General features: G+C 46.0%; 1 protein-coding gene across 1 annotated transcript; it reads right to left on the bottom strand.

Moving 5' to 3' along the window:
* Positions 1–120790: 120790 nt before the first annotated feature.
* Positions 120791–286677, bottom strand: ARID3B (AT-rich interaction domain 3B). The gene is made up of 9 exons (XM_082252835.1): positions 286551–286677; positions 276098–276640; positions 224727–224792; positions 203202–203274; positions 147068–147251; positions 135936–136180; positions 134793–135050; positions 132566–132652; positions 120791–122162 (listed from the first exon to the last, which is right to left on the bottom strand). Exons 1-9 carry the CDS (start codon positions 286584–286586, stop codon positions 122005–122007), a joined length of 1650 nt encoding a protein of 549 aa, XP_082108961.1. The 5' UTR covers positions 286587–286677; the 3' UTR covers positions 120791–122004.
* Positions 286678–288358: the final 1681 nt, after the last annotated feature.

Genomic DNA, 288358 nt, shown 5'->3' with positions numbered 1-288358 from the left:
AAAATAGTCCTTGGCAACCAGGTGCTTTTTTTACCTGTGAGTCACACTACTGTACCGGTAAATTTGATTGCTAAAATGTCCAAACTGGTACAGTGGTGCAGAGGCCTACAGTATACTGACCATGTCAGATGAGAGTGATAGGGAAGCCTCACTGACAGAATCAGGGTCAGTATATAAACCTGAAGAGAGCAGCGGCTCCCTGACAGACAGCTCTGACGACGGATGGGTCCCTGTTGGAACCAAGCGTACCTGACCCCATTCTGGAGTTGCTGAGGTGCAGAGATCGCAGCGTGCTCGTATGGAGCAAAGTGTCGGTACTAGTGCCGCTCAGCCTTCTGGTGATCTGGCGAGCACCAGCGGCCTAGTACACCATGGACCTAGTACAACCAGCACTGCAGTAACACTTGGTGACATGGCAAGTCCCATAAGTGCAGTTGAAGCTGGTGCGGTGGCTAGCACAAGTAGTGGCCCGCAGCCACCGCGTATTCGAAGACAGGCCCGTAGAGCCCATAGTGCCCTCCCTGATGCGCTGGCATATCCTGATTGGCAACCCACTGATACAACAGCGCCCGTACTTCCCCCATTCACTGGCCAACCTGGAATCCACATGGAAACAGACAATTTTACTACCCTGAATTTTTATGAGCTGTTTTTCACGGAAGATCTTTTCAGATCTATTGTGGACCAAACAAATTTATACGCTGGTCAATTCATCACCGCCAGCCCAAATTTGCCCCTTGCCAGAAAATTCGGCTGGAAACCTGTAACAGTTTCTGAGTTTAAGACGTTTCTGGGCCTTTCCCTCAACAGAGGCATAACCAAAAAGAGTGAATTGCGGTTATATTGGTCCACTAGCCCAATTCACCATATGCGCATGTACTCTGCCTCCATGTCCAGGGCGAGATACGAGAAAATTCTGCGATTTATGCATTTGAACAACAATGAAATCTGTCGTCCTCGGGGAGACCCTGAATATGATCGACTCCACAAAATTTGGCCCCTCATAGACCACTTCAATCAGAGGTTTGCAGCCTTGTTTACCCCCCAACAAGTTGTCTGCGTTGATGAGTCTCTGATTAAGTTTACTGGCCGCCTTGCTATGAAACAGTATCTCCCCAGCAAGCGTGCCAGATATGGGGTCAAACTGTATAAGCTGTGTGACAGGGCCACAGGCTATACAGTTAGTTTCCGGGTCTATGAGGGAAAAGATAGCTCTGTGGAGCCCCCCAACTGCCCAGACTACATAGGGAGCAGCGGCAAGATAGTTTGGGAGTTGGTGTCACCCTTATCCGGGGTACCATTTGTATGTGGACAAATTGGCGCATGTGGCACCGTGCAACCTAATCGCCGGGGCTTCCCCCAACGGCTTGTAAATTCCCGTCTTAGTCGGGGGGAGAGAGCCTGCTTGAAAACAGACAAATTGCTTGCAGTGAAGTGGAGGGATACACGGAATGTTTTCGTTCTGTCCTCCCTTCACGCAGACACGATGGTCCAAATTACTACGGCAACTGGTGTTATGAAGAAACCCCTCTGTGTCCACAACTATAACCTTAATATGGGAGGGGTCGACCAGCTTTTGGCGCCGTACTTAGTTGCCTGCAAAGCCAGACGCTGGTACAAAAAAGTGTCTGTTTATTTTTTTCAATTGGCTATGCTGAACGCCTTTGTACTATACAGAGCATCAGGACGAACCGGATCCTTCCGAGAATTCCAGGAAGAGATCATCAATGCCTACCTGTACCTAGGAGGTGTTCCTGCCCAACTTCCCCTTTCCAGATGCAGTGAGCCGGCTGCATGATAGGCATTTTTCACATGTCCTCGCGAGTACCCCTACCCAAAGATAGCCCCAAATAAGATGTGTTGTCTGTAGCAGGCGCAGATTTAATCGTGACATCCGTTATTATTCTCCCACCTGTCCTGACCGATGTGGTCTCTGCATCGGGGAATGTTTCGAGCGCTACCACACACTAGTGGAGTTTTAGTGTAGGGTACAGCACGACACTGTGTAGGGCACACTAACAAAGGGTCTCGAAAGATGTTCGATGGCTATCAACATTTTGAGAGACCCTAACCTGGAAAATTGCAGTTCAGAAAAGAAAAAGTGTAAAAAAAATAAAAAAAAAATGTAAAGAGTTACAAAGAAAATATAAAATAAAAAAGCCAAAAACAGTTGTCGTCTCAGTTATTTTTATGTTCTTCTACTCTTCCTACTGTTCTTTTACTGTACTTTGTTTGTTTTTCATTCTTTTGTTAACCTGTTTGCCTTGCAGGTACTCATCAACTCCCACACTGATTTTATATATTCTGACACAAACAGCGTTTGCGCTCAGCATATATGGATACCTCTGATCGCAGCGCTGTGGTAGGTTCATTTCACCACTGCAGTTAAAATACCTTTAGGTATACATGGAATTTTGTCATGTATACCCGCCATTAAGAAGTGGGTTTGGATGTTTTGGCGGTTAATGGTGCGTATACTACACAATTTTCCCACGGAGATTTCTGTTAGGTTCTCTTTTTTTCATTCAGCCCACAGGTTGCATGAAAAAAAAAAAACCTACACTATATGCCAAACAAGGACCAGCAATGTACTGGTACGTTGCTGGACTTTGAGTGGTTATACCAGGATGATGCCTGCAGATTTAGGCACCATCTTGGTATCATTTTTTGCAGCAAGCGGTCGGCTTACATGTAGAAGCAATCCTAGCAGATAATTGGCCGCTAGACTGCTTTTACAAGCAGTGGGATGGGACTCCCCACCGCCTTCTGCGTTTTTTCTCTGGCTCTCCTGTCCCACCGGTTAACCCGAGACGAGAATGGCTCCAATCATCTCTATGGCCTAAGATACCGGAAGCTACAAGCATTTCATGACTTCTGTTTCACCAGAAATAAACAGCGCCATTGGGAAATTGGGAAAGCATTTTATCACACCAATTTTGGTGTGGTCAGATGCGTTAAGGTCAGAGGAGAGATCTAGAGTCTAAAAGACCCCAATTTTTTTAAAAAAGAGTACCTGTCACTACAAATTGCTATCATAGGGGGTATTTAAATTCACTGTGATAACAATAAAAATTATAAAAAAAAGAATGAAAGAAAAGGTGTCAAAATAACATAAAAAAGCTAAATAAATTTAAAAAAATCAAGCCCCCCCTGTCCCCCCGTGCTTGCGCGCAAAGGCGCATGCAAGCGTTGGTCAAGTGTCATATGTAAACCGCAAATGCAGCATGCATGTGAGGTATCGGCATGAACACCAGGTCGAGGGCAGTAATTCTTGCAGTAGACCTCCTCTGTAAGTCTAATTTGGTAACCTGTAAAGACTTTTAAAGGCTTTTAAAAATGTACGTAGTTTGTTGCCGCTGCACAGGCGTGCGCAATTTTTAAAGCATGTCATGTTTGGTATCTATGTACTCGGCATAAGATCATCTTTTACATTTTAACAAACAATTTGGAATTATATAGTGTATTTGTGCATTAAATTTAAAAAAATAATGCATTTTTTTTCGCAGAAATTGCGTTCGGAAAATCCGTGCGCAAATACCGTGTGACAAAAAAATTTCCAACATCCACCATTTTGTTCTGTAGGGCCTCTGCTTTAAAAAAATATATAATGTTTGGGGGTTCAAAGTAATTTTCTAGTAAAAAAAATATATATTTTTTCATGTAAACAAAAAGTTTTCAAGTGGTTAGAAGAGTGGGTGATGTGTGGCTAAGATTGAGCATAAAATGCCAGGACAGTTCAAACACCCCGCAAATGACCCCTTTTTGAAAAGTAGACACCCAAAGCTATTTGCTGAGAGGCATATTGAGTCCATGGAGTATTTTATATTTTGCCCTAAATTTCGGGAAGGGGACAATTTGTTTTTTTTTTCCCCACAAAGTTGTCACTAAATGATATATTGCTCACACATGCCATGGGTATATGTGAAATGACACCCCAAAATACATTCTGCTGCTTCTCCTGAGTACAGGGATACCACATGTGTGAGACTTTTTGGGAGCCTAGCTGTGTACGGGACCCCGAAAGCCAATCACCACCTTCAAGTTTTCTAATGGCGTAAATTGTGTATTTCACCTCCGCACTACCTGTCACAGTTTCAGAGGCCCTGAAATTTCAAGATAGCACAAAACCTCCCCAAATGACCCCATTTTGCAAAGTAGACACTCCAAGCTATTAGCTGAGAGGCATGGTGAGTCCATGGAATATTTTATATTTTGCCACAAGTTTCGGGAAAATTATTATTATTATTTTTTTGTTTTTTTTTACACAAAGTTGTCAGTAAATGATATATTGCTCACACATGCCATGGGTATATGTGAAATGACACCCTAAAATACATTCTGCTGCTTCTCCTGAGTACAGGGTAACTCCATGTGTGAGACTTTTTGGCAGTCTAGCCGCGTACTGGACCCCGAAAACCAATCACCACCTTGAGGCTTTCTAAGGGCGTACATTGTTGATTTCACTCCTTACTACCTATCACATATTGAAGGCCATGAAATGCCAAGATAGCACAAACCCCCCCAAATGACCCCATTTTGCAAAGTAGACACTCCAAGCTATTGGCTGAGAGGCATGGTGAGTATTTTGCAGCTCTCATTTATTTTGGAAAATGAAGTAAAAAAAGGAAAATGCTTTTTTTCCCCTCTTTTTTCAATTTCCAAAATTTTGTGACAAAAAGTGAGATCTGTAAAACACTCAACATGCCTCTCTGCAAATAGCTTAGGGTGTCTACTTTGCGAAATGGGGTCATTTGGGGGGGGTTTGTGCTATCTTGGCATTTCATGGCCTCCGAAACTGTGATAGGTAGTCAGGAGTGAAATCAACAATTTACGCCCTTAGAAAGCCTGAAGGTGGTGATTGATTTTCGGGGTCCTGTACGCAGCTAGACTGCAAAAAAGTCTCACACATGGGGTATCCCCATACTCAGGAGAAGCAGCAGAATGTATTTTGGGGTGTCATTCCCCATATACCCCTGTCATGTGTGAAAAATGTATCTTTTAGTGACAACTTTGTGTTAAAAAAAAAATAAAAAAACTATTTAATTTTCCCAAAACTTGTGGCAAAATATAAAATATTCCATGGACTCACCATGCCTCTCAGCAAACAGCTTGGGGTGTCTACTTTCCAAAATGCGGTCATTTGGGGGGGTTTTGTGGTATCTTGACATTTCAGGGCCTCCTAAACCGTGATTGGTAGTAGGAAAATGCAATGAAAAATGTATCCCTGTACTCATGAAAAGCAGCAGAATATATTTTGGGGTGTAATATATACATATACCCATGGCATGCGTGAGCAATATATAATTTCAATGACAACTTTGAAAAATGACTAAAAAAAACATTTTTTTTTTTTTTACACAAACACCTGTGAAAAAAAGATTAAATATTCAATGAGCTCAACATGCCTCTCAGGACATTCCTTAGGATGTCTACTTTCCAAAAAGTGGTAATTTGGGGGGGGGGGGGGTTGTACTGCCCTGCCATTTTAGCACTTCATGAAATGAGATAGGCAGTCAGAAAGTAAAAGCTGCATAAATTCCAGTATTTATACCATCGTTTGTAGACGCTATAACTTTCGCGCAAACCAATAAAAATAGGCTCATTGAGATTTTTTTTGTCAAAGACATGTAGCTAAATACATTTTGGCCAAAATATGTGACATAAACTGAGTATATTGGATATTTTTTAAAAGACAAAGTTGAAAATGTCCTTTTTTCTCAATATTTTCGCTCTTTTTTTATTAATATCGCAAAAAATAAAAAACGTAGAGGTGACCAAATACCATCAAAAGAAAGCTCTGTTTGTGGGAAAAAAAGGATGTAAATTTTGTTTGGGTATAGCATTGCATGACCGCGCAATTGTCAGTTAAAGTCATGCAGTGCCAAGTTGAAATAAGGATAAGGGGCTTGGTCTTTGAGCAGCCAAATCCTCAGAGGCTTAAGTGGTTAAACGAAGTAATTTCTGTTTTTTCCAGTCAGCTCCATACATTTCTGTAAAAGTTGTCTGGGTGGTTATAGAGCCCCCCAATCACTTCTGCATCCCCACGAGGTAGTTCCCAAAGGCTCCTTGTGGGAACTAGACATGGGCCCAGTGACTCCCGGTTCGATTAGTAGCAGATCTTTCGAACATTGCAAAAGTTCAGAAACGAATAACAAACCCCATTAAAGTCTATGGGACCCAAACTGGAAAAATAAAAAGTGCTCATTTTGAAGACTTATATGCAAGTAATTGGGCATACAATGGTTAAAGGGATTCGGGTACTGCCCTGGGGGGGACATGTATCAATGAAAACTAATTTGTAAAAAACACAATTTTTAAATGAGCAGTGATTTTCCGATCCTTAAAGTGAAACCATAAAAATGAGAAATAACAATAAAAATTAAAAAGGACTTTAAATATAGTGCCTGGGGGTCTCTTTAGTCTGACTGTAAAGTGGCACATCTGTACCATGTATATAAGCTGCTGTAGCAATAATTACATTTATAAAGCAAAAAAAAAATTCCTGCAAGCTTTATTTTGTAAACAACGGCTTGGGAAACCAGTTTGTATGAGGAAGCCACTTGAAACAAGATTAGAGATTTTTTAAATACATTTTGGTGTCTCTTTCGCAGACTTTGTATAGAAGTAAAAAGTGCAGAAAAATTTGGCTTTGGGTGTTGGTGGTGCCTTCACACTGTAACCCTATAGAGGTACTGTTGATGAATCAAGTAATTCCTGTGCATTGTCAAGGAGCAAGTGGCTGACGCTGTGTTCAAATAAGTCTCTGCTTGGGTGATGGAGGATGAGGATGGTTTAGTGAGCCAGTCCACCACCTCCTCTGCATGCTGTGGCTTGATAACACGGGCAACATCACTAAACAGAGGAAATGATGCCCTGCCTGCAGATGGACCATGTCCCCCTTTGCCCCCTCACACTGCCATTGGAAAGTCTGCCTCTCTTGGTTGGCCTCCTAGACATGATGCCAGGGTGGGGGTGGGGGGCTTATTAACAAAATGTAGTAAAGATGGGTAAATGTGTTCATTGATGTACTTTAATCAATGGAAAGTGGCATTTGGTGTACTTTAACTTGAGTACTCACTTCCCAGACACTCTCCACTGACACACTACAATATGCTGCAGTAAAACTGCACTGCTGTAAACATGAAGTAACGCAATGAAATATACTGCGTTAAACATGCACTACCATAACACAAAAGAGGCGGCGCCAGTGGAAAGTCTCTGCAGCATAATAAACAGTCCATATATTCAGTGAACCAGAAGAATCCCTGGACACCAGTGGCTAACAAATGGAAAAATATTTGTGTCACACAGCACCACGTGAGTCTAAGGTAATCTGCTTACCAGACGGTGTTGACTCTCACATTATAGAGAAGTCAACACCAGCTTGAAAATGCAAGGAAAGATGATATTCACATGTCTGCTAAAGTGCAGGATCACTCTTTACGTTCCACTTTTCCGGGGAAAAAACTTCCTGCACTCTGCGCTTTATGTCATCAGAGAGTGCCCATATATTAACGTGCACTACCACACTGCAATATACTGCAGTAAACCTGCAATAATGCACTGAAATATACTGCAATAAATGTGCAGTAGCGCATTGCAATGAACTGCGGTAAACGTGCACCAATGCACTGAAATATCCTGCGGTAAACCTGCAATAACGCACTGAAATAAACTGCTTTAAAACGTGCACTAACGCACTGTAATATACTGAAGTAAACCTGCAATAACGCACTGAAATATACTGCATTAAACGTGCAGTAACGCACTGCAATAACGCACTGAAATATACTACATTAAACGTGCAGTAACCCACTGAAATGTACTGCATTAAATATGCTTGAACACACTGAAATATACCGCGTTAAACGAGCACTAACAAACTGCAATATACTGTGGTAAACCTGCAATATTGCACTGAAAAATACTGCGGTGAACCTGGAATAATGCACTGCAATATACTGTGGTAAACCTGCAATAATGCACTGCAATATACTGTGGTAAACCTGCAATAATGCACTGCAATATACTGTGGTAAACCTGCAATAATGCACTGCAATATCCTGCGGTAAACCTGCAAAAATGTACTGCAATATACTGCAGTAAATGTGCAGTAACGCACTGAAATATACTGCAGGAAACCCACCCTGACAAAATAAAATGGCAATAAAGTAAGAATGAACAGTCGGACTACACTCACACTGCACTATCACTAGATTCACACTAAACTGACACCAAAGTTAAAATGAACAGTCACACTACATTCACACTGCTCTATTACTAGATTCACACTAAATTGATATTCTACACTGACAGAATCACAATAGCATGCTATAGCACACAAACTTGCTAGTATCACTGAACAGAGCCTTGTTCTATTGCTCTCCACGCCAATATCACACAGCAAATGGCCACAATGGGAAGAATATTTATTTAGTGTGGGGTGGGACTAAGAGTAATGAGCTATAACTGGATAGAATCATCATGACAGTGTTCAATCATGGCTCTGACAGATCTATGTGCCCTGACTGGGCAAAGCTTTCATTGCTTCAGCCAATCAGGGCTTTCAATGCACTGTGCGGCAGCACAGTGTGTTTGTTCAGTGTGCTGTACAAATGGTCGAACGCCTACATAATTTGGGTGTTCGTCGGGTAAACAGCCAATGTTCGGCCCAAACTAATGCCTGGGCCGAACCGTTCGCCCAACACTAGTGGGAACCTAGGACAACAACAAATGACATCAGGATGGCAAACGTGAAGAGCTTGAGAATAGGGATGGCCTTGTGGTTCGCCCGGCGGTCAGTTTGCGGCGAATTTTGCTTGTTCGCTACCCGCCAATTTTGCAAACACATGGCGTTGTTCGCGGTGGCCATATTAGTTTACATTGGGGAGAACTTTGACCCATGACACAACCGTCAGGTGGAACGGGACAGCCAATTGAAACATTTCAGCACATGGAAATGCCCCCTACCTTATAAATAGACCAGAGCAGGTCGCCATTTCACATTCTGATTTTTGTCAGCATAGGGAAAGGTCTGCTGTGTTCATCAGGGAGAGATTGCCAGACACAAATAGCTCTGTTAAGATCAACAAAAGTCCTTTTCAGGGCTGGTATTTCGGTATAGGTCTACTACAGTCTCTTTTCAGTTTAGGGACAGGTATCCAGTCTGTGCTCCAGGGACAGATAGAGATCAGCAGTGACACAAATCGCTCTGTTATTGTCCACAAAAGTAATTTAAAGGGCTGCAATTTATTTGGTATAGGTGTGCAGTTTCTGTTCAGTTTAGGGACAGGTATCCAGTCTGTGCTCCAGGGACAGATAGAGATGGGCAGTGGCACAAATCGCTCTGTTAATGTCCACCAAAGTCATTTAAAGGGCTGCAATTTATTTGGTATAGGTGTGCAGTTTCTGTTCAGTTTAGGGACAGGTATCCAGTGTGCTCCAGGGACAGAGATCAGCAGTGACACAAATTTCTCTGTTAATGTCCACAAAAGTAATTTAAAGGGCTGAAATTTATTTGGTATAGGTGTGTAGTGCACTATATAGGGGTGTAATCCACGGTATAATATACTTTGTAATATAGAAAGCATATTATAGTGGGTTTGTATTGTGCACTGTGCAGCATTGTGACAGGTGTGGTGACTGAGCGTTGCTGCAGCAATACTACAAACAGTGACAAAAGCACTTTTAATGTATTATAACTAGGATTGAGCGAACCCGGACTGTATTGTTTGGGATCGTACCAGACTTTTGGGTATTCGGTACCCGGACACGGACCCGAACATTTCACTGTATGTTTGGGATACAGTCCGTTATTCGGTAATGTTATTTCATGTTTTGGCGTGGTTTTAATGGCGCGGTTTCAACAGCTGCAAGGCAGCCAGTCAGCAAGCGTTTAACTAGTGTGCCCTTAGAAGCCATCACAGCCATGCCTACTAATAGCATGGCTGTGATTGGCCAGTGCAGCATGTGACCCAGCCTTTATATAAGCTGGAGTCACATAGCGCCGCGCGTCACTCTGCTCTAACTATACTAGGGACAGGTTTCTGATGCTGCTAAGGGAGAGATAGGAGATTATTTTAGGGGAAGTCTGGAGATTGCTTTCAGGGAAAGAATAGGAAGAATATTTTTTAATCAGACAGCGATCTACATTGATTTTATTGTGTGGGGGTGCAGTGCACGATCTTTTTGCCCTGACCTGAGCCCAGTGAGGAGGAGGGAGAAAAAAAAACTTTTATCAGTCTGTTAGGTGTGCGGCGTGTGGCGTGGAGTGGCCATGTAATGCAAGCTCAGTGCATATGTGTCTGCTTAATCTGGATTTAAAAAAAAAAACAACCTTTTTTCCTTCATATTTTACTGTGACTTACAGCGTTTAGACACTGCAGTTCTAATCTGCTATTTATCAAGCACCGATTAATGGGACAATTATTTTTCAGTTTTTCATTCATACTTTACTGTGACACTGTCATACAGCCTTTAGACACTTTTATGCAAATCTGCTCTTCAAAAATTACTAATTAAAGGGAAAAATAAAACATTTTCATCCATACGTTACAGTGAGATACAACCATTGGATACTGTTGTTGTATTCCGCTTTGCAATAAAAACCCATTTAGGGGAAAAAAATTAAATTGCAGCCTAGTCTGCATATGTTACAGTGAGATACACCCATTGGATAATGCTGTTGTATTCTGCTTTGCAATAAAAACCCATTTAGAGGAAAAAAATTAAATTGCAGCCTACTCTGCATATGTTACAGTGAGATACACCCATTGGATACTGCTGTTGTATTCTGCTTTGCAATAAAAACCCATTTAGGGGGAAAAAATGTAATTGTGGCCTAGTCTGCATATGTTATAATGACATACACCCATTGGATACTGTTGTTGTATTCCGCTTATCAATAAAAACCCATTTTTAGGAAGATCCTAAATTAGAGAAATATGAGGAGAAGGTCAAATAAGGGACGTGGCCTGGGTCGTGGTGCTGCTGGTGGAGCTCCTGTTGCAAGGAGAGGACGTGGTCGATCTGTGCCAGCTACACGCACAAGTGAAACACCTTCCTCAGGTGTGAGTAGGCGACAGAACCTGCGGCAGTATTTGGCAGGGCCTAATGTGCCTCTATAAATGTTGAAGCCAGAACAAGTACAGGCGATAGTAGATTGGGTTGCTGACAGTGCCTCCAGTTCCTTCATTTTGTCTCCCACCCAGTCTTCTGCTGAAAGGTCAGAGTTGGCTCCATCAATGTCCAATGCAGCTGATATCCATCACTCTTTCACCTCACCCCCTTGCAAATCAGCCAAGCAGTCTGAGCCCCAAGTCATGCAGCAGTCTCTTCTTCTTCTTTTTGATGACTCTGTTAGCATGGTTTCCCAGAGCCATCCACCTAGCCCTTCCCCAGAAGTGGAAAAGATTGAGTGCACTGTTGCCCAACCACTTATGTCTCAAGATAAGTACATGGGAGGACCATCGCAGCACGTCTTGGATGATGACGAAACACAGGTGCCAACTGCTGCGGAATTCCGAATTGTGGAGACCAACAAGGAGGGCAGGGGTGAAGACTGGGTGGAAGACGATGTGGAGGACGATGAGGTCCTCGACCCCACATGGAATGAACGTCATGCAGGTGACCTGACTAGTTTGGAGGAAGAGGCGGTGGTCGCACAGAGCCACCAGCACAGCAGAAGAGGGAGTCGGGTGCAAAAGCGGAGCGGCCATGCCCTAGACACTACGCCTGCTACTGCCCAACGCAGCAAGGGACCGAGCACACCAAAGCCAGCTCAAAGGAGTTCCCTAGCGTGGCAGTTCTTCAGACAATGTGATGATGACAGGACACGAGTGGTTTGCACGCTGTACAATCAGAGCCTGAAGCGAGGCATAAACCTTCTCAACCTGAGCACAACCTGCATGACCAGGCATCTAAGTGCATAGGACGAGCTGCAGTGGAGTAGACACCTCAAAAACCAAGAAAGGTCTCTGGCTTTTCCTGCTTCCTCTTCTGCTGCAGTCTCGGCCTCTTCATCCACCTCTGTAGTGACAGTGGCACCTGCCACCCTGCAAACAGAGGATCTGCCAGCAACACCACCACCTGAGTCACCAACAACCATCTCCACAATGTCCCATGGAAGCGTTCAGCTTTCTATCTCCCAAACACTGGAGCAGAAGAGGAAGTACCCCCTTACTCACCTGTGATCCCTGGCCCTGAATGCCAGCATTTCAAAATTCCTGGCCTTTGAAATGCTGTCATTCCATCTGGTGGAAACGCAGAGTTTTAAAAGCCTTATGGCGGTGGCTGTCCCTCAGTACGTTGTGCCCAGCCGCCACTACTTTTCCAGGCAAGCCATCCCTTCCCTGCACAACCAAGTGGGTGACAAAATCAGGTCTGCACTGTGCAACGCCATGTGTGGCAAGGTCCACCTAACTACGGATACATGGACCAGTAAGCACAGGCAGGGACGTTATATCTCCCTAACAGCACACTGGGTAAATGAAGTGGCGGCTGGGCCTGAGGCGGATAGCAGTTTGGCGCATGTCTTTCCACCACTGAGGATTGCAGAGTGCTTCAGTTTGCCTCCTGTTCCTAACTCCTCCTACTCCGCTTCCTCATCCTCTACCGCCTCCTCACCCGGTCAGCATAACACCTTCACCACCAACTTCAGCACAGCCAGGGGTAAACGACAGCAGGCAGTTTTAAAACTTGCCTGTTTGGGGGAAAAACCACACACCGCGCAGGAGTTGTGGAGGGGCATGTAACACCAGACCGATGAGTGGTTGCTGCCAGTGAGCCTCAAGCCCAGCCTGGTGGTGTGCGATAACGGGCGAAATCGCGTAGCAGCTCTGGGCCTAGCCAGTTTGACATACATCCCTTGCCTGGCGCATGTGCTGAATCTGGTGGTGCAGAGGTTCCTTAGAAATCACCCCGATATGTCAGAGCTGCTGCAGAAAGTGCGGGCCATCTGTACGCACTTTCAGCTTTCTCACCCTGCTGCTGCTCGCCTGTCAGCGCTGCAGCGTAACTTCGGCCTTCCCGCTCACCGCCTCATATGTGACGTGCCCACAAGGTGGAACTCCACCTTGCACATGCTGGCCAGACTGTGCGAGCAGCAGCAGGCCATAGTGGAGTTTCAGCTGCAGCACTCACGCGTGAGTCACTCTGCGGAACAGCACCACTTCACCACCAAAAACTGGGCCTCCATGCGAGACCTGTGTGCCTTGTTGCGCTGTTTCGGGTACTCCACCAACATGGCCAGTGCCGATGACGCTGTTCTCAGCTTAACTATCCCACTTCTATGCCTTCTTGAAAAACCGCTTCGGGCGATGATGGAAGAGGATGTGGCACAGGATGAGGAGGAGGAGGTGGAGGAGGAAGAGTTATAATTTCCAAGGCTTTCAGGGCAGTCATTCACAAGTGGCTCCGAGGGTGGTTCCTGCACCCACAAACGCCAGGTACACAATTGTCCAGCAGGGGCACAGTTCTGGAGGATGACAAGGATGAGGAGGAGGAGATGGAGGAGGAGATGGAACCATGTTCACAGCAGGGTGGCACCCAGGCCAGCTCATGGCCATCACTGGTGCGTGGCTGGGGGATACAGAGGACACAGAGGATACACCTCCCACAGAGGACAGCTTTTCGTTGCCTCTGGGCAGCCTGGCACACATGAGCAATTACATTCTGCAGTGTCTCTGCAGTGACCGCTGAGTTTCCCACATTGTAACTTGTGCTGATCACTGGGTGGCCCCCGTTACAAGGACAATGTACCGTCCTTAATTCCCTCACTGGAGCGTGATCGCAAGATGCGCGAGTACAAATGCACGCTGGTAGACGCGCTGCTGGTGGCATTGCCACCTGACAGCGGGGGCACAGTGGAAGCACAAGGCCAAGGCAGAGGTGGAAGAATAGGTCGCCAAGGCAGCCAGGGCACCGCCAGCACCTCAGAAGGCAGGGTTAGCATGGCCGAAATGTGGAAAAGCTTTGTCAGCACGCCACAACAAGCAGCAGCACCACCAGCTGATATGGAACGTGTTAGCAGGAGGCAGCATTTCACTAACATGGTGGAGCAGTATGTGTGCATGCGCCTAGACGTACTGAATGACGGGTCTGCCCCCTTCAACTTATGGGTCTCCAAGTTGGGCACTTGGCCTGAGCTTGACCTTTACGCCTTGGTGGTGCTGGCCTGCCCTGCAGCCAGTGTATTATCTGAACGGGTATTTAGCACGGCTGGGGGCGTTATCACAGACAAGCGCAGCCGCCTGTCCAGAGCCAATGTGGACAAGCTCACGTTCATTAAAATGAACCAGGCATGGATCCCACAGGACTTGTCTGTACCTTCTGCAGAATAAACATTTATACCGGCCTTTCCCAGCCATTGTTGTATTTGATCTTTCTTACTCTTTTGGGGTGTACCCTAATATAAAAAAAAATTAAAAACCATAACCAGTGTTGGCCACCTCGTCCTCCTCCTCCACCGCCACTTCCACCTTCACCGCCATATCCACCGCCACCTCAACCTCCTACTCCATATGGGCCTCGTCCTCTTACATCATTCAAGATTATTACTGTATTTTTTATTTTTATGTATTTTATGTTATTTGAAGGTAATTTCCCTATCCACATTTGTTTGTAGAGTATGTGCCATGCTCTTAAGAAGATTTTGCTGCCATTTGCAGCCCTCTAGCCCTTTCCATGTGTTTTTTAGAGCCATTTTAGTGCTCAAAAGTTCGGGTCACCATTGACTTCAATGGGGTTCGGGATCGAGGTAAAGTTCGGGTTAAGTCCGGGTCACAAACCCAGACTTTTTTTTTCAAGTTCGGCCGGACCCGCCGAACCTGGACATCCAGGTGTTCGCTCAACTCTAATTATAACTGGTGTGATAGACCAGTGGCCCCCCAATACCACATATTGAAGTGGGGTGTTATCTGAGTATACTTTCATAAGTGTATTTGTGTCCTGCAACAATATTGCCTCTTTTGCTGTGTTAACTCTGCTACACACAGTGCCAAACTCACTGGCCAATTTTTTGAACAACTGGTGTGATAGACCAGTGGCCCCCCAATACCACATATTGAAGTGGGGTGTTATTTAACAGTATACTTTTCTAAGAGTGTATTTTAGTCCTGCAAAAATTTGGCCTCTTTTACTGTGTTAACTGTGCTACACACAGTGACAACAGTTACTGGCCAATTGTTTGTAGAACTGGTGTGATAAAACTGTGGCCCCCCAATACCACATATTGAAGTGGGGTGTTATTTAACAGTATACTTTTCTAAGATTGTATTTTATTACTTCAAAAATTTGGCCTCATTTGCTGTGTTAACTGTGCTACACACAGTGACAACAGTTACTGGCCAATTATTTGTAGAACTGGTGTGATAAAACTGTGGCCCCCCAATACCACATATTGAAGTGGGGTGTTATTTAACAGTATACTTTTCTAAGATTGTATTTTAGTCCTGCAAAAATGTGGCCTCTTTTGCTGTGTTAACTGTGCTACACACAGTGACAACAGTTACTGGCCAATTATTTGTAGAACTGGTGTGATAAACAACTGGTGTGATAAAACTGTGGCCCCCCCCAATACCACATATTGAAGTGGGGTGTTATTTAACAGTATACATTTCTAAGATTGTATTTTAGTCCTGCAAAAATTTTGCCTCTTTTGCTGTGTTAACTGTGCTACACACAGTGGCAACAGTTACTGGCCAATTATTTTTAGAACTGGTGTGATAAACCTGTGGCCCCCCAATACCACAGATTGAAGCGGGGTGTTATATACCTTTTTCCAGATATACTGCGATTCTCTAGAGACTTTTATCACATGGTAATTTAAAAACATGACAGGCAAAGGAAGAGGAAGACACTTACGCATGGGTGGTAGGGGTAGGGCAGGAGCAGTAGGCCGGAGCCAAAGTGGGAAGTTTCAGAAGGTGCGTTCAATTGCGTCAAAGGACGCACCAGACTTGGTTGAGTGGCTCACTCAGCCTTCCTCTTCTGCACCCTCCTCATCCTCTCTATCTGCACCCTCTTCACTCTCTGCTGTGTGCACCCCCAAAGACACCACCACAAAAACCACCACCAAATACCCTCCGCTTGAGTCACTGGAATTATTTTCCGATCCATCACAAGACATTTGAGATGCGCAGCCATTGTTGGCATTGGATCAGGAAGATGAGGTAGCAACAGCCGCCTCTCAGCAGTCTGACGACAGGACCCAGATCAGCCCAAGGAGGTTGGTCCCCGCTGTTGCTGCCTACTCCGAGATCTCGAATGTTAGTGGTGGGGAAGGTGACATGGATGATGACGTGTCTATGGACGTCACGTGGGTGGCCACAAGAGAGGAAGAGGAGGGGAGTTCAGAGGGAGAGACGGACCGGCAGATAGGGAGGAGAGGCAGGCAGAACTTGCACATTGCACAAGAGGTACAAAGCAGACTGCAAATGTATCCGGAGGGAGCCATCAGCCATGTACAGTCACATCTGGCACTCCCAGGACGCCGGCACATGGCTCCGCAGTGTGGGCTTTTTTTAATGTGTCCGTTGCTGACAACAGTGTTGCCATCTGCAGCCTTTGCAGTCAACGCATAAGTCACAGTAAGCCCAACACTCACCTAGGGACGACCGCCTTAAGAAGGCACCTGAACTCCCATAACCAAGCCCAGTGGGAGCAACACCGTCAGAATCCACAAAGCCACACTCCAGGTTCTCAACGTCCAGCCTCTTCTCCTTCTCCTCTCTCCTCACAATTGTCCTCACTCCACCTTCCATCATGCCGTCGTCACGTTGTTCTGGGAAAAGGCAGGCTTCTGTGGCCCAAATGTTGGAGCGGAAAAAAATTATGATGCCGGATAACCCTCTTGCCCAACGTTTGACTGCTGGCTTGTCGGAACTGAGAGCCCGCCAACTACTGCCATATCAACTGGTGGACTCTGAGGCCTTTCGTAAATTTTTGGCCATTGGAACACCACAATGGAAGGTCCCATGCAGGAAATATTTCTCGCAGAAGGGCATTCCAGAGCTGTAAGGCCATGTTCAGCGGCAAGTGAATATATCTCTGGCACACAGTGTTGGTGCCAAGATACATCTGACCACAGACAGATGGTCTAGCAAACACGGGCAGGGAAGGTATATAATTTTTACTGCCCACTGGGTGAACCTGCTGACGGCCGTCAAGCATGTAACCCGTGGCACCCATGTAGATTTGGTTGTACCGCCATGGATTGCATGCAGGCCTGCCTCTTCTTCTCCTCCTCCTCCTCCTCCTCCATCCTCCCTCTCCTCCTTGGCTGACTCCTCCTTTTCCACTGCTACCGTGTCTTCCGCTGCGCAGCCCAAGATCCCCAGAACCTATTCCACATGCCAGGTGAGACGTTGCAATGCTGTGCTGTGTCTGTTGTGCCTGGGAGCCAAGAGCCACACTGGTCCTGCACTACTTTCAGCTATGCGTTCACAGGCAGATCAGTGGCTGACCCCGCCTAATTTGACAGTTGGTAAAGTGGTGTGCGACAAAGGTGCCAATCTGCTGAGCGCGCTGAAACAGGGCAAAATAACACATGTGCCATGCATGGCACACGTCCTGAACTTGGTCGTGCAGCAATTCGTTGCCAAATACCCTGGGGGGGTCCAGGACGTCTTGCGGCAGGCCAGGAAAATCTCGGGCCATTTCAGAAGATCTTACACAGCCATGGCTCGCCTTGCTGACATTCAGCAGCGACACAACCTGCCCGTCAGGCATCTTATTTGTGACTGCCCGACGCGATGGAACTCAACGTTGCATATGCTTGATAGGCTGCTCCAGCAGAAACGTGCAGTTAACGACTACCTGTACGAACTCTGCGGCAGGACAGGTTCTGGAGAGCTTGGGATTTTTTCACCTCGCCAGTGGCTGCTCATGCACGACGCATGCAGACTTCTGCGGCCATGCGATGAGATCACCAAACTGGTCAGTCACGGCCAGGGCGCCATCAGTGACATCGTACCTTATGCCTTCTTTCTGGAGCGTGCATTGTGTCGTGTCATTGATCAAGCCGTCGAGGAGCAGGAGCAGGAAGATGAGGAAGTCGCAATGTTGGATGAATTCCCAGTGGGTGCTACTCCATCTGAGAAAAGTCAACAGCAGGAGTCTGAAGAGGAGTCAAAGAAGGATGGTGCCGGGGGGATGAGGAGGAGCAAGAAGAGCATGCTTTAAACCTTTCTGGGATCCCTGGTGTTATCCGTGGATGGGGGGAGGAGAACGAGGACGACATTATCCTGGATGATGAGCTGGAAGCAGGCCACTACACCGCTACCAGTTTAGTGCGAATGGGGGCCTTCATGCTCCAGTGTTTTAAGGGGGACCCCCGTATAAAAAGCAAAAAGGCCAAGGACCAGTACTGGGTGGCAATGTACTTAGACCCCCGGTACAAACAAAAAATGGTGGAAATGTTACCACAATCACAGAGGCAGGTCAGAATGCAGCACTTCCAGGCCTTGCTGTGGGAAATGCTGCATTCTGCTTTTGTGTGCACTGGTAAAGGAATTTCGAGTCACAGAGAGACAGTTGCAGGTAGCAATCCAACAGCGCCTGCAAGAAGAGGGCAGTTTGAAGATGTCTTGGTCACTTCAGATATGAGATCCTTCTTTCAGCCGAACCATCGACAGCTGTACTCCGGATCCAGTATCAGGGACCGCCTAGACTGACAGATTTCTGACTACATCGGGTTAACGACCGATTTGGATGCTCTGAGGAGTGATGAACCCCTGGGCTACTGAGTGGGCAGGTTTGACCTCTGGCCAGAGCTTGCACAATTTGCCATGGAAATGTTGGCTTGCCCCCCATCCAGTGTCCTGTCCGAAAGGACGTTAAGCACAGCAGGGGGGATCGTGACCGATAAGCGCACTCGCCTAGCTCATGACAGTGTAGACTACCTCACATTTATAAAAATAAATGAGGCGTGGATCCCTGAGGAATTCAACACGTGACCAGTAGACCATGTTTCATTGAAAGTCCTCATGCCATGCCACAAATATCCGCCAGACCACCATCCACCCTCAACAATTCCTGGTCCTTGTTTTCGCTAAATACAGCAGCATAAAAGGCATTTCATGTCCACTAAATGCCAAATATTTGCGGCCTTTCAGGGCCGACAATTATTTTTAATATGAATGCCTAATGTACCTCCAGCCACAGAATACAACTTTCTTTGCGGTCAGGTAAACCCATGTGGGCTAATTTTTGGGGCCTATACTGGCCGACCCTTACTTCTGTATCCTGTGAATGCCTAATGTACCTCCGGCCACCAAATACTACTTTCTTTGCTGTCAGGTAAACCCATGTGGGCTAATTTTTGGGGCCTATACTGGCCGACACTTACGTCTGTATCCTGTGAATGCCTAATGAACCTTCAGCCACAGAATACTACGTTCTTAGCTGTCAGGTAAACCCATGTGGCCCTAATTTTTGGGGCCTATACTTGCCGACACTTACTTCTTTATCCTGTGAATGCCTAATGTATCTCCAGCCACCAAATACTACGTTCTTAGCTGACAGGTAAACCCATGTGGGCTAATTTTTGGGGCCTATACTGGCCGACACTTACTTCTGTATCCTGTGAATGCCTAATGTACCTCCAGTCACCAAATACTACGTTCTTAGCTGTCAGGTAAAGCCATGTGGGCTACTTATTGGGGCCTATACTCGCCGACACTTACTTCTTTATCCTGTGAATGCCCAATGCACCTCCAGCCATCAAATACTATGTTCTTAGCTGTCAGGTAAACCCATGTGGTCTAATTTTTTGGGGCTATACTGGCCGACACTTACTTCTGTATCCTGTGAATGCCTAATATACCCCAAGCCACCAAATACTACGTTCTTAGCTGTCAGGTAAACCCATGTGGCCTAATTTTTGGGGCCTATACTTGCCGACACTTACTTCTGTATCCTGTGAATGCCTAATGTACCTCCAGTCACCAAATACTACGTTCTTAGCTGTCAGGTAAAGCCATGTGGGCTACTTATCGGGGCCTATACTGGCCGACACTTACTTCTGTATCCTGTGAATGCCTAATGTACCTCCAGTCACCAAATACTACGTTCTTAGCTGTCAGGTAAAGCCATGTGGGCTACTTATCGGGGCCTATACTGGCCGACACTTACTTCTGTATCCTGTGAATGCCTAATGTACCTCCAGCCACCAAATACTATGTTCTTAGCTGACAGGTAAACCCATGTGGGCTAATTTTTGGGGCCTATACTGGCCGACCCTTACTTCTGTATCCTGTGAATGCCTAATGTACCTCCGGCCACCAAATACTACTTTCTTTGCTGTCAGGTAAACCCATGTGGGCTAATTTTTGGGGCCTATACTGGCCGACACTTACGTCTGTATCCTGTGAATGCCTAATGAACCTTCAGCCACAGAATACTACGTTCTTAGCTGTCAGGTAAACCCATGTGGCCCTAATTTTTGGGGCCTATACTTGCCGACACTTACTTCTTTATCCTGTGAATGCCTAATGTATCTCCAGCCACCAAATACTACGTTCTTAGCTGACAGGTAAACCCATGTGGGCTAATTTTTGGGGCCTATACTGGCCGACACTTACTTCTGTATCCTGTGAATGCCTAATGTACCTCCAGTCACCAAATACTACGTTCTTAGCTGTCAGGTAAAGCCATGTGGGCTACTTATCGGGGCCTATACTCGCCGACACTTACTTCTTTATCCTGTGAATGCCCAATGCACCTCCAGCCATCAAATACTATGTTCTTAGCTGTCAGGTAAACCCATGTGGTCTAATTTTTTGGGGCTATACTGGCCGACACTTACTTCTGTATCCTGTGAATGCCTAATATACCCCAAGCCACCAAATACTACGTTCTTAGCTGTCAGGTAAACCCATGTGGCCTAATTTTTGGGGCCTATACTTGCCGACACTTACTTCTGTATCCTGTGAATGCCTAATGTACCTCCAGTCACCAAATACTACGTTCTTAGCTGTCAGGTAAAGCCATGTGGGCTACTTATCGGGGCCTATACTGGCCGACACTTACTTCTGTATCCTGTGAATGCCTAATGTACCTCCAGTCACCAAATACTACGTTCTTAGCTGTCAGGTAAAGCCATGTGGGCTACTTATCGGGGCCTATACTGGCCGACACTTACTTCTGTATCCTGTGAATGCCTAATGTACCTCCAGCCACCAAATACTATGTTCTTAGCTGACAGGTAAACCCATGTGGGCTAATTTTTGGGGCCTATACTGGCCGACACTTACTTCTGTATCCTGTGAATGCCTAATGTACCTCCAGTCACCAAATACTATGTTCTTAGCTGTCAGGTAAACCCATGTGGTCTAATTTTTTGGGCCTATACTGGCCGACACTTACTTCTGTATCCTGTGAATGCCTAATGTACCCCCAGCCAGCAAATACTACGTTCTTAGCTGTCAGGTAAACCCATGTGGGCTAATTATTGGGGCCTATACTGGCTGACAATAACTTCTTTATCCTGTGAATGCCTAATGTACCTCCAGCCACCAAATACTACGTTCTTTGCTGTCAGGTAAACCCATGTGGGCTAATTTTTGGGGCCTATACAGGCCGACATTTACTTCTGTATCCTGTGAATGCCTAGTGAACCTTCAGCCACAGAATACTACGTTCTTAGCTGTCAGGTAAACCCATGTGGGCTAATTTTTGGGGCCTATACTGGCCGACACTTACTTCTTTATCCTGTGAATGCCTAATGTACCTCCAGCCACCAAATACTACGTTCTTAGATGGCAGGTAAACCCATGTGGGCTAATTTTTGGGGCCTATACTGCCCAACATATACTTCTGTATCCTGTGAATGCCTAATGTACCTCCAGACACCAAATTCTACATCCTTAGCTGTCAGGTAAACCTATGTAGGCTAATTTTTGGGGCCTATACTGGCCGACACTTACTTCTTTATCCTGTGAATGCCTAATGTATCTCCAGCCACCAAATACTACGTTCTTAGCTGACAGGTAAACCCATGTGGGCTAATTTTTGGGGCCTATACTGGCCGACACTTACTTCTGTATCCTGTGAATGCCTAATGTACCTCCAGTCACCAAATACTACGTTCTTAGCTTTCAGGTAAAGCCATGTGGGCTACTTATCGGGGCCTATACTCGCCGACACTTACTTCTTTATCCTGTGAATGCCCAATGCACCTCCAGCCATCAAATACTATGTTCTTAGCTGTCAGGTAAACCCATGTGGTCTAATTTTTTGGGGCTATACTGGCCGACACTTACTTCTGTATCCTGTGAATGCCTAATATACCCCAAGCCACCAAATACTACGTTCTTAGCTGTCAGGTAAACCCATGTGGCCTAATTTTTGGGGCCTATACTTGCCGACACTTACTTCTTTATCCTGTGAATGCCTAATGTACCTCCAGCCACCAAATACTACGTTCTTAGATGGCAGGTAAACCCATGTGGGCTAATTTTTGGGGCCTATACTGCCCAACATATACTTCTGTATCCTGTGAATGCCTAATGTACCTCCAGACACCAAATTCTACATCCTTAGCTGTCAGGTAAACCTATGTAGGCTAATTTTTGGGGCCTATACTGGCCGACACTTACTTCTTTATCCTGTGAATGCCTAATGTATCTCCAGCCACCAAATACTACGTTCTTAGCTGACAGGTAAACCCATGTGGGCTAATTTTTGGGGCCTATACTGGCCGACACTTACTTCTGTATCCTGTGAATGCCTAATGTACCTCCAGTCACCAAATACTACGTTCTTAGCTTTCAGGTAAAGCCATGTGGGCTACTTATCGGGGCCTATACTCGCCGACACTTACTTCTTTATCCTGTGAATGCCCAATGCACCTCCAGCCATCAAATACTATGTTCTTAGCTGTCAGGTAAACCCATGTGGTCTAATTTTTTGGGGCTATACTGGCCGACACTTACTTCTGTATCCTGTGAATGCCTAATATACCCCAAGCCACCAAATACTACGTTCTTAGCTGTCAGGTAAACCCATGTGGCCTAATTTTTGGGGCCTATACTTGCCGACACTTACTTCTGTATCCTGTGAATGCCTAATGTACCTCCAGTCACCAAATACTACGTTCTTAGCTGTCAGGTAAAGCCATGTGGGCTACTTATCGGGGCCTATACTGGCCGACACTTACTTCTGTATCCTGTGAATGCCTAATGTACCTCCAGTCACCAAATACTACGTTCTTAGCTGTCAGGTAAAGCCATGTGGGCTACTTATCGGGGCCTATACTGGCCGACACTTACTTCTGTATCCTGTGAATGCCTAATGTACCTCCAGCCACCAAATACTATGTTCTTAGCTGACAGGTAAACCCATGTGGGCTAATTTTTGGGGCCTATACTGGCCGACACTTACTTCTGTATCCTGTGAATGCCTAATGTACCTCCAGTCACCAAATACTATGTTCTTAGCTGTCAGGTAAACCCATGTGGTCTAATTTTTTGGGCCTATACTGGCCGACACTTACTTCTGTATCCTGTGAATGCCTAATGTACCCCCAGCCAGCAAATACTACGTTCTTAGCTGTCAGGTAAACCCATGTGGGCTAATTATTGGGGCCTATACTGGCTGACAATAACTTCTTTATCCTGTGAATGCCTAATGTACCTCCAGCCACCAAATACTACGTTCTTTGCTGTCAGGTAAACCCATGTGGGCTAATTTTTGGGGCCTATACAGGCCGACATTTACTTCTGTATCCTGTGAATGCCTAGTGAACCTTCAGCCACAGAATACTACGTTCTTAGCTGTCAGGTAAACCCATGTGGGCTAATTTTTGGGGCCTATACTGGCCGACACTTACTTCTTTATCCTGTGAATGCCTAATGTACCTCCAGCCACCAAATACTACGTTCTTAGATGGCAGGTAAACCCATGTGGGCTAATTTTTGGGGCCTATACTGCCCAACATATACTTCTGTATCCTGTGAATGCCTAATGTACCTCCAGACACCAAATTCTACATCCTTAGCTGTCAGGTAAACCTATGTAGGCTAATTTTTGGGGCCTATACTGGCCGACACTTACTTCTTTATCCTGTGAATGCCTAATGTACCTCCAGCCACCAAATACTACGTTCTTAGCTGTCAGGTAAACCCATGTGGGCAAATTTTTGGGGCCTATACTGGCCGACACTTACTTCTTTATCCTGTGAATGCCTAATGTACCTCCAGCCACCAAATACTACGTTCTTAGATGGCAGGTAAACCCATGTGGGCTAATTTTTGGGGCCTATACTGCCCAACATATACTTCTGTATCCTGTGAATGCCTAATGTACCTCCAGACACCAAATTCTACATCCTTAGCTGTCAGGTAAACCTATGTAGGCTAATTTTTGGGGCCTATACTGGCCGACACTTACTTCTTTATCCTGTGAATGCCTAATGTACCTCCAGCCACCAAATACTACGTTCTTAGATGGCAGGTAAACCCATGTGGGCTAATTTTTGGGGCCTATACTGGCCGACACTTACTTCTTTATCCTGTGAATGCCTAATGTACCTCCAGCCACCAAATACTACGTTCTTAGCTGTCAGGTAAACCCATGTGGGCTAATTATTGGGGCCTTTACTGGCCGACACTTACTTCTTTATCCTGTGAATGCCTAATGTACCTCCAGCCACCAAATTCTACGTTCTTAGTTGTCAGGTAAACCCATGTGGGCTAATTTTTGGGGCCTATACTGACCGACACTTACTTCTTTATCCTGTGAATGCCTAATGTACCTCCAGCCACCAAATACTACGTTCTTAGCTGTCAGGTAAAACCATGTGGTCTAATTTTAGGGGCCTATACTGGCCGACACTTACTTCTGTATCCTGTGAATGCCTAATGTACCTCCAGCCACCAAATACTACGTTCTTAGCTGTCAGGTAAACCCATGTGGGCTAATTTTTGGGGCCTATACTGGGCCACACTTACTTCTTCATCCTGTGAATGCCTAATGTCCCTCCGCCCACCAAATACTACGTTCTTAGCTGTCAGGTAAACCCATGTGGGCAAATTATTGGGGCCTATACTGGCTGACACTTAAAGTAAAACCTTGGTTTGCGAGTAACTTTGTTTACGAGCGTTTTGAAAGACGAGCAACATTTTTTTTAAAAATCTGTCTTGATATGCAAGCACCGTCTTGATATACGAGCAGTTTTATACACTATAAGCATGCCATCCCCTCTGTTAATGCCCTCTGTTACATACCATTATGTGTCCCAGTGCTTGTACTGTATATAAAGATGCCGATTTATACTGTTTCAGAGTGTTAAAGATGCCAATTTATACTGTTTCAGAGTGTCTCCCTGCGCTTACTGTATATGACTCCTCGTTTCTCTGTCTCTCTCTCTTGCCTCGTCTCTCTGCTCTCCCCAGCGGGAGGGGCCGATCACTCCTTCTGACGTCATCTGAGGAGGAGGGGAGGAGAGAAGCAAAGGGCTGAAGAGTCACACAGTGCAAGACACGCTTCTATACAGTATAAATCGGCATCTGTTATATACAGTACGGACACAGGGACACATAATCTTATTTAACAGAGGAGATGGCATACTTATACTGTACAGTAATGTACTTTATATATAATAACAGCATATCTTTATTTATACCATTAAATGCTTGTGGAACGAATCATCTGAGTTTCAATGCTTTCTTATGGGAAAACTTGCTTTGATATACAAGTGTTTTGGATTACAAGCAAGCTGCTGGAACGAATTATACTCGCAAACCAAGGTATTACTGTACTTCTTTATCCTGTAAATGCCAAATGTACCTCCAACCACCAAATACTATGTTCTTTACTGTCTGGTAAACCCATGTGGGCTAATTTTTGGGGCCTATACAGGCCGACACTTACTTCTGTATCCTGTGAATGCCTAATGAACCTTCAGCCATAAAATACTACGTTCTTAGCTGTCAGGTAAACCCATGTGGGCTAATTTTTGGGGCCTATACTGGCCGACACTTCTTTATCCTGTGAATGCCTAATGTACCTCCAGCCACCAAATACTATGTTCTTAGCTGTCAGGTAAACCCATGTGGTCTAATTTTTGGGGCCTATACTGGCCGACACTTACTTCTGTATCCTGTGAATGCCTAATGTACCTCCAGCCACCAAATACTACTTTCTTAGCTGTCAGGTAAACCCATGTGGTCTAATTTTTGGAGCCTATACTGGCCAACACTTACTTCTTTATCCTGTGAATGCCTAATGTACCTCCAGCCATCAAATACTATATTCTTAGCTGTCAGGTAACCCCATTTGGGCTAATTATTGGGGTCTATACTGGCTGACACTTACTTCTTTATCCTTTGAATGCCTAATGTACCTCCAGCCACCAAATACTACGATCTTTGCTGTCAGGTAAATCCATGTGGGCTAATTTTTGGGGCCTATACAGGCCGACACTAACTTCTGTATCCTGTGAATGCCTAATGAACCTTCAGCCACAGAATACTACGTTCTTAGCTGTCAGGTAAACCCATGTGGGCTAATTTTTGGGGCCTATACTGGCTGACACTTACTTCTTTATCCTGTAAATGGCTAATGTACCTCCAGCCACCAAATACTACATTCTTAGCTGTCAGGCAAAACCCATGTGAGCTAATTTTTGGGGCCTATACTGGCCGACGCTTACTTCTGTATCCTGTGAATGCCTAATGTACCTCCAGACACCAAATACTACGTTCTTAGCTGTCAGGTAAACCCATGTGGGCTAAGTTTTGGGGCCTATACAGGCCGACACTTACTTCTATATCCTGTGAATGCCTAATGAACCTTCAGCCACAGAATACTACGTTCTTAGCTGTCAGGTAAACCCATGCAGGCTAATTTTTGGGGCCTATACAGGCCGACACTTACTTCTGTATCCTGTGAATGCCTAATGAACCTTCAGCCATAAAATACTACGTTCTTAGCTGTCAGGTAAACCCATGTGGGCTAATTTTTGGGGCCTATACTGGCCGACACTTCTTTATCCTGTGAATGCCTAATGTACCTCCAGCCACCAACTACTATGTTCTTAGCTGTCAGGTAAACCCATGTGGTCTAATTTTTGGGGCCTATACTGGCCGACACTTACTTCTGTATCCTGTGAATGCCTAATGTACCTCCAGCCACCAAATAATACTTTCTTAGCTGTCAGGTAAACCCATGTGGTCTAATTTTTGGAGCCTATACTGGCCAACACTTACTTCTTTATCCTGTGAATGCCTAATGTACCTCCAGCCACCAAATACTATATTCTTAGCTGTCAGGTAACCCCATTTGGGCTAATTATTGGGGTCTATACTGGCTGACACTTACTTCTTTATCCTTTGAATGCCTAATGTACCTCCAGCCACCAAATACTACGATCTTTGCTGTCAGGTAAATCCATGTGGGCTAATTTTTGGGGCCTATACAGGCCGACACTAACTTCTGTATCCTGTGAATGCCTAATGAACCTTCAGCCACAGAATACTACGTTCTTAGCTGTCAGGTAAACCCATGTGGGCTAATTTTTGGGGCCTATACTGGCTGACACTTACTTCTTTATCCTGTAAATGCCTAATGTACCTCCAGCCACCAAATACTACATTCTTAGCTGTCAGGCAAAACCCATGTGGGCTAATTTTTGGGGCCTATACTGGCCGACGCTTACTTCCGTATCCTGTGAATGCCTAATGTACCTCCAGCCACCAAATACTACTTTCTTAGCTGTCAGGTAAACCCATGTGGTCTAATTTTTGGAGCCTATACTGGCCAACACTTACTTCTTTATCCTGTGAATGCCTAATGTACCTCCAGCCACCAAATACTATATTCTTAGCTGTCAGGTAACCCCATTTGGGCTAATTATTGGGGTCTATACTGGCTGACACTTACTTCTTTATCCTTTGAATGCCTAATGTACCTCCAGCCACCAAATACTACGATCTTTGCTGTCAGGTAAATCCATGTGGGCTAATTTGTGGGGCCTATACAGGCCGACACTAACTTCTGTATCCTGTGAATGCCTAATGAACCTTCAGCCACAGAATACTATGTTCTTAGCTGTCAGGTAAACCCATGTGGGCTAATTTTTGGGGCCTATACTGGCTGACACTTACTTCTTTATCCTGTAAATGCCAAATGTACCTCCAGCCACCAAATACTACATTCTTAGCTGTCAGGCAAAACCCATGTGGGCTAATTTTTGGGGCCTATACTGGCCGACGCTTACTTCCGTATCCTGTGAATGCCTAATGTACCTCCAGCCACAAAATACTACATTCTTAGCTGTCAGGTAAACCCATGTGGGCTAATTTTTGGGGCCTATACTGGCCGACGCTTACTTCTGTATCCTGTGAATGCCTAATGTACCTCCAGCCACAAAATACTACATCTTAGCTGTCAGGTAAACCCATGTGGGCTAATTATTGGGGCCTATACTGGCTGACACTTAAAGTAAAACCTTGGTTTGCGAGTAACTTTGGTTACGAGCGTTTTGAAAGACGAGCAACATTTTTTTTAAAAATCTGTCTTGATATGCAAGCACTGTCTTGATATACGAGCAGTTTTATACACTATAAGCATGCCATCCCCTCTGTTAATGCCCTCTGTTACATACCATTATGTGTCCCAGTGCTTGTACTGTTTATAAAGATGCCGATTTATACTGTTTCAGAGTGTTAAAGATGCCGATTTATACTGTTTCAGTGTCTCCCTGCGCTTACTGTATATGACTCCTCGTTTCTCTGTTTCTCTCTCTTGCCTCGTCTCTCTGCTCTCCCCAGCGGGAGGGGCCGATCACTCCTTCTGACATCATCTGAGGAGGAGGGGAGGAGGGAAGCAGAGGGCTGAAGAGTCACACAGTGCAAGACACGCTCTAATACAGTATAAATCGGCATCTGTTATATACAGTACGGACACAGGGACACATAATCTTATTTAACAGAGGAGATGGCATACTTATACTGTACAGTAATGTACTTTATATATAATAACAGCATATCTTTATTTATACCATTAAATGCTTGTGGAACAAATCATCTGAGTTTCAATGCTTTCTTATGGGAAAACTTGCTTTGATATATGAGTGTTTTGGATTACAAGCAAGCTGCTGGAACGAATTATACTCGCAAACCAAGGTATTACTGTACTTCTTTATCCTGTAAATGCCTAATGTACCTCCAACCACCAAATACTATGTTCTTTGCTGTCTGGTAAACCCATGTGGGCTAATTTTTGGGGCCTATACAGGCCGACACTTACTTCTGTATCCTGTGAATGCCTAATGAACCTTCAGCCATAAAATACTACGTTCTTAGCTGTCAGGTAAACCCATGTGGGCTAATTTTTGGGGCCTATACTGGCCGACACTTCTTTATCCTGTGAATGCCTAATGTACCTCCAGCCACCAAATACTATGTTCTTAGCTGTCAGGTAAACCCATGTGGTCTAATTTTTGGGGCCTATACTGGCCGACACTTACTTCTGTATCCTGTGAATGCCTAATGTACCTCCAGCCACCAAATACTACGTTCTTAGCTGTCAGGGAAACCCATGTGGTCTAATTTTTGGGGCCTATACTGGCCAACACTTACTTCTTTATCCTGTGAATGCCTAATGTACCTCCAGCCACCAAATACTACATTCTTAGCTGTCAGGTAAACCCATGTGGGCTAATTACTGGGGCCTATACTGGCTGACACTTACTTCTTTATCCTGTGAATGCCTAATGTACCTCCAGCCACCAAATACTACGCTCTTTGCTGTCAGGTAAATCCATGTGGGCTAATTTTTGGGGCCTATACAGGCCGACACTAACTTCTGTATCCTGTGAATGCCTAATGAACCTTCAGACACAGAATACTACGTTCTTAGCTGTCAGGTAAACCCATGTGGGCTAATTTTTGGGGCCTATACTGGCTGACACTTACTTCTTTATCCTGTAAATGCCTAATGTACCTCCAGCCACCAAATACTACATTCTTAGCTGTCAGGCAAAACCCATGTGGGCTAATTTTTGGGGCCTATACTGGCCGACGCTTACTTCTGTATCCTGTGAATGCCTAATGTACCTCCAGACACCAAATACTACGTTCTTAGCTGTCAGGTAAACCCATGTGGGCTAATTTTTGGGGCGTATACAGGCCGACACTTACTTCTATATCCTGTGAATGCCTAATGAACCTTCAGCCACAGAATACTACGTTCTTAGCTGTCAGGTAAACCCATGCAGGCTAATTTGTGGGGCCTATACTGGCTGACACTTACTTCTGTATCCTGTGAATGCCTAATGTACCTTCAGCCACAGAATACTACGTTCTTTGCTGACAGGTAAACCCATGCGGGCTAATTTTTGGGGCCTTTTATTGCCGACACTTACTTCTTTATCCTGTGAATGCCTAATGTACCTCCAGCCACAAAATACTACGTTCTTAGCTGTCAGGTAAACCCATGTGGGCTAATTTTTGGGGCCTATACTGGCCGACACTTCTGTATCCTGTGAATGCTTAATGAACCTTCAGCCACAGAATACTACGTTCTTAGCTGTCAGGTAAACCCATGAGGGCTAATTTTTGGGGCCTATACGGGCCGACACTTACTTCTGTATCCTGTGAATGCCTAATGTACCTTCAGCCACAGAATACTACGTTCTTTGCTGACAGGTAAACCCATGTGGGCTGATTTTTGGGGCCTTTTATGGTACTTCTTTATCCTGTGAATGCCTAATGTATCTCCAGCCACCAAATACTACGTTGTTAGCTGTCAGGTAAACCCATTTGGTCTAATTTTTGGGGCCTATACTGGCCGACACTTACTTCTTTATCCTGTGAATGCCTAATGAACCTTCAGCCACAGAATACTACGTTCTTAGCTGTCAGGTAAACCCATGTGGGCTAATTTTTGAGGCCTATACTGGCTGACACTTACTTCTGTATCCTGTGAATGCCTAATGTACCTTCAGCCACAGAATACTACGTTCTTTGCTCACAGGTAAACCCATGCGGGCTAATTTTTGGGGCCTTTTATTGCCGACACTTACTTCTTTATACTGTGAATGCCTAATGTACCTCCAGCCACAAAATACTACGTTCTTAGCTGTCAGGTAAACCCATGTGGGCTAATTTTTGGGGCCTATACTGGCCGACAATTCTGTATCCTGTGAATGCTTAATGTACCTTCAGCCACAGAATACTACGTTCTTAGCTGTCAGGTAAACCCATGAGGGCTAATTTTTGGGGCCTATACGGGCCGACACTTACTTCTGTATCCTGTGAATGCCTAATGTACCTTCAGCCACAGAATACTACGTTCTTTGCTGACAGGTAAACCCATGTGGGCTAATTTTTGGGGCCTTTTATGGTACTTCTTTATCCTGTGAATGCCTAATGTATCTCCAGCCACCAAATACTACGTTGATAGCTGTCAAGTAAACCCATGTGGGCTAATTTTTGGGGCATATACTGGCCAACACTTACTTCTGTATCCTGTGAATGCCTAATGTACCTTCAGCCACAGAATACAATGTTCTTAACTGTCAGGTAAACACATGTGGGCTAATTTTTGGGGCCTGAAATGGCCGACATTTACTTCTTTATCCTGTGAATGCCTAATTTTTCAGACTGGAATTGAAAATCAATGGGTCTGTAAAGGTTCCGCCAAATTGTGGAATGGATGCAGACCCATTTTACAGATGTATGAATGGACCCTATATGTATTTGACATGTATTTACCGGCTAAATTATGATAAAAAAAATAAAAAAAACTTTTCCAATTGCAATACTTCTGTTATGACATTGTCCATGTGCGGGGACTATTTGTGCACAGCTAGTAAGTCTTTTGTGGCTGCAAATATGACCTAAAGGTTTTTAAAGTTCACCTCCCATTAAAGTCATTGGGCCTCGCAGACGTTTAAGAAAATTTGCGGCTGACGTTCGCGAACCGCCCCGACTGATGTTCGTCCATCACTACTTGGGAAACATTCATTCCCTGATCTCCTCTGCTGTCCATCATCTGTCCAATGCTATCACATGGCGGCAGAGCCAGATTAATATAAGGGCTATTGGAGCTGTAGCCCCAGGCCTCTACCTTAAAGCAATTGTAAAGTCTTGTTTTTTTCCCTATAAAAATAACAAACATGTTATACTTAACTGCTCTATTGCAGTGGGTTTGCACAGAGCAGCCTAGATCATCCTCTTCTCAGATCCCTGTTCTGCTCTCCTGGCCCCTCCCTCCTGTTCAGTGCCCCCACAGCAAGTAGCTTTCTGTGGGGGAGCCCTAGCCGAGTCACAGTTCCCTGTGTCCATTCAGACATGGAGCCCCAACCCGGCCCTGCCACCTCTGTCTTCTGATTGGCTAGCTGACTGTGATTGACAGCAGCGAAACAGAGAGGGACCTCTTGTATGTGTTAGGGGGGCTGAGGGGGGCTGCTGCACACAGGTTTTTTTTATCTTAATGCATAGAATGCATTAAGATAAAAAACCTTCTGACTTTACAACTAAACCCACAACAGTAAAATCATAGCTGTATATGTAGTAAAGCATCCTCTGCATTGTGTAAAAAGGCTGTTTGATCCTGTATGCACAGATCCTCCACATCTTGCCATGTCCCCATAACATGTCCGGATAAGACAGAGTTACTGGAACCAGGCTGAACATGCTCAGTTTTGTGTGTATGGCTAGAGTATTTTTTTCTTGGGAGAATGCATGTGGTCAGCACAGGGCCAATCAGTACTGTCCAGACAGAGAGTCAGGGGTCCTGCATCATTATAGGACAGCCAGTGCAGTATTAAATCTACTCCTACAAGCTTTAAAGGGATTATAAATGCAGATGTTTTTTTTATCTTAATGACTTAAGATTTAAAAAAAAAACCTTCTGTGTACAGCAGCCCCCTTAACCACCTTACGACCACCTGCCGCAAATGTACTGCGGCAGGCAGCTGCTCCCAGGCAAATCGCCGTACATGTACAGAGCTCGCTCTCGGGAGGCTAGGGGGGGAGCGCGCTCGTCAGCGGGGAAGCCAATGCAGCGGGCAGGCGGCTCCTAATCACATGTCTCTATGGTCATTTCAGAAGCCATGCCCCCCCCCCCACAGTTAGAATCACTCCCCTAGGCTCACATTTACCCCCTTGATCACCCATAATGTTAACCCCTTCCCTGCCAATGTCATTATTACAGTAACAGTGCATATCGCAGATTGCTGCCATTACCAGTAAAAAATAAAAAAAAAACAATAAAAATTACATAAATCTTTCACGTAGTTAGTAGATGCAATAACTTTTGCGCAAACCAATCAAAATATGCTTATTGTGATTTTTACCAAAAATAAGTAGCAGAAAACAAATTGGTCTAAAATGTTAAAAAAAAATTGATTTTAAAATTTTTTTTTTGAGAATGTCATATAGCAGAATGTGAAAAATATTGTTTTTTAATTTTCAAAATTGTCGCTCTATTTTTGTTTATAGTGCACAAAATAAAAAAAACGCACAGGTGATCAAATACCATCAAAAGAAAGTTCTATTTGTGGGAAAAAAAGGACATCAATATTATTTGGGTACAGCGTTGCACGACCGCGCAATTGTCCGTTAAATTAACTCAGTGCCTAATCGCAAAATAGGGCCTGGTCAGGAAGGGGGTAAAATCTTCCGGGGCTGAAGTGGTTAATACTTACTTGAACCCATCTCTATCCAGCGATGTTGCAGGAGTGTCTAATAGTGATGAGCCGAACACCCCCTGTTCGGTTCGCACCAGAACACCGCGAACAGGGGAAAAGTTTGTTTGAACTTTATAGGTTGAACTGGATAGACTGGTGTCTTTTTTCAACCTCACTAACTATGTAACTATGTAACTCTATTAAAGTCAATGGGACTCGAACGTCAAAAATCAAAATTCCTAATTTTAAAGGCTTAAATGCAAGTTATTGCTCAACTAAAGTGTATGGGGATCCGAGTACTTACCTAGGGAACATGTAGCAATGCAACTAAATTTTTTAAAAACAATCGTTTTTTTAAAGGAGAAGTTATTTACTGATTTTAATGATGCTTAAAGTGAAACTACAGTATAAAAATGAAAAATTCCTTTAACCACTTGCCGACCAGTCACGTTGACTGTACTGCGGCAAAGTGGTTAGTTATCGTCCAGCGACGTAGACCTACATCGCTGGACTCCACCCCTCGTGGGCGGCGCGTGCGCGCCGCCGGAGGCTCGCTCCCGCTGTATTCAGTCACAGCGGGAGTCGGGCCAGGGGAGGAGCGGCGGTGATCACCGCCACTCTTCCCCGATCGTCGGGGAATCGAGTGTGGAGATCCGCCCGCTTGTGTAAACAAAGCGGGCGGATCTCCTAAGTGACAGACAGGGTCAGATTGCAGGGTTCAGCATAGCTGAACCTGTGATCTGTCCCTGTGTCACTCAGTCACCTCCCCCCACACACGTTAGTAAGCACCAGGCATACATTAATCCCTTGATCACCAATAAAAATGAACCCCTTCCCTGCCAGTGTCATTTTTACAGTAACAGTGCATATTTATAGCACTGATTACCGTAGTAATGTCACTGGTACCCCCAAAAGTGTCAAAAATGTCAGTCAAGGGTCCGATCTGTCCGCCGCAATGTCGCAGTCCCGAAAAAAAATTGCAGATCGCCGCCATTACTCGTTAAAAAAAAACACCAAAAATGACAGAAATCTTTCCCTTAGTTAGTAAATACAGTAACTTTTGCGCAAACCAATCAAAATACGCTTATTGCGATTTTTTTTACCAAAAATATGTAGCAGAAAACAAATTGGCCTAAAATGATAAAAAATTTAGATTTTTACATTTTTTGGGGGGGAATTTCATATAAATAAATGTGAAAAATATTGTTATTTTTTCAAAATTTTCGCTATTTTTTGTTTATAGCGCAAAAAGTAAAAATCGCACAGGTGATCAAATACCACCAAAAGAAAGCTCTGTTTGTGGGAAAAAAAGGACGTAAATTTTTGGGTACGGCGTTGCATGACCGCGCAATTGTCAGTTAAAGTCGCACAGTGCCGAATCGCAAAAAGTGGCCTGGACGTAAGACAGCAAAATCCTTTGGTGGTAAAGTGGTTAAATATCATGCCTGGGGGGCCCCTTAATGTGTCTGTAAAGTAGCGCATCTGTACGATGTATGTAGCCTGCTGCGGCATTACTGACATTTCTAAAGAAATAAATGTCATATACAAATATACATACAAAATTTCAAATCGCATGTACTTGTCAAACAAGTGCAGAAAAATTGAGCCTATGGTGTTGGTGGTGCCTGAACACCGTAACCCTCACAGTTACTCTTGCTGGGTGCAGGAACGGGCCTTGCTAAGCAAAACTCCATACAAATTTGAAATCGCATATAATTGTTATAGAGGTGCAGAAAAATTGGGCCTTGGTTGTTGGTGGTGCCTGAACACCGCAACCCCTCACAGTTACTCTTGCTGATCCCAGGAACGGGCCCTACTGGTAAAAATTCCATACAAATATGAAATCGCATAAACTTGTCATACAGGTGGAGAAAAATTGGGCCTTGGTTGTTGGTGGTGCCTGAACACCGCAACCCCTCGCAGTTACTCTTGCTGGGCGCAGGAACGGGACCTGCTGGTAAGAATTCCATTTGGATTTGAAATCATATGTACTTGTCATAGAGGTGCAGAAAAATTCGGCCTTGGTTGTTGGTGGTGCATGAACACCGCAACCCCTCGCAGTTACTCTTGCTGGGCGCAGGAACGGGACCTGCTGGTAAGAATTCCATACAAATTTGAAATCACAGGTACTTGTCATAGAGGTGCAGAAAAATTGGGCCTTTGGTGTTGGTGGTGCCTGAAAACCATAACCCCTTACAGTTACTCTTGCTGGGCGCAGGGCACAGGGACAGGGCCTGCTGTTAAAAATTACATACGAAATTTAAATTGTATGCACCTGCCTTACAAGTGCAGAAAAATTAGGCCTTGGGTGTTGGTGGTGACCTAAACCAAAAACATTGTTGGAAGCTAGCAGAATCAAGATTGAGGAATATAATAGGCAGCATATGCAGTCTTTAAAGTCTTTTAAACTAATTTTGATAAAAGTCAGCCTGAACACTGCAACCCCTCACAGTTACTCTTGCTGGGTGCAGGAGCGGGCCCTGCTGGTAAAAATTCCATACAAATTTGAAATCGCATGAACTTGTCATACAGGTGCAGAACAATTGGGCCTTGGTTGTTGGTGGTGCCTGAACTCCGCAACCCCTCACAGTTACTCTTGCTGGGCGCAGGAGCGGGCCCTGCTGGTAAAAATTCCATACAAATTTGAAATCGCATGAACTTGTCATACAGGCGCAGAACAATTGGGCCTTGGTTGTTGGTGGTGCCTGAACTCTGCAACCCCTCACAGTTACTCATGCTGGGCGAAGGAGTGGGGCCTACTGGTAAAAATTCCATACCAATTTGAAATTGGCAAATATCAAGTGTATTATCTGTTCTTTTTAGTGATCTAGTGGGGGCGCTGTGCTGTCATCTGACCTGGCCAAGGTTGGGTGGCGGCTATGCAAACCTTCCGGAGTGATGGGGACCTGGAAGGTTAGTATCGGCAGAAACTGAAAATGTGCCTTTGGTGTTGGTGGTGGCTGAACACCGCAACCCCTCACAGTTACTCTTGCTGATCGCAGGAACGGGCCCTGCTGGTAAAAATTCCATACAAATTTGAAATCGCATAAACTTGTCATACAGGTGGAGAAAAATTGGGCCTTGGTTGTTGGTGGTGCCTGAACACCGCAACCCCTCGCAGTTACTCTTGCTGGGCGCAGGAACGGGCCATGCTGGTAAGAATTCCATTTGAATTTGAAATCATATGTACTTGTCATACAGGTGCAGAAAAATTCAGCCTTGGTTGTTGGTGGTGCATGAACACCACAACCCCTCGCAGTTACTCTTGCTGGGTGCAGGAACGGGCCATGCTGGTAAAAATTCCATACAAATTTGAAATCGCATAAACTTGTCATACAGGTGGAGAAAAATTTGGCCTTGGTTGTTGGTGGTGCCTGAACACCGCAACCCCTCACAGTTACTCTTGCTGGGCATAGGAACGGGCCATGCTGGTAAGAATTCCATTTGAATTTGAAATCGTATGTACTTGTCATACAGGTGCAGAAAAATTTGGCCTTGGTTGTTGGTGGTGCATGAACACCGCAACCCCTCACAGTTACTCTTGCTGGGCGCAGGAACGGGCCATGCTGGTAAGAATTCCATTTTAATTTGAAATCGCATGTACTTGTCATAGAGGTGCAGAAAAATTTGGCCTTGGTTTTTGGTAGTGCAAGAACACCACAACCCCTCGCAGTTACTATTGCTGGGTGCAGGAATGGTACCTGCTGGTAAGAATTCCATACAAATTTGAAATCACAGGTACTTGTCATAGAGGTGCAGAAAAATTGGGCCTTTGGTGTTGGTGGTGCCTGAAAACCATAACCCCTTACAGTTACTCTTGCTGGGCGCAGGGCACAGGAACAGGGCCTGCTGTTCAAAATTACATACGAAATTTAAATTGTATGCACCTGTCTTACAAGTGCAGAAAAATTAGGCCTTGGGTGTTGGTGGTGACCTAAACCAAAAACATTGTTGGAAGCTAGCAGAATCAAGATTGAGGAATATGATAGGCAGCATATGCAGTCTTTAAAGTCTTTTAAATTCATTTTGATAAAAGTCAGATGATCAACAGAGTCTGTGGACAGACACAGTCTTTTGTCCGTCAAAAAACCTCCAGCAGCACTGAATGTTCATTCAGAAAGCACGCTGGAAGCAGGACAGGCCAGTAGCTCCATTGCATATTGAGCAAGTTCTGACCAGTGGTCCATCCTCAGGACCCAGTATCCCAGTGGATGCTCAGTTGGAAAGGTCTCCAAGTCTGCTCTTGCCCCTAGATAATTCTGCACCATATGATGGAGATGCTGCCGATGGTTGCTTAAACAGCCCTGGGTGCTGCTGAGGACTAAAGAATTGTTTAAAGGCATTGGTCAGCCGGCCGCCATCTCCACCGCTCCTCCTTTGGCTGAACGATGCCTCAGAAACATGTCCAGAGAATGTTAACCTCCCAGTGTCTGGAAAGATGTTACACAAGTTTTTTTTTAAGGCCTCCTCAAGATGTTTCAGCCTTTGCTCCCCCTGCAAAAGCAGGATGAGCTCTGCAACTTTGCCCTTGTAACGTGGATCAAGAAGGGTTTCCAACCAGTAATTATCCCTCTGCTTCATAGCACGAATCCTCTGGTCCTTTCGCAGGCTTTGCAGAATCATGCAGCCCATGCAATGTAAGTTTGAGGAGGCATGAGCTTCTGAGTCCTCTGAGTCAGTAAGGATGACATTGTCAGGAGCAACTTCTCCTCAACCACGTACAACTCCTGGGGTTTCTGGGGAATGACAACCATCCCTTGAAGACTGCTGTATGCTATCCTCTACATCTATGCCGCCACAATCCTCCTCCTCTTCCTCCTGTGTATTTTGTGTCCCTGCAGGCACGATATCTGCATAAAGGGGGCCTTGTGAGGAAAGGAAGTCCTCCTCTTCCTCCCGCTGTTCTGCCTTAAGTGCCCTGACCATGATTCCACGAAGAATGTGCTAAAGCAGGTAGACTAGAGGGATAGTGTAACTGATGCATGCATCGTCCCGGCTCACCATCCTTGTGACCTCCTCAAATGGTGACAGGATGGTGCATGCATACTTTATCAAAAGCCACTGGCGTGGTGAAAAAAGCCAAGCTCCCCTGAGCCTGTCCTTGTGCCATACTCACACAGGTACTCATTGATGGCCCTCTGCTGCATGTGCAGCTGCTGCAGCATTGCCAATGTTGAGTTCCACCTAGTGGGCATGTCCCAAATGAGGCGGTTGGTGGGCAGGTTGAATTCCCGTTGAATGTCAGATAGCCGAGCACTGGCATTGTATGAACACCGGAAATGGCCACAGACTTTTCTGGCCTGCCTCAGGAGATCTTGCAAGCCTGGGTATCTGTTCAAGAAGCACTGCACCACCAACTTCAGGACATGTGCCAAGCATGGAACATGTGTCAAGTGTCCCTGTCGGAGGGCAGAGAGAAGGTTGGTGCCATTGTCGCATACAACCATTAATGGCTCAAGCTGTCGTGGCGTCAACCCTCTCTGAGCCTGTCCCTGCAGAGCTGACAGAATCTCTGCCCCGTTGTGACTCCTATCCCCTAGACAGACTAACTGAAGCACTGCATGGCATCTTTTAGCCTGACTGCTTGCGTGGCCCCTTGAACGCAAAAGGGAGCACTGCTGCTTCAGAGGACAATTCAGCAGAAACATGAAGGAAGAAGAAGAGGAGGAGGAGGTGGAGTAGCCAGATGTGGCAGAACCAGCACCAGCTTTTTGGAGGCGTGGTGGAAAAACAAGCTGCAACACTGAACCCTGTCCTGCATCCTTCCCAGCTGCCAGCAGAGTTACCCAGTGCGCCGTGAAGAAAATGTAACATCCCTGTCCATGCCTGCTGGACCAAGAGTCAGCAATAATGTGAACCTTCCCGCTGACTGCTCTATCTAACGAGGCCAAAACAATACCTTCCACATGATGGTTGAGAGCTGAAATGGCCTTACGCGAAAAGAAATGTCTTTTTGGAACCTTCCACTTTGGATCAACACATTCCACAAATTTGCGAAAGGGGGAAGAGTCTACCAGATGAAAAGGCAGCAATTGTAGTGCTAGCATTTTGGCCAAGCTAGCATTAAGCATGTGGATGGCTGGGACAGTATTTTTTTTCTACAGTTCAGCAACTGGGGTAGTGAAATTTGCCTGCTGGTTAAATCAAGCGGTGGTGTACTACTAGCTGATTGGATGAAAGTCTCTGTGCCACTCATTGCTATACCATCATCCATCTCAATGCAGGTTTTCAAGAAGACATGAAGTATAGTAGGGTTAGAGATCCCAGATGAGGAGCAAGGTGAAGTATGCTTGTTTTTATCTTGTGGTTCTTTCAGGTGCTGTTGACAACGGACTGCATGGCAGGTCATCATATGTCTTGTTAAGCATGTGGTGCCCAAGTGGCCGGTGTTCTGGCCACGCTTGATCCGCTTCAGACAGATATTTCAAACAGCAACGCTGCGGTCTACTGCACGTGTTGAAAAAAGCCCACACTAATGAACTTTTGGAAGTCCGCAGAGAGTTTGCAGCACCCTGCACCTGTGGAGCTCTGTGGTGTGATGCAATAGGTTGGCTACTCCTATGGCGGCCTCTGGAGCACATCCTGCCTCATTGGAGTTGTTACTCCTCCTCCTCACTTTCCTCCTCTATCCTGTCAGGCACCCAAGTACAGTCACTGACCTCATCATCCCCTCCCTCCTCGTCACTGGAGCAAACTTGGCGGTATGCTGCAGCTGTGGCAACATAACTGCTAGTTTCTTGTCAGTCATTGTCACCCGCTCTCTCTAGGCTCACGTTATTCCCTTCATCAACCTGGGCACCAACATCAGAGCATTCAAATTGCTGCGCATCCTTCAGCAGCATGTTACTGACATTATGTTCAAATAGTTCAGGTGACTCCTCCGTGCATGATGGTGGGGCGACAGAAGGAGTAGCTGTAGAGAAGGAGCCTGTGGAACGGGCCGCTTTGGTAGCTGTGGTGGAAGGCAAACTAATATGAGCCTGGGTGTCAGAGGATGGCTTATTTATCCACTCCACCAACTCTTCTGCATGTTGTGGCTGAATAACATGGACAGCATGGGAAAAAAAAGGATGGGCGTGCCACACCTGCAGAGAATGCACCATGTCTGTTACCACCACTTTTTACTGTGGACACAGAGGCTGCTTGCCCTCTTTTCGTAGCCTGGGAGCTTCTGCCTCTACTTGTCGGCCTTTCGGACATGATGTGGATTTTGTGAGAATTATATATTTTCAATATATAATATAGATATACTGCACTGCTGATATATACTGCACACTGCTGATATATACTGCACTGCTGATATGTACTGAACTGACCAATAGATACTGAATGGCCTGTTATATACTCAAGTGGCCAATATATATATATATACGTATATATATATATATATATATATATATATATATATATACTGAAACAACCTATAGATACTGAATGACCTAATATATACTCAATTGGCCTATATATATATACAGTGCCTTGCGAAAGTATTCGGCCCCCTTGAACTTTGTGACCTTTTGCCACATTTCAGGCTTCAAACATAAAGATATAAAACTGTAATTTTTGTGTGAAGGGGGCGTGTCTGCTGCTGCTCTGTACCTTGCTGTGAGCAGTGACAGAGATCAGAGCTGAGTTTACTTTCACTTTCCTCTCTACTCTCCTCTGGAGATACAGGTACAGATCTCACTGAGAGAAGATGAGAGAGAGAGACATCAGAGAGAGACTTGAGAGAGAGTGTATATATTTGCCAGCACACCAATGATCTACAATCACCGTCCAAAGTTTTTTTTCTTTGCAGCGAGATCATATCACAAAGACAAATGCAAGGATTCGGAGTGGCACAGGACCCCTTCGTCAGGCATGTGATATCACATGCCTGACAAAGGGGTCCTGCGTGACCCCAAACCATTGCACTTGTAACTGTAATAAAAACCTTTGGAAGATGATTGTAGATCCTTGGTGTGCTGGCGAATATATACACTTTCTTGATGTCTCCAGGATCCAGCTGGCAATCGCTACAGCACCCACCATTGATGAGCCTTGTTTTCCAGGAATGTGTGCAATAAGAATATAGACAAGACTTGACAGAGAGACATTGGAGAGAAAAACATCAGAGAGAGACACCAGAGAGAAACTTCAGTGAGAGACATCAGAGAGAGACATCTGAGGGAAACTTCAGTGAGAGACATCAGATAGAGACACCAGAGAGAAACTTCAGTGAGAGACATCAGAGAGAGACCACAGAGAGAGACGTCAGAGCTTGGCACAGTGACATACAGTGCCTTGCGAAAGTATTCGGCCCCCTTGAACTTTGCGACCTTTTGCCACATTTCAGGCTTCAAACATAAAGATATAAAACTGTAATTTTTTGTGAAGAATCAACAAGTGGGACACAATCATGAAGTGGAAGGAAATTTATTGGATATTTCAAACTTTGTTAACAAATAAAAAACTGAAAAATTGGGCGTGCAAAATTATTCAGCCCCTTTACTTTCAGTGCAGCAAACTCTCTCCAGAAGTTCAGTGAGGATCTCTGAATGATCCAATGTTGACCTAAATGACTAATGATGATAAATAGAATCCACCTGTGTGTAATCAAGTCTCCGTATAAATGCACCTGCACTGTGATAGTCTCAGAGGTCCGGTTAAAGTGCAGAGAGCATCATGAAGAACAAGGAACACACCAGGCAGGTCCGAGATACTGTTGTGGAGAAGTTTAAAGCCGGATTTGGATACAAAAAGATTTCCCAAGCTTTAAACATCCCAAGGAGCACTGTGCAAGCGATAATATTGAAATGGAAGCAGTATCAGACCACTGCAAATCTACGAAGACCTGGCTGTCCCTCTAAACTTTCAGTGCATACAAGGAGAAGACTGATCAGAGATGCAGCCAAAAGGCCCATGATCACTCTGGATGAACTGCAGAGATCTACAGCTGAGGTGGGAGACTCTGTCTATAGGACAACAATCGTATACTGCACAAATCTGGCCTTTATGGAAGAGTGGCAAGAAGAAAGCAATTTCTTAAAGATATCCATAAAAAGTGTCATTTAAAGTTTGCCACAAGCCACCTGGGAGACACACCAAACATGTGGAAGAAGGTGCTCTGGTCAGATGAAACCAAAATCGAACTTTTTGGCAGCAATGCAAAACGTTATGTTTGGCGTAAAAGCAACACAACTCATCACCCTGAACACACCATCACCACTGTCAAACATGGTGGTGGCAGCATCATGGTTTGGGCCTGCTTTTCTTCAGCAGGGACAGGGAAGATGATTAAAATTGATGGGAAGATGGATGGAGCCAAATACGGGACCATTCTGGAAGAAAACCTGTGGGAGTCTGCAAAAGACCTGAGACTGGGACGGAGATTTGTCTTCCAACAAGACAATGATCCAAAACATAAAGCAAAATCTACAATGGAATGGTTCACAAATAAACATATCCAGGTGTTAGAATGGCCAAGTCAAAGTCCAGACCTGAATTCAATCGAGAATCTGTGGAAAGAACTGAAAACTGCTGTTCACAAACGCTCTCCATCCAACCTCACTGAGCTTGAGCTGTTTTGCAAGGAGAAATGGGCAAAAATTTCAGTCTCTCGATCTGCAAAACTGATAGAGACATACCCCAAGCGACTTACAGCTGTAATCGCAGCAAAAGGTGACGCTACAAAGTATTAACTTAAGGGGGCTGAATAATTTTGCACGCCCAATTTTTCAGTTTTTTATTTGTTAAAAAAGTTTGAAATATCCAATAAATTTCGTTCCACTTCATGATTGTGTCCCACTTGTTGTTGATTCTTCACAAAAAATTATAGTTTTATATCTTTATGTTTGAAGCCTGAAATGTGGCAAGAGGTCGCAAAGTTCAAGGGGGCCGAATACTTTCGCAAGGCACTATATATAAATATATATATCAATGTATGGTCTAGACTGAACTGACCGATTGATATCCATATATAGGGCAAGTGAATATCTATCGGACAGTTCAGTCTAGACCATACATTGATATCTATATATAGGGCAAGTGAGTATCTATACTGAACTGAACGATAGATACTCAATGGCCTAGTATATACTCAATTGCCCTATATATATATATATATATATAAATAAATATTTATATATATATATATATATCTAAATAAATTGAGTATATATATATATATATATATATATATATATATATATCAATGTATGGTCTATACTGAACTGACTAATAGATACTCAATTGCCCTATATATATATATATATATATATATATATATATATATCCATGTGTGGTCTATACTGAACTGACCGATATATATGCCAATTGAGTATCTATCGGTCAGTTCAGTATAGACCATACATGGATATATATATATATATATATATATATATTGTGAGGGATTTAGCTCGGTGGCGGGTGTGGATGACCCCTTGGGGGGGTGCGTTTGGGGGGGTGCGTTTACACAGGGAGATAGCCGAGAAGTGGTTGCAAACAACAGTTTGGTTTATTCTTGCAATTTACTTCACACAAGTGCAAGCCTCAAAAATATCAAAATAAAAATAAAACACAAAATAAATCCTTGCCACTGTGGGCGCCTACCTTCTCACATACAGGAACCTACCTACGGAGTCTGTCTTCAACCTACTGTTGGGCAAACTTTGCTGATCCTACAGCAGACACTCAATAGTCCATGTTTTTTCTTCACACAACAAATGTCCATTGAACATGTCCCTTTTCCTCTTCACATTGAACATGTCCCTTTGCTTTTCTCTTCACATAGAACACATTCCTTTGTTTGTCTCTTCACATAGCAACCATTCCTTTGCTTGTCTCTTCACATAGCAAACAGTACATTTATTTCTTCCACATAGAAATAGTTCATTTTCTCACCTTGAGAAGTCTTCACACTTTTTACCCTCCTCAGCGCACATCGCTTCAGGAGGTGTTCCCCATGCTCACACAGCTTCAGGGGCCATTCATCTGACTGTCCTCCTCTACTCACACAGCGTCAGGAGGCAGCAATCCTTCTCCCATGCTCACACAGCGTCGGGAGGCACACATCTGACTGTCCTCCTCTCCCCAGCTCACACAGCGTCAGGAGGCAGCAATCAATAGGACTTCCTCTGGACAAATTATAGAGGCCTTAATTTCCTCACTCTGAACAGCTGAAATCTGTTCAACGTCCTTAGACAGTTCTGGCTACCTTTGCAGCCGACACCCTATAGTAATTGGTGAATTTTCTAAACCAGGTGGAAATGTATCTCCTGTCTGTGACTACATCCACAGATTTACCTGACTTCCTGTCACATACCCCCCCCCCCTCTTGTTTCAACCCTAGGGTTGGGACACAGTTTTCCAGGCACGCATGTGTCAGGCACTGCTCTTGACTCTCACTGATAAGCCTCCTAGTATCTTCAAGCTTCAGGGTGAAACTGTTTCTGTCATCTTCATTGACAGATTTCTCATAAATGTCACATGGTTTGTCCCTCATCTCATATACACATTCTTCAATTGCATTTTTGGCATCATTTCGCTCCTTCTCAAGTTTGTCTTGCATACAAGTTTGTCCTATCCGCCATGGAGGACCGTGATCCATAGGCAACTCAATTTTGCTAATCTTAATGTCTTCAATATTCTTGAGCCACCTCTCTCTGCAATCAATAAATGATTTCCACAACACTTTGAGAACCTCTGCTTCTCTTGGCTTTGTTCCAAGAAATGTCTGTACTTTATCAACTTTCCTTCCACCATCATATGGGTCAAAGGCAGTAGCTTCATTAATTAGCCGTAAACAGTTGAACCCAGAGATCTGGGTGGTATCCATTACAGACCTCCTCTCTGCATCAGTGAAGAAGCATGGAACTGCAACACAGTCTATTACAGGTTTCTTCACTGCACTTTCTGCTATTGCATTACTTTTCCCTTGTAGTTCCTTTTCTCTATCTGAACTCCACATGGAATGTATCTCAAGATCACGATCAAACTTCTGCCACCTGTCTTTCACCAGTTCCATTTTGGAAATATTCCCTGAAAGGCACTTGAAATTCATTTGCTTCACGTTTTCACCAACAGCCTTAGTTTTCTCCACTAGGTGGTGTTTGCTTTTTTCTCCAAGCCTTATATCACTTGCTTTAGTTTTCTCCACTAGGTTTTCAGCCTGAACTGAGAAATCATCACATTTCTTACACAGCTCCTTTGTTTGCTGAAGTTCTAATGATACATTTTCCAGTGCTTGAAGTTTTTAAAGGAACTGTTTATTCCAGAGGGGTGATTCAAGCAACATGTCATCAAATTTCTGATGCTCACTCAGGACAGACCCCAAAACACTGATCCTTTTATAAACTGCATCAGGCACACTATCCCTTCTTTGGGACAGATCCTCTGTTGCCTGTAATTCCTCTTCTAGTTCTTCCAACTGAATCTTCATCTCTTCTACTTGCTGTTCTAAGGCTCGCTTAGACTTTTCTAGCTCCTGAACGCTTTTCCCACCATCATCCTTGGAGCTGACCAAATCTTCCATTTCTGTACACAGCTGTTGGTTAACTCTTTCTAGTTCAACCTTACACTCTAGAGCTTCCTCCAAGGAGCGAGCCAAGAACAGGGCTTTGCTCTCTTTATCACGCGCCTCCGCTTCTGCACGGTCGCGTTCTTCTGCATATTTTGCAGACACAGTCTTCTCCTCACCAAGCATCTGATCAAACTTCTTTTTCACATCTTCCACATTCTCTAATGAACCAACGCTTTCTTCCATGCGTTTTTTCATATCCGCTATCTGAGCTTGCAATGTTGCGACTTGCTCTGATAAGTTTTTCTTTGCTTCCTCCTCCTCTTTTAATTGTTCCAGGACACCATTTTTCTCATCTTCCATTTGTTTGAGCTTTGTGCTAAAACTCAGCCTTTGACACCTCTCTTCCTGTAAGAGTTCCTGCGTGTCTTGCAGCTGCGATTCCAAGATAGAGAAATCTTTGGCAATTTCTCTAGATTTGCTGTCTGCTTGAGAAAGCTGATTTGTGACTTTGTCCAACTCAACCTGCAGTTGGTTTGCCTTCTCTGACAGCTTAGCACACAATCGGTCACCTTCTGACACCTTGACTTGCGATTCCAGAAGCTGTGCCTCTATTTTTTCCCTCTTATGTTCACAATCTCCTTTTCCCTGCATAAGAGCCTTCACCTCATTGGCTAGTTTCTGGGAATGAGAATGTAATTCTGCCACACAGGCTTCTTTCTCCTTTAACTGCTGCTGGACACGTTGGGCTTCATCTTTCCAACTTTCACAGTCCGTACGTAATTCATCTACCACATTGCTCAAAGTGGTGAGCTCATACACAGTACTCAGTAATTTAGCCTCTCTCTCACTTTTCTCCTTGTAGCTGAGAGACAATGTGCAGTGCAAATACAGCGCAAAGATCAGTGATAAACTAAAATAACATGATGTCAATGATAAAAACCAAAATGCAGCTGTTCAAAAATTGTGGTGAACCCAAAATTCTCAAGTGCAAGAAAATATATATATACACAGCGCAAAACAGTATTGAATGTGAATCATACACAAAAAATTATATATAATAATATTCTACAATATAAAACTCTTAAAGTGCACCGTGCAGTGTTGCAAAAATGTGCAAAAAAGCTGAAGTGTAGAAAGCATATAGAAATAAACAATAGTAAAATAAGGTGCCAGTCCAGATAAAATAGTTCATTAAGATCTCAATAGATGATTAGATGTAAACCGTCCCAAAAATGGGTCCCACGAAAGTGCTGGAGTGCCAGGAAGAAAGTGCACAATCATGCAATCTTTTCGGTGCAGTGAGCAAGTGCCGGTCCTCCCCCTTTGGGTATTCACTTACCGGACAACGATGACCCCTATTCTGTATAGCTATAAAGGTCGACAGAGCTTATGTCCTAGTAAGGAACCGACTGCCAAACTCCTCCAAGCCAGGTGTATCTCCAAAGATGTAAATACCCCGATACATATATTGGAGAAAAGGATGCTCACATAGTGTAAATCCGATTAAAAAGTGTTTATTGTGCAAATGCTGAATACAAACTCACATTTCGTAGCTGTTAGTAAGGCATGTAATACAAAGGTCTCGTCCTTCCTAGTGTCTGGTGCCGCTTGGACGCTCCGTGGTTACGGCGTGCGTTCCACCGCACCGGAAGTGACGTATCGCTAAGGCGTAGACCGGAAATTGCGTCAACGCGTTTCGCCCTCCTCTTCCGGGCGTTTTCAAAGACGTATTTCCGGTCTGCGGCGATGGGCAGTGTTTTTATATTGCTCCATCTCATTAGCAAGTGACAACTTCCTGTTCCTGATGGGTGTATGCGGCTTCATCTCCACCCAACAGGAAGTGATGGGGCCGCCATATTTCTAACAAATCAACTTCGAAATGAACATATACAAACATTCCTAAAATATTCTTAAAATCAATAAAAAATGGGGCCACAATTTTACAGGTGTACAACTTAAGTGATTCTATAGGTATAAATCGGAATAAATTTAATAGAGCAACTTATACCAGCCAGACGCAATTTGCCCCGAATAAAAACATCAACAAGTTTGAGGTATACATAGACCTACAAAAGTTTATAAGAAAAATCAACATCAAAAAACACTATTTTAACAAGGAAGATTTTAAAGCATGTGATACCAAATTTACTTATACACAATTGAGGAACAAATCTATTTTTAATCCCAAAGTACGGAATCCTCATTTTAGTGAAGTTTTTAAAGTTTTAGTAGAGCAGGAAATTGAACAGTTTAATGTTGGCAATGGGAGAAGACAAAAAGACATAGAATCTGGGATCAAGCAACTAGAAAATAAAAAAGAAGTGGTTATCAGACCAGCAGACAAAGGGGGCGGTCTTGTTATTCTCAACAAAAAGGATTACCTAGATGAACTCAACAGGCTGGTTGGAGATCGGGAAACATATGAAAAGTTAAGGGGTAACCCTACCAACAAAAACAAAGCCAAGTTGAAACGATTGATCAAGAGAGCACGCAATGATGAGTTGATCAATAAACGAGAAGCAAGATATTTGATCCCAGATGCCCCCCGTCTACCAGTTATTTTTTATCAAATCCCCAAAGTACATAAGAATCAAGATAAACCCCCGGGAAGGCCCATTGTAAGTGGGATTGACTCCCTGTTTAGTCGATTAGGGGAATACATTGATTGCTTCTTGCAACCCCTAGCAAAAAATTCCCAGCCTACCTGCGAGATAGCAAGGAGGTAATACAGATCTTACAGGGAGTCAACACCAACCCCCAACAGATACTGGCAAGTGTGGATGTGGATTCATTGTATACGAACATTTGTCAGGAACATGCATTACAAGCCATTAGGTGGGCCCTGGAAGGCTCAGCCATGGAGAAAGAACAAGTCGAATTTTTACTACAGGCATTGGAATTGGCCATGAGTGAAAACTTTTTTGGCATAGTGGTGATTTTTTCAGGCAGATTAAAGGTGTGGCGATGGGGGCAAAATATGCCCCCTCGGTGGCCAACATCTTCCTCAGTAAATGGGAGGAGGAGGTAATTTTTAGCAAACCCAGACCGGAGTTACGGTTATATAAACGCTACATTGACGATATTCTGATCATTTGGGATGGGAACATGGAGTCATTCCAAGAATTTATGTCTGAGATCAGATCCAATGAGTATGACATATCCTTCTCTGATCAGTGGAACAAAGAGCATATCAACTTCCTGGATTTGGTGATATATAAAAAAGGATACAAAACTGTGTACAAAAACCTACTTCAAGGAAGTGGATCGGAACGGATATATTCCGTTACACAGTTGTCACCATCCAAGATGGCTGAACACAGTTCCAAAAAGTCAGCTAATAAGAATTAGACGCAATTGCGACAATGATGAGGATTATGAAATTCAGGCTGACATGATCTTAAAGAGATTTGAAGAGAAGGGGTATAAGACAAAGGCCTTGAAAAAACTAAAAGAAGAAGTCAAAAAATCCAACAGACAACAAATGTTGGAAACCCGCCCAAAAAGTTCAGATAAACAGTATGGGACGGCATTTATGACTGGTTTTTCTAGGCAACATAAACAACTAGAACACATAATCAGAAAACATTGGCACATCTTACAGAAAGACCCCATTCTTGAAAAAGTACTACCCAAAAAGCCTGTTTTTATCTATACCAAACCCACCACTTTGAGAAATAAACTAGCAAAGAACGTAGTAAACCCACCTAAAGCTATGCAAACATTTTTAGATCAGACTGGTTTTTTCACATGTGGGCGATGTGTAATATGCAAAACTTCAAAACACAGAACCCGCAAAACCACACAATTCACATCCACTAGTAGAGGAAAAAACTTCAAAATAGACAAGTTCATTTCGTGTATGTCCACCCACGTAACGTATCTTTTGGAGTGTCCATGCAAGCTCCAGTATGTGGGTCGCACAACTCGAGAGTTAAGGACACGCTTAAGGGAACATGTAACAAATATAAAAACCGGTTTCAAAAAACATAGTTTGTCCAACCATTTTAGAATGGTACATAACAAAGATCCCTCAGTTTTAAAATTTTGTGGGATTGACAGAGTAAAACCCAATTGGAGGGGAGGCAATATGAAACAGGGAATTTCACAGAATGAGGGCAAATGGATTTTCCTATTAAAAACTATGTAGCCTGAAGGATTGAATGTGGAATTCGACTTAAACTGTTTTTTGTCAAACTGGTAACACAAATCCCGAGTATAGTATTACATTAGTTCCCCAAGTTCCTCCATAACCTTTTAAACAAATTTTAACATTTTTATATATTTTTATGTATTTTATATCATGAAGATTTATAATATATTATTATTAATTCAATATTCTACTCCTCTTAAATATCATAAAACTTTTTAATGTTATTTAAACTAATGGAAATGTGTGTTATGAGAATTGACAAATAACACACTTCATGTTTTTGATGTTGATAATACATATTGTTGAATTATGGGGGGTTTTGCTCGTAGAAACAATCCCATGAGTCTGGCTGGTATAAGTTGCTCTATTAAATTTATTCCGATTTATACCTATAGAATCACTTAAGTTGTACACCTGTAAAATTGTGGCCCCATTTTTTATTGATTTTTAAGAATATTTTAGGAATGTTTGTATATGTTCATTTCGAAGTTGATTTGTTAGAAATATGGCGGCCCCATCACTTCCTGTTGGGTGGAGATGAAGCCGCATACACCCATCAGGAACAGGAAGTTGTCACTTGCTAATGAGATGGAGCAATATAAAAACACTGCCCATCGCCGCAGACCGGAAATACGTCTTTGAAAACGCCCGGAAGAGGAGGGCGAAACGCGTCGACGCAATTTCCGGTCTACGCCTTAGCGATACGTCACTTCCGGTGCGGTGGAATGCACGCCGTAACCACGGAGCGTCCAAGCGGCACCAGACACTAGGAAGGACGAGACCTTTGTATTACATGCCTTACTAACAGCTACGAAATGTGAGTTTGTATTCAGCATTTGCACAATAAACACTTTTTAATCAGATTTACACTATTTGAGCATCCTTTTCTCCAATATATGTATCGGGGTATTTACATCTTTGGAGATACACCTGGCTTGGAGGAGTTTGGCAGTCGGTTCCTTACTAGGACATAAGCTCTGTCGACCTTTATAGCTATACAGCATAGGGGTCATCGTTGTCCGGTAAGTGAATACCCAAAGGGGGAGGACCGGCACTTGCTCACTGAACCGAAAAGATTGCATGATTGTGCACTTTCTTCCTGGCACTCCAGCACTTTCGTGGGACCCATTTTTGGGACGGTTTACATCTAATCATCTATTGAGATCTTAATGAACTATTTTATCTGGACTGGCACCTTATTTTACTATTGTTTATGTCTATATGCTTTCTACACTTCAGCTTTTTTGCACATTTTTGCAACACTGCACGGTGCACTTTAAGAGTTTTATATTGTAGAATATTATTATATATATTTTTTTGTGTATGATTCACATTCAATACTGTTTTGCGCTGTGTATATATATATTTTCTTGCACTTGAGAATTTTGGGTTCACCACAATTTATGAACAGCTGCATTTTGGTTTTTATCATTGACATCATGTTATTTTAGTTTATCACTGATCTTTGCGCTGTATTTGCACTGCACTTTAGTTTATTTGGTCACTACCATTTTGAACAGCTGCATTGAAGTTCACAATAGTTTTAGTTGTTTTTCCTGAGCGCGGTACACACCTACCTTTCACAGCTGAGAGACAATGTTGTTTTCAGAGCGACATTCTGTTCCTGCGCATCCTGCAGGTCTATTTTTGTAGCTTCTAAAGACTGAAGACTTTTTGCCAGCTGATTACGCCACTCCAACATATCACCCATACTGTCAGGAAGGTCCTGCTAGGAGACAAGTTGGCAATCACAGGCAAGGCCCTGCCCCTTGAATTTCCCAAAGCTAATTGGCTAATTGGCAAATGTGAAAGCCCCAGCATGTGAATTGAGTGTGCTGCGCACCTGATGACAGTTAAGCATCAAGAGGCCTATTTAAGCTAGATCTGCTCCCAGGATCAGTGCTGTCTCGTCTACAGCATTCCGTGCCAGTCCTGCTTCCTGTTACCTGTGTTGCTCCTGAGATCTTGACCCGGCTTGCCTTTGACTACTCCAGTTCTCTGCCTGCACCGACCCCAGCTTGTTCTTTGACCATTCTCCAGTCTCTCCACTTGTACCTGATCTGATCTCTCTGTGTATGACCCGGCTTGTCTGACTCTGCTTACCTTCCAGTATACCTCGAGGCTCCCTAGCTGCTGCATTGATCCAACTACTCCCAGGACACCTGCCTCCATCTGGAACTCTACGCTACCAGCAGTCCTGCAGCCTGCACGTCCACCAGGACTCGTGCGACTCTGCACTCTGCGCTTCCTGTTCACTCTACCAGGGGCTCTGAGTCAGAGGTGTAAGAGGGGCCTTCCTCCGCACATTCAGGCTCTACCTACCAGGTACGTGACAGTACGAGACAGCCATGTCTGAGCCTGAGCGAGGAACCTCTCCCCTGGATGAATTATGCCTACACCTGTGCGGCCTCACACAGGCCGTCAAGAGCCTGCAGGAAGGTTATACACGGTTGGAGGAACGTGTTCAGACGCTGTCAACACCATCCACAGCTTCTAATGCTGCGTCCTCACCTTCTGCTGGGAACTCTGCACCATCCACAGTTGTGATGCTCCCCCCGGAGCCCAGAGTACCTACCCCCGAAAGATTCTCGGGTGATCGCAGCAAGTTCAGGGCTTTCTGCACCGCTTGCGAACTTTATTTTGCCTTACATCCCCGCACCTTCTCTTTGGAGACCACGAAAGTTGGGTTTGTCATCTCCCTGCTGCAGGGGGAACCCCAAGCATGGGCTCATCGTCTTCTAGAGCAGAAAGCCTCTTCACTGGACACCCTGTCCTCTTTCTTCAGCTACATGGCTCAGATCTATGAAGACCCTCAGCGAAACACCACTGCAGAAGCCGCACTCCATTCCCTCCAGCAAGGCCACAGAGCGGTCGAGGAATATGTTTCCGATTTCAGGCGTTGGAGTACAGACACAAATTGGAATGATGCGGCACTCCGCTACCAGTTCCGCATGGGCCTTTCAGAAGCCCTAAAGGATGAGCTAGCCAGAGTTGGGGTCCCACACTCGCTGGACGATCTCATAAAGTTATCCATCCAGATTGATCGGAGATTGAGAGAACGCAGGGCGGAGAGATCTGCCGGACCATATCGTCCTGTGTGGATGTTGCCTCGTGTAGCTAACTCACCAGGCCCGGCTTCTTTTGAACCCTCAGCACCTGCTCAGGATGTGCCTGAACCCATGCAGCTTGGCCTACTCCGTCCTTCGCTTACCAACGAGGAACGACAACGCAGGCGACAGAACAATCTGTGCCTTTACTGCGGGGAACCAGGCCACTATGTGAGAAATTGCCCAGCCAAACTCCGTAAGTGGTTGTCTATCTCTTCTCCCAAGTTCCCAGCCCTGCCAAACGGTTCTTCTCATCTGGTTCTCTCTCTTCTGTTACAGCTGCCAGGAGGAACTATTCAAGTACCGGCTATAATTGATTCCGGGCCTGCAGCTGCTTCATGGACTTATCCTTTGCCGCTGTACACCGGATACCCTTACAGTCCAAGGCCCGGAAGCTTTCTGTTCATCTGGCAGATGGGTCCACCATCAAATCTGGACTTGTTTCTCAAGAGACCAGCCCTTTACCTGTCACCACCACTTCCAACCACCAGGAACTTTTACGTTTGGATGTCATAGCCTCACCTTTGTTCCCAATTATCCTTGGCATGCCTTGGCTGCAGGCACACAACCCTCACATTGATTGGGTTACACAGGAGATCCAGTTTAAATCACCCTACTGCAAACAACATTGCATGCCAGGACCACCATGTTCCCCATCAGCCTTGTTATATATGGATACAGACCCTGAGGTTTGCAAATCTGTCCCTACCACGTACCTGGACTTTTCAGACGTTTTCAGTAAAAAAGGAGCAGAAACTCTCCCCCCTCATAGATCCTATGATTGCCCCATTGAGCTACTCCCAGGGGCCGAGGTGCCTTTTGGACGAATCTTCCCCTTATCTGAACTGGAACTCGTAGCTCTCAAGGACTACATTGATGAGAGCCTAAAGAAAGGGTTAATTCGCCCATCAACCTCTCCAGCTGGAGCAGGCATCTTTTTTGTGGAAAAAAAGGATCATTCTCTCCGACCTAGTGTCGACTATCGTGAACTTAACAAAGTCACGGTCAAGAACAGGTACCCCCTACCTTTGGTACCCGAACTTTTTCAAAGACTCAGGTCAGCCACAATCTTTACAAAGTTGGATCTCCGAGGGGCATACAATCTGGTCCGCATACGAGCTGGGGATGAGTGGAAGACGGCATTTCGTACCCGATTCGGGCATTTTGAGTACCTGGTGATGCCTTTTGGCCTATGTAATGCCCCTGCCACATTCCAGCATTTTGTCAATGACATTTTTAGGGACTTTCTGGATCTCTTTGTCATCGTCTACTTGGACGATATTTTGATCTTTTCCCCTTCTTTAGAAATCCACCAAGGACACGTAAGAAAGGTGCTGACCCGCCTTCGACAACATGGCCTGCACGCCAAACCAGAGAAATGTGAGTTTGAGCGCCAAAGCATCCAGTTCCTGGGATTAATCATCTCCACAGAGGGTATAAAGATGGATCCTCAAAAGGTCACAGCCATTCTGGATTGGCCAGCTCCCACAGATAAGAAGGGAGTACAACGCTTTGTAGGATTCGCAAACTTCTACAGAAAATTCATAAAGGGGTTCTCGGCCATCATTTCTCCCATCACACAGTTGACCAAGCATAGCAATCGGTTTTCCTGGACTCCCGAAGCCCAATCCGCTTTCGAGACTCTTAAGAAACTGTTTACATCTGCACCTATTCTTAAACATCCCGATCCAACCTTACCATACGTGTTGGAGGTTGACGCATCAGAATCGGCAGTAGGAGCAGTACTCTCTCAACCCGGGGGGGCCAAAGCCCTTCTGCACCCAGTTGCATTCTTTTCTCGTAAACTGTCATCGGCAGAAAAGAATTATGACATAGGGGACCGTGAACTTCTTGCAATAAAGGCTGCACTAGAGGAATGGAGATATCTCTTGGAAGGGGCAGCTCACCCCATACTCATTTTTACAGACCATAAAAATCTTGAGTACTTGAGGACAGCAAAACGTCTGAGACCACGTCAAGCCCGGTGGGCATTGTTCTTTTCAAGATTTTCCTTCCACATAACCTTCAGGCCTGGGTCGAAGAATACTAAACCCGACGCTCTTTCCCGCATGTTTGGTGAACCTGAGGAAATAGAGCTTCCTGACACCATTCTTTCCTCTGGAAACTTTCTGTTATTGCAAGAGGACATCTTCTCCCAAATCAGGCAAGCTTCGGTAGGAGTCTCCGCTTCTTCCGAAACACCCTTGCAAGTAAGGAATGGACTTTTATGGCATCAAGACAAAATCTTTGTCCCAGAAGAAGTACGTGTCCCTGTCTTAAGCTTATGCCACGACCACGCATTAGCAGGTCACTTTGGAGCGAGTAAGACAATTGAGCTGGTCCAGCGTACCTTCTGGTGGCCTCATCTGGATAAGGACTGCAGAAAGTATGTGGAGACATGCACCACTTGTGCCCGAAACAAGGGTAACAGGACCAAAGCATGGGGTCTTCTTCAACCACTGCCAATCCCGGACAGACCATGGAGAATGATCTCAATGGATTTCATCGTGGAACTCCCTCCTTCAGAAGGGTACACAACCATTTATGTAGTCGTTGATCGGCTGTCCAAAATGGCACATTTTCTTCCTATGAAAGGCACACCATCTGCTCTAGAGACAGCACGGATTTTTATCAAGGAGATAGTGAGGCTCCATGGAATCCCAGCTAACATTGTATCTGATCGAGGGGTTCAATTCACCTCAAGGTTTTGGAAAGCCCTCTCAAGAACCCTGGAAATTCACCTATCCTTCTCTTCGGCCTATCACCCCCAAACTAATGGCCAGATGGAAAGGACCAACCAAACCCTGGAGCAATACCTGCGCTGATTTTCTTCCTTTTCCCAAGATGACTGGATATCATTACTTCCTCTAGCTGAATTTGCCTACAACAATTCCAACCACTCTGCCACCAAACAATCCCCATTCTTTGCCAACTATGGCTTCCACCCATCCTTTCTACCCAGCACTATCCCGGAAAGCTCTGCACCAGCTGTGCTAGAAACTGTAACCTTCCTGGAAACCAACAACAAGCTACTACAGGAAACAATAACCAAGGCACAGGAGTACAACAAAAGAATGTTTGATAGGAAAAAGCATGGCAAATTAATTCTGGGACCTGGCGATCAAGTGTGGTTATCCACCACCAACTTAAAATTAGCATGTCCATCAAGGAAACTGGGACCTAAGTTTGTGGGGCCATTCCCTGTAAAGAGAAGGATCAATAATGTGGCTTACGAATTGGAATTACCAGCCTCCTTTAGGATCCACCCGGTCTTTCATGTGACCCTTCTGAAACCTGCCTCTCCCAACCCCTTCCCGGAACGAAACTCTGGCCCACCCGAGCCAACAATAGTAGGGGGAGAAGAGGAATATTAAATTGAGGCAATTATGGACTGCAGGAAAAGAGGTAACCAAATCCAGTTCCTGATCAAATGGAAGGGATATGGCCCTGAGGACAATTCTTGGGAACCCGAAAACAACATCCACGCCAGAAGACTCCTTCAGACGTTTAAACGGTCCCATCCGGATAAGATGGCCCAGTTGGGCATCCGGAGGCTGCCCATTGGGGGGGGGGGCCATGTCAGGAAGGTCCTGCTAGGAGACAAGTTGGCAATCACAGGCAAGGCCCTGCCCCTTGAATTTCCCAAAGCTAATTGGCTAATTGGCAAATGTGAAAGCCCCAGCATGTGAATTGAGTGTGCTGCGCACCTGATGACAGTTAAGCATCAAGAGGCCTATTTAAGCTAGATCTGCTCCCAGGATCAGTGCTGTCTCGTCTACAGCATTCCGTGCCAGTCCTTCTTCCTGTTACCTGTGTTGCTCCTGAGATCTTGACCCGGCTTGCCTTTGACTACTCCAGTTCTCTGCCTGCACCGACCCCAGCTTGTTCTTTGACCATTCTCCAGTCTCTCCACTTGTACCTGATCTGATCTCTCTGTGTATGACCTGGCTTGTCTGACTCTGCTTACCTTCCAGTATACCTCGAGGCTCCCTAGCTGCTGCATTGATCCAACTACTCCCAGGACACCTGCCTCCGTCTGGAACTCTACGCTACCAGCAGTCCTGCAGCCTGCACGTCCACCGGCACTCGTGCGACTCTGCACTCTGCGCTTCCTGTTCACTCTACCAGGGGCTCTGAGTCAGAGGTGTAAGAGGGGCCTTCCTCCGCACATTCAGGCTCTACCTACCAGGTACGTGACACATACTTTGCTCCTGCAAAGTCTGAATTTCAATTTCTTTCTCCATGAGGATGGTATCTTTCTCCATTATAGTCTCTCTAAGTTTTTGTAACTCGGAAAAAAGAAGAGCAGTGGATTCTTCCCACTGTAACACCTGAGCCTGCAAGTTTCTATGCTCCATCCTAAGCAACTCCAGGGCTTGTTCCTTTTCTTCCATTTTCCGTTGCAAGGCATCCAGCTCAGCCCTGCACACATACTCGGTTTCCTCCAAACCGATGGCCTCCCTTTGCTGCTGGCGTCTCTGTTTCCAGCCTGCCATGCTCTCTTGGTGAGCCTGTTGTTGAGCTGCAAAGCTCCGCTGAAAATCCGCATTTGCCTCAGTGTTGCTAGGGACAACAACCTTTCTCTTTAGCAGATTCTGTTCAGACATGGATGGGGCTCATTCAGGCGGTAACATCCCCTCCATCCATAGAATCCGGTCTCTCATTTTAGCTATCTTTGCATCTTTCAGGCGTTTTGATCGCCCCATCTTCAATAACTCCACAATAAATTTTTCACAGTCCAGCAAAAATTTTGAGACCACTGTCTCTTTAAAACTAGTAGTTTTTCTCTCTCTTGCAGGATCTCCTTTCCTGCAGACACAGTTTGTGTAATCTCATGCACCAGACAAAGTTCATCGAAACTTTTTGAGACCACTGTCTCTTTAAAACAAGTAGTTTTTTCTCTCTTTCAGGATTTCCTCTCCTGCACACATAGATTGTGCAATCCCATGCACCAGACAAAGTTCATAGAACATATGCACTTCTTTGCTGGGATCTCTGCTTCTGCCCAATGCATACCTCCACCATATGTGAGAGATTTAGCTCGGTGGCGGGTGTGGATGATCCCTTGGGGCGGTGCGTTTACACAGGGAGATAGCCGAGAAGTGGTTGCAAACAACAGTTTGGTTTATTCTTGCAATTTACTTCACACAAATGCAAGCCTAAAAAATATCAAAATAAAACACAAAATAAATCCTTGCCACTGTGGGCGCCTACCTTCTCACATACAGGAACCTACCTACGGAGTCTGTCTCCAACCTACTGTTGGGCAAACTTTGCTGATCCTACAGCAGACACTCAATAGTCCATGTTTTTTCTTCACACAACAAATGTCCATTGAACATGTCCCTTTTCCTCTTCACATTGAACATGTCCCTTTGCTTTTCTCTTCACATAGAACACATTCCTTTGTTTGTCTCTTCACATAGCAACCATTCCTTTGCTTGTCTCTAGACAGTTCTGGCTACCTTTGCAGCCGTCACCCTATAGTAATTGGTGAATTTTCTAAACCAGGTGGAAATGTATCTCCTGTCTGTGACTACATCCACAGATTTACCTGACTTCCTGTCACAATATATATATATATATATATATATATATATATATATATATATATATATATATATATATATATTGTGACAGGAAGTCAGCTAAATCTGGGAATGTAGTCACAAGAAGGAGATACATTTCCACCTGATTGAGAAGTCCATTAATTAATTTAGGGTGTTGGCTACAGAGCTAGCCAGCAGGAAGTTGAAAGGCCTTCACCTGTTCAGAATGAGGGAGTTAAGGCTCTATAATTTGTTCAGAGAAATTCCTGTTGTTTGCTGCCTCCAGAAGCTGCATCCTGAAGCCATGTGGGCTGGGAGCAGGAGGACAGTCAGCGTGTGCCTCCCGACAGGATGTGTGGGCCTGGGAGAAGACCCCCCGGAGTGATGTGTGCCCGGGACGGTAACCAAGGGTGAATACGTCTCAAAGGTGAGAAGACGAACTGTTGATGTGAAAGAAACAAAAGGACTGTGTTGCCCTGTGAAGCTATTATAAAAGGACTATTGAGTGTCCGCTGTAGGACAAGGAAGTCTGCCCGACGGTAGGTTGGAGACAGACACTTAGGCAGGTTCCAGTTGTGAGAAGGTAGCCGCCCACAGAGGCAAGGATTTATTTTCTGTTTTATTTTATTTTGGATGTTTTGCTGCATACAGCCTGGTGAAGAAAACACCATTTAATAAACCACACTGTTTGTTTGCAAGCACTTGTCGGCTACCTCTCTGGGAAAACGCACCCCCCAAGGGGTCATCCACACCCGCCACCGAGCTAATCCCTCACATATGGTGGAGGTATGCAGTGGGCATAAGCAGAGATCCCTGCAATGGAGTGCATATGTTTGATGAACTTTGTCTGGTGCATGAGATTGCACAATCTATGTGTGCAGGAGAGAAGATCCTGACAGAAAAAAAAAAAAAAAAAAAGTGTTTTAAAGAGACAGGGGTCTCAAAATTTTTTGATGAACTTTGTTGTGTCTGGTGCAAGTGACTGCACAAACTGTGTGCGCAGGAAAAGAGATCCTGCAAGAGAGAGAAAAACTACATGTGTTGAAGAGACAGTGGTCTGAAAATTGTTTGCTGGACTGTGAAAAATTTGTTTGTGGAGTTATTGAAGATGGGGCGGTCCAAACGCCTGAAAAATGCAAAGATAGATGAAATGAGAGACCGGATTCTATGGATGGAGGGGATGTTGCCGTCTGAACCAGCCCCATCCATGCCTAAAGAGAGTCTACTAAAGAGGAAGGTTGTTGTCCCTAGCAACACTGATGAAACCGCTATGGAGACGCAGTGTGCTCAGATGAAAAGTAAACTCAAAATGGAGGAGATGTTGAAACATCTGATTATATCAAATGCAGCTCAACAGCAAGCAAATGCAGCTCAACAGCAGGCAAATGCGGATTTTCAGCAGAGCTTTGCAGCTCAACAAAAGGCTCATCAAGAGAGCATGGCAGGCTGGAAACAGAGACGCCAGCAGCCAATGGAGGCCATCGGTATGGAGGAAACCGAGTATGTGTGCAGGGCTAAGTTGGATGCCTTGCAACGGAAAATGGAAGAAAAGGAACAAGCCTTGGAATTGCTTAAAATGGAGCATAGAAACTTGCAGGAAATGAATGAACTACTCAAGTCTCATGTGTTACAGTGGGAAGAATCCACTGCTCTTCTTTTGGTCGAGTTGCAAAAACGCAGAGAGACTATAATGGAGAAAGATACCATCCTCATGGAAAAGGAAAGTGAAATTCAGACTTTGCAGAAGCAAAGTATGGCTGATATGTTGGAGTTGCGTAATCAGCTGGAAAAAAGTCTTCAGTCTTTGGGAGCTACAAAAATAGACCTGCAGGAGTCGCAGGAACAGAATGTTGCTCTGAAAGCGACATTGTCTCTCAGCGACAAAGAGAAAAGTGAAAGAGAGGCTAAATTACTGAGTACTGTGTATGAGCTCACTACTTTGAGCAATGTGGTAGATGAATGGCGTGCGGACTGTGAAAGTTGGAAAGGGGAAGCCCAACGTGTCCAGCAGCAGTTAAAGGAGAAAGAAGCCTGTGTGGCAGAATTACATTCTTATTCCCAGATGCTAGCCAATGAGGTGAAGGCTCTTATGCAGGGAAAAGGAGATTGTGAACATAAGAGGGAAAAAGTAGAGGCACAGCTTCTGGAATCGCAAGTCAAGGTGTCAGAAGGTGACCGATTGTGTGCTAAGCTGTCAGAGAAGGCAAACCGACTGCAGGTTGAGTTGGACAATGTTACAAATCAGCTTTCTCAAGCAGACAGAAAATCTAGAGAAATTGCGGAAGATTTTTCTATCTTGGAATCGCAGCTGCAAGACACGCAGGAACTCTTACAGGAAGAGAGGTGTCAAAGGCTGAGTTTTAGCACAAAGCTCAAACAAATGGAAGATGAGAAAAATGGCTTCCTGGAACAATTAAAAGAGGAGGCGGAAGCAAAGAAAAACCTATCAGAGCAAGTCGCAACATTGCAAGCTCAGATAGCGGATATGAAAAAACGCATGGAAGAAAGCGTTGGTTCATTACAGTGTGTTGAAGATGTGAAAAAGAAGTTTGTTCAGATGCTTGGTGAAGAGAAGACTGTGTCTGCAAAATATGCAGAAGAACGCGCACGTGCAGAAACGGAGGTGCGTGATAACGAGAGCAAAGCCCTGTTCTTGGCTCGCTCTTTGGAGGAAGCTCTAGAGTGTAAGGCTGAACTAGAAAGTGTTAAACAGCTGCGTACAGAAATGGAAGAATTGGTCAGCTCCAAGGATGATGTTGTGAAAAGCGTTCAGGAGCTAGAAAAGTCTAAGCGAGCCTTAGAACAGCAACTAGAAGAGATGAAGATTCCGTTGCAGGAACTGGAAGAGGAATTCCAGGCAACAGAGGATCTGTCCCAAAGAGGGGATAGTGTGCCTGATGCAGTTTTTAAAAGGATCAGTGTTTTGGGGTCTGTCCTGAGTGAGCCTCAGAAATGTGATGACACGTGGCTTGAATCACCCCTTTGGAATAAACCGTTCCTTCAAAAACTTCAAGCATTGGAAAATGTATCATTAGAACTTCAGCAAATAAAGGAGTTGTGTAAGAAATGTGATGATTTCTCAGTTCAGGCTGAAAACCTAGTGGAGAAAACTAAAGCGGAGAAAACTAAAGCAAGTGATATAAATCTGGGAGGAAAAAGCAAACGCCACCTAGTGGAGAAAACTAAGGCTGTTGGTGAAAACGTGAAGCAAATGAATAAGTGCCTTTCAGGGAGTGTTTCCAAAATGGAACTGGTGAAAGACGGGTGGCAGAAGTTTGATCGTGATCTTGAGATGCATTCCATGTGGAATTCAGATAGAGAAAAAGAACTAGGTGACCTTGAGCGGTCAAATAGTTCAGCAGAAAGTGCATTGAAGAAACCTGTAAAAGAATGTGTTGCAGTTCCATGCTTCTTCACTGATGCAGAGAGGAGGTCTATAATGGATACCACCCAGATCGCTGGGTTCAACTGTGTTGTTGCCTTTGACCCCTATGTTGGTGGAAGGAAAGTTGATGATGTTCTGGTTGGCTTCTTCTGTGAAGAGTTTGGCAAGAAATATAAACTGAATATCAAATCAAATAGTAGGCCTTTACTGCGACTCGCTCAGGAGGGCGAAAAGTTTAAGAAGTTGATGAGTGCAAATGCTTCAGATCTGCCTATGAATATGAAATGTTTGGTGAATGATATTGATATCTCTGGGAAAAGGAACAGGGGTCACTTTGAAGAAATGTGTGACAGCCTGTTGTCTCAATTGGAAAATCCTCTGCACAGCATCTTAGAGCAAGCAAAGCTCAAGAAGGAAGATCATTCCCTTTTACAACAAAAAGTCAATGATTGTGTACAGATGTATGGAGAGGCAACTCAAGTCACAGAGGGATGTCAAGAGTCCCTACTTGGAACAAAGCTTAGTGAAGCAAAGGTTCTCAAAGTTTTGTGGAAAACATTTATGGATTGCAGAGAGAGGCGTCTTAAGAATGTTGAAGACATTAAGACTAGCCCAATTGAGTTGCCTATGGATCACGGTCCTCCATGGTGGATTGGACAGACGGTTATGAGGGACAAGCTGTCTGACATTTATGAGAAAGCTGTCAATGAAGATGACAGAAACGAGAAGGAGCGAAATGATGCCAAAAATGCAGTTGAAGAATGTGTATATGAGATGAGAGACAAACTGTGTGGCATTTATGAGAAATCCGTCAATGAAGATGACAAAACAGTTTCATCCGGAAGCTTGAGGATAATAGGAGGCTTATCAGTGAGTCAGCAGTGCCTGACACATGCGTGCCTGGAAATATGTGTCCCAACCCTAGGGTTGAAACAAGAGGGGGGGGTATGTGACAGGAAGTCAGCTAAATCTGGGAATGTAGTCACAAGAAGGAGATACATTTCCACCTGATTGAGAAGTCCATTAATTAATTTAGGGTGTTGGCTACAGAGCTAGCCAGCAGGAAGTTGAAAGGCCTTCACCTGTTCAGAATGAGGGAGTTAAGGCTCTATAATTTGTTCAGAGAAATTCCTGTTGTTTGCTGCCTCCAGAAGCTGCATCCTGAAGCCATGTGGGCTGGGAGCAGGAGGACAGTCAGCGTGTGCCTCCCGACAGGATGTGTGGGCCTGGGAGAAGACCCCCCGGAGTGATGTGTGCCCGGGACGGTAACCAAGGGTGAATACGTCTCAAAGGTGAGAAGACGAACTGTTGATGTGAAAGAAACAAAAGGACTGTGTTGCCCTGTGAAGCTATTATAAAAGGACTATTGAGTGTCCGCTGTAGGACAAGGAAGTCTGCCCGACGGTAGGTTGGAGACAGACACTTAGGCAGGTTCCAGTTGTAAGAAGGTAGCCGCCCACAGAGGCAAGGATTTATTTTCTGTTTTATTTTATTTTGGATGTTTTGCTGCATACAGCCTGGTGAAGAAAACACCATTTAATAAACCACACTGTTTGTTTGCAAGCACTTGTCGGCTACCTCTCTGGGAAAACGCACCCCCCAAGGGGTCATCCACACCCGCCACCGAGCTAATCCCTCACAATATATATAGGGCAATATAGAGCAATTGAGTATATAATAGGCCATTGATTATCGGTAAGCTCAGTATAGACCATACATTGATATCTATCCATATATATATATATATATATATATATATATATATACGCACACACACAGTATCTCAAAAAAGTGAGTACGCCCCTTACATTTTTGTAAATATTTTATTATATCTTTTCATGTGACAACACTGAAGTAATGACACTTTGCTTCAATGTAAAGTAGTGAGTGTACAGCTTGTGTAAATTTGCTGTCCCCTCAAAATACCTCAACATACAGCCATTTATGTCTAAACCGCTGGCAACAAAAGTGAGTACACCCCTAAGTGAAATTGTCCAAAAAGGGCCCAATTAGCCATTCTCCCTCCCCGGTGTCATATGATTCATTAGTGTTACAAGGTCTCAGGTGTGTATGGGGAGCAGGGGTGTTAAATTTGGTGTTATCTCTTTCACTCTCTCATACTGGTCACTGGAAGTTCAACAGGGCACCTCATGGCAAAGAACTCTCTGAGGATCTGAAAAAAAGAAGTGTTGCTCTACATAAAGATGGCCTAGACTATAAGAAGATTGCCAAGACCCTGAAACTGAGCTTCAGCACGGTGGCCAAGATCATACAGCAATTTAACAGGGCAGGTTCCACTCTGAACAGGCCTCACCATGGTTGACCAAAGAAGTTGAGTGCATGTGCTCAGTGTCATATCCAAAGGTTGTCTTTGGGAAATAGACGTATGAGTTCTGCCAGTATTGCTGCAGAGGTTAAGGGGGTGAGGGGTCAGTCTGTCATTGCTCAGACCATACGCCACACACTGTATCAAATTGGTCTGCATGGCTGTCGTTCCAGAAGGAAGCCGCTTTTGAAGATGATGCACAAGAAAGCCTGTAAACAGTTTGCTGAAGACAAGTAGACTAAGGACATGGATTACTGGAACCGTGTCCTGTGATCTAATAAGACCAAGATAAACCTCTTTGGTTCAGATGGTGTCAAGTGTCTGTGGCGCCAACCAGGTGAGGAGTACAAAGACAAGTGAGTCTTGCCTACAGTCAAGCATGGTGGTGGGAGTGTCATGGTCTGGGGCTGCATGAGTGCTGCCAGCACTGGGGAGTTACAGTTCATTGAGGGAACCATGACTGCCAACATGTACTGTGACATACTGAAGCAGAGTATGATCCCTTCCTTTTGGAGACTGAGCTGCAGGGCAGTATTCCAACATTATAATGACCCCAAACACACCTCCAAGACAACCCCTGTCTTTCTAAAGAAGCTAAAGGGTAAAGGTGATGGATTGGCCAAGCATATCTCTAGACCTAAACCCTATTGAGCATCTGTGGAGCATCCTCAAATGGAAGGTGGAGGAGCGCAAGGTCTCTAACATCCACCTGCTCCGTGATGTCGTCATGGAGGAGTGGAAGAGGACTACAGTGGCAATCTTTGAAGCTCTGGTGAACTCCATGCCCAAGAGGGTTAAGGCAGCGCAAGAAAATAATTGTGGCCACACAAAATATGGACACTTTGGGCTCAATTTGGACATTTTAACTTAGGGATGTACTCACTTTTGTTGCCAGCGGTTTAGACATTAATGGCTGTGTGTTGAGGTATTTTGAGGGGACAGCAAATTTACACAAGCTGTACACTCACTACTTAACATTGTAGCAAAGTGTCATTTCTTCAGTGTTGTCACATGAAAAGATATAATAAAATATTTACAAAAATGTGAGGGGTGTACTCACTTTTGTGAGATACTCTATATATATATATATACACACACGGCACTTGCGCACATATAAGGCCATTGAGTATGGGTCAGTTCAGTAGAGACCATACATTGATATCTCTCTCTCTCTCTCTATTTATATATTTATATATATATATATATATATATATATATATATATATATATATATATATATAAAAGGTCAAGAAATGGGGGAGGGGGGAGGGAGGAAATTAAAACTATAAAATGAAATATAAAGGGGGGATAAATTAGGAATACAAAAAAAAGTAAAGAGCAAAAATAACATATTCATACGGAGTTGCCATAGTAGTAGCAACTAGATACAGTATATATGTAGAAAAAAGGGTAATTAATTACATAATTGCCATGGTAGTGGCACCAATAAATTAATGAATGTATAAAATAGTTAAATTGCTATAAAGCACAAGAGGGAATGTTGGGACTTTGTGTGAGGCAGTTGACGAAAGAAAAATTATAAATAAAAATACAATTTTTTACTATATATTATATATAAATATTATAAATAAGTATTTGTTGAATATTAGCATAAGTGGTAACAATTACATACACATGCATAAATATAGTAATTCATATATGTGCATGGATAAGCACATTTCGTATATATACACAAAATACAGCCATACATATTCATAATATATCTAATACAGTAATTCATGATGACAAAAAATAATAATGAAATATAAAACGTTGTAAAAAGAAGAACAGCTGCGTCTTAAAAAGCTATATGCGTTTCATGGTACAAGACCACTTCCTCAGGATCAGAGGCAGCGTTTTATCTAAAAATAGATGGAGGTACCAATGTAAACAATAACTTTGGCATCAAAGAAAATTAGACCAACATAAGAAGGAAAAAAAAATCCATTCTATCTACTTACATAAAATTGCCATATCATGCGATGATGCCAGAACCGGGCCACTGGTATAGTCTTTTTTTTTTTTTACATATATATCTAGTTGCTACTACCATGGCAACTTCGTATGAATATGTTATTTTTCCTCTTTACTATTTTTTGTATTCCTAATTTATCCCCCCCTTTATATTTCATTTTATAGTTTTATTTTCCTCCCTCCCCCCCCCTCCCCCATTTCTTGACCATAACAGGGATGGAGGTGCTTTGTTTATAAGCACCTCATATAAAATCCCAAATTTTTCATTTTTCTTTTTTTATCTATATATCTATATATCTTAACTAGACTACTCTGCTGACTACACTGCACGGTCTGATAAACTGCAAATCACATTTCTCTCCCTACCTCAACCACTTCCTATCTCGCATTCACACACTACACACAACTGCTGCGCGAGCAGCCTAATTTATAGTGTAGGGTGTGTACTTAGCCCCTGAGCCATGACTGGCTAAAGGCAGCCTGCCTTTGTCCAATCATGGCAGAGATGATTTGATTGGCCAAAGCATGGAGGTCAGGGTGCATGCTTTGGCCAACACATAACGCACTGCAAGCACGCAGTGCATTATGGATGCGGACGCTCGAATTTCCAGAGAAGTGTAACTGTCCGCTTATCACTTTAAATCTTTGTTCAGCACTTACTGCCAGGTGGAACCTTTCTGCCTTCCTCTTGTTTCCCTGGGGAATGTTTTAATCACCAGACCACTCCTCCTTTCTCTAAGTGTATAGGGAAGGCTTTTTTGTGATTTTATATGCAAAGCATGTCAGCAGAACCTCATGGGAAGGGGATTGCTATAGAGGATTTCTAAGGTTTAAAGTTGCACCCCTTGGCAAGCGGAGCGAGGTATGCAGTAAAAGTGCATTATATATAAAAGTGTATATGTTCTTAGGCATAAATTGTGTCCATGCTGTTAGTTAAAAATATGCTATAGATAATCCAAATCATTTTACATGTAGTCATGTTTCCTTAGATGTTAATGTAATTTAGATATATGTGTGTAGACAACTGAAATCCACCTTGTAACTCCACAATTGTAATTAACCTTGTAACCCCCTTTTTGGTGATCACTGTAAACAATTGTATTTCGTTTTACAGTTTTCATGGTGCTCATGGTTTACGGTGCTCAAGGTGTTAATGAGACTAACGTTGGTGGTGTTCAACCCTCCTGCACACCTTTGATGCAAAAAGAATAAAAGTACTGCACCCGTCAGAAGCTCTCCTCTCGTTATTTACTTGATGCCAAAGGGGCCGCTACAAGAAGCACATTTGTTTGTCATTCGACGTACAGCCAATGTTTGAGTTGAACTAATGTTCGACTCGAACTCAAAGCTCTTCCCTAGTGTCTAAGCTGCCTGAGACTCCCCTCCTCATTGGCTGAGACAGCAGTGTGGCGCGATTGGCTCTCGCTGCTGTCAATCAAAATCATTCAGCCAGTCAAGAGAGAGAGGGGGCGGGTCCAGGTCCCAATTTCGTGTCTGAATGGACACAGGGAGCTGTGACTCGGTTTGGGTGCCCCCATAGCAATCTGCTTGCTGTGGGGGCACTTAACAGGAGAGAGGGGCCAGGAGAGCCAAAAAGGAACCCTAGAAGAGGAGGATCCAGGCCGCAAAACCAACTGCACAGAGCAGGTAAGTATAACATGTGTGTTATTTAAAAAAAAAAACAAGACTTTACAATCACTTTAACCAGACACTGATAGAAGTCACAAGACTGCTATATACTGCTAATGAGACAAGGGATTTAGCAGTTTATATTTACTAAAATGATTGCATTTCCATGCTCTGTGTGCTGTGGGAGACCAGATATAGTGAATGCAGGGTCCTGGGTTTAGTAACACTTTAATATAGGCCCAGTAATCTGACACTGTACACAACTGGATAACTTCTGGCTGGCCAACACTGTACTATAGTTGCAGAGCTGCAGGGGAGCTGTACCAGTGTGCCGAGTGCGCTCCTCCACTTGGCACAAGTCAAGGACCAAATAGGCTCACTTCCCTGTCAGGCCGAGCGGTGTCCGGAGTTTCCTAGTCCCAGTGTTACGTCGTTCAGAGGCCGGGAGTCGGGATGGCAGAGGAGAAGAGAATGCTGCTGGTGCTGCGACCGAGAGGAACCAGCAGAACCTGCTCACACTAGAGCCACTAATGCAGCACAAAGGGGGTTAATTAAACACCACTGGTCACTAATATATCAGTGACCAGTGGTAGTTTATTAACCCTCTTCATGCTGCATATTACAAAAAGCATTAATTAACCCCCCCCAAGGAGTTAACCACTCCAGCCTGTTCACATGGAGATTGTTATTGCAGAAACTGCCATCAATGCTGGGGGTTATTACGTCAGCTGGCACTATTGCTGGGGATTATTATTGCTGCTACTGACGCCAATGCTGTGGATTATTATTCTAAAAACTGGCACTTATGCTGGTGGTTATTATTATAGAAACTTCCATTTATGCTGGGGGTTATTACTTTTAAACTGGCACTGATGCTGGGGGGATATAATTGCAGAAAATGGCACATATGCTGTGGGTTATTATTGCTGCTACTGACACCGCTGCAGTGGGTTATTATTGTGTAAACTGGCACTTATATTGGCAGTTATTATTATGGAAATTGCCATCAATGCTGGGGGCTATTTCTTAAGCTGGCACAATTGCTGGGGATTATTCTTGCAGAAACTGACACCAATGCTGTGGGTTGTTATTGCATAAACTGGCACTGAAGCTGGTGGTTGTTATGGAAACTGCATTTATTCTGGGGGTTATGATTTCCTAAACCGGCACCAATGCTGGGTGGCTACAATTGCAAAAACTGGCACTGATGGTAGGGGTTTTTATTGCTGCTTTTGACATCAATGCTGTGGGTTATTATTACTTAAACTGGCATATTTAATAGTAATTCAAATATTTAGTTTGAATCCTCAGCACCATGGCCATGATGCTCTTGCATAGGGTTATTGTTAGTCCTCTTGTAAAAGCAACACAGTCCAATGTTAAATAAGAAAAAAAAAGCCCTTCCAGCCCAGGCCAATTTTCAGCTTTCAGTTCTGTCGCACTTTGAATGGCAATTGCACGGTCATGCAACACTGTACCCATACAAAATTTGTATAATTTTTTTTGAGACAGATAGAGCTTTCTTTTGGGGCTATTAAATCAATGCTGGGTTTTTCATATTTTGTTAAAGAAACAAAAAGACCAAACAAAAATGTTGAAAAAAAAAATGTTTTTCTTCCTTCAGTTGTAAAATTTAGCAAATTAGTAATTTTGGTTCTTTACTGATGTGCACTGATGAGCCAGCATTGATGGGCACTGTTTGGGCTGCACTGTTGAGTCCCCTGATTATCAGTGTAAATGTTACCTGTCAGACTTGCCGTTTACCAGCTTTCCTTTTCTCATGCTGTAACAGTGTGTGAGGAAAGGAATGCCGATAACTGGACAGTTTGATTACATGTGTTTAGCTGTAATTGGACACAGCTGATCACATGGTAAAGGGACATTGTAATTGGCCCTTTACCTTGATCTGTGATCAGCTGTGTACAGTGGACACAGCCTTCACTGAACGTGCCCGACACACGCCCCAGGCGGCACGCAGGAGGATGTCTATGGACGTCCTCCCAGAACAACAGAGCCCCACTGTAACTGTTTTTCAGCTAACGAAGTCATTAAAAAAGTAAAATTAAAATAAAAAAAATTAAAAATGTAGGGAAATTTTTACATAAATACAAGTTTATACGCATGCGTAGAGCATGTACAGTGCGAAAAATAATTATTTGATCCCCTGCGGATTTTGTAAGTTTGCCCACTTACAAAGAAATAAAGGGTCTATAATTGTTATCACACAGTGCATCCGGAAGGCATTCAAAGAGTTTCACTTTTTCCACATTTTGTTATGTTACAGCCTTGTTCCAAAATGGATTAAATTATTTTCTCCAAATTCTTCAAACGATACCCCATAATGACAACGTTAGAAGTTTGTTTGAAATCTTTGCAAATGTAATAAAAGTTAAAAAAGGAAAAAACAAAAATCACATGTACATAAGTATTCATAGCCTCGGCTTAATACTTTGTTGAAGCACCTTTAGCACCAAATACAGCCTCAAGTCTTTTTGAGTATAATGCTACAAGCTTGACACACCTATTTTTGGGCCAATGCAAGAAAGTTGGGACTTTGAATGAGAGACATGACTTGATAAAACAAAAAATATATTGCATTTATTGATACATATAAAAGAAGTAAACATGATGTATTACAAGTATGAACTGGGATGATATGGTATTGAATGATGAAATAAATAATTCACCCCAACAAAGACAATCTCAAAAGAACCAGCAAGACAATGAGACAATGGTAACAGAGTAATAAAATGACATCATAACATCCATAGACTGACGCGTTTCGTGGACTACATTCGCCACTTCTTCAGAGTCGGTGTATGATCCATATCTATAAAGGTAAATAAGTATATACGTATAGGTACATTGTATTGAATGGTGGTTTGAAAATTGGGGGAGAAGGGGAGAGAGGGGGATGGGAAGCAAAGTCCCCATAGTCCCAAAACTTACACAGTGGCTCCAACAGTAACTGGTCCTGGAGGTGGGGGCATCGAACCAAATGTCTCCCCCGGGAGCTGAGGGCACGTGGGGCCCACGGATGAGGCGAAGGTGTCACACACAGGAAAAGATATGAGTAGGTTTTGTTGGAATGTTGCTGAGTAGTCAGAGTATATCTATATAGAATGAGTAACAATGATGGAAGTAGTAAGTAATTGTATATTATATGAAGGACGTAATGCTACTCAACTGATGTGTATGGTAAAGGGAAGGTGACAAGGTGATGTGGGCGCTAAGAAATGAGTGGGGTGGAGTGGGGGATAGGGATGTGATAAGGAGATAAGCTGTTAAGGAAGGATAAAGTAATCGTAAGTATGGTTGGAGTATTACTGAGTAGCCAGAGTATGTCTATATAGAATGAGTAAAAATTTGGCAGTAGTAAGTATATACTATATAAAGGACATAATGCTACTAAAATGATATATATGGTAAAGGGAAGATGACAAAGTAATGTGAAACCTAAAAAATAATGAATGAGGTGGAGTGGGGGTGGGAATGTCATGAGATGGGCTGTTAAGGAAGGATGAGGTGATGTAAAAGTGGGCTAGTAAAATTGTAAGTGAGATGAAAGAGATTGAATGAAGTCGGATGCAACCGACTAACAGCTGTGCCTAATTCTAAAAAGTGTAATGGTGACTGAGTGAGAGAGGGGAATAATGAGGGAAGAAAATATTGGAGGTAAGTTGAAATAAACCTGAAGGAGAATAGATCCAAGGGGAGGAAGAAAATGTGACACAGTATCGCCATAGCCCGCCGACCATCAAGCGCCCAGCATCACGAGGTGCACAGACATGGAGCCACAGAACGGAGGCAAACAAAATGCCGTCTTGCGGACTTCCTCTTATGCACCAGTTGTAACAACAGCCGTCGGCGCGCGGCGCCTGTTGACGTCACACGTAGGCGCAGAGCGTGTCGTCGATGTGCGTCGGGACCGCCCACCCGATCTACCGCGCTCATTAGAGCATAGGGGGAAGGGAAGGGTACCCGTCACACATCGCAGCTCCCGAGGAAAACAAGGGGGAAAGCCACCACCGCCAGCCAGCAATGTATCAATAAATGCAATATATTTTTTGTTTTATCAAGTCATGTCTCTCATTCAAAGTCCCAACTTTCTTGTATTGTTTCAATTGATATTAGGGATGGAGGCGCACGGCCAATCCCACCGTGCGCTTCATTTAAAGTCCCGCCCTTCCCCCCTTCTATATCCGAATCAGGGATGGAGAGACATGACATTGATTAACACGTCTATACACTCTTGTTTCACTGTGCATTGACTGCAGATGTTGGCTTACATTCCTTAGCCCAATGTGCAATGTCAATATAGATTCCCTCCGGACTAGTTGGGGGTTTCTTTGCACTTTAGTTACATGTATTAACCTGTGCTATATATTTATATTTTTACATACATACTCCAAATATTGGATACATATTTGACCTTGTTCACTGGCTGATATGCGGCTATACATTTTACTATCCAGTTTGCTCTCACATTGCTGGCTGGCGGTGGTGGCTTTCCCCCTTGTTTTCCTCGGGAGCTGTGATGTGTGACGGGTACCCTCCCCTTCCCCCTATGCTCTCATGAGCGCGGTGGATCGGGTGGGCGGTCCCGACGCACATCGGCGTCACGCTCTGCGCCGACGTGTGACGTCAACAGGCGCCGCGCGCCGACGGCTGTTGTTCCATCTGGTGCATAAGAGGAAGTCCGCAAGACGGCATGGCGTTTGCCTCCGTTCTGCGGCTCCATGTCTGTGCACCTCGTGACGCTGGGCGCTTGAAGTTGGCGGGCTATGGCGATACTGTGTCACATTTTCTTCCTCCCCTTGGATCTATTCTCCTTCAGGTTTATTTCAACTTACCTCCAATATTTTCTTCCCTCATTATTCCCCTCTCTCACTCAGTCACCATTACACTTTTTATAATTAGGCACAGCTGTTAGTCGGTTGCATCCGACTTCATTCAATCTCTTTCATCTCACTTACAATTTTACTAGCCCACTTTTACATCACCTCATCCTTCCTTAACAGCCCATCTCATCACATTCCCACCCCCACTCCACCTCATTCATTATTTTTTAGGTTTCACATTACTTTGTCATCTTCCCTTTACCATATATATCATTTTAGTAGCATTATGTCCTTTATATAGTATATACTTACTACTGCCAAATTTTTACTCATTCTATATAGACATACTCTGGCTACTCAGTAATACTCCAACCATACTTACGATTACTTTATCCTTCCTTAACAGCTTATCTCCTTATCACATCCCTATCCCCCACTCCACCCCACTCATTTCTTAGCGCCCACATCACCTTGTCACCTTCCCTTTACCATACACATCAGTTGAGTAGCATTACATCCTTCATATAATATACAATTACTTACTACTACCATCATTGTTACTCATTCTATATAGATATACTCTGACTACTCAGCAACATTCCAACAAAACCTACTCATATCTTTTCCTGTGTGTGACACCTTCGCCTCATCCGTGGGCCCCATGTGCCCTCAGCTCCCGGGGGAGACATTTGGGTCGATACCCCCACCTCCAGGACCAGTTACTGTTGGAGCCACTGTGTAAGTTTTGGGACTATGGGGACTTTGCTTCCCATCCCCCTCTCTCCCCTTCTCCCCCAATTTTCAAACCACCATCCAATACAATGTACCTATACGTATATACTTATTTACCTTTATAGATATGGATCATACACCGACTCTGAAGAAGTGGCGAATGTAGTCCACGAAATGCGTCAGTCTATGGATGTTATGATGTCATTTTATTACTCTGTTACCATTGTCTCATTGTCTTGCTGGTTCTTGTCTTGAGATTGTCTTTGTTGGGGTGAATTATTATTTATTTCATCATTCAATACCATATCATCCCAGTTCATACTTGTAATACATCATGTTTACTTCTTTTATATGTATCAATAAATGCGATATATTTTTTGTTTTATCAAGTCATGTATCTCATTCAAAGTCCCAACTTTCTTGTATTGTTTCACCTATTTTTGGGCAGTTTATCCCATTCTTCTTCTCTCAAGCTCCATCAGATTGGATAGGGAGCGTCGGTGCACAGCCAATTTCAGATTTTTGCAGAGATGTTCAATTCAGCTCAAGTCTGGGCCACTCAAGGACATTAAAAGAGTTGTCCCATAGCCACTCCTTTGTTATCGTAGCTGTGTTCTCAGGGTTGTTGTCCTGTTGGAAGATGAACATTTGCCCAAGTGTGAGGTCCAGAGCGCTCTGGATAAGGTTTTCATCAAGGATGTCTTTGTACATTGCTGCATTCATCTTTCCCTCAACCCTAGTCTCCCAGTTTCTGCTACTCAAAAACATTTCCACAGCATGAAGCGGCCACCACCATGCTTCACTGTAGGGATGGTATTGGCCAGGTGATGAGCTGTGCCTGGTTTCCTCCAGACGCTTGCCATTCAGGCCAAAGAGTTCAATCTTTGTTTAATCAGACCAGAGAATTTTGTTTCTAATGGTCAGAGTTATTCAGGTGCCTTTTGGCAAACTCCAGACGGACTGTCATGTGCCTTTTACTGAGGAGTGGCTTTTGTCTGGCCACTCTATTATACAGGCCTGATTAGTGGAGTGCTGCAGAGATGGTTGTTCTTCTGGAATGTTCTCCTCTCTCCACATAAAAACGCTGGCGCCCTGTAAGAGGGACCATTGGGTTCTTGGTCACCTCCCTGACTAAAGCCCTTCTCCCCTGATCGCTCAGTTGTGCCGCACGGCCCACCATAGGAAGCCTCCTGGTGGTTCCAAACTTCTTCCATTTATGGATGATGGAGGCCACTGTGTTTATTGGGACCTTCAATGCTGCAGAAATATTTCTGTACCCTTCCCCAGATCTGTGCCTCAATACAATCCTGTCTCAGAGGTCTACAGACAATCCCTTGGTCATAATGGATTGGTTTGCGCTCAGACCTGCACTGTTAACATTGAGACCTTAGACAGGTGTGTGCCTTTCCAAATCATGTCCAATCAACTGAATTTACCACAAGTGGACTCCAGTCAAGTTGTAGAAACATCTAAAGGATGATCAGTGAAACCAGGATGCACTTGAGCTCAATTTTGAGTGCCTTGGCAAAGGCTGTAAATGCTTACATACATGTGATTTTTATTTTTATTTTTTTTCGTTTTTTTTTTTTTTTTTTCAATAAATTTGCAAAGATTTCAAACAAACGTCTTTCATGTTGTCATTATGGGGTGTTGTTTGTAGAATTTCAAGGAAAATAATGAATGTAATCCATTTTTTATTAAGGCTGTAAGATAACAAAATGTGGAAAAAGTGAAGCACTGTTAATACTTTCCAGATGGACTGTAGGTGTATTTAAAATGATAGAGACTGAATATCAACCAAAAACACAAGATACAAATGTTATAAATTGAGTTGCAGAGAGTTCCCTCTCTCTTACATAAATTCTTCCCAGACACTTTGGATCTTTGCTTGCGTTGTCAGGAAGAGGTAGGCACCATGTTACACATTTTTTGGTCCTGCCCCCGGCTTCGGACCTTCTGGAAAGATGTCAGGGCTCTCATGGGGGAACTCTCGGACCGTGACCTCCCTGACACCACGGAATTTTATCTTTTACAGTTGTCTACTATGCCGATTTCTAAATGCAAAAAATCAATCCTCCCTCATGTGCTTTGTGCGGCGAAATCATGCATCCCGATGTTTTGTAAATCGACTCGGGTTCCCACGATTAAAGACTGCATGCATAAGATGGAAGAAATTCACCGGATGGAAGACCTTACCCATACGGCACAGTGCCCGGCGGGAGCGTTATGAGAAGATTTGGGGTTATTGGAATGTCTTTGTCTTATCTGACAAGGGGAGGTCCCTGATGCATGACTAAAAAAATGACATGGGTTGCACGTGGTATCGTCCATGTCAGGGATTCCCCAGGCCACCCCCCCCCCCTCCCCTCTTTCTGGCTCCTATCTGTTTCTTACCTTCTCTATCTCCCTTCTAAGTTTCTGCTCTGCACTATGTTTTCCTTTCTTTCATGTCTCTGACACCTTAAAAAGGCTTGGGAGTGACAGTTGGGAAAGATCAATTCTCTTACCGATATTTTTCTGTACGGTAAAGTGCCTTATTTTGATGTGTCACAGACACGTGCGGAGGGCCTTCTCCCAGATGCGGGGTCTGGCTTTAAGGTTGTTATTGGCACTTAGTTAAACACTGTCTTAAATGTATGTTTTGTACTGTTAGCATTCAAATCTTGTGATTGTTGTTTCTTTCTGACAAATGTGTACTTATGTTTACTTTTCCACTGTTATGCCTTTCTAAATAAAATATTTGGAAAAATATTGAGTTGCAGTTCAGAGTAAAATAAGTATTTGATCCCCCTACCGACCGACAATTCTAGCTCTCATAGACTGAGTACAGTACATGTTCCTGTGGTACACAGATTAGTCCTGTCTATTTAAGAAGGTGCTCCTAACATCAACTTATTTGTCAAAGGACATCAGGGACAAGATTGTAAACCTGCACAAGGCTGGATTGAGATACAAGACCATCAGCAAGAAGCTTGGTGAGAAGGAGACAACTGTTGGAGCAACTTGAAAGAAATACAATATAACCATCAACCGGCCTCGGTCTGGAGTTCCATGCAAGATTTCACCTCATGGGGTAAGGGTGATGATGAGAAAAGCGAGGGATCAGCCCATAACTACAGGGGAGGAACTTGTGAATGATCTCAAGGCAGTTGGGACTACAGCCACCAAACAAACCATTGGTAACACCAAATGCCGCCATAGATTGAAATCCTGCAGCCACGCAAGGTTCCCCCTCCTCAAGAAGGCACATGTTCAGGCCCATCTAAAGTTTGCCAATGAACATCTAAATGATTCAGAGAAGGATTAGGAGAAAGTGCTGTGGTCAGATGAGACCAAAAATGAGCTCTTTGGCATTAACTCCACGCGCTATGTTTGGTGGAGGAAAAATGCTGACTATGACCCTAAGAACACCATCCTACAATCAAACACAGAGGAGGAAACATAATGTTTTGGGGCTGTTTCTTTGTTAAAGGTACAGGCTGACTTTACTGCATTGAGGGACCAATGAACGGGGCCATGTATTGTAAAATCTTGAATGAGAACCTTCTTCCCTCAGACAGAACACTGAAGATGGGTCTTCCAGCATGACAATGACCAAAAACATACTGCCAAGGCAACAAAGGGGTGGCTCAAGAAGCAGTACATTAAAAGGTCATGGAATGGCCTAGCCAGTCTCCAGATCCTTATCCTATAGAAAATTTATGGAGGGAGCTGAAACTTTGTTTCCAAGGGACAGCCAAGGAAATTTACAGATCTTCTCTAAATCCTTAAAGAAGAGTGGACCAAAATCCCTCCTGAGATGTGAGCAAACCTGGTAACCAACTAAAAGAAACATCTTACCTCTGTGCTTGCCAACAAAGTTTTCTCCACCAAGTACTAAGTCATATTTTGCTTGGGGATCAGGTATTCATTTTACTCCCTGAACTGCAACTCAGTTTATAACATTTGTATTGGGTTTTTTTTGTTTTTTTTTCTGGATTTTTGGTTGATACTCTGTCTCCATCATTTAAAATACACCTATGATAAAAAATTATAGACCCTTAATTTCTTTGTAAGTGTGAAAACATACAAAATATGCAGATCAAAAAATGATTTTCCCCACTGTACAAGTAAAGTATTGTTCTATATTGCTGTGCATGCCAGAATGAGAGCAATGTTTCTGGCTCCCTCATTTATTGTTAACTCTACATTCATCATTGAGCTGAAAAGGCATTGAAAATGTCCCCTATTAACGATCTTCAGTATCAAAATGTTTAATCATTTTGCAGGTACATGCAGGTTTGGGGCCTGACATACAGTATTTGGTATCTATATACTCAACAATAGCGCAGCTTTTATTCTGTTCAAAACAATGGGGGCTAAGTGCACTGAAATGTATCAGTGTAATTTTCATAGTATACCATCTGACGAAACGTGTGACGTCATCGTGCTTGGGACGCAGCGGCCATCTTTTTGGTTAGAAACCTGCAATGTATACATGTACTGACGCTGCTCCATATCATGCGAGTGTATCAGCTTCTTTATCGTTTTTGAAAATGACTACTCTATGAGCGATTCTCTTTCCTCTGGGCTCCTTCAGTGCTCTGTTTGGATTCTGGCTGTCCTCCTTGGGAGTGCTTGGAGTTACTATATATCCATATTAGTGGGATCTGGAAACCGCATGAGCCTGTGTTGGGACAAATGTGATGCTCTATTATTGTCAACTGGACGGTGAGAGGCAGTGTGGTTGGTGGTGTGATGGTGGTGGTTTTTGTCATCTGCCTGAACAGATGTCGTTATCGTTCAGTACCTGGGGCATGTGCCCTGCATCCCTGATGCCATAAATCCCTGCTGTTGCTACTGCCAGCTGCAACTGCCTGTCACAGAGCCGAGGGGGGCTCTGACTGTCAAATGTCTCACACAAGAGGGAACCTTAAAGGAAGAACATCTCCCGAGGTCTGTAAATTCAAAAAGGGGAGTGTTGAACTGGGGGACAGACTGATCTAGGAACCGGGGGGCAATAACTAAGATTGGTGTTGGGTTGAGAAGAATAGTGTTAAGAGGGGAAAGAGTGGAGGCAGGGGGCTGGGAATTATGAGCTGTGAGGGTGATATGGGAGTGTGTGTGGTATATTTATGCTAAGAAGGGAATGATGGGAATAAATTTGTGCTGGGAAGGAGGAATTTTTTTTTTGGGGGGGGAGGGAAAGAGGAGAGAAATGGGGGGAGTCAGATTTATGCTAAAGGGGGAATTTGGGCCAGAAAAAAATTGTGCTGGGATGGGGGGATGGAGGATTTGTGCTGGGGCGTTGGGAGAGGATTATTGCTAGGATGTGGATTCGGGGGGGGGGGGGTGAGAGAATCTGTGCTAGAAGGGCTATGGGGAGATGGGTTTGTGGTAAAATAGGGCATTTGGTGAGAGAGGAGAAGTTTTGTGCTAGGGGGTACATTTGTGCTGAGAATGCAGATTTGGTGGGGAGATGATTTGTGCTTGCGATGTAGGAGAGAATTTGGGCTGGAAGGAACTGGGGGGAATGGAAAAAATTTGTGCTGGGGAAGGGGGCAGGAGAGGATTAGTGCCCAAAAGGGGGGATTTTAGGTAAATATTAGTGCTTGGAGGGAAAAAAGTTTGTGGAATGAGAGTATGTGTGCTGGGGATGTAGGATTTGCGCTAGGAGGGGACATTTTGGGGGGAATTTATTTTTGGAGGAAGAAGATAGTGCTGGGGGGGGGGGGTGAGATTTGTGTGCTAGGAAATGGATTTTGGGAGGGGGGGGGGTGAGATTTTTGTGCTAGGAAATGGATTTTGAGAGGGGGGTTGGAAGGTAGAATGTGTGTGTGGGGGTTATTTGTGCTGGGAGGTAACTCATGACCATTGCACTCTGCATATTACATCTGATCCATGCATTTATTGCATTATGCACTTATGACCCCTGCACTCTGAGTGTTACATATTCCTGGTCCCTACAGTGTGTGTGGGTTATGTATGTGCTGCACTGACCACAGCACTATGTGTTAAGCTAGCCTTCCACTGATGGAAAATCCAGCCACCTCATACTTGTGGATGGAAGAATCTTTTTTTTTTTTTTCCTTCAGCCTGCTGGCTGAGCAAAAAAAAAAAAAAAAATGTGATTTTACTGCCCCCTACAGGACACTAAGCAGAAAAAGAACCTGGCTACGCCTATCGGCAGTCCCAGGGGGTAAACTCCCTCTCAAGTATAGGTATTCAGTTTTGTTACAAGCAGTGTCAGAAGAATTACAACTCCACAAAGGGGTGGGTGCTGTGTCTGCCAATGAACATCAGAGAAATGGATTTTATGGCAAGTCAAAAATCCAATTTTCTCTTTCGTTCATTGGTGATCTTCATAACCATTGGGACATCCCAAGCAGTGTTAAACATGACGGGTGGTATCCCAAGGCTAAACAGCAGCCCGCCAGACAACAGGAGCTCAACCAAAACAACTGGAACCAGGGCTGGCCTTAGGTGATCAGGCGCCCTGTGCGAGCTAATCCTGTGGCGCCCCCCCCCCCCCCGCGCGCGCACATTTTCTTTCACTTTATTTGACTTTTCTTTTTTATGATCACTAATAACTTAGCCCCCCTTACATCAGAGCCCCCCCACACAGAGCCCCCCTTACATTCAGAGACCCCCCACACAGAGCCCCCTTTACATCAGAGACCGCCCACACAGAGCCCCCTTTACATCAGAGACCCCCCCACACAAAGCCCCCCCCACACAGAGCCCCCCGTCACATCAGAGACCCCCACACAGAGCCCCCTTTACATCAGAGACCCCCCACACAGAGCCCCCTTTACATCAGAGACCCCCCACACAGAGCCCCCTTTACATCAGAGAGCCCCTTTACATCAGAGACCCCCCACACAGAGCCCCCTTTACATCAGAGACCCCCCACACAAAGCCCCCGTCACATCAGAGGCCCCCCTCACATCAGAGACCCCCCACACAAAGCCCCCCTTACATGAGAGACCCCACACACAGAGCCCCCTTACATCAGAGACCCCCCCCACACATCAGAGACCCCCCCACACAGAGCCCCCTCACATCAGAGACCCCCGACACAAAGCCCCCTTACATCAGAGACCCCCGACACAAAGCCCCCCTTACATCAGAGACCCCCGACACAAAGCCCCCTCACATCAGAGACCCCCGACACAAAGCCCCCTTTACATCAGAGACCCCCGACACAAAGCCCCCCTTACATCAGAGACCCCCGACACAAAGCCCCCTTACAGAGACCCCCCACACAAAGCCCCCCTTACATCAGAGACCCCCGACACAAAGCCCCCCTTACATCAGAGACCCCCGACACAAAGCCCCCTTACATCAGAGACCCCCCCCTTACATCAGAGACCCCCGACACAAAGCCCCCTTACATCAGAGACCCCCCCCCTTACATCAGAGACCCCTGACACAAAGCCCCCTTACATCAGAGACCCCCGACACAAAGCCCCCTTACATCAGAGACCCCCCTTACAACAGAGACCCCCGACACAAAGCCCCCCTTACATCAGAGACCCCCGACACAAAGCCCCCTTACATCAGAGACCCCCCCCTTACATCAGAGACCCCCGACACAAAGCCCCCTTACATCAGAGACCCCCGACACAAAGCCCCCCTTACATCAGACCCCCCCCTCCCCACGGAGCCCCCCACATCAGAGAGCCCCCCTCACATCAGAAACCCCCGACACAAAGCCCCCCTTACATCAGACTCCCCACGGAGCCCCCCACACAAAGCACCCCTCAGATAGAGCCCCCCCACACATATCCCCCCACAGCAGAGAGCCCCCCTTTACATCACAGACCCCCCACACAGAGGACTCCCCACACAGAGGACTCCCCCCCCCTTACATTTTTTGAAGGAGACCTACCTTACGTTGTCTGCAGCCTTTTTTTTCTTTAGACTTCCCGCCCACACATCCCCGGGAGTGTGGGTGGGCGGGCGGGAGGAGGAGAAGGAGCGGGGCGAGGAGGAGCTGACGATCTCTCCTCCCTCCCTGCACTGACGCCAGAGGAGAGATCGTCACTCGTCAGCTCCTCCTCGCCCCGCCCCTTCTCCTCCTCCCGCCCGCCCACACTCCCGGGGATGTGACCGAGGCACGGCGATCGAGGCACGGCCGCACAGCGGGAGGTAAGCGGCGGCCGCGGCCTGTGTTAACCCTGTCCATGCCGCGGTCGCCGCTCACCTCCCGCTGTGCGGCCTGAATCACCTGATCCTCTGCGAGCTGTGATGGCCGCACGGCGCCCTTGTTGCCCATGGCGCCCTGTGCGGCCGCACAGCTCGCACACCCCAAAGGTCGGCCCTGACTGGAACCCACCTGAAAAAACAAAACCAAGAGGATCAGGTCCTCCTAACAGTAGCCTGCAAAACCTTGAGGCCAAAAGAAGCATCTGCAGATGCCAACACATCCCCTTTAAAGAACTTTGTGAAAGTGTGCACCTGACGATGACCAGGTGGTCACCTTGAAAACCTGCGTCACTGACGCCTGATGATGGAGGCACTAAGTGCCCAAATAGAGTGCGCCTTGACAAGGAAAGGAGAAACCTGCTCCCTGATGGAATAGGCCTGAATAACCATCTGTCTGATCCATCTGGAAATAGTCAAAGGGGAAGTGGACAACCCTTTCCAAGGCCCATCCGTGAGCACAAATAGTGAGTCTGACTTCCTAAGACTCCGTATCAGCCAGGTACACCCTAATTGCCGGTCAACATCCAAGGCATGCAAGGCAATTTCCTTCAGATGTTTTGGTCAGGGACACAGGGAAGGCAACACAATGTCTTCATTCAAATGAAAATCAGAGACTACCTTTGGAGGGGGGGGGGCTAACGATTGACAGGGGCGAAGAACCACCTTATCTCTGTGAATCACCAAGAAAGGTAAACAGGATAACGCCGCCAGTTCTGACATCCTGTGCACAGAGGTGAGAGCCACCGAAAAAAACACCTTCGGAGACAGCGTAAGCAAGGGAATCTCCTGAAGTTTCTCGAAGGGAGGCTTCTGGAGGACCAAAAGCATCAAATTGAGGTCCCAAGGTGCCAACGGAGACTGCACTGGAGGAACCAAATGTTGGACACCCTGAAGAAAGGTGTGCACCAGGGAGTGTGTGGCCAAGGGTTGTTGGAAGAAGACCCCAAAAGCCAACACCTAGCCCTTGATGGTTACTCCAAGCCAATTTCTGTTCAACCCCCCATTGAAGGAAGGTTAGGATCCGAGCCACCGAGGAGGGAGGGAGGATAAACCGCACGAGAAATTAACAACACGCAATGTACATCTTCCACGTATGATGGTAGATCTTCCTAGAAGTAGATTTCCTAGCTTTTAATAGCGTTGGAATCACCAACTCAGATAAACCTCTATCCATCAGCACCTGGCGTTCAACAGCCAAGCCGTCAAAGCCAGCGACTGTAAAAGCAGGATTGAAGATCGGTCCTTGGGACAGCAGATCCTCCCTGAGAGGAAGCTTCCAAGGAACGTCAGCGACCAGCTGAACCAGATTGGCGTACCAAGCCCAGAGAGGCCAGTCCAGAGCCACTAAGATGACCAGCATCCCTTCTGCCTCGATCCTGCATAGAAGTGTTGGCAGAAGCTTGAGAGGAGGGAAGGCATAAATCAGAAGATCCTGACCCCACAGGGCCACCAGCGTGTCTGTGGCGTCCACCAGAGGATCTCATGACCGAGCCACAATCCTCTGCACTTTTCTGTTGAGCTGAGACGCCAACAGATCCACCTCAGGGATGCCCCACCGGAGACACAAGTGATGAAACACCTCCAAATAAATGTATACGGTGAAGAGGGCTCCAAAGAACCATTCTGCCCACCTTAAAATGCTGGCTACCGCCAGAGCCGCCAGGCAATTTTTGTGCCCCCTTGGTGATTGACATAAGCCATGGCCGTGGCATTGTCTGATTAAATGCGCACTGGACATCCCTGAAGACGATCCTTCCATTAGTCCACTTGGAGTTTAAAGACATTGATTGGTAGTCTGGACTCTTCAAATCCCCCTAACAGAATTTTTGCCTGGAGGACACCTCCCCAGCCAGACAGGCTGGCATCCGTGGTGACCACTGTCCAATACAACAATACAAGGAAGGATTGGCCCAGCCTAAGCGCCAGAGCACAAAGACACCATATAATGGACACCTTCATTCCCCAGCTCAGCCAGATCTGATTGTCCAGAGACTGCGGAGTCTTGTCCCATTTGGCCAGAATCTCCCTTTGCAGGGACCTCGTATGGAACTGTGCAAACTGAACCGCCTCAAAAGTAGAGGCGGTAGACACCATCAGGCCCAGCACCTGCATGCAAGTCCAGAGGGATTACCATTTTATGGACAGCAGGAGACGAATTGCAGCCTGCAATTTCTGGAGTTTGTTCAGAGGAAGGCGCACTCTGGCTAAGGTAGAGTCCAGTGGCGGCCGGTCGATAGGGGGCTCAGGGGCGCCGCCCCCCCAATCATAAAAAAAAAATCATCTTCAAAGAAAAAAATTACCATTTAGTCCACTATGGGGCGCCGGACTTATTGCTGGCTATGGGGGGGGGGGGGTTTGGTATCCCACGTGGGCCCAGGCAGAGGCGCCGATTGGCGACCGCTCTGGGTGTCACCGGGGCGCAATCAATGCGCCCCAACACTACCCACTAGTCCTGTCCTGGCTTATGATTGGTCCAGACTCCAGCCTGGACCAATCTTGATTCAGGACATCCCTGCTGACGTCGTTGGGGGCGATGCCGGTGCGTGCGTCAGTCACTCACCGTCACAATTAAAGCTGTTTTAACTGAATCATTTTTAAAAATTAATTTAAAAAATTGTTGAAAACTGATTTTTTAATTTTAATTTATAAAAAGTAGGGGGTTAATTCTAGTGCATAAAGAATATGTCAAAATAGTAAATGCTTAATAAGGGTAGGCAATATTATAGTCCTATCAGAGCCCGGTACATATATACAAAGTTTACTAACAGCGATTGAATGGTTAAAATTGTTTTTATAGTGGAATAATGTTAATTGTATAATTGTATATTATGGTTCTGTATGTGTCTGCTTACCAAATTAGAAAGGTTTTTTTGCTGCATTATGTAAAAAAAAAGGCGCATATACATCTGCGGAATACATATGAGGATGTGAGAGAGCTGTGGCTTCTTTCCCCTATTTAAGATGGTGCGGTATGCTTCAGCGCCCTACCGCCCCCTGAAGACGTCTGATGACAAAACCGGTAGGGCGTGGCTAAGACGCCTGAGCAATACTGCACAAAGTGAAGGAACCCACACTCGCGGCTTGTATCTTGGCAGCCGGATCGGTGGAGGAGCATACATGTCCAGATTGCCAGTGTCAGGCAGACACCATCTTTTTTAAATGTGTAATTTTTTTTTATTGATAATAATATATTAATAATAATATTATTATATATTAATATTATAATATTATATAATAATATTGATTAATAAAATAGTCATACGGAATTACGCTATTGTGGGCATTCCTGTTTTCTTTCCTCATATATACCACCCTTGATCCATCCGTTGTGAGCACAAATAAGTTGAAGGAGATTAATATCTGGCTGATCTCTGTTTTGGATGAGAGTTTCTGCTGGTTTATAATTTTACCAGCTCCACTTCTGGTGAGTTCTGTCTAGCAGAATCAGTGGAGCACTGTTGGTGGAAGTCTCTCACGTGTGGACACTGAACACCTATTTGGATTTCAGCACTATTAGCACTTTGTCACCAGATTTTTTTTTTCATATATGGACTTTATGATGAACTTTGGAATATAATTCACACTTTTTATTACACTATCTATTTTTTGATATATTCACACTTTTCAATAATTATTGCAGTTGTGATCACAGTACAAATTATTTTATTGCACTAGCGCTTTTTGCTTTGTAGGTTTTCAGAAAACTGTTTTGTTATTACCGTCTAGCATATATTCTTTGCTTACTGCACAATATATAACACAGCAATAGTGTTATTCTAACATATTGGAATTTATGCACTAGCCCTTTTTTGGTATTTATAATTATTGTCAGAATACCAGGTGATGTTTTCTGAAATTTAGGAGTGGTATATTGCATTTGCACTTTTCTATTTTACACCATATTTTTTGTATTTATTAGATATTTTTTTTTATCTTATTTATTTGTATAACAACTCATACACAGATAGAGCCCCACTGTTACGCTGAGCGCTCTGGGCCCCCTGCTGGCCTCGGAGCGCTCACAGCGTATGCCCCCAGGCAGCACTCCAGTGTCTCGGCATGTGCGTCCCCGCTCTCTAGGGCGCGCGCGCGCCGGGACTCTTAGATTCAAAGGGCCAGTGCACCAGTGATTGGTGCCTGGCCCAAAGTGGTTATTAAGGGTTAAGGTTTGTGAGAGGCAGTGCTGACTTAATTAGGCTTCCCCTGTGCACTGCCCATAAATACCTTCTCCTCCCACAGCTTCCTGCCGGACCTTTGTGCCTTGTGCCTCTGAGAAAGCGTTCCCTACGGTGTTAGTTTGCCTTGCCTGTTGCCGAACCCTTTGCTACCGACTACTCGCCTTTGAACCTTTGCCGCCTGCCCTGACCTCTGCTACGTCCGACTACGCTCTTGCCTACTCCCTGTGTACTACGCCATATCAGCTGCCAGAGAGGTCGAGTTGTTACTAGGGGACACGACCTGGTAGTTACCGCCGCAGCAAATCCATCCCGCCTTGCAGCGGGCTCTGGTGAAGACCAGTAACTGCTTAGAACCGGTCCTCTAGTACAACCCGCGCCATCGCCTCTCTGGTCCAGAGGATCCACTACCAGTCCTGCCGGTTCGTGACAGTAAGATCCGGCCATGGATCCCGCTGATGTTCCCCTGCCAAGCCTAGCGGACCTCACCACCATTGTTGCCCAGCAGGGTCAACAGCTGGCCCAGTTGACCGCTATGTTGCAGCAGCTCCTGCCTTCTCAGCAACAGCCAGCTCCTCCGTCTGCACCTGCTGCATCACCTCCGCCTGCAGTTGCCACCGGTTCCAGAATCCGTTTGTCCCTACCAGACAAATATGATGGAGATCCAAAGCTGTGCCGTGGGTTCCTGTCGCAGTGCTCTCTCCACCTCGAGCTACTGTCCAACCAGTTTCCTTCTGAGCAAGTCAAGGTAGCCTTTATTCCCAGTTTACTGTCCGGGAAGGCCCTGGCCTGGGCTACACCACTATGGGACCGCGCAGATCCTGCCACCGCTTCTGTCCAGAGCTTCTGCCTAGAGTTCCGGAATGTTTTTGAGGAGCCTGCCCGGGTTACCTCCGCAGAGACTGCCTTACTAAACTTGACCCAAGGAGGTTCTTCCGTGGGTGACTATGCCATTCAGTTCCGCACCCTGGCCTCTGAGCTGAACTGGAACAATGAAGCCCTTTGCGCCACCTTCAAGAAGGGACTTAACAGCTAGATAAAGGACGTCCTGGCTGCACGTGAGCTTCCTTCCACTCTTAGTGACCTCATCTTGCTGGCCACTAGGATAGACAAGCGTTTCGCCGAAAGACAAGAGGAATGCCTCCTTGAAAAGGAAAAAGCTTGTCCTAGACGCTACCCTCATCTGGCTCCCGTTTTTCTGCGTCCACCTCAACCCGCTACTGGGCCTCCCGCCGTGGAGGCCATGCAGGTGGATCGGTCACGCCTGACTCCGCAAGAACGAAGCCGCCGCAGAGACGAGAACCTGTGTCTGTACTGTGCCAGTACCGAGCACTTCCTTAGAGATTTTCCTCTCCGTCCACCGCGTTCGGGAAACGCTCGCACCTAGTAAATGTGGGAGAGGCGTTGCTAGGTGTGGATTCTTCCTCTCCATGTCTCATCATACCCGTGCAGTTGATCATCTCTTCCAAGTCCTCTTTCTCCGCAACCGCCTTCTTGGATTCCGGTTCAGCTGGCAACTTCATTCACGCCTCCTTGGTTGACAAGTACCGTATTCCAGTAATCCGTCTACCCAAGCCGTTTTTCATCTCTACTGTTAACGGTGAGACTCTCTCTGCCACCGTGCAGTTCCGTACCCAGCCTCTGCAGATGGACATCGGAATATTTCATACCGAGAGTTCTTTGTCCTTCCCTTCTGTTCCTCCGAACTCCTCCTGGGTCTGCCGTGGCTTCAACATCATAGTCCTGTCCTGAATTGGTCCACTGGTGAGATCCTGCGTTGGGGTTCCTCCTGTTCTGACCGCTGTCTCAAGCCTGCTCTGGTCAAACAGGACCTGCAAGTTTCTCCGCCTCCTGGGCTGCCCAAGCCATACCATTCCTTTGCGGATGTCTTCTGCAAGAAACAAGCTGAGGTTCTTCCTCCTCACCGACCCTACGATTGCCCGATCGACCTGATACCCGGTTCTACTCCACCTCGGGGCAGAATTTATCCTCTCTCACCTCCTGAGACTCTTGCCATGTCCGACTATATACGTGAGAACCTACAGAGAGGATTCATAAGAAAATCTTCTTCTCCTGCTGGGGCCGGTTTTTTCTTTGTGACAAAAAAAGACGGCTCCCTCCGCCCCTGCATTGACTACAGAGGTATTAATAAAATTACCATCAAGAACCGTTACCCTCTGCCTCTAATCTCTGAGCTATTTGATCGTCTCTGAGGGGCAAAGATCTTTACTAAATTGGACCTTCGAGGGGCCTATAATCTGATCCGTATCCGTGAGGGAGGCGAATGGAAGACCGCTTTTAACACAAGGGACGGTCATTTTGAGTATTTGGTGTTGCCCTGCAACGCACCTGCTGTCTTCCAGGAATTCGTCAATAATATTTTCAGGGACTTACTTTACACCTGCTTGGTCGTATACCTGGATGATATCCTCATCTTCTCCTCCAATTTGGACCAACACCGGACCCATGTGCGACAAGTTCTTACTCGTCTTAGGAGGAATCGCCTGTACGCTAAACTTGAAAAATGTCTTTTTGAACGGACCTCCCTGACTTTCCTGGGATACATTATGTCAGCCCAAGGACTTCAAATGGACCTAGCCAAGCTCTCGGCGGTTCTGGATTGGCCACGCCCCTCTGGTCTCCGAGCCATACAGAGATTTCTGGGATTTGCGAATTACTACAGGCAATTCATCCCTCACTATTCCACTCTGGTAGCTCCTATCGTGGCTCTCACAAGAAAAGGAGCTAACCCCAAATCCTGGCCTTCCCAAGCCGAGGAAGCCATCCAGTCCCTGAAATCTGCCTTTGCCTCTGCACCCGTTCTCTCTAGACCAGATTCCACCAAGCCTTTCTCTCTTGAAGTGGATGCCTCCTCGGTGGGAGCCAGAGATGTCCTCACCCAGAAGTCTTCCAGGGGCAAGACTTCAACTTGTGGCTTCTTTTCGAAAACATTCTCTCCCGCAGAGAGAAATTACTCCATTGGGGACAGGGAACTGCTGGCTATTAAATTGGCACTGGAGGAATGGAGACATTCACTCAAGGGCGCCACACATCCTGTGTACATCTTCACGGACCACAAGAACCTGGCTTATCTCCAGTCTGCTCAGAGATTAAATCCCCGTCAGGCCCGTTGGTCTCTGTTCTTCGCCCGCTTTAATTTTGAGATCCATTTCCGTCCGGTTTGTAAGAACATTAGGGCAGATGCTCTGTCTTGCTCCTCTGATGTGGTGGGCGACGAGTTAACACCTCAATATATTATCCCTCCAGAACGCCTTATTACAGTCGCTCCCGTGGACCTGCGCCTTCTTCCTCCTGGCAAATTCTACGTACCTCCACGTCAGCGGTTGTGAATTCTCAAGTGGGGCCATGCCTCCCCTTTTGCTGGTCATCCAGGGGTGCTAAAATCTCTCCAACTAATCTCCCAAAGGTACTGGTGGCTTCTCTGGTCTCACATCGCTATGGACTTTATTACAGATCTTCCTTCCTCCCATGGCAAGTCCGTTATTTGGGTCGTGGTGGATCACTTCTCCAAGATGGCTCACTTTGTACCCCTGCCCGGTCTACCCTCTGCACCCATGTTGGCCAAACAATTTTTCCAACACATCTTCCGTCTCCATGGCCTTCCCAAACATATTGTCTCGGATCGTGGGGTACAATTCGTCTCCAAATTCTGGAGGGCTCTATGTGCTCAGCTCGGGATCAAATTGGACTTTTCTTCTTCGTACCATCCTCAGTCTAACGGCCAAGTAGAATGGGTGAACCAAATTTTGGGTGACTATCCGCATCACTTTGTATCCTCACGCCATGACGACTGGGCTGATCTACTTCCCTGGGCGGAGTTCTCCTACAACTACAAACAATCCTCTGCTTCTAACAAGTCTCCTTTCTTGGTAGTTTTTGGCCGTCATCCTCTTCCACCTCTGCCGCAGTCTCCCACTCCTTCTTCTGTACCTGCCGTTGACAGTCTTGTACAGGACTTTTCCTCCATCTGGCGAGAAACCCACGCTGCTCTCCTCAAGGCTTCCGCCCGTATGAAGGTTCAAGCTGACAAGAGACGCAGATCTCCTCCGGAATTTCGCCCGGGTGACAAGGTGGGGCTCTCCTCTAGGTACATCCCATTTAGGGTCCCAAGTTACAAGTTGGGCCCTCCTTTCTTGGGACCCTATAAAATCAAGAGTCGTATCAATCAAATTTCTTATCAGCTCCATCTTCCTACCTCCCTCCGAATCCATAACTCCTTCCATGTCTACCTTCTTAAACCTGCTGTCTTTAACCGTTTTTCTCCCAAGCTTGTTTCTCCCACCCCTGTCACCGGTACCTCCGATATATTCTCTGTCAAGGAGATCTTGGCGACCAAGATCTCCCGGGGGAAAAGATTTTTTTTGGGTCGACTGGGAGGGCTGCGGTCCTGAGGAGAGGTCATGGGAGCCGGAGGAGAACATCCTGGACCGCAGCCTCATCCTCAAGTTCTTCGGTACCAAAAAGAAAGGGAGACCAAAGGGGGGTACTGTTACGCTGAGCGCTCCGGGCCCCCTGCTGGCCTCGGAGTGCTCACAGCGTATGCCCCCAGGCAGCACTCCAGCGTCTCGGCATGTGCGTCCCCGCTCTCTAGGGCGCGCGCGCGCCGGGACTCTTAGATTCAAAGGGCCAGTGCACCAGTGATTGGTGCCTGGCCCAAAGTGGTTATTAAGGGTTAAGGTTTGTGAGAGGCAGTGCTGACTTAATTAGGCTTCACCTGTGCACTGCCCATAAATACCTTCTCCTCCCACAGCTTCCTGCCGGATCTTTGTGCCTTGTGCCTCTGAGAAAGCGTTCCCTACTGTGTTAGTTTGCCGTGCCTGTTGCCGAACCCGTTGCTACCGACTACTCGCCTTTGAACCTTTGCCGCCTGCCCTGACCTCTGCTACGTCCGACTACGCTCTTGCCTACTCCCTGTGTACTACGCCATATCAGCTGCCAGAGAGGTCGAGTTGTTACTAGGGGACACGACCTGGTAGTTACCGCCGCAGCAAATCCATCCCGCCTTGCAGCGGGCTCTGGTGAAGACCAGTAACTGCTTAGAACCGGTCCTCTAGTACAACCCGCACCATCGCCTCTCTGGTCCAGAGGATCCACTACCAGTCCTGCTGGTTCGTGACACCCACGGATTGTACTATAATAACTTATCTTAGTATTGATGAACCAACAGATATTGTGCTAATTTTTTTTACAATTCCTTCTCGTTCAGACGAGACGCAAACCGGTCGACCTCCGGAGTGCCCCACCAGACACACAGGAAATGAAATATCTCTGGATGCATGGACCATTCCCCTTGGTCCAGAACTTGACGATTCACCTGCCAGTCACTCCTGGAATGTGAACTGCTGAAAAAGACGGAACGTGTTCCTCAGCCCAAGTCAGAATCTTGGCCCCCTCCTGGGCGACACAGGCACTCCTTGTGCACACTTGGTGATTGATGTAGGCCACAGCCATGCCATTGTCGGATTGAATCCGAACTGGGGAACTTTGTAGCCGATTCGTCCAGGAATTATGGCATAATTCCTGCGGACTTCGAGGATGTGTTCTTTTTCTGTGCCATGAACGGTTACCACCCCTCCAGTGGCAAGGCTACATAGGAGAAGTTCTGGTCCTGTAAAGATCCCGGGCAATGTGCAATAATTTTGAAGGTCTATGATTATCTGCAATCTGGTGAGTGGGGAACCTTGAGGGGCACCATATCACTCTGCAAGCACCTTAATTATTTGGCACCTTGGCACTTTAATTGGATCACTATAAGGACTCTTTTCAAGCACGGAATATTTATTTGGACTATTTCTAACCACCTATTTGTTTATTGTGCACTATTATATATATTTATTTGTTATTGCTCAGATATTTTTAAGCACTTAGCACTTTTTTACATTTGATCATACAGTGTGCACTTTATAAAATATTGATTATTGTATTTATATCACAGCACTTAACACTTTATTTGAGCTAGCGCTGCATAAATTCGTTTTTATCATATTTTCCTAAGACTTTCTTAGTGTCTGCAGCAGCTGCCCATTATTGCATTCATTCTTATTTAAATTTTCACGTTGTGTAGCGCGGGTTTAATTTTTGTTTTTCACAATTGTTTTCACTGCCTAGTCTACTCCTGTAGATGGCACATAACCCAAAAGGTAAAGAAGCATTGCTGCTGCATCGGTCAATGGACGATAGAGAATGTGGGTGTTTTATCATGGGCTATAGTTTGTAGTGTGTCGCCTTTCTCCCTTTGTATAAACCAAATAGGGCTTAGGGGTGAACTGAAGAGACTGTGGAGGTAAAATAAGCCAATTGGAGCCAGCAATGTTAACCCACAGCCAAGTGTAAGGGCTACCTTAAAGTGACAATCGGCCCAGTACGGTTGAACTTTGTGTTCAACATTTGCAAACTGGAGCTCAAGGGTACTTTAAAAGCTTAACACATATAGCCAAGCTTCAATGGATACAAGCACCACCTTCCCTTAACCACTTACCGCCCGCCCGCCGTCATATGACGGCGGGACGGTGCGGCTATTATCCTGGGCGGACGTCATATGACGTCCGCCCATTCAAGCACGGCAGGCGCGCGATCGCGGGCGCGCCGCCGTGCACTGCCGGTGTCGGTGTGTCCCCGGGACACAGCCGGTCACCGGCAGGGGGGAAACAGCCAATAGGCATGGCTGTTTCCCACGTGATCGGCTGTGTTCCAATGACACAGCCGATCACAATGGAGGCGGCCGGGAGATGACCGCGCATGCGCGATCGGGAGCGCGCAGCGCGGTCATGTCGGTGGCACTGTGTTCCGTAGGAACACAGCTGTCACCGGCGGTAGTAAACAGTCACTGACAGTGACTGTTTACTAAGTGATCGGCTGTGAATCCATTCACAGCCGATCACAAAATGTAAACAAAGAGCAGTAACTCAGTGTTACTAGCTCTTCTCTCCTCATACAGCTTCCAGTATGAGGGGAGAAGAGCTAGAAATAGTGAGTTACTGCTCTGTACACATGTAAAAAGTAAAATCACACTAAAATCACAGTAATAAAGGTCCCCACACAGTCCTCAGCCCCCCCCCAATGTCACCTGTCACCCAACAGTCACCTCATCAGTGCCCAGAAATTGACACCCATAACGTTCACATGTGAGCGCAGCGATCGCGGGCAAAATCACTGCGATTCTGCCCGCGATCCGGAAATCATTGCAAATTGCGGGACGCCTGTGCGTTGCCCGTGATTTGCAATAGCACCCCAAACGCTGTGCGATGTTGCCGCCATTTCCGCCTGCCGAATCGCAGTAACATCGCGCAAACATCGCATGACGCCCAAAAAAGTACAAGAGTTTCTTTGGGGCGTCATGCGTTGTTTGCGTGATGTTACCGCGATTCGGCAGGCGGAAATCGCAGCAACATCGCACAGCGGGCAACGCACAGGCGTCCCGCCATTTGCAATGATTTCTGGATCGCGGGCAGAATCGCAGTGATTCTGCCCGCGATCGCTACGCTCACATGTGGACATAGCCTAAAGTTCACCGGTCACCAGAGACTGCCATCAGTACCGCCGTGCACCATCGCCCGTCACCTGTCACCCATCAGTGACCATCGCCCGTCACCTGTCACCCCATCAATCACCGTCACCTGTCACCCCATCAGTCATCGTCATCTGTCACCCCATCAGTCATCGTAACCTGTCACCCCATCAGTCACCGTCACCTGTCACCCCATCAGTCATCGTCACCTGTCACCCCATCAGTCACCGTCATCTGTCACCCTATCAATCATCGTCACTTGACACCCCATCAGTGATCGTCACTTGTCACCCCATCAATCGTCACATGTCACCCGGTCAGTGATTGTCATCTGTCACCTCATCAATCATCGTCACCTGTCACCTCATCAATCATCGTCACCTGTCACCTCATCAATCATCATCACCTGTCACCCCATCCGTCATCGTCACCTGTCACCTCATCAGTCATCGTCACCTGTCACCCCATCAGTCATCGTCACCTGTCACCCCATCAGTCATCGTCACCTGTCACCCCATCAGTCATCGTCACCTGTTTGCAATATACATGCAATCACTTACTGACCGCCTAACGACTATATGCGTCGGCCATTAAAAGCTAAATACTGGAGTTATGGCAGCAGATAGCCCCCATAACCCCGGTATTTTTTGAAACGGCGGGCGGTCGGCTTTCAGATAAGGGTGGTCCCAGTGGCGGATTCGCCGCGGAATTACCCTTACGGTGCAGGGGAAGAGGTGCCCCCCCCCCCTCCTGCCGCGTCCCAGACGTTTTCCCAGCTTACCGGACCCGCCGGCAGCGGGGAAAACTATCCGGTCCCGGATCCTCAGAGACAGGAAGTCGAGTGAGGGCAAGATGGCCCTCACTCAACTCTATGGTCTTGGAGGACCGGAGCTACGTCAAAAGACGTTGCCTAGCAACCGGTTTAAAGGGCCGCTTTTTTTTTTTGCTTTTTTTTTTTTCCTCTTTCAACAATTTTTTTTTTTTTTTCTTTTTTAGTGTATTTGTGAGGTGTGAGGTCTTTTTGACCCCAGATCTCACAATAAAGAGGACCTGTCATGCCTATTTCTATTACAAGGGATGTTTACATTCCTTGCAATAGGAATAAAAATTATCAAAACATTTTTTTTTTTTTAAACTGTGTAAAAAAAAAAAATAATAAATAAAATAAATAGGAAAAAAAAAAAAAAAAAAAATTAAAGCGCCCTGTCCCCGTTAGCTAGCGCGCAGAAGCAAACGCATACGCAAGTCCCGCCCACATATGTAAACGGTGATCAAACCATACATGTGAGGTATCGCCGCGATCGTTAGAGCGAGAGCAATAATTTAAGCCCTAGACCTCTTCTGTAACTCTAAGCTAGTAACCTGCAGAAATTTTTAAAATGTTGCCTATGGGGATTTTTAAGTACCAATGTTTGGCGCCATTCTGTGAGCATGCGCAATTTTGAAGCATGACATGTTGGGTATCTAATTACTCGGCGTAACATTATCGTTCACATTATGGAAAAAAATTTGCTAAATTTACTGTTTTCTTATTTTTTAGATCAAAAAAGTGATTTTTTTTCAAAAAAATCGCATTTGGAAGACTGCTGCGCAAATATGGTGTGATAAAAAATATTGCAACGATCTCCATTTTATTCTCTAGGGTCTCTGCTAAAAAAAATATATAATGTTTGGGGGTTCCAAGTAGTTTTCTAGCAAAAAAATGATTTTAGCTTGTAAACACCAAGTGTCAAAAATAGGCCCAGTCTTAAAGTGGATAAATGGACAACTTTGTGTAAAGCGCTACTTGGATGTTAGGCCTATGTATGTGGCCAGGCTGTGAAAAAGTGTTACACATGTGGTATTGCCATACTCAGGAGGAATAGCAGAATGTATTTTGGGGTGCAATTTTTGCTATGTACATGCTATGTGTTAGAAATATTGCATAAATGGACAGCTTTGTGTAAAAAAAAATGTGTTTTCATTTTCTTTCCACATTTTCCAAAAACTTGTGGAAAAAAATGACATATTCAAAAGACTCATTATGCCTCAAAAATTATACGTTGGGGTGTTTGCTTTCCAAAATGGGGTCATTTTATAGGGGTTTCCATTGTCCTGGTGCTCCAGGGCCTTCAAAAGTACGATAGGTTGTCAGGAAATTATATGTGAAATTTGTGCTCCTAGAATGCCGGACGGTGCTGGTTGGATGTTAGGCCTCTGTATGTGGCCAGGCTGTGAAAAAGTCTCACACATGTGGTATCGCCATACTCAGAAGGAGTAGTAGAATGTGTTTTGGGGTGTAGTTGCAAGTATACATGTGCTGTGTGAGAGAAATAACCTGTTAATACGGCAATTTGTAAAAAAAAATAAAATAAAAAAAAAAATCTTCATTTTGCAAAGCATTGTGGGAAAAAATTACAACTTCAAAAAACTCACCATGCCCCTTATTAAATACCTTGGAATGTCTACTTTCCAAAAAGGGGTCATTTGGGGGGTATTTGTACTTTCCTGACTTTTTAGTGTCTCAAGAAATGAGATAGGCCTTCAGTACATCAGGTGTGATCAAGTGTGATCAATTTTCAATGATTCGCACCATAGCTTGTGGACTCTATAACTTTCACAAAGACCAAATAATATACACTTACTTGGGTTATTTTTACCAAAGATAAGTAGCAGTATAAATTTTGGCCAAAATTTGTGAAGAAAAATTACTAATTTGCAAAATTTTATGACAGAAACAAAGAAAAATGTGTTTTTTCACAATATTTTCAGTCTTTTTTTATTTATAGCACAAAAAATAAAAAACCCAGTAGTGATTAAATACCATCAAAAGAAAGCTCTATTTGTGTGAAAAAAAGGACACAATTTTTGAATGGGTACAGTGTTGCATGACTGAGTAATTCTCAGTCAAAGTGTGAGAGCGCTGAAAGCTGAAAATCGGTCTGGGCAGGAAGGGGGTGAAAGTGCACTGTAGGTAAGTGGTTAAATAAATGGTAAATAATATGCAATCACTCCAATCGGCATGCAAAAATCACCATCTTTATTTGAAATTGAATAAAACCCACATACATGAAAATGACAGGACATAAAAAAACATATTCTTGGTACTCTGCTCCCTGTTGGAACCTGTCTAACATGTACACATGTAATCGTATATCTGTTATTCCATACTAATATTCTTTACTTTTTTCCAAACAGACATTGAATATTTACCTGTCCAATATAGATTTGTGTAAGTTCATCCCATGGACGCCATGGCTACCAAGATTCCCCTTTTATTCGTATGCTCTCAAAGGTTTGTCAGTGTTTCATGTTGGCTCCTCTAAAAGTGTGTCCAGAGATTAATCCTCTACACAAAGGATCTATTGGTGCCTCTTAAGGGTTAGATGTAAACACATAGAGCAGTGGTTCTGTTCCTTTAAATCCAAGATCAGTGTGATTGAAATGCAATTCACCCACACTTGTGGTCCAGAGAAGGTATTTGGACACAGATGTATCCTAATTGGACAATGTATAGTAGGATCTTCGCCTGCCTAGCACACAGTCTGTATCAGAAAAACAGTTCCAATGATACACGCATCATCGCAACACATTCGCAGAGTATCTCACTTTCTCTTCAAAAGGAAAATGTGTAGCATAATGTGCATTTGGATTGAGTAATATATCAGTGTCCCTGATCACACAATAGTCCTCCTTGTAGAGAGCATGTTACTATGTAATGGATGCCAAGATGCAGTCTTTTTGCCAACGCTTCGACTAACAAATTAAGCAGAACTTGCATTGAATCAAAAAGAAGATACTTATTTAAAGTCATCTCTTGCAGCCATTCCTCCAGGTGGACTTCCACTCATAAGGTATATCTTTGGTGCGTCGCAAGTATAGTGCCATTTAAGGGAGCAAGTAGTAGCCTTATGGCCGGAATACACGATAAGAAAATCGGCCGAAAATTTCCATTCGGTGAAGGATCGGCCGATATTCTACTCGTTAATGCCCAGCCATTAGTGACCAATATCGATATTGTGAACGAAAAATCCCGTTTGAAAAAAAACGAAAAATTCTGTCGTCTCGTTTGCAAACTAACAATATTCTATACGTTGGTGTTAAGGTCGTTCATTTAAAATCTGTAGAACATCATCACGCATGCACTGTTTCAATGGTCGGCGGTCAAACGGTCGGGCGATATTCGGCCTGTGTATGTTGCCAAAGTTTTCGACCAAGGAACACTTCTTCATAAGTCGGTGGTCGAATGATCGGGCGATATTCGGCCCGTGTATTCCAGCCATAAGGCTCTAGGCAGTGTTGGCAAAAGGATTGCATCTTGGCATTTATTACATAGTAACATGCTCTCCACAAGGATGACTATTGTGTGATCAGGGACACTGATATTACTCAATCCAAACGCACATTATGCTACACATTTACGTTTGGAAGATTTTATATGTGAGATATACTCTGCAAGTGTGTTGCGCTTATGCGTATATCATTGGAACGATTTTTCTTATACACACTGGGTGCGAGGGAGGTGAAGATATTACTATACATTGTCAAATTAGGATACCTCTGTCTCCAAATAACTTCTCTGGACCTTCTCCTCAAATAGCACCTTTGTGGAGAGGATTAATCTCTGGACACACTTTTAGAGGAGCGAACATGAAACACCGACAAACCTTTGAGTGCATAGGAATAAAAGGGGAATCTTGGGAGCCATGGCATCCAAGGGGTGAACTTCCACTTACACAAATAGCCATTGGATATTTACCTGTCCATTATAGGTTTGGAAAAAAGTAAAGAAAAGTATTATGGAATGTCAGATGTAGTATGGAATGGCATATATACTATTAAATGTATATATATATATATATATAAAAAAGAAAGGTTTCAACAAGGAGCAGAGTAGCTAGAATATGTTTTATGTGTCCTGTCATTTTAATTTATGTGGATTTTATTCAATTTCAATTAAAGGTGTTGATTTTTGCATGCCAATTGGGAGTGATCGCACATTTACCATTTATTTTCCTGCAGACATATGGCTAATTAATGATGTACACGGATTAATTGAAATCCTTATGTACTTGAATACAAAAAGGAAGGTGGAGCTTGTATCCATTGACGTTTGGCTATATGAGTTGCATTTCAAAAACAGTGGAAAAAGCTCCCTTCCTACAGTCTGTGGGAAATTTTCTTTGTACCTTGTAGGACTCCAGACTGTGCTGGTGTTTTTACTTTAAAAGCTTCAACAATGCTTGCTGAAAGCTCTGCAAATGCTTTGTAAAAGCTTGCTGTTCAGGGGGGAGTGGCATTCTTAACCCCCTCCAACACACAGCAGACTCCATGCAGCGTCAGATTCAGCAACTGGCACAGAAACAGGATGACCTGGAGAACAGGGCACGCCGCTGTAATCTGCAGTTTATCGGGTTGTCTGAGGGGTCTGACCCTGCTACCTTTTTGGAGACTTTAATAACTACACACTTTTGGTAGAGAAGCATTTTCTGCCACTTTTGCTGTGGAGAGAGCCCACCGTATGCCTGCCCGCTGCCCCCCTGAGGGATCACCACCCCAAGTTTATTGCAAAACTTATCGTGACCGAGATGCCATACTACGTTTAACCCGCGAACGCGGCAATATTCCTTTTCAAAATGGCCATATAGCAGCCTTCTCGGCGGAAGTCCAGAAACTACGGTCCCGTTTCACAGATGTCAAAAGGCGCCTGCGCGTGCACCATTTGAAATATGCCATGCTATTCCCAGCCCGCCTGTGTCTGGCGTGGGATGACAGAGCACTCTTTTCTGAAGATCCGACCCTGGCATCAGAATGGCTGGACCAAAGAGAAGAGGACGGGAACCGTCCCGCCTGAGCATGCTAATTACAACTATGTTTGGGGTTTACCGCACGTCTGAAGTTTCCCGCACTTGCCGAGTGACATTCCTCTGATCTACATGCCATCGTTGGACTCCTTGAATTTGCAAGGGTGCACTGCTCAGGTCTACCCCCTTATCCACTTTCTATACAGCTTTGTCTTTGGGGTACTGGGTGCCGTCACCTGGTACCTAGAACTGCACTCTAGACCCTGAAGGGCACCACGTTGCAGAACTGACAGTATTATTGGATCCCGCTTCTGAACATCTCCTGCCAATCAATCCTATGTTATGTTTCTTTCTCTCCTGGCTTTACCCTTTTCTCCTGTGTTTTCAAGACCTGGGACCTTGTTACAGGACTTCATGGCTCTATCTACATCTGAACAAGTACAGCACCACGTGTCCTACTACCGTTCCGGTATACACCAGTGTTTGCTCGTCCCCGACGTGCTACTGGCTGTCCTGGAGAGATGGCCTTACTTTATGTCACATTTGGGCCTGCGATGTGTTTGCGGCCCTCCTCACCTGTGTTCATGATTGCTCTTCCTTGGGTTTATGCTCCTGCACAGTTGAGGTTGCGGAGAGCGGGTGGGGGGAGGGATGGGTTTCTGTTTTTTGTTGGTTTGTTTTGTTCATTTCATTTACTTTATGTTGGTTGTTTCTCAGGTACGCTAAACTTTTGCTGAGCTACACCCTTGTTATGTTATGATTTGCATGGACATGCTCTGGGGACTCCCCGTACGTTTCTCCTTCTTTACTCCCCCACCACATCACCATGGCCACCATGAAATTCCTCACGTGGAATGTCTGGGGTCTCAGGGATAAGTTGAAGCGCTCTGCTATTTTTGGATGCCTCAAGTCCTACAGGGCGGATATTGTGGTTTTGGTGGAGACGCACGTCACGGGCCAACTCCAGCTGGCACTTAAACGCCCCTGGATTGGCTGGACATACCACGTCACTTATACTAACGCTTCCAGAGGTGTCTCCATCCTGTTTTCCAAAAATGTACATTTATCCACTATTTCCGTTCGTTCGGACCCCCAGGGCAGGTTTATTTTTATGCATCTTATACTGTATACTCGACAATATTTGCTCTTGGCTTGCTACATCCCCCCTCCGTACAGCTCAGAGGTGATCAAGGAGTGCGTGTCCTTTATGGCTCAGCACCCCAATGTCCTGGCTGTTTGGATGGGGGATTTTAACATGGTATTAGATCCAGCTCTAGACCGCCAGCACTCCCCGACGACTCCTGGGCCTACGTCCCTTACTCGCCTTGGCCAACTGTTCCGTGACTTTGCTCTGACTGACACATGGCGCTATCCTTAGTTGCGTTCCAACTCCTGTTTCTCAGCCACTCACTCTACAATGTCACACATTGATTTCATTAAAGTTTCTGACCCTCTTCTGCCCATGCTTCAAGAGTCGGGGTTTGAACCCTGCTCCCTATCTGCTCATGCCCCCTGTTGGGCTTCGTTTCACATAGCACCCCAGGCGGTCCCCCGTTCATGGCACCTCCACCCCTTCTGGCTCAGTGCCATAGCGGACCAGGAGGGCCTGGCCCGCGAATGGTCCAATTTCTTTTCTACTAACACTGGCTCAACGGATGTAGCCCTGCTGTGGGAGGCTTTCAGGCTCCACGCACGGGCTACCCTCACCAGACGCATTAATCGCCTTAAGAAGTCCTCCAGTTCTATTTTAGCCACTGCACAGGCACACCTGACTTCGCTGACAGACACCTGCTCCACTGACCCATCTCCCGACAATATCTCAGCACTATAATCCCAGACCAGAATAGTCGAATAACTGCTATATGAGAAGAAATTGTTCTTCTGCAAATAGCGGGTATTTGAACAGGGCGAGCGAGCGGGCAAGCTGTTGGCTTACCTGGCCCAGCAGGATACTAAACCTCCGGTAGTGGTTCAGTTCCGGGGTTCTGATGGGTCTATTATTTCTGAGCTGCCGGTGGTGGCCACCAAATTTTGCTCCTTCTATGCCCAGCTGTATGCCTCCCAGACGACAGTCACTGCCCAAGAGACCCATGACTTTCTGGCTGATGTATCCCTTCCTCAGTTGTCCGCTGCTCAACGCGAGGAACTGGATGCCCCTCTATCGGCTGATGAAATCGCTACCGCTATTGACTCCCTGGCCCCGGCTAAGGCCCCCTGCTCTGACGACCTACCTCTTGTTTTTTGTGCGACCTTTTCTGACGCCCTCTCCCCAGAAACTGCTGTCCCTGTACACCCACATTCATGATTCCGGTCGGCTGCCGGATTCCATGAGAGAGGCCAATATTATAATACTCCCTATACCCGGTAAAGTCCCCCTACTATCCAGAATCTTATCGCCCCATCTCGTTACTCCAAGCAGACATTACAATTCTGGCAAAACTCCTAGCGCTCCGTCTTAACAAGATTATACTCTCTCTAATACACCCTGATCAGACGGGATTCATGCCGGGTAAAAACACTGCCATAAATATACGTCGTCTGTACATGAATCTACAAGCATATCATGACAAAGTTGGTACCAGGGCAGTGGTGGTATTAGACACCACTAAAGCCTTCACCTCAGTAGAATGGGGTTACCTGTGGGAGTGTTTTCAGGCCTTGGGTTTGGTCCGACCTTTATTGGCTGGGTGCAAGCACGCTACTATAAACCAGTAGCCAGAGTTTCAGTAAACGGGTGGATGTCGGACTCCTTCCCCCTGGGTCACGTAACTAGACAGGGGTGGCCCCTGTCCTCCCTGCTTTATGCTCTTGCAGTTGAGCTGTTGGCAACTATGCTTCGAGACCACCCCCATATTCACGGTATGTGTTAATCATCCCTGAAGCAGATGACATGCTCCTATACTTGGAGGACACTGATGCCTCTCTTCACATTGCACTGCATACCATAGAACAGTTTGGGTCCCACTCTGGATTAAAAATAAATTGGTCTAAGTCCCAAATACTGCCCCTTGAACCGTCTCCCCCACTAGCGCTTCCGATTCCCTTCCCTTGCAGAGTCGCGGCGATCCGCCATCTGGGTGTCACGATCACTAAATTTCCCTCGGATTACTTGAAGGACAATATTGAACCAATTATTGATATGCTCAAACAACGCACCCAGACTTGGGCCAGGCTCCCCGTTGGACTTATGGGCAGGGTAAATCTAATTAAAATGATTTTTGGCACTCCCCTGTCCAAATCCCCCTAAAACGGTTTAAAATGATTGATCACATTTTGAATTGTATGGGGTCACGAGAGCCGCAAACTGCCTTGGACCACACTTAAAAATCCGACGAAAAGGGGGGGGGGTGTAGCTGTACCGGACTTCCAATCTTATTACCTGGCATCTCAACTCTCGCACTTTTACTACTTCCATAAACTGGAGGCGTCTAAATACCAAACACTTGTCTGTCGGGGACCACCTCATCCAGCTTTTACTCCCATGCAGGTGCTCCTACGGGGTTGTGGTCCTGTGTCCCCATCCGTCTCTAGAGATACCTTACTGATACATCACAGGAAAGTTTGGGAAATGGCTCTTAAGAAAATGAGATGTTCACATGTACACACTAAGACCCCCCTGTGGCATAATCCTCGTCTGGGATAACTGCTCTCTATCCCGGATTGTCATCTCTGGGTGGACAGAGGAGTACTGTATTTAGGCCAAGTGATGTGCGACTCGGGTGTCCGTTCGTTTCACTCGTTAAAATCCAAATACAACGTTTTTCCGATACATGCAATTGCGTCATGCGCTACTTGCACAATTCCCTACACAAATCCCCACCATGAAAGACATACCTCTGCTGGAGGTGCTGATGGGTGACACTCAAGAGGGTCTCATCTCTTGCGCTAAATACTGAATTGTGCAGTGCTGAGGTTAATCAAACGGTGGAGCGTCTACAGTCTCAATGGTTGTCTGATGCAGGATCCTTGGATCAGGCGGACTGGGACGATAGTCTGGATAGCCCTAGACAGTCCTCACCTAAACTCTCGGACCGTGTGACCCAGCTGTACATCTTGCACAGGGCTTATCTCACCCCCACTTAGAATTCCTAGATACCGACAGTCCTATAACTCCTGCTGTCCCCGTTGCCCATTAAACTCGGGTACATTTATACATCTCCTTCGGCCCTGCCCAGACATCCAATCATATTGGGCGCAAGTCATAAAATTTCTGCATGATCACATGGGATCTCCCTTGCAGCTGGAGGTTAAACCCTGTGTCCTCTACCTGACAATGACATTGACAGATTTTTTAAAACCTTTCTTCACGAGACTCTTTAGTGCACGTAAGCTTATAGCCAGAATGTGGTTGCGAAATCACACTCCCACCCTTCAGGACTGGATAACTGAGGTTAATTCTACCTTCCAGTACAAAAGGTTGCTATATAAACAGAGGGTGCCCTACTTAATTCGATAAAATCTGGAGTCGCTGGCTAGAGAATACACGGACATGCAATGCCTAGACCTTCTGTTGACATGTTACTTTATTCCTTTAAGTGTTGAGCATCATGGTGTGGATGGGGTTTGGCTCCAGACTTGAACCTAACGTTTTTGTTTGTATGCGCAGTACCTTATACCGGTGTATGTGATACACCAAAATTCAGGTAGATATGGTGTAATGACTCAATTCCTCTTGTATTAAATGTGTTTACCTGTTTCTCAAGATGTTAATCCCACTATGTACCTTGTTTTGCATATCAAATGTTTATGCATTTTTGTACCTTGTTTTCTTTCAAACCACAAAAACTTGTTTTCTGAATTAAAAAAAAAAAGCTTGCTGTTCCCACTGCTCTTATACAAGCTGAAGCCCGTGAGTAACAGGACTTAAAGGGGAGATTCTCCCTTCCCATTTGTTCGGTTTACTATTAGTACAAAAAGCAAAAAAATAAATAAAACCCCTGGTGACAAGGGATTTCCTCCCACTTCCTGTTTTGGCTATGGAGCAGGAAGTGAAGATCTATCCCCAAATGGGACACAGGACAAAAAACCTGACAGGCTGTTGTGATTTTCCCTTACTCTAAACAAAATGGAAAAAAACAAAATGTATCCTTTAGTACTACATTAACCCCCAGCACTGAATAAAACTTCAACATGGCACACTATTAAACCACCAGCGCTGTACAATAAACCCCCAGCAGTTTAGCACTCAGGGTGCCCCCTTCAGTGTGCAACATACAACATAATGTATAGAGGGTGGGGGTAAGGACTATGTACAATAGCTTGTGTGCCATCTTACACTGGTGGTCAACTCAGTGTTCCCCCTTACATCAGCAAAATGGTGGTCAATGTGCCCAGGTATACTAGCAGATAGTTCCGCTGTATTCTGGAGTTCAGTCTTCCTGTATACTGGCAGTGAGTGTGCCCAAATATAATAAAAGCAGTCAGTTCCACTGTATATAGGCAATGTGTTCGACCTTCTAAACTTTTGGTCAGTTTGCTTTGTACAATGGTGGTCAGTGAACTGGGTCTCGCACTCTTTATAGTGCGTTTAGGTGACCATCTGGCCAGCTTCTCAATTGATCCCATGAGAAACGCTGAAAGGTACTTTGTTTCTTTGCTCTCAAAACTGCAATTCAGTTGAGGGACTATCACTCCACTGTGTGGCAGCCCTGGACCCAGAGAGAGCCTGTGCAGCGGAAACTATAGGAGTTTTAGGACCTGGGAGGGATTGATCCAATCTCACAAAGCAATGTGTGGTTCAGGCAGGTGCAATGATGGGGGAGCATGAAGAACATTTGGCGGTGCTTCTGCATACCCAAGAACCTCTTCGTGTCACTCTTGGAAGGGGGGGATACAATGGGCAATCTGTAAGAATGTATAAATCTATCCTGCAGGGCATACCACCCACCCCCCAAAAGGTTCTTTCTAGACAGGGCACCACACTAGGCAGACCACAGCTCTGAATCTGTAGAGCACCCGGTGCCTAATTCTACATGATGCACTATGTGCCAAGGAAGGTGTCTACAGCAGAAGCAAATGGAAAGCAACACTACAAGCTGACCCCACATATTCCAAACAGGTGGGATCTGGGTACGGTCCCCCAAGGATCTGCTGAGGGGTCCACCATTGCGGACGTTGCATAAACAGCCACAGTGGCTATGACGCAGCTGAGTGACAAAGAAACCACCCAGAGAAAAATAAAACTTCCATAGGAGGAGGTACACTTCAAGTGAGAGCTGTTCACCCAAGGACATTAACATAGGACTTGGGAGGAGTTATATAGAGGAATGTCCCTGCAGCCTCTCACTCATGTCAAATCACCAGATGGAAGCTTCATAGAACTGATTTAAAGAAGGCTGTGTCCTGTACCATAGGAAATTGTATTTTGCTTCCTTGCTACCATGGTAGCAACACTTTGTGTAAATTCTCATTACCCCATCAAAGTAATCTAAGCAGAGCTGGATGTTTTAGGCACTCCTAGTAAGGTCCTCACATTTACTGGAGAGAACCTTTTCTATTTAGTAAGATACTCACCTGTCAGGCGGGCTTGTACATCTATAGCTATGCTGAAGGTACAGTGCTTCTCTTATTGCAATACCAAAACTGGTCATGTAACTATAGTAGACAGACACTCCTGTTTAGCACACTCTTTGAGGAAGTGCCCTTGTAGGTCTTGGCTCAGAAACCTGTAATTACCTGCCTTCAAATGCAGCTAAAATCTTGGCAGTGTGTTTGAGTCAAACATATTTGACAAAACACTAACTTGTTTAAAAAGCATGAGAGAGTAGGCATGCCTTTGCACTGGCACGAATTATGGTATGGATCTGGCTTCTTAAAGCAGTCCTGCAATAGCACACACACACAAACTATGCATACGCACATTTTGCATGCAAAGAGTAGAACAGGTTGTCAGACAGTGCAACTTTGCATATGTGCAGGAGTTACATCATCAGTGACCGTCTAATGGCCAAAGAGGAGCATCACAGGACCTTGAAGCCTTACTCTAAGGCCCCATTCACACGGTTGTATTACAGCGTGCACAGGTGTCTCATGTACACTGTTCCATTTATATCTTTTGGAACATAGCGGCTGCACAAACACAGCCACTGCTCCCAAATTGACATCTGAACACAAACAGTACGAGGCCTCATTCAATCAAATCCTGGCTAGCACATTTTACTCAAAACCTGGCTAGCACATTTCTCATACAATATAGGTGGCAGTATGCAGATTTGATGTAACTGGTTTATAAATAAACAGCAAATAAATGAACACCACAAAAACTCAGATTTTGTTTCTTTTAATAGTGACTTTACTGCAAAAATCATTACAAATTTCCTGAACAAATGTTATCTTTGTACCAGCGGCAAAATTACTAAAACAGTCTCTTCCCACCCAACCTTTCGTTTACCCGCCCAGTGCGTGCCTGGAATTCAGACTTTACTTCTAAGGCTTAAAATAGTGATTAAACACATACACCACCCCCCCCCCCCCACCCCCGAGGTTCTTTGGTTCAACAATAAAAAATATACACACAGAAAAAAAATACACAAGACCACACAAATATTACAAAAAAAATATATAATAATCCTATTTGATAAACCAGAGTGATGTCTCACTTCTCAACCTCTGGCACTTAAAAGATTGAAATATTTAAAACATTTTAAAAATAGATTTTTTATTGAGGTAATGGTCTAAGGTTTTGCAAATCAAGCCTACCAGTTGATGGGAAAAAAAAAAAAATATTGGTCCAGTACTTGATTTGCTTTGCTCTGGACAGCTTTAAATCAATGTGTTACTGTCTCCTGGTAGGCATCAATGCATCAGTTCTCTTGTATAAATTCAGTGTCTTATCTCTGTGATTGAGAGCTAAGATGATTTATGAGGTATGTCAAAAAAGCACTAGTTACTGATTCCACACAAACAGCAAATAAAGATCTTCCGTTTTTTTTTTTTTTTTGAAGAACATGCTAATCAATCTCATGGATTCCAATAATGAAAATCATCTAGGTCAGGGTTTCCCAGACTTGCCATCAAGTGCCAGATTTGCCATCTTTTAATGCGATATTTTATTTCATTTAACCCTGGTAGGTTCTACATCACGAAGACAGACAGGATGGCATTACCAATTTTTCTATATAACCACCTAAGGGTTGTGTTTAAAGAGGAAATGTTTAGTGGCTCTTTGCCTATGTATAATATATAATGAATGGGACTAAATCATTGATTTCCAAATATTGAATTTTTATCATTTAGCCTTTATGCTGCCAGCAGGTTGAGCTCTGGGTGCTTTTTTTTTTTTTTTTTACATGGTTAGCCATTGCAGCCTTGCCCTTCTTTACTGTACTCCAGCTCAAGATAGAGTCAGAGTAATGACTCATCCCTTGTCAGAGGGCATAGCTGAGGGTTTCAAGGCAGTCAGAATGTGTGGTCTTTTTAGCTAGCCAACAGTGCGCTCCAGTAATGCTTTGTAATATATTAAATATTTGTAAAACAGTCTATACGATTAAAAAAATATAAAATATTTAAAAATAATGCAATTAAAAAGCAACTTTAATAAAAAGACCACAAACCATCCGTGTTTCTAGCTTTGAAAAAGTAGGGAAGGGTTAAAACATTAGGTCATTTTATATGCTGTCTGAGTACCATTGGGAAACTTTTCCTTCCCCTGTTGCCCAAGAGACACAACAGGAATTTAAAGGGAAATATAAAACAAGGGAAATTCCCCTCAGACATTTCCCGAAACAGATGTCGCCATTGGAGGGTTTCCCTTTACATCTTGTTCTGAGGACAACTCACCTAGTGGTCACCAGTACAATTGGTGTGGTAAATCACGCAAATGGGCACAGACTGCAATAAAAAGAACTGATTGAGGATCTTAACCTTCTTCACTATGCCCACAACTAAGTATTGCCTAGAGATATAATTTAACCACTTTAAAACTGTAGGATGGCAATGGACGTCCTTAGGTTGAAATGGTTATACAAGGATGATGCGATTCGTAGCTGGTGATTCCGTTTAGCGGAAGTGATTTGAGTAGCTGAACAGCCACTCGATCACTTCTACATATGGCGGAAGGGGGTCTCCCATCCCGCCCCCTTTCCCAGGCTTTGCCATCTAATCGCAGAGCCCAGGAACGACATGACCCACAGCAAGTGTCAATACAAAGAGCAGGACATACATTCCCTCCCTCTCTGTGAACCTAGAATGGACAAGGATTTTGTCACTTCCGGCTACGCCCCTTTGTTTACCTGACCCTTAAAAGTCAGGAAACAAGACGAACAGTTACGTGTCTGATAATACACCCCAGATCTCACAGTAAAGAGGACCTATCACAGCCTATCCTGTTACAAGGCATGTTGTTAATCTCATGTGATAGCAATAAAGTTAAAGCGGAGTTCCAGTCATTTTTGTGTTTATTAAAAGTCAGCAGCTACATAAACTGTAGCAGCTGACACACACACACTCACCAGTCCCACGATCCAGCGGTGCACTCACCCCCAGCCATTTTCACCCAGTGCCCTCCCTCGGCAACACCGGCATCCTAACAAATGTCACCCGGCTGTGACAGCTTGCAGCTTCACAACCAGGTGCTCACTACACATGCGTAAGTGGCACTCTGCTCTGACTGGTTCTGAAGTCTTCTAGGACCTGTCATGTGTCCCAGAAGACTTTGGGAGGGAGAGGAGAAGAACATCCGATCACCCAAGGTGAAAATCTGTCAGAAATCAGGTACCCCCCTCCCCAAAAGCGCAGTTTCGCAAGCAGGAGTCCTTAAAACAGAAATTCCACTTTTGGGTAGAACTCCGCTTTATTATATAAAATTAAAAAGATGGTGTAAAAAGTTTTGGATGAAGTAAAAAAAAAAAAAATGTAAGCGCTACCATTCCCCCATGCTTACGCGAAAATGCATACCCAAGTCCCGCATGCACGTTTGAACCGTGACTTTACACCACACTTGTGTGGTATTGTCGTGAATGTCTGAGCGAGAGCAATATTTCCAGTGCCAGACCCCCTGTGTCAATCTAAACTGGTAACCTGTAAAGGCATTTAAAACATCACATATGGAGAATTTTAAGTACTGTAGTTTGGCACCATTCCACAGATGGACGCAATTTTAAGTGTGACATGTTCGATATCTATTTACTATTTAAAAAATAAAAGAAGATGATTTTAAAAGGGGGGCGATTCGTTTCTTTACCCACTGTATATATATATATATATTTTTTTTAGCAGGGGTCCTATGGATTAAAATGATGGATGTTGCAATTTTGTATGTCACACGGTATTTGCGCAGCAGTATAAAAAAAAAAAAAAAAAAACTTTAATTTTATATTGCAAACACAATATAAATACCCATATTTTGTTGCTCTGCAATGAAGACCGACACCATTTTCGTTTTGTCCAGCTGTATTTACTTTTACCAATTTATTGGCAACTTATAACATTCAATTAAAAGATAGAACACCAACCAGTCAGAAAAAAATAAAAAACAATCACTGAGTTGGAAAAAGGAACACCCCCTCATAAACATGACTTGTACATTTAATCAGGTGTAGCTCATCACCTTCTCAGTGGAACACAAAGCCATTTGACTTTCAACTGTGATCAGCTGTAATCATTTTATATATCTTAGCATGAAGAGAGATTTTTTTGGAGCATTTCAGTCCCTAGTAGTGCAAGTGAAGCAAACCACTATGGGTGGCAAGGCATAGTCAAAAGATCTCATGGGATAAAGCTGTAGACAGGCATAAGTCAAGAGATGGATAAGAAAATGCCTAGAAGCACAGTGAAGTCTATTAAGAAGTGGAAGGTATTTAGTACAACACAGACCCTCCCTTGATCAGGACGTCGCTCCAAAATGAATGAAAGAGCTAGGAGGAAACTGGTCAGAGAGGCTACCAAGAGGCAGAGACACAGTGGTCATTGTGTGCATGTGACAGCAATATGACAATTTTTCACAAATGTGGATTGTATGAAAGGGTTGCAAGAAAAAAGCCATTCCTCACGAAAGGCCACTTGTAGTCATGACAGTTTTGCCAAAACGCACCTTGAAGATTCTGAGACCACATGGAAAAAGGTGCTGTCGGATTAGACTAAAATATAGTTATTTGGTCTCAAAACCAAATGATATGTCTGGGGGAAATCCAATACAGCTTACCATCCAAAAAACACCATTCCTACACTAAAGCATGGAGGGCTTAGTATTTTGGTTTGAAGGGGTTTCTCTGCAGCAGGGACTGGAACACTTGTTCCAAGGAACTTGATATACGGAAAAATGGATGGGGCAAAATACAGTCAAGTTCTTGAGGGAAATCTGCTGCCCTCTGCCAGAAAGTTGTCAATGGGAAGGTGGTTTACCATCCAACATAACAATGACCCAAAAGAACGCAGCAAATATTACCACACAGTGGCTGAAGGAGAAAAAGTGTCCTTGCATGGCCTAGTCAGACCCAAGACTTAATCCCCATTGAATATCTTGTCAGATCTTGCCTAGTCAGACCCCAGACTTAAACCCTATTGAAACCCCACTGACTTAACCACTTAAGCCCCGGAAGATTTTACCCCCTTCCTGATCAGGGCCTATTTTGCGATTCGGCACTGCGTGACTTTAACGGACAATTGCGCGGTCGTGCGACGCTGTACCCAAATGAAATTGACGTCCTTTTCCCCACAAACAGAGCTGGTATTTGATCACCTGTGCGTTTTTTTGATCATGCGCTATAAACAAAAAAAGAGCGACAATTTAGCAAAAAATATTTTTCACATTTTTTTATATGAAATCCCCCCCCCCCCCCCAAAAAAAATGTAAAAAAAAAAAAAACCCTGACATTGCGGCGGACAGATCGGACCCTTGACTGACATTTTTGACACTTTTGGGGGTACCAGTGACATTACTAAAGTAATCAGTGCTATACATATGCACTGTTACTGTAAAAATGACACTGGGAGGGAAGGGGTTAACTTTATTGGAGAGGGAGGGGTTAAGTGTGTCCCTAGGAGCGTGTTTCTTACTGTGATTGGATGTGGCTTTGTGTGTAACAGCACAGATCAACGGTCCTACATAGCAGGACCGAGTGATCAGTGCTTTTACACAGGGGAGAGTGACAGGCGGCTTTGTTTACATTAGCAGCCTGCCTTTCTCCCTCTCCACATGCGCCGGCTTCTTTGGGTACGAGCCGGGGCAGGAGCGCGCCTCCGGTGGCGCGCGCTTGCCCCTTATTCGCTCCCAGGCTAGTGACATACCGGTACGTCACTTTGCCTGGGAGGGGCTGACCGCCGCCGTATATAGTCGGGCGGCGGTCGGCAAGTGGTAAAAGACTGCAGTCCACAGTCACCATCAAATTTAAGAGAGCGCAAATATTGCAAAGTCTAGATGTGCGATAGAGCGATAGCGCCCGCCAGACTAAAGACCATAATTAAAGAAAAAGTTTTAACAAAATACTGACACAAGGGGTGATCCTTTTTACAATTCAGTCTTTTTTCTGACATTTTTTTCTGACATGTTGGTGTTCTATTTTTCATTTGGATGTTATACATTTTACTGAGGAAATACAGCCGGATAAAACAAAAACTTTTCTTTCAGGCTGCAAAGCAACAAAATGTCATTTAAAAGGAGAGGGGGGGATTCATTTCTATACCCACTGTATATAATGATTGGGGGTTCTAAGTAATTTTCTAGCAAAAAAAAGTTGATATTTAGATGTATGAGAAGAGTCAGTATTGCAGTGGTTAAGTATACATTTGGAAAACCTGACCGCTGTTTAGTACCTGAAGAGAAATTTGGGAAGCACCGACCTAGGTGGTTTTCAAAATGAGTAACCAATTAAAAATGTAAAGTTCTTCAGTTAGCACGATGGGCGATCTCTTACTGGATCCTGTAACTGGTGCTTCAAGTATTTTCAAGCAGAAAAAACAAAACAAAAAAAAAAAAAAACAATGTACATCTCTGAGGTTAATAAAACACGTGTAATAAAATGTATGAGTCCTGGAAACATAAGATTTTTTTTTTAACACAACTAAATATAACCTGCTGGTGTTTGTCACTATTTTACATTTCTACAATTAGCAGCAGAAAACTGACATTTTGTACCTGTCATGGATCATTGAGAATGTCCGGAGTTAGACAGAAAAAATATTCCTGTCAAAATAAAAAGGCAAATATCATGCCTTAACTGGACATGTTACTGATGGAATCTCTGGAACAAGGAATCAAACAGTGACAATAATATGTTAGTATGAACAGTAGACCCATTGAATGGGAGGCCTTCATGTAAAGTCTTTGGGAAAAATCCACCACCAATGAATCTGCCGTTAAACATATATTTTCAAGTTATGTCAGAATGGAGAAGTGAGGAATTCAAATGAAAAGGGGAAACTCAAGTTTCTAGAAAAACAAAATATACAATCTAGAGGCATTGTCTTATTTTCTAAAAACCTCTATTACTTCACCTTTCTACAGCCTTCAGGTGGTAGACTGCATGGAGTGGGAAGCCCACTAGTTACCTTAATTTCAGTTTGAGAAGTGATTCTTGGCACTGGGGGTCAAAGTCCATCCATATGCTCCTGTAGAATGTCAGGCAGTTATATGAATAGCTCAAATGGCACCCAGGTTTTGTAATTGTGGAATACACAATCAGCAATTTGTTTTAAGAGAAGACTGTGAAACTAGCCAAATGCTGTAATAAAATGAATCCTTTTCTTTTACCTTTTTTCTTTTTAACGCAGGAAAGCTCAAAAGGACTGTGTGATAACATTTTCTTAATACAAACACTTCCCAAAATGAAAGCACATTGGTGAAATTAAAGCATGAGGAATATCTCAACTTGACTGACCTAGAAAGAAATTGGATTTTTGTACTTACTGTAAAAATCCATTTCTCTGAGTTCATTAACGGACACAGCGCACCATAAATCATAAGTAGTGGGTTATATTGCTTCCTCCAAGAGTAGGACTAGGCAGAACAAAAAAACACCTGGCTACGCCCATGGGCCGTTCTCAGCTGGTAGATAACCCCCTCTCTAATCTAGGTAATCAGTTTAGTAGCAAGCAGTAATAAAAGTATCATAACTCCATAGAGGGGGTGCTGTGTCCATCGAACGAAAGAAAAGAGAAAATCGACAGACACACTGCTCCAAAAATCTGAACTTGTGGAACATCCAAAAGCAGTGCCAAAAGGAAAATGAGGGATGGGAAAAATAACCCATGGCCAGGACACAGGAGCCCCTTCTGAAAAATAAAGGTTTGAAAAAAAAAAAAAAAAAAAAAAAAAAATCATCCCTCAAGAGGGAACAGCCCCTCTTAAACCGCAGCCTGCAAAACTTTGCGGCCAAAAGAAGCATCCGCAGATGCCAAAATATCTACCTTATAGAATTTTGTAAAGGTATGCACAGACGACCAAGTAACTGCCTTGCAAACTTGCGATATTGAAGCCTGATGACAGAAGGCCCAAGAAGCACTCTGTGCCTGGGTAGAATGCGCCGTGACAGGGAAAGGTGGAACCTGACCTTTAATGGAATAGGCCTGAGTCATCGTCTGATCCATCTGGAGATTTTAGCCGAAGAAGCAGCCAGCCCTTTTCTTGTTCCGTCCGTAACCACAAAAAGCGAGTCTGACCTCCGAAAGGACTCCGTAGCTGCCAGATGCACCCAAATCACACGAACCACATCCAAGGTATGCAAGGCAAATTCCTTGGGATGAGCCGGCTTGGGACACAAGGAAGGCAACACAATGTCCTCATTCAAATGGAAGTCAGACAACTTTAAGCAGGAATGATTAACAGGGACAAAGAACCACTTTATCCCTATGGACCACTAAATAGGCACTGCGACAGGATAATGCCATCAATTTCCGATACTACCGGGCCGAGGTAATAGCAACCAAGAATGACACCTTCTGGGAGTTTCTGGAGAACCATAAAGTACTAAATTTAAATCCCATGGCGGCAAAAGACTGTACAGGTGGAGCCACATGTCGATCCCCCTGAATGAAGGTACGAACTAAAGAGTTCACGGCTAGGGGGGTCGCTGAAAGGAGAATGCCAGGGCAGACACCTGGTCCTTGATGGTACCTCAAGGCCAACTTCTGATCAGTGCACTGTTGGAGAACGATTAACCACTTCAAAAAACGGGCGATTTCTGGCACTCCGCTTCTACGTGTAAAAATCATAATTTTTTGCTCGAAAATTACTTGGAACCCCCAAATATTATATATTTTTTTTAGCAGAGACCCTAGGGAATAAAATGGCGGTCATTGCAACTTTTTATGTCACACTGTATTTGCGCAGAAATTTTTCAAACGCGTTTTTTTTTGGGGGAAAAAAACTGTTTTGTGAATTTAAAAAAAAAAAAAAACCCTAAAGTTAGCCCAAATTTTTTGGATAATGTGAAAGATGTTACGCAAAGTAAAAAAATACCCAACATGTCACTGTGTCAATCTGTATAGGCGACGCTTTAAAATTTTTTTACAGGTTACCAGTTTAGAGTTACAGTGGAGGTCTTGGGCTAAAATTGTTGCTCTCGCTCTAACGTTCAGGGCGATACCTCACAGGTCCTCGCAGTCTCCGTGGTAACTTCCTCCGGCGGGTGGTTCTTTCTCCGGCTAGCCCATCGGAGGGGAGAGTTGGTAGAAGCAACGGAAGGTGGCGGGAGGGGGGCGATGTCCCCTCCCGCCGCCTGTAAGAACGATCAAGTGGTGGGTCAGCTGCTATGATTGTTCTTCTAGTGAAGGGAATCGCCTGAGGAAAAGAAGGATATATGAATGATGCCTGCAGCTGCAGGCATCATTCAGTTATCCCCACTTAAACCCCACAACGTCATACGACGTCCGCCTGGGGGGGAAGTGGTTAAGGTTCGAACCACAGATAAGGATCGAGGATGAGCGTTGATCGACTCACAACAAGAAATGTACGCTTTTCACGTACGATGGTATATCTTGCTGGAAAATGACTTCCTCACCTTCACCATAGTAGGGATCACTGATCCACACAGACCTTTATCCCTCAGTACCTGGCTTTCAATAGCTATGCCATTAAAACCAGCGACTGTAAAGCATGATGGCAGATCAGCCCTTGGGACAACTGGTCTCCTCAGAGGAAGTCCCCAAGTGACGTTTACGGCCACCATGATGTTTAGAAGATCCACGCTCTTGATTCCTCGATTCCTTGATTCCAGGGTCTGCGGAAGCAGCCTTAGCCAAGGATGATACTGGCCTTACTGTTGCTCTTGGACACCTGCGGCATCTATCAAAGGACCCCCGTGACCCTGTCATGAACTTTCATATCCTTGTGTGGAGCCGAACCTGCTAAAGGAGCCACATGTAAGACTGTGCAAACAGAACTGTCTTGAAGGTGGATACCACCAAACTCAGAACCTGTATGCAAAAATGAGAGAGAGAACTATCTGTGTGACAGCAGCCGGTGAATCATGGCCTGTGGTCCCTGAAGGTTGTGCAGAGGAAGGACCACCCTGGTCAGAAATCGAATCAGACCTAAGTAAATCAATTCCCTGTACAGGGATAGGGGGGAACCTTAGGTAGTTCAGACATCACCTGAACATTTGCAGGAATTAAATCCACCCAAGGAGACTCAGAACCTAAAAAAAAAAAAAAAAAGGAAGAAGCTTTGTCCCCCTTTCTGGGTACCCCCAAAGAAACATTTCGCGGATCTCCTTGACGCTAACAAAAGTGGTCCCCGGGGCTGGAAATCAGCGAAGATGTCCCCCCACACAAATAATGGGTGAGGGCTGACCTTCGCGCTGAAGGAGTCTTGTCTGCTGGTCCGGGGAAGCTAGCTCTAGGCTTACCCGACCAAGGTTGCTCGGAACCTCCCAGGGAAGGTTTAAAAGATCCATTTCCCTTATTCTCCATCCCAGAAGCACAAAATAATTTTCTATAGGCTGAAAAGGAGGGCCCCTGTCTGTGGCAGAAGGTACTCTTCCCCCTGTGGTACCCTTAATGTCATCCAGGGTACCCCCAAACAAGAAATTGCCTTGAAAGGGCAAATCAATGAGAGCTTTCTTACAGGCTCGGCCTGCGGACCGATTCTTAAGCCATAGCACGCGCCTAATCACCACCGCTAAAAAGGAGCTGTATTCAAAGCTGCATCACAAATAAACTGCAGCCCATGGACCAACTGGTCCGCTAAATCAACATAAGCAACTGGGAACTGCTCACCCCCAGGCCTTGGCTCAAAAGCTTGGCCCATTCAGTTAGGGTCTGAGACACCAGGGCTGAGGCAAAGACTGGCCACAATGCCGAACCAGCCATAGTAAACATGGTGCATGGCACAGCCTCCACTTTCTTGTCAGCCGGGTCCTTAAAGGACGGAGATTACTATACTGGGATCATGGTTGCTTTATTCAACCTGGAAACAGGAGGGGCCACCACTGGTGGACTAGCCCACTTTAAAAGTGGCTCCTCAAAAGCGTAACGTACTACAAAATGTTTAGGGACCACAAAAGGGTAATTTTGGTTGTTCTCATTCCTTACAGGAAAAACTGCCAAAATAAGGCACATAAGGAAACAGCTTTGGAGTACGATGCGACTTGTGCATACCAAACGACACAACCACGTCCGTGGCTACATCAGGCGCATCCTCCATTTTTAAAGTCTTGCGCACTGCAGTGATAACTGCGTCTACCGCCGATTTTTAATTCACTGCTGCAACCATGGAGGAATCATCCTATCGAATGGATCAGATATTAAATCACCCTGGCCAGGTCGCGTCCACGGCGGCATCAAGCTCAGAATCAGATGAGACAGCCTGAGCAGGGGGAAGCGGGGGACGCTTTCTCCTGGGCCTTTTCCACCCAGGACACTAGGGACTGCAGGGCCGCCGTCAGTGCAACCATGGGAAGCTGGGGTTCCTGCCACCTCCATGGGGGTATCAGTTGGGGAGAGGTTACCCTGAGGCTCCATAAGGAAAAGGACCTTGCAGTACAAAAACAATCTTTTGGCACCACTAAAGGATCCCCTGAAGGCTCAGGGTACCTATTAGCAGAGGGAGATAACAGGGACCCCCAAAGACTCACCCTACCAACCAGAGGAGCGCAGAGAATTCAAACCCGGCATCATCATGGACACTATTCCTGTTCATATGTCCCGGGCACAGGAAGAGGAAACTAAGAACGCGTTTCTGCATCCCTACGAGGCTTCAGTTGTTTCCAGCATCTCCCAGACTAAAGCTGGGTACACACTATACAACTTTTGTTGTTCGATTTCCTTTAGATTTACATTTACTATGTAGTGCAAGGGCCTGCCTGATTGCATACAAATTAAAAGTGTTTAGATTTGACCTAATATATGATTTTGGTAAATCTAAAGGAAAAAAAATCTAAAGACAATTGGATAGTGTGTATGGCCCATAAGAGAAAACGGCCCCTGTGACATCATCCGGCTACACAAACATGGCCCCCAACCAGTGACCAGCCAGACTAAGGGAAAATGGCCACCATCAGCTACAAACACTGAAGCATGCTGCCATGCCCCCCCCCCCCCTGAAGATAGGACACACGTTTAGGGGATACTCTGCTGTGCACTCTGCACTGGGACCCCCCTGCACTATACCCACACTGCAAACAGCAGGGCATGCATCTAGGGGTTTCCTACACTTGGACCCCTCCAGACTACCAGGGCGGTACACACACTATCCCAGGACCCTTACAGAGTGGGGATAGCAGGGGAGACCCCAGGGGTCTCTGTTGAATTCTCTGCCCTAGGACCCCCACTAGACTAGATCCAGACGGGGGAATAGGAGTGGGGGGAAGCACAGCTCAGTAAGGGATTTAAGGATGGGAGAAACGTTTACACATCTACGCATGATATTAGGCTTGTAGCCAATGCAGTTTTGATGTGAAGATTTTTTCTTGCTAACAGAAAGACAACATTATTTATATCCTAATTTAATATTTTTGAAGTTGCAGATTGGAGGACTTGGTGTACTCCGGGGTATGGACCCCGTGTAGTGTCATGGTGGTCTGTCCTGCCATTTGGTCCTCATTGTTCGGCTCCGAACCCAGCACTGATCCACCCACCCTCTTCCTCACCGGACTGAGTGGGAATGATCAGAACCTCCAGTGCATGACCCCCGGACCTTCCTAGTATGCTATTCTGGGTAACGCCAAAACGATTGAGTTTTTAACCAAAGACGACTCTTTCAGATCGAATGACAAAAAAGACATGGTATGTGTATGGTGAAACATATTAAATGATATAAAGGAAAACAAATGCTAGGTAACAATTTTTTACCACAATGCATAATTAACACTTTGTCTGTATCCTGTTATAGAATATGGCAAAATAGTTATATATTTAAATTGGGACCACGGTCAAAAGACCCCTGAAGAAGAGCGACATCGAAACGCGTAGGGTCTTCAAAACCATACTTCAGGTTCCCCCATGTCAAAATGATCATTTGATCTAACTTCAAAAAAGAGTCGCCCATATTTTAATGCATTTTTATAATTGTGCAATTGTGTAAATTACCTGCTCTTTTGCCAATTTTTGTATACTTTATTCATATATATAAATAAATTATTTTCTTTTCCATACCTACCTGTGTCATTACCCGTTACAGTCCCAACCAGGGGGATCTTTTCCATGTGTATGCTTTTCATTAGCTAAAGGGATGAGGGTTTAAAACGACTCAGCACCTTTTCAAATCGATCCAACTTCCACACCCCTTTTTAAGGATGGGAGAAGGGAAACAGAAGGCAGGTCCGGCTGTCCTTGGAGGTTCCCCACGACCACCTCAAAGAAAACCACCAAAAGGGGAGTGGGGGGGACTGTACTTACCTTTCCATGGTGCGGGTGACGCTCCAGACAGAACTCCTCGCCACCGAAGTAGGGGAGCTGCCGGCCAAGGGACCGCTGTGACTTAGACCCAAGCACAGTCGTATGCGACCCTGTGAGACGTTTAACTTGTGGGCCAGCCTATATCCGTGAGGCTAGGTCGCGGCCAACCTAGCACGTAGCTGCTGTCTGCACGCACTCGCTGGCTGGGGGGACCTCTGGATCTAGATTATCCAGCCCATAGCCCAGCCCGGGAGTTGACTGTAGATCTCCCGAGAGAAAACAAAAAAGATGTAAGGAAGAAGAAAATTGCTAGGACCAGTGGTCCTAACCAGGAGCCTAGGTCCTTACTTCTGACTAGACAGATTAAAACTGATTACATAGAGCAAAGAGGGGGGATGATGGCCCATGGGCGTAGTCAGGTGTTTTTTTGTTCTGCCTAGTCCTACTCCTGGAGGAGGCAAAGTTACCCACTAGTTATGATTTATGGTGCGCTGCGTCCATCGAACGAAAGAGAAAATTATTTTTTGTGCGTCTTAAGTATTTCCAAATAATCGCATATACCCCAGCGTTTTTCCATTTCTTTTTTTTTTTTTTCCTTTTTTTAAAACATTAGTAGGTTAATAAAACACAACAAATCAAGTAAAACAATCACAAACATGATTGAGTAATGCATTGTGCCTAGTCCAGGCACCAGGATTGTCATTAGGATGGCGTCTGTGAGAATGTGCTAAAACCCCCCACAGTGCGATATGGGACCAGGCTATGTTCTTACAAAAGCCATGTACAGATGTGGTTTAACAATGTAGTACTATTATCAACCTAAACCACCTGTAGACTATGCACATATTCAGGACCCAAGATTTGGAAATCTAGCAAATATCTTTTACACAAAGAAAAACTTTTTTTTTTTTTTGGTTTTAAATTTTGCGTCTGTTTTATTACTTATTTTAGTAAGTTACCATCTCTACACTGTAAATTCTCAAATTGTATATTTTTAGATCAGATAAACCAGCATATATTTGCATGGTCTTCATCTAAATTAGTTAAATAAACCTATAAATAGAACTTGCATACTGGATTCCTGAGTTTTGGGACATTAATCTAGCAAACAGGAGGGTATATGAAATGAAAGCTTATGGGAAATTATGTTAGCATCATTTATAGATGTCACTGGACCTCAATAATAATTTGATATACTTCATAAATGCCTGTGCACAGAAAAAAAAAACCCTAAAAAGAAAACGCCTTTAATCTGGAACCAGAGTCCTAAATTCTCTGTAGTCTGGCAGTCATTGAAACCAGCCTGACTGCCAGGTTATAGGAGCTTTATAGTCTGACTCTGGACGGAAATCTAAACAAAACAGAGGTAGAGAGATTGACAGCCAGCAGCAATTGGCTAAAAAGTGGGAGAAGAGTAATAGAACTTTCCCAACCATTTGCCTTGCTTTTCCTATACTGTGCTCAAACACAGATAGTTCCATGTCTGCTAACGAGCCTTGGGCACCAAACTAGATGAAATTTAAAGTAATTTTATCAAACAAAAATCAGTTTTTTGATTTCCTTTTAAATTTGATTCTAGTGAAAAATTACTATTTTGCTTTTTGTCAAAAAGTTACACCTGTCAAATATTTAGGATACCCTTTGTTTTAAACAATTTTCATTTTGTAAAGAATAGCATGTTGGCCTTTATATTTTCTTCATGAATATAGTCCACACATGCAGACAACAGTGTTTCAGAATATTCTGATAGTGAAGAGGTGTTACTGAACACGGTATCTGATGACTGCATCTGAATTCTCTAGTGTAGACACCTTAAGTTAGGTCTTTAGGCCTATTAAATTTGGAAGGCACAGCCTCTTCAAGGTAACACCTACCTTGGCTAAATTAAAAATGTTCCTGAAAGCAGAACAAATCTCATTCTATATTATACACAAGCAGGAGACAATATATATTATGTTTATGTAAGGGCAGTACCAGTCAATGATTAGGATGGCCAACTGCAAAGTTATCCATTTTTCTTTGTAGATAAAACGATTCCTCAAATATAAAAAACATATTGAACATGAGGTATTTGCAACTCTATAGTGTCAAACCAATACCACATCACATCAGAAGATACCAGGTATTAAAACATATTCAGGATGATTCTTTAAAACTTACTTCTGATTACAAGATAGAACTATGTGAAAAAACCCAACTCATCTTGGCTAAATGTCCTATAAAACATCTACTGTCATAAACACATCTTGACAGCCTGTAAGGAAGGAAACAGATCCTAGCAGGGATGAGGTGGCCTTGGTAGAAACGTCTCCATGTGCTGCTTGCACATTTTAAGTCTGCCATTAGCCTGTCTCCAGCCTCCTTCCTGCCATCCACAATAAATGATCCAGAGGAAGCAGGTGTGAGATGAGAACCTCACAGAACTACAAGGAGAATGGGACAGAAAGGTCTGCTCACAAACATTATACAGTAGGTAGGAGCTGAAGCTCAAAAGGCAGATTTGCGGCTGGGTCTTTCCCAGATCATCTTCCTGCCCATCAGTGATATTGTGTAATGCTAGCAAACATTGAGGTAAATTGGTTGTGTAACCTTTTATTAAGGTGAGGTAAATGGAGCTGAAGTCTTCCTGAAGCTGAGGTAGGTAAGGTTGTGTAACGCTTTCTCACGGAGGAGGTAAGTAGTATCATGCTCATTCCCTCCTTTTCCCAATCTCTCCCTTGATAGAGAACAATTCTTCAGAGGGACCAGCTGGTGGAGGGTTCTGCTCCTGGGGTACCCCGGGAGGAAGTGGGACTCTGGGATGTCTGTGAAGTATTGCTGCTGCTCCCACTCCCTCCGCTTTGCCCGGTATACCCCGCAATTAAAGGAACAGGCTTCTGAGCATATAAAATTCCTACAAAAGAAACAGAGACCAGTTTAGGAAATTGTATATTTGTACAAGCAAGATGCATCATACAATGCATTGAAGAAGTAAAAATAAAGCCCCACAAAATGAGCAGTATAAGTTTTGCATTGTCAACAGTGAGGTAGGATTCAAAGTACGTTAGGAGACGCAATAAGATGATAGAAATGGCAGTAAAAAAAAAAAAAAATGTATACACAAAACAAAAAAGCTTAAACCACTTACTGACTGACTACCCACGGTACTTCTACTGCGGGAGGCTGGTACAGGCAGGCCTAATCATGCTCATGTATGGCAACCAACCTGCTGCGGGTTAAGGGTTTGTAGTGCAGCGCGACGCTTACGCGAACGCTGTTGCCACCAGACATAACTGACATCAGACACAGATCACACGATCACTAGGTCAACAAAGCTGTTCTGAACAAATTCAAATTCATTCATCACAGCTGTTTCCCTTATATTGTGGTTGGTCCACAGCCATCACATGGTATCTGGGCCAATCTCAGCACCATGTAATTAGCTGTAGCCAATTACAGGTCCCCAGTAATTACAGCTGTCGTGAATGTAACTTAATGAAGTTACAATAAATATAAATCCCTGATTACCCCCAAAGATTAGCACAGTGTTACCGTTAATGAATGTAAAAAATATATATTTTATTAATATATTTATTCTAACCTATTGTCACCAGTGTCCCTGACGACCACCACACCAGTCATATGACGCTGTACTGCACTAGTGACAGTATGTAAAAATAAAAATTGTGAAAAAATATATATATTTTTTTTAATTTCTTAATTTTCCAAAAAGTTGTGACAAAATTGCAGCTTCTAAAAACTTGTGATGCCTCTTACTAAATGCCTCAGACTGTCTACTTTCCAAAAAGGGGTAATTTGTACTGCCCTAACATTTAGGGCCTCAAGAAATTAGATCAGTACATCAGAATTGATCAATTCTCACATTTTTAAAGAAGAAATTTGATTTTATTGTATATATTTTATAACAAAGTAGAAAATATTTATTTTCAACATTTTTGGTCTTATTTTAGCTTATATCGCCAAAAAAAATTCAGTTGTGTTCAATTACCACCAACAAAAGCTATTTGAGTGAAAAAAAAAAAAAATTTAGTCTGCTTATAGTTTTGCATGAACACGCATTTGCCAATTAAAGTAGTGCAGTGCTGAATAGCAAAAAATGCCCTGGTCATGAAGGGAGTAAAACCTTTTGAAGCTCAAGTGGTTAATTTTTGTTTATAAAAAAAAAAAAACAAACAGGAAAAACGAACGTATTTCTAAATACTAGTTCTAGGAGTTAATTCTACAATAACTTATATTATTTTTCCACCCACATCCTATTATTAGGAATACTTATGTGCTGGGTATCTATGCAGAAAAAAATGAAAGCAATATGCCCTTGGAATAATTCAGTCCTCTGCCAATCATTTTCAAAGAGCTAAGGTTCTGGATAATTTCACATCACATGTAAACGCATATTTAAAAAAAATTGTGTGTATACCCTCAACCTGTGCACTCTGGATTTCACCAGTTTCAAAACCCAACAGTGTGTTATAGTGTATATCAAACCATATAAACAATACAAACTTGTGAAATTTGTGAAACAAAAATTATATGATAAAATTGAAATATTGTGTTTACAAATTTAGAGCAGCTGGCTGTGAAGCTAGCAAGCCTGAAATTGTGAAAAATACCAAACTAATAACCGCGTTCACATTGCTGATGAAACCTACACAACACATCACTTCCGCAATCTTGGAACGCAAAGTGGTGTCACTGCTATGCTAACAGGCTTGTTTTGATTTACAATATTGTAAGTGTTTAATAAGTGCGTGACCAATAATTTTGACTTGTCGTAAAATCCATTTCTCGGATGTTCATTGACAGCTCCTGAAATTCTTAACCATTGGGTTATACTGCCCCCTAAAGGAGTAGGACACGAAGCAGAAAAAAAGTCTAGCTACGCCTATGGGCTGTCCCAGGGGGTATAACGCTCTCCCCCTGCTATAGGTACTCAAGAAGCAGTGTCAGAAAAATTACAACTCCACAGAGCGGTGGGTGCTGTGTCCGTCAATCAGAGAAATGGATTTTATGGTAAGTCAAAAATCCCATTTTCTTTCGGTCATTGACAGACAGCTCCTGATCTTAACCATTGGGACGTCCCAAAGCAGTGTTAAACATGAGGGGTGGAAAAAGCGAAAAATAAATTCCCAAAGCTAAACAGCCAACGGAAGCTAAACCAAAACAACTGGAGCCCACCTGAAAAAAAAAAAACATCCTCAAAGAGGATCAGGTCCTCAACAGCAGCCTGTAAAACCTTGCGGGCCAAAAGAAGCATCCGCAGATGCAAACACATCCACTTTATAAAACTTTGTAAAGTGTGCACCGAGGACCAAGTGGCCGCCTTGTAAACCTGCATCACTGACGCCTGACGGAAGGCCTAGGTGGCACTATGTGCCCTAGTAGAGTGCGCCTTAACAGGGAAAGGAGGAACCTGACCCTTGATGTAATAGGCCTGAATCACTGTGTCTGATCCATCTTGAAATGGATGCAGAGTAAGCGGACAACCCTTTACGAGGTTCATCCATGAGCACAAATAGCGAGTTTGACTTTCTGACAGACTCAATAGCTGCCAGGTACACCCTAATTGCCAGGTACATCCTAATTGCCCGGACCACAGCCAAGGCATGCAAGGCAATTTCCCTCGGATGTTTTGGCCTGGGACACAGGGAAGGCAACACAATGTCTTCATTCAAATGAAAATCAGAGACAACCTTTAGAAGGAATTACAGACCGGAGCGAAGAACCACCTTCTCTGTGAATCACCAGGTAAGGTGAACGACAGGATAACGCCGCCAGTTCTGACACCCTGCACGCAGAGTTGATAACCACCAAAAAGGCCACCTTCTGGGACAGCGTAAGCAGGGGAATCTCCCAAAGATTCTCAAAGGGAGGCTTCTGGAGGGCCGAAAGCACCAAAGTGGGGTCCCAAGGCGGCAACGGAGACCACACTGAAGGAACCAAATGTCGAACACCCTAAAGAAAGGTACGCACCAGGGAGTGTGTGGCCAAAGATCGTTGCCACGTATGATGGTAGATCTTCCTAGAAGTAGATTTTCTAGCTTAACAGTGTAGGAATTACTGACTCAGATAAACCTCTATCCTTCAGCATCTGGCATTCAACAGCCAAGCCGTCATGGCCAGCAACTGTAAAGCAGGATGGAAGATCGGTCCTTGGGACAGCAGATCCTCCCTGAGAGGAAGCTTCCAATACCAAACCCGGCGAGGCCATTCCGGAGCCACTAAGATCACAGGAATCCCTTCTGCCTCAATCTTGCATAGAAGTCTTGACAGAAGCAGACAATACTGACCCCACAGGGCCACCAGCACGTCTGTGGCATCTGCCAGAGAATCCCATGACCGAGCCACAAACCTCTGCACCTTTCTATTAAGCTGATACGCCAAAAGAGCCACCTGGGGGTTACCCCACCAGAGACAACTAAGGAACACCTCCGGAAGAAGTGACCACTCCCCTTGGTCCAACGCCTGCCGACTGAGGTAATCCGCCTGCCAGTTTTCCACCCCAGGAATGTGTATAGTGGAAAGGACCGTTCTGCCCACCTTAGAATGCCGGCTACCTTCAGAGCCGCCAGGACACTTTTTGTGTCCCCTTGGTGAGTGACATAAGCCACGACCATGGCATTGTCAGATTGACTGCGCACCAGACATCCCTGAAAACGATCTGTCCAATAGTCCAGGCACAGTCTGATTGCGCGGCGTTCCAAGACCTTGATCGGTAGTCTGGGCTCTTCCAGTGCCCAGATCCCCTGAGCAGAAAGCTTGCCAACGAGGCCTCCCCAGCCGGACAGGCTGGCATCCGTGGTGAACACTGTCCAATACAAGGGGAAGAAAGATTTGCTCACCTGAAGCGCCGGAGAACAAAGCCACCACATCAGGAACTCCCATTCCCAGACTAAGCCGGATCATATTGTCAAGAGACTGCGGAGTCTTGTCCCATTTGGCCAGAATCTCCCTTTGCAGGGACCTCATATGGAACTGTGCAAATGGAACCGCTTCGAAGGTAGACACCATCAGGCCCAGCACCAGCATGCAAGTCCGGAGGGATGACCATCTGCTGGACAGCAGGAGATGAATCGCAGCCTGCAATTTCTGGAGTTTGTCCAGAGGAAGGAGCACGCTGTCTAAGGCAGAGTTAGGTCCAGATAGGCCAGCTTTGTGGACGAACAAGCGCAAACTTCTGAAAACTCAGAAGCCAGCCGAACTCCTGCAGAGTTCGTAATGTGATCTCCAGGTTTTCCACCAGAGCAGTAGGAGACCATCCAAGTAGCCCAGCACCACGATCCCCCATTGGCGTAACAAAGCTAGCACTGGGGCACTTTTGTGAAGACCCAAGGAGCAGAGGCGAGACCAAAGGGTAACGCCACAAACTGATAATGCTTCTCTCCCACAGCAAAGCGGAGAAAACCCTGGTGACCGACATATATTGAAATGTCAACAGAAGCAAGGAATTCCCCCTGACCCAGGGATGCAAACACCGTGCGAATGGACTGCATTCGGAACTTCTGCACCCACACAAAGCAGTTCAGCGCATTGAGGTCCAGGATTGGACGCACTTTGCCTTCCTTCCTGGGAACTGTAAACAGGTTTGAGTAAAAACCCTGAAAACGTTGCAAAGTCAGACAATCATCCCTTGAAGCAACAGGTATTGTACCCGCCCCAAACAGACCCTGCAAGCGGTCCGGGGACAGGCGCAAGTTAGAAGGAAAGAACCTTGCCAGGGGACAAGAGCGAAACCCGATCTTGAATGACTTTGTGGACCCACTTGTCTTGTATCAGGGAAGTCCACAGGTCCGCAAACCAGCGAAGATGGTCCCCCGTGAGACCTTTATTGCGGTCATCCAGGGTAGCTCCACACAGCTGATCTCCTTGAAAAGATATCAGTCAAGGCCTTTTTAGAAGTCTGGTCCGCAGACCAGCATTTGAGCAAACAGACACGCCAAAGGACCACTCCTGAAAAAGAAAGTTGCGCCACTAAGAAATCCAAAGATGCATCACAGAAACTGCAGCCCCTGGACCTGCTGGTCCGCCAGCTCAGCAAAGGCAGGGGGGAGCTGTTCTCGGCACAAAAGTTTAGCCCACTCGTTCAGAGTTTGCGACACCAGGCCAATAGTGAATACCAGCTTCAGTGCCGAACCAGTCAGAGTGTACATATTGTGGGCCACAGCCTCCGCCTTCCTGTTAGCCAGATCCTTCAAGGCTGGGAACTCCAACCGGAATTATGTTTGCCTTTTTTCAATCTGGAAACCTGTGGAAGTCCATTTCTTAAATCAGGGACTTCTCATAGGGGTGACGCTTAGTAAAGCGCTTAGAGACCCTAAGGGGACACTTTGGTCGTCCCCACTCTTTAGCAACAATTCTATCAAAATAGGCAGGAAAAGGAAACCCCTTTGCCGCTCTGGATGGCTTGTGAGTGCCAAAGAGAACTTGCGCCTCCGTCGCAGCTGCGTCTTCCATCTTCAAGGACTCACGCACAGATACAATCAGTGCTTCCACCAACGTCTTCTCGTGCGCGGTTGCGGACGTGGAGAAATCATCCTCACAATCAGAGGATTCCGGGCGCGTGGTTGCAGACCCAGCAGGGTGACCCATGTCTGCCGAATCAGATTCAGGATCTGATAAAACAGATGAGGCAGGGGCTTTTTGCTAGCCCGTCGCCTGAAGGATACCTCCACCCGGGACACAAAGGACTCCAGGACCGCCATCAGTGCATCGAAGGATGGTTGGGACCTGGAGGGCCCCGCAGCCTCAGAGGGGATCAGGTGGGGGGATGTGCTCTAAAGACTTCATGAGTCACCAAGGGAACCCTACAAAACAGGTGTAAAAACACTGCAAGGGACACCCCCACCGCGCTGGCAGCACTGCCTAGTCGCCAGGCAAGGAGCACCAAGCAATCCTCAGAAGAGCGGGAGAGAACCCCACCAGACTCGCCAACCAGCAGAAAAAAGCACCTGCATCAGCTAGGATAATCTGTACTGCACACGTGGAGTGCACAGGGCTCCACCGCCATGGCCGCAGCCATTTTCAATGGCAAACCACTGCAAAATGGCCGCCGGACTACACAAACATGGCTGCCGTGCATAGAAACACAGGCTACAACTAAATGGCCCTGCGTGGCACCACAAGGCTTCCAGGGACCCAAGAGGTACCCCTAGGCCTCAGGGACAGACCAGGGCAGGACAGTGGGCCCTGGAAGGAGCCCCCACCAGGTACAATCCCCCGCACCGCTATAGTCAGGTCGCCAGTGGCGCACACCCCCCCCCCCCCCCCCCCCCATCATCATAGTGCCCTGCCCCCAGGAGGGGGACCAGACCACTCACACAGCCCCAGCAAAAGTGGAGGAGGGGTAGGATGGGGGACAGATGAAAGGGAGGTGCCTGACAGGAAGGAGGGGAACCAGGGAGAAGACCGTCCCAAGGAGGGGCCCACTTCCAACCCCAAAACCCTCCAGGGGGAGACCGGGGGGGGGGGGGGGGCGCTACTCACCATACCAGGAACCGAGTGGACACCGTTTCAGACAGAACCGCTCACCATCAAAATGGGGGAGGGGGGGGCTGTCGGGCAGGAGGAAAGCTGTGACACGGGCCGAGACTAGGTCGTATGCGACCTCGTGAGGCGTTTAACTCTTAGGCCAGCCCCCATCCAGTGGGGCTATGTCGCGGCCGACCTAGCCCAGAGCTGAGGTCTGTGTGCGCGGTAGTTGTACGATATCACAGGAAAAAGAACAGGAGAAAAAAATCTCTAAAAAGAAAAAAATTGCAAGGATCAGAGATTTCAGCAAGGAACTAGGTCCTTATTCTTGACTAGGCAGAAAGAAAAAAAACTGAGTACCTATAGCAGGGAGAGGGAGTATACCCCCTGGGACTGCTCATAAGGGTAGCCAGACTGTCTGCCTAGTGTCCTACTCCTGTAGGGTGCAGTATAACCCAATGGTTAAGAATATCAGGAGCTGTGTGTCAATGAACGAAAGAGAAATTTTTTTTTAAATACTACACCATGAGGATCTTTAGGTCTTCCCCTTGATTGTATGTGGTATCTCAGATATCGCCTGGCTGGATTGGGGTGCGATCGTGGAACGGTTTTTCCAAATGAGGATCCATTCCCATTTATTACGCATCCTAATTTCTTGTGTCTGGTGAGTAGGGAGTGCATCTGATGGCGGTGGAAGAAAGCACAGCACACCTGTGTGTGTGTGAAAACACTTGAGAAGATTTTTTACATCACCATTTCTCACAGTTTGAAGCACATGGTGGTCATTTATGGACATTTTACACTGTTTTTATAGGTTGATTTCTGATGAGGAATTTATGGAAAAGGAAGCGCGGTTATTAATTTGGTATTTTTCACATGTAAATGCATACATTTGATTGTCATGTTGCCTAGCACCCGTGTTGTATAACATTATGTCCCATGTACGGGGGTTAGAACACTTTCTTTTGTACTACATCACCAAAACTCAAGCCATTCAGGTGCAACATTGCTTTTTTTGTTCAGTGGTCTCGTTTTAAAGAGCGCACCATTCACAGTGGTTCATTGCACATAAATGCACAGCCCTTCTGCAGTCGTGTAGCGGTGTCATTAATTCTTAAAAGCATCTCCATGCATCTTGCTAGCACACGCGTCAAAACGCATGGCAGCAACCTATCGGTTTTAGTGTAGCGTGATTTTTTAAAAAAGGTCAGGCAACCTGATTGGATACTGATTGTGTATGATCCCTCTATGAGCAACATATTGTATATCTGTAAGTTCTGAATTCCTTAACTGCATTAAAAAAATAAATAAGGATCAAGCACTTTTGCGTGAGCTGCACAGAACTCGTAAAAGCGTGCTCCATTCCACCTGCATTGATATGAACTGAGCCATATATGCATCTCTGCAGATGTACTCTAATGATCCATTTACTGAACCATATACTATTTAAAGGCTTTGATGTACAATAAAACCTTGGATTAAGAGTAACTTGGTCTGAGAGTGTTTTGCAAGACAAATTTTTTTTCCATAAATCTTGACTCGATAAACAAGCAATGTGTCTTGATAGAAGGGTAGCGTCATGTCAACAACTGTGTATATGAGAAAATAGGTGCCTCCAAGTGTAGCAATAGGGTTACATTTATTGAAGGTACAACATTTAGCAACTCACATGGTTGATGATTTAACCCGGCACATCCAAATATGCAGACATTCGGGGTAAAGCTGTCCACATAGACCATCCTCAGCACCGCCATGAATGTCATCCCTTCCACACTGTGCTCCACCAGCACTTCAAGCTTCGTTTTCATTTCACTCTACTGCAGGGTAGTATTTCCTGGTCACGATTGCAGACTGACAGCGGTGACAGTCGGCATTTGAGGACAGTCTATGTGGACAGCTTTACCCTGGATGCCTACATACTTAGATGTGCCTCTCTTAATCATCAACCATATGAGCTGATAAATGTTGTACTTTAATTAAATGTAACCATATTGCTATACTTATTGGTTCCTTTCTTCACTTTTATACTCTGTAGCTCCTGCTGGATTCCCTTGTAGAGGCTGACATTTGTGGATGGTTACACTGCTATAATCTTTTTTTATATGGACTATAAACTGAAGGACTTATGATTAATGGTTGTGGAACGAATCATCTGAGTTTCCATTATTTCTTATGGGGAAATTCACTTTGATATACGAGCGCTTTGGATTAAAAGCGTGTTTTCAGAACGAATTATGCTTGCAATCGAAGGTTTTACTGTATATGATTATACCGTTACAGAAACCCAGCTGTCTCATAAGAGGCAATTATGTGTTCTCTTGCACACTACGTGTTCTTGTATCAGCTAAGGTTACAGTCCTATGTTATCATAAGAATCCCAAATGGTTTTTTTTTATGCTAAATGTGCCTAAGGAATCCAATTACAAAACCTCCTAAAAAAAGCAATTATGTCATCACAAACTGTCCCAAAGCTTATGAATAGTATTGGGTTATGGAAATGATCCTCCCTTTATGTGCAAATTTCTCATGTCTGAAGAAGCACTGAAGATAAAATCTCTGCATGCCTGACAGAGTCCTGTGTAGCCCTCAACCGTTGCACCTTACCGCTGTTGATGTAATTTTAATAAACGTTTCGAAGTTATCTTGAAGATCCATGGTGTGCTGGCAATCTGTGCTTTCACTGCATGTATTTAGGGTGCAGAGACAGTGGGCAATTTTAGACAATCAAGGGTAGGACTTGGACAGGGTTATGTGCATGGCTTTATTGGGAGTAACCTTGAATTTGATGAAAGCTCCTCGTGTACAAAAGGAGTTCACATTATTCATTTTATGTACCAGAAAAAAAAAATTAATTTTCCCTCATTTAGTGGTACCAGTGCTACCGCCTTTAATGACTGGGCAGCACTGGTGGGGGCGCGGGGGGGGGGGGGGGGAGAGAGCATCCAGCTACTGATTTGCAATGTGCTGCCAATCAAGAAGGGGAATGGCTAGGTGGGGAGAGATTGCAGAAAGCTAATGCACCACCCACTCCATGATTACACAAGCATTGCCTGGGAAGAACTACCAGGTCACTAGATACATTACACTTGGACAGGATGCAGCAGTGACCAGTTATCTAAACAGAAAATTGAGGCCTAGAAGCAGATTTAGGTTCACGGACGCAATTTTTTGCTAAAAACAAAGGAAAAGAAATACAAGTTTTACTATACATGCCCCATGCAGCCCTGTATTATTTTGTGTTGTCTGGAGTTCTGTTAATACACAGTACGGAAAACGTTATCTGTAATTAAATGAAACCTGACTTAAAGGAAACATGCTGACCGACCTGCTTCAATGCCTTGACTCACTAATCAACAAGTATGCAGATAAGGACTTTAGTTTTTGCTGACATTTCAAATTTGCATACTAGTTCTGGACTGGTGGTTAAAAACTAGCATTTTCTAAAGGGTGGTAGAATGGAGGTATGCATGGCCCTAATACTTTAACAGTTAAAATCACTGAGCACAAGCAAGTAAGCAGATGAGGAATTCTGACTTGCCTTATCTGCTTAATTGTTCTAAATCTGTACACGGAAGCAAACAAATAGGTAAAGTAGGGGGTCAGCAATGGCAGCCACCATTATTTCTTCTGTAATAGACTTATTTTATGCTAGGCACCTAAAGACCTTATGCAGCACAATCAAAGAAAGTGGAGTTACAACCAATGTTATATTTTACCGCTATGCTATTATTTCAATTCCTTCATCCAGGTTTTAGGCTTGCAAGTACAAAAAATATAAAAAAGTACCCCATTTTTATACTGCCCCCCACCCCACAATAGGCTGCTCATTACCTGTGTACATAGTGCCATTAATTTCAATGGACATGTTGATACTGCCAGAGCCCAGATTGAGAGCCATGTCCTGCCGATCCTGAGTTGCTGAAAAAGTAAGAGGCATCAGTACATTAATAAATGGCGTGATGTGAAAGGCAGACTCGTACAGAGTGTTTATATATGCTTGATAACATCCACAAACTTGCATCATAGTTAGGGTTACCTTCCATGGGAGATGCCTCCACTGACTCCTTTTATCTGAAAATCTTAGCTGCACAGGTGTCATACTAAACCAATTGCTTCAATATGCTCAGATACTAACCAGGAAAAGGTATGCAGGCTACACTTGCTGCATGCTTAAAGTGTCAAACCCAGATTATGAAAAACTCTCATTATATGCTATATAACAGTGTGCATATTCACAAAGCCACTAAAGCATTTGTGTAGAGTGAAATACCCGGTTGATCCTGCCTTCAGCTTTCTCTCCCATCTTCTCTGTGTGCTCAACTGCAGCCTTAGATTGCTTACACCAGCTGGTGTCCTCTACTGAGCATGCTCCAGTTTCAGTTCCCTTCTAACATATTTGTTTGTTTTTTAATCTGTTCAGCCCATGTGACTATAGTCATGCATGTGGTTGTATATGCAGTGGTAAATTACACTCCCTCTCCCTCCTTCTCCATGTTGTCCTATTGCTAAACGCAGCGGGGTTGGAATATAGTATGCGTATTGATTACATTCACTAAAACTCACAAAACGCTTAGCTTTACTATAGATCAGTATTAAATATATCCAATGTAATTGCTAAAACTAAAGTAAAACATTCACTAAAACTCACAAAACGCTTAGCTTTACTATAGATCAGTATTAAATATATCCAATGTAATTGCTAATAACTGTAAAATAAAAATAAAAAAAAGCCTTGGATGCAGACTGAACAAACTGAAAGCTAGTGTCAATCATCTTTTACTCCACCTACACCATAATACACAAAAAAAAACATTTGATGTTCAATAAAGTTTTTGGGAGCTGTAAAAGTTATTTGATATTCATAACGTAATTTAAATTGCTCCTTTGAATTTTTTTTTTTTTTTGCCATGTGACTGGCCCAGCACCAATCAGGGCTAATCAAGCACAGACTCCCACTGTAGAAAGTATACATCAGCAGAGTAATAGAAGCCCCTCAAGAATCTTTACCTTCAGATGCTTAAGAACGGGGAAAGATCATGTATCCACATAACAGCGCTGCAGGAATAATGGTACTTGGAGAATATAAAAAAAATAAAGTGGCATGATATATATGATTTATGTCAACACTTCTCGGTTTAGTATCAGTTTAATTTAGGTCAGTGTCTCAAAAAGTACTGAAGTCCTACATCTTCCGCTTCTTGGTCAAACAGTTTAGATAGATGGTTCTCCACCAGAGTGGTTGTGAAAGTCACATTCTCTGTCTTTTTAAATAGACCCCATTGTGAATTTTACAGAGGGGAAAAACTGAATGTTAAAAGAAAAGTATAGAATTTATTAGGAAAAACAAAATGCTAATTAGGTGGATTCAGCATTGGTCCGATGCTGCACCTGTCCCCTGCCAGCTCGAAGACCAAGAACTGAGCAATAAAACACTGCTAATTGCTCAGCTCTTGGTCTTCAGCTTGGAGAGAGCTGGTGACTATCAATCACTGGCCCTCTGCCCCTCCAAGCACTCACTAGAGCGCTGGGCAGTGGAGGGGGGCGGAAGCGGCTGGCTCAGGCTCTCAGCAGCACTGTGAGAGGCTGAACCAGCTGCCAGTCCAGAAATCTGGGTGGATGCTGAACATATGGTCGGGATCCTTTAAGAGCCTGGAACGGCTCTGTGACATGAGCAGGTTTCTAGCCCGCTGTCTGCTGAAAATGGGTCATGGGAGAGCAGAACAGACTGCGCACTCCTGTGATCCATAGGAGAAGTATAGCCAAAAAAGCTTTGTCCATACTTCTTTAGGAGGAGAGTCTTTTAAATACTTGCACATAATTTTACTTACTCCATGAGGAGTTAGACAAGGTGAAAAGTATTGCGATTAACAAAAAGGTGACCACAAACCCACTCCACATAGTGCCAGCATACGTTGGTGTCAATGTCAGCCACACATTTATGAAGATCCGCCATAAACTGGCCTTTTATTCCAAGCTCATATCAAATATTTTTGAAAATCTGGCAATATGCCAAGGAGTTCTTGGTTTATTATAATGCATGAGATCGTGAATTACTTACCCTTCCCATTAATCTTAAGTTTCATAGGTATCTGTCGTGCCATGCTTAAAAGATTGTGTTGGAGGGCTTGCTGCATGAGCCTTTGTTGCTCTTCCATTGGTGTACGTGCTATTCGCTTCTCAAGGGGCTCGCCTGTCTCCAGCCTTTCCTTTAGCTGCTCTACTTGAGCAGATCGCAGTCCTGTAGGGGTATGCTGTGCACTTATAGGCCCAGCAGCTACTGCCATCCGATTAGGTAACATGCCTGCAGGACTGTCACCTATAACAAAAACGTATTAAGGTTAGCACAGCTGGCCATGTAAAGCTTGAAGTTCTGGGACATAGTTCAAAAAAGCAAGGTAGGAAGATAGTGATTTGAACTGCCAGTTAAGATAAGTTATTGAACCCATAAAAATGTAGGCCAGGAATTTAAAAGCGGGGGGAGGGGCCGTGGGGGCGTATACAAGTACAATTTTTTGTTGGTACTCTAGGAGAGGCTGTTGCCGCTCATCGTACAACCCCTAACTACTTATTCATTCTTAACACCAAAGTAAAACTCCAGCCAAAACTTTTTGTATTTTTAAATAAAGTGTAAAACCGAAATTTTCATTTTTTTGGTGTGTCTGCTGAAGATTTTACTCTCCATGTCCCGAAGCCAGTGGTAACCAAGTCAACAGAACCCTATAATACACTAGTATACGACATTTTCTTGGTAATACATAGAGAAAGGGAATTCTCATTTTCCAGTGACAATGGTTACTAGGGCATAAAAGGGTGGTGATATTGTGCCAAAGTTCATTGTTACAGTTTATATTTACTTTAAAGGATAGCTGTACTTCCATCTAAATAACTCAATATACAACTAGCTGATCTACAACTACACAATGTGTTCCCCAAAAAGCAGCAGAAAAAAAAAAAAAACCTGATCCTAATCATTTTTCTCTAAGAAAAAAAAAAATCACCTTTTTATTGTAGGTTAAAAATTTCAGGATGACTGTTTAAGACTGAAAAACAGTATATACATTTGCTATTCTTTAGACACCAGGGGGAGCTGCAGGACAAGGCATCAGTATATTTGGGTACCAGATTTCACAAAACATGCAAGCAGGTTTTTATGCAATAACAGAAAGCTAGTTTTTTTTTCCAATTTTCACAGCAATCTGACCTTTCTTCAGCGGCGTTGTTGGTGTCATACGAGAAGTTGGGTGGACTCCGAGCATGGGCACAGGAAGTTTTGGAGCTCCCAAAAGTGTGTTGGGCCCTCCCGGAGTGGGGGAATAGCTAAAGGAAGAAGTGCCATAACTTGGGCGCCTTCCTTCTCGTCTATTTCCATCTATAGCAGCTTGCAACTCAGCCGGAGAGCTAAGAGACTTCTTCTCACACTCGTAGAGATAAAGGTACTTCATATATCTGTAAGATGCAAGCAGGATGCACCAAATGAAAAATCACTTCCCTTTCACCTGTGAGCACAAACTTCTCACACATCCAGATCAGAACTAGTTTCCCCATTCAGGGCAGACAGAGGGATAAATAAATGATTGTGCAAGCAAACAGTGAAAAAGACGGAAAAATTAAGACATAACCTTGGTTCCAAAATGCAAGAGTTATTTTAGGCAATGGCAGGAAACAAAATAGAAAACTACAAACCAAAACATTAACATAATAAAAATATCAAAAGTTAAAGTAGAACTATACGGAAAACGTTTTCATATTGGATAGAGCAAGGAAGGGTATATAACCTCTAAGATTTTTGCCACATGTGTCCTATTAGGGAGATTTACCTTCAATTCCTGTCCCATAGCCAAACAGGAAGTGAGAGGAAATCTGCAAATTAGGGAATTCCACAGGGACCCCCAGGTCCCCATAACTAGTGTCCCCATTGGAAGATTTCCCCTCTTACTTTTCTGGGGACAGCCAAAAATGTGGGATTTTCCCTTACTTTCAATGATAATGGGTAACAGAACAGAAAGAGGATGATCCTCCTAAACGGGGACATACACAGCAATTAAAACTGACGGATATTCCAATCCTTTTCCCTTCTATTCAAAACAAAAAAAAAAATGGATTTTTGTTACCTACCGTAAAATACATTTCTCTGGGTTCATTGATGGACAGAGTGCTCTTCATATTGAGAACCAAAAGGGTTATAGCGCCCCCTACAGAAGTAGGACATTAGACAAAAAAATAAATTGGCTATGCCTATGGGCTGGTATACATCCCCCTCTCTGCTATAAGCCTTTAGTTTAGTAACATCAAAGCTCCATAGAGGGCTGGGTGCATCAATGAACTTAGAGAAATAGATTTTACGGTAATAAAAATCCTATTTGCTCTCATTCATTGACGGCCAGTGCTCCATATTCAGAACCATAGGGACATCCCCAAGCAGTGCCAAAAACATTGAGAGGTGGGACAAAAAAACCTAGGGTTAGACACAGGAAGCGATCCAGGTAAAATGGCTTTAAAAAAAAAAAAAAAAAAAAAAAAAAAAAAAAAAAAAAGCACAACTGGAGCCCAACCTGAACAATACATCCCCCCAAAGAGGGAACAGACCCTCTTAAACAGCAGCCTTCAAAACCTTGCGGCAAAAGGAAGCCAAAACATCCAGGTTTATAGAATTTTGTGAAACTATGCACCAACGACCAGGTGGCCGCTTTGCAAACCTGCGCCACTCACACGTGATGGAATGCCCAAGAAGAACTAAGCGCCCCAGTAGAGTGCACCGTTACAGGGAAAGGAGGAACCCGACCCTGTCTGATCCATCTGTAAATGGTGACAGGAAAAACCGATAGTCCTTTTCTTGGTCTTCGTGATCACAAACAGTGAGTGACTTCCAAAAAGACTCCGTGGCTGCCAGATACACTCGAATTATCCGAACCACATAAAGGGCACACAACGCAAATTCCTAAGGGATGAGCGGGTCTGGGACACAAAGAAGGCAACACAATGTCTTCATTCAAATGGAAGTCTGCCCCACCATAGACATATCAGCTGAATCCCGTCCGGATGAAAGCATCACTCCCCATGGTCCAACGCCTGCGAACTAAGATAGTCCACCTGCCAATTTTCCACACCTGGAATGTGCACGGCGGTGAGAGTCAGAATAAAGTGTTCCGCCCTGATGATTGACATAAGCCACTGCTGTGGCATTGTCCGACTGGCTCTGAACAGTCCAGTGATCCAGACTGATTTCCCGAAGTTCCAAGACATTGATCGGTAGTCTGGATTCTTCCAGCGTCCAAAAGCTCTGAGCAGAGCTCAGCCTTAGGACACCTTCCCAACTGGACAGGCTGGCCTACGTCGTGACCACTGTCCTAATACAAGGGGAGAAAAGACATGCCCTGCCAAAGAGACGGAGAATAAAGCCACCAGACCAGGGAACCCCTGGTTTGCTGGCTTAGTTGAATCTTGTTTTTCAGAGACTTTGGACACTTGTCCCATTTCACCAGGATCTCCCTCTGAAAGGACCTTGTATGGAACTGTGCAAACGGGACCGCCTCAAAAGGTAGACACTATCAGGCCCAGCACTCGCATGCAAGTTCAGAGGTAGAACCACCTGTGGAACAGCAACAGAGGAAACGCACCATGCAATTTCTGGCGTTTGTCCTGAGGAAGAACCACACAGGCCAGAGCTGAATCCCGAGTCAGACCCAGATAATCCTTTTTCCTGGATGGGATCAGGGCAGACTTCTGGTAGTTCAGAAGCCAACTGAACTCCGTCAAGGTCTGGAAAGTGATCTCCACGTCATCCGTCAATGCCGATGAGGACTCCACTCACAAGGGGTCGTTGTCCAAGTAGCCCAGCAAAGCAATCCCCCGCTGATGTAGCATAGACAAAACCATGGTCAACACCTTTGTGAAGACTCGAGGAGTGGAGGCTAGACCAAAGGGTAACGCCACAAACGGATAGTGCTTCTCTCCCACAGCAAATCATAGGAAACGCTGGTGTTGGGTACATATTGGAATGTGCAAGTAAACATCTTTGATATAGAGGCTAGGAAATCTCCCTGATTGCAGGGATGTCACCACTGGGAGAATGCACTCCATTCTGAATTTCTTTACCCGCACAAAACAGTTCAGGGCCTTGAAGTCCAGAATCGGACAAACCCTGCCATCCTCCTTCAAACCAGAAACAGGTTAGATTAAAAACCTTGAGACCTTTCGGATACCGGAACCAGGACAATTACTCCCTGAAGTACCAGGTCCTGCACCACCCCGAAGAGAGCTTGTAGCAGGTCTGGGGACAGACGGATATTGGATGGGAGGAACCTTTCCGGAGGGCAAGAACGAAACTATCTTGTAACCAGACAGAACTACTTTGTGGACCCATTTGACGGTCACCAAGGAGGTCCACGGGTCCTAAAACCAACGAAGACGCCCCCCCCCCCCTCTCCCCCAGGCATGTGCTAGGGGCTGAAGGGGCCTTGTCCGCAGCTTTAGAGAATTATGTCATCCAGGGTAGCCCCAAACAGGCAATCAGCTTGAAAGGGCCAAAGAGCTTTGGCCACAGACCAACACCTAAAGGAGTTGTAAAGGCAGAAAGATTTTTTTTATCCTAATGCATTAAGATAAAAAGCCTTCTATGTGCAGCAGCCCCCCTAACACTTACCTGAGGTCCCTCTGTCAAGCGATGTCTCAGCAATCCGAACGTCTCCATCCTGATTGGCTGAGAGAACAGTGGCGCCACTGGCTGCCGCTGCTGTCAAGGTCAGCTAGCCAATCAGGGGAGAGAGGGAGCAGGGCCGGGACAGGGCTCCCTTTCTGAATGAACACAGAGCTTTGACTCGGCTTGGGTGCCCCCATACCAAGCTGCTTGCTGTGGGGGCACTGAACAGGAGGGAGGGGCCAGGATCATAATAGAGGGACCCGATAAGAGGAGGATCCGGGCTGCTCTGCGCAAAACCACAGAGCAGGTAAGTACATGTTTGTTATTTTTCTAGGGGGGGAAAAAAAAAAAAAAACTTTACAATCACTTTAAGCCACAACACACGCCTAAACACCACTGCCGATACAAATAGTTTGAAAACAAAGGGGGCAGCGTCGCAGGAGGCATTGCAGACAAATTGCAGCCCCTGGACCAACTCTGGTCCACCAACTCAGAGGAATCTGCTAACCCCCCAAACCATGGTGCAAAAGTTTAGCCCACTCAGAGCTTGCAACACCAGAGCAATGGATAGGACTGGCTCTAACGTTAAACCAGCAATAGTGAGCATGATGTGGGCCACAGACTCTGCTTTTCTGTCAGCCGGATCTTTAAAGGCTGGGGATTCCTCTACCGCAGGCATGTCCAAAGTCTGGACCGTGGGCCGCTTTAATATGGTCCCACAGGTAATTTGGAAAAATACATTGGATTCATTCATGACTATTATTGCTGCCATCATTAATCATCAATGTATGTAAAACCTTGAGATTTTACATACATTGTAAAATCTCAGTAAGCCTGGCCATACATGTTCAATTTTCCTGTACAATTTTCTGTTAGATTTACCAAAAACCATATAATATGAGGTCAAAACTAAACACTTTCAATTGTATCCTATTAGGAAGGCCCTTGTACTACATAGTTGGAGGTAAATCGAAATAAAATTGTACAGAAAATTGTAAGAAAATTAATGTCAGCTGGTCTAACTCAGTTATAAAAATATTTAAAAACAACATGTATACTTGGTGTTTATGTACCTGTTCATATTTTTTTTTACTTAAAAGTTGACAACCTTTATTACCAATAATATGTAATGTACTTTACAATGTTCTTGATTTTTTATTTATTTATATATTTCAGCTTCCTGGATTTTTTCTTCATCTGGCCTTCAGATTTGAAAGGCAGAATGATTTAACACCTGTTTAGATTTGTCATCCATGTGACGAAATGAAAAGTATGCAGTTTGCAATAAACTTTGCATAAAATAGTTAATTTGCATTTAATTTTAATGGTCCAAAGAATGTCAGGCAAAATGGTCGGCCCTCACGCATGTTGACTTCATTAAATCTGACCCCCTTTGAAAAAAGTATGGACACCCCTGCTCTACTGGTAACATGGTTGCCTTATTTAACCTGGAGACAGGAGGGCCCACCACTGGTGGGACAGTCCACATCTTCAGAAGTGACTCTTCAAAGGGCTACCTCATCCCAAATGTTTATGAACCACAAAGGGGACCTTTTGGGCGCTCCTAATCTTTGTAGACAAACTTGTCAAAATAGGCGGTACAAGTTAACACTTGCCGTGCGAGACAGCTTGTGAGTACCAAAAGGAGCGGCCAACTCCGCAGCCACCTCAACTGCACCCTCCATCCTCCAGGCAGGCGTGGCCCACAGGGACCACACAAAATAGAGGGGGGCAGGAGGGGAACCCACAGGTCAGACCACCCCAGATGGTGCTCCCGTCTGCCCCTTACTGCATCCAGGAGGAGAGGGGCGACATCATCCTTACCATACCCACAGAAAACAGGGGGCTGTCAGCTAGAAAGAACTCTGCGACTCGGGCTAGGACGCGGTGATAAGCGACCTCGCGAGATGCTTAGCTCGCAGGCCAGCCCCCTCCCAGTGGGGCTAAGTACAGCTAAACTAGCGTGGAGCTCCGATCTGCACATACTCGACCAGATGGGGTGGACCACTGGATCTAGCTATCCAGCATGTAACCCAACCCGGCAGTTGATTGTAGATCTCACAGGAAAAAAAAAACAAACAGTCACACACATAATGCCTCCTGCGCTTAGGAAAATAGCCCCTCCGGATGGATGTGCTTATGTCTTCATTGGCTTAGAAACGGGTAACCACGGTCTTGCTGCCCTCAAAGATTTAGGCAGGTCTAACATTGCAACTATACAAAACACAGAGCTCGCACCAACCTAGTGAATTATCCAGAGACAAATGATTTATTGAATGAAAACAAGTATTGTACTTCCAAAGACAACAGAAAATTGCGCATCACAGATCTCTGTAAATTCCATCCAATGTATCAACACATATGGGTATAAATCACTGAGGACCCCATGGGCTGACCCGTTTCAAGGAATTCCTTTTCAGAGCCACACAAGAAGACTACCCACACTGTGGCTAGTCTTCTCGTCGGTCGGTGCACCCTCTGTGTGTTTTCTAGTCACAGGAAAAACACCAGGAGGAAAAAAAAAAAATGGGATTTATGACTTACCGTAAAATCCATTTGTCCAATGTTCATTGACGAACAGCTCGTGATGGTCATAACCATTGGGTTATACTGCCCCCTACAGAAGTAGGACACTAGGCAGAAAAGAATTCTGGCTACATCCATGGGCAGTCCCAGGGGGTATACTCCCTCTCTGCTTTAGCACTCAGTTTTGTTACAAGCAGTGTCAGGAGAAATATAACTCCACAGAGGGGTGGGTGCTGTGTCCGTCAATGAACATCAAAGAAATGGATTTTACGGTAAGTCAAAAATCCCATTTTCTCTTTTGCTCATTTACGGACACAGCTCCTGATATTCATAACCATTGAGACATCCCAAAGCAGTGTTAAACATGAAGGGTGGGAACAGCTAAAAAATTCCCAAGACTAAATAGCCAACCAGACAACAGGAGCTCAACCAAACTGTAGTCCACCTGAAAAATACAACACACCCTCAAAGAGGATCAGGTCCTCAACAACAGCCTCCAAAACCTTGTGGCCAAAAGAAGCATCCACAGATGCCAACACATCCACTTTATAAGACTTTGTGAAAGTGTGCACCGACGACCAGGTGGCCACCTTGCAAACCTGTGTCACTGATGACTCATGACGGAAAGCCCAGGAGGCACCAAGAGCCCTCAGAGTGCGCCTTGACAGGGAAAGGAGGAACCTGACCCCTGATGGAATAGGCCTGAACCACCATCTGTCTGATCCATCTGGAAATGGTCGCAGAGGAAGCGGACAACCCTTTTAGAGGTCTATCCGTGAGCACAAAGTGACTTCCTGAAAGAGTCCGTAGTTGCCAGGTACACCCTAATTGCCTGGACCATATCCAAGGCACGCAAAGCAATTTCCTTCAGATGTTTACAACTGGGTTTCAGGGAAGGCAAAACAATGAAAATCAGAGACAACCTTTGGAAGGAATGACAGACAGGGGTGAAGAACCACCTTTTCCTGTGAATCACCAGGTAAGGTGAACGACAGGATAACGCTGCCAGTTCCAACACCTGGCGCACAGAGGTGATAGCCACTAAAAAGGCCACCTTCTGGGCAGCGTAAGCAAGGGAATTTAGAGAATTTAGAGCCCGCACTGCTGGGAATGTGTACGGCGGAGAGGGCTGGAACGAACCATTCTGCCAACCTTAGCAGCAGAAAACCCTGGTGAGTGGCACATATTGGAATGCGACGGTAGGCATCCCTTCTATCAATAGAGGCTAGGAAATCCCCCTGACGTAGGGATGCTACCCGCGTTCGAATGGACTCCATTCTGAACTTCTGTACCTGCAAAGCAGTTTAGTGCCTTGAGGTCCAGGATTGGACGCACTTTGCCTTCCTTTCTGGGAAATGTGAGCAAGTTTGAGTAAAAACCTTGAAAACGTTCGAGGTTGGAAACCAGGACAATCACCCCTTGAAGGAACAGGTCTTGTACAGCCCCAAACAGGCCCTGTAAGCAGTCTGGGGAAAGGCACAATTTGGAAGGAAAAAGCCTTGCTGGGGGGACAAGAGCAAAACTCAATCTTGTAGCCGGACCGAATTACATAGTGGACCCACTTGTCTTGCACCCAGGAAGTCAACGGGTCCGGAAATCAGCGAATACGCCACGCCCGATACAGGTGAGGGCGCACCTTCATGCAGAAGGAACCTTGTCCGGGTCTGGAGAAGCCAGATCTTGGCTTGCCAGACCAGGTTCGTTTGGATCTGCAGAAGGCGACCTGAAAGGCTTCGAACCCTTGTCAGTCGACCCTGAGGGACGAAAAAACTTATGAACTGAGAATAAAAGCCCACGTCTACAGCGAGGTTCCTTGCCCTTAGTAGCCTGCAGAAGAAAAAGGTGCTCTTCCCCCTGCTGGGAGACCTTTAATGATGTCAACCAGAGACCTTTAATGATGTCAACCAGGGTAGCTCCAAACAGATGATCTCCTTGAAAAGAAAGATCAGTCAAGGCCTTTTTTGAAGTCTGATCCGCAGACCAGCACTTGAGCCAAAAACATGCCACTGACAAAACAGAGGCGCGAGCCATCAGGGTAGCCGCATCCAAAAAGGCATCACAGATAAACTGCAGCCCCTGAACCAGCTGGTCTGCCAGCTCGGCAAAGGCAGGGGGGAGCAGTTACCCCCCTCCGGGTCACGGTGTAGGAGCTTAGCCCACTCAGTCTAGAGTTTGCAAAACTAGGGCAATGGTGAATGCCTGCCTCATTGCTGAACTAGCCAGAGTGTACATAGTGCGGGCCACAGCCTCCCCATTCCTGTCAGCCGGATCCTTAAAGGGACTCTTCAACTGGAATCGTGGTTGCCTTTAGTCTGAAAACCGGAGGGTCCCCCACCAGTGGCACAGTCCACTTCTTAAGGAGGGACCCTCTTTATAGGGGTAATGCCTAGTAAAGGGTTTAGGGACCCCATGGGGACACTTTAGTCACCCCCACTCTTTAGGGACAATTCTGTCAAAATAGGCAGGGAAAGGAAACACCTTTGCAGCTTTGGATGGCTTGTGAGTGCCAAAGGGTAATTGCGCCCCTGTCACAGCTTCAGCTGCGTCCTCCATCTTCAGGGTCTCACGCACAATTGGCTTCTGTCTAAATTGGCCCTAGTATGTGTATGAATGTGAGTGTAGGGACTGAAGTGAATGTACAATGTATATGTAAAGCACTGCGTAAATTGACGGTGCTATATAAAGCACCTGAAATAAATGTAGCCTCAACTACATACAGTTTACAGCCTGGTGTTCCAGGTGTGAAAGACCTTCCTGTCTCACACCAGGCAGAAAACAGTCAGGCTTAAGCAGCATTTAAGTCAAAAGACACGCCGAAGGTCCATTGCTGAAAGAGCCGAGCCACTGGGGGAGCCCCATTCAAAGAGGCATCACAGATAAACTGCAGCCCCCAAGACCAGCTGGTCTGCCAGCTCAGCAAAGGCAGGGAGCTGTTCTCACTCCAGATCACGGCGTAAAAGCTTAGCCCACTCGGTCAGAGTTTGCGACACTAGGGCAATGGTGAATTCTGGCCACAGTGCCAAACCAGCCAGAGTGTACATAGTGTGGGCCACAGCCTCCGCCTTCTAGTCAGCCGGATCCTTAAAGGCCAGAGACTCTTCAACCGGAATAATGGCTGCCTTGTTTAATCTGGAAACCAGAGGGTCCACCACCGGTGGCACAGTCCACTTCTTAAGAAGGGACTCCTCATAGGGGTAACACCTAGTAAAGCGCTTCGGGACCCCATGGGGATGCTTTGGTCATCCCTACTCTTTAGCAAACATTCTGTCAAAATAGGCAGGGAAAGAAAACACCTTTGCCTCTTTGGATGGCTTGAGAGTGTCCAAGGGCACCTACACCTCTGTTGCAGCTTCAGCTGCATCCTCCATCTTCAGGGTCTCACGCACAGATACAATCAGTGCATCCACCAGCGCCTTTTCCTGTGCGGTTGTAGACTTGGAGGAATCATCCTCACTATCCAGGCGCGTGGTTGCAGACCCAACAGGGTGACCTACGTCCGCGGTGGCCTTATCAGATTCAGGATCTGATGAGGCAAGGGAAGGCGGGGGTGCTTTTTGCAAGCCCGTCTCCTGCAAGCCACCTCCACCCAGGACACAAGGGACTCCAGGACCCCAGTCAGTGCACTGATGGATGGTGGCCTCAGAAAGGGGATCAGGTGGGGAAATGTGCGCCAAAGACTCCTTCACCAGGGGGACCCCACAAAAAGTGTAAAACGCTAAGGGACAGCCCCCCCCCCCCACAGTGCTGGCAGCACCACCCGGTCACCAGGCACAAAGCATTAAGTGATCCTCAGCAAAAGGGGAGAGGACGCCACCAGATTTACCACACAGAAACAGGCACCTGCAGTCACCAGGAGAATCTAACTACACGTGCAGCGATCAGGAAGTAAAATGATCCAGCAATCAGCACCAGGGGATGAGGGGGGCCTCCCACAGTCAAAATCGCCGCCCACAGGGCTCCACTATCACGACCGCCTCTATTTCCAATGGCAAACCACAATAAAATAGCCGCCGGACTACACAAATATGGCCGTGTATAGAAACATACAGGCTACAAAAAAATGGAGACACCACAAGGCTTACAGGGACCCAGAAGGGAGACCACACACAATCGATTGTCCGGTCGCTGGCGATGAAACCCCCCTGCCCCCATCACCGGTTAGCGCCCTGCCCACATCCCAGGAAAGTGGCCAGACCACCCAAATAGCCCCAGCGTTGAGGGGAGGGGGCAAGATCAGGGACTTGCCAATGGGGTGGTGCCTGCGGGAAGGAGGGGAATTCGGGGGTCCAACCGTCCCAAGGAGGGGCCCACGTTCAACCCCAAAACCCTCCGGGGGGGGGGGCTACTCACCATACCAGGAACCAGACAGGAACCATTTCAGACAGAACCCCTCTCCATCTAAATGGGAGGCTGTCGTGCAGGAGGTAGCCTGCGACTCGGGCCGAGTCCCGGTCGTATGCAACTTCGCTAGGCATTTAACTCGCAGGCCAGCCCCCGTTCAGTGGAGCTATGTCGTGGCCGACCTAACGTGCTCGCTGGCCAAACTGGGGTAACCGCTGGATCTAGATTATACGGCCCATCACCCAGTTTGGCAGTTGATTGTAGATCTCACAAGGAAAAAATCCAGGAGAAAAAAAATTTCTATCTAAAAATGTTTTGCCAGGATCAAAGATCCCACCAAGGAAACTAACTAGGCAGAAAAAAAAACTGAGTGGCTATAGCAGAGAGCATACCCCAGGGACTGCCCATGGGTGTAGCCAAAATTCTTGTCTAGTGTTCTACTCCTGTAGGGGGCAGTATAACCCAATGGTTATAAATATCAGGAGCTGTGTGTCAATGAACGAAAGAGAAATGCCATTTAAAAAGAAAAAATTGCTAGAACCAAAGATCCCAGCAGGGAGCTAGGTCCTTACTCCTGACTAGGCAGAAGAAAAAAAAAATGTAAGGACTATAGCAGAGAGGGGAATGTATACCACCTAGGACTGCCCATAGGCCTAGCCAATTTGTTTTTTTCTGCCTGGTGTCCTACTCCTGTAGGGGGCGATATAATCCTATGGTCATGAAAATGAAGCGCTGTGTTCATCAATTAACAAAAGAGAAAAAATCTTTGCTTTTAGTTATACTTTATTCTTCATAAGGACAATATTATACTGGGAACAAGTACTCACTGTGTGCGCAATGTAAAGGCAGCGCTTGTAATGGAGGTTGGTAGGTTTAGGCCTTTTGTGATCTCCCTCCAGATTTTCTTATTGATTACCTCTACAAGCCCACCTTTCTCAGTTACAAGCTTGTAGAGCATATAGAGGTCCAGTAGCTGTTTGGCCATGATGGGAATGCGGCTGATCGGTGTGCCTGGATGAGAACAAAAAAATTAGCATTTTAATTTCAGAGAAATTTTTTAAAGGATCTTAGAGGAGTACAAAAAGTGACAAGCAAAACAGTTATAGGTTTGCTACTTTGCAAGCAAAATGTTGGACTTTGCTACTATTTCCAGCTAAAAGAAAAATGTTTAGGCATCAAGAGAAAAGGGTTTTATGATGCCTTTATCTGTGATTTACAGGAAATGTACAAGAAATGCAATCTAATCATTTAAAGTGAATCCATGCTTTGCCCATGCTAGATAAAGCAATAGGTTAGTGTAAAAGTGACAAACCCTCAATTTTTTAGGCACTTTTAGCAGTGGATTTGTTCATCATCGAGCATTCCGCTTCTTTTTTAATCATTGCCTTTGTTACAGATTAAGCTGGTGTCCTGTCGGCTGCTCCGGGGTTTCGTGTTTCAGGGTGGCTCCTCTCTCTTGCAGTATCCTATGAAGCCTCCCCTGCATGCAGGGAATAGACTTCTGTGTCTCCCTACACTGGGTGCATCAACAGAAACACAGTCCCTTAGTCTAGGCTGGAAAAGACATTCCCCTGCCCCTTCCTTCTCCAAGCTAGCAGATTGGTTAAAGACTCTACTATCCACTGTTAACGTTTGCTGGGAAAACCAGAAGTTTAGAGAAGCAGCACTAAGAAAGCAGAAGCCAGCAACATTGAGATTGTACACTTCATATGCTGGGGGGTAAGAATTTTAAGAAAATAGTTAACTGGGGGAATGTTCATTTTATTTTACTCAATGTGTTCAACTTTAAAAACTTAGTATTTTTTAGCTTACATTTTTGCTTCTAAGCCTTAATAGTGATACTAAAGACTTGCATTTAAAAAAAAATAAAACAAAAACAAGCATTATATACTTACCTGCTCTGTACAATGGTTTTGCATAGAGCAGCTTGGATCCTCCTCTTAAGTCCCTCGCCAGCGCTTCTGGCTCCTCCCCCCCACAGCAAGACGCTTGATGTCGGGCACCCAAGGGGGCGAGCTCTCAACCCGCAGCTTTGTGTGTCCATACACACACATGGAGCAGCGGTTGGGGCCCACCCCCTTTGACTGGCTGTGGGACAGAAGAGGGAGCCAATGGCTAATGGCTCCCGCAGCTGCCAAAAGCCAATTAGAAGTGTGAGTACATGGAGAGGCAAGGCTCTCGTGGACATTGCTGGATCGAGATACTGGAATGCACAGAATGCATTAAGGTAAAAAAAACCTTGTGCCTCTAACAACCACTTTAATGTATTCTCTTTATTAGGTTAAAAAAATCTTCTGTGCTGCAGCGTCCACATTGGTTTGAGAGCCAGCCCGCACGAGTGACCCCATAGAAAGAGGCTTTTTCTATGGGGGCACTCACTGAAGAGGAGGAGCCAGGAGTTCTGGCAGGGGACCCCAGAAAAGGAGGATCAGGCGGCTCTGTGCAAAAACCACAGTACAGAGCAGGTATGACATGTTTGTTACTTTAATACTATAAAAAAATAAAAAAAAAAAGAAGATTGACTAACTGTAAAATCCATTTCCCTGAAGTTCATTGATGGAGACAGCTCTCGATTCTTAACCATTGGGTTATACTGCCCCCCCCTACAGGAGTAGGACACTAGGCAGGAAAAAGCTGGACTACGCCTATGGGCAGTTCCAGGGGGTACACACCCACACTCAGCTATAGGCACTCAGCTTTGTTACAAGCAGTGTCAGAAGAAAGCCAACTCCACAGAGGGGTGGGTGCTGTGTCCATCAATGAACATCAGAGAAATGGATTTTACAGCAAGTAAAAAATCCCATTTTCTCTTTCGTTCATTGACGGACACAGCTCCTGATTCTTCCTAACCATTGGGACTTTTCAAAGCAGTGTTAAACATGAGGGGTGGGAACAGCAGAAAAAGATTGCCAATGGTAACAGCCAACCAGGTAACATGGAGCTCAACCATAACAACTGGAGCTCACCTGAAAAAAAAAAAAAAACAATACACCCTCAAAGAGCACCAGGTCCTCTAAACAGCAGCCTGCAAAACCATGCGGCCAAAAGAAGCATCCGCAGATGCCAACACATCCAATTTATAAAACTTTGTAAAAGTGTGCACAGACGACCAGGTGGCCACCTTGCAAACCTGCATCACTAATGCCTGATGACGGAAGGCCCAGGAGGCACTAAGCGCCCGAGTGTCTTAACAGGGAAAGGAAGAACCAGACCCCTAATTGAACAGGCCTGAATCGCTGTCTGACCCATCTGGAAATGGTTGCAGCAGCCGCCAACTCTGAGATCCAACCGTGAACCTGACTTCCCAAAAGACTCCATAGCTGCCAGGTAAACCCTGATTGCCCGAACCACATCCAGGGAATGCAGAGCAATAAAAAAAAAAAAAAAAATCGCCATCATGTAGGGACGCCACTACCGTGCGAATGGACACCATTCAGAACTTCTGTACCCGCACAAAGCAGTTTAGCGCCTTGAGGTCCAGAATTGCCAGCTGCCATCCTTCCAGGGAACTGTAAACCGGTTTGAGTAAAACCCCTAAAAACATTCCGAGCCGGAACTGAGACAATCACTCCATGAAGTAACAAGTCTTGCACTGCCCCAAAGTGACCCTGTAAGCGATCTGGGGACAAGCGCAGGTTGGAAGGGAAGAACCTTTCCAGAGAAAAAAAAGACAAACTCGAATGACTTTGAGAACCCACCCGACCTTTACCAGAGAGGTCAACGGATCCAGAATCAGCAAAGACGTCCCCCCCCCCCCACTCCAAAAACGTCTGAGGGCGCCTCTTCAAGCAGAGGAAGCCTTGTCCGCAGGTCTGGAAGAGTCCACTCGTGGCTTGCCAGACCAGGTCCTCTTGGAACCTCCGGGGAGGCCCTGAACGACTTTTTATTCCTTGAGACGAAAAAAGGCCTCTTATGAGCCAAGAAGAATGGCCCACGGCTACGACAGGGCTCCTTGCCCTCGGTAGCCTGTGGAACAAGACTACTCCTCCCCCCTGCGAGACCCTCAATGATGTCTTCCATGGAAGCTCCAAACAGTTTATCCCCCACAAAGGGGAGATCAGATAAGGCCTTCTTAGAAGTCTGGTCCGCAGACCAGCATTTCAGACAGATAATACGCCGAAGGACCACTGCTGATACAGACAGCCCAAAATCAAAGGAGCCGCATCCAAAGAGGCATCACAGATAAACTGCAGCCCCTGGATCAACTGATCTGCCAAGCGCCTCAAAGGCAGGGGGAAGCAGTTTACCCTAGAGGTCCCGGACTAAAAGTGTATCCCACTAGTCAGTTTGCGACACCAGGGCAATAGCAGATACCGATCCAAGTGCCGAACTAGCCATAGTGAAACATATGGCGGGCCAGAGCCTATGCTCTCCTACCAACTGGATCTTTAAAGGCCAAGGACTCCGTAGAAGGATACCGCAAAGCAACCACAAGAGTGCATTTTGGACAACCCCACTGTTATGTGATAATGTTGTCAAAGTATGCGGAAAAAGGGGAACACCCCCGCCACTGTGGAGGGCCTGTGGTAACTAAAGGAATCGGCGCCTCCTACCCAGCATCTGCGCCATGTTTAGAATTTCATGCACTGACATGACAATCAGTGCATCCACCAGCGCCTTTGCATGTGCCGCTAGAGGAGCAGAAGTATCCTCACTGTCTGAGCACTTAGGGTGCTTGGACGCTGACCCAGTAGGGTGACTGGCGCCCGCGGCGGCCAAACCAGATTCAGGATCTGATGGACAGATGAGGGCGGTGGACGCTATATACTAAGGTCACCCGGGAAAAACAATGAGGGGAGGGCCACCAACTGCGATCCCGCAAGGGGGACGCCGAACAAGGGTCCACGAATGGAACACCTACTGGACCCCGCAAAAAAACGAGTGGTCGCCCTCTGAGCTTCTCCATAGAGGCCCGCACAATAGGAAATATCCCCCTTAAAAAGGGGACCGCCCACTGTGACGCGGACATGCAGACAGGGTATCCTGATGGTCCTGCAGCGCTAAATGGGGTAGGTGCCCCTCTACAATAAAAGGGGCATGGCTGCAATTAAAAATTAACTGCCTCCACAGCGCCACCCCTTCCAAGAAAGGTGCCAAGCTGGCCGCATGGCCTGAAGACCTACAGTGACCACTGAATTGTCAGAGGGCTAGGGGGGGGGGGTTAAAGACTCGGGGGTCCCACCGTTCCAGGGAGGGGCCCATGTCTACTCCAAAACCCTACAGAGGTAGAGGGGGGGGGGGGGGGACGGCTACTTGCCATACCAGGAGCAAGGTGGGCACCGCTCCTGACAGACCACCGCCCCATCTTGATGTGGGTGGCTGTCGGCTAGGAGGAACGCTGCGAATCAGGCCGAAGCCAGGTTGTATGCGCCCTTGTGAGATGTTTAACCAGCGCCTGTCCAGTGGGGCTATGTCACGGCCGACCTAGTGCGGAGCTGAGGCCTGCGCAAGCTCGCTGGCCAGACTGGGGGGAACCTCTGGATCTAGATTATCCAGTCTGTCGCCCAGTCCGGCTGTTACTAGTAGATTCTCACAGGAACAAAATAACAAAGATAGGAAAAAATCCATTTAAAAAAGGAAAAAAATTGCCAAGACCAGAGATCCCAGCAAGAAATTAGGTCCTTAGTCCTGACTAGGCAGAAAAAAAAAAAAAAAAAAAACTTGCCCATAGCTGAGTGTAGGTGTATACCCCATAGGCGTAGTCAAGCTTTTTCCTGCCCAGTGTCCTACTCCTGTAGGGGGCAGTATAACCAAATGGTAAGAAGAATCAGAAGCTGTGTCTCTCAATGAACGAAAGAGAAACAAAGCTTTAATATCACTTTAATGGCAGCCCCTCCAGAAGTACATACATTCACCACTCTGTTAATATGCCAACAGCAAAGAAAAAAAAAAAAAAAGAAAAAAAAGACAGTACTGTTGAGTATGAGGGAGAACCTGACTTCTCTTCCACCCATGAGTGGGTGCTTAGGTACTGTATTACTGTATTTTCCACATATAGGTATTCACAGTAGTAGCAGTTTACCACATATATGCCTGTAAGTGCCTGGGTCACTTCAGAACCATAATTCACTCAAAATGCAATCTCTAGGAAGCTTATACCATAAATATTTTCATGACAGTAGATTGGCTCTAGTGTCAAATGCACTATACACCATATAGAGCGAGATTCTACCACTCTGTATAAGTAAAATCTGACAGACCTTTATCTTTAGCTCGAACTCAGACTGGCAAGGGGGTGCCAAATGTCTTTGCAAATGACATTAGGTGCATATTGCACAGGCTTATGTATGCCAACCCAAACAAATTGCTCAGCACACTAATAGTGACCCTAAAGGGAAGGTCTTGCACCTTACAATGCCTACCACTTCAAAGCTATTCAAAAGATTTACTTTTAAAGTTGTTGTAAACCTCAGTCATAAAATATGGGCAAAGCACGTCAGTGTTTACTCTCTCCTCAAAGCTCTAAGTGTCATTCCTCTTTGATGCTTTGTTCCTCGGTCATCACCATGAGTACCTTCTGAGAAGTTTTTCAGACACACGAGATAAATTTGAGTCGAGAAGTGGGGTCAGGAGCTCAGAACTGAGTTGGTCACAACACAGTTATTCTGCTGTGTGGAGGAGGTGTGTTTCTTTCCTCCAATCAGCGCTCACACAATAACTTCAGCTCTCCACACCCTCCTCTGTGCTTCTGACAGAAAGATTTTAACACGTTTCTGCCCTTTTGACTGCAGATAAATGAGTAAACCCTACTTAGGAAGATTTGTTGCATCTCTATCACCTGAGGCTGGTTACAGGGGGCTGGTTGCCGCTCCTGGCCCCTCCCTCCTTACGAGTGCCCCCACAGCAAGCAGCTTGCTATGGGGGAACCCAAGCTGAAATGCAGCTCTGTGTGCGTTCGGCCCTGCCCCCTCTCTCGCTCTTGATTGGCTGACATTGACATCCGTGGGAGACAATGTCCCTGCTGTTGTGTCTAAGCCAATCCCAGACGGCCGAGGGACTCATGGACAGCGCTGGATATGGGGCTCAGGTAAGTATTAGAGGCTGCTACAAACAAGGCTTTTTATTTTAATGCATAGATTGCATTAAGATAAACATGCTGCCTTTACAACTCCTTTAATATAAATCTTCCTCTACAAGAGAAAGATGAGGGCGCTATGACAGGCACTTCAAGAGTGCCGGACTATGCCTGCCTTTGCTACCTCCACATCAACCTATAGACACTATAGCTTCTAAGAAAAAAAAAATCAATCTCTAGGAAGGATGTGCAAAAGGACAGAAAAGGTCCACCACCTCCATTCATAGATCATGTTTAATTCACAGAAGTAATGGTACAGCTTCCATGAATAGAGGACTTGAGCAGAAAGTGTAGGCACAGTCCAGCTAAGCTTAAGTCACAGTTCCTTCAGCTCTAATTACCCCTGCCACACCAGAAGATTAAAGCGGAGGGGGTGGGGGGTTAGAACCAGAGGAGAAAGATTTCTACTAAACCAAGGAGACTGCAGCACAGGACACACATCACACGAACAGTAAGAAATGTCCTGCTGATTTTTAGACTTTAAAAATTTTAAATATTTAATTTTGGTTAAAAAAAAAAAAAAAAAGTTTTTACCTTTAGTTCTGAAAAGCATATTATAAAACCACTATATATGTTCACTTTTAAAGATTATGCGATCACTATAAAATGCTTTGTGTCTTGTACTATCCCGTTTCCCTCCACCACTGACCAAAAGCTGGACAAATTGGTGTATGGCCTTGTAAAAGGAAAATGTAAGATCTGCTGAAATTAAGAGACCTATCCTTGGGTCTATAAATACTAACTATATCCAGAGTCATTCCATACAATGAATCTACCTAACCAATGTCAGAAAAAAGCACAGAATCATTTCGCAGATTCTTGCATGCTCCATGTAGCCGTCTAAAAATATGTCTGCTTATTCCTTAGCCTTAAACGTATCTACGGACATCTGTCACAAAGACGACACTTGCAAATTCCCATTCATTTTATTGGTATCTGCAGCGATCACATTCTATGAACCCCAGAAGTCCCTTGTGTAAGGAAGCCATCTGACCCCAATGGCACTAATCATTGGGAGTGTCCTATGACAGTCATCCATCACAGAGGTGACAGCATCTAATTCCTGTAGCCAAGATGGGAGGGCTAACAGAGTTTCATGGACTGCCTTCTGTCCCTCATTATTTTCAGACCTGGGGCTGGTGGGGGAAGGGAGGGTGTGTGACAATCACAGCTGTGGCTTGGCGTCACTAGGTATAGTCAGCTTTCTGCTGTCTGTGTACTTTGTACTGTACACTCACACATGACAAACACTGAGGGTATTAATTAAGGTAGTAAACAAGGTTCAACTGTTATATTAAACCATGTACACATACTCTACTTTAGACACCATAACTTATGGAAATGTTTGTGCTGATGGAATGTCAAGACACGGCATACTTGAAGCATTGTGTGCTCTTACAATAATATCAGACAGGAAATAGGACAGATTTATTACAATACCAGCATACCTGCATAATAATAGCAGCATACCAATGCAATAAAAACAGCAAGGGAATTGTCTGATGATTTCAGACTGCACAACACTGAATAAAATGTATATGTTTAATGTGAATACTGTCACATTTGCACTGCACTGTAAACATGAAAACATACTGCTCCAACGATAAGATGTTATCACAGATAAAAGCATCAGAGTTTCTAAGGCAGAAACAAAGAGCTTCTGAGCAAAATAATCAACTTCCTTAATGCACAGCAAGGTAAGTCTGCAACCTATGTGCTGAGCAGTACAAATGACTTTTTTTTTTTTTGTGAAAGTCTTGCCCAAAGTAATATACTGCATGGTAAAGGAAATAAAAATCAAGATAATGACAGGCAGTAAGTCAGCCCATTAAACATTTAAAGGAAATCCATGGGAAATACAGAGGCTGCCATTGTTGCCATCCTTCTGAAATTGTTACATAAAGGCAGCCCTTGGTATCAATGACCAGAAACAGCTAGGAAATTTGCAGGAAGTCTGAGCAACTGGTCTGAATATTTGCTCTGAGTCAGGGATTAAACTATCTGCATCAGCATAACAACCAAATGACAAGATGGGCTGGGCATACACTAGTAGATTTTGTTCAGGCTGCAGGGTGAACAAGAGAAATCTAACAGATTCCTCCATTCACACAAATGGCAGAGATTGATAAATCACCCCTGCCGGGCTATTATATTCTGAAAACCGCTTGCAGCAGCTGTCAGAACACCCAAAGAGGGCCTGCAGACGATTATCTGCAGATGCTGTTAATTTTCAGAGTGCCTCCTTTGGCAAAAGTCAATTGAGTGACTTGTCAAGCCAGCAGGGTCACTTAATTTTTTTTATTTGATTCCTCTGAAGCTGCCGAAATTCCAACCGCGTATGGACGGCTTTAAAGTTGTTCTAAAGCCTCAAGGTTTTTTTTTTACCTCAATGCATTAAGGTAAAAAAAAACCTTCTCTGCTTCAGGATCCCCCCACCTCTTATTCATACCTGAGCCTGATCCGATCCAGTGACCTACACAAGAGCAGCGGCTCCCGCCACTGTCTTCCTCTTCATTGGGTAGAATGATAGCAGCTGGAGCCATTAGCTCCCACTGTGGTCAATCAAATGCTGTGACGAGGAGGGAGGCCGAGTTGCCCAGTCTGTCAACAGATGCATGCAGACAGGGTGGCTTGGGGGCAAGCCCACACAGGTGCCCCTATAAAGAGTGGGATTCCATGGGGGCACTCGCTGAAGAGAAGGGGCCTGGAGCACTGGCGGGGAGACTCCAGAAAATGACATTCAGGGCTGCTCTGTGCAAAATCACACAAAGTATACAATTTTTGTTATTTTAATTAAAAGAACAAAAAAAATCAAAAGTTTAATGTTACTTTAATCAACAAAAACATAAACTGCAGGGTATCACAGCACCCTACAGTGTGTTGTGGTGTGCCTCAATACAAATAGTACAGATCTGATTTTCGGTAAATTGTGGTGCATTAAACCTTATTAAAGTTATTTGCACCACAATGGACCAGCTAGGGGTGAATGGACCCTTAGATCTAGTGTAACCTGATCTTTGTGCCAACTGCAACTATTTTATACCTACAAACTTGTACCTAGTGATGCAAAATGATGCAAAAGATGCAACCACTTCTAGATGTAATTAAGCAGCACAGGGGTTATTATCCAGGATTAAACGCGCAAACAGTTTGTGCCGCTTTGTTCAATATAAAGGGAGACAATACAACAGAGTTAGGAGGGCCCAGCCCCTGAGAGCTTACAATCTAATAGGGAGAGGCTAGAGGAACAAAAAGGTAACTGAGGGATGGACTGAAGGGAGAAAATGGGACTTTTGTACTTACCGTAAAATCCTTTTCTCTGAGTCCACCGACAGACGTAGCTGCTGCTTTAAATCTTAGACGATTGGGTAATAGCTCCTCCCACCAGGAGTGACCAGGCAGAGCCAAAGGCTTTGACACACCCAGGGGTCGTACTCCTAGGCTATTAGTCTCGGCCTCACGGCTGCATTGGCAGTTTAGTTGCAAGCAGTGGAAAATTAGCAAAAACCCTGAGAAAAACTGAGGGGAGGGAGCTACGTCCGTCGGTGGTACGGTAAGTACAAAAATCCCATTTTCTCTTTCGTCCACCGACAGACGTAGCTGCTGCTTTAAATCTTAGACGATTGGGACGTCTAAAAGCATTAACCACTGAGGGGTGGGAAAAGGACAAACCCAAAGGAATGCAATTCCCATGCCTAACACAGCCAACAATAAAACATGGAGCCCAACAAGAAACAACTGTGGGCTCAAATGTAAAAAAACAGAAGAGGAGGGTCAAGAAACCACTCCCTCACACGGCAGCCAGCCAAAACCTTGCGGCCGAAGGACGCATCCGCGGATGCCAGCACATCCACTCTATAAAACTTGGTCAATGTGTGTACTGACCACCAAGTGGCCGCCTCACAAACCTGCAGCACTGACGCCTGGTGGCGGCAGGCCCAGGAGGCACTCAACGCCCGCGTAGAGCGAGTAGTAACAGGGAAAGGCGGAACCTTGCCCTTAAGAGAATACGCCTTCACCACCGTCTGTCTGATCCACCTGGAGGTGGTCGACGTAGACGCAGCATGACCCTTCCGGGGGCCATCCGTATTCACAAAAGGAGAGTCCGACTCTCGAAAGGACTCAGTAACCTCAAGATACACCTGTATCGCCCGAACCACATCCAAATAATGCAAGGCATTTTCCGTCGTATGTGAAGATTTCGGACAGAGTGCAGGGAGCACTAAGTCCTCATTCAAATGAAAGTCAAACTACCTTAGGTAGGAACGACGGATTAGGTCGTAGCACCACCCTATCCCCATGTATCACCAGACACGGGGAACAGCAAGACAACGCCGCCAGTTCAGACACCCTCCGAGCAGAGGTGATAGCCACCAAAAGGGCAACCTTCTGCGACAAGTCAAGTAGCCTAAATGAAATGCGCCTAATGTACTCAAAAGGAGGGTGCAGAAAAACCGACGGAACCAAATTAAGATCCCAAGGAGGCATCAGAAACCTCCAGGGGGAGCCAAATGGCGAACCCCTGTAGAAAAGGTACGAAACAACGAATGATTGGCCATCGGACGTTGGAAATACACAGCCAAAGCTGAGTGCTGATGCATAAGAGTGCTCAATGGCAAGCGTTGGTCCACTCCAGTCTGCAAGAAGGCCAGAAGCCTACCAACAACAAATGATCTAGGAAGTAGATGTAAAGACTCACACCAAGCAATGTACGCCATCCAAGCACGGTGACAGACCTTTCTAGAAGTAGACTTCCTAGCCTTAGGAAAGGAAGGAATCACCGAGTCAGACAGACCCCTGTCCAACACGAGCTCTCAACAGTCAAGCCGGTAAAGCCAGTGACCGCAAGGCAGGACGGAAGATGGGACCCTGCGACAGAATATCTTCCCTCAGAGGAAGAGCCCACAGACCTGTCACTGTTAGCCGAATTACGTCAGCGTACCAGGATCACAGCTCCAGCTCGATCTTGCGCAGCAGGCAAGACAACAGTTTCAACGGAGGAAACGCAGAAAAGAGCCCGTCGTGACTCCAAGGAGCCACCAGGGCGTCCACGGCTGCGGCCAGAGGCCATTTGGACCGAGCCACAAACTTCAGAACTTTTCTGTTCTGCCCGGAGGCGAACAGATCCACATCCGGGGGTCCCCACCCGAGACACAACTGGTGAAACACTTGTGGACGCAGAGACCACGCTCCCTGATCCAGGGTGTGCAGACGCAGGCAGACCGCCTGCCATTTGTCTACGCCAGGGATATAAAGGGCGGATAGGGTCGGAACAGAAGTCCCTGCCCAACACAGAATCTCAGCCGCCTCCAGAGCCGCCAGGGCACTCTTGGTGACCCCATGATGATTGACATATGCCACAGCCATTACATTGTCCGACTGGACTCTGACAGGACACCCTGTGAGAGTGTCCGTCCAATGTATCAAGCTCAACTTGATTGCTCGCAGTCCCAAAACGTTGATCGGAAGTTTGGAGTCCGCCATCGTCCAAGAACCTTGGACAGTCAGAGTGCTCAGCACCCTGACAGGCATCCGTTGCTTGTACCGTCCACAGAACAGGAAGAAAGGACTTCCTGTGAAGGAGGTCCGGAGAACTGAACCAGCAATGCAGGAAGTCCCTGGAGCTCTGGCTCAATGAATCAGATTGTCCAGGGATGCGGGGTCCTTGTCCCATTTGACAAGGATCTCGAAGGAAGACACCAAGAAGCCCAGTACTTGCATGGGAGGACCGGAGAGAAACCCGGTCGCAAGCCAGCAGAGACAGAACCGTCTCCATCAACTTCTGCAACTCCGTAGGAGGAAGAAACACCTTCGCCATAGACAAGTTCAGGACCATTCCCAGGTACTCCAATCCGGTCGTTGGAACCAAAGCAGATTTCTGAAGATTGAGATTCCAACTGAACTACTGCAGAGTGCGAATAGTCACCTCCCGATCTCGTTCCAATTGCGCAGACAACTCCGCACGGAGAAGGAGAGCATCCAGATAACCAGGAGTGCTAACCCTCTCTGCCGAAGCAGAGCTAATATAGGGGCTAACACCTTGGTAAAGACCCAGGGAGCAGAGGCAAGCCCAAACGGAAATGCCACAAATGGAAAATGGACCTGGCCCACCGCAAAACGGAGATACCATAGATTGGCCTGACAAACGGGGACATGAAGATAGGCATCCTTGATAGCAATCGAGGCCAACAGGTCCCCCTGATGCAGGAACGCCACCAATGATCACAGGGAGTCCATGCAAAACTTCTGGACGCGCACAAAGCGGTTCAACAGTTGGAGGTCCAAGATTGGACGCAATTTGCCCTCCTTCCTTGGAACATAGGGCTGGGCGATTTTGCCTAAAAAAAATATCTTCGATTTTTTAAGAAAAATGCGAGTTTCGATTCGATTTTTTTTTCAATGCACTTAAAAAATGACTGCAGACATCAGATATAGTGTCAAAAGTGCAACCTTATTGCTATGATTGTCCTCAAGAGTTAAATGCGTAGAATCCCAAAATAAAAAGTAAATGAGGCTCTGTCATTCAACAATTTCAAGCTTTAACCCAGGTTTAAGCAAAAGTGCAACAACTTCACAGTAGCTTAAATTTTCTGTTCAAGAAATCAGATAATTACAAATTTTGTAACATATAACATTACAAATAAAAAAATAAACTCTTCTCAGGATAGTGTGAACTGTAAATATAAAAAATGAAACATGCCTGAGGAAGACATATAGCCTGCTCAAAGAGTGAACAAATGTAAATTTATCTATAACAACAAAACACGTGCTTGTTAGATCTCTGAAACATTGTGCATGCTCATTCTAAACATTTTTTGCAAGAAAGAAGAGCCTGTCCACAACCTCTGGCTTAAGGCAGGCCCGGTTGCAGGTAACTATTCCCCCACCCACACTAAATACCCTCTCTGAGGGGGCACTAGTGGCTGGAATAAATGGATTTTTGTAAAATCTTACCGTAAAATCATTTTCTCTTAGCTCATTGACAGACGTAGTCCTCGGTGATACAGCACCTTCGGGTTATGTTGCCTCCACAGGAGCAGGACTAGACAGGAAATAAAAATGCTCTGGCCACACCCTAGGGGCAGTCCCCGAGGGTATATCCTCTCTCTCTCTCTGCCACAGCAAATCAGTTATGTCACAAAAGCAGTGTTTTGAGAATTTAACCCAACCCCACTCAAAAAACCAGAGGGGCGGGTACTACGTCTGTCAATGAGCTAAGAGAAAAGGATTTTACGGTAAGATTTTACAAAAATCCATTTTCTCTCTCGCTCATTGACAGACGTAGTCCTCGGTGATACAGCACCTTCGGGAAGTCCCAGAGCAGTATCACAAATGAGGGGTGGGAAAATGGAAATCAAATCCAAATCTAGAAGGCCCAACCGGTGCCAACTAGAAGTTTACAATGCTCATCCTTAATGATGAGACTCAACAAAAAAATTTTTCAACAGAAAAAAATCCTCGAGGTAGACCACCGGTCTCCTCAAATTGCGGCCTGCAGCACTTTGCGGCCAAAAGAGGCATCCGCCGATGCCATCACATCAATTTTATAAAATTTTGTAAAGGTATGTACCGACGACCAGGTGGCCGCCTTACATACCTGGACCACTGACGCCTGATGGCGAAAGGCCCAGGAAGTACTGAGCGCTCGAGTGGAGTGCGCCCTAACAGGGAACGGAGGACTCTGACCCTTAATAGAATAAGCCTGTACCACCGTCTGTCTAATCCATTTGGCAATAGTCGTGGCAGATGCAGGCAACCCCTTTCTGGGGCCATCCGTGATCACAAAAAGTGAATCCGTCTTACGGAATGATTCCGTAGCTTTCAGGTATACCCTGATTGCCTGAACCACATCCAAGGAATGCAACGCATGTTCCCGATGATGATTGGGCTGAGGACACAAGGAAGGTAGTACAATATCTTCATTCAGATGAAAATCTGAAACCACCTTGGGAAGAAAGGATGGCTTAGGATGAAGTACTACCTTATCCCTATGAATCACTAAGTATGGGGACTGGCATGATAATGCAGCCAGTTCTGACACCCTGCGAGCAGAAATGATAGCCACCAAGAAGGCCACCTTCTGGGATAAAGTAAGCAAGGGAATCTCCCTGATGTTTTCAAAGGGAGGTTTCTGTAGAACTGACAAAACTAAATTAAGATCCCAGGGCGGTAAGGGCGCGCGGACTGGTGGAGCCAGGTGCCGCACCCCCTGGATGAAATTCCGCACCAAGGACTTGGTAGCTAAAGGTTTCTGAAAGAAGATGGCTAATGCTGAAACTTGACCCTTGATGGTGCTCAAGGCTAGTTTCTGCTCAACCCCTTTTTGCAAAAAGGCCAATATTCGAGTCACCGAATAGGTACGTGGAGGAAATCCTAAAGATTCGCACCACGCAATATAAGTCTTCCATGTGTGATAATAGACCTTGCTGGAAGTCGCTTTCCTTGCTTTAATAAGGGTAGGAATGACTGAAGCTGACAACCCTCTGTCCTTCAGTACTTGGGTCTCAATGGCCAGGCCATTAAAACCAGCGACTGTAAAGCATGATGGTAGATTGGTCCTTGAGACCACAGACACTCCCTGAGACGAAGTTCCCACGGAACGTCTGCGACTAGCATGTCCAAGTCGGTCAGGCCGGCTTGACGAGGCCAGCCTAGAATTTCTAGGACCACTGGCGCTGACTGGATCTGAACCAGGCGTCCCTAGAGCTATATGGCCCCGACCATCCGAGAAAGTCTGGTCGTTTTCTGTTCCCACACATTTATCAGATACCTGATTCCTATCAGGAACGGTGATCTTTTCTGGTTGGACCTCAGGGACCGAAGTCACCCGGCTAGAGGCTTTTTGGTCTGTCTGGTCAACCAGATCCGATTCCTGTGGGGAATCGAGACTAATCTTAGGAAAAGGTAGAGAAAAAGATCTATTCAGGGAACGGTGACTACCGGTCCCTGCAGTACTTAAATGTTGGAAGGGAAGAATCGCACCGGTAGTAGTAGTCGATGCTCGATCTAATGTCCTGAATACCGGTGAAAACGTCCCCCCACCCTCAACCCGGGTGGGGGCGCACCTTCAGGCTGTGTAATCCTTTGCTTCGGGTTTGGCTGAGTCGGTCCTCTGTTTGTCCGACCAGCCTTTCTTGAACCCTCCTGGAGGAGTCTTGCCTTTCCCGCTTGTTCCAGCCGGGCGTACGAACCCTTTATGGGCGGTAAAGAAAGGTCCTCGCTTGTTGCAAGGTCCCTTAGCTTTAGCAGCCTGTGGCAAGAAAGTGCTCTTGCCCCCAGTGGCGTCCTTGATAATTTCATCTAGGGTGGCCCCAAATAGGCGATTCCGCTGAAAGGGGAGATTCGTCAAGGTCTTTTTGGAACCTAGGTCAGCTGACCAGCATTTTAACCACAGCACACGTCTGAGGATTACCGCTGACATAGATGCATGCCCTAATAGAGGGGTAGCATCCAAGGCTGCGTCACAGACAAACTGTAGCCCTTGTATAATCTGTTCCATCAAATCAGATGTTCCCTGGGGGATATCTTTTCCCCTTAGGTCTTGGCGTACCAATCTCGCCCATTCCGTTAGTGTCTGGGAAACTAGACCAATAACAATTACTGGTCTAAATGCTGACCCTATCAGGGAGAAGATAGTGCGGGACTCCGCTTCCATCTTTCGATCCACCGGATCCTTAAAGGACGAAGTGTCCTCCACTGGGATAACCGTGGCTTTATTCAGCCTGGAAATAGGTGGATCCACCACTGGTGGTACCGTCCATTTCTTAATGATGGATTCCTCAAACGGATAGCGTCTAGCAATACGCTTGGAAATAGTAAAGGTACGTTTAGAATGCTCCCATTCTCCTTTAATTTTATTACCAAAACATTTGGGTACAGGAAAAACCTTCACCGTTTTAATGGGCTTGTTAGTACCAAAGGGAATCTCTGTTTCAGTTGCCTCTGCCGGTGAAACCTCAAGTCTTAAGGTTTCCCGCACCGCCACAACTAGTGCGTCCACCAATGCTTCTTCCTGAATTATAGCAGGAGAAAGAACGTCCTCCTCACTGTCTGAGGGAGCTTTACCTGAGATAACAGCCCTTGCAGAGGGACCTGCAGCTGCAGTGACCATCTCTGAATCTGAGTCAGAGGTGTCAGATAATATAGGGGTAGGCGGGGGTCGCTTTCTTGACCCCCGTCCCTGACAGGCTGCCTCCACCCGACCCACCATAGACTCCAAACTTGCTGTAAATGCATCCATACTCTGTGCACCGGCGGGTCCCGTGGCCCCCTCGAGGGAAACAGGTGGGGGTACTTGTGTGGCAGGGTCCATGATGTTTCCAGTAATTTTCCCGGAAAATACAATTCAAATTTAAATAAAAAAACTTTTTTTTTTTCAGACCCCCAGCGCCACAAAAGCCCCTCAGTGTTACCTGCTAGGGATCCCTATCGATCGAGAGAGAGAGAGAGAGAGATAGACCCCCAGGCTCACCACTTGATGCTCAGAGTTCACTGCAACAGGTTACAGCGCTGTCTTCACAAACAGGAAGTCTTTTGGCTGGCTGCCCAGGAAGAAAGGAGGCGGCTCCGCCCCTCTGCACGCCTTCCGGCGCCTCCCCTAGCTCCACGAGGTGTTTGGATCACCTCAAACATGGCCGCCCCCATGCTGGAGACACGAGGCTACGCCAAAATGGCGGCCTCGTGCGATCTAGCAAACAATGGCGGCGGTTAGTACCGAATAGCGGCTTGACTGCAGAACATCACACACTTCTCTACATGGGGATTTAGCCTGGTCGGCGGTACCGGCCCTGGCGGACCGCATGGCCGTTCGGAAGGCCTGCTATCGCTGGAGACTTGACTAGGAAAGCAGTCTACATGTCCGTGGCTACTGACTGGTAGGATACTTATATCACAGTAAGATACCCATACTGCCACTAATTACAATCTTTTTTAACATTATTACAATAGATTGTTAGCTCCCAAACCAAGCCTCCTGGCTTTTTGCACATAAAATCACACTCAAAGTAGGGGGATCTGTGCCATGTTATAGGATAGAGGGGAACTCATCCTTACCATACAGAGAGGGGCCCGCGTTCACCACAAGACCCGTCAGGGGAAAAGGGGAACATGCTACTCACCATACCGGAACCAGGCGGGCACCAACTCCTGACAGTACCCCTCTCCACCGGGGCGGGAGGGCTGTCGACCAATACGGACGCCGTGACTCATGGTCCTTGGCGTTTCAGCGAGACGTTTAACTCGCGGGCTCAGTGCCTCCAGTGGGACTATGTCGCGGCCGACCCAGCGAGGAGCTATGGCCTGCACGCGCTCGTAGGCTGAACTGGGGTGACCACTGGATCTCAACATCCAGCCCGTCGCCCAGTTCAGCTTTCTTGCTTGAAGATCTCACAGGAACACTGGAGAAAAAAGCTGTCTAAAAAAAAATCTTTTTAAGAAAAAAATCCTGCCAGGACCGAAGATCCCAGCAAGGTATCTAGGTCCTTACTCCTGACTAGACAGAAAAAAACTGATTTGCTGTGGCAGAGAGAGAGAGGATATACCCTCGGGGACTGCCCCTAGGGTGTGGCCAGAGCATTTTTATTTCCTGTCTAGTCCTGCTCCTGTGGAGGCAACATAACCCGAAGGTGCTGTATCACTGAGGACTACGTCTGTCAATGAGCGAGAGAGAAAAAAAGTTTTAGCCAGTAAGCTTAGCCTTGGAAAGTTGGGCTGATGCAGCTTCCACCATTTAAGAGGATCTGTGTCTGGCTCTATGTCTGGAATAAGGAAATCCGTTGCAAGCTCAGTCTCTTTTTTTTCTCAGATTGTGGGTGTGGCGTGGTGGATGGTGCACTGTTTTTAAAGAAGGCACCCAGAGTCATTTTCTTTTTTGGTGGCAATGGTGGGGTGTTCTCTTGAACAGCTGAGGGACCAGCTTCCTCTGTGGTAGAGTTGCAGAGAGCAGATATCTCAGACACCGCTCTTTTTTTGACAACTTCCAGTTTGCTAGCATCAATGTAGGTTGTACAGAACCTCGGGTCTAAAAGTGTGGCCATGTCCAAAAGTTCCTCTTTCTCCAAATCACAGTATTTACTTTCGAGGTAACGCATGTCGTCAGCATTGATTGTTTTTGTTAGCTCCAAATCTTCCTCCTCTGGCAGGAGGAGACTTGTTTTAAACAAATGCAGCACTGGTTTGATGCATGACACACTGACATATGATTCCCCTGACAGTGCATCAGTGAAGTCCTGGAGAGGTTTCACTGCTTTGTTGGTGGCTTCTAATACTTCCAAATCTTGCCACGTGGGAACAAGATGACGCGTTTTCTTGTCCGCACCCAGGACACGAGTTATTGCCTTCTCTTGCTCAAGAAAGCGCTCAATCATCTTGACGAGACCCCCAACGTGTTGGGGATTCCGAGATCAAAAGATGCTGGGGAAGTCCAAGCTCAGCCTGTAACTCTGTCATGTCTCGCCTTTTTGTCCAGCTGTAGGAGAAGGCTGATACAGCTTTTTTGCAGACCCCTATGGCCCGATCGATCCTTGGATCCTTTACAACATTCTCTGTAATAAATGTGAAAAGATATTTAGTATATTTTATGTTCTGGCTATTAAATGAGCAAACAGTACTTTACAATGTGCAAGTATGTGCACCTATTTATTCTTACACCAACTCTTGCCTATAGCGTTGTGGAGTCTGTGGCCAAAACACTGCAAGCTGGGCCAGTTGTCTTTAAGGGCTTTTAGGATGTTGGTGCCACTATCAGTTGTCATGCAGACGAGTTGTTCCTCCGAAAGTCCCCAGGAGCTGAGAGCGTCTTTTAAGCCATGGGCAATTAGGTCACCAGTGTGGTTGTCGGGGAAATACGCTGTCTGAAGGCAGAGTCCAACTAGTGTTGATGTAGTGAACCGTCAGACTCAGATATGGTTGCATCGTCCGGCTGGACCACAGGTCCGTTGTGGCTGAGAAAAACTGCATCTCCTCCAGCTCACTGCGGATCTTTTCCCGAGTTGTATTGTACAGGTGAGGCAGCGCTACATCGGCGAAATACTTGCGACTGGGGACAACTTACCTCGCATCTAATACTTTCAGCATGTGATTAAAGCCTCACTTTTTGACAGAATAAATTGGCAGCATGTCTGTGGCAATATAAAACGTGATCGCCTCTGTAATCGCTTTCCATGGCGCTCCGTTCTTATCATAAAGGCACACAGTTTGTAAAGCTCTCAGGAAGTGTAGTTTGCTTTTTAGCAGCAATAGCAGGTGTGCTAGAGGAGCCGTTTTCGCTACGGAGCCGGCTGCACTTCTCCCATTCTTCGCAATGTTTATTCCTCAGGTGCTGGAAAAGATTTGTTGTACTGCTGCTTCCAGTAGCAACAGCCTTGTAACATATTTTGCAGCAAGGCTTCGTCTGTGTATTGTCTGCTGCATCAAAACCAAACCAGTTCCAAATTATGGAAATACCTGTGCCTTTCTTTGGAAGTAGTTCTCTGCTAGTACTACACGCTACCATGTTGTTTTGACTGTTCTTTTAATAGACAGTAAAAGACTCGGGGGCGGGGGCTGGCTCATATCGCGCTGAGCGGGGAGGGAAGGCTCACAGGAGGAGAGCTCACACCTCTGTGGAGGACTGAGGAGAAGCGCTGTACATGAGTGGCTAGTCTCTGTCTGTACCTATCCCATCACAGCCCCTGTACAGACGCACTGCCCGCTTCCTCTCCCGGCAGCTGACGTCACATCCAGGCCTGGCGGTGGCTGGTTAGTGGGGAGTTCTCTGTACCTATCACAGCCCCTGTACAGACGCACCAGCCGCTTCCTCTCCCGGCAGCTGACGTCACATCCAGGCGCGGCGGTGGTCCGTTACTGGGGAGTTCATGGCTGTGCGGTGTGAAGCGGACTAGGAGCTGGCTGGAGCCCCAGGTGTGTGTGTACTGTCAGTTACGCGGGGCGGGGGCTGGCTGCACAAGGACGAAAAGCGGGAAAAACTATTGTGGCAAAAAAACTCGAGTTTACAAAATAAAAATCGTTTCACACAAAAAAAAAAAAAAAAAAAATCGATAAATCGATTTTTTGCCCTGCCCTATTGTAACAGGAAAGAGATGTGAATCAAAGCCTCAAAAGTGATCCGTATGAGGGACTGGGACAATCCCTCTTCGGGTCAGCAAATCCCGAATTGCATTCTGCAGCCCAGTTAGGCATATAAAGTGGTTCGTGAGGAGTAATTTTTGTCGAGAAGTCTATGTCTGTGCCTGTATTGGCTATGTGTGTTAGGCTGGCTTAACCAAAAAACAGCATATATACAAAATGTTTCTGTATAGATCACAGAAAAAAGGGAGGTTAATTAGTCAGCAATAACGTAGCGGGCTCTTAATGTGGTGAACATAGACATTTATTGAAAAAAATCTTGGGTATAATAACAACAACCGTGCAAGGTAAAAAGGTTGGTAGATACAATCAGTGCATTTACAAGAAACAAGACAAACAAAACATTACATAAACATATAGTGACAAAGAACCGGCCGGCAATAATTAAATTACTTCAAGTAATAATAATATTCAATCGAATGCTATTGCAGAGTAAATGTTCTTGAAGGGACTCCCTTATGGGCAATCGGTCGCCAATTTGATTGGTAACTGTGTATGGGCCATTAGTATCTGGTTTTCCCCAGAAAAACCACTTAAAGTGGTGTTGTTGATATATTCATAGTGGAGGAAGGGATGGGGAGTATTCCGTCCGAAGTGCTGTTAGGTGAGACAGAAAGGTTGTTTAGAATGTTGCCATGTGGTAATGTAACATTCATAGGATAGTATGGCTTAGCGGGGACTTATGCAGTGATCATATAATAGTGCCTTGATCGCTGACGGTGTATTACCGTTATTTCACCCCTAGGTGGTCGGATGTTGCTTTACAGATATGTATTGAATGCCATTGAAGTATGGGGGTACAAGCACATGCTACCTTATTCATCGGTGGAGCAAAATTCACCTACCTATCCGGGGACTATGCAATGATTTGACAGCGTTGTCTAACTCACTGACGGCGTGATGCCATTTCTTCACCCCTATTTGGTAAGATGTTGCTCAAGATAGTGCGTGGTGTGGAAGATATAAGGTAGTGCTGGGGACTTGTGCAGAGCTGTCTATGTGTTTCCCGCTGACAGCGCTTGTGGTATGTCGATTCAGTACGGTTAGGTGGAAAGTGTTCGCTCTGACGGCTTGAAGCCGTTTCTTCACCCCTGTCAGGCAAGTGCTCGTTTACCTTCTCGATGACCTGTAGAGCAGTGCATCCGCCTCCTCTGCTGTCTGTCTCGCGCCGCCTTCGGTCTCCGCTTTCCTTGGCAGTTCCGGACGTCCGATGCTTGATTGGAGTGGTGGAGGAATGTGCCGCCGGGCTATGACCTCGACGCGTTTCGCTTCTCTTGCGTAGCTTCGTCTGCAGCCCAGTTAGACTGTCTGAGGGCAGCCGAAGATTGGAAGGAAAAAATCTGTCTGGAGGACGGGAACAAAACTATCCTGTACCCGGACTGAAACACCTCGTGAACCCACCTGTCTAGTAACAGGGAAATCCACAGATCCGGAAAGAAACCGAGACGTCCCTCTACCCCAGAACAGGTGGGGGTCGCCCTTTCAGGCGGAGTTGGTCTGCCTGGGGTTGCTGGGGGCAGCGTCCCAGCCCATGGTTTCCCAGAGCCTTTACCACCCGACATCTGCTTTGATTGCCGCGACCCGGTCGCACGAAAAAGACGCTTCTGGGCAGTAAAGGAAGGACCCCGCTTACGCGAGGGGGCCTTCAGGTCAGAGGACTGGGGAAGAAAGGTACTCATACCCCCAGTGACTGACCTGATCAAGTCATCCAAGGCGGAACCAAAGAGGCGATCACCCTGGTATGGGAGATCTGACAATATTTTGGAAGCTTGGTCAGCAGACCAAGAATTAAAGAAGAAGTAAACCCTCCTCTGCAACTTTTACCTATAGGTAATCCTATGATAAGGCCAGAGTTGTATAAAGTACTCGAAACCCATACTTGAGTAAAAGTACAAGTGCTCGATCAAAAAGTGACTTGAGTAGAAGTACTAAAGTATTCAACATTTTTTGTACTTAAGTATTGCAAGTAGTTTTTTTTCAAATTTTGCTACTCAAGTACTGAAAGTAAAAGTACCAGTAGTTTTGAAAACAAAATTGCTACTCAAGTACTGAAAGTAAAAGTACAAGTACTGTGTTATGTGGTTATTAAAGAAAGAAGTCAAAAGTTTGAACATCATATTGTTTTTTATTATTTCAAATGCAGCTTTTATTTATACATACAGTAGCTTTTATTTTTGTATGCGCTGATAATACACATGTTTTGAGCTTCATGAAACCTGCCATCTACTGTTCTGGCAGTGGTAATTTTTATAATTGTAACGAGTAACTATGCAGCGCACAAAAAAATTATCGGAGTAGAAGTATTGAAATCATTGAAAAAATGTAGTGAAGTAAAAGTGGAAGTAGGAGAAAAAAAATTCTACTCTAGGAAAGTACAGATACCGCCTTTCGGTACTTAAGTACAGTAGTGAAGTAGTTCTACTTAGTTACTATACATCTCTGGATAAGGCTTACCTATAGGTACTGTAAATATCTCCTAAACATGTACCGTTTAGGAGATATTTACCTTAGATGCAGCCAGTGACATCACTGGCGCATGCGCTCTGAAGGAACGGCCACTGGTACCGTTCCATCAGAGCCCCCGTGCCGTGACCATCGGCTCCCGCGCGGGAGTGACGTAATTATGGGTCTGGCCAATCAGATGGCCGGATGCCGCGATCCCGGAAGACGGGCTACTGAACATGTCGCCGTCATACAGGTAAGCGGGCGGCACGGTGGGGGCTTGTTCCAAGCTAAGTATTTCATAATGAGCTAGTATGCGATGCATACTAGCTCATTATGTGTTTCTCTTTCAGGTTGGGGGGAATTTTTTTTTTTTTTTTTAATGAGTTTACAACCTCTTTAAACCATATCACACGTCTGATAAGCACGCTAACCACCGATGCTCTAGCCGCAAGCTGGAGGACATCCAGATTAGCATCCCATACGAATAGCAGAGTCTGCGATAATTGATCAGTAGGTTCCAGTGTAGCTGACGGTACCTGAATAGCCGTCAGTGCCTCTCTCAGAGCCTTCACCCATTCAAACACAGTCTGGGAGACTAGTATTGTAGCCATGGCAGGCCTGAGAATAAAGCCCACCCCCGTATACAGGTAGCGAGATAAGACCTCAATACGTCTATCAGTCACATCAGATAAGGATGAGGACACTGGTAAAACCGTGGCCATATGAATACCACATAACTGGGGGTCCACCTGAGGGGAAACCGTCCATTTGTGCAAGATCCCTTCCTCGAACGGGGAGAGCCTGGCTAAAGGTTTGGGAATCCCAGGTGTGCGACTAGGTCGCCGCCATTGTTCTTCCACCAAATGGATAAATCTTCAGGACAGGGAAAAACCCTGGCCGACTTCTTCGCTCTGAGGGATCCAAAGGAGACTGAGTCCCCTTGCGATTTAGAAATCGCATCCATGAGTTTAAGGGCGTCTCAACACTGAGGATATTAAAGCATCCACCAAGGCCTATTCCTGTGCTAAGGCGGATGCAGAAGCATCCACTTCTGCATCAGAAGCATCTGAATGCAGGGACGCATCCTCCAGGAGAGGGTCTGCGTCGCCAGCAACCATGTCAGCCTCAGAATCCGAGGTCTGAGAGGAGACAGACGAGGACGTTTCGTAGAAAAGGCTGCCGCAATAACCTTGTCCATTTCCGTGGACATTTCTTGCCCGACAGATAATAAAGACACATCAAAAGCGTCAGATGCTGGCCACAGGGATACATCAGGGGTCGCAGATAAACTTAGGAGTCCCATGTTAGAATACATGGCCCAGCAGTATATGTGCACATACACAGACCAGACAGGGAACATGGAAGCACTGGAACCTGCACCACAAGGGTTAATTAGGGGACACCTACAGGCAGGTACAATTGCCTCCTGTAGCAAGTAAAACTTTGAAACACCACAGGTTCCAGCAAGACCACCGCCCCCTCCCGCGTGTACTGCGCCTTTAAGAGGCGATCGCCGTGCACAAAATATATCAGGGAATAACTAAAGCCCCTCCAGGCCTGAACCGCCCTGTAAATGCAGTAATGATGGCAAGAATAACACTTACCCCAGGCTAGTTACCGCACCATGAGAGCAGCATGTTCGGACAGCGCGGATCAGTGTATAAAGTAACGCCCCTCAAGTCCCCGCCCACTAGGAGGCAGCAGCTTCCCGCTGTCTAAGCGTCTCTGGTCTCCAAGAAAATGGCCGCCGGCTTCAATGAAAGCGACAACCCTAGCTGCAGAGGCCTGTACTACAAAAAAGGAGCCAGACCACAACAAAATGGCGGCGGTGGCCTAGTGAGGCCCGCCTAGCAGCAGGCCTGGGGTCCTGGCGGGTGTCTTCCACGGTGAAGATCCCCCCCCCCCCCCCCGTAACAGTCAGTGCAACCCACACACCCCCTAAGCCCCCATCCACTACCCTGCTCAGCACCCCCGGGTGCTGCTACACTAAAGGGAGCCCCCCACAACATTAGTGACCCGGGGTCCATTAGGGTAGGGAGAGGTCAGGGTAGGGAGAGGTCAGGGCAGGAGGGAAGGATCCCAGGAGACCCACATGTAAAGGGGGGGGGGGGGGTGAAAATCGGGAGTGGGTACCTAAAGACCTGCTGACCTCAGAGGTCGCCCACGTTCACCCCAGGCCCGCTAACCAGACGGGGAGACTGTACTTACCATACCACGCTGCTGAGGGTGGGCGTCCGCCTAGACAGGCAGCCTCTGCACCGCAGTGTGGGCGCTGTCAGGGTGCACTGCGACTCCTGCAACGACAGGTGTGTGCGTCCCAGTGCGATATCACCGCAGGCCAGTCCCCGTCCATGGGACTATAGTTGCTGTGCAGACCCAGCGCGGAGCTACAGTCGGCAAGCGCTCGCTGGCACAAACTGGGAGACCATAAGGCTCTCATATAGCCAGTCCGAAACCCAGCCGGCATATCTATCAGAAACTGGATGCAGCAGAACAAAAATAAAATAAAATAAAATCCAAGAGAAAAAAAGTTCCCTTTAAGACATTTAAAAATGAAAATAGTTAAAAATGAAACCAGGACAAACGTCCCTGCAGGGAGCTGTTTGGCCACTCCTGAGACCAGGCAGCAAAAAATTGCCAATTCAGCCATGAGGCCGAGGGTAATAGCCTAGGGGTACACCCCCTGGGCGTGTCAAAGCCTTTGGCTCTGCCTGGTAACTCCTGGTGGGAGGAGCTATTACCCAATCGTCTAAGATTTAAAGCATTAGCTACGTCCGTCGGTGGACGAAAGAGAAAATAAGATTCAGATGATAGGGTTCCCTGAAGAGATGAGTTTTCAGGGATCGCATAAAAGTGGACAGACAGGAGACAGATTGGGGTAGGCAGTTCCAGAGGATTGGAGAGGTTGTGGGGGGGAAGTCCTTGAGACGAGCATTGGAGGAGGTGGCAAGGAGAGAGCATGGGAAGAGAGTCAGGGTTCAAAGGAGACCTGTATTGGGTTGCCAATGCCAAATTATCCCTTAGTGACAGGATGAAATTTCAATCCTATGGCTTCAATACTATGAGTTACTGGTCTGGAACAATTGCAGATCAGGTTTTCTGACTTCACTGGATGTCTGCTTGGTACAAGACAGTATATAAGTATTTAGGAAAATGTAATATTTTTAATTTTACACAGAGTACAGAAGCTTTGTGCACCACTGGGGACATTTCCCTTCACTTCCTGTCCCAGAGATGCAACATGATATTAGAGGAAAGAGAGGTTACTTTCCCTTTTAGACCGCTGTCTCTAAACAGGTTTTCCCCCCCTGGAAGATCACCCTTTATGTTATGTTCTGGGGACATTCTTGGATATCTCCTCACTTTCCTTCTCAGTGACAATGGTCACCAGTACATATAGTAGGGTGGATTACACCATTTGGGATGCAGACAGCAAAAGAAATCTTCAGTCTAAATTCCTTTCCTAGTCTACCAAAAAAAAAAAAAAAAAAAAAAAAAAAAATTGTCAAGAGATACATTAGAAGTGGTAATAAACGTTCAGCGTTTAAAAAAAAAGTGCTATGAGGGGACTGGTGCATGCTTGCTCCCAAGCCCTGCTCTGTGTGTCCATAAAGGCTCATGGAGCCGCGGCATGGCCACACACTCTCCTTACTGGCTGTGATTGACAGAAGTGGGAGCCAATGTCAGCCAATGAGGAGAGGGAGTCCTGGGACAGCCGAGGATCTCTTGTACATCGCTGGATCGAGAGGAGGCTTAGGAAAGTATAAGGGGGTAGCATCCACCCAGGTGGTTTACCTTAAGATAAAAAGCTTCAGCCTTCACAACCACTTTAATGCATGTGATTATTAAAAAAATATTTACATTCATATGCAACTAGTGTACAAAAAAGTTTTGAGAATGACACAAATATTGGGGGTCCCAGGGGGTATTTTCCCACACCCTGCTATAGGATCGCAGTTTTGCAACAAGCTGTGTCAGAAGAACACATAACCCAACTCCATAGAGGGGTGGGTGCTGTGTCCGTCAATGATCATCAGAGAAAAGGATTTTATGATAAGACAAAAATCCCATTTTCTCTTGTGTTCATTGATGGACACTGCTCCATATTTTCTTTGACCCTTGGGACGTCCCAAAGCAGTGTCAGCATGAGGGGTGGGAAAAACACAGCAATAAAAAATTCCCAAAAAGGTCTAAACGTAGCCAACCAGTTAACCAAAGAGCTCAACAGGGTCAGAGTGGCCAGGGACCGTGGAATCTTGTCCCACTTAGCCAGAATCTCGTTTTGCATAGGTCTGGTATGGAATTGAGCAAACGGAATTGCCTCGAAGGGGGAGACCAAGCCCAGCACTTGGATGCAAGTCCTGAGAGAAAACCGGTGGTTGGATAACAGAAGCCGAATTGCATGCTGCAACTTCAGCAGTTTTGATTCTGGCACAAACACCCAGGCTGCAGCTGAATCTAGAGTCAGACCCAGGTAGTCCAGTTTGTTGGACGGAGTTAGAGCTGATTTCTGAAAATTCAGCATCCAGCCGAACTCTTGCAGAGTCGGTACAGTAATGTCCAGATCTTCCTGCAGAACAGATGGAGACTCTGCTCGCAGATCATCCAGGTACCCCAGTACCGCGATCCTCCTTTGCCTGAGCAAGGCCAACACCGGGGCCAATACTTTTGTTAACCAATGAGCTGAAGTGAGACCAAGCGGTAACGCCACAAATTGATAGTGTTCCTTACCCGCGGCAAAGGGAAGAAAATGCTGATGCCCAACATATATTGGGATATGAAGGTAAGCGTCCTCGATATCGATAGAGGCCAGAAAATCCCCTTGATGAAGGGATGTCACTACCGTACGAATGGATTCCATTCTGAATTTTTGAACCCGCACAAAGCGGTTCAGGACCTTGAAGTCCAAGATTGGACTGACCTTGCCTTCCTTGGAACAGTAAATAGGTTTGAATAAAACCCCTGAAAACATTCTTACTCTGGAACTGGTACAAAGACTCCCTGTGAGAGCAAATCCTGAAGTGCCTCGAGAAGGCCCAGAAGCTGATCCGAGGAAAGGCGCTGGTTGGAAGGAAAGAACCTTGCTCGGGGCGAAGACCAAAACTCGATCTTGTAAACGGACTAGATCAACTCGTAGACACATTTATCTTGAATGAAGGAGGTTCATGGTTCCGAAAAGAACCGAAGACGTCCCCCCCACCCCAAGAGCGTCCCTTTAGGCAGAGAACGACTCGTCTGCAGGGCCAGAGGAGCACTCTTTTGACTTACCAATCAAGGGTCTCTAGGAAACCTCCTGGAGAAGGCACGGGAGGATTTTGAACCCTTGTCATGCGCCCCTGTGGGATAAAAAGCTGCTTGTGAGCTGAAAAGACAGGACCACTTTTTCGGCGAGGCTCTCTGCTTTTAGTGACCTGCGGAAGCAGGGTGCTCCTACCTCCTATGAGATCTTTAACTCTTCCATAGACACTCCGAACAGACGATCCCCCACAAAGGGATGACCCATCAGCACCTTTTTGGAAGCCTGGTCCGCAGACCAGCATTTCAGGCAAATCCTGCGGCGAAGGGTCACCGCAGTCACAGACGCCCTGCAGGCTAATGGGGCCACGTCCAGGGAGGCATCACATATAAACTGTAACCCCTGTATCAGCTGGTCCGCCAATTCTGACAGCTCAGGGGGAGGTTGACCCCCTTCCAAATCCTGGCGCAGAAGCTTTGCCCATTCCGTTAAGGTCTGAGAGACCAAGGAAATGGCGAACACCGGCCTCAAGATTGAACCAGCCACAGTGAACAGGTGGCAGACCAGAGATTCAGCATTCTTGTGTACAGGGTCTTTTAAAGACAGAGCGTACGCCACAGGTAGCAGAGTGACTTTATTCAACCTGGAAACCTGAGAATTCACCACCGGTGGGACTGTCAGTTTCTTTAAGAGGGCTTCCGCAAAAGGGATACCTCCTAGCAAAGCGCTAAGGTATCCCAACCATGCATTTTGGGGAACCCCACTGACCAGTGACAATCTCGTCGAAATAGGTGGAAAAAGGGAATACCTTATTTGTCCTGGAAGGCCTGCAGGACCAAATTGCACCGACGTGGCTGATGCAGCAGTAGCTGTGTCCTCCATTTTTCATACAATCAGTGCCTCCACAAGCGCTCTCTCTTGCGCAGAGGTAGTGAAAGAAGGCTCAACCTCACTGTTCGAACACTCAAAGTGCATGGTCGCAGACCCCTGTGGGGTGACTCGTGCCCATGGCGGCAAAATCAGCCTCAGAATGTGAGGAAGCAGGTGAAGACGGAGAGGGCTTTTTACTGGGTCTCCTCTGAAGAGCCATATCCACTTTAGACATCCGTAACTGCAGGACCGCTGTCATGGCCGACTGCGACCCAGAGGGTCCAGCAGCCTCGGATAGTGGGTCAGGTGTTGACGTGCTCTGGGGGCTCCATAGTAACCTTGGGACCACCTCCAAAAAGACTGAGAAAATCGCAGTGACAAACAACCACCACTGTACCAACGGTACTACAAATCCCAGTGCACCTATTAGCTCTACTATAGCAGGAGGATGGAGTATACCACTGCAGCAGGAAAGAGAAAGCGCCAAGCTGCTCGCTCCACGTCAGAGAGGAAGACGAAAACTGCTGTACCGCCGCTAGAGGCCGCCGCCGAGCACCGCTCCTGTAGGCTGCACAGGTTGAACTGGATGGACTGTTGTCTTTATTCAACCTCAACTACTATGTAAAATGGCCGCCCATAGACTTCAATGAGAAACTATGAAAACATGGCCGCCGGACTACACAAACATGGCCACCGAGCTCCCATGCATTAAACTATGGGAAAATGGCAGCGAGCACGCGCCTCCCTGGGTCTCAGGCACCCAAATAGGTACCTATCAGCAAGGGGTGCTTAGCTAAGGACCCCTTCAAGGCATATGGTACATGTGAAAATGGCAAATGAAGCCACCGCAGTGCGCGTCCCCCCTCCCCCTCCAGCCACAGCTTTCACCCATCCCACTAATCAGTACCGCCACTCCAGCCATGGGGGGGGGGTAGCTAGTGCAGATGAACCCAAAAATGAGAAGGGGGTGCCATCAGGGTAGGAAGAGCACGAGAGAGCGAACAACCCGGGGAGGGGGCCACGTCCACCCTGAAATTACCATAGGAAAAGGGGGACACTACTCACCATACCTTGAACCGGGCGGGCACCACTCCGGGTAGAACACCTCACTATCTTGGAATGGGGGGGGGGGGGGGTGCTCCCGGCCAGAGGTACCCTGCGACTCAGGCTGCAAACCAGTCGTGTGCGTCCTCCCAAGGTGTTTCACTTGCCGGCCAGCCCCCATCCAGTGGGGCTATGTCGCAGCTGACCTAGTGCGGAGCTAAGGTCTGCACGCACATGTGGACCAGGCTGGGGAGACAGTAGGGATCTAGGATATCTAGTGTGTCACCCAGTCCAGCAGTTGATTGTAGTTCACACTGGAGCAGACTTGATTGTAGAAGAAAACAAAAAAAAAAGGAAAAAATTTTAAAAAAGGAAAAAATGCTAGGACCAGAGATCCCAGCAAGGAGCCTGGTCCGTACTCCTAACAAGACAGAAAAAAAACTGAGATCCAATAAGTGGGAGTATTACCCCCTGGGACTGCCCTAGGGGCGTAGTGAAGCTTTTTTAACTCTTTTCCGCCTATTGTCCTACCCCTAAGAAGAGCAGCATGACCCAAGGGTCAAAGAAGAGCTGTGTGTCAATGAACGAAAGAGAAATTCATTTTCACAGACTGCTGCCTCAGGTTTTTATAAAGGCAATTTGCATATACTTCATAATGTTATAAAGGGTGATCAAATGAATTGCAATTAATTGCAAAGCCATAGTCCCTCTTTGCCATGAAAATGAACTTAATCCCAAAAAAAACTATTTCCACTGCATTTGTGAAGAAGGCTTCAGGGCGCCAGGATCGTCTCCTACTGTCGTTTAAGCTGCGGGATTGGGGCACCACCAGTGTGGGGCTTGCTCAGGAATGGGAGCAGGCAGGAGTGAGTGCATCTGCACGCACAGCGAGAGGACTTTTAGAGGATGGCCTGGTGTCAAGAAGGGCAGCAAAGAAGCCACTTCTCTCCAGGAAAAAACATCAGGGATATACTGATATTCTGCAAAAGGTACAAGGATTGTACTGCTGAGGACTGGGGTAAAGGTGCGAGACATAGTTTCTATCTTGCGATCCACCGGATCTTTTAAAAGACGGAGCGTCTTCTAATGGAATAACCGTGGCTTATTCAATCTAGCAATTGGTGAATCCACCACAGGTGGTTCTGTCCATTTCTTAATGACGGTTTCCTCAAACGGATAACGTCTGTTAATGCGTTTGGAAATAGCAGAAGTGCGTTTTGGCAGACTCCATTCTTCTTTGATTGGATTGCCCAAACATTTGGGCAATGGAAAAAACCTTCGCCACTTTGATGCGTTTAGTCCCAAAAAGGGGATTTCAGTTTCAGCTATTTCCGATGGAGTACCCTGTAATCTTAAGGTTTCTTGAACAGATACAATGAGTGCGTTTACCAACGCTTCCTCTCGGGCTATGGCTGATGCCGAAACATCCTCCTCACTGTCTGAAGAGACAGTACCCGAGCCACCAATCCCAGATGAGGTACCTGCAACTGCAGAAATAGGCTCAGATTCTGAATCCGAAGTTTCAGATAATATGGGGTTAGGCGGGGGCTTGCGCCCTGTCCCTGACAAGCCACTTCCACCCGGGACACAAAAGTTTCCATAATAGCTGACAAGGATTCAATTGTCAGTGGGGTGCTGGAGGATCCTGCAGACCCCTCGAAGGGATCTGGTGGAGATACATGAGTGGCAGGGTCCATGTTAATCCAGGACACTTTGCCAGTAAAAAAGAAAAAAACATCAGATGTAGATGTACAGATGTAGAATTAGCCAGTGGAAAGCAAGATTCAGAGGGCAGAAATGGGGGCATTAGCGGTAGGGTGTTCGGAGCTCCTAAACCCAGGGTGGGTACGGGGAAAAAATCAAGAGAGCAGCCTAAAAACATCAAATGAGGATAAATGTAACCGATCTAAATTACGAGGCTTGTATACCAATGCCAGAAGCCTGGCCAACAAGATGGGAGAGCTGGAGCTGCTGATGTTTGAGGAGGACTTAGATTTTGTGGGGATAACTGAGACTTGGTTCGACAGCTCTCATGATTGGATGGCGACCATTCAGGGGTATTCCCTTTATCGCAGGGATAGAGAGGGTAAAAAAGGGGGAGGGGTATGTCTGTATATTAAGAACAGTATACAGGTAAATATGAGGGATGATATTAATAATGGAGCTATGGACGAGGCAGAATCCCTATGGGTAGAGCTTCAAAGGGAAGGCACGGTGGGGAAGGTAATATTGGGCGTATGCTATAGGCCCCCCAACCAGAGTGAGGAGGGGGAGGCGGACCTCATGTTACAGATAGGATTGGCAGCAAGGATGGGAAATGTCATAATGGGGGACTTTAATTATCCGGATATAGACTGGGCAGAAGGAACCGCGCACTCAGCCAAGGCTAGGCAGTTCCTAAATATTTTGCAGGACAATTTCATGGGTCAGATGGTGAATGCACCGACAAGAAACAATGCGGTACTTGACCTACTGATTACCAACAATGCAGACCTGCTCACGGATATAGAAATACGGGAAAACTTAGGGAGCAGTGCCCATAGGTCAATTGGTTTCAGTATTAATTACAGTAATAGGAAACACAAGGGTAATATTAAGACGCTGAATTTCAAAAGAGCCAATTTCCCTAAACTGCGCTCGCTGCTAGAAAATATCAAATGGGATAGAACCCTGGGAACAAAGAACACGGAGGAAAAATGGGAGTGCTTCACGAGCATACTTAACAAGGGGGTGGGCCAGTGCATTCCACTGGGAAATAAATTTAAAAGAACAAAACTAAACCCTAGGTGGCTAAACTCCAACATAAAAATGTATATTAGAGCTTAAGAAAAGGCCTTCAAAAAATACAAGACTGAGGGGTCAGTGGCAGCATTTAAGCATTATAAAGAGTGTAATAAGAAATGTAAAGATGAAATCAGGGCGGCTAAAATAGAACACGAGAGACATATAGCAGAGGAGAGTAAAAAGAACCCCAAGAAGTTCTTTAAGTATATAAACAGTAAGAAAGCGAGGCCAGAACACATTGGCCCCATAAAAGATGATAAAGGAAAAATGGCCACTGAGGACAGAGAAAAGGCGGAAGTGTTAAATAATTTCTTTTCTTCAGTCTTCACAAAGGAATCGGGGGTCTACACGAACCCAGCTTGTAAGGCCGAACTAAATAATACACCTCAGGAAGTGCCGCCATGGCTAACAGAAGATAGACTTAGAGCTAAACTAGAGAAGCTTAACATAAATAAATCCCCGGGACCGGATGGCTTGCACCCGAGGGTTCTTAAAGAGCTCAGCCAGGTGATTGCCAGACCATTATTCTTGATCTTTAAGGATAGTTTACAGACGGGTATGGTGCCAGCTGATTGGAAAAAAGCCAACGTGGTACCAATATTTAAAAAGGGGCCGAGATATATCCCGGGTAACTATAGGCCGATCAGCCTAACATCTGTAGTCTGCAAAATATTGGAGGGGATGTTAAGGGACCACATACAAGACTTTAGTAATGAAAACGGTATTATAAGTATTAATCAGCACGGATTCATGAAAAATCGTTCGTGCCAAACCAATCTATTAACCTTCTATGATGAAGTGAGCTGCCACCTAGATAAAGGTAAGCCTGTGGATGTGGTGTATCTGGACTTTGCAAAGGCCTTCGACACCGTTCCCCACAAACGATTACTGTACAAACTAAGGAAGATAGGTATGGACCATAAGGTGAGTACCTGGATAGAGAACTGGCTCCAGGGGAGAGTACAGAGGGTGGTGATTAATGGGGAGTACTCGGATTGGGCGGGTGTGGAAAGTGGGGTCCCCCAGGGTTCTGTCCTGGGACCAATCCCGTTTAATTTATTCATAAATGATCTAGAGGAGGGGATATCTAGTACAATCTCAGTATTTGCGGATGATACTAAATTAGGCATGCCAATATCTTCTATGCAGGATGTGGAAACCTTGCAAGCGGACCTGAACAAAATAACGGAGTGGGCAACTACATGGCAGATGAGATTTAATGTTGAAAAATGTAAAGTAATGCACTTGGGGGCCAGAAACCAGAAAGCAAACTACTCGCTAGGGGGGGAACCTCTGGGTGAGTCTAGGATGGAAAAGGACTTAGGGGTACTGGTAGACAACAGGCTTGGCAGTGGCATGCAATGCCAGGCCGCAGCAAGCAAAGCCAACAGAATACTGGGATGTATAAAAAAGGGGATTCACTCCAGAAATAAAGAGATTATTCTCCCGCTCTACAAGACTCTGGTCCGGCCACATCTGGAGTATGCTGTCCAGTTCTGGGCACCGGTCCTCAGAAAGGATGTGCTGGAACTGGAGAAAGTCCAGAGAAGGGCAACAAAAATAATTAGGGGGATGGAGGACATCAGCTATGAAGAAAGACTACAAGCCCTGAACTTATTCTCTCTGGAGAAGAGAAGATTGAGGGGGGATATGATATCAATGTACAAATACTGTACTGGCGACCCGAGCATAAGGAACAAACTATTCAGAGAAAGGAGATACAATAAGACACGTGGCCACTCACTAAAACTAGAGGAAAGGCGGTTTAACCTTAAAGTGCGTAAGGGGTTCTTCACTGTAAGAGCGGTAAGGATGTGGAATTCTCTTCCACAAGCAGTCGTATCAGCAGGGAGCATTGATAGTTTCAAAAAACTGTTAGATGGACACCTTAAAGACCACAACATACAGGGGTATACAATGTACGGCTAAAAGCAAACACACACACACACATCATAGGTTGAACTGGATGGACTGATGTCTTTTTTCAACCTCACTAACTATGTAACTATGTTAATGTGTATCCCCCTAGCGCAATAGAGCACCTCAGAGTACCTGCTTCTCGATCCCCACAGAGAGAGAGAGAGGGACCCTCAAGGCTCACCACCCGATGCAGAGAAGTTTCCAACCAACTGCAGTCAGCGTCTGTCTTTTACAGACTGGAAAGAGCTGTGTTAGTTTTCCCGGGTAGAAGGACGTGGCTCCGCCCCCTGTGTACGCCTTCCGGCGTTCCCAGCTCTCCACGAGGTAGCTGGGCTCATCAAACATGGCCGCCCCCATACAGGAGACAATAGACTCCAAAAACATGGCGGCCGGCTTGACCTGAGGACATTCATGCACCCGGTCTACGGCAAAATGGCGGCGAACTGCCGAAATCGTTTTTCCCAGCACATCCACCTGCATCTCTGCTAAATGGCGGTTTATCGATCTGCAGGAGGTACACTACAATTAAGGTAGGATTATACCTCCTATGTCTGCTGTAATACTACAGTCTGCTGGGTAGAGTGTTAGCTCTCAAACCAAGTCCACTTCCCACCAAACACATGCTGTATTTACAAGGGGGACTTTTAGTGTCAGACAGATACTGACCATGTATGGAGGGGCCCATAATTCATACTGCCTCATAACGAGGAAAAAAGGGAACGTTTACTCACCATACCGAACAGACAGGCACCCTCTCTTTACAATACCCTCTCCACCGGGGTGGGGGGTTGTGGACCACTCCGGACGCCTCGACTCTCTGGTTCCTGGCGTCCAAGCGAGACTTAACTCGCAAGGTCAGTCCCTCCAATGGGACTCCGTCGCGGCCGACCCAGCGCGGAGCTCTGGTCTGCACGCGCTCGTAGGCAGAAACCGGGGTGACCACTGGATCTCAACATCCAGCCCGTCGCCCGGCCCCGCATACTTACTTGAATGTGTCGCGGCCGACCAAGCGCAATGCAATGGTCTGCACGCGCTCGTAGGCCGGCTGGGGTGACCACTAGTGTCGCCCAGTCCGGCATATTTGCTTGAAGATCTCACAGGAAAAACCACTGGAGAAAAACTACCTAAAAAAATATTTTTTCTAAAAAAATCTTGTCAGGACCAGAGATCCCAGCAAGGAACTTAGGTCCTTACTCCTGACTAGACAGAAAAAAACTGATGCCTTGTAGCAGAGAGAGGGAGGATATACCCTCTGGGACTGCCCCTAGGGTGGAGCCAGAACGTTTTTTCTTTCTGCCTAGTCCTACTCCTGCGGAGACAACATAACCCAGTTCTTGTGAATCAAGAAGACTACGTCTGTCAATGAGCGACAGAGAAATCTCCTTTCTGATTGTTTGGGACAACCAGGAAAAAAAACTTGTCCAGAGAAGAAAGGGTGAGCAATACCATCAGTCCTGTGTCATGCCAACAGTAAAGCATTCTGAGACCATTCATGTGTGGGTTTGCTTCTCAGCCAAGGGAGTGGGCTAAGAACACAACCAAGAATAAGAAATGGTACAAAAACATCCTCCGAGAGCAACTTCTCCCAACCATCCAAGAACAGGTTGGTGAGGAACAATGCCTTTCCCAGCATGATGGAGCACCTTGCCATAAGGCAAACATGATAACATGACCAAGTGGCTTAGGAAACAAAACAGGGAAATGTTGGGTCCATGGCCAGAAAAATTCCGAGACCTTCATCCTATTGAGAACTTATGGTCCATCCTCAAGAGGTGGGTGAAAACAAAAAAAATTCTGACAAACTACAAGCATTAATTATGAAAGAATGAGCTGCCATCAGTCAGGATGTGGCCCAGAAGTTGATTGACAGCATGCCGCCAGGGCGAATTGCAGTGTTCTTGAAAAAGAAGGGTCAACACTGAAAATATTGACTCTTTGCATGAACGTAATGTAATTGTCAATAAAAGCCTTTGACACTTATGAAATGCTAGAACCGTAATTATACTTCAGTATACCATAGTAGCATCTGACAAAAAGATCTAAAAACACTAAAGCAGCAGACCTTGTGAAAATTTTAATTTGTGCCCTTCTCAAAACTTTTGGCCACGGTAGTAGGTAGTTTGAATTTGTATTTATATGGGCATCCTGCAATCCCTCGTATTGTTAGTTTCAGACTGGGAGAGGGAAGAGCAGGCCTAGGAACCAAAGAGAAACAAAGATGACCCCACCAGTCTGCTGCTGCCCCTTCAACACCAAATTACAGCCTGGCAACAGGAGGGGACCAAGCAATAAAGCAAAACTGCAATAGAGAAGTGCCTGGTAACCAACCTTGATATTCTGACTGAAAGGGCTGAGCAAATTTCAGGTCTAGCTGGACAAAGTTACAATTATTTTGGCAGGTAAAAAAGCCCATACATGTTTCAACTGTGTAATTAGCTGCTTGTCTGGATTTGTAACAAATATACAAACCTTTAGTTAGACCTTTTTGCATAAAGGACACAATGTAATGAAGAAAGAAGGTAAATATGACAACCAGGAAACTATCATTTGCTGAATGTAAAGTAGCCATAATGGTCTTCATGTCGCTCAGGAAAGTTTTTTTTTTTTTTTTTAATTTTCAGCTACATGCTACTAGTAAATCTCGTATGTATGTATGTATGTATGTATGTATGTATGTATGTATGTATGTATGTATGTATGTATGTATGTATATATATATATATCTATCATACACACATTCAACCTGACATTTCCCTAAATCGGGAAAGATTCTTATGAAGGGCACATGCCATTTACTGATCATTTTTTTAAGGCTAACTTTGTTGCTTACATGAGCTGCACATTTATGAACAGCCTTGGAAACAAAACACATAGACCATAGATTTGTCGGAAAGGACTGATCTAAGATTATGGGGATGTGATGTGCTTTTTCTTCAATACACCCATAGCTTACAGGATGAGTGGCATAAGGACCTGAAATCCACACATTCAGGTTTCAAATTTCCTCCACACACAAATTATATATATATATATATATATATATATATATATATATATATATATATATATATATATATTCCACATAAAGGAAGCATGCCTGTTATTACTCCACTGGTGTTTCATGATAGACTCCCTTCAATTTCCAGGAAGGAAATCAGACTTCAGATGCATATCACACCAAACAGGAGCTAATGGCTTCATTAATCACATTCAAACAGATTCCACCCCCTACCAACAATTCACCCACTCCTATCTGCTTCCCACTGGTATTTCTCCCCTCCCCCAGCACAAACAGCTTCCTCAATAAACGATAGTGACAGGTCCTCCAAAGCTTATCAGATTTCAAGATCTGTTAAACATGGAAGAGACCTGGCAGCAGTGTCCAACAAGCAAAACTGATTTTGGGAGTTCAATATGAGCCAGACACCCACTTTATGACTTAACGATAGTTGCCATGCAAAAAGCAATAATTATCAGTGCATCATAGCCATTAGATTTGAATTTATCAGTCACACCTGTGGAAAAGCATCACTGGTTGCTTCTCCTAAATTTACTGCACTGCTGCTTTGTTAAATAAGGCTCCACAGCTACATCAATGAAGTGTTATTAAAGAACACAACTTGCTCTTCAAAAAACACTTGAGAAAAGCTGCCGTGTGTGTTATATGGTTTATCCCTTTAACAGTAATACAAAACGTGAGATCATTGAAAGAGAAAATTTTGTACTAAGGGCTAGTTCCCACCACAAACATCCTCCAGACTGGTTTCAAGTGCGTTTCTGCAGTATTTAATGCGCTCCAGTGAGTCTTTGATGCGTTTCCGGATGCGTTCCAGATGCATTTCTTGATGTGTGTTTTTTCTTTTTTTTTAACTGTACTGGGGTCTGGTGCGTTTTTGATGTGTGTATGCGAGTTCTGGTGCTTTTTTGATGTGTTTGATCATGTTCCAGTACACAGTTCTGTTCAGGAAAAATGCATGTTCTGCTTTTTTCTGGAACAGACTGGTATGAACTATGCCACTGAAAACCATGCAACCTACTTTATATGCATTTTGGATGCAGAAAAAAAAAAAAAGCACTGGAATGCATGTGGTGTACTTGCCCCTACAAAAAAAGGAGGAAAGACTACAAAAAAAGGAGCAAAGAGGGTAGTACATTTCTACCCAATAATTAGTAAAATAACAGAAAATACAATCAGTTTAAGGAAACAAATGTCCTTTTTAGAAATATTACAGACACCCCATCATTAGTCACAGTATTTGGATCTGAAAATTTCACTAAATAATAAAGTACAAAAATAAGTAGGTAACAATGGTGTAAAACACAAGATGTTTAAACGAAAGGAAAATACTCGGGCTACATCTGCATGGTATATCCGGTCATAAAAACCCCACGTCTATCATGCATTCCATAGACTTCTCCAAAATATACGCATTCCATTGTGGGACAAACAGAAAGCTAGACCTGCACAAGGCAGCCAATTTACTAAAAGGGTTTGAGAATATTCATACAATAATTGTGTAAATATTCACTTAATTTATCCAAACATGTGAAAAGCAAATTCCTAATCACTTTAAATACCCAAACTTTTGCAGATGCCTTTCACATGAATGTACAGTTAATGTGAATATTCAGACCATTTATTATGAGCCAATTCTCAACTCTCAGTAGATCAGCTTGTACAAGTAGAGAGTATCATCACAGAGAAAAAAAAAATGGATTTTTGTCTTACCGTAAAATCCTTCTCTAATGTTCATTGGAGGACACAGCAACATATCTTCATTAGTCGAATTGGTATCCTTCCGACAAGTAGGATACTAAGTGGAAAGGGGTTAACAAAGTTAACAGAACTTTTAGTTATACCCATGGGGCAGTCCCAGGTGGTATAATCCCACTTCCTGCTCTAGGATTCAGTTTAGGAACAAGCAGTGTCCGAAGAATACATAAACCAACTCCACAGAGGGGTGGGTGCTGTGTCTGTCAATGAACATCAGAGAAAAGGAATTTTACGTAAGACAAAAAATTGGATTTTTTTTACTTACCGAAAAATCAATTTCTCCGAGTCCACCAACGGATGTAGCCCCTGCTTTTAATCATAGACGGATGGGTAATAAGCCCCTCCCACTAGGAGTGACCAGGTAGAGCCAAAGGCTTTGACACGCCCAGTGGGGCGGGGGTCCCTGGGATATTAACCCTGGCCTCACCTTTGCATCTTCAGTTTAGTTGCAAGCAGTGAATAATAACCAAAACCCAACTCTTCAGAGAAAAAAGAGGGGTGGGAGCTACATCCGTCAGTGGACTCAGAGAAAAATGGATTTTTGTAAAATCTTACCGTAAAATCCTTTTCTCTTAGCTCATTGACAGACGTAGTCCTCGGTGATACACCACCTTCGGGTTATGTTGCCTCCACAGGAGCAGGACTAGACAGGAAATTAAAAAGCTCTGGCCACACCCTAGGGGCAGTCCCAGAGGGTATATCCTCTCTCTCTCTGCCTCAGCAAATCAGTTATGTGAAAAAGCAGTCTTTAGAGATTTTAACCCAACCCAACTCAAAAAAACAGAGGGGCGGGGACTACGTCTGTCAATGAGCTAAGAGAAAAGGATTTTACGGTAAGATTTTACAAAAATCCATTTTTCTCTAGCGCTCATTGACAGACGTAGTCCTCGGTGATACACCACCTTCGGGACGTCCCAGAGCAGTATCACAACTGAGGGGTGGGAAAATGAAATCAAATCCCAATCTAGAAGGCCCAACCGGTGCCAACTAGAAGTTTACAATGCTCATCCTTAATGATGAGACTCAACAAAAGAGAGAAAAAATTTCTCTTTTTTTTTTTTTTTTTTTTTTTTTCAAACAGAAAAAAACCCTCGAGGTAGACCACCGGTCTCCTCAAATTGCGGCCTGCAAAACCTTGCGGCCAAATGAGGCATCCGCCGATGCCGTCACATCAATTTTATAGAATTTTGTAAAGGTATGTACCGACGACCAAGTGGCCGCCTTACATACCTGGACCACTGACGCCTGATGGCGAAAGGCCCAGGAAGTACTGAGCGCTCGAGTGGAGTGCGCCCTAACAGGGAACGGAGGACTCTGACCCTTAATAGAATAAGCCTGTACCACCGTTTGTCTAATCCATTTGGCAATGGTCGCGGCAGATGCAGGCAAACCCTTTCTGGGGCCATCCGTGATCACAAAAAGTGAATCCGTCTTACGGAATGATTCCGTAGCTTTCAGGTATACCCTGATTGCCCGAACCACATCTAAGGAATGCAACGCATGTTCCCGATGATGCTTGGGCTGAGGACACAAGGAAGGTAGTACAATATCTTCATTCAGATGAAAATCTGAAACCACCTTAGGAAGAAAAGATGGCTTAGGATGAAGTACTACCTTATCCCTATGAATCACTAGGTATGGGGACTGGCATGATAATGCAGCCAGTTCTGACACCCTGCGAGCAGAAGTAATAGCCACCAAGAAGACCACCTTCTGGGATAAAGTAAGCAAGGGAATCTCCCTGATGTTTTCAAAGGGAGGTTTCTGTAGAACCGACAAAACCAAATTAAGATCCCAGGGCGGTAAGGGCGCGCGGACTGGAGGAGCCAGGTGCCGCACCCCCCTGGATGAAATTCCGCACCAAGGATTTGGTAGCTAAAGGTTTCTGAAAGAAGATTGCTAATGCTGAAACTTGACCCTTGATGGTGCTCAAGGCTAGCTTCTGCTCAACCCCTTGTTGCAAAAAGGCCAATATTCGAGACACCGAATAGGTACGTGGAGGAAATCCTAAAGATTCGCACCACGCAATATAAGTCTTCCATGTGTGATAATAGACTTTGCTGGAAGTCGCTTTCCTTGCTTTAATAAGGGTAGGAATGACTGAAGTAGACAAACCTCTGTCCTTCAGTACTTGGGTCTCAATGGCCAGGCCATTAAAACCAGCGACTGTAAAGCACGAAGGTAAATTGGTCCTAGAGACCACAGACACTCCCTGAGACGAAGTTCCCACGGAACGTCTGCGACTAACATGTCCAAGTCGGCCAGGCCGGCTTGAGGAGGCCAGCCTAGAATTTCTAGGACCACTGGCGCTGATTGGATCTGAACCAGGCGTCCCTAGAGCTATCTGGCCCCGACCATCCGAGAAAGTCTGGTCGTTTTCTGTTCCCACACATTTATCAGATACCTGATAGTTATCAGGAAAGGTGATCTTTTCTGGTTGAACCTCAGCGACCGAAGTCACCCGACTAGAGGCTACTTGGCCTATCTGGTCAATCAGATCCGATTCCTGTGAGGTATCGGGACTAATCTTTTCCTTTACCTTTTCCTAAGATCTATTCAGGGGACGGTAACTACCGCTTCCTGTGGTACTTAAATGTTGGAAGGGAAGAATCGCACCGGTAGTGGTGGTTGATGCTCGATCTAATGTCCTGAATACCGGTGAAAACGTCCCCCCACCCTGAAACCGGGTGGGGGCGCACCTTCAGGCTGTGTACTCCTTTACTTCGGGTTTGGCTGGGTTGGTCCTCTGCTTGTCCGACCAGCCCTTCTTGAACCCTCCTGGAGGAGTCTTGCCTTTCCCGGGAGTACCAGCCGGGCGCCCTTTATGGGCGGTAAAGAAAGGTCCTCGCTTGTTGCGAGGTCCCTTAGCTTTTGCAGCCTGTGGCAAAAAAGTGCTCTTGCCCCCAGTGGCATCCTTAATGATTTCATCTAGGTTGGCCCCAAATAGACGATTCCCCTGAAAAGGGAGATTGGTCAAGGTCTTTTTGGAACCTAGGTCAGCTGACCAGCATTTTAACCACAGCACACGTCTGAGGATCACTGCTAACTTAGATGCATGCCCTAACAAGGGAGTAGTGTCCAAGGCTGCGTCACAGATAAACCGTAGCCCTTGTATGATCTGTTCTATCAAATCAGATGTCTCCTGGGGAATATCTTTTCCCCTAAGATCTTGGCGTACCATTTTCGCCCATTCCGTAAGTGTCTGGGAAACTAGACCAATAACAATTACTGGTCTAAATGCTGACCCTATCAGAGAAAAGATAGTGCGGGACTCTGCTTCTATCTTTCGATCCACCGGATCCTTAAAGGACGAAGTGTCCTCCACTGGAATAACCGTGGCTTTATTCAGCCTGGAAATAGGCGGATCCACGACTGGTGGTACCGTCCATTTCTTAATGATGGATTCCTCAAACGGATAGCGTCTAGCAATACGCTTGGAAATAGTAAAGGTATGTTTAGAATGCTCCCATTCTCCTTTAATCTGATTACCAAAACATTTAGGTACAGGAAAAGCCTTCGCCGTCTTGATGGGCTTATTAGTCCCAAAAGGCCTCTCTGTTTCAGTTGCCTCTGCCGGTAAAGCCTCAAGTTTTAAGGTTTCTTGCACTGCCACAACTAGTGCGTCCACCAATGCTTCTTCCTGAATTATAGCAGGAGAAGAAGCGTCCTCCTCACTGTCTGAGGGGGCTTTACCTGGGATAACAGCCCTTGCAGAGGAACCTGCAACTGCCGTGACTATCTCTGAATCTGAGTCAGAGGTGTCAGATAGTATAGGGGTAGGCGGGGGTCGCTTCCTTGACCCCCGTCCCTGACAGGCCGCCTCCACCCGAGCCACCATAGACTCCAAAATTGCTGTAAATGACTCTATACTCTGTGCACCGGCGGGTCCCGAGGCCCCCTCGAGGGAAACAGGTGGGGGAATATGTGTGGCAGGGTCCATAATAACTCCAGTTACTTCCTGGATAATAATTCAAAAGTAAAGAAAAAAACTTTTTTTTTTTTTTTTTTTTGACCCCAGCGCCACAAAAAGCCCCTTAGTGTTACCTGCTAGGGATCCCTATCGATCGAGAGAGAGAGAGATAGACCCCCAGGCTCACCACTTGATGCTCAGAGTTAAACTGCAACAGCTTACAGCGCTGTCTTGACAAACAGGAAGTCTTTTGGCTGGCTGCCCAGGAAGAAAGGAGGCGGCTCCGCCCCTCTGCACGCCTTCCGGCGCCTCCCCCAAGCTCCACGAGGTGTAGGATCACCTCAAACATGGCCGCCCCCATGCTGGAGACACGAGGCTACGCCAAAATGGCGGCTCGTGCGATCCAGCAAAAAAATGGCGGCGGCCTATACTGAATAGCGGTGTGCTGCAGGGCACACAACACTCTCTCTGCATGGGGATATGGCGTGGTTGGCGGTACCGGCCCTGGCGGACCGCATGGCCGTTCGGGAGGCCTGCTAATAGCTGGAGATCTGATTTGGAAGGCAGTCTACATGTCCGTGGCTTCTGACTGGTAGGTAGCTTATACTTAACCCATAAGATTCCCAGAATGCCACAGATTACATCTTTTAAACATGTATACAACAGATTGTTAGCTCCCAAACCAAGCCTCCTGGCTTTTGCACACATAAAATCACACTCAAAGTAGGAGGATTTGTGACATGTTATAGGATAGAAAGGACTCTTTCTTACCATACAGAGAGGGGCCCGCGTTCACCACAAAACCCGTCAGGGAAAAAGGGGGAACATACTACTCACCATACCGGAACCAGGCGGGCACCAACTCCTGACAGTACCCCTCTCCACCGGGGCGGGAGGGCTGTCGACCGATACGGACGCCGTGACTCATGGTCTTTGGCGTTTCAGCGAGACGTTTAACTCGCGGGTTCAGTCCTTTTAATGGGACTTTGTCGCGGCCGACCCAGCGTGGAGCTATGGCCTGCACGCGCTCGTAGGCTGAACTGGGGTGACCACCGGATCTCAACATCCAGCCCGTCGCCCAGTTCAGCTTTCTTGCTTGAAGATCTCACAGGAACACTGGAGAAAAAAAGCTGTCTAAAAATCCTTTAAGAAAAAAATTCTTGCCAGGACCTAAGATCCCAGCAAGGTATCTAGGTCCTTACTCCTAACTAGACAGAAAATAACTGATTTGCTGAGGCAGAGAGAGAGAGGATATACCCTCTGGGACTGCCCCTAGGGTGTGGCCAGAGCTTTTTAATTTCCTGTCTAGTCCTGCTCCTGTGGAGGCAACATAACCCGAAGGTGGTGTATCACCGAGGACTACGTCTGTCAATGAGCGCTAGAGAAATGGGTTTTACGCTAAGTAAAAAATCCCATTTTCTCTTTTGTCCCCCAAAGGACGTAGCTGCTGGTTTAAATCATAGACGGATGGGACGTCCAAAAGCAGTAACCACTGAGGGGTGGGGAAAGGACAGACTTAAAAGAATGCAATTCCCACAGCTAACATAGCCAACTATATAACATGGAGCCCAACAAGCAACAACTGGGGATCAATTGTAGCAAAACCATAAAGGAGAAGGAAAAGTAGACTGCTCATTAAATGGCGGCCTGCAAATCTTTTCGGCCAAAGGACGCATCCAAGGATGCTAACACATGCACTCTGTAAAACTTGGTGAACGTATGTACAGACGACCAAGCGGCCGCCTTGCAAACCCTGCACCGACACCTGATGGCAGAAAGCCCAAGAGGCACTCAACGCCCGTGTAGAGTGAGCCGTGACAGGGAAAGGAGGAACCTTGCCCTTAAGAGAATACGTCTTCACCACCATCTGTCTGATCCATCGAGAGATGGTCGCCACAGACGCAGCCTAACCCTTACGGGGTCCATCCGTTTTCACAGAGTCTGACTTATGACTCAGTCTCCAGATACACCCGTATCGCCTGAACCACATCCAAGCAATGCAAGACAATTTCCTTATGATGCAAAGGTTTTGGACAGAGTGACGGAAGCACTAGGTCTTTGTTCAGATGTCAGTCTGAAACCACCTTAGGAAGAAAACGACGGATTAGGCCGTAACACTACCTTATCCCTATGTATTACCAGATAAGGAGAGTGGCAAGATAGCGCCACTAGTTCAGAAACCCTGCGCGCAGAGGCGATAGCCATCAGAAAGGCAACTTTCTGCGACAGGCCGAGCAAGGAAATGTGTCTTATGTTCTTGAAAGGAGATTTCTGAAGAATCGAGAGAACTAAAATTAAGGTCCCAAGGAGGCAACTGAGACCTCTTGGGGGGAGCCAAATGGCGAACCCCCTGAAGAAACATATGAATCAAAGAGTGTGTAGCCAAAGGGCGTTGGAAGTACACAGCCAAGCCCAAGATCTGACACTTAAGAGTGCCCAACGCCAAACATTGGTCAACCCCTTTCTGTAGAAAGGTCAGGATCCTGCTGATAAAAGGATCTAGGATGCAGCTTCAGCGATTCACACCAAGCAATGTACGCTTTCCACATACGATGATAAATCTTCAGAGAAGTGGACTTCCTAGCCTTGAATAAGGTAGGGATCACAGTCCCTTCAAGATGTTTAAAACAGAGCTGGGACAAAAAGGTCCCAGCAGGGAGCCACTCCTAAGACCACGCAGCTAAAACTGAAATTAAGATGCAACGGTGGGTGAGGCCAGGGGGTGATAAACCAGAGACCCCCGCCCCCCCTGGGCATGTCAAAGCCTTTGGCTCTACCTGGTCACTCCTAGTGGGAGGGGCTTATTACCCATCCGTCAATTAAAGCAGCAGCTACGTCCGTCGGTGGGCAAAAAATCCAGTTTTCGCTTTCGTTCATTGACTCATACAGCGACATATCTTCATTAGTCAAATGGGACATCTCAAAGCAGTATCAGCATGAGGGGTGGGAAACAAACACCGCAAGAAACAATTCCCAACAGACATAGCCAATTAGGAACAACTTGCGCTCACCTAACAAAAAAGTACACCCTCAAGGAGGCCTAATCCTCTCGCGGCAAACCCTTGCAGCCAAAAGGAGGCATCTGCAGATGCCAACATCTCCACCTTATAAAAAAGTGCACGGACGACCAGGTGGCCGCCTTGCAAACTGCACCGACGCCTGATGACGAAAGTCCCAAGAGGCACTAAGCGCCCATATAAAATGCACCATACCAGGGAAGGAAGATCCTGACCCTTAATGGAATAGGCCTGCACCATCGTCTGCCTGTCCATCTGGAAATGGTCGCAGCAGACGCTGCCAGCTCCTAACAGAATCCATTCATCAGGACAAATAGGGAATCTGATTTTTGGGAAGACTCGATCGTCGCCAGATACACCTTGATTGCCCGAGCCACATACAAAGAGTGTAAGTCAACCTCTTTAGGGTGCTTAGGCTAGGATACAAGGAAGGTAACCCTTGCCTTTAATTGAAAAGCAGAGAACATTTGGAAAGAGCTGGCAGGGCCGGGGCACCACTTTATCTCCGTAAACCACCAAGTAAGGTGAATGACAAGACAAGCTGCCAGCTCCGACACCCTATGTGCCAAAGGAAAAAGCCACCAAGAAGACCACCTTCTGGAACATGTAAGCAGAGGAATCTCGTAAATATTTCCCAACAGCGGTTACTGAAGAACCAACAGCACCAAGATGAGATCCCACAAGGGCAATGGAAACGCATTGGGGAAGCCAAGTGGTGACCCCTCGAACAAAGGCGCGAACCACAGAAAAATGGAGCCAAAAGGACGATGAAAGAAACCGCCATGGCCGAACCTGGCACTCGTGGTACCTGAGGCCAGATGCTGCTCTACACCTCGTGGAGGAAGGCCAAACCCGAGTCACCGAAAAGAAGCAGGGGTGAACCCCAAGAGATTCACATCCGCAAAGTACGCTCTCAAATGCGATGGTAAAACTACCTAGAAGTAGATTTACTAGCTTACAGCAGCGTGAGAATAACCAATTCAGACCACCCTCTAGCCTTCAACACCTGGCTTCCGACAGCCAAGCCGTAAAAGCCAGAGTCCGCAAAGCAAGATGGAAGATTGGCCCTTGGGCTAACAGATTACTTCTAAAAGGACGACTAAGTCACAACGGCGGACCAACCATACCAGATCTGCGTACCAAAACTGGCTTGGCCAGTCTGGAGCCACCAGAATAGCCGTAATCCCTTCTGTCTCGAGTCTAGGCTTGGCCAGCAGCTTGGACGGCCAGCCGCAAGTAGGCCACAAGGCCGAGGCCCAAATATTGGGCCTGATCCAGACAAGAGTCTGCCAGCAGCTCTGTTCGTTTGATCAACAGCCCAGTCAGTCGCGAGTAGGCCGTAAAGCCACAGCCTCAATTTTCAGTCCGATCCAGCTGCATGAGGTGCACATCCGTCGGCAGTACCGTCCGCTCAGCTAAGTCCAGCCTCAGTCGGCTTGGTCACCCGGACAGCCGCGAGTAGGCCGCAAAGCCAGGGACTAAATTTTCGGCCCAATCTAGCCATGTGAGGAGCAGACACGCGGACGAAGAGAGATCCGCTCCCCCCAGCCTATAACCACCACAGGGAGCCCAAAGGACATCCCTGCCCCAGTCACTAACTCCCCGGGGAGCCAGGAACTTGTGCAAAGGCTTCCGTGTGCGATCCGGAAAGCCCGGTCAGCAACAACCACATTCACCCCCCCTCACTGGAGCAAGCGGCAAAAGCCAGCTCCTACCTCACCCAGGTAGAGGGGGGGGGGGGGTAAACGACACAGGGGTAGGTTGGGGGCCATAGAACCACTGACTGTTGGAGGGGCTGGGGGGACTAGAAGGGGACCTGGGGATCCGACCATCCCAGTGAAGGGCCCATGTCCACCCCGAGGGACCACAAAGGGAGACGGGGGACACTACTTACCACACCATGGAACCGGGTGGGCACCACTCTGGGTAAACCACCACCCCAACTTGGAATGGGGGGTGTTGCAGGCTAGAGGTACGCTGTGACTCAGGTGTTTCACTCACGGGCCAGTCCCCGTCCAGCGGGACTATGTCGCAGCCAGAGCTGAGGCGTGCACATGCTCGCTGGCCAGGCTGGGGAGACCTTAAGAATCTGAAATATCCAGTCTGTCACCCAGTCCGGCAGTTGATTGTAGTTCTCACAGGAACAGAAAATAAGAAAAAAAAAAATCAGTTTAAAAGGAAAAAATGCCAGGACCAAAGATCCCAGCAAGGAGCTAGGTCCTGACTAAGCAGAAAAAAAAAACTGAATCCTAGAGCAGGAAGGGGGGGGGGGGGGGGGGGGAGTATACCACCTGGGACTGCCCCATGGGTGTAGTTAAAAATGGATTTTTGTAAAATCTTACCGTAAAATCCTTTTCTCTTAGCTCATCGACAGACGTAGTCCTCGGTGATACACCACCTTCGGGTTATGTTACCTCCGCAGGAGCAGGACTAGACAGGAAATTAAAAGGCTCTGGCCACACCCTAGGGGCAGTCCCAGAGGGTATATCCTCTCTCTCTCTGCCTCAGCAAATCAGTTATGTGAAAAAGCAGTGCTTAGAGAATTTAACCCAACCCAACTCCAAAATAGAGGGGCGGGGACTACGTCTGTCGATGAGCTAAGAGAAAGGGATTTTACGGTAAGATTTTACAAAAATCCATTTTTCTCTAGCGCTCATCGACAGACGTAGTCCTCGGTGATACACCACCTTCGGGACGTCCCAGAGCAGTATCACAACTGAGGGGTGGGAAAATGAAATCAAATCCCAATCTAGAAGGCCCAACCGGTGCCAACTAGAAGTTTACAATGCTCATCCTTAATGATGAGACTCAACAAAAAAATTTTCAAACAGAAAAAAACCCTCGAGGTAGACCACCGGTCTCCTCAAATTGCGGCCTGCAAAACCTTGCGGCCAAATGAGGCATCCGCCGATGCCGTCACATCAATTTTATAGAATTTTGTAAAGGTATGTACCGACGACCAGGTGGCCGCCTTACATACCTGGACCACTGACGCCTGATGGCGAAAGGCCCAGGAAGTACTGAGCGCTCGAGTGGAGTGCGCCCTAACAGGGAACGGAGGACTCTGACCCTTAATAGAATAAGCCTGTACCACCGTCTGTCTAATCCATTTGGCAATGGTTGCGGCAGATGCAGGCAAACCCTTTCTGGGGCCATCCGTGATCACAAAAAGTGAATCCGTCTTACGGAATGATTCCGTAGCTTTCAGGTATACCCTGATTGCCCGAACCACATCTAAGGAATGCAACGCATGTTCCCGATGATGCTTGGGCTGAGGACACAAGGAAGGTAGTACAATATCTTCATTCAGATGAAAATCTGAAACCACCTTAGGAAGAAAAGATGGCTTAGGATGAAGTACTACCTTATCCCTATGAATCACTAGGTATGGGGACTGGCATGATAATGCAGCCAGTTCTGACACCCTGCGAGCAGAAGTAATAGCCACCAAGAAGGCCACCTTCTGGGATAAAGTAAGCAAGGGAATCTCCCTGATGTTTTCAAAAGGAGGTTTCTGTAGAACCGACAAAACCAAATTAAGATCCCAGGGCGGTAAGGGCGCGCGGACTGGAGGAGCCAGGTGCCGCACCCCCTGGATGAAATTCCGCACCAAGGATTTGGTAGCTAACGGCTTCTGAAAGAAGATTGCTAATGCTGAAACTTGACCCTTGATGGTGCTCAAGGCTAGCTTCTGCTCAACCCCTTGTTGCAAAAAGGCCAATATTCGAGACACCGAATTGGTACGTGGAGGAAATCCTAAAGATTCGCACCACGCAATATAAGTCTTCCATGTGTGATAATAGACTTTGCTGGAAGTCGCTTTCCTTGCTTTAATAAGGGTAGGAATGACAGAAGTAGACAAACCTCTGTCCTTCAGTACTTGGGTCTCAATGGCCAGGCCATTAAAACCAGCGACTGTAAAGCACGAAGGTAACTTGGTCCTAGAGACCACAGACACTCCCTGAGACGAAGTTCCCACGGAACGTCTGCGACTAGCATGTCCAAGTCGGCCAGGCCGGCTTGAGGAGGCCAGCCTAGAATCTCTAGGACCACTAGCGCTGATTGGATCTGAACCAGGCGTCCCTAGAGCTATCTGGCCCCGACCATCCGAGAAAGTCTGGTCGTTTTCTGTTTCCACACATTTATCAGATACCTGATAGTTATCAGGAAGGGTGATCTTTTCTGGTTGAACCTCAGGGACCGAAGTCACCCGACTAGAGGCTACTTGGCCTATCTGGTCAACCAGATCCGATTCCTGTGAGGTATCGGGACTAATCTTAGGAAAGGGTAAAGGAAAAGATCTATTCAGGGAACGGTAACTACCGCTTCCTGTGGTACTTAAATGTTGGAAGGGAAGAATCGCACCGGTAGTAGTGGTTGATGCTCGATCTGATGTCCTGAATACCGGTGAAAACGTCCCCCCACCCTGAAACCGGGTGGGGGCGCACCTTCAGGCTGTGTACTCCTTTGCTTCGGGTTTGGCTGGGTTGGTCCTCTGCTTGTCCGACCAGCCCTTCTTGAATCCTCCTGGAGGAGTCTTGCCTTTCCCGCTAGTACCAGCCGGGCGCCCTTTATGGGCGGTAAAGAAAGGTCCTCGCTTGTTGCGAGGTCCCTTAGTTTTTGCAGCCTGTGGCAAGAAAGTGCTCTTGCCCCCAGTGGCATCCTTAATGATTTCATCTAGGTTGGCCCCAAATAGACGATTCCCCTGAAAAGGGAGATTGGTCAAGGTCTTTTTGGAACCTAGGTCAGCTGACCAGCATTTTAACCACAGCACACGTCTGAGGATCACTGCTAACTTAGATGCATGCCCTAATAAGGGAGTTGTGTCCAAGGCTGCGTCACAGATAAACCGTAGCCCTTGTATGATCTGTTCCATCAAATCAGATGTCTCCTGGGGAATATCTTTTCCCCTAAGATCTTGGCGTACCATTTTCGCCCATTCCGTAAGTGTCTGGGAAACTAGACCAATAACAATTACTGGTCTAAATGCTGACCCTATCAGAGAAAAGATAGTGCGGGACTCTGCTTCTATCTTTCGATCCACCGGATCCTTAAAGGACGAAGTGTCCTCCACTGGAATAACCGTGGCTTTATTCAGCCTGGAAATAGGCGGATCCACGACTGGTGGTACCGTCCATTTCTTAATGATGGATTCCTCAAACGGATAGCGTCTAGCAATACGTTTGGAAATAGTAAAGGTACGTTTAGAATGCTCCCATTCTCCTTTAATCTGATTACCAAAACATTTAGGTACAGGAAAAGCCTTCGCCGTCTTGATGGGCTTATTAGTACCGAAAGGCCTCTCTGTTTCAGTTGCCTCTGCCGGTAAAGCCTCAAGTTTTAAGGTTTCTTGCACTGCCACAACTAGTGCGTCCACCAATGCTTCTTCCTGAATTATAGCAGGAGAAGAAGCGTCCTCCTCACTGTCTGAGGGGGCTTTACCTGGGATAACAGCCCTTGCAGAGGAACCTGCAACTGCCGTGACCATCTCTGAATCTGAGTCAGAGGTGTCAGATGGTATAGGGGTAGGCGGGGGTCGCTTCCTTGACCCCCGTCCCTGACAGGCCGCCTCCACCCGAGCCACCATAGACTCCAAGATTGCTGTAAATGATTCTATACTCTGTGCACCGGCGGGTCCCGAGGCCCCCTCGAGGGAAACAGGTGGGGGAATATGTGTGGCAGGGTCCATGATAACTCCAGTTACTTCCTGGATAATATAATTCAAAAGAAAAAAACTTTTTTTTTTTTTTTTTTCTTCTGACCCCCAGCGCCACAAAAAGCCCCTTAGTGTTACCTGCTAGGGATCCCTATCGATCGAGAGAGAGAGAGATAGACCCCCAGGCTCACCACTTGATGCTCAGAGTTAAACTGCAACAGCTTACAGCGCTGTCCTGACAAACAGGAAGTCTTTTGGCTGGCTGCCCAGGAAGAAGGGAGGCGGCTCCGCCCCTCTGCACGCCTTCCAGCGCCTCCCCCAAGCTCCACGAGGTGTAGGATCACCTCAAACATGGCCGCCCCCATGCTGGAGACACGAGGCTACGCCAAAATGGCGGCTCGTGCGATCCAGCAAAAAAAATGGTGGCGGCCTGTGCTGACTAGCGGTGTGCTGCAGGGCACACAACACTCTCTCTGCATGGGGATATGGCGTGGCTGGCGGTACCGGCCCTGGCGGACCGCATGGCCGTTCGGGAGGCCTGCTAATAGCTGGAGATCTGATTTGGAAGGCAGTCTACATGTCATGTCCGTGGCTTCTGACTGGTAGGTAGCTTATACTTAACCCATAAGATTCCCAGAATGCCACAGATTACATCTTTAAAACATGTATACAATAGATTGTTAGCTCCCAAACCAAGCCTCCTGGCTTTTTGCACACATAAAATCACACTCAAAGTAGGAGGATTTGTGACATGTTATAGGATAGAAAGAACTCTTTCTTACCATACAGAGAGGGGCCCGCGTTCACCACAAAACCCGTCAGGGAAAAAGGGGGAACATACTACTCACCATACCGGAACCAGGCGGGCACCAACTCCTGACAGTACCCCTCTCCACCGGGGCGGGAGGGCTGTCGACCGATACGGACGCCGTGACTCATGGTCTTTGGCGTTTCAGCGAGACGTTTAACTCGCGGGTTCAGTCCTTTTAATGGGACTTTGTCGCGGCCGACCCAGCGCGGAGCTATGGCCTGCACGCGCTCGTAGGCTGAACTGGGGTGACCACCGGATCTCAACATCCAGCCCGTCGCCCAGTTCAGCTTTCTTGCTTGAAGATCTCACAGGAACACTGGAGAAAAAAAAGCTGTCTAAAAATCCTTTTAGAAAAAAATTCTTGCCAGGACCTAAGATCCCAGCAAGGTATCTAGGTCCTTACTCCTAACTAGACAGAAAATAACTGATTTGCTGAGGCAGAGAGAGAGAGGATATACCCTCTGGGACTGCCCCTAGGGTGTGGCCAGAGCCTTTTAATTTCCTGTCTAGTCCTGCTCCTGCGGAGGTAACATAACCCGAAGGTGGTGTATCACCGAGGACTACGTCTGTCGATGAGCGCTAGAGAAAGTTCTGTTAACTTTGTTAACCCTTTTCCGCCTAGTGTCCTACTCCTAGGAAGCGCAGCATAACCCATTTGACTAATGGAGATATGTCGCTGTGTCCTTCAATTAACAAAAGAGAAAACATTTATTCTTGCCATAAAGTCTTTGTTGGAGATCATTGGTTGAGCAAAAATTGTAGTTTTCTTTCTAGCCCATTGATGGGACACAAGAAATCAGAAACTTTGAAAGTCAGGAACATCCAAAAGCAGTATAACTAAGGACTGGGTAGCAGCCACTGGTGCATCCAAGAGAAAACCTGTGGCCTATCTGCAACAACCGTGAAGGTCAATCCCCAAATCTGAACCAGAAAAGATGAAATTCTCAAAAGAAAAGAGGAACTGCTACTGACCTAGAGGTGGTAACAGAATCAACCTGCAAGAAGAACCCCCTACCAAACACACATAGCAGTGGGCAAACAAGCACCCCATACTGCCAAAGCAACATTGGGATACAGCAGGGAGAACAGACCTCGCCACAAGGACTATACCCAAAGAAAGCTCTGCACTTACATAAAGAAAATTGGACAGCTGCACTCAGTATTTGCCATAATACAACAAATCCAAAGTGAATAAAAAATGAGTTGCGCTGTCCCTTTAAAAATATATCAAGAGACAAATTCATGAGAACCCACAACAAATTTGCATCTAAATATGCAAAGTGTGTCTTACATTTTGTATATGATTTTGCACAATTATTTTAATACACCAGAAGCACAAAACTCCTTAGATATATCAAAGGCTTCATTCATACATATACTTTTGTAGTGCACAATACAATCGTGCTTTAAAATTATACAAAGTGCAATAAAAAAAAAAAGTCCACATATGCAAATAAGCGGAGATAACACTCCACAAGCGAAGTGCCCAATTCTTGTTCTACCACCTGACTGCACACCAGCTCCTTCCAGGATTCAAATGGCTTCCAAAAAATGAGATCCTGTGGTTTGATAGAAAAAAAGGCTATGCATTAAGGATTTCCCCCTTTCCCGCCGCGTTCTGCCACACCGCCTAGGTCTCCCGCCCCACCGAGAGGCCTGAGCGACCAGCCAGCACGTAAGCCGGCTGGCCGAAGACCTGAACAAAGCTAGAATCGTCCTTGATCAGGTCTTCAATGTATTAAGTTGGAAGCAATGTCATAACATCACTTCCGGTTACTGGAGCCTTAAAGGCGCCATATTTGAAAAAAAAAAAAAAGACAGTATTCAAAAACAGCCAAACTTGGCGTTTTGAATGCTTTTTAAGTGCAGAGGAGGGTTTTGGGGTCTTACAGATCCCAGATCCCTCCATAAAGAGTACCTGCCACTGCCAATTACTGTCACAAGGGATGTTTACATTCCTTGTGACCGCAATAAAAAAGTGATTCAAAAACAATAAAAAATTAAAAGGACAGTGTAAAAATAAAAACTTTAAATTTGCAGAATATCGGCACCTAATATCGGCAATCGGCCTGAAGGGTGGCTGGAAAATCGGTATCGGCCCTGAAACAATATCGGTCGATCCCTAGTGGAAACAGATAGAAAAGGAGGAAAATTACCAGAGAGGTCAGGGGCATGGATGGAAGTGGAGGAGAATGTTTACACGGAGAAGCAGAATGTGTGTGGGAAAAAAATAAAGGAAGGCAACAGAGGAGCGACGGCATGGATGGAAACGGAGGCCAATGATCCAGAGAGGAGAGAAGGGTGGGAATCAATGAAAATGGAGAAGAAATGATCCAGAGAGGGCAGGATAGCAGACAATGGAAATGGAGAAAAATGATCAATATCAGATGCATATAATCGAGTGCATACTATTTGATGTAGTGCCTTCTTTTGAAACCCACCAGTGCATTAAGCTGTCCAGTAGGGATGGGCTCAGGTGTGTCAGATCGTAGTCCTAACCTACCTGAGCAATCCCACCAGGAAGCCCTCCTGCACTCCGCCAATCATAGGCAGTGAGGCATTTCCCGGGCCAGCAGCTGCACATCACCGCCAAACATAGGCAGCATGTGTATGTGCAGCTGCAGCCCAGGAAATGCCTCACTGCCTATGATTGGCGGAGTGCAGGAGGGCTTCCTGGTGGGATTGCTCAGGTGGGTTGGGACAACGCTCTGAATGCACCTGAGCCCATTCCCTACCGTCCAGTATGAAAAAATAGCCCTATATATCTTAACCACTTCCCGTCTGCCCTATAGCAGTTTTACTGCTACATGGCAGCAGCTGTGCACCAGAACACGTATATACACTCAATTCGACACTTCCCAGTAGGGCGCGCGCATGCGCACCCCCGGCAGCTCGCTTCCGCTGTCATTACACTCAAGGGAAGCCAATCAGCTGGTGCTGGGTACTTTATGTCAGCCGGCATCCGCCAATTACCGGGCAGAGAGAGAACTACAATCCGCCAATTTAAACAAGGCAGATCGTTGTCCTGACAGAGGGGAAGGGATTGAGTTAAACAAATTCCATCTCTTTCCCTAGTAAAAGCACCTCACACAGCATAGTAACAACACTGGCAAGGCACACAGTTAACCCTTTGATTGCCCCTGATGTTAACCCCTTCAAAGGCCAGTGTAAATCTTCCAGGGTCAAGTGGTTAAAGTATTTTTAATAAATGAAAGATCCGCTATAGACAGTCAACAGGTGGAAAAAGAACGATAGAAAGAAAGAGAAGGTGCAGTGTCATAATTCACTACCTCACCTTTCTTTTGCATAAATACAAACAGGTCATCGAGGAATTCTTTCCTCTTTGGGTCACTGTCGAGTTCATAAAGCTGCAATATAAAAAAATAAATATATTAGATAAAATGTGATACACAACCAAAACTAACATGCAAACAATATCTGTAAATTGACACCTTAACAGCCCAAATTTATAAATACATTCCAGGTGCATGAAAACAATAAGGGGTGCAAAGTCTTAGGCCCCTTTCACACATGCGGACAGTTTGTCTGCTTTTCATCCATCTGTTTTTCATACATCTGTTGATGGATGAAAAATGGACATCAATGCATCTCTATGGATGTAGGGATGTAAACAGATGATCATCTAAATATATCAGTTTGCATCCGTAAACATCAGTTTTTTGAACGGATCACAGCCCTATTTTTATTCCGTTAAAAAAACGTAACAGACGAAAAAACAATGTAAACAGACAAACTGTTCGTTTTCACATTAGTAGTGAATGCAAAAAAAAAGGATGTAAGAACTAATAAGAAACTGAAGAGCAGCTGATGAGAAAGAAACTTAAGAAAAACTGATGTAAACTTCATCCATTTTATTCTTTAAAAAAAAAACAAAAACAAAAACGTGACTGAACTGATGAAATGAATGGTCTGCATATGTGAAAGAGGCCTTGCGGTTTATTTTCTTTAGAATCCAGCCACAGCCCGAGTAGAAAAGTTGGTCTCCTACCAGCATGCAGTAAAGCACCCGTGCTCCCTGAGTGGAAGTTAGTCTCCCTGCAGAGGACCAATGCAGAGTCAGACCTAAAGCTCTGGAAATCAGAAAGGTGTTGACTGAAGAGCTCTACCTCTGACTCAAGCCCCTCACATGGGATTTAGTAGCTTTTTGCATTGGCGCTAATGTGCGTTTAGCCGTGTTGGCAGCTTTTCTCTGCCTCTTCTATTTTCCAATCCCAAATACAGAGCACAAGTAGCATGACATGTCAAAATTAATGGTTCCCTTTGAGAGCCGTCCTAACTGATTTGATTTTCAGCCCATTCATTTGAATGGATGTCGCATCCAAGTCGTAATGATCTTGTGGCATGCGATTTGTGCTCCGAGGCTCTTGAAGGGGAATCCCACGCCGAAAAGTTTTTTTTTTGTTTTTTTTTTACACCAGCATGGGCGGCGCATGCCCTGCCCGCCGCCAGATCCATACCAGGCCCCTTGAGTCTGGTATGGATCTTGAAAGGGCACCCCACGCCAAAGAACAGGGGGGGGGGGGAAACAGATGGTATGGATGTTACGTTGAAAGCCCATGCCAAAAATAAATAAATGCGTCGGGCCCCCCAAAAAAATCCACACCAGACCCTTATCCGAGCATGCAGCAAGGGCCTTATCCCAACAACCCTGGGCGGTGGTTGTGGGGGTCTGCGGGCAGAGAGATCACCGGACATGTTGGAGCCATGACGGGGGATATTCTTCATTTTTATAAAGGACTTGTCAAAAACCATCTCCTGTTTTTATTTATATTAGACTGCTTTTTTTTTGAGTGAATTGGTAGGGGTATGGGGACAGGGTGCGCAAGGATCTGGGGACCCCCCCTTTTGTCAAAAGGGGCTTCTAGATTCCAATAAGCCCACTTCAGACCCCAACAACCGCCACCCAGGGTTGTCAGGAAGAGGCCCTTTTCCCTCCAACATGGGGACAAGATGCTGTGGGGTGGGGAGCGCAAAGAACTCCTCCCCCCCTCCCCCCACAGAACACACTGTATTCAGCGTTTAGCCACGCCAGACGTTTATACAGCTGTAACGCTAGTCTTCAGAATGCGCTGGCCCTGGGTTTTTTTGCAACTTGAACAGGCCTATGCCACTTACAGCTCCTAATGCGCACAGACACAGAACATGGAGAGGCATTTTTAAGCTGCAAAAAAATGTCTGAGGCTAGTAAAAGCAGCTGTAAAAATGCCTGTGCGCATGAGGCCGCGGGTGCAGCACAGTGTACCTATGCTTTTTCTGTGGGTTACTGGCAGTTTCCCATAGACTCCTATTTACATCCCACTTTTTGGGCACATTTTTGTACCTTTTGGTATAGAAGTCATGGGGAAATTGCACAAAAATAGGTAAACTGGGTTGCACCAACGATGAGGCGAAACTGCAGTGCATAAGTGTTTAACTGCCTTTAGGCCCAGGGCCCTTTCACACTTGTGCGATTTAACAGCTGAGCGATTTCGCTGCAATTTTGACTGGATTTAAAGCAATGCCTATGTCTATGGACCTCAAAACGCATCAAAGTCAGATCAAAGTATTGCAGGGACTGCTTTGAAGTTGTTGCAACTTGGAAGTCGCACAGCTATGAATGGTACTCATTGGAAATCATGGAGTACGACTTGTCATGCGACTTTGAAGTCCCAAATCACAGGACAAGTTGAACAAGTGTGAAAAGGGCCTTACTCAACTTTAGGAAAAGCCGCATAGTTTTATTTATTTTTTTTTCTAGAGATTTCTATAGATTTTTTCTACCTCTTATCTGCATAAGCAGTTTTTTGGTAAAGGTGAACTCTTAACTATTATGACTAGATATAAAGCGCTAATGAATTGACCAATGTTCAGTGTAACTGAAGTTTTATTTTTTTTTGTAACCAGCAGCCAAGATGTATGACAAAAGGGACTGTCAAAATCTCTTCCTCTGCCAGCTACCATGAACAAATTGTACATTTCAGAGCTGCGCATGCACAGCTCAGTTTACTAGTAAATTTTTACTACTAATGGCGGCAATCTGCAATTTTTAGCAGGACTGTGACATTGCGGCGGACAGATCGGGCCCCTGATATTTTTGACACTTTGAGGGACCAGTGACATTACTACAGTAATCAGTGCTAAAAATATGCACTGTTACTGTAATGACACTGGCAGGGAAGGGGTTAACACTGTGGGTAATCAAGGGGTTAAATGTGTACCCAGGGGCTTGTGAAATGATCAGAGACCTGTGATCCTATATAGAAGGATCACAGGAGCTCTGATCATTCCAGAGAGAATGTCTCTCAGCGAGGAGCGATTGCGGGTGCCAGGTGGCAATCGGAGCCGCCTGCCCCATGCATCAGAGTCCCCGCTGCCGAGTCGGGGCGGGAGTGCGCCGCCCCCCAGCTGCAGGCGCGTGACCGACGTAGACCTGCGTCGTTTCGTGCAGGAGGGCCAGCCTGCAGCAGTAAATCTGAAGCGGTTAGAGAAGTGGGGAGATGTAGACTAGAATACTGCAATCACTGAGCAGCAAATTATATCACCTGTGATGTATTTCAGTTATCTTGCAAACCTAGCCTGTTGGTGGCTCTCGAGGACAAGATTTGAGAACCACTGAACTAGACGGACTTGTGTCTTTTTTTCAACCAGGCTAACTATGCAAGATTCATGCCATGTAGAAATTTTTCGGATGAATGTTACTTGCCTTGCACCTAGTCTAGCACGGTATGCCTTTAATCTGCAGTTAGGGGCCTTGCAGGAAATTCACTGATTCAAAGATGCTGCTGTCCCTGAGAATCTGTACTTCAGACAAGCCATTAAAACTAGCAACCACAGGTTGGTAAGCTGGTCCTTGAGACAGAAGATCCATGTGATCTGAAAGTTTCTGCCAGGAGTCTGATCAGGTCAGAAACGCACATCCACCTGGGTCAGACCAAAACTGAAGATCTCCAGAACGCCCTCCATCTTGATCTTGCTATGCAGTTGAGGAAAGTTTTAGGGGATGAAAGGAGTAGATCAGGTTGTACTGATTCCAAAGACACTAGAGAACCCCTGTAACTGTAGATAAACTTGCCCAGTTTCTTGTTGAACCTGGAAACTAGGAGGTCTACATCAGGCATCTCCCACCTGTGACAAAGGTCCTAGAACACCTCCAGGTGTAGGGACCACTCTGCTAGGTCTAGGCGATGCCAGTTGAATAAATATGCTTGTTAGTACTCTACACCTGACATTTAAGCTGCAGACACAGCTGGAATGTAATGTTCTGCCCAGGACAGGTTCTATTCCATCTCCCTTGCCATGGCACAAGACCTCTAGTTCCCTTCTGACTAATTATCCCACTGCCTTGGTGTTGTCTGACTGAACCCAGACCAAAAGAGACTGCCTGATTGGGAGAAAGACTCAGATGCACCGACATTTCGGTGGCTGAAAATGGTGTTCTATGCATTTTGCTGATGGACAGAAAGGTGCCAATAATGGCGCTAAAAATTCATGCAATTTTGCTGCGATTTTACCATGATTTTACTGTGCTCATGGTTTGTTTTTCATCAGTCATGTGACTTTGGCTGCATTCATACCTCGGCGCTTTGAAATTGCGGGCAGAATATCTGCCCACAGTTAAAAATGCAGAGGTGTGAATGCAGTCTCAAAAAATGTAACATGGGTGTGTTATAGATGTGTTCTTGCTGCGTTTTCAATGCATCTCAACAAGGTGCGTTTTTGGTGCAGGTTTTTTAACCTACTAAAAATGCAGCAAGCAGGATTTTTAATACCACAACAGAAGCGCAGCAGACCAGTGTGAAGACATACAGTGAATCCGCAAAGAATTCACAACGCTTCACTTTTTTCACATTTTGTTATGTTACAGCTTTATTCCAAAATGGATTAAATTCATTATTTTACTCAAAATTCTACAAACAATACCCCATAATAACAATGTGAAAGAAGTTTGAAATCTTTACAAATGTGATTTTTTTTTTTTTTTTTAATACATGTACATAAGTATTCACAGCCATTGCCCAATACTTAGTTGAAGCACCTTTGGCACCAATTACAGCCTCGTCTTTTTGAGTATGATGCTACAAGCATGGCACACCTATTTTTGGGCAGTTTCGCCCATTCTTTGCAGGACCTCTCAAGCTCCATCAGGTTGGATGGGGAGCGTCGGTGAACAGACATTTTTAGATCTCTCCAGAGATATTCAAATCAGTTTTAAGTATGGGCTCTGGCTGGGCCACTCAAGGACATTTACAGAGTTGTACTGTAGCTACTCTTGTTTTCTTGGCTGTGTGCTTAGGGTCTTTGTCCTGTTGGAAGATGAACCTTCGCCTCAATCTGAAGTCCAAAGTGCTCTGGAGCAGGTTGTCAAGGAGGTCTCTTTACATTGCTGCATTTATCTTTCTCTCAATCCTGACTAGTTTCCTTGTTCCTACTGCTGAAAAACATCCCCACAGCGTGCGGCTGCCACCGCCATGCTTCTCTGTAGGGATGGTATTGGCCAGGTGATGAGTGGTGCCTGGTTTCCTCCAAACATGACACTTGTCATTCCGGCTAAAAGGTTCAATCTGTTTCAGCAGACCAGAGAATTTTGTTTAGCGTGGTCTAAGAGTCCTTCAGGTGCCTTTTGGCAAACTCCAGGTGGGCTGCCATGTGCCTTTTACTGAGTAGTGGCTTCCATCTGGCCACTCTACCACACAGCCCTGATTGGTGGAGTGCTGCAGAGATGGTTGTTCTTCTGGAAGGTTCTCCTCTCTCCAGAGAAACGCTGGAGCTCTGTCAGAGTGACCATTGAGTTCTTGCTCATCTCCCTTAGTTTGGCCGAGTGCCCACTCTAGCAAGAGTCCTGGTGGTTCCAAACATCTCCCATTTACAGGTGATGGAGGCCACTGTGCTCATTGGTACCTTCAATACTGCAGACATTTTTCTGCACCCTTCCCCTGATCTGTGCCTCGTTACAATACTGTCTCTGAGGTCTACAGACAATTCTTTGGACTTCATGGCTTGATTTTAGCTCTGAAAAGCCCTGTTAACTGTGGGACCTTATATAGACGTGTGAGCGCCTTTCCAAATCATGTCCAATCAACTGAGTTTACCACAGGGGGACTCCAATCAAGTTGTAGAAGCATCTCTAAGATGATCAGTTGAATCAGGGTGCACCTGAGCTCAATTTTGGGTGTAATAGCAAAGGCTGTGAATACTTATGTACATGATTCTTTGTTTTTAAATTTGCAAAGATTTCAAACAAACTTCTTTCAAGTTGTCATTATGGGGTATTGTTTGTAGTGAAAAATAATGAATGTAATTTATTTTGGAATAAGGCTGTAACATATAATGTGGAAAAAGTGAACTGTGAATACTTTCCGGATTCACTGAACATAGAATTTAAAAGGGATACATTTTTCTTGTACCTCATTTTCAGCACCAAAATTTGGTGCACCTCTACTCTTCATATCCAATCTTCCAAGATATTAAAATAAAGGATTTACCCTACATATTTTTTCCGATAGTCACTGAATGCTGCCCTTCTAATGTCCAACTACACCGGTTTTGGACATCTGTTTAATAGCTCCACTTGTTTGTACATCTCAACTGCCGCTGTTTTTGTAAAATGCTAATGGAAATCGATAACATTTATGTAAAAAGTAGGAAGAACTACCTCCACTTCAGAACTTGATTCTTGAGCCAACCAGCAAGGGACAACTGTCTTTGGGGTCAGACCAATTGGACTATCTAAGCATTGGAATGACCTGTCCCATAATGACAGGATATTGCTTTGTAGGGGTCTGGAGTCAAACTGGGCAAATTACCCTGCCTTAAATGAAGTCATGCAGAAGCAAACAGTGATATCACTTCTGAAGTTAATAGTCTGAGCCTGGGAGGGGAAGAAATAGCATAACTTGAGCCATGTTTGGGATAAGACCCTAATATTCTAAGCAATAAATCTGCTCTAGAGCTAAAGTGCCAATTCGAAAGGTTTAGGATCATGCCAAACTTCTGTAAAGTCCAGACGCTTGGGGTTATGTTGTCAACCAGAATATGTGCCAACTGTTCCCTCAACATGAGGTTGTCCAGATAACCTACAATAGGAATGCGGTGGGAGACCCAAGGTCTGCAGGCATCGACCACAAGGTTTGTTCTTGGATCGATAACTGGTTACATGGGCGTGTCCAAAGGCTGGTGATAACACGTACTCAAACTGGTCTGGAGTGGTAAGTGGGGGTCCCCCCAAGGCTGAGTCCTGGGAACAATTTTGTTCAATTTATTCATCAAAAACAGAGGACGGAATCATTAGCTCAATCTCAATTTTCACGGATGACAAAAATAGGCAGGGCAATAACTTCTCATCAAGATATAGAAATCTTACAGAATGACCTGAACAAAATAACAGAGTAGGCAACTACATGGCAAATGAGGTTTAATGTAGAGAAATGTAAGGTATTGCACTTAGGGGGGCAAAAAACAAATGCAAATTATGCTCTAGGAGAGGAAACCTCTGGGGGAATCCAGGATGGAGAAGTATTTGGGGGGTTCTAGTAGAAGATAGACTAAGCAATGTCAAGCTACAGCTGCAAAAGCCAGCAGAATATTAGCATGCATAAGGAAGGGGATATATTTCAGAGATAATGCTCAAATCCTGCCATTTTATAAAACCCTGGTCCGCACATATCTGGAGTATTCTGCCCAGTTCTGGTCGCCAATCCTCAGAAGGGATGTGCTGGAACTGGAGAGAGTCCAAAGAAGGGCAACAAAACTAATTAGGGGATTGTAAGACCTTAATTACGGGGAGCGATTACAATCGCTTAATTTATTCTCCTTGGAGAGGAGACGCCTGAGAGGGGACATGATAACGATTTACAAATACCTCAATGGTGATCCCAGCATAGAAAAAAATTGGATTTTGGACTTACCGTAAAATCCTTTTCTCGGAGTTCATTGATGGACAGTCTTTGATCTTCATATAAGTAGGGTTATACTGCCCCCTACAGGAGGAGGACACTAAACAGAATAAAGTTCAGGCTACGCCTATGGGCAGTCCCAGAGGGTATTATCCTCTCTCCCTGCTATAAGAGGTCAGTTTTGGATCAAAACCGTGTCAGAGAAAATACCAACCCAACTCCAACAGAGGGGCGGGTACTGTGTCAGTCAATGAACTCAGAGAAAAGGATTTTAGGGTAAGACAAAAATCCAATTTTCTCTATCGTTCATTGATGGACGCAGTCTCTGATCTTCATATCAGTAGGGACGTCCCAAAGCAGTGCCATAAAAATGAGGGGTGGGAACAGCTGAAAAATAATTCCCCAAGGCTAAATCGTAGCCAACAAGGCAATATAGGACTTAAACCTTAAAAACACCCTCAAGGGAGACTAAAACACCCTTAAAAATGGCAACCTGCAAAACTTTGCGGCCAAAAGAGGCATCTGCAGATGCCAGCACATCCACCTTGTAAAACTTTGTGAAAGTGTGAACAGACGACCAGGTAGTCGCCTTGCAAACCTGAAGCACAGATGCCTGATGGCGAAAAGTCCAGAAAGCACTAAGCGCCTGAGTAAAATGCGCCTTAACAGGGAAAGGTGGAACCTTGCCCCTAATTGAATAAGCCTGCACAACTGTCTAATCCATCTGGAAATAGTCACAGCAGGCGCAGGCAAGCCCTTTCTTTGTGCCATCCGTGAGTACAGAGAGCGAATCTGACTTTCGAAAAAACTCAATAGTCGCCAAGTACACCCCGAGTACCCGAACCACATTCAAAGTATGTAGTGCAATTTCATTAGGATGTTTAGGCTTAGAACACAAGGAGGGTAACACAATGTCCTCATTTAAGTGAAAACTGGAAACCACCTTCGAAAGGAAGGACCTGGACGAAGTACCACTTTATCCCTGTGAACCACCAGATAGGGAGGACAGGACAATTCCACCAGTTATGACACCCTACGCACAGAATAATAATAGCCACTAAGAAGGCCATCTTCTGGGATAATGTAAGCAGAGGAATCACCCGAATACTTTCAAAAGGAGGTTTCTGGAGAACTGACAGAACCAAATTAAGGTCCCAAGGTGGCAACGAAGGTTGCACCGGAGGCGCCAAGTGTCTCATCCCCTGGATAAAGCTACGCATCAGGGAATGGGCGGCTAGTGGCCTTTGAAAGAAAATTTCCAAGGCAAAAACCGTCACCTTGATAGTACTCAAGGCTAAAACTTTTGATCCACTCCCCATTGAAGGAAAGCCAAGATCCGAGCCACTAAGAGCGAGGGGGAACCAAGAGACTCACACCACGCAATATACGACTTCCATGTACGATAATAGATTTCCTCGCTTTGAGCAGAGTAGGAATCACTGAAGCAGAAACCCCCTGTCCTTTAGCACCTGGCTTTCAACAGCCAAGCAGTCAAAGCCAGCGACTGTAAAGCAGGATGGAAGATTGGCCCTTGAGACAGTAGATCCTCCCTAAGAGGAAGTCTCCACGGAGCATCTGCGACTAGCCTTACCAGGTCGGCATACCAAGCTCGGTGAGGCCAGTCCGGAGCCACAGGAGTGACCGGAATCCCTTCCACCTTGATCCTGTGAAGATGTCTTGGTAGCAACTTGAGAGGCAGAAAGGCTTACATCCGCCGATACTGACCCCACGGGGCCACCAGCGTGTCCGGGGCATGTGCCAGAGGGTCCCGGGAGCGGGCCACAAACCTTCGCACTTTTTTGTTGATCGGAGACGCCAACAGATCTACATCTGGAATGCCCAACTGCTGGAACATCTCCAGATGGAGAGACCATTCCGCTTGATCCAAGGTCTTTTGACTGAGGAAATCCGCCTGCCAATTTTCCTCTCCTGGAATGTGAACAGCAGAGAGCTGGAACAAAGCGTCCCACCCTTTGGAGGATGCCCACCACTTCCAAGACCGCAAGGACATTTTTGGTGCCCCCTTGGTAATTGACATAAGCCACGGCCGTGGCATTGTCCGAATGAATACCCACTGGACGACCCTGAAGGTATTCGGTCCAGTGGACTAGGCAATGCCTGATCGATCTTAGCTCCAGTACATTTATCATTATCCTGGATTCTTCCAGGGACCAGACACCTTGAGCAGAAAACCTGACGAGAACCCCTACCCACCCGGACAGACTGGCATCCATGGTGACAATTGTCCAAAATATAGGAAGGAAGGATTTCCCTCGTTTGAGCATCGGGGACCGAAGCCACCAGATCAGGGACTCCCTGTTCACCTGGCTCAGCAGGATCTGACTGTCCAGGGAATTTTTGCTTTGAGAAGGATCTCCTTCTGGAGGATTCTCGTGTGGAATTGAGCGAAGGGGATCGCCATGAAGGACGACACCATTAATCCAAGAACTCTCATACAGGTCCGAAGGGATGACCATTTGCTGGACAGCAACAGCTGAATCGCAGTCTGTAGTTTTTGGAGTTTTTCCAGAGAAAGAAACACCCTGGCTGCAGAGTCCAAAGTCAGGCCCAGATAGTCCAGTCTCATGGAAGGGACCAGGGACGACTTTTGAAGGTTCAGAATCCACCCAAACTCCACCAGAGTTCTCATGGTGATCTCCAAATATGTCCCCAGCACGTGGGAGACTCCGCATGGAGAAGCAGATAGTACAGGTAACCAAGGACCGATACACACACACACACACACACACACCCCCCCCCCCCCCCGTCGTAACAGTGCCAGGACCGGAGCCAACACCTTTGTGAAGACCCAAGGAGCAGAGGCGAGACCAAAGGGTAACGCCGCAAACTGATCATAATCCTCTCCCACAGCAAAGCGCAGAAACTGTCGATTTCCTGCACATATTGGGATGTGAAGGTAGGCATCTTTGATGTCTAAGGAGGCCAGGAAAACCCCCTGATGTAGGGAAGCCACCACCGTGCGAACAGATTCAATCTTAAATTTTTAACTCGCACAAAGCAATTCAGTGCCTTCAGGTCCAGGATTGCCTTCCTTCCTGTGGACCGTAAACAGGTTTGAATAAAAGCCCTGAAAACGTTCCGCACACATTACTCCCTGTGGTACCAGGTCCTGTACCGCCCCAAAGAGTCTCACATTGGTAAGTAAGAGCCTTACCGGTGGGACAGATCGGAACTCAGATCTTGTACCCGGACCGTATGACCACATGAACCCATTTGTCTTGTATCCAGGATAGCCACAGGTCCAGGAACCGGCAAAGACGTCCCCCCACCCCAGATACAGGTGAGGGGGCACCTTCAGGCTGAAGGGGCCTTGTCTTCAGGTCTGGAGAAAACTGAATTTTTGTAAAATCTTACCGTAAAATTCCTTTCTCCGAGTCCTCCGACAGTCGCCGCCACTTCATAATCTTCACTAATGGGGTTATTGACCTTTGCTCCGCAGGAGTAGCTAGGCAACAAGATTTGTTAATATCAAAGCTTTTAGCATATCACACCCCTAGGGGTGTGATATCAGTCAATATCTCCCTGCATTCTCAACTCAGTTTCAGTAGCATAGCAGTAGAGTACCTAACCAAACCCCAAAAGAGGGGCGGGGGCGGCGACTGTAGGAGGACTCAGAGAAAGGAATTTTACGGTAGAATTTTACAAAAATTCAGTTTTCTCTTACGTCCTCCGACAGTCGCCGCCACTTCATAATCTTCACTAATGGGGACGTCCCAGAGCAGTGTAGACATGAGGGGTGGGAAAAACGCAGCCGCGCCTAAAGCAACGCAGTACCCACATCAGAAAAAAGAACCTTACCAAAGTAAGAGAACCAACTGGGCAGCAGGAAAAAACGTGCTCAACAGAAGCAACAACCCAGGAAGAACAAGTAACCTAGGGGTAAAAACACCCCAACAGCCAAGGACCCAAACAAGGGACCCTAAGGCACTGCCGCGCTAAGAACTTTACGGCCAAAGGAAGCATCTGCCGATGCCTGAACATCCACCTTGTAAAATTTTGAGAAGGTGTGAACGGACGACCAAGTCGCAGCCTTACACACCTGGGCCACAGAAGCCCGATGATGACAGGCCCAAGACGTACTCAGAGATCTGGTAGAGTGCGCCTTCACAGGGAAAGGAGGAACCTTCCCCTTCAAAGCATAGGCTTGAACAATGGTCTGTCTGATCCATTTGGCGATTGTAGCAGCCGACGCCGCCATGCCCTTCCGAGGTCCCTCTGGAAGAACAAAGAGAATCCGACTTGCAAAGGATTTCGTAGACGACAGGTAAACTGATCGCCCGAACCACATCCAAGGAATGCAAAGCCACCTCCTTTGGATGATTAGGCTTCGCGCAAAGCGAAGGTAAGACAATGTCCACATTGAGGTGAAATTCCAAGATCCTCTTCGGAAGAAAAGAAGGGTTAGGTCGTAAGACCACCTTATCCAAGTGAATCACCAAGTAGGGAGAGCTGCAGGACAAGGCCGCCAGCTCCGATACCCTGCGAGCCGAAGTGATCGCCACCAAAAAGGCAACGTTCTTGGACAACAGAGACAACGAGATCTCCCTGATCTTCTCAAAGGGAGCATGCTGCAACACGGACAGAACAAGGTTCAAGTCCAATGGAGGCAAAGGGTCCCTCCGAGGAGGGGCCAAGTGTCGCACCCCTTGAACAAAGGTGCTAACCAAAGAATTAGACGCCACAGGGCGTTGAAAGAACGGCCAGCGCAGAAATCTGACCCTTAATCGTGGCCAACGCCAAACGCTGGTCCACGCCCGTTTGAAGGAAAGCCAACACTCTTCGATACCGAGTATGAGTGAGGAGAAAACCCCCTGGACTCACACCAGGCAAAATACGCCTTCCAAGTACGGTAGTAAATCTTCCCCGAAGAGGCCTTTCTAGCCTTGATCAAAGTGGGAATGACCTCAGGGGAGAGACCCCTATCCTTCAGGACCTGGCTTTCAACAGCCAGGCCGTTAAAGCCAGCGACTGTAAAGCAGGATGGAATATCGGCCCTTGAGACAGGAGATCTTCTCGAAGAGGCAGACGCCACGGAGCGTCGACCGCCAGATTCACGAGGTCTGCGTACCAAGACCGGCGAGGCCAGTCTGGCGCCACCAGAATCACCGTGTGCGGTTCCGAGGCTAACCTGCGAAGGAGCCTGGACAGCAGCTGAATCGGTGGAAAGGCATACATCAGACGATACTGATGCCAGGGCGCCACTAACGCGTCTGAGGCGTCTGTCCGAGGATCGCGCGTCCTTGCCACGAACCTTTCCACCTTGTTGTTTAGACGAGACGCGAACAGGTCCACATCTGGGGAACCCCACTTCGGGCACAACATCTGAAAAACATCCGGGTGAAGGGACCATTCCCCCCGGTCCAGGGTCTGGCGGCTCAGATAATCCGCCTGCCAGTTCTCCACCCCCGGAATGTGAACTGCAGATATCGCCGGGACGTGCATCTCGGCCCAAGACAGAATGTCGGCTACTTCCCGAGCCGCTCGGGCACTCCTGGTGCCCCCTTGGTGATTGATGTAGGCCACCGCTGTGGCATTGTCCATCTGCACCTGAACAGGACGGCCCTGAAGCCTGTCCGTCCAACGCAGAAGGCAGAGATTTATCGCCCGCAATTCCAGAATGTTGATCGGAAGGGAGGATTCCTCCTCCGACCAAGTTCCCTGGGCGGACAGAACGCCCAGAACACCACCCCAGCCCGACAGGCTGGCATCCGTGGTGATTACCGTCCACGACAAAGGACTTGCCCCCCCGACACCGCCGAGGACTGGAGCCACCATAAAAGACCCCTTCGGGTGAGGCGGCTCAAAGAAATCCGCAGATCCAGAGATTGCGGACGCCCGTCCCACTTGGCCAGGATCTCCGCCTGAAGATCCCGCGTGTGAAACTGGGCGAAGGGAATCGCCTCGAAAGCCGAGACCATCAACCCCAGGCACCTCATACACGTCCGGAGGGACGAGCACTGATTGTCCCTGATTAACCTGACTTCGTTCTGAAGTGTCCGAAGCTTGTCTTCCGGTAGGAAGACCTTCGCTTGAACAGAGTCCAGGATCATCCCCAGGTAGGGGAGACGAGCCGACGGACACAGCGTTGACTTTGGAAAATGTATCGTCCAACCGAATTCCTGTAGAGTCTGCATCGTGATGGACAGGTCGTTCACCAGGCCCTGACTGGTCGCAGACCGAATCAAGATATCGTCCAGATACCCCAGGACAGAGATGCCCTGGGCTCTCAAAGCCAGGACCGGCGCAAGCACCTTGGTGAAAACCCACGGAGCCGAAGCGAGACCAAAGGGTAATGCCACGAATTGGTAATGATCCTCCGTAATGGCGAATTGAAGGTACCTCTGGTGACCCTCGAAAATGGGGATGTGAAGGTACGCATCCTTCAAGTCGATGGAGGCCATGAATTCCCCTGGAACCAGGGCAGCCACCACCGAGCACAGGGATTCCATGCGGAACTTGCGAACCCGCACAAAGCGGTTCAGAGCTTTTAAGTCCAAAATCGGACGCACCTTGCCCTCCTTTCTGGGCACAATGAACAGATTGGAATAGAACCCCCGAAATCTGTCCCGATGAGGTACCGGAACCACCACTCCCTGGGCCCGCAGGTCCCGCACCGCCAGGTGCAGATCCTGCAAGCGCTCCGGAGACAGCTGAAGATTTGAGGGAAATAATCTGCCCGCCGGCCGAGAGAGAAACTCGATCTTGTATCCAGATCGAACGATTTCCTGAACCCACCTGTCCCGAATGCGGGCCAGCCAGGGTTGAAGAAAACCGAGCAAACGTCCCCCCCACCCCGGAACCAGGTGAGGGCGCCCCTTCAGGCCGAATTGGCATGGGCAGCGGACCCGGAATGGCCGGACTTCCGCTTACCCGCCCACGGCTTTTTCTGGGAGCCTTGGCCCTTGAAGGGCTTGCCCTTATATTGCGACCGAAAGGCACGAAAGGACCCCTGAGAGGGCCTAAACGAAGTATTCTTCTTACCGCGAACAAACTTATTCTTGTGAGTTTGGGGTAAGAGTACTCTTACCCCCTGAAATTCCCTTTATCAGAGTATCCAAAGATATGGATCCCGCATAGGGCAAATTAGCTAAAGTCTTGCGAGATGATTGGTCAACCAACCAACATTTCAGCCATATCAGGCGACGGTTCAATACCGCCACACTTGAGAGGCGTGCAGCCAAAGGGACTAAATCCAAGTCCGCATCGCACAAATACATGACACCCTGATGAATTTGATCATTGTCGGTGGAGCAGAGTCAGCCACCAGGGTGCGCCTGAGCACCTGCGCCCATAGCCTGGGCTGCCAAAATGGAAGCAAAAATAGGCTTCAGCATAGAACCAGCAACCATATAAGAATGACGGGCAAGAGACTCCAATCTCCTGTCCGTAGGGTCCCGGAACACCGGGGTATCCTCAGCAGGGATCGCAGTGGATTTGTTCAAAACCGCCACCGCGTGATCCACCTGAGGCGGCACACACCAACGCTCATCAGTGGTGGGTGTAAAGGGATAACGCAGCTTGAACTTACTTGGCACAGTAAAAGGCTTCTTTAAATTGCGCCATTGCTCATCAACAGCGCGCTGAAATTCCGCAGGGCAGGGAAAAACCTGCGCTGTTTTGCGTTTTCTTTGCGTCCCATAAGAGGACATCAAAGCAGGAGGACACGGTTCATCCTGCAAACGCAGTGTTTCCTTGATAGAAGCAACCAACTCATCCATGAGCTCTTCAGGCGAACCAGGGGGAGAATTATCAACCCCTTCCACCTCAGCTTCCCCTTCAGACCCCCCAAGGTCCAGAGATGAGCGAGACCCTGAGAAGGGCACTCCAGCCATAGCAGCCCCATCGCCCTCTGAATCAGAGGAAATAGACAATCTGGGCCGTTTTGGGGATCGATCAGCCATTAGCATCTGCACCTGAGAAGCCAAATTCGCCACAATAGCAGCCAGATCAGCCCCCTCGGGGGATGCAGCAGCCCCTTGGCCCCCCACCAAGGTGGGAGGAAACTTGCAATCCTTAGAATCCATGCCCCAGCAATAATAGGAAAAAGGAGTACTGCCCCTTTAAGACCGCGGCGAGCGTAGCCCACCGCACACTACAGTATGTAGCGACCCCCACAGGGATAAGAACACTGAGCAGGGAAATACAGGATAAGGAAAGGTAAAAACTTGGAGAGACCACACAGGCTGCTGCCACCGATCACTGTCCCAGAGCAAAAGGAAGTGATGTAATGACTGACCGCCCTATAAAGCCTATGCAGGCTACACAAACATGGCCGCTCGGCTGAGGCATTTTTGGGCAATGAGAAAATGGCGCCGACATGTGGCTGTATGATCGATCGCCGCCAAAATGGCGGCGTTTGGCGCCAAAACACCGCGCCCTACCACACAGGGCCGGACACCACAATTCTGCCGCAAAAAAATGGCGGACCGCAATAGCGGCCGCCGCAGAGCATGTCTAAGCCCAGTCTGCCCACACAGTATACATAGCAGAGCGGGAGAGCCCCCCCCCCCGCAGCCCACAGAAAGGCAGCTATTCCACACAGGAATCTGACAGGGAGCTCAGCACACACACAGACATGCAGGGTCACACAGTCACAGACTGACACCCAAAACAGACAGGCCCCCACATAGAAATGCACTTACCAGTCCGGATGGCGTGGGGAGCCTTCTCCAGCGACTAAACCGCTGTACTGAGGACAGGGAGTGTCGCAGCCAGGACGCAGTGGAACTGCGGTACGAAACCGCAAATGGCGTCCGGTGAGGTAGCCACCTCACAGGCAGCATCCCTGCAGCAAACAGGGATGGGTCGTTCAATATGCCAGGGAAACCTGACTGAACGCTCGATGGCAGGCTGGGGAACCCCTGGCCCTGAGCCCTGGGATCCAGGGTGGCCAGTCCGAGGCCCAGCTCCGCATGATCATCTTCATCCGAAGAAACTAAACTAATGCTGAGAAAAAGAACAGCTAGTAAAAGAAAGAAAAATACTCAAAATAAAATCAAAAGAGGATAGAAGGCTGAGACTGAGAGCCCCAGCACAGGATCAGCCAGCTACTCCTAAGCTAGGCATTAGAAACTGAGTTGAGAATGCAGGAAGCAGGGAGGTATTGACTGAGGGGACCACCCCCTAGGGGTGCGATATGCTAAAAGCTTTAATATTAACAAATCTTGTTGCCTAGCTACTCCTGCAGAGCAAAGGTCAATAACCCCATTAGTGAAGATTATGAAGTGGCGGCGACTGTCGGAGGACGTAAGAGAAACTTTTTTTTTTGTCAGACCAGGGTCGCTTGGAAGCACCCGAGGTCTTCAGTCTTGAGACCGGAGGGTCCACTTCTTTATAAAGGGACTCCTCAAAGGGGTAGCGTCTAGCAATCCGCTTAGGCACCCCAGGGGAGCGCTTTGGGCGGTCCCATTCTTTTTTGAGCAGGGAGACCAGCATCTGCGGTGGCTGAATCAGATTAAGAATCTTATCTATCAGATGAGGCAGGGGTAGGCAGAGGGCGTTTTTTTGGCACCTCGTCCTTTAAAAGCCACCTCCACCCGGGACACAAAGGATTCCAGGACCGCCGAAAGTGCATCTATGGATAGCTGGGATCCGGAGGGCCCTGTGGACTCCTTCAAGGGGTCAGGTGGAGACACTTGTTCTGCAGGGTCCATGCTGCACCAGGGGAACCCATCAGCAAAAGTTGAGAATTTTGAACCTCCCCTACAGCGCCCCCAAGAGGTCAGGCAGAGCTGAAGACCCCCAGCAGAGAGAGAGATTATATATATATATATATATATATATATATATATATATATATTATATATATATATATATATATAAACCCCCCCAGACTCGCCACCCTTCACCAAAGATGCACCAGGAGGCCCAGAACGTCTGCAGCGATCTCGATCCACAGAGAAAGATCTGAGTATCAGCACTAGGGTATAGGGAGCTCTACCACCAGAAAAAACACCTGTAGGAATATCCCAGAACAAGGCCGCCAATGATTCCCAATAGAAATCCACCGCAAAATGGCCGCCGGGTGTACCAACATAGCCGCTGAATCTTGCAGAGCACATGGGCTATAAGAAAATGGCGGACCCTTGCGGCCTGAGGGCCCTCAAGGGGACCCTCCAACCTCTTGGACGGGATCGACAGGAAAGAGGGCCCTGGGAGTGACAGGTAAACCCCCCTCCCCACCGCACGATGGTTCTTCCGTCGCTGGCGGCGCACCCAGTAGTGAAAAGGGGGGGGGGGGAAGGGACAGGGAGGTTGGGGGTTGCGTGAAAGGACAGAGGGGAACCAAGGGTTGTGATGGTCCGACCGTCATAGGGAGGGGCCCGTGTCCACCCCAAAATCCGCCAGGGGAAGAGGGGGGGGGGAACATTTACTCACTATACCAGAAACAGGCAGGCGACATCTCCTGACAGAACCTCTCTCTGCCGAAGTGGGAATGCTGCGACTCGGGCCTAGACTCGGTCGTATGCGACCTGGCGAGGCATTTAAGTCGCGTGGCCAGTACTCGTCCGGTGGGACTATGTCGCGGCTGTGCACGCTCGCCGGCCGGCTGGGGTGACCACTGGATATATATATCCAGCCCGTCTCCCAGATCCGGCTTAGTTGCTTGAAGATCTCGCAGGAAAAAAAATTCAGGGAAAAAGGTAACTAGAAAAAACTATCTAGAAAAAAACACTTTTGCCAGGACAAAAGATCCCATAAGGAACTAGGTCCTTACTCCTGACTAGGCAGATTAAAACTGACATCCTATAGCAGGAAGAGAGGGTATACCCCCTGGGACTGGCCATAGGTGTAGCCAGAACTTTTTTCTGCATAGTGTCCTACTCCTGTAGGGGGCAGTATAACCCTACGGATATGAAGATCAGAGACTGCGTCCGTCAATGAACAATAGAGAAAATCTATTTAGTCTCAAGGAGTGCAAGAGGACACAATGAGATTAGAGGAGAGGCGGGTTAACCTTAAGCTGCGTAAAGGGGTTCTTCACTGTAAGGGTGGTGAGAATGTGGAACTCTTCCACAATTGGTGGTAGCTGCGGGGAGTATGGCTACTTTTAAAAGACTCTTGGATGTGCATCTCACAGATTACAACATTCAGGGTTATGAGAATGATCACGCAACTGACACACACACCTGCACAGGTTGAACTGGATGGACTGTTGTCTTTATTCAACCTCAACTACTATGCAACTATGTTAATACTGAAATGCTAACAAAGAAGTCAACACTGTGGTAAAAAGATAAGATGGCAGGGTCACAAATTGAAAGTGCTGGGAACAAATAAAGTGAAGGACTCACTGCTGTGCTGGAAAAATGGAGACCTAGAGGGATGCATCCTTAATATTTACAAAAAACAAAGTATTCCTGATAAAGGGAGGCAATGACAGGCCTGATGGATTCCATGTTTTTTTCCCTGGTCCTCAAAGACATTTAGGGCCTTGAGTTCTATGATGAGCTGAACGACCCCTTTTGGTTTGGGAGCGATTAAAAATTACAACCCCTGTAACCATTATAATGACATGTTGCTCCAGAAAATCCACCAGGCCTGCATGGAGATTTGCTAATCTAGGACACAGGCAGGTTGAAAGTAAGAAACCGGAGAAGGAGGCTGGGATTGAAATTATAGCTTATAAAAAACTCCAGGATGTCCACAGCAGCTCCCAAGAGATGTTGCCTTTTGACGAGCATGCAAAGCAAACCCTTTTCAGCGATTCCACCACCACCTAAACTAAAGAGTCCTCCTTATGCTCACTGATAGGAGATTCATATGGAAAATGAGACAGCGACCTCCAACAACCTTTCTACACCATGGTTCAATGTTAAAGGCATGATCTCCCAACTCTGGCAGACTAAGATAATGGCAAAAACAGGTTACAGTTTAAGGACTGCCAGAAAACTAACTAGAAAGAGCTTCCAATCTCTTGTTGGAGTACTTAAAGCAGGTGCATGTCTTCCATTGAATGGTTTAATCTATGTTTAGACAGGTTACTGCATGATCCACTTTTTTATTAGAGTCCCTCTCAAACAGGTACAAAGCTGACATTTGGAAGGAGTAAAAGCTTGCCAGGGTTCTTCCAGTCTCCATAAAGTATAATTGCAAACAGGTGTATCAGAAAGGTCTTCAGAACCTTAGGCCATGGGCAGCACGGGTGGAAGCTAAAACCCGATCTTTGAGTTTGGAGGCGGTATCTACTATGTCACCAAGGGCCAGGAGAGTTTCTAAATTTGGGTGCAGTAGAAAAGGCCTGTGACTGCTAAGGTAGAAGGTTGTTAAAGACTCCATTTCAGACAAAGTCTAAGTGGCTGAATGCTCAAAAAGTGCTGATATTGAAGGAAGATGAGGATTCTGCAGGGTGAATGTGTGGAAGCACGCTTATAATCTATGCAGTCAAAGCGTGCAATCCTACTTGCTATTCACCCCATAAAAACAGAGTGCAAATAGAGCCAAGGTAGGGGCCATGCTTATAAGAGACAATGAAGTCTCTGAAGCTGGAATGAACTGAAGCAAAGGGCATATTTTTAAGCTATTTGTGTCAGGTACCACGGGGGTGACACTGAAGGCAGCAACAAAACCAATATTGGATTGTGAGCTGGAGGCACTTGAACAGCGGGCCTGTTTCCTATGGGACTAGGATCCAAAATGTTGCACTGTAAGGCACAGAAAGCATACCACAGGGTACAAGGACAGGCCTAGAATATTCATGAACCTGGTAGCTACTAGTGTGGGGGAGTCAGCCACTTAAAGGTCACTGTCGGCAGGCAGCAGAAATTAACTGAAGAGTTCATGTCACTTACAGTCTGGAGCAGAGTGGTAACTCCTGTGGAGGAACCAACAGACGCAGACATATAATTTAAAAAAAAAAAAAAGCCAGCAGTCCTAACAAGGAAGCCCATATTGCTTGGCTTGCACAGATGACTTACAAAGAGTCATTTTTGCAGGAAAAAAACACACAAACTATAATGGGAGTAGAAAGGGTTATACTGGGATTGCCCAAAAAATATTTGTTCGCCAGTGTGCAATTCTCCTTTAGGCAGCAGTATAACCCGACTATCTAAATTCCCATGTCTCTCAACGAATGTGCAAAAGAAACCCTAATTACATCTCTACAATGTATGCACATTTCCCCATATTTGCCTGAAAAACTGGTGCTTGCATAGCAGTTTTGTGAACCATAGAGGAGAACTGAGCTGGCAAGATGAAGTAATGGACATATGTGGCACCAAGAGGTGACTGCTATGTACCTGCCAGGACCCTTTTCTTTTTTTTTGAATCCACAACAGGTTACACAGCATGGAAAAGGAGCAGGTTCACTGTAAAGCAACAATACTGCTCATTTTATTATTTGTGAATTTGAAGTGTAACTACAGGAACATGATAAAATTAAACAGCCTATAATAAATTGACACAGCTCCATAAAGGGAACAAATATGTAAAAAAATTGCACTCCAACGCGATCCTTTGTACCTGTTGATCTTGCTGGTTTACATCCAATTACTTGATTTCTAGGAGAGGGCAGACAATTGCAGAGCAGAGTTGTGACCCTTTTCCTGTATGCCACAGCAGACTGCAGATATTTGGGGAATATGTGTTAGCTGACAGAGCTGGGCCTATCTTCCACTGTTCTAATAAAACTAGGCCACAGTGGTCACAAGGTCTCTTAAGAACAAGCAATAAAAGGGTATTTAAAAAGTGAATTTTGCTTTTCCATGCTTTAGGGTGTTAGGTCAGTGTAGTGCTCTGCAAGCACTACAATGGCATAACTTAAGTACAAACTTTATTTTTATAAACTAAATGGACAGGAGAGTCAGCATGTGAGAAAGAGAAAATGATTTCAGTAGAAGCCCAAATGAAATCCAATCAATGTAGAATATAGATCTTGCTAATAATTTTGACTGTGAACAAATGAATACCTTTGCAAAATCCCTTGAGGTTTCCCTGGAACGGCCATCCACATCTTCACTCCAGGAAGTGTTCTCCTTTAGAAAAGGAAATAAAAAAGCCAAAACAGAGCTTAGCACATAAGTGGTAATAAAGTACAAAAAGAAGCTAAGGTGAAAAGATAAAGGTTAGTTTTAGCATACCTTTTATGAACAATCAGCTTTATTTCTTTAGAATAAATGTGAGCGCCTTAGCGAACTGTATGAATACTTTTCTATCTGGATCTATCCATCTGGACAAGGTGGGGTTTGTGCCCAACAGACAGGTCAGACCCGACGACGAATAGATATAAAATCAGCTTTACAATCTAAATGGGACAATCGCGGGCCCAAGAAGGGTATGCTGTTATTAGACCCTTGGAAGGCCTTTGACTCCTTGTCATGGGACTATCTATTCTATGTACTTAAAACTATGGATTCAGCTCAAAGTTCTTGATGGTACTGCAGAATCTTTATAGTGCACCTACTGCCAGGATCCTGGTAAAAAGATATGGCTCACAATAGATATTCACAGGTGAACTCAACAAGTGTGCCCTCTATCCCCCATTTTATTTATACTAGCCATGGAACCGTTGCTATCAAAACTTAGATGCCATCCTAATATCAAAGGCATACATTGTGGGGGATTTTGAAAAGTGTGCTTTTTGCCTCCTGATCACGTCTCTAACAAATGGATATCAAGCATTGCACAACTTTTCCACTATCTCGGGCATTTTTATCAATCATTCAAAATTGGTTTCCCCTAATCTAACATTGGACGCGGACATGGTCACACAAAAACAGAAATAGTTTCCCTTTAAATAGCAGGTGAAGGCACTTGGGTATTTCCCTGACCGCCTACTGAGCTCCACGATTCTGGATAAAATGAGAATTACGATTTTTTGGCTTAAAATAAAGTACGCTGAGAATCGTGATCATCTTTTATATTATACAAAGAAAATTGGGCTAACTTCACGGTTTATTTTTTTTTTGTTTGTTTTTTTTTAAACCGTGTTTTTTTTTTTTTTTCGAAAAAAACTTCAGCATAACAAATAAGAACTGTGCATACAGAGATAACAATTTGTATATGCAGTACTGTCAGTAACCCAATGTTTGGAAACATTCCATATGGGCAGTAAAACTTCCACAAAGGACACCAATAGAAGCCTAGAGCACATCAATTACAGGTGTCTGAACTCTGAATCCATCTATCCCAGATCTTAAATGGGAATTGGCTTTTTTTTAAAAAAAAAAAGCGGCCAACTACAGCGCTTGCTGATAAATAATGCCAAACCAATATCACAGTGGTTGGGGTGATAAGAATACATATCATACAGAGATTTAAAAAGATAGAACAATATTATAATAGTCAAAAACCACAAAAATATAAATAAATATGTGAAGAATAATAATTAATAAATAAATAAAACGTGACTGTTGGTGTGTAAAAGTCCAATATATGTAAAGTGACTTGGTGCTCAAGTAGATCAAATAGAGTCCTTATATGATTCAAACGGAATTCAAGGTGCAGGTGCTTAAACGTGAGTATCCTTAATATTCTGTGACATCAATCCATTTCGCCGTGATTTGTGGCTAGATAAAATCACTTACCAGAACCAGTGGGTCCTATGTGCTTTACAGCACTAGGACCTTTCCCGCTTATATGCCCCCTGGGCTGGGATGGATTCCCCCTTATTTCTCTCCTATAGGCTGGCCTGGATTAACAGACTGGGTCCTCCTCACATGGAGAAATGGCAATTTGTGAAGGAAACAAAAGGCTCTATATATTGTAGTAAGTTTGTAAAAAGTTTATTATTCACTACAGTGGGTTAAAGGCAAGTATAAAAATTACATCCGTGGTGGTCAGCGGTCGGCTTGTGTGGGCTGCGCGTCCTTTGCAGAGTGGCGAGCGGTACTTCCGGCTTGCGTTCCAGCTGCCTAGACGTAATGAAGCTATGCGTTCCAAACTGACGCGTTTCGCCGCATCCGGTGACATCTCTAGAGTTTTTCAAAAAGTGTTTCAAAAGAGTTCCAAAATAAGGCTCTGAAATTTATATGGGGGGGGGGGGACCTCGGGTGAACAAAACGCACCCAAATAGAGGTGACCTGGGAGTTCCGGCACAGCTAATTCACTACCATTCATCATCTCAGCCTACTTGGATGAAAATAGAATCCTCCTTGTACCCCCACAAGACCAATTACTCACTTAATTTGGTTGAGGCACAAAGACTGATGGATCATGCTGTGTCCAACTATCTTTCTCATTAAACCTATGGGGCAGAATAACGAAACCTTATGGCTTCAAGTCCCCACAGACTCCCATGGCTCCCTTAGTTTGATTTCACCCCGGGTCTCAATCCCCACAGCTTTGCCTGGTGGACAAACAAGGGATTGATACGCATAGCAGACTATTGTGATCATAGAGGGATCTTATCTAAAGAAACCTTGCAAGACATATACCAACTTCCAAAGCTCTTATAGTACGTCCAGTTAAGGAAACACAGACCGACAGGAAACACTATAGCGTTTATTTTTACTGCAGCTAGGTTTGCAATAGCTAGGTCCTAGAGCAGTGGTTCTCAAATCCGGTCCTCGGGACCCACTAACAGGCTAGATTTTAAGTATTACCTTGGGGGATGCAGACTAGAATACTGCAATCACTGAGAAGCAAATGAGATCACCTGTGATGTAATTTAGTTATCTTGCAAACCTGGCCTGTTGGTGGGTCCCGAGGACCGGATTTGAGAACCACTGTCCTAGAGCAGTGGTTCTCAAATCCGGTCCTCGGGACCCACTAACAGGCCAGATTTTAAGTATTACCTTGGGGGATGCAGACTAGAATACTGCAATCACTGAGAAGCAAATGAGATCACCTGTGATGTAATTTAGTTATCTTGCAAACCTGGCCTGTTGGTGGGTCCCGAGGACCGGATTTGAGAACCACTGTCCTAGAGGACACCTACAATTCCTTTCAATTTGATGAAAAATAGGTGGTCATGAATTATGGTGAACAAGCGCCTTTCTGCAAACTTACTAAACAAACAAGCTCTGTTTGATAGAATCTGGGAACCCTGGATCAAATACTTGTCTGACCCCTTGTAAGTTGCCAGGAATCTGATGGGTGCATATCATGGAGTGCACCTTCTTTCTCCTAGCAATCTCTCTTCTTTCTCATCGTTTACTCCTTTCCCTATACCCTCCCTGTAGAACCAGTGAAACAGATGTTGCTAAACTCATAGCAATGAGCAAATTTTAGCAACGAGCAAAACACTGAATGGGGGGCTATAACCCCCAGTATGGGGGGGGCTCTATGGTTTGTCGTGCTAGATCGATTTGATTCCACCAGTTTGGAAAGAGGACATCGGCCCTACGGCCAAATTAACCACTTGCCGATCAGCCACTGCACTTTTACGGGAAACGACATACCTGAACGTCATTTTGTGTAATAGCCTGTAGAGGCGCGCGCTTATTGGCTAGAGGGGGAGCCAATTAGCAGGTCCAGCAGACACACCTGCGATCGCTCCCCATAGAGACAGAACAGCGGTCTGCTTATGTAAACAAGGCAGACCGCCTTTCTGTCACAGATTACCACAGGGATCCTGTGTTCCTGTTATTTAGGAACACAGATCTCCATGTTCATCTAGTAAGTACATCCACCACATAGTTAGAAAGGCATCCCCTAGGCACACATTTAACCCTTTGATCGTCCCCCAGTGTTAAACCCCTTCCCTGCCAGTGTCATTAGTACAGTAACAGTGAATAATTTTAGCACTGATTACTGTAGTAATGTCACTGGTCCCCTCAAAAGTGTCAGTTAAATAAATACCGCTCATCGCCGCCATTACAAGTAAAAAAATAAAATAAAAATGACAAAATGGATCAAGAGTTTGTAGACACGATAACTTTTGTGCAATACAGTAAACCCCCCTCCATTGCGGGGGTTACGTTCCGGACCCAGCCGCGAAAAGTGAAATTCCGCGAAATAGAAAAACCCTATTAAAATGCATTGTAGGCATGATTTTTTTACTGTCACTGTACGTGTAGAAGCATTTTAAGGTCTTTAAACACACTTTTAAAATAGAAACTCATTTAAACACATAAAAGATACTTAGAGACAGAGCAAGAGCTATGAAAAACACAAAAATCTTTCATTTTTAATGATTTATATAGTAAAATAACATTACAAAAAAAAACGCGAATTACCGGGACCGCAAAAACTGAACCGCGATGTAGCGGGGGATTACTGTATACACTTATTGGGATTTTTTTCTTGCCAAAAATATGTAGCAGAATACATATTGGCCAAAATTGATGAAAACTTGTTTATTTTTTTTCCTCTATTGGCTGTGAGCAGCTTATAGAAGTAAAAAATATTGTTTTTTCAGAATAGTTGCTTTTTCTTGATTATAGCGCAAAAAATGAAAATGAAAACTACAGGAGGTGATGAATCAAACCATCAAAATAAAGATTTGTGAGAAAAATACATCAATTTTATTAAGGTACAGTGTCGCACGATCGCGCAATTTTCAGTTAAAGTAGCGCAGTGCCATATCACAAAAAAAAAACTGCCTGGTCATTAAGGGGGTAAAACATTCTGGTACAGAATTAGTTAATATAGTCCTCCCTTTCTACTCAGTTTTTGAATGTGACGGGGAAACAGACAGCTACCTTTTGCTACTTACATGTTCTAGGAATGTTTTGTGGTTTCTTCTTTTTTGATATGGATCGTCGAGTAATGTGCAGTAATAGAAGTGCAGGTTAGAAAATGGCAAAATGTTCACTGTGTGATACTGCAGATCTATGTAATACTGTTAAAGCTCTTTTACAGTATCTCACAAAAAAGTACACCCCTCACATTTTTGTAAATATATTATATCTTTTCATGTGGCAATACTGAAGAATTGACACTTTGCTACCAAGTAAAGTAGTGAGTGTACAGCTTGTTTAACAGTGTAAATTTGCTGTCCCCTCAAAATAACACACAGCAATTAAATGTCTAAACCGCTGGCAAGAGTACACCCCTAGGTGAAAAATTTCCAAACCGGGCCTAATTAGCCATTTTCCCTCCCCGGTGTCAGGTGACTTCGTGTGAATGGGGAGCAGGTGTGTTAAATTTGGTGTTATCGCTATCACTTTCTCATACTGGTCACTGGAAGTTCAACACGGCACCTCATGGCAAAGAACTCTGAGGATCTGAAAAAAAGAATTGTTGCTCTACATAAAGTTGGCCTAGGCTATAAGAAGATTGCCAAGACCCTGAAACTAAGAAGCAGCATGGTGGCCAAGACCATACAGCGGTATGACAGGACAGGTTCCACTCAGAACAGGCCTCGTCATGGTCGACCAAAGAAGTTGAGTGCACACACTCAGCCTCAAAACCAGAGGTTGTCTTTGGGAAAAATATACACACGAGTGCTGCCAGCATTACTGCAGAGGTTGAAGGGGGTCGGGGGGGGGTCTGCCTGTCAGTGTTCCAAGACCACACGCCGCACACTGCATCAAATTGGTCTGCATGGCTGTAGTCCCAGAAGGAAGCCTCTTCTAAAGATGATGCACAAGAAATTCCACAGTTTGCTGAAGACAAGCAGACTAAGAACATGGATTACAGGAACCACGTCCTGTGGTCTGATGAGACCAAGTTAAAAAAAAAAAAAAAAAAAATTGATTTTTGTAATAGCTTACCTCAAAATCTTTCTCCGATGTCCCATCGACAGACACAGCCTCATCTCCCTGAGCTGAGTGGGTTATGCTCCTTCCATCAGGAGTAGTCTAGGCAGGAAAATTTGAATGTTCACGCCCTAGGAGCTGTCCCTCCAGACATAACCCCCCATTGCTACAACCCAGCACATGTTTAGTTTTAAAGCAGTGAAGACAAAAGAACCAACCCCAGAGGGGCGGGTGCTGCATATATGTTGATGGGCATCAGAGAAAAAAAGAAGATTTTACGGTAAGATCTTCCAAAAATCTTTTCTCCATCGTCCATCGACAGACACAGCCTCATCTCCATGAGCTGAATGGGACGTTCCAAAGCAGTATAGGCATGAGGGGTGGGAAAAACGCAACCTGAAAGTAACGTCAACTCCAAGGAGGCTAAACCCAGCCAACCGGGCGACAGAGCTCAACCAAACAGAAGATCCCCAGATTACAGACCCCTAAGAGAACAAAAACATTCTCTTGTGAAACAGCAGCCTGCAAAAGCTAGCGGCCAAAAAAGGCATCCAAAGATGCCAACAAATCCACCTTGTAAAATTTTGTAAAGGTGTGCACAGAGGACCAAGTCGCTGCCTTACAAACTTGTACAACAGAGGCCTGATGGCGAAAAGCCCAAGAGGCACTCAGCGCTCTAGTAGACTGTGCCTTCACAGGGAAAGGAGGAACCTGACCCTTGATTGAATAAGCCTGAACGACCATTTGCCTGATCCACCTCAAAATGGTCCCAGCAGAGGCAGCCAAACCTTTGCGAGGACCGTCCAGAAGGACAAAGAGTCTGACTTCCTGAAGGACTCAGTAACCGTCAGATAAACCCTTATTGCCCGAACCACATCCAGAGAGTGCAAGGCAATCTCCTTGGGATGTTAAGGCTTAAGACATAAGGCAGGCAACACAATGTCCTCATTAAAATGAAAATCGGACACCACCTTAGGGAGAAAAAGACGGATTAGGTCGGAGGACCACTTTATCCCTGTGGACCATCAAATAAAGCGGACAGGACAGCGTGGCCAACTTAGACTCTGCGAGCAGAAGCGATAGCCACTAGGAAGGCAACCTTCTGCGACAAAGCAGAGAAATCTCCCTAATATACTCAAAAAGAGGCTTTTGAAGAACAGACAAAACCAGGTTAAGATCCCACAGCAGTAACAGGGATCTCTTCGGAGGGGGCCAGGTGACGCACCTCCTGAATGAAGGTGCGAATCAAACTATGTGTAGCCAACGGACGTTGGAAGTAAATAGCCAAGGCCGAAACCTGGCCCTTGAGAGTACCCAACGCCAAGCAATGCTCAACCCCATTTTGTAAAAAGGCCAAAACCCTAGCTATAGAAAAAAAAAAAAAAAAAAAAATAAAAAAAAAAGGTGCAGCTGCAGCGATTCACACCAAGAAATGTACGATGATGGATCTTCCTAGATGTCGACTTCCTGGCCTTCAAAAGGGTAGGAATCACCGAAATCAGACAGACCTCTATCCCTCAACACCTTGCTTTCAACAGGTAAGCCGTTAAAGCCAGCGACCGTAAAGCAGGATGGAAGATCGGTCCTTGAGATTTAGTAGATCTTACCGCAGAGGAAGACGCCATGGAGGATCCACTACTATTTTTACCAGCTCTGCGTACCAAGACCGCCGAGGCCAGTCTGGTGCCCCCAGAATGACCAGAATGCCTTCCATCGCCACCCTGCGAAGAAACCTCGGCAGGAGAACTAGCAGAGTGAAGGCAAATACCAGGCGATACTGACTCCAAGGAGCCACCAGAACGTCTGTGGCGTCGGCCAGAGGATCCCGAGACACGGCCACAAACCTCTTAACATTCCTGTCGCGGCGAGGCGCAAACAGATCCACCTCCGGAGTCCCCCACCAGGCACACAGGAGACGAAACACCTCCGGATGCAGGTACCACTCCCCCTGATCCAATACTTGACTCCTCAGGAAATTTGCCTGCCAATTTTCCACACCCGGGATGTGGACTGCGGAGAGAGCCGGAACATTGCATTCCGCCCACGCCAGAATCTTGGCCACCTCTTTGCCCGCCAAGGCACTCCTGGCACCCCCTTGATGATTGATGTAAGCCACGGCCGTGGAATTGTCTGACTGGACCTGAACCAGAGAGCCGCGTAACCGACTCGTCCAGTGAAGCAGGGAGAGCTTGATTGCCCTCAGCTCCAGAATATTGATCGACAAGGAAGATTCTTCCATTGCTTAAGTCCCCTGGGCACAGAGCTTCCCCAGCACTCCAGTCCAGCCTGACAGGCTGGCGATCCGTAGTGACCACCTTCCAAAACACCTGCAGGAAGGACTTGCCCTGGCACAGGGCAGGTGACTGGATCCACCAAGAGAGCCGACTTTGTGAGATGGCTCAACCGAATCTTCTGGTCCAATGACCGAGGACCTCTGTTCCACTTTGACAGAATCTTTCTGCAACTGTCTCGTATGAGCCTGAGCAAACAGGACCGCTTCAAAAGACCATCAGCCCCAGAGCCCTCATGCAAGCCCACAAGGACGACTGTTCGGCCTCCATCAGCAACCTGACCGCCCCTTGCAACTCCTGACGCTTGTCCAAGGGAAGGAAGACCCTCGCCAGTGCAGTGTCGAGAATCAGCCCCAGATAAGTGACCTACGCGGACGGAGTCAGGGCAGATTTGGTGACATTGATCGCCCACCCAAATTCTTGAAGGATCTGAATGGCGATAGAAACCGTTTCCAGCAGATCCGAATGGGAGACTGCACGCAACAGGAGATCTTCCAGATATCCCACAATGGAGATACCCCGCCGACATAAGGCCAGCACGGGGGCCAGGACCTTCGTAAAAAACTCTGGGAGCCGAGGAGAGATCAAAAGGTTAATGTCACAAATTGAAAGGACTCAAGTGGAGAAATCGCTGATGTCCCTCGAATACGGGGACGTGGAGATACGCATCTTTGAGATCCAGGATAGAACGCACCTTGCCCTCCTTTCTGGGCACTGAACAGGTTTGAATAGAAACCTTGAGAGAGTTCCTGCGGAGGAACTGGCACAATCACCCCTTGAGCCAGGAGATGTCACCCAGCCTCCCGCAGATGCTTCAAACGCTCCAGAGACAGGTGAGGATTCGACTGACAGAACCTGTCCCCTGGCCGGGACCAGAATTCGATCTTGTACCAGGAGCAATTAGTTCACAAACCCAATCGTCCTGAATGAAGGAAGGAAGGAAGGAAGTCAGTCCAGGGTTCCTGAACGAAGCACAGACGTCCCCCCACCCCGACACGGGTGATGGCGCCCCTTCATGCTGAAGAGGACTTGTCTGCTGCATCGGGCTGAGGGTTTCTTTGCTCCACCATTAGTTCTCAACGGCTTACTCTTTTGCGCCCCGGAGGTACGAAAAAAACGTTTATGAGCAGAAAAGGGAGGGACCCCGCTTAGTACGGGGTGTCTTACCCTTGGAGGATTGAGTAAGAAAAGTACTCTTCCCGCCAGTCAGGCCCATGATTAACTCATCCAATGAGTCGCCAAACAACCGGTCTCCCAATAAAGGGAGATCAGCTAAGGCTCTTAGATGCTTGGTCAGCCAAACAGCTCTTCAACCAAACCATGCGTCTTAAAACAATGCCCACGGCCGAGACCCTGGCCACCAGGGGAGCCGCATCCATAGATGCATCACACAGGAACACCAGAGCCTGGATCACCTGGTCCAACCGTTCCAGCTGTCCCGGAGGAACAGTCTCGGGGTCCAAGGACTCCCACAAACCCCTAATCCATTCCGTTACTGTCTGAGACACTAACACAAACACAAAAACTGGTTTAAAAAAATGGAACCCGCCAACACATGAAGATGGCAGGAAAGTGATTCCACCTGTCTGTCCACTGGATCCGTAAAAACTGGGGAATCCCCCACAGGCACAAGGGTAGATTTGTTCAATCTGGATGATCCACTTTAGGTGGCACCGTCCAACGGTTGGATACCTTTTTGTTAAAAAGAGTATCGGCGTTTAAAGCGATGGTCATTCACAATATCGTGAAAAGTGTCGGGACAAGGGAAAACCCTGTCAGCTTTTGGAGGCTTCCGAGAGCCAAAAGCCACCCCCGTCCCTGCTGGCATGGGCTGAGCCAATTTTAAAGTATCTGCATCTAAATAATCAGGGCTTCCACTAAGACGCGTTCCCGCGCTGCAGAAGACAGGTCCTCTTCATCTGACTGAGGACAGCAACCCCTCAAGGGGGGGGGGGTGTCTCTGAATCAAAGGACACCCCCATAGAAGAAGGCAGAGGCTGTTTTCGGCTATCAACCTTTTTCATGACCAAATCAACTTTAGTCGCCAGGCTTTCCAGGGCTGCTGAAATCGCGGCCAGCGATCCAGACTTTCCGGGAGTCACACAGAGTGGGTCTGAAGGTGTTTGCACAGTTTGGGACTCCATATTTCAATTTTCAGAAAAACAACGTACTGTGGCTTTAAGAGCGCCAAGCGCAGTATCCACCACTGATCACCGTGGTCTGCAGGGAACCCCTTCAAACTGACAGCAGAAAGTGCAAGGATATGCCCGCAGGGACCCCAAGTACTGTACCACCTCAGATAAACCGTCCTCTTGAATGAGGAAGTAACCTCAGAAACAGGAAACGACTACACAGGAAGTGATGTCGCCTGAATAAGGTTACACTGCTGAGTATAGCACCAGGGCTACACAAAAATGGATGCCCCAAAACAATAGGAATTTAAAGGGAAAATGGCGGCGCCCACGACGAACCATGCAGCTAGGGACCGACACATGAAGGCTTCAGGAAGGCTTCAGGAACCACAACAGGTACCTGGAAGCCCAAGTTAGCATGCCCCCCCGATTGCCAGGGCACTCCAGACACACAGCCATATCTCTCTCTCTTTCTATAAGCTTTCTTAGAGGCTTGGTCTGCTTACCAATAGGTACTGTAAATATGGCCTGCTAAAATCAACATAAGCAGCGGGGTCCTGCTCGCCCCCAGACCCTGGCGCAAAAGCTTGGCCCATTCAGTTAGAGTCTGAGACATCAGAGCTGAGGCAAAGACTGGCCGCAATGCGGAACCAGCCATAGTAAGCATGCTACGTGAGACAGCCTCTGCTTTGTCAGTTGGGACCTTAAGGGGCGGGTATTCCTCTACTGGGATCATTGTTGCTTTATTCAACCTGGAATCAGGAGGGTCCACCACTGGTGGACTAGTCAACTTTTTAAAAAGGGACTCCTCAAAAGGGTAACATACATCAAAACGTTTGGGGACCACAAAGGGTGATTTTGGTTGTCCCATTCCTTACAGGAAAACCTGTCAAAATAAGGCACATAAGAAAACACATTTGGAGTACGATGTGACTTGTGCGTACCAAACGGCACAGCCACGTCCGTGGCTACATCAGCCGTATCCTCCATTTTTAAAATCTCACACCTTGCAGTGATATGTGAGTCTACCAGCTCTTTTTTGTTCGCTGCTGCGACCATGGAGGAATCCTTATCAGATGGATCAGGGGGTGTGATATTAAATCCCCCTGGATGGGCTGCGTACACGGCAGCATCAAGCTCAGAATCAGACAGACTGAGCAGGGGATGCTTTCTCCTGGGCCTTTGCCCACACACCCCTTCCACCCAGGACACTAAGGACTTCAGGACCGCCATCAGTGCAACCATGGTAAGCTGGGGTTCTGAGGGACCTGCCACCTCCATGAGGGGGTCAGTGGGGGAGATGTGACCCTGAGGCTGCAAAAGCAAAGGAAGACCTAGCAGTACAAAAACGATCTTTTGGCACCACTAAAGGATCCGCCTCAAGGCTCAGGGTACCTATCAGCAGAGAAAGATAACAGGGACCCATCAAACCCAGCATCATGGACGCTATCCCTGTTCATATGTCCTGGGCACAGGAAGAGGAAACTGAGGAGGAAGAGGAAAAGGAGGAGCTTTGGCATCAGGTTTCCAGCATCCCCCAGAGAAAGGGAAAGTGGCCCCCGTGACATCCGACTACACAAACATGGCCGCCAACATGAGACCAGCCAGACTAAGGGAAAATGGCCACCATCAACTACAAACACTGAAGCATGCTGCCAGGATCTTTCCTGCACCCTTTGAAACGCTACACCCTCTGCAAGGGGACCCCCCTAAAGGTAACCTTCACAGAGTGGGGATAGCAGGGGAAATTCCCCTCAGGGGTCTCTGCTGTTTTCTCTGCCCTGGGGAGAGGGGGGGGGGGACGCTGTACTTGCCTTACTATGGTGCGGGTAACGCTCCAGACAGAACTCCTCGCCCCCGAAGTAGGGGAGCTGTCGGCCAAGGGGCCGCTGCGACTCAGACCCAAGCCCAGTCGTATATGTGACCCTGCGAGATGGTTAACTCGCGGGCCAGCCTCTGTCCGTGAGGCTATGTTGAGGCCAACCTAGGGCGTCGCTGCGGTCTGCACGCGCCCGCTGGCTAGGGCGGACCACTGAATCTAGATTAACCAACCTGTTGCCCTGCCCGGCAGTTGATTGTAGATCTCCCGAGAGAGAAAACAAAAAAGATGCAAGGAAGGAGAAAATTGCTAGGACCAGAGATCCCAGCCGGGAGCCTAGGTCCTTACTCCCGACTAGACTGAAAAAAACGCATTACTTAGAGCAGAGGGGTGAAGCGCATAGTTACTGGAGGGCCGCATGAACATGATGTGGGGGGGGGGGGCGTAACCGGTTTCGGAGCATGCGTAACCAGTTACAGCACCCCCGCATCATGTTCATGCGGCCCTCCAGTGACTATGCGCTTCACCGCTGCCTCGATCAGAAGTGAGTCCCTGATTGGTTCTCTAGTGTCATCTCTCGGCTGCTGCAGGCCAGTCTCAGGGAAAAACCGTGGACCCGGAAGGACGCCTACCTCCTATGCAGATAGACGCTTACACCATATAAAATGTGTCAATAAAAGGATTAAGCATCTGCTCCACAGTGGCACCTTTCTCAATTCCATGACTTTTCCAAAACTTTGTGGGGTTCAGTCAGTTTCCAAAACTTTCCCAGGCCTGGAAAGTGGCATTTCAAAATCCCATGACTCTTCCAGGAATTTAATGACCGTACAAACCCTGGGCCTGGAACGCGGTCCCAGCTCCCGGGAGTAGGCCCAAATAACCCCCAGCGTGTGGGGGGGGGGGGGTGGAAGAGGGGGTGTGTGACAGGACAAAGGAGAACCCAGGATTGTGAGGGTCCAGCGTCCACCCCAAAATCCACCAGGGGAAGAAGTGGGAACATTTACTCACCATACCAGGAACACAGGCGTGCGCAATCTGAATGGGCCCCCCTCCGAAGTGGGGGTGCTGTCGGCCAATTCGGACCGCTGCATCTTGGGCCTAGACCCAGTCTATACAGCCAGCCCGTCGCCCAGATCCGGCATTGTTGCTTGTAGATCTCACAGGAAAAAATCCAGAGAAAAGTGAACTAAAAAAAAAAAAACTTTGACAGGACCAGAGATCCCAGCAGGGAACTAGGTCATTACTCCTGACTAGACAGATTAACACTGACATCCTATGCAGGAAGAGAGGGTGTACCCTCTGGGACTACCCATAGGCGTAGCCAGAACTTTTTATCTGTCTAGTGTCCTACTCCTGTATTGGGGCAGTATAACCCTACTAATATGCATCAGGAACTGAGTCAGTCAATGAACTATAGAGAAATATTTATCTACTACATTCTATTCTGCTAATGTATTTACACACATCACATGGAAGAGGAGTTAAATTATGAAGCAACCAAATAAACACAGCTGCAAAGAGTACAGACATACTGGATTGCCATTAGCAGGCATCAGCTGTAAAAAAAGGTGTCGTTTAGCACTTGAATTGTGAGTTTTCAAAGCAACACAAGGCAATTACAAAGCCAAATAGTGGAAATACCATACAGCTCCCTCTATCAGCAAAGTGATATAGACAACCTATACCCATGCCTTCTCTCAGCGCAGATATCATAATGTAAACTCTAGGTAAAAATAATGGATGGATTGGTATAAAACATTTTCTAATAAACTGCCATTTATATGATGAAAATACGGCATAAACCAGTTGATGTTCTGTCTTGGTGTTCTGTTACTGTGTTACTCACGGTTTCCTTGTACCCTAACTTTAACACCTATGTTTATGGACATATTTGATATATGGGCCTAGAAAAGCTCTCATAAGGTACTGAATGCTAAATCCATGTATACGCACCATTGTATACCATCTATGAACAATATACATCTCAAATGTCCTTTTTCACTTTGTAATGTTTATACTTCAATAAAGAAACATTGAAATTAAAGCCAAAAAGTGTATTGGTATTTTATCCAATACATTTCATCTAGACCGGTTCACATTTGGAGATAAGCAAATAATGCCTTAATGCAGAGTGTATGCTGACAACTGCTGTTGTGGCTATTCATAATACAGCCTTCTCATTAGGCCCCTTTCACACAGGCGGACCGTTAAATCCGCCTGTCTGTTTTTTTGGCGGATCTGAACGGTCCCCCCATGCATCTCTATGGGGGATCGGATGTCAGCGCAGACCTGTCCGCTGATATCCGATCCGTCAAATCTGGACGGATGGAAACACTTTTTTCCATCCGTCCAGCGGATCAGATGAGAACGGACCGACGTTCCCATCCGATTTCCCCCATAGAGATGCATGGGGAACTGACAGCTGTGTCTCTGCACACAGCGCGGAGACAGATGTCATCCTGCTGCTCAGCGGGGGATCGGCGGGTCGATCCCCCGCTGAGAAAAACGGAATCCGTCCGAAGGACGGATAGTGTGAAAGGAGCCTTAGGGTAAAAAAAAAAATGCTCTGAATGATAGGATAATGGTAGGCCATTTTAGGGGAACAGGTGTAAACATTTTCCAGGATAATGACCCTCAGACACTAATAGATGAATTCAAGAGTAGATTCACAGACGGAAAGATAAAGACACAAACACTTTTCACAGCCTTCCCACACACCAGAACTAAATGGGTATTCTTGAGTGTGGTGTAAATACAAAAATTAGGATTTTTGACTTAGCGTAAAATCCATTTCTCTGATGAATCTGCTCATCGCCCAGATCATGGCGCAAAAATTTTGCCCACTCAGTTAGCGTTTACGACATCCGGGCAATGGCCAGGACCAGCTTTAGTGCCGAACCAGCAATAGTAAACATATTGCGGTCCACAGACCTTTCTGTTGCAGCCTGTCAGCCGGATCCTTAAAGGCCAGAGATTCCTCTACCGGAATTTTGGTTGCCTTGTTCAATCTGGAGACAGGGGGGTCCACCATTGGAGGGACAGTCCACTTCTTGAGGAGTGACTCTTCACAGGGGTATTGAATAGGAGACTGGTGGCGCACAGATGTGGTATAGATGTAAAAACACCCCAAAAATCCATGCACAGTCAGCAGGGGGTGATTGGAAATTGATTAATAACAGATAAAATAGTGAAGTAAACATAATTGGTAACCACCTGGTCCTGAATGCCAGCGAGGACATTGGATGAAACTGATGGACACTGTTGGTGCTTCCTCTCATGGGGTAGTTGACCCCAAGTGATGGATGGTAAAAACCCCTTGTGGAGCAAGGAGTAAGGCCCAAGAGATTGCTGCAGGCGCGTGTCAGCCATAACACACAAGCGCCGCAGACAGCGCGGCTTCCAGGAGTGACGTCACTCAGTTGGTGAGCAACCAAGCCAGAGCAGGAACCAGCGTGGAACTCAAGCTTCCTTGTTGCCATGACTAAATGTTTCGCGCGCAAGTGCTTTGTCAAGTCACGGGAATTGCGGCAACAAGGTGAATTTAAACCCTAATGAAAGGGCGGGGATGGGGCAGAGCTAAAAAAACACAAACTATAAAAATGTACCTATCAATGTCCTCACTTGTGCATAATGAATAACTAGGTTAAAATATGTAGATTATAGTATAAATCCACCAAAATACAAAAAAGCAGCTGTACACATACTAAAAACATATCCTCATTGTGCTAAAAGAAATAAGAAAAATAAGAAAAAAAAAGAATAAATTCAGTTAAACTATATTATGTATTTCCACATCTTCATTTCGAACATTGGGCCTAAGGATCCAAACTTTAGATCCAAAAAACTTCTCTCCTGCAAAGGAGGGAAAAAAATGAATTTTTTGTAAAATCTTACCGTAAAATTCCTTTCTCTGAATCCTCCGACAGTCGCCGCCCACTCATAGTCTTCACCAATTGGTATTGACCTCTTATCCATAGGAGCAAGCTAGGCATAAGACTTGTTAAAAACAAAGTAATTTACATAGCACACCTATGGGGGCTGTCCCACTGGTCCAATACCCCCCTGCAATCAGCCATCCCAACTCAGTTTGGTAGCAAGCAGTTAAAGTCCAAAGAACCCCAATAGAGGGTGTCAGGGAATCAATACCCTGCGCAGGCGCACTGGCGCTGCCAACCGGCGAATGCCTATGCGCTTGCGTGTACGAAGAGGCACCTTGAATAGCTAGAGGCTACCTTACAATAGCTCAAGGCTACCTTGCAGTAGTTCGAGGCTACCTTGCAGTAGTTCGAGGCTACTTTGGAAAAGTCAGAGGCTACCTTGGAATAGTCAGAGGCTACCTTGGAATAGTCAGAGGCTACCAAATTGGCCTATTTAAACACAGCTGTCACTACAGGAAGTTGCTGTGTTATCTTCAGCTCTCCTGTTTCCTGTGCCTGTTTGTAGTCTGCTGTTCCTGTTTACCTGACCCGGCTTGTCTTTGGATTCTGATTACCTGCTGCCCGCCTTTGACCTTGGCTTGTCCTGACCATTCTCCTGCCTGATCCTGATCTGTTTATCCGCTACCGGCCATTGGTCCTGGACCTGATCCTGGCTCCACCAGGGAATCCGGGGGACCGCGACCTGGTGTTAGCAAGCAGCCAAATCCATCCCCACCATCTGGGGCCCCTGGTGAAAACCGGCTAACACTTAGACTCCGCGCCTCTGGTGAACCTGTGCCACGCCAGTTACCCGGTAAGCCACTCCTCTTACGTCAGGCTCTGCCACATTACCCCCTGACAGTATAACACAGCCATGACTGAGCCTGCTAGAGGAGCCTCTCCTATGGATGACATCTGCCAGCATCTCGCGGCCCTTACCCAAGCCGTTAAGTCCCTGCAAGAGGGCTATACCCAGTTGGAGGGTCGTGTTCAGTCCCTAACCTCCTCCACGGATCCTGCAGTTTCTGCTGCTTCCATGGCTTCCTCTGGGCATCCCTCGGGTCCAACGGTGGTGATGCTGCCTCCTGAGCCAAGGGTCCCTACGCCGGAAAGGTTTTCTGGGGGATCGGAGCAAGTTCAGAGCCTTTCGCAATGCCTGCGAGCTGTACTTCTCCCTGCAACCCCGAACCTTCTCCCTGGAAGCAACCAAGGTGGGGTTCATCATATCCCTGCTTCAAGGTGAACCTCAGTCCTGGGCTCACCGCCTGCTTGAAGAGCACAGTAACCAGCTGGACACCATGTCGGTTTTTTTTAATGCAATGGCACAGTTGTATGAAGATCCGCAGCGTACTGCTACCGCAGAAACCGCGCTCACCGCACTTCAACAAGGCCGTAGAGCCGTGGAAGATTACGTCACTGACTTTAGGCGTTGGAGTACGGACACTCACTGGAACGACGCAGCCTTGCGACATCAGTTCCGCCTGGGTCTGTCAGAAAGTTTGAAGGATGAGCTGGCCCGAGTGGGCATACCTGAAACCCTGGAGGCATTAATCACCTTGGCCATACAGATAGACCGCCGGCTCCGTGAACGCAGGGCAGAGAGGTCCACGCAGCAGACCCGTCCGGTCTGGATGATGCCACGGGTCCCTAATCCCATCCACACCTTCTCCTCTGGTTCCCGTTCCAGCAGCACAGCTCCGGTTACTCCTGAATCGGATACTTCAGAGCCGATGCAACTTGGGCTCATGCGTCCCTCCTTATCGGCAGAAGAACGCTTACGGCGACGTCAGAACAATCTGTGTCTGTATTGCGGAGAAGCCGGACACTTTGTACACACATGCCCAGCGAAGATGCGTAAGTGTCTTTCTATATCTCCCTCAAGTTACCCAGTTTCTGGCAACAATACCACTCACCTGGCTCTCTCTGTCTCATTCCAGCTTCCAGAAGGCCTGATCCCAGTCACCGCTATAATTGATTCCGGGGCATGCAGCTGCTTCATTGACCTCACCTTTGCTGCACAACAACGCATCCCACTTCGACCCAAGTCGCAAGGACTTTCCATTTTCCTAGCGGATGGGTCCCACATCAAGTCTGGGCCAGTAACTCAAGAAACCCCTCCATTGCCTGTGGTCACCCTCGAAGGTCACAAGGAGTTGTTGTGCCTGGATGCCATCTCTTCTCCCTTGTTCCCCGTTATTCTGGGGTTACCCTGGTTACAAGAGCACAACCCGCAAATAAATTGGACTTCTGGAGACGTTAAGTTCCAGTCCCCTTACTGCCAGAATCATTGCCTGCCAGTACGCTATAGTGCTCCTAGCACTCTACTTTGTATGGACACTGATAAGGAGATACATTCCTCTGTCCCATTACCCTATCATGAATATCTGGATGTCTTCAGTAAACAAGGGGCCGAGACTCTACCCCCCCACCGCCCCTATGATTGTCCGATTGAGTTACTCCCGGGGGCCGAGATCCCTTTTGGACGTATCTTTCCTTTGTCTGAACGGGAATTGGTTACCCTAAAGGACTATGTAAAGGAGAATCTTGAGAAGGGATTCATCCGACCCTCTACTTCTCCGGCAGGAGCTGGGATCTTTTTTGTAGAGAAAAAAGACCATTCACTTCGGCCATGTGTGGACTACCGCAAATTAAATAAAATTACGGTCAAGAACCGGTACCCCCTACCCTTGATTCCTGAACTCTTCCAGAGATTAAGAACCGCCACTATATTTACCAAACTGGACCTGCGGGGAGCCTACAATTTGGTCCGTATAAGGGAGGGGGACGAATGGAAGACAGCATTCCGCACCCGATTCGGTCATTATGAGTACTTGGTAATGCCTTTCGGGCTCTACAATGCCCCGGCCACCTTCCAGCACTTCATCAACGATGTCCTCAGAGACTATCTGGACATCTTTGTGATTGTCTACTTGGACGATATCCTGGTCTTTTCTTCCTCCCTGGCCCAGCACCGAGAACACGTTAAAAGAGTACTCCACCGACTCCGGCTACACAGGCTCTATGCAAAACCTGAGAAATGCGAGTTTGAACAGCAGAGTATCCAGTTCCTCGGTCTAGTAATCTCCTCTGAAGGGGTCAGAATGGACCCTCAGAAGGTCTCCGCCATCCTGGATTGGCCCGCACCTGTGGATAAGAAGGGGATTCAGCGTTTCATAGGATTCGCAAATTTCTACAGGAAATTTATCAAGGGGGTTTCCTCTATCATCGCCCCTATTACCCTGCTCACCAAACAGGGTACCCGGTTCCACTGGTCTCCCGAGGCTCAAGTCGCATTTACAACTCTAAAGGAGCTGTTCACTTCGGCCCCTATCCTCAGCCACCCGGATCCTGCCCTACCTTACATCCTCGAAGTTGACGCCTCGGAAATCGCAGTAGGAGCAGTCATCTCCCAGCGTCAAGGCCTCAAGGACCTGATCCATCCGGTGGCTTTTTTCTCACGTAAACTTTCTCCTGCGGAGAGGAACTATGATGTAGGGGACCGGGAACTCCTTGCCATCAAGACCGCCTTGGAGGAGTGGAGGTACCTGTTGGAAGGGGCGGCACATCCCATACTTATCTACACTGATCATAAGAACCTGGAGTATTTGAGGACGGCCAAACGCTTGAGACCTCGCCAAGCACGATGGGCACTTTTTTTTTCCAGGTTTTTATTCCATATAACGTACCGACCCGGTTCCAAAAATACAAAACCCGATGCTCTCTCCCGAATGTACGACAGTTCTAAAGGAATCCTTGTACCTGACACCATCTTGACCAAAGGTAATTTCCTGCTATTACAGTCTGACCTTCTTACCTCTCTGAGACAAGCCACAATAAATGCTTCCCATCCTCCTGGAACTGTACTGGTACCCAGAAATGGATTGCTATGGAGAGGAGATCAAATTTTTGTTCCAGAAAGTGCCCGGGTGTCCATCCTGGGACTTTGTCATGACCACCCGATGGCTGGTCATTTTGGGATTCACAAGACCCTAGATCTGGTTCAACGCACGTTCTGGTGGCCCGACTTAGAGAAATGTTGTAAGCAGTATGTCTCCTCCTGTACTATCTGCACACGAAGCAAGACAACCCGAAACAAGGCATGGGGCCTGCTCAGACCACTACCAGTCCCTGACAGACCATGGAAGATGATTGCCATGGATTTCATTGTGGAACTTCCTCCTTCAGACGGTTATTCTGCAATCTTCGTGGTAGTGGACCGTCTGTCGAAAATGGCTCATTTCATACCACTGAAGGGCACACCCTCCGCGCTCGAGACGGCGCAGGTCTTCATCAAGGAGATTGTAAGACTCCATGGGGTTCCAATGGAAATTGTGTCGGATAGAGGTGTTCAATTTACTTCTCGCTTCTGGAGAGCTTTATGTGACTCATTGAAGATCAAGTTGTCAATGTCCTCTGCATACCATCCCCAGACTAACGGGCAGACTGAGAGGACCAACCAGACCCTCGAGCAATATATCCGATGTTTTACCACCTTTGTTCAAGATGATTGGGTCTCGTTACTACCGTCAGCGGAGTTTGCATACAATAATGCCAAACACTCGGCTACAGGTCAGTCCCCATTCTATGCTAACTATGGGTTTCACCCATCCTTCTTGCCCTGCTTTGTCCCTGAACCTACAGTGCCAGCAGTCCGGGATATCATGGAGTTCCTTAAAGAGAACAACAAATTGTTACAGGATGCCATGACCAGGGCTCAGACCACCAATAAAGAGGCATTTGACAAAAAGAGGAGAGGTGAGTTGGTTCTTCAACCTGGCAACCTGGTATGGTTAGCCACTACCAACCTCCGATTGACATGCCCTTCCAAGAAACTGGCACCCAAGTTTATTGGCCCATTCCCGGTGAAGAGGAGATTAAATGAGGTATCATACGAACTAACTCTACCCGATTCCCTCAAGATCCATCCGGTCTTCCATGTATCACTTTTGAAACCTGCAGTACCTGATTCCTTTCCAGGTAGAAGTTCGGAACCACCTGCTCCTGTCACCATCAACGGGGACGAAGAATTTGAAGTGGAGGCCATCCTAGACTGCAGAAGACGGAGGAATCAGTTACAATACTTGGTTAAATGGAGGGGCTACGGCCCCGAAGAGAACTCCTGGGAACCGGTACAGAATTTCCATGCCCAAGAATTAATCCGAAATTTTTTCCGCAACCATCCCCACAAAAGGAATCTTTTGGGCACCCAGAGGTTGCCCTTAAGGGGGGGGCAATGTCAGGGAATCAATACCCTGCGCAGGCGCACTGGCGCTGCCAACCGGCGAATGCCTATGCGCTTGCGTGTACGAAGAGGCACCTTGAATAGCTAGAGGCTACCTTACAATAGCTCAAGGCTACCTTGCAGTAGTTCGAGGCTACCTTGCAGTAGTTCGAGGCTACTTTGGAAAAGTCAGAGGCTACCTTGGAATAGTCAGAGGCTACCAAATTGGCCTATTTAAACACAGCTGTCACTACAGGAAGTTGCTGTGTTATCTTCAGCTCTCCTGTTTCCTGTGCCTGTTTGTAGTCTGCTGTTCCTGTTTACCTGACCCGGCTTGTCTTTGGATTCTGATTACCTGCTGCCCGCCTTTGACCTTGGCTTGTCCTGACCATTCTCCTGCCTGATCCTGATCTGTTTATCCGCTACCGGCTATTGGTCCTGGACCTGATCCTGGCTCCACCAGGGAATCCGGGGGACCGCGACCTGGTGTTAGCAAGCAGCCAAATCCATCCCCACCATCTGGGGCCCCTGGTGAAAACCGGCTAACACTTAGACTCCGCGCCTCTGGTGAACCTGTGCCACGCCAGTTACCCGGTAAGCCACTCCTCTTACGTCAGGCTCTGCCACATTACCCCCTGACAGAGGGGCGGGGGCAGCGACTGTCAGAGGACTCGGAGAAAGGAATTTTATGGTAAGATTTTACAAAAATTCTGTTTTCTCTTACGTCCTCTGACAGTCGTCGCCCACTCATACAGTCTTCACCAATGGGATGTCCCAAAGCAGTGTAGACATGAGGGGTGGGAAAAACGCAACCGTCAGAAAAGGCAACGCAGCACCCACATCAGAGAAAGGAACCTTACGTGAACATAAAGGTATCCTCCGGTTAACATAAAAGCTCAACTGGAGCAACAACCTAGGAAAGCAAACAAGGGGGAAACAACCCCAACAGTCAGGGCCCTGCAAACTAGGGTCCCCTTAAAGGTACTGCCGCACACAGAACTTTGGGGCCAAAAGAGGCATCTGCTGATGCCAGAACATCAAGTTTATAGAACTTTGAAAAGGTGTGCACAGACGACCAAGTCGCAGCCTTGCACACCTGGGCCACCGAAGCCTGATGCCGGAAGGCCCAGGACGCACTCACCGCTCTGGTAGAGTGCGCCTTGACAGGGAATGGTGGAACCCGTTCCTTAATCGAATAGGCCTGAACAATCGTCTGTCTGATCCATTTAGAAATGGTCGCCGCAGACGCAGCCATACCCTTCCGAGGTCCCTCAGGAAGGAAAAAAAGAGAATCCGACTTCCGAAAGGATTCCGTGGACGACAGGTAAACCCTGATCGCCCTGACAACATCCAAGGAATGCAAAGCAAACTCCTTAGGATGTTTGGGATTCGCACAGAGCGAAGGCAAAATGTCCTCATTAAGGTGAAAGTCAGAAACCACCTTTGGAAGGGAAGACTGGTTAGGATGCAAGACCACCTTATCCTTATGAACCACCAGGTAAGGGGAGCAGAAGGACAACGCCGCCAACTCAGACACTCTGCGGGCAGAAGTGATCGCCAGTAGAAAGGCAACCTTCTTAGACAGCAGAGGCAAAGAAATTTCCCTGATGTTTTCAAAGGGAGAACGTTGTAGAACGGACAGAACCAAGTTCAAGTCCCATGTTCTTATATATTTCTATATATATATATATATATATATATATATATATATATATATATATATATATATATATATATATATATATATATATATATATATATATAGTTTGATACCCCTTACCTCTAATCATCACTCACTTGTCACTGAATTTTCTGTTCACCGTCTATGAGGAAGTACAGTGGTTCACTCTTCATAAGGCACTTTTACCTTTGACCAAATTTTGGTTCTTTTCTTTCACTACACTTTTTTAGACGCCGCTTTTGTGTCCTTCCAGTGACCACTATTGAGCTCTGCCTAAATATTTATTATTTGAAGAATTCATCATTTTTCTTATTCTTCATTTCTACTGAGTTTGGGGTTTACGGATTTCATATCTTCACGCTTATTACTTATGCTTCATTTTTTCTTCACATATGTTTAATTTGGCACTATTATTTACACAGATTGATCATCTTACATTGTATAATTTACTTTTAAGCGAGTTGCTTATAGTGATGGTTCACCAACTGTAGAGTACCTGCGCTGATTTTACTGCTTTTAACAAAGTCGACTTCTGAACGTTGATGGTCCATCCGAACTCCTGGAGCGTCTGAACCGTAGTGGACAGATCGCGCATCAAGCTCTGACTGGCACTCGATCTTAACAGGAGATCGTCCAGATATCCCAAGACCGCAATGCCCTGTGCCCTTAACAGGCCCAGAACAGGAGCCAGCACTTTGGTAAAGACCCTTGTAGCCGAAGCGAGACCGAAAGGTAACGCCACGAACTGATAGTGTTCCTCCGCGATAGCGAATCGGAGGTACTTCTGATGACCCTCGAATATGGGGATGTGTAAATACGCATCCTTCAGGTCGATGGAGGCCAGGAAATCTCCCAGATTCAGGGAGGCCACCACCGAGCGGAGGGATTCCATGCGGAACTTTTGAACGCACATGAAACGGTTCAGAGCTTTCAAGTCCAGAATCGGACGCACCTTGCCCTCCATTCTGGGCACAGTGAAAAGATTCGAGTAAAACCCCCGAAATCTGTCCCGATGTGGCACCGGGGCGATCACCCCCTGGGCGAGCAGATCCTGCAACCGATCTGGGGTCAAATGAAGATTTGAGGGAAAGAATCTGTCCGCCGGTCGTGAAAGGAATTCGATCTTGTAACCTGATCGAATGATTTCCTGAACCCACCTGTCCGGAATCCGGAGCAGCCAAGGTTGGAGGAAACAGCGCAGATGTCCTCCCACCCCTGAAATGGGTGAGGGCGCCCCTTCAGGCAGTGGCGGACTGGGCCGCCGCACCAGCCTGGGCGGCTTTTGGTTTGCCCGCCCAGGGCTTTCTCTGGCCACCCTGGCCCTTGAAGGGTTTCCCCTTGCCTTGCGCCTTGAAGGCATAAAAGGGCCCCTGGTTTGGTTTAAAGGAGGGGCCCCGCTTACCGCGGAAGAACTTACCCCTAGGATTCTGGGGCAACAGAGTGCTTTTGCCGCCAGTGACACCCTTAACCAACTCATCCAGGGATTCCCCAAAGAGGCGAGACCCCGCATAGGGGATGTCGGACACCGTTTTCCGGGAAGTCTGGTCAGCCGACCAACTTTTCAGCCAAATCAGGCGACGGTTAAGCACCGCGACACTGGATAGACGTGCAGCTAACGGGGCCTCATTCAAGGCCGCATCGCACAAGTACATGACCCCTTGATAAATCTGGTCCACCATCTCCAGTGTAGTAGGGGGAGCAGAATCAGCCACAAGGGTGCGTCTGAGCACCTTGGTCCAATTCGCCACGGCTTGAGCCACCATTACAGAGGCGAAAATAGGTTTCAGCATGGAACCCACCACCATGCAAGCATGGCGGGCAAGAGATTTCAGACTCCTATCTGTAGGATCCCTAAACACCGGAGAGTCCTCGGTGGGTACCAGAGTGGCCTCGTTTAACCTGGCCACAGTGTGATCCACAGTAGGAGCCACACACCAGCGCGAATCCGTAGGAGACGCAAAGGGGTAAAGTTGAAACCTTTTGGGCACCACAAAAGTGCGCTTTAAGTTACGCCATTGTTTCACAGTTGCGTGGAACTCAGCGGGGCAAGGAAAACCTGCGCTGCCTTACGGGATCTGTGTGTACCAAAAGAGGACACTATCCCCGGAGGATTGGGCTCATCCTCCAAATGTAGTGTTTCCTTAATGGAAAGGATCAGCGCATCCATAGCTGCGTGGTCCTCGGCCATCCCAGAGGGGGAATCATCCACCCCCACAAACTCTGCTTCCCCCTTCAGACTGGGAAGAACGAGACCCCTCAAGGGGCACGCTACCTACGGCAACCATGTCAGACTCAGAAGAAAAAGAGAGCCTAGGCCTTTTTCTAGTACCCTGTGCAGACATCAGAAAATCCACTTTTGACGTCAAAGTCGCAAGTGCAGCAGACAGTAGTCAGAGCAGAGGATTCAGAGGACCTCTCTTTAAAAAGGTACTGGCCCTTTAAGCACACCCCGATCCCCCGAAGTACACCGCTATGAGGGACTATGCAAAACGACCCCCAAGAAGGAATAAGCTGACAGCCAGAGGTATTCCCACAAAAAAAGGACAGCAGACAGACCCCACAAGTGTTACCTACACTCCTGTCGATCTCCTCTACGCAGAAAGAGGAAGTGATGTCACCGCAATAGGCTGAACTAGGATTTTAGACCAAGGAAAAATGGTTGCCCATAGAAAGTAATGGGAGGCTTCGGGAAAATGGCCGCCGACATGTGCTCAGAAAAAAAACACATTGCCTTCACAAGATGGCGCCGCAAGGCGCCAAAACACACTACATACACTGCTGTATAAGCGCCCACAGTGAAGCCAGCATGCTGCCCACACCTAAAATGGCGGACCGACGGTTTTTAACCCCGCAGCGGTCGCCGCACGTGTCTGCACCTCCAAAAGCACCATAAAGTGACACAGGAGAGGGACCCCCACAAACACACATAGCGTACCAGCTGTGAGAGAGCCCCCGCAGGGACCGGGATCAGGGAGCCCAAACAACGCACAGACATGAGGGGATAACACACACACAGGACTGCCAGCCCCAGACAGAGGCCCCACACAGAGTGTACTTACCGTACCCGATGGCGTGGGGTGCCTCTCATCGACAGGAAACCTCCCACCCTCAGATGGCGGAGGTGGCGTCAGCCAAAAACGCAGGACGCTAGCAGTGCACGAAGAACTGTGGGGAGACGTCCAGGTGAGGTAGCCACCTCGCAGGCTGCATCCCTGAGGACAGGGATGGGTCGTTTGCGAAGCTAGGGCGAACACATAGCCTGCTAAATGCTCGATGGGGGGCTGGGATTCCATAAGGCCCACTGTCCTGGAACACCAGGACGACCAGTGCGACTCCCAGCTCCGCAAAGCTGTCATCTTGAAGAAGTGACTAACTAAACGCTGATAAAACAGCTAGTAGTGCAAAGAAAACACATTTTTCAGAAATAAAATCATAAAAACAGAAAGAAAGGCTGAGACTGTAGCCCCAGCACATGGAGAGCCTATCCCACTCCTAACTAGGCAGAAGACAAACTGAGCTGGGATGGCTGATTGCAGGGGGGTATTGGACCAGTGGGACAGCGCCCATAGGTGTGTCTATGTAAATTACTTTGTTTTTAACAAGTCTTATGCCTAGCTTGCTCCTATGGATAAGAGGTCAATACCCATTGGTGAAGACTGTATGAGTGAGCGGTGACTGTCAGAGGACGTAAGAGAAATGCTCATTGTCAGTGAGCATACCTTTAGGGATCGTTTCAATTGCCATAACCTCTAGACACCCTACGTTTTTGTTATATGTGCTAAAGAAATGGCGGGGGGCACTAGGTTTATCACATCCCTTCTGTATTATCCTGCGTTGCTCCCCTACGCGCTTGCGCAATGTGCACATGGTGCATCCAATATAAAGCAAGCCGCAGGGGCACTGCAAGACAGATGGACAAACTCAGTGTAACATGCGATGGTCTAATTTTAAAAGTGTTACCCTTATTGTCGCTAATGGCAGCTAGTGCATGTGAAATGGACTGACACGTCAGGCACCCTCTCTTTTTGCAGTGAAAAAGCAGGTAATCCTTTTTAGAGCAATTTCTATGGAGTCTGTGAAATGTTGGAAAAACGTTGGGTGTCTAGAGATAAATGGCAATTGAAACGATACCTAAAAAGGTACGCTCACTGATGAGCCTTTTTCCCTCCTTTGCAGGAGGGAAGTTTTTTGGATCTACAAGTTTGGATCCTTGGCACCCAACGGTCTAAATGAAGACCTGGAAATGCATAATATAGATTACATTTTTTCTTTTTTCCACATTTCATATTTTTATTACATTTCTTTTAGCACAATGAGGATATGTTTTTAGTATAATGTGTACAGCTGCTTTTTTTGTATTTTGGTAGATTTATACTATAATCTACATATTTTAACCCAGTTATTCATTATGCACAAGTGAGGACGTTGATAGGCACAATTTTATAGTTGGCGTTTGTTTTTTAGCTCCATTAGTTTCACCTGGGACCTTAACGTCCTAGCCGGCATTCAGGACCAGGTGGTTACCAATTATTTTTACATCACTATTTTATCGGTTATTGTAAATAAATCAATTTCCAATCACCCCCCTGCTGACTGTGCATGGATTTTTGGGGTGTTTTTAAATCTATACCACATCTGTGCGCCACCCGTCTCCTATTCAATATGTTTTACATTCACATCCCATGCCAGGGTTTGGCAGCATTGATAGTGATGGACCTATAACATTGACCACAGGTTAACGGATTATTTTGCCCAAGAGTGTAATTTGGATTAGAAGTGCCAGGACTATATTCTATCTTCACAGGGGTACCTCACCGCAAAGCATTTAGAAAGCACAAATCAAAATAGGATGGATAAGGAAACACCTTTGCCAAGTGAGACGGCTTGTGGGTGCCAAAGGGGATGGCCACCCCTGCAGAAGCTTCAGCTGAATCCTCCATCTTCAAAGTTTCCCGCACAGATGTAATCAATGCGTCAACCAGCGCCTTCTCGTGCCCACCTACAGGAGTGGAGGAATCATCCTCACTAACTAACACTGGATCATCACAGGGGCACCCAAAAGCGGAGCACCCAAAAGCGGAGCACCCCACAACCTGCAGCAGAGAGAGAAGGGACCCATCACAACTCACCTCCCCCCCACCACTAGAGTCACACCGGTCTGAACCAGAGATGGCCTGTATCCACGTGTGCCATTCAGGGGAAAAGGAAACCTAGGAGTCAGCACCGGGGGAAAGGGAGAGCCCCCACAGCCAAATTCACCGCCCAGAGGCTCCACTGTCACGGCCACGGCTCCTAACGCATGCCGGACCAAACCCAAAATGACCACCGTTCTACACAAATTACACAGGCCCCAATACAATGCCGCCGATCATGGCAAAATGGCTGCCACACGCAGCATCCATGAGGCTACCAGGGCCTCAGGAGGGACCTCCTAACCACCCAAATGGGGGGGCTGTCCGCTAGGAGGACCGCTGTTACTTGGAGCCAAGACCCCGGTCATACGCGACCTCGCGAGGCATTCAACTTGCAGGCAAGCCCCCGTCCAGTGGGGCTATCTCGCGGCTGATCCAGCGTGCAGCTCTTGTCTGCGCACGCTCACTGACCAGACGGGGGGGGGGGGGGGCACTGGATCTAGATATCCAGCCTGTCGCTCAGCCCGGGAGTTGATTGTAGATCTCACAGGGAAAAAAAAAAAACAGGAGGAAAAAAAAAAGCCAAAATGAAAAAATTGCCAGGACCCAAGATCCTGGCAGGGAGCTTGGTTCTTACTCCTGACTAGGAAGAAATACTGAAGGTCTATAGCAGAGAGGGGGGGGATGTATACCATCTAGGACTGCCCATAGGCATAGCCAAGTCTTTTCTGCTTAGTGTTCTACTCCTAAAGGGAGCAATATAAGCCTATGGTTCTGACTATTGAGCGCTGTTTCCATCAAAGAACTAAAGAAATTATTCCAAAGGTGCTCCAGCACCTTGACTTATTTTAAAAGAACAGTCCACGTTGATGGTAAGTTAAGCATTAAAAAACAAAAATGTGATAAGTTTTTCCCAAAATGTCTTTGGGAATGATCGTCTCTGATCACTGTAAGGCCGACCATAGAGTATTTGAATTTCAGTCCCAGGAACCCTTCACACCCAGACAGGCTGGCATCTGTTGTGACCACTCCAGTACAAGGGGAGAAAGAACTTACCCTGTAGCAAGGTGGGCGAGCACAGCCACCAGACCAGACACTGGTTGTTAGACTCAGAAAAATCACCTTGTCCAGCGACTTTGGACACTTGTCCCATTTGATCAGAATCTCCTTTTGAAGGAGTCTCATGTAGAACTGTGCAAACAGACTTGCCTCGAAAGTGGACACCATCAGATGCGACACTCGCATGCACGCACGAAGGGACGGCCACGTGTGGGCTAGCAACAGGTGAATCGCAGAATTCAACTTCTGCAATCTTCCCAGGGGAAGGAACCCTCCAGCTAAAGCTGAATCCAGAGTCGGCCACATATAATCCACTCTCCTGGTCAGAACCAGGGCAAAACGTCTGAAAAATTCAGAAAGCCACCTGATCACCCACAAAGTCTGGAGGGCAATTTCCACATCGGCCGTCAGAGCCGAAAGACACTTTGCTCGCAAGAGGAGGTCGTCCAGATACACCAGCACAGCAGTCCCCTGCTAATGCAGCAACGCTAAGACCGAAGCCAACACTTTCGTGAAGAACTAAGGCGTGGAGGCTAGACTAAAGGGTAATGCCACAAACTGATAGTGCTCCTTTCTCACAGCGAAGCAGAGGAAATGCCGATGCCGGGTGCAAATTGGAATGTGCAGGTATGCGTCTGACATCTAAAGAAGCCAGGAAACCCCCTTGAAGCAGGGATGTCATGACAAGGTATAATTAAAAGACCCACAAACATTCCAACACCGGAACGATCATGCCCTGGTACAACAAGGCCTGCCCTACCCACAATAGAGCTTGCAGCCGATCCGGGGGCTGGTGCACATTGGAAAGACAGAACCTTTCCAGTGAACAAGAATGAAATTCTATCTTGGAACCAGATACAACCACCTTGTGCACCCACTGGTCGCTGACCCAGGGGGGTCCAAGGCCCTGGAACCAAAGACGTTCCTTTACCCCAGATATGGATGGGGCAAACCTTCATGCTAAAGGGGCCTTGTCAGCAGGCCTGGAAAAGCCTGCTGATTGCCAGACCAAGGCAGCTAGAAACCGCCCAAAGAGGCTTTGAGGGGCTCGGAAACCTTGTCCCTAAGGGACGAAAAAAAATCTGTCTACAGCAGCCTCCGCTGCATCCTCCAACACAAACGGCTCCTGCACTGACGCAATCACGGCATCTACCATCGCCTCGTGTGGCACAGCAGACATGGAGGAATCATCATCCTCACTGTAACGAATCAATGAACCGTGGACTCAGACCCCATAGGGTAACATGGCAGCTAAACCTGCCTGGGACCTTGTTCTGGAGCTGTGTCTGTCAAACGGAAGACAAAAATACTTAATCCAATTTTTTTTTTGTATAATATAAAAGTTGTCACACCGAGTAAATAGATACCAAACATGTCAAGCTTTAAAGTTACACACAACCGCACAACGGCAACAAACAACGTAAAAACCTTTACAGTTTACCACTTTAGATGTACAAAGGAGGTCTAGTGCTAAAATTACTGCCCATGACTGGACACTCGCTGTGAAAGTCACGCAGTGCCGAATCGCAAAATAGGCCCTGGTCAGGAAGGGGGTAAAATCTTCCGGGGCTTAAGTGGTTAAAGAAAAATGTTTTTATCACTTCTATTGCGGTCACAAGGAATGTAAACATACTTGTGACAGCAATAGGCACATGACAGGTACTCCTCGCTCGGATTGTTTGGGTCTCCTGGTGGGATGGGAGAGCCCGGGTCAGTGGCAGAAGGCAGCAGGGGGGGGGGGGATGTCCCCTACCGCTGCTTGTAATAACAGCCGAGCGGCTGCCTAGCCACATCGGTTACCACTTGAAGTCAAATGACATACAGGAACATGATTTGGTGGCAAGTAGTTATGCTCCCTAAAACCCCATTTACGTAAGGCAAGGTGAAAATACTACCATGAAACTAAATCCAATGCATTTTCTGTATCTATTGAAAGCAATAACATTTCTCAGCAGTGCAGGCAGCGACTTAAACTTTCAAATCTTTAAGGTTGAGCCTATAGGGAAGCATTAAAGTGGTTGTAAACCCTTACATATACCCAGTGCAGTGACTGGCCTCAGTTAATACACAGATGAAATAAATCCTCCTGCTTAAGTTGTACCTGATTATCTACAGCCATCTTTCCCCTACTTCCACTCAAAGTGCAAAATTTACACAGGATCTCTCAGCTCTGAAAAGCAGGGGGTAAAAAGCTGATGTTACATCAGTGAGGAGAGCTCTGAGATCTGACTGGAGGGAAGGGACACACTCCCTCTACACAGCACACAGGAATAGAGCTGAGACTGTCATCACAGGCTGTGTCATGCCCGTCACCATTTTTCTCTAGCTGTCGGGAAAACAAGCAAATAGAGGAATGGGGCAACAGACATAACTGATACTTCGTGCTCTGTATAGAGATAAGTACACACCATTTAGGGATACACTTTGTTCATATTGCATGCTGGAGGTCTACAATCACTTTAAGGGGCCTAGCTATTTTGGGGAATTAATGGTGATTAGCTGTGAAAACTCATCTTTGTCAATTAAAAATGTTCCTGCTCAGCAAGTTAGGCCAGAAAGTGTCGGCCAGCACTATGAAGGCGTCCTACTAACAAGTGTTCCTGGATGGTACAGGGCTGGTTTGGATTCAACTTCTAGTTAATGGAAAACTATTTTTGGACACAAATTTGTTGACAAATCATAATAGCTTTATATCCAACTGAATTTTACATTGCTAACAAAAATAATTATATCTTACAAAACTGATCAGTATCCAGACTAAAGATGACAGAAGCTGTTAAATTAGCATCCCCATTATATCATTGAGTTGCTGCCAGACTTGAGAAGGGATCAGCTTTAAATTACAGCTTCTAATCCCCTTTTAGCTCTACTGGCAGTCAATGGACGGCAGTCTTTACTAAACATTTTGTTCAGCATTCACAAGAGGCACTTCCCTCCAGCCATTAACAAATAATTTTATTAGCCTGCTGAAAGAGTTGGGGGATGGGACAGCCATTCCAGCTTTTGGTGCTTGTTTATTGCCTAGGGGAGATGGAAAATCCATTCTTACATCCCCTCGATAACTCTAAATTCCAGTGTGGAACAAAGACCACTGCCTAGCTGCATATCTTATGTTACCTCAGCGTGTTTACTATGTGTATGTGGCTGCCTGTAAACTATGTATGTACACTCGTATGTGTGTAAAAGCACTGACCTCACCATCACAACTCATTCACTTACTGAAGAAAGCATGATCCTTTTACACTACAGAGAATGAACAACTTGGGGGTCTAGTTTTAGTCGATAGTTTAGATGAAACAAGTGTAAGAAGTGAATAGCTAGTAAATGAAGTATATATGCTAAGGCATCCACTTCTGAAACCATTTGCTACACTCATCAAGGATTTTTCACACCAGCACATATGCATGAACACATGTTGCACTGACAATAGACACACTGAAGTTTATTTTTAAAGACTTGATTTGAATTAAAGTGACACTAAACTCTGGTTTAAAAAACAAAAACTAACCATTTTACCCCCAGCTTCATTCTAACATTTTTGTCATACATGTAAAAATAAGCAATTATGATCCCTTAAGGGGTGTCCGGTCACGCGGCAGGATTCAGCCGTCCTCTTCATTTATATGTTAAATAACCCCACTTGTTCGGAGCTCTAAATATACAGCATTACTTATATATCAATAACTGCTTCAACAATGTTTACAAAATTATCATTACCCTGTTACTATAGGTCTTAAAACTGGAAAATGCACTATATAACTATGTATACTCTATGTATTTCCTGAAAAACCTTAATAAAAAATATGTATAACAAAAAAAAAAAAAAAAAAACAGCAATTTTTGTAAAAAAATTACTTCAAACTCTCAAACATTTTTGAAAACCTAAACCCCGGAGAAACAAAATGGCAGTTACTTCAATTTTTATGCCGCAAGATATTTGCACAGCCATTTATAAAAAAACTCAAGAAAAAATATATTTTAAATAAATTTATTGCACACAAATAAAATATAAAGACGATGTTGCGCAGAGTAGATACCCAACACGTCATAGTTTAAAATGTTTGCTCTGACGTTTGCTGCGATCCTCACATATGTGGTGCGATCACCTTTTACATATGCATGAGGGACTGATGATCCTAGGCAGGACTAGTGAATCTGAGCGGAAGTGGGAGAAGGTACCTATCAAAACTAGGTACCCACACCCCAAAAGATTTTAATGTGCCGCGTGTGGTAAAGAAGGTGGGAGAGGTGGACATAAAGTGGAACTCAGGGTGAAGATCTGCTTTAAAGTCTGCGGCTGCTGAAACAGATACGCATTTATTATTCTCCAAAATCATGATAAAATGTGGCTCAATTCTAAAGCATCATCACCTATCTAGGTTACACATATGCTGTCACTTTACCCATGCAGACTGCCAACACACTTACACTAACCTTGCCAGGGCTCCCTCAAAGCTCCTGCCTTTGTTAGTATTCAACAATCACTGGAGCTTTCAGGTATGGGGAAGTATGTGACCTACTCCACGTGACAGTTCTTGGGTCTAGCAACCAATTGCTTACTAAGGTAGGGACATCACCTCTCCCCACAGTCAGGTAAACTGCTAATTTTTGGAATAGCTGTACTGCAGGTAAGAGCTGCAAAAGAGTGTTGGCAAAGTATGCATAAGTGGGGAGGAGGGGTCCCCTTTACAAAGTCACTTTCACTGTGCCCTGCATTGGCAAGGTGACAATGTCTTTTTAAAGACAACCTTACCAAGCCCTCTACTTCAAGTATATGGTAATGGTTTTCCCTACTAAAAAATGGTTTAAGAACACACAAGCACAGGCGCTAAATAGCAAAACGATGTTTCCAGGTACAGAAAATGGGCATGTGTGTTGTGCACAACAAAATGACAACGGATGAAAAAACAGGAATGCTTAAGAAAAAAAAAAAAAACTCCAATTAAAAAAGTCCATTACAAATCGGTTTTTTGGTCAATTTGGTAGTGTATCAACATACCATATCTATCTTCAAAATGGTCAGATCCAAGTATTAATCTTTTGTGTCGCTTCTGTTAACTTACAACTCATGCGCCTTTTATCTTGGAGACTCATATGGTGCCAAATTCCCCACACTGTGCAGCCATTTACTAAGCTAAATGATGGCGTTTGACACAATGAACGTGTGATAATGAAGAATAAACAAGTAACTGAGGAGTCCAGCTGTGAGACAGATAGGCCTTCATTATGACCATGTCAAGAAGAGGTGTGAAGACCTAAATGCGGGAACCCTCAGACAATGGCACAAGCCTAAATAAAATTTCTATTGAATGAACCCCAGTCGACTGTAATTTCAACCAGCAAAGCTAACGCATACATCATTTCAAACTGTGATATTCAATAGTGAGCAAACTAATAAAAGTTATTTACAAAATTGCATTCTGTTATTGTAAGATCACTGTTTTCATCTGTTTTCTGTATTTATGAAATGTCCGCGTAAATGAAATATTTCACTTCGTAAGAAAACCAAAAGCTGGCAAAGGCGAATTAAATTTTTTTTTTTTTTATGGCAAATTGGTTGCGTATTTTACCAATTACATTTTTTAACTCCTCTATAGAAAACATTTATTAAGTGGACAGCTAAAAAAAAGAACTTCTGAAATAACAGATCATCCAGTCTAGCTCAAAGCAACCAATATGGGTTTTGTTCAAGTAACTCTGCATGACCTGAGAAATCATTCCAACCAGAACTAGAATGATAAAGCACATATGTACACGATGTGTATTTACAGTTTCTGATATCCAATCTCACTTTTGCACGAGAAACTACACATCAAGAGAAGATTGAGATGTTAATAGTAATTAAGAATGATGAAGACAGAGATGGGATTACAACCCTACCACCTGGCCTATCTACTTATAAAGGATCTCGGATGTCTGGAAATTTCCCAGCCCCCATCCCTAAATCACCTTCTATCCTGTGCCCAGGAAGGAAGTTCACTTATGTTTGTATAAATTACAGTATCATAAAACTCGGCTCTATTAAAGTAGACAAAATCTAATCTCCACATTGGGTAACAGGCTAAGGGTAGCGTGAGCAGTAGATTTCAGGGCAATCCAGTTCCATGTCACATAATTAACAGCAATGTCAAACTCTGTTTAGGACCCTGGTCACACTAGTGCAACTTCAGTTTCGAGTTTCAAATCGCAGGACAAGTCGCACCCTATTGTCCGCATTGGAAGCAGTCGAACCGGTGTGACTCAGGAGTCGCTCTGATTTGCAAAGTAGCTCCTGCACTGCCTTTTGAAAGTGCAACTTGCATAGACATCTGTGCATGAAGTTGCACAGAGGTCTTCAAAATTGCACCTAAAGAAGCACCAAAATGCTACTTTGAAATCATGCAACTTCAAGTGAAGTAGCACAATTTCAATGTTGCGATCAGTGTGACCGAGGTGTAAAGTTGATGCACTGCTGCCATGGCTTCAGGTCATGTGACCTAGAACCAAAATGCTAAGGGTCTACTATTTACAGCCAAGTAAGTTTCACTTGATACTTCTGCACCTACCCTAGTTAATAAAACAGACTTAAAAGCTGAGTTCCACCCAAAAGTGGAACTTCCGCTTTAAATACTGCTGACCCCCTGACATGCCACATTTAGCATGTCATTTTTTTGTGCAGGGGGGAGCGGGGACCTAGAATGAACAGGTTCCCGCTCCCACTTCCGCTCAGGCCGCCTAGGCAGCTCGAGTGGAAGTTCTCCTCTCCACTTTTCCCTCCCTGCAAGCCGGGTGCGCACTGCGGATGCGTGAGTCGTGCTGCGTGTTGTGAATGGCCGGGTAATCTTCTGGGACCTGTGACGTGTCCCAGAAGATTGCCCAGCCATTCACAACACTCACGCATGCGCAGTGCGAACCCGGCTGTGAAGCCGCAAGCTGTCACAGCCGGGTGCCCACACTAGAGATGCCGGCGCCGCCAAGAGGAGAGGAAGAGGATTGAGGCTTCAGGTGGCCACATCGCTGGATCGTGTGTTTGTTAAAAGTCAGCAGCTACAAAAAGTTTAGCTGCTTACTTTTAATTAACACAAAAATGAATGAAATCCTGCTTTAACTTCAAAATCTGGGAACCCAAAACGAAACAAACACATGTCTGTCTTTTTCAATTCTCTAGTTTTAGAAAACACTGGACAATGTCAGAGGAAATGCTCTGTGCAAGAGTGTGTGTTGTAGAGCCCTCTAAATTAAAACACTAGAGCATCACACTTTTTTTTTTTTTAAGCACACAAAAATAAAGCCTTTTCCTTACTTTGTACACGCTTTCTCTCCCAGTGATGTGCACATCCTGTAGATTCTCTGTATCAACTTCCTGCAGACATGTACACACTTCAGAAGATGAACATTAAAGTTTTAGTGCCGGTTCACATTTGTGCGATGCGGGAACGCTGCGAATATGCAGCGTGATCCCGCATCGCATCCGCACCTCTGGCAGTTCACACTGCTATATGCGATACGCAGGGGGTGTCAAAAGTTAACGACACCCCCAGTTGCGATCGCATATCGCAGTGCGATCTGCAAGTTCGCACAGAATCGGATCGCACAAGTGTGAACCCCTATGCGATCCAATTCTGCTGCGGATTAAAAAAAGCCTCATGTGTGTGTTTATTGCAGATGCGGTGCGAATTCAGCCATACCAAGTGTATGGCTGAAATTCGCAGCACACATGAGATCACATGTAATTTAGGAGCAGTGCGCTCCGAATTACATGCGATCTCCGCAATCACACAAATGTGAACCGGCACTTAGGCCAAGTTCACATGTAGGTATTTTTGGGGCGTTTTTCTGCTCTAGGATCAGCTCAAAAAACGCCCAACAAGACAAATCCTATTCATTTCAAATGGCCCCTGTTCACAACTGAGCGTTTTTACGTTTTAACCACTTAAGCCCTGGAGGATTTGGCTGCTCAAAGACCAGGGCCTATTTTGCGATTCGGCACTGCGTGAGTTTAACTGACAATTGCGCGGTCGTGCGGCGCTGTACCCAAATTAAATTGATGTCCTTTTCCCACAGAGCTTTCTTTTGGTGGCATTTAATCACCGATTTTTACTTTTTGCGCTATAAATAAAAAAATAGCGGCAATTTTGAAAAATAATATTTTTCAAATTTTTTTAATTTTGAAATTCTCAAAAAAAAAATATCGCAATAAGTATTTTTATTGCTTTGCGCAAAAGTTATTGCGTTTACTAACTACTGGAAAGATTTATGTCATTTTTATTTTTTTTTTATATAGTTATTTATCTAGTAATGGCCACTATCTGCGATTTTTTTTGCGGGACTGCGACATTGCGTCAGAAAGTTTGGACCCTTGACTGACATTTTTGACACTTTTGGGGGTACCAGTGACTGGGTTTACATCAGCCACCTGCCTTTCTCCCTCTCCAGCGGGAGATCGCGAGTGGCTGGCAGACATCGGAGCCACCGGTCACTCACGCGGGGATGTCATGAAACGAGCGGGGGCAGGAGCGTGCCTCCGGCACGCGCTCGCCCCCTCGAGGCTTGTGGGCGAGTGGCGTACCGATACATCGCTTTGCCCAGGAGGGGCTGACCGCCGCAGTATATGTACTTGCGACGGTCGGCAAGTGTTTAAGCAAAACACCCAATGCTCAAAAAAGTACATGAGCTTCTTTTTGGGCAGATTACAGGCGTTTATTTTTTTCCATTGGTCACTTGTCAACCTAAAAACACCCGAAAAAACGCCCGAAAATAGCAATGCAAAGATGTGAACATAGCCTTACTGCAGTGACTATAGCAGAATGTGCCAAAATAGTGCGTTGGCATACAAACTTTTAGAGTACACATTCAAGGTACACAGGAAAAAGCAACTATGCTGCAACTCCACTTACTAAGAGTTGTCACCTTACTACAGGAAGTATAAACAAAACTTGCTGCTATTACTTAAAGCCAGAACAACTTATTGACATGCTTGGGTTTAGATACAATTTAAGCTGCTGCAATATTTAAGCCAATTTGTTAAGGGTCATGGGGTATTTCCAGACAAAACCTCATTTGAAAAGTGTAGGGAATGGTTATTAAAACTTCTGCCAGTTTAATGTGCCATTTTGGCTGTTTATTGGTGAATCTATCATTTTCTTTTAAAGACAGACCACCGACACAATTACCAACACAAGTACCGACTGCAGGACTTACCCCTCCAATTATGTTCTGTTGACAACCATAAAATATTGGATGGGTTGAAATGCAAGCGCCAATACCACTGCTAAGAGGTCCAGAACTTTTTTCCATTAAAGGTCAGGGTTACAATTCAAGAAATAGTCAATGTGTTTTGGGGTCTAAGTGGCTGTCAAACAAGCTGCTGATTAGGCCTGTGCTTTCAACTCACGTGGGAATAAATACCATTGTAGGTCCAGTTCACTACTGGCTTGTGCACTTTGTTGCCAGTCAAGCCTTAATAAAAAGGAAAACACTTAGACCCCCGAAGCCCATTGGAAATGTCTTCAATTGTACCCCTGACCTTTAATGAAATAAAGTTGTATCTAGACCTCTTAGCAGTGGTGTGGCAATTACATTGCAACCCTTCCTTCATTACAAGACAAGGAGACTGGGGGCATACTCTAGGGATGGGATTCCCAAACTACAGCCCTCCAGTTGTTCAAGAACTACAATTCCCATCATGCCTAGCCATGTATGTCAATGTCAGTTTTACATCGCCTCATGGGATGTGTGGTTCTGCCACAGCTGCACTGCCGTAGTTTGGGAATCCCTGCTCTAGGGTATAGAAGCCACTTGATCAGGAACCAGATCATTCACACCAACATTATTACCTTAAGATAACAATACCAGTAAAAAAAAACAAAAAAAAAAAAAAACTATGGGTCCAGCTATATCTTTCCACTTTTCATAAAATATTGGATTTCCCATTCCTTTCTGTTCCGGTGACAATGGTGATCAGGACAAAGTGAATCACAACAGTGGGGGACACAGGCAGCAATATATACCCATCAGGGGTCCAAAACTTTACTTAATCTATACAAAACTAAAGTTTTAGGAAGGTGATTGGTGTTAAGCACCAACCGTCCTCCTGCGCAATTAAGAATTAAACGAAAATTAATACAAATGATCCACAGCGAGTGGAAAACAAAAAGGAATGGGAGCCACAGCGTAAACGTAAAAACACGCAAACAAATAAATCAAAATAGCCTTTTAGAGACAGGATAAGGATGAATACCCTCTGAATGCTTCCAGCCAGGGATGAACCATCCTCCTCTGATAACTATAGATGAATCAAATAGACGATAGTGACAACCGCGGTCTCGGGGGAACGCCGCTTCCGCGTTCTGGCACTTGCGTTCCACCCGGAGTAACATTACGTTACGGATTACGTCATTCCTGGGCTCCGGGTGGAACGCAAGTGCCGGAACGCGGAAGCGGCGTTCCCCTAGACCACGGTTGTCACCATCGTCTATTTGATTCATCTATATTTATCAGAGAACGGTTCATCGCTGGATGGAAGCATTCAGAGGGTATCCATCCTAATCCTGTCTCTAAAAGGCTCTTTTTGACCCCCTATAATTTGAAGGTCTACCAACTCTGGTAAGAGGCTTGACTCACCGGGTGGTCTGTGTGGATGGTGACGGTGTCTTTATCCCAACAAGTCCAGATCAGGATACCTCTGTTATTCCCTTCATTGGACTGTCTTTGGCTCAATCAACACTGCTGTTGGGACTTCTATTTGCACAATCAATTTGCACATTTTTATATTATATTGGTGTATCACTGCATAATTTATTTATTTATGTATTATTATTAAAATTCATATATTTAATTTGATTTGTTAGAAGCCACTTGAGGCCTAATTATGAATCACTTAATTTGCACACAATTTAAGGTGGCACTTAGAGATAAGTGAATATTTATATACTGGGAATTTAATCATTCACCAAATCCACTTTATTGTCATCAGTTTAATCAAATTTAGGGTTTTTTAATTTATTCACGAGAACTTATTCACTGGAGAGCGCGGCTATTATATATTTATATATAATTTATTTAAAACTAAAGTTTTGGCAAGAGCTATACTTTAAATCTAACCCACAAATTTTCTGATTTGCTACAGTTTTTTTTTTTTTTTTTTTTTTTTTTTAATATCAAAGCTTCCAAAAGTTAAACATGTACACTTAGTCACAGACTTCCTTCGCTCCTCCTAAACCATTCATATATACTTTAAGGTGTTAACATGATAGTAAAATGCCATGCAAATAGCAGACATGTAACAAATTGGATTCCTATTAAAAACATATTAGCTGCAAAATTTGGTAAAAGCGTGGACATCAACATATAAAGTAACACTTCAACAAGTTCCCTAATGCAGTGCCATAGTACATGGACTGAAACACAATGGACACACCAGTCACTCAATACCGACCCTATATAGACTCACTGCAGCTAATCAGTCTTTTGATAAGTGCCTTTTTTTAGGATCAGAGGTCAAGCTCTCTGTTGGCTCTTCATTTGTCCTACATTCATATCCCCTCCCCCAAACACCAAAACATAATTGACATGACATCTTCATGTCTTTATCACAAAGTCAAAGGATAAAATGCTCTTAAGGTGCCACCATTTCATGGAGGAGTGTTAAAATGCTTTGCCAATAACATTTTCTTACAGCAAGCAAGAAAAAGGAGGAACTGCTCACTAAAACAACATGATAAAGCAATAGGTAAAACTAGAACCCATATAATCCCCACTTTTATATCACAGGACTTACATTGACTCTAAACACAAATGGCCCTGAGAAAAACAAAAAAAAAAGCTGTCGAACCACTTTTCAACCAGGGTATTTTTTTTGCACACATTTTCTTGCACACGTTAAAAATGGGATTTTTGACTTACTGTAAAATCTATTTCTCTGATGTTTATATAAGGACACAGCTCCGGATATTCCTAACCATTGGGTTATACTGCCTCCTACAGAAGTAGGGCACTAGGCAGAAAAATAATCTGGCTACACCTATGGGCAGTCCCAGGGGGTATACCCTCTCTCTCTGCTATAGGTATTCATTTTTTTTTTTTACAAGTAGTGTCAGTACCCACCCCTCTGAGTTGTAATTCTTCTGTGTCCATCAATGAACATCAGAGAAATGGACTTTTAAGTCAAAATCCCATTTTCTCTTTCATTTATTGACTGACAGTTGCTGATATTCTTAACCATTGGGACATCCCAAAGCAGTGTTAAACATGAGGGGTGGGAACATCAGAAAATTCCTAAAGCTAAAAAAAAAAAAAAAAAAAAAAAAAAAGCCTAAAAGACAGAAGGCACAGCAGGCACTGAGCGCCTGAGTAGAGAGCGCCTTGATAGAGAAAGGAAGAACCTGACCTCTTATGGAATAGGCCTGAATCACGGTCTGCCTGATCCATCTGGGAATGGTCGCAGAGGAAGCGGACAACCCCACCCGAGACCCATCCATAAGCACAAATAGTGAGCCTGACTTCCTAAAAAAAAAAAAAAACTCCATATCTGCCAGTTATCACCTATTTGCCCGAACCATATCCAAGGCATGCAAAGCAATTTGCTTCGTATGTTTTGGCCTGGGACACAGAGAAGGCAACACAATGTCTTTATTCAAATGGAAATCAGACAACCTTTGGAAGGAATAACAGATGGGGATGAAGAACCACCTTATCTCTGTGAACCACCAAGTAACGTCAATGACATGATAACGCCCCCAGTCAAAACAATGTCTTCATTCCCACCTTCTGAGACCGCGTAAACAAGGGAATCTCCCAAAGAATCTCAAAAGGTAAACTTCTGGAGGACCGAAATTGAGGTCCCAAAGGCGGCAACTGACACCGCACTGGAGGAACCAAATGGCAATGGCAAACACCCTAAATAAGGGTACCGCCAAAGCAGACACCTGGCCTTTGATGGTACTCAAGGCCAATTTCAGTTCAGCCCCAACGTGAAGGAAGTTTAAGATCTGAGCCACTGAGAAAGAGCGAGGATGAACCCCAAGGGACTCGCACCACGCAATGTACGTCTTCCACGTACAATGGTAGATCCTCCTAGAAGTAGATTTCCTAGCTTTTAACAGCGTTGGAATCATCGAGTCAGACCAACCCCTATCCTTCAGTACCTGGCTTTCAACATCCAAGCCAACAAAGCCAGCAACTGTAAAGCAGGGTGGAAGACTGGCCCTTGGGACATGGGATCCTCCCCGAGAGGAAGCTTCCAAGGAACGTCGGCGACTAGCCGCACCAGATCAGCGAACCAAGCGTGGCAAGGCCAGTCCGGGGCCACTAAGATGACCGGAATCCCTTTTTCCTCGATCCTGCATAGAAGTCTTGGCCAAGCTTAAGAGGGAAGGCGTAAATGAGACTATACTGACCCCATGGGGCCACCAGTGCGTCTTTGGCATCCGCCAGAGGATCCCGTCACCGTTCCACAAACTGCTGCACCTTTCTGTTGAGCCAAGATGCCAACAGATCAACCTTGGGGGTGCCCCATCGGAGACACAACTGATAAAACCTCTGGATGAAGGGCAAACTCCCCTTGGTTCAATGCCTGCCGACCGATAATCCGCCGGCCAGTTTTCCACCCCTGGGAATATGTACGGCAGAAAGGGCTGGAACAAACGTTCTGCCCAACTGAGAATGCCAGCTACCTCCAGAGCCGCCAGGACACTTCTTGTGCCCCATTGGTGATGGACAAAAGCCACGGCCGTGGCCTGGTCTGATTGAATGCGCACTGGACATCCTTGGAGAGAATCCGTCCAATGTTTCAGGCACAGTCTGATCGCTCAGAGCTCCAGGATATTGATGGGTAAGGTAAGCCTGGACTCCTCCAGGGTTCAGACCCTCTGAGCAGAATTTCTGTCAGGAACGCCTCCCCACCCCAATAGGCTGGCATCCATGGTGACCACCGTCCAATACAAAAGGGAGGAAGGATTTGCCCTGCTGGAGAATAAAGCCACCAGATCAGGGACCCTTTTGTACCCCGGCCCAGCTGGATTTGGTTGTCCAGAGACTGCGGCATCTTGTCCAATTTGATCAGAATTTCCCTTGCAGGGACATTGTATGGAACCGTGCAAATGGGACCACCTCGAAGGTAGACACCATCAGGTCCAGCACTCGCATGCAAGTCCAGAGGAATGACCATCTGCTGGACAGCAGGAGGCAAACTGCATCATGCAGTTCGTCCAGAGGAAGGAGTACTCTGGCTAAGGCAGAGCCCAGAGTCAGACTGAGATAGTCTAGTTTCGTGCAAGGAACCAAGGTATACTTCTGAAGATTCAGAATCCAGCCGAACTGCCTCAGGGTCCATATGAAGATCTCCAGGTTTTCCACCATCACAGTAGGAGACTGCTCACAGAAGGTGGTTGTCAAAGTAGCCCAGGACCGCGATACCCTGATGACGCAACAATGCTAGAACCGGGGCCAACACTTTTGTGAAGACCAGAGGAGCAGAGGCGAGACCAAAGGGTAACGCCGCAAACAGATAACGCTTCTCTCCCACGGCAAAGTAGAGGAATCGTTGGTGGCGGACACATATTGGAATGTGGAGGTAAGCGTCCCTGATGTCGATTGAGGCAAGAAAATCCCCCTGATGCAGGGAAGTCTCCACCATGCGAACAGACTCCATTTTGAACTTCTGCACCTGCACAAGCAGTTCAGCACCTTCAGGTCTAGGATTGGATTCACCTTGCTTTCCTTTATGGGGACTGTAAACAGGTTTGAGTAAAACCCCTGAAAACGTTCCGAAGTCAGAACCAGGACAATCACCCCTTGATGTAAAAGGCCTTGCACCGCTCCAAAAAGAACCTGTAAGCAGACCTGGGAACAGTCGCACGTCGGAAGAACAGAACCTTTCCGGAGGGTAAGAACGAAACTCGATCTTGTAGCCAGACCGCATGACATTGTTTACCCACTTGTCTTGTACCGGGGAAGTCCACGGTTCCAGGAACCAGCGAATACGTCCCCCCCCCCCCACCCCAGATACGGATAAGGGCACACCTTCAAGCTGGTCTGGAGAAGCCCGCTCTTGACTTGCCAGACCAAGTTTGCTTGGATGCTGCAGAGGAGGCCCTGAAGGGCTTTGATCCCTTGTCAGTTACCCCTGAGGAACGAAACGGGGAGAAAAAAAAAAAAAAAAAAAACTTATGAGCTGAGGGCCCACATCTACGACGAGGTTCCTTGCCCTTAGTAGGAAGAAGGGTGGAAGAAGGGTACTCTTATCCCCTGTGAGACCTTAAATGTCATCCAGGGTAGTACCAAACAGGCGATCTCCTTAAACGGGAAGATCAATCAAGGTCTTATTTAAAAGTCTTGCCCGCAGACCAGCATTTGAGCCAAAAGACACGCCGAAGGACCACTGCCAAAACAGAGCCAATCCAGTAGGGGAGTCAGATAAACTGCAACCCCTGGACCAGCTGGTCCGCCAGCTCAGCAAAGGCTGGGGGGGAGCTGTTCTCCCTCCAGGTTACGGCATAAAAGCATAGCCCACTTGGTCAGAGTCTGCGACACCAGGGCAATGAAGAATATCAGCCTCCGTGCCGAACCAGCAAGCGTGTACATATTGTGGGCCACAGCCACCGCCTTCCTGTCAGCCGAGTCCTTAAAAGGGACTTCTTATAGTGGTATCGCCTAGCAAAGCGCTTAGGGACCCAAGGGGATGCTTTAGTCGTCCCCAGTCTTTAGTGACAATTCTGTCAAAATAGGAGAGGAAAGGTTACACCTTTGCCGCTCTGGATGGCTTGTGAGTGCCAAAGGGGACCTGCACCTCCGTCGCAGCTGCGCCCTCCATCTTTAAGGTCTCATGCACAGATTATACACATTTTTTTTTTTTTGTCTATCTTACAAAAAAAGAAAAAAAAAAAAAAGTATATTATTGTCCTATAAATGATTCAGTACGTCTCACTTAAATTCATTTTCTCCTCCGTCTCTTCTAGCTTAAAGCGACCTGAACACAGCAGTAGGGGGAACGAAGTGAAGGGGAGTATGCGCTGCTTAAGGGGCCTGTTACTTTGCCCTTCATGGCCAATGCACAGTTTTTGACACGGAGCCCCATAGAGACAGCCCAACGTCTCAAGCACACAAATCTTCTTTTAGAATAGTACTAGCTGTGGATTCTACACACTAAACCATTTCATTAACTCAAATAAGATGAAGGAATCTAATTAAAAAGTACAATACAAGCCCAAACATGTGTAAAAATTATATTATATATATATATATATATATATATATATGCGCGTGTGTGTATAGCTAACCTTCAACATGCAAGAAGGTCATCGGATTCATAAAGAAGAAGTAAAACCAGATTCTATTAAATTTGAAGAACAGAATGTGCTTTGGTGGCCAGTTGGTCAGGCTAAACTGGTCTTGTGATCCATTTAATGAGTCTGGGGGTTGCATACACAACATGTGGTAGCATGTAAAATGAGGAGGAGCAAATATTTAAGTCCAAGATTTAACTCTTCAGACTACACCTTATCAAAACAAAAGAGCCAATGATTCAGAGATGGCATAATTCCCCTATCTTTAAAATTAGAATGATTACAGGAAAATTCTTAAAATGTACGAGGAAAAAAGTTTGAATAGTAACACATAACTAAAATGAGGCATAGCATAAAAAACGCAAGAATGAAAAGATTAAAACCTGGTAGTTTTTTTTTTTACAATGCTAAAAACGTTTTAAGGGCTCATGTCGACACATTGGTTTCCTGTGTTTAAAGGAGAAGTTACTTTAAAAATAAATAATAAAAAAAAAATGCACGTTTGTTGCCAGTAAAAAAACACTCACTTTTTTTTTTCTCAGAACCCTGCAGAGCATTGCACCCACAAACAGCAGATTATGGGTGCAATGTCAGGATACTGCAGACACTTACTACTATTGCTTGCCCGTACCTCCCCTATGGGCAGACAGAACACAAACTACAAGGATGCAAAACAGAGTCCTTGCAGTTCATTGAAAACTACAAGTAGTCTGCCACAGTGACAGACAGTGAGTGTAGTTCATTCAATCACAGATCTGTGTTAAGAATAAAGTGGCTATGGGGGCAGGAGAAGACCCCCCCTCCCCCCTCTGCCTACACAGCCTCGTCCTTCATTCAGAGTTCCATGAAAGAATGAACTACAAGTACTGTCTTCCATGGCTTGTCATTCTCAATGAACTGGGAGGGTGCTGGTGAATGCTGTCGTAGTTTATTGATATTCTTGGACTTGTGTAACGGTCTACTGATATGGGAGCTACTGGCAAAAAGCTCTGACATTTTTATTTTATCACGAAAGCCAAGCAATCAGCATTTTCCCTAGCAGAGGTCAGAAACTGCATACTGAACATTAATTCAATATCGAAGGCCTCGTTCACACCATACGTGCATGAAAACGTGCAGATTTCACTTGCAGAGGCAGCAGTTTACATCATCAGTTTTCATGCATGTTTCAGCGAGTATTTATGCACAATGACAGATTTTCATGCGCGTCAGTTATGTGCCCTGTTCACACGAGTGTTGATGTCATGTCAGTTTTTTCTGTGCAGAAGACTGCATACATTGTTGCAGATTCCTGTACAGAAAAAAATCCACGTGATACCAATGTTGTGATGTGAACAAGGCACATAGAGAATATTGTTTTTTTTGTACCTTGCAGAAAAACTGACATCGCTACATATGGTGTGAACGAGGCCTAAGTGGTGCTAATAAACCGAACACCATTTCAGCACAGAAGTCGATAGAAAATCGTTGTGATCTGGCCACATAAGCAGGATCTCTAAAGTGAAGGTGATCTGATAAGACTACAGGTATTAAAAAATGATTACGTCAACATCCTTACATTTATGTTTCCTTACCCTTGATTATCGTTTACTGCAGCCTCTCAAGTAGGGTTGTGGCCTGAAAGACCATTTTTTTTTACCTTAACGCATTCTCTGCTTTAGGCCCCTTTCACACAGGCGGACCACTCAGATCCGCCTGTCAGTTTTTTTGGCGGATCTGAACGGTCCCCCCCATGCATCCCTATGGGGCATCGGATGTCAGCGGAGACATGTCTGCTGACATCCGATCTGTCAAATCTGGACGGATGGAAACCCTATTTTCCAGCCGTCCAGCGGATCGGAAGAGAACGGACCAACGGTCCGTTCCCATCCGATTCCCCCATAGAGATGTATGGGGCTCTGACAGCTGTGTCCCCGCACACAGTGCGGAGAACAGCTGTCATTCTCCTGCTCAGCGGGGGAACGGCAAATCGATCCCCAGCTGAAATAAACGGAGTCCGTCCTACGGACGGGCTGTGTGAAAGAGCCCTTAGGGTAAAAACATTCAACTAGCTCTTCTCTTACCCCCCCCCCCCTGCACCTGAACACCTACCTGTCGCCTCAAGCACCGTCCTGTCTGCAGGAGGAATACACTGACTGCTTCTGCTCACAACAACAGCTCTCCACTATTGGCTGAGAGCATGGATATGGGAGCCGGTGGGCGGCTGCTGTCGGACAGGATGCCATACACACGGGCCGAATGACCGCTGACACGGGCCGATTCCAAAAGACCGGGGCTTAACTAAACCTTTAAAAAAATACTTTTGCCAATGTATGCAGGCTAATATACTATGACCTGTGGATAAAGTAATTTTTGGCAGGAGTTACCCAAGACCAAAACGTTTTTCCAAGGGTTCCTCTTTGTTAAAAACGTTGAGAAAGTCTGGTTTATTGTCTGTTAGGTGCCTATGAAGTCAAAATGTAGTATCCAAAAAAAAAAAAATATATAAAATTTCAAGAGGGGATAATACCTTGCAAAGTTTAAGGCAAGGATAGTCGATAAGGAAGGCCCTCTTTATTCATGTGGGGCATTAACACATGTTGCATGTTTGAGAAGAATGGGTTGTCAATGCACCTCAAAAACGTGCCAAAAATTTAACAACTTTTTTGCCAAAGCAAAGCCCTGCATTGTGTGTTGCCTTAGCTCAGGGGTGTCCAAACTTTTGACCTTCCTGAGCCACATTGGAAGAGGAGGAATTGTCTTGGGCCACACAAAAAATACACTAAAAAAGTGATTGTAAAGTATGTTTTTTTTCTATTAAAAATGAATATATTATACTTACCTGCTCTTTGCAGTTGGTTTTGCACAGAGCAGCCCAGATCCTCCTCTTCTAGGGTCCCTGGCTGGAGCTCCTGGACCCTCCCTTCTGTTGAGTGCCCCCACAGCAAGCACCTTGCTATGGGGGCACCAGGCCGAGCTGCAGCTCAGTGTATCCATTCAGACATGGAGCTGCCATTCGGCTCCTCTCTCCTGATTGGCTAATTGAGCCAGTGGCACCGCTGCTATGTCTCAGCCAATCATGAGAGAGAGTCCTGGATGGCTGAAGCGCTCATGGACATCGCTGGATAGAGATGAGGCTCACTACCGACTCTGGGCTTAGCTTGTGTCAGTAAAGAATTAAGAGACCTGTATGTCTAATATACAAACCCACAACCCCATAGTTTACATGAACATGTTTATTACTATCTACCACGATGGTGTGCGATTGGGACCTCTTAAAATATATTTACTGATTCCCTATATAATGCAGGTCCACATTAAGGCCTCTTTCACACCTGTCTGTTCCGTTTTCTGCTAGGCGGGGGGGGGTGATGAATCAATCTGCCGATCCCTTCTGAGCAGGCGGATGACAGCTCCGTCTCCACTCTGTGTGCACAGACGGAGGTGTCAGATCCCCGCTGTCCTCTATGGGGGAATCGGATAAGAACGGACCGCCTGTCCGTTCTCATCCGCTCCAATCGATAGATGGAAAAAAGGGTTTCCATCCGTCCGAATTTGACAAACAGGATCGGATTGGATGTCAGCGAACATGTCTCTGCTGACATCTGCTGCCTCAGAGATGCATGGGGCATCTGTTCCGATCCGCCTGAAAAACTGACAGGTGGATCTGAACGGTCCGCATGTGTGAAAAGGGCCTAAGGCACCGCCCAAACCCTGTATGCATCACGCTACATTAAACACAGCTGATGAAAACTGCCACCTGGGGCTTACAGGGCTCGTATATCTCTATCCACTTACCCACAGACAGCATGTGCACAGCTTGTGTAAGAATCCTCATTTTCCCCCTAGGACTGCTGATCTCAACTGCACAAATTATCAAACTTGCATTACCCGGGGGTGAGAACTCCATCCAGAAGGTAGTCACAGACTATATGCGTGTACAGGACTTTATGTAAGCAGTAGTGCAGACAAGATGGCGCTATTAGGGCAACCACCACATAAATAGAAAGGGGTAAAGAATTTAGTCCCCAAAAATCTGAAAAGGCCTTTAAAGCTGATGTTCAGGTTTAATTTCACATGAAATACCTACTTCTTCCAGAACATGTGTGCCTGCTAAGCGCGCTGTACAAAGTAACCTCAGCTACATACAGTATACAACACTATGTTCCCGATGTGAGACCAGTCCCAAGTATAAGCATAAAACACTTTAAAGCGCAACTCCACTTTTGTTGAGGAAAAAAAAAAAAAAAAAAAAAAAAACTCCCCTCTGTACATTGCAGGGATTTTAAAGTTTGTTGCAGATTCCTACCTTTTGGTATTCTGAAAAAAAATCATTGTTCCTCTGTGCTGAGTGGGTCGAATGGGAGTGGTTTCATAATTATCTATCAGCTGTGGCCGCTGCAGAGCTCCAATGAGGAAAGCTGCTGGGCCTGCATCCCTTTAGACGTGTTCCCATTGGGAGTATCTCACCAAAAGTTACATTTTTGTTGCAGGGAATGCCAGAAATATTAATTGTATCTCAGGCAGAATTCTGGGAAAATTGGTGTGCCAATCGCACAAGCAGGAAATGATGTTTCTGGGGTGTGGTCAGTATACATTCTGTGTACAGAACAGCTCCAGGTAGCCATATTGCATTTTCAGAAAATTACAACAGCTGCAGATTGAAAAGTAAAGGTAATTTTTAATAACGTTCAATTACAATAGGATTTGTGCCAAAATTGTATACGTTATATTGTATTTTCTTTATTTGCTGATTTTTTTTTCCGCCACGAAAGTGGAGTTGCCCTTTAAAAAGGTAAAGTTTATGCTGCCTTTTTTTTTGCCTCTTGTTTCTCCCTCCCACCTCAAACATGGTAATGACATTTTTAAATAAATCCTTCCCTTTTTTCTTTACAAAGCTTATTTTAGACCCAGTTATGTCATTACTGGGTCTCTGTGCTTCTCTATGGGATGCCGGCCGATCATGGCTGGATGGAGGGGCTTGGCAGGGTTCTGTAAGCACCTTGTCTCAGTACTAAGAGCCCTCAACACAGTGGGGTATGATGGGTGGGTATGTCTGGAGGTGTGGGCATTTTCTAGGCAGACGATACTTGTATGAAGACCGCATTCGTTTAACACTCGCATGTAATACTGAGCCTCAAAGAACTAGAATATAACAAATTAAAAAGGCGAGTCAGGGACAAGAAGGCTGGGGAGGAGAGGGCTAAAAAATGCCAACCATCCTCTAACCAGAAAATGAGGCGCACAGTTCCTGATGGCTCACAGTGTGCAGTGAAATTAGAGTAAGCAATTTCAGTACAGGAGAAAAGCCTGTACAACTGTGCAAGACTGAACGTAAGGCTGAAGATACGCTGAAATCTAAGTTCAAAATGGTTTTAAAGAAAAATACACATCTGGGGGGCCCTTGGGTATTTTAAAGCCTACGTTTAGCTAAGACAAAAAAACAATCATCTTTTAAAAAGGGACCCAACTAACAATCAGTGTAAAATGTCCCTTGTGCTGATGGCCGCAGATTTAGCTTAAAATTTTCTGTCCTCTGAAAGACAGATTGGAAAATGATCTATATATGGGAGGAAGGGAGCTCATCCTCCTCCATTCATAGATTCATTCATGAGAGCTATAGTATGTTATCAGTGTTATCAGTTTTGATAAATGGAGGGGGGTCAGAAAGGGCAGGTATAGTCAGCATTATTAACGAGTGCCTGACAGGTCCCTTGGCTATATTAATGTAAACGCAAACTTTGCTAATGTTAAAATCATTTTTCTATAGATAAAATTAAGCCCATATTATGCGCTTTTCCCCCCCCTAAACTTGTCTTTACAGTTTGTCCAGCTTCACAAGCGTAGGTCACATGATCGTTATTGCTTGAACCTGCTGGTGGGAGTGTCCAGTGTTTAGGCATGTACATTATTATAGGAAATTACGTTGCCACTGAGCTTCTGCATTTCCATGGCATAGAACGCAATAACTCCTGGTGGCAAAACATCACTTGTGCCCCCCCCCCCCCCCCCCCCCCGTTAAGGGTAGAGGGGAAGGGAGAATTAGAGGATGGAAAATTTTAACTAAATCTGCAACCATCAGCACAAGGGACAATTTACATTAATTGTACATACAATATCTCTGCGGATTTAAAAAAAAATAAAAAATGTTTTGACTCAACTTAGGCTTTTAAACACATTAACTCAAAACTGCAGCTCCTCTTACCGGCTTAACATGGTCTTCCAAACTTTGCTTTGGGTGTTTAGATGTAGAAGGGTTAAAATTGTCTTCTTTCGGCTCCTCCTTCACAGTTGGATGTCGCTGACTGGTGTTCACTTGTAGATTGGGAACAACTATTCCCTGTTGCTCTCTCTGAGCCTGAAGGTACTTCTGTGCAAGCATGGATGGTTGCCCCGCTCGGACATTATCTTCTACACTAAACGAATCTCCATCACTGTCTTCATCCTCCATCTCTTCATCTTCATCAAGTTCACTGGCACTCTGTGGAGAGGCCATGGGCGGGCGGCCCCTCACAGACGACACTGTGGCAGAACCTGCCATGGATTTCAATAAATGTTGTGAAGCCATCTGTTGGGCATACAGCCTCTGAGTTTCTCTAATTTGTCTTTCCCGCTCTTCCATGCTTCGAGCGGCTTGCTGCTGCTGCTTTTGTAGTTGCTCCATCACAGCTTCCAATTTCATGCCCTGCTTGTGCATTTGGGTGCTTCCCGAAAGAGCAGTGTTTAGTCCACTAGGGATGAGAGAGGGCTAAAAGCAAACCAAAAAGTTCTGGATTAAAAAAATAAAATTAATATTTGCATAACTTAAAAAAAACGAGTAGATGAAGTTCACTGTTGCCATTTTTAAATAATTCATACTTCAGATACTGAAAAGCAACGTATTGTTTTACATCACACCTGTGTGTTAACAACTACATAAAATCACACCGCTTCCCAATGGTGACCACACGCAACAATCTTATTGATCCATCCTTCACAGAATTGGACAATATGATCAAATCTAGATCGAGTTATCGAAAAAAACATTCTGTATAATTAATCAACTGGGCAGAACCAATCAGTTTAATTTAAATTATTCTGATTGGTCTGGATGGGAAAAAAATTTATTTGATTTTTGTCTTACAGTAAAATCCTTTTCTCTCACGTTCATTGACTGACACAGCAGGAAAACATTTTTACCACGCCTATGGGGCAGTCCCAGGAATATACCCCCCCCCCCCCCTCCCCGCTCTAATCATTAATTTTTGTTGCAAGCAGTGTTAGAAAAAATATAACCCAACTCAATACAGGTACTCCCCGGGTTACAAACATCAACTTACAAATGGAGGGAGACAACAGACAGTGAGAGGAAATCTATCCACTCCTGTAAAACTTCTCATGGGGAAAAAGGTGTCTCCACCTGAAGCTTTATCACTAATCCTTGTTTCCACAACAACCCAAAATTGAGGTGAAATCTTCTAAACAGGTGTACAGACAGCAAAAAAAAAAAAAAAAATATGGTACAGGGGTGTTAACCCTTCCACTACGCTATCCCAAAAAAAAAAAAAAAAAAAAAAAAAAACTTTTTGGCTGGAGCTACACTTAAAAAATGTACCTGTTCCGACTTAAGAACAAACCTACAGACCCTATTTTGTTTGTAACCCAGGGATCGTCTGAAGAGGGGGTGTCTGCTGTGCCTATCGAACATCAGAGAAAAAAGGATTTTACGGTAAGACAAAAATCAAATTTTCTCTTTCGTTCATTGACAGACAGCTCCTGAATCTTCTTGACCATTGGGACATCCCAAAGCAGTGCCAAACATGAGAGGGTGGGGAATAAAGAAAAAATTCCCAAAGGCTAAACCTAGCCAACCAGGTAACCTGGAGCTCAACCAGAAACAACTGGAGCTTGCCTAAAAAACATACACCCTCAAAGAGGAAAAATCCTCTTAAACAGCATCCTGCAAAACCTTGTGACCAAAAGCAGCATCCGCAGATGCCAGCACATCTACTTTGTAAAATTTTGTGTAAGTGTGCACAGACAACCAAGTTGGCACCTTGCAAAACCTGCATGACTAATGCCTGATGGCGGAAGGCCCATGCGCACATTAAGCGCCAGCGTAGAATGTGCATTAAACAGGGAAAGGAGGAGCCTGACCCTTGATTGAATAAGCCTACAGCACTGTGTCTGATCCATCTGGAAATGGTCGCTGCAGACGTGGCCAACCCCTTGCGAGGTCCATCCGTAAGGATTTCCTAAATGACTCGGTTGCCGCCAGGACCACCCTGATCGCCCAAGCCACATCCAGAGAATGCAAGGCAATCTCCTTAGGATGCTTAGGACACAGGAAAGGCAACACAGGTTCTTCATTCAGATGGAAACCAGAGACAACTTTAGGAAGGAACGACTGACAAGGGTGAAGCACCACTATTCTCTGTGAACCACCAAGTAAGGTGAACAGCAAGACATAGCAGCCAGCTCTGACACCTTGCAAGCAGAAGTAATTATCCCAGAAGGTAGCCTTCTTGGTGGCTAAGCAGAGGAATCTTGCGAATATTTAAAAAAGGCAGTCTTTGAAGAACTGACAGTACTAAGTTGAGATCCCATGGAGGCAATAGAAGCTGCAGCGGGAGCCAAGTGGCGAACCCCCTGAACAAAGGTGCAAAAATGCGTAGCCAAAAAGATGTTGAAAGAAAAATAAATAAAATCGCCAAGGCCGAAACCTGGCCCTTGATGGTACCCAAGGCCAGGCGTTGTTCCACACCTCTTTGGAGGAACGCCAAAATTCGAGCCACCGAAAAGGAACGGGGGGGGGGGGGAACCCCCAGAGATTCACACACGACTTCCAGATGTGATAAATCCTCCTAGAGGTAGATTTCCTAGCTTTAAAAAGCTTGGGGATTAAGGGGTCAGACAACCCCCTATCCTTCAGCACCCCGGCTTTCAACAGCCAAGCCATTAAAGCCAACAACTGTAAAGCAAGATGGAAGATGGGCCCTTGAGCCAAATAGGTCTTCTCTGAGAGGAAGTCTCCAAGGGACATCAGCAACCAGCCGTACTAGATGCGCGTACCGAGACCATTGAGGCCAATCTGGGGCCACTAGGCTGACTGGAATTCCTTCTGCCTTGATCCAAAGTTTTAGAGGGGGAAAAGCGTATATCAGGCGACACTGGCCTCAAGAAGCCACCAGTGCATCTGTGGCATTGGCCAGAGGATCCCGAGACCTCGCCACAAACCTCTGCACCTTCCTGTTGAGATGAGGCCAACAGGTCCACCTTGGACATTCCCCACCGGAGACACAGCTGATGAAACACCTCCAGATGAAGCGACCATTCCCCCTTGACCAACGCCTGTCGACTGAGGTAATCGGCCTGCCAATTTACACCCCTGGGATATGCACAGCAGAGAGGGCTGAAACGAAACATTCCACCCACCTTAGAATGCCAGCTGCTTCTAGAGCCATTAGGACACTTTGTGCCCCCTTGGTGATTGACATATGCCACGGTCGTGGCATTGTCCAATTGAATCCGTACCGGGCACCCCTGAAGACGAAACGTCCAATTGGCCAGACAAAGTCTGATCGCCCGAAGTTCTAGTATATTGATCGGTAGCCTTGACTCCTCCAGAGTCCAAACCCCCTGAGCACAATCCTAGCCCAAAGACACCTCCCTACCCAGACAGGCTGGCATCTGTGGTGACCACCGTCCAGTACAGGGAAAGGAAGGGTTTTCCCTGTCAAAGCGCCGGAGAGCGAAACCACCAAATCAGGGACCCTCTTGTACCCCGGCTTAACCGAATCAGATTGTCTAGAGAGTGTAGATTCTTGTCCCACTTGGCAAGAATCTCTCTCTGCAGAGGTCTCGTGTGAAATTGTGCAAACAGAACCACCTCGAAAGGTAGAGACCATCAGGCCTAGCACCCACATGAAAGTACTGCGAGACGACCGACTGCTGGACAACAGGAGTCAAACTGCATAGTCCAATTTGGTTGACGGGACTAGAGCAGACTTCAGGAAATTCAATATCCAACTGAACTCTTGCAGAGTCCACACAGTGATATCCAGGTCGTCCTTTAGAGCAGTCGGAGACTCTGCTCGTAGAAGATCATCCAGGTACCCCAGTACCGCAATCCCCTGCTGTGGCAAACAATGCAAACACCGAGGCCAACACTTCTAGTGAATACCCGAGGAGCTGAGGCGAGACCAAAGGGTAAAGCTACAAATTGATAATGCTCTTCGCCCATGGCAAAGCAGAGGGTGCTGATGTCCAACATAGCAAGATGTGGAGGTAAGCCTCCTTAAAAAAAAAAAAAAAAAAAAAAAAAAAAAAAAAACGTAGAGCCACAAGATCCCCTTGATGAAGGGATACCACTACTGTTATTAATGGACTCCATCTGGAACTTTTGAACCTGCACAAAGAGGTTCAGGGCTTTGAGGTCCAGGATAGGACGAACCTCGCCTTCCTTCCTGGGAACTGTAAACCTGTTTGAATAAACACCCCGAAAAGTTACGAGTTTGGAACCGGTACAAATCACCCCTTGCAGTAGCGGGTCTTGTACCGCCCCAAAGAGACCATGCAAACGGTCTGGGGACAAACGCAGGTTGGAAGGAAAAAACCTCTCTGGAGGATAAGACCGAAACTAGATCTTGTTGCCGGACCCAATCAGCTTGTGGACCCACCTGTCTTGAATCAGGGATGTCCACAGGACTGGAAAGAAGCAAAGACATCCCCCAAACCTCCATCACAGATAAACTGCAACCCCTGGACCAACTGGTCCGCCAGCTCCGCAAAGGCAAGGGGAAGCTGCCCCCCCCCCCCGGATGATCCTGCCACAAAAGCTCTGCCCACTCCGTTAAGGTCTGGGACACCAAGGCAATGGTGAACACCAACCTAAGGACTAAACCAGCCATAGTAAACATGTGTCGGACCAAGGTCTCCACTCTCCTTTCAAAGAGATCTTTAAAAGCCAGAGACTCCACCAGAATTAGAGTGGACTTAGTCAGCCTAAGAAACCTGAGAAACGACCACAGGTGGGACTGTCCATTTTTTTTTTATTTTAAACAGAGAATCTTCAAAGGGATACCTTCTAGTGAAACGATTGGTACCGCCACATTGCGTTTAGGGCAACCCCACTGACAATTTTGTCAAAATAAGCAGGAAAGGGAAAAAAACGTTGCCGCTTTTGAGGATTTTCGGGCCCCGAAGGTGACCGGCGCCTCTGACGCAGCTGCATCCTCCATTTCTAAAGTTTCCCGCACTGATACAATCAATACATCCACCAGCGTTTTTTCTCATGCGTGGGTGAAGTAGAAGAGGAATCATGCTCACTATCAGAGCACTCAGGGTGTGTGGACGCAGACCCAGTAGGGCAACCTTCGCCCACAGCAGCCAGATCATACTCAGGATCTGAGGAGACAGAGGAGCCAGGTGAAGGTGGTGGATACTTTCTGCTGGTCCATTTATTCAGGGCCATATCAACCTTAGACACTAAGGACTCCAGAGCCGCCACCATTGCAGACAGCGTGGACTGGGACACAGAAGTGTCCACAGCCTCTGAGAGGGGTGAAATATGCTCCAGGGACTCCATGGATAACCAGGGGAATCACACAGGCAAAAAATGAAATAACACTGCTAAGCAACCCCCCCGCCGCGCTAGCGGCACCACAGGTCCCAGCACAACCAGCCGCTGTAGCAGAGAGGTAGAGCAGCAAGGCACCCACAGGAACTCACCACCCCCGGTCAGGCACAGAGCAGAAAGCCAGATGCTGCACACCATGCGGCAGAGGGAAAGAGGAAGTCCAGGAGTCAGCACTAAAGGTCCACCACCCAGAAGGCTCCAAAAACATGGCTGCCGCTCGATGCAATGGAAACCACAAGAAAATGGACCCCGGACTACACAAACATGGCCACCGTATATATACAGCCAGCCATGATAAAATCACCACTCCCGGGACCCACCTGGGACCTCAGGGGACATCTGGACAGTAAAGGGGGGCCCCAGTGGGAGTTCCCAACCGGACAACTCCCCCCAAAAAACACGTGTTCGGCAGCCGATGCACCCCTCCCCCACTAGACACACCCTCCCCCACTAGACACCCCTAAAGCGCACCTGGACAGGTATGACCACCCCCCTGGGGGAGGGGGGAGCTAGGTGTGGGTAGATGGTGAGTTGTCCACAGGGGACCCTGACATATGGGGGGATGCTGTGTTGGAAGGAGGGTAACCCGAGGGTCCGACTGTCCCAGGGAGGGGACCACGTCCACCCCAAAAGGCCATTAGGGAAAGGGGGGGGCACTACTTACCATACCATGGAACAAGGTGGGAACTACTCCAGGCAGACCACCGCACCATCGGAATTGGGGTGCTGCGGGCCAGGAGGCACGCTGTGGCTCAGGCCGGGACCAGGTCGTATGCGTCCTCACGAGACATTTAACTCGCAGGCCAGCCCCCGTCCAGTGGGGCTATGACGGGGCTGACCTAGCACGGAGCTGAGCCTGCACGCCCTCGCTGGCCAGACTGGGGAGACCGTAAGGATCTAAAATATCCAGTCCAGCAGTTGATTGCAGTTCTCACTGAAACAGAAAATATTAAGAGGAAAAATTTCAGTTTAAAAAAAAAAAGAGAAAAAATGCTAGGACCAGAGATCCCAGCAAGGAACTAGGTCCTTACTCCTGACTAGGCAGGAAAATAAAAATGGAGTGCCTATAGCAGGGGGGGGGGGGGGGTGTGGTGAGTATATCCCCTGGGACTGCCCCATAGGCGTGTTAAAGTATTTTCCTGCCTAGTGTCCTACTCTTAATGGTCAAGAAGATTCTGGGGCTGTGTCCATCAATGAACAAAAGAGAAATCCAGTTTTAGGAACGTAGATAGGTCAATATTACTTTAAATAGTCAATTCACTTAAATCTACATGCATTACAGATTTGACTGTACATTAAAATGCTGTCCTCTGTTTTTAACAATTATCCTCACTTTTGAAGCTGTCAAAGCGGACATTGCAGAATGTTTTTTTTTATTGTCAAAGGTGAACACTAAGGCTGCATTCACACATGAGCGTATCGTTTTACCGCGATTTTAAGCCGTTTTTTTCAGGCGTTTTTGGAGACATTTATCAAAAACGCTGGTAATCAGCCCAAAAAGAAGCTCATGTACTTTTTTCAGCTACAGGCGTTTTGCAAAACGCTCAGATATGAACAGGGGCCATTTAAATGAATGGGGTTTTACTTATTGGGCATTTTGGAACTTTTTTTTTTTTTAGCGTTTTTGGAGCTGAAAGCTGAAAATCACTCAAAAACGCCCAGGTGTGAATGGAGCCTATGTTTGGTGCACAGAATAATCTTGTTAATCTCCCCCCCCCCCCCCCCCCAGACAGAAAATTGACACTTCAATTGTATATTAAATTGCTCCATGTATGGCTACCATTAGATTAGTAGTAGATTGACTACAGCAATAAATGTTACAATACGCTGGTATGAAAACAGAAACTGCCCCCATACAGCATTAATATGCATCCTTTATTAGGTGGTATATGGGGTGCGTGTCTGCGTATGGATGTACGGGACATGCTTTCTGGAGGACGGATGGAAAGCTGCGATGGACGGATGAAAACCACAGACACATACACTGAAAAGCAAATTACCTACTACCCATTTATACCGGAAATCAGTTCCAAACTATATTCGAAACAGAACATTTTTTACTACAGAATTTATAAAAAGTACTTACTAGGTTACAAGACACAAATGCATGTAGGTGTATATATCAATCAGCCATAACATTATGACCATTAACAGGTGAAGTGAATAACATTGATTATTTCATTACAATGGCATATGGGTGGGATATGTTAGACAGCAAGTGAACATGTTGTACTTGAAGTTGAGTTGGAAAGCAGAATATAGGCAAGCGTAAGGATATGAGCAATTTTGACAAGGGGCAAATTGTAATGGCTGAGTCAGAGCAACTCTAAAACTGCAGCTCATGTGGGATGTTCCCAATCTGCAGTGATCGGGACCGAGAAAAAGTGGTCCAATGAAGGAAAACTGGCGGCAGGCCATGATTGGCCAAGGCTCACTGATGCACATGAGGAGTAGAGGCTTGTCAATGCAGTCCAAGCCAATAGAAGAGCAACTGTAGGTCAAATTGCTGAAAAACTCAATGCTGGTTCTGAAAGATCGGTGTCAGAACATACAGAGCATCATAGTTTGCTGCATATGGGGCTTTGTAGACACAGACAGGCCGGTGTGCCAATTCTGCCAAAAGCTCCAATAGACACATGAGAGCATCAGAACCGGACCACGGAGCAATGGAAGAAGGCAGACCGGTCTGATGACGTTAAGAATGGTTTGAGAAACACTATAAGAAGTTTGAAGAGTTGATTTGGACCCCAATTTCTCCAGATCTCAATCCAATTAAGCATCTTTGGGATTTGCAGGAAAAACAATTCCAATTCATGGAGGCCCCACCTAGGATTGCGTTGGGTGGCTCAGCACAGTCCCACCATCAGACAAGGCAAAATGCCTTGGCTCCTCCTGGCTGGTGCACACCACCACAATGCGGTGGCATGCACTGAAAAAAAGAACAGCGTGCACTACTTTTTTCCAGCACAGTGTGAGACAACCTGCCACAGCCAATGGAACTTAAAGCATTTGTAAAGGTTTTTCTTTTTCCCCCCTCTTTCTGCTGGCCGTATGCATATATGTGGCCCTATGTAAACGCTTCTCTGTGCTGAAAGTGCACGCCCACAGCACAGCCCCCCGCCAGGGACTGGAAAGCTCCCCATGCATACTTGCGATTGAGAGCTGACAGCCAAACACAGGGGGGGTTACGTGCAGGCTTGATTGTGAGCCAGGCTGCGTATATATATATATATATATATATATATATATATATATATATATACACATATACATACATACATATACACACACACACTGCTCACAGAAACTCCCACTGCGAATGGAGAAAGAAGAGAACCGCTGCAGTGCTGCGCTGAATGGTGATGGGACTCAGGCAAGTATAAAAAGGGGGAGGGGGGAGATATAAATATGGTATATTTTTTTACCATTTCCAGAAAAAGACAGGCCAGGCTTTCTTTTATAAAAAAAAACACACCAAACATGCCCAAAGCAGCCCTGATCCTCTTCTTTTGGGGTACTCCACCTGCGCATAAGGCTCCTCTTCATCAGGTTCCCCCAGGGAAAGCCGCTTTCCAAGGGGGCACCCATGTGGGCTCGCTCCTGCGCCCATTGACACCGATAGCGGGACTTGGCCCTGCCCACCCCCCGCGTCACTGGATTTGATTAACAGCAGTTGGAGCCAATGACTCCTGCTGCTATTAATCGTCCAATGATGAGAGACAGCAGCTGGGGACCCTATACAACATTGGTCCTCAACCCTGGCCTACAGGGCCCAGTAACAGGCCAGATTTTAGGTATTACCTTGGGGAGATGCAGACTAGAGTACTGCAATCAATGAGCAGCAAATGATATCACCTGGGATGTATTTCAGTTATCTTGAAAATCTGGCCTGTTAGTGGGCCCTGAAGGCCAGGGTTGAGGACCAATGCTATACAGCATTATTATGCAGCCTTTATTAGGTGGTATATGGGGTGGGTGTCTGCGTATGGATGGAAGGGTCATGCTTTCTGGAGGACGGATGGAAAGCTGTGATGAACGGATGAAAACCACAGACACTGAAAAGCAGATCACCTACTACGCATATAAACACCGGAAATCAGTTTCAAACTATATTAGAAACAGAAAACACATTTTGTACTACAGAATTTATAAAAAGTACTTACTATGTTACAAAACACAAACGTGTGGGTGTTTATATCAATCAGCTATAACATTATGACCATTAACAGGTAAAGTGAATAACATTGATTTCATTACAATGGCATATGGGTGCGATATATTAGGCAAATGAACATGTTGTCCCTGAAGTTGTTGGAAAGTAGAAAATAGGCAAGGGTAAGGATTTAAGACACTTTGACAAGGGGCAAATTGTCGAGTCAGAGCAACTCTAAAACTGCAGCTCTTGTGCACATCACTGGATCAAATCGGAGGTAGGGGGTTGGTTGGGGGGGGGTCTAATACAGCACAGAAGGTTTTTCACCATAGAATGCATTAAGACGAAAAACCTTGAGGCTTTGCAGCCCCTTTAATGAAATGACACTGTGATAATTTCAATAAAGTTTGTTTAAAAAAAAAACAAAACAGTGCAATGCGTTGCCGTGATCGCAGTGCACAGCAGTTTTGTGGATGTCCCGTGTAAACAGAAGTGAGCATTGCTGGGAGCCCGGTGTGCAGTCACAGCCATGATATTGGTAGTATTGGCGTCACTAATCAATGTACAGGATGTGGTGATATGGAGCTGTGTAAGGAACACATAGGGAGATCCCTCATACACGTATAATGTGCCCAGAGAAGGGAGTGACCGATAGTCAGAGGATGCTCCGGACCGGTCATGGCAGGCTCTCCCTGACTACATACAGAGCAGTGTGAGGGGTGGAGTGGCCGGCCACCAGTCCGCAATAGACGGAACACACCCGGTTGGGTTGACAAAGGTGCGGTGTGTTTGTAGTCAGTGACCCCCTCCCCTCCCGCTCCACCTCCTCGCCCCCCTATCTCCACAACGACCCTCGCCCTGTGCCACGAGACGCGTCTCTGTCCTCACCATGGACTCTCTCCCGAGGCTGGCCTTCTCCACCATTCCGTCTGTTTGCAGGCCTTTCGGCGCCGCTCTCTCCTGTAGCCACTCCGCCGCCCGCCCCAAACTCCCCCCTCCGTTTCCGTCTCACTACAGCCTGCAGGCTCAGCTAGGCCCCTCCCGATACAGCAAACGAAGCTATTCGCGTGACGTCACGGCGCACGACCTTCCTCGCGGTAGCACGTACTATGGGAAGCGTGACGCGTGCGGCGGCCATCTTGGTGCACCCAGAGTGTAGACTGTGGTTTACGCGTGTGGCTTTTGCAAAGTGATAAGAAAAGTCGTGTGAAAGCCATTGAAAAATGATAGCGTAGGCCCCGTAGACGTAACCGGATATGAAACCAAATCTATGCAAAGTAATGGAGGAGGTGGTTCTATTTAATGGCAGATATCACTTAAAAAAAAAAAATGAAAACACTTTTACTGAGAAAACCAATCAGCATTTGTCATTTATTTTTTATTTAAAGCGGAGTTCCATCCTAAATTTATACTTACCTCCATCTTCTCGCTCCGGGTCACCTGAAAAACAAATGGATAATCGCAATTTTTTTTTTTTTTTACTTACCTTGTAGAGAAAATATACTTACCTTACTTCCTTCTTCCTCCCCTCGGCGGCCACGGCGATTCGTCACTTCCTGGCTTTTGCAATGATTCCTGGGAGCTGAACGTCATCGCTCCCAGGAATCATTGCGCCTGCACCGGCCCCGATGTCAGTTCCGGGGCGCCAGTGTTGCCAACCCCCCGGAGGGAAATTTACTGGCAGAACGTCCAAAATTTACGGACGGCACCAATTTTTTACTGACATGGCAAAAATGTACATAAACAGGCTGTTTTCAGTGCTAAACCGTGCAAATATCAATACTTAAACTATAAACATGTAGATAGTGCTATTAGCAATGTGTTTAAGTTAAACAAAAGTCAAAAACCATATTTCTCCATTTACATGAAGGTCGGATTAATATAACCCAGCCAGCACAGCGTTCCCCCATATATCAGAGTGTGCAGGATTTCCCTTACAGTGTAACTCTGACATAAAGAGGAATGCTGCAGATCTTGATTTAAGTGGGTGCTCTGGTGACCAGAAACCGCCTTATATCAGAGTCCACTGCATTCCCCTTTACATCAGAGTTCCCTTTTACATCAGGGTCCGCAGAGTTCCCCCTTCGCACTGTAAGGGGAGAATACTGCAGACTCTGATGTAGAGAGGAATATCAGGAACTCTGATAGGGGGGTGGGGGGGAATCTGGTGACCAGAGACCACCTTCCACAGATTAATTACACTAAGGTAAGGGGGGGGGGGATTCCCTGCTATAAGGGGGAAACCTTTACATCAGTTCCCCCTTACATTATTGTATTCACCCAGCCCTTACATCAGTGACCCCCCCTTAGACTGGCCTGGCAGCGCTGTCACTTACCTGAGGGTGGTCAGAGGCTGCGGAAATGATACGGGAGGTGGTCAGATGCTGTGGACATCATACCGGAGGAGGTCAGAGACTGCGGACGTTCTACAGGAGATGGTCAGAGGCTGCGCGGACATGGTACAGGAGGTATTGAGAGGCTGCAGACACCCCCCATTCCCCCCAACAGTAGTGTCCTAATCTGCCCCACTTCACCCTCCACATCAGTGTCCACCTCTGCCACCTTTTAAATCACCCTCCCACAGCAGAGTCCTCCTCTGCCCACCTTCATATACCCTCTACAGCACTGTCCTTCTGTGCCCCCTTCAGACCCCATAGTACTGCCCTGTGCCCCCTTCAGACCCCATAGTACTGTCC

The sequence above is a fragment of the Pelophylax lessonae genome, assembly GCF_965119305.1.
Source record: "Pelophylax lessonae genome assembly, chromosome: 4".
NCBI lineage: Eukaryota > Metazoa > Chordata > Amphibia > Anura > Ranidae > Pelophylax > Pelophylax lessonae.
The sequence above is the reverse complement of the archived record's forward strand: the minus strand, read 5'-3'. Positions and strand labels throughout refer to the sequence as shown.

Bases quoted from the DNA above. Each gene is read 5' to 3' on its own strand.
- ARID3B (XM_082252835.1), bottom strand. From the start codon at position 286,586: ATGGTGGAGAAGGCCAGCCTCGGGAGAGAGTCCATG. The intron at 224,793-276,097 runs GTAAGAGGAGCT...CCTTTTCTAAAG, and splicing joins TGGAAGACCATGTTAAGCCG to GAGAACACTTCCTGGAGTGA. The intron at 147,252-203,201 runs GTGAGGTAGTGA...GTTCTCATCCAG, and splicing joins TGTATTTATGCAAAAGAAAG to GCACACCGATCAGCCGCATT.